This window comes from Haliotis asinina, chromosome 7 (genome assembly GCF_037392515.1).
Source record: "Haliotis asinina isolate JCU_RB_2024 chromosome 7, JCU_Hal_asi_v2, whole genome shotgun sequence".
Taxonomy (NCBI): domain Eukaryota; kingdom Metazoa; phylum Mollusca; class Gastropoda; order Lepetellida; family Haliotidae; genus Haliotis; species Haliotis asinina.
The window spans coordinates 2530088-2816361 of NC_090286.1; the positions used below are offsets into that span (position 1 = coordinate 2530088).

Here is a 286274-nt window from a genome sequence, read left to right on the forward strand (position 1 = left end):
ATGGACAAGTGTAAACTACTTTACTGGTTACCACTAGAAGGACGTCTTATACAGTGTGTCAGGGACTGTTGTGTACGGGAGTGAGTTGGAACATTTGATTTGTTATGTACCCAACACTATCAACTGCTTACAAAAAATAGTAATTTCTGCTACATATAAGCACGAGCCATATTGATGTAGAAAGGGTGACCTACGCTTCATGCAAGTTGGCCCTGACCATCCCGGATAGCAATCAGTGTCATTACATCCATGAACAGCATCACAGCTGGGTGAAGGGCAGTTGCAGCTGTAGGCACATCGGAAGCCGTATGTTCCCATCATGCACGAGGCTGTAATAGAAATAATACTATAATATACATGTTCAAAGACGATGAATAACCTGAAATAATGCAACGGATTGACGTCTATTGTTACAACGCAATGCCACTGTTATTTATAAAGGAAATATTCACTCACTGGAGAATATAACAAATTGTCTGTGTCAGTAAGGACACAACGACGTTCCACTAGTCGTTCGAGAGTCTAATGGCATGTTATACTTTATCGACTGATACCTGAATTTCAAGATACACTGTAACAAAAGTGATATACCTGCTGCAGCGGCCACGGCAAACAGCGACAGCACAACGACGACAACACCTCCCCGTACGTTCGCCATACTGCATTACTGTATTGGCGTCCCCAACCAGGAAGTAATGTCATTCTCGCCTACAGAATAAAAACAGAGCATGGTACAGTTGAGACTGAAGCAAGTTACAACCACACCCTCTGTATAATGCTCAAAGCGGGGCCACCTCCTGTGTCACCCTTTATACTCAGTCTACCCGTCAGACTGATACAAAAGATAATATGCTTCATGCCTGGGTTAGTAAATATAGTTGAAAACTGCGAGTATTCATTAACGCTTGTCAAATATATTTGAGGGGGAAGTGTTGAATATTACAAATTACCAGATGCTGATATTTGAAATCCCACTTGAACACGGCTTTGACACGCATGTCACGTGGGTGTCAACTGATACACTTTCCATAGGCAATTTCAACTATACAAACACACCGTTTACACGTCACAACTATACAGTTAAGGAGAGCGGTCCGAACAGTCACACTTCCTTATTGGTGAGTGAATGAGTGAGTTTTGTTTTACGCAACGTTTAACAATATTCCGGTAATATCACGGCGAGGGACAATAGAAATGGGCGTCACCTTTCTTTTTAAACCTAGATGACGAATAATAATATTGCCACACCCAGCAATGTTCCAGCTTCATGGCGGCAGTCTGCTGCCAATAAATGAGTCTGGACCAGACAGTGAACATAACATGACCATCGATCTACGAAAATAAAACTCGGTAACATGTGTCAGCCAAGTCAGCGAGCCCTATCACCAATCCTGTTAGTTGCCTCTTACAAGAAGACTGATAACAGTTCCAACTTGGATGATCATGTGTTGTTTATAGAATAAATGAGCTTTATCTTACATCTCATAGCAAAACTACCAGTAGAGACGTCAGAAATGTGTTAGAGACAGCATATCCATATGGGAAACAAATCCGGACTTTTGCCGCCAAAGAGAAACATGTTAGCAACTATCAATGATTTCTGGAAATCCTTTAATGGATTTAAAGATGTTTCTGGGTATAAATCCAGATGATATTAACGTTAAATATGGAATTACAGTGTAGTGGTGTTGGTGTGTAAGATCTATGCACAAGAGAATAATATGCTCGCGTTGCATGACAGACCATTACTAATATCCCGCAAGTCCTGTAGTCAAGGTAACCGCTACCTCATACTAACCTACATATGGTCGTACCTGAAAATGTCTACCTCAGTTAGGTGCACACAATACAGTCACTTAAATCAAGTTACCGTGAACAAAGACTAATATTCATAGCTGCATAGTGTCTACATGGATTTCTACGCCGTGTTTTAATGGGTGTGTGTCACGAACGATACTACACACTGAACGCCATCACCTACAATGACCTTTTACATGTATACTCAACCGTAAAAATGCCAGATGTGTTAAATAAACTTGAGAACACAATATTGAACGTCGAGATTTTACACAGATGATGAACACAGTGTTAACATTTTGTTTTGATGTTTTCAGTTTAGGGCAAAGCGATATCAATAAAATGTGTAGGATTACAGTCAACACCTTGTAACCTCAACATGAATGCTAATGACGGTGACAAAATCGTCCCTGATGCCGCGGATGAGGCAGGTAATGGGTGAAGACCATTGGGACCTGAACTCAAATGCGGCCCTTGAATCCCATAAGTCTTCTACTGGGTTCAAACCTGGACTGAGGGCAAGTCAAGACACACGCCCCCACAAATCTTCACCACATGTGCACCAGATCCCGGCCAACCATCAGAAGACAAGCAATAAAAACATTCAGCAGAGCAGATGCTTGGCCTCTCCATATTGCCCAATTGTTCCTAGTGTCAACGTTCTGTAAGAACAAACACTTGAGGAAGACGCCGACAAACGCTACTACGTTGTATCTTTAGCGATAGATCGCTAGTGGATGCCACTGGTCTGCTGACCAGTGTCCGTGCTGTAGAAGAAGCGATTCTGCGGGTGATGATGACGCATGTGACAATCTAATGAAGGCGTTGGATGATTTTCGGTGATACTGGTAGCGTTGAGTCTTACTGCGACGGTGTATGTTGTTGTTACCAGTACACTGGATTAATCTGGGAATTATCGAACTTGTATCGTCGACACCATCGTACTTAGATTGATGCTCATTCTGAGCATTTAAATCCATATAACAGGATTATCACTGAGGGCGGAGTTAAACGAGAAACAGACAAACCGTTACAGACAAACCGTTACAGACAAACCGTTACAGACAAACCGTTACAGACAAACCGTTACAGACAAACCGTTACAGACAAACCGAGGTTCATAGCCGACCACGGACACGATTGTTTAAATACACACAAAAACAGCTTCAGAGTTCCCAGTATAATGTGTTTAACGCATTTCGCACAACAGCATTCAATATCAGTCAATACTGAATATGACACTTCCTTGTCACGTTTAGGGTCAAAGTTTTACGTCCCCAATGTGCACGTAACACACTGCTAATATGTAATTGTATCTCTGAAAAGCATGCGATATCGTTATGTCAGATGGAACCGGGTCCAAGACACATAAGCTCAGAAAAGGTATGAAAAGCAAATGCTGACTCTTTTGTAGCATTACTACTATTTTAATCGACATTTTCTCGTTTGTCTCCTTCTTATTTTTAGACTTTGTTTTTGATTGTTTTTGGGGTTTTTTTGCCATTTATTTTTTCAGAACTTCACATTTCAGTTGTTTTTTCGTATAGAACATATTTGAATGAACAGCAATAATCGAAACAGCGAGATAAAAAATGAATAATAAATCCTCGAAAAGATCTGAAAAATCGAAGCAGACAGAGCATTATCAAAATTTAACTTCTTTTTACAAAAATAAACATTGATAAACTGAAGAAATTAAAGAATAACTTTGTTACAAAAGTTAGTAAATGAGAAAGGCGTGAAAGGTCTATTAAACCTAAAACATTACTGAATAGACATGTAATAATTGTTGAAGGGGCATGGGTGGCCCAGGATCCTAAACTAAACCAGAAACTCGGTTTCGAATCTCAGATTTTCTCACTGATCTTACGGTCCTTCGACAAAATGAAGATTCCGCCAGCGTACTTTATCGTGAATAAACCCTACAGTGTGTCCATGCGTCGTGTCATACAAGCACACTGATGAATACTAGTACGTAGGCGGTTGTTTCAGCTGATGGGGCGTACAACCTACTAATGGATAGTTTCCTTCTTCCGTGTGTAACTGTGTATGTATATATGGATGCCACTGAAGGCACATCACTCAAAAACATTTGCGATGTTTACATAACGTGATGAGGAAAATATCCCTTTTACTTTGTTAGTATGCTTGTTCACTACAGTGTTTACTCTGATATAACTGATACCATTCCACGCTACGGGATGATAGGTGAACGTACAGACTGGAAGGAAATAAAATTATACACCTTCCCCGGTACAAAAAGTGAACTATGTCGATATTTTAATGATATTTTGTTAATTACCTTTGCTGTTTTGGGACATTATTCTGCAAACAATTGACATATTTGGTCTGTTATGATCAGCATTTCATTGAGTATTTCATGTTTGTTAGTTTTCGATTTAGATTGCAACTCATCGGTCCTTTTTTGAGTTAAATGGACTGTAGGTATTTAGGATGTGCTCATTGTCCTATTTCCACATAATCAATCGTTGATATGAGTGATTTTATCACAACACCTGTCCTCGCGCAAGATTATCACGCAAGATTATCACGCATGCATACATACGTACGTACATACACACATACGTACATACATGCATGCATGCATGCATGCGTGCATCCATACATGCATACATACATACATACACACACATACATACATACTTGCATGCATGCATGCATGCATACATACATACATACATACACACACACACACACACACACACACACACACATACATACATACATACATACATACATACATACATACATGCATGCATGCATACATACATACATACATACATACATACATACATACATACATGCCCTCAATAAACTAGGTCACACAACCTACATGCCCAGAACAAACTAGGTCACACAACCTACATGCCCACAATAAGGTGGGTCATATAAGCCACATACCCTCAATAAACTAGGTCACACAGCCCACATGCACACTATATACTTCACACATAAATGTCAAACATCACAGAAGAGACACTATCGTAGATACAGAGGTGTGCCCAGCTTTGTATAGTGTTCAGATTCTCTCGGTAAGCCCAGGGAACTCCATCTAAGCCAAGCATATTTTTTTCTTCCGAACCGTAGAAAGATTCTTGAGAGGCATTTAGAAGTTGGGGACTGTGATAAGACGAGTATATGTTCAGGTGAAGAAGGGGCAAGAAGTAGCCCAGACACGTCGTGTCAGACAATGAAAAAGAATTTGTGATCCATGTACTCGTCTCATTGTACCGTAGATTGCTGACTAAAAGATAGTTTTCAAGGAGGAGTTTCTTTCTTACAGGTGCTGTAAATTCTAAGTGTATTTCCAATCACGTGATTATCCGGTATTCAGTGTTATAGGCAACATGGCCCATAGTACGGTATTATATTGTAAGATATACAGTTAAAGTCACACGACCAAAATTGCATTAAGAAGCTCTTATGCTAAATAAATATTTTAACAAATATGTAGTTGTTAAACGTAATACATTTCCATCAGATGTATTTAATATTTGTTGCAATGTTAATCTAACTTTGCAATATTTTTAATGGACAAGAAGCATTGATTATGGAGCAGAAGATATCTATCACAGATAAAGATTTGTTTACAATATTCATATTCAATATTCACAGTGCAAACAAACAGTGTGAGTGTGTATTTCAAATTAGAATAAGTTTTAATGCTAAAATAGCAATACTGCTATGTTACAAAGATGACAATAATTCAACATTCAGGACTGGATGTACATATCAATCAAACGCCTTCTAAATGTGGATATAGAAATAGTAGCATCACCAAAATCTTGCATAATCCATGCATAGCTAAAGCCACTTATGAATAACATCTCACGAGCGTGAGAAGAAACACCCAGTCAATTTACCATGGTGATCAAGTAATTTAGGTACTTCATAACAATGTAAAGGGTAACGTGAAACATTCATTCTTAATTATTTAATCCAATATTTTTATCTGTGTTGATATAAAAAAAATATCGTCCGGATCCTCCAAGAATAACATTGTTTGCAGTATATTTACCGTATGTTAGAATATGAGATATTTTCGAATCAAATATTTTACAGCCAGATTGAAAATCATTTTTTCTACTGCCAGTCAACAAAATTAATACTGTAGCTGGTTCAATTGCTTTAAGTGCTTGCAAAACCAATGTTCCACATGCTTTTGTCCATACCAATATTGAGGAAAACTAGGTACTTGTATTAAGTCACAGTTTCAAGATTTGTATTACTACAAGTTCCTTTTTCATGCTTGGAAAATGTACCTCCATTTCTGAAGACAATGATTATTTTATTTGTCTGTGTTTACACATAGTCCCCATTTTGATCAATATTCAAATACGACATCTACTTGCCTTTGTACACCAACAGTAACGAAAGAAAATAAAACAGCAGCATCTGCAAATATCAACAACATTAAGTCGCCAGTACTCTGGTTAACAAATATACCATAATTGCAGACTTTACATATTTTGTGCACAAGTTCATTGATAAAGAACATAAATATTACAGGGCTTAAAATACAACGGTTACCTTGTTTGACTCCATCTGATGTTGTCTTATGATTACCGACAGCTGCTTTTACGAAGGAACACATGTTTCTTAAGACATTATAGATTGTACCATCAGATATAACAATTTTCTTCTGTCAACGAGGTCAAAGGCCTTTTTGAAATCTGTAATTGCACAGTAAAATCTACATTTGTGCAGATATTTTGTACACAGGGCATCTAAAGTAAATATCTGATCTACAGTGGAATACTCTGGTCGAAACCCAAATGGAGATTCAGCAATTAGTTTGTTCATATTTAACTAAATTCTGAAACGTTTTCCTATAATTGATGTAAAAAAAACCACAGCAGTTCAAGAGTGTTATGCCTTTGTACTTGTTTGGGCCATTTGATTTGAGTAACAGGAGTTTCTTGAACAATAAGTGTAGAAGAGGTAAGAAATATGAACTACTTTAGAAATTCTGGTGGTGTACCATCCTGACCAGGGGCTGTACCTGGTTTTAAACCCCGAATACTGTTAAGTAACTCTCTTTCTGTTATTACACTATTCAGTATGTCATTAGCAAGTGTGTTTATCAACAAAATTATACACTTTGTCATCGAAACTTTATTTCCGGCTTCTTCTTTGTGATCAGAGATCTCGGACAAGTTGGATAAAAATACGTCTGGTGTGATATTACTCTTTCCTTACCTGATAACAATCGGCGTTTCACTGTTCTCCAGAAGAGTCTACAATCACCTTGAAAGGCAGCATTTGAGATCTCATCTGCTAGTTTTTTATCGTATTACTTTCAGCAACATTTAAACATTTGTCATAAGAGTAGTCCTGTTGTCAAGTTATCCACTGAAAATCAACTGAAAATATATAGTAACATATGAATAAATATGTTTAAACCTCGACTCAATAGAAAAAAACATCCCAGCACAGGCTGGAGACAGACCAGGTCATCACTGATGTCAGAGTTGTATATTCAATGTAGCATATTCAACCCTTAAAGCTCTTGCAATTGGAGGTCTGGTGTTTTCATGCCGAAATGCCAATCCAAGGTCGTTCTGTTTTCGTCTCGAGAATCAGACATAAAATCAGACTGCATGAATCACAATCATGTTGGCCATGCCAGCGTACCTCCAAACCCTGGTCACTACCACTAGTACTGCAACCACACCACCTCTAAGAACCAGGGTCTAGATTTTCGAGGTTCCCTTAGACGTAAGATAGTCGTGGGATAGTGGTAGTGCATGCCACCTATGACTATTCTAACACTGGGAGAGCTTCGAAAATCTGGGTCCAGATTCACTGACACGGGACAGATGAATGAAGTGCTGCTAGATTTTCAATCGCTGTGTGGTGAATGCGTGCATGATTCTACATCCGCCTCCTCATTTAGTTGCGATTGCGTATTCGGTCTGTTAAACACGCTAGTTTATGTTGTCAAACATCTACACTAGAGTCAAGATATGTTGAAAAACATTATTCCTGCTAAAACCTGGCAACTTTTGTCATCATGATTCCTGACACTGTAAGCAATATGTATTGCCCTCAAGACATTTTTGAAAGTCCATACCATAAACGCCCCTCTTTATGTTACTGACACCACAACTGTTTGCTGAATCTTTCAAGAACATATCACTGCCATATCATGTAACATGTTCAAGAAATGAGTCTTCAAGTTAATTTAAACACACAGATAGATACACATTTATTCAGTAAAATGCCACAGACCCATCATACAGTCATTTGCACTTGGTATTGATAGTGCACATGCTGTTTTAGAGAAATATTTTTATTTCGTTGAAGTACATAGTACCGAAAAATACTAACATTTATGTGTTACAGTCATTATTTCCTTTCAGGATTTGGATCAAAATCAGTCAATTATTTCCGATCACATTTTTACCTTAAATAAGAAAAAAATGTTCACACTCTATGAAATGCATCTTAAATAACATTTTTGTCCGACAGTTTACAAAATAAACATAAGTTCTCATTGTAATAACTTTATTGTACCTTCCAGTTTCAGTGATTACACACTGACATATTTTACTTCCAGTTTCAACTGCTAAATTGAAATTAACAAACCTACATCACATTTAAACGTGACTTAAATTGGGAGTAATAAAAACTTTTATCAGAATTTCGAATTGAAGTGGAGCAATATAGCTTAAAATTATACGAATGTCTTTGCTTAAACAAAGATATGATATAATCAACATTGCCAACATCCTGACTGGTCCCTGTATAGCTGAAAACATGCGTAAATAAAGTATTTCTGATACAAGTTGCCCAATATAAACAAGACAAGTGTGGAGGTATTTAAACACAAATATCTTGGTATACTACTTACCAGAAAGTTCACTTGTCAGGCATCGATTGATAATCTCTTGAAGCTAAGAAGGCTCAGCGTATTTTGTTTAAGTTCTAAAATCTCACATATGAAATATATTTTCAAATCGTTGACACTAAAATCCTGACAATTCTATTGTATTGTTTTGAACAATGGGGTATTCAAAGGTTTAGAAGAAGTGGAAAATAGAGTTGCAAACATCTAAATCTGTTCTGAACATCCGCACATCAACAACTAGTGGTACTGTACTCGATGAATGCAGAACATTCCCAATCAATATATTGGCACTGAAACTAATCTTACATTGGTTAAATGTGACCTCAATGCGTCCTCACCGCTGGTCTATAAGATGTTACTGTATTTGGCTGAAAATGCCAGTGAAGCTAGAGACATACAGAACTTGGCTATGTTAATTAAAGAATACACTGTTCCAACTTGGTTTTGGATATGCAGGGGAATACATGGGAATACATGGGAATACTACATCCTGCCCTCAGTACAGAAATAAAGAAGATTCGGACCATGTCACGTAATTCTAACAATAGCATCAATCCACAATAGACTGAGGGTAACATGTTTATTTGTCCAGTTTCTATCATTTACTGTAAATACATCGGTATTTTAATGTGTTTGTCATCTTTAAACGAAACCACCGCTAGAGTGGGCAGGCGGATAGATATCTAAAAACTTTTTTCACTACACGTGTAATCTACTTTTATGATTTTTTAACATTTTGATCACTTGGTAATAGTCTTAGAATTAATTTATAATGAACATCTAATCATTTCCAGAGCGGCGGGCGTTATTGAGAAATATATCTTTATTGTTTTCCGTCTGAATGAACGTTCAGGGGATGGTGAACAGTGACAATGTGCGGACAACCTCAATAAAGTCTCCATATACGGAAATATGGACAGAAAGAAGAAGGTTATGCACATACGAAATGACATTCCAACCACCGGTAACAACGGTTACCTTGCCCATCAAAAAACCACTTTTAATTGCTTGCAACAGTCTGTTTCGTGTGCACGGACTGAATCAAATTGATCATGTGTTTATAATGGAAATATTTTATGTATTCATAACATAACAGGACCTCCTTTCTTCTGGGTGAAACAGGTTTATAGGAGACATTCATCTGTAAAGCCCGTCGGTTTACGTTAACTCGGTGTTATGCCCTTTCAAAGCTCTTTAGATAACTCTGACAGTGTGAGACATTTGACATCCTTTCAGATATCTGAGACGCCCGTTCCTTTCCAACAAGCGCGAACACGGGGACATACTCGATGTAGAAAGCGTTGAACAATTGAACAATAATCGTTACACTTTCATCTGGATGTGTCGACAAGACTGTCCAAATGACAATATTTTTAGGTGAGGCATTATTTGAACAAGGTACACCACCCTCTCCATGCATGCGTTTATGCATTATACTTGAGTCTGCAATAGGTTTCAAAGCTGTGCCCTTCTACGATGGTCCACCGTATAAACAAACCGGGTTAGGTTGTCTGAACAGGAAAACATTAAAGTTGGCAGGTGCATGAATGAATACTAAATGTTAAATGAATGAATACTTTATTTAGAAGAGCAATTCTGAAGTATATGTGTTAACTAATGTTCTCAGTGTCAGTCAGAGTGTAAATTGAATTTTACGCTATTTTCCTCCCTCGGTTTCAGACAGAATAAATACAATATCCTCAAGGGTCATGAAATATGCATTCGGAACTTTGTGTCCGTTTAAATGCACATCAGCCATCCGTGACAACAGCTGGTTTCCGCCACCATGCAATATGCAGGTCCCGCTTTCCTCCTTTCAGTTTCCTCTAACTGTATCGAGATTTATTTCCCCAAGTACACTTTCAAGGTTAGGATGTGTAAGTGCATCAGAATCAAAGAAAGACATTTTGTTTTCATGTTTACCCTACATGACTGCCAGCAACATCTTCCTGCAGCTTCTATGGGTTGTTGGACACTGGAGAATATGTTCTGGCCATGGGCAGGTGGGTCTTACATGTAACAGACACTTCTCGTAACAGACTCACTCCATAACACTTTATCCGTAACTGACTCACTCCGTAACAGAATCACTCCGTAACTGACTCACTCCGTGACAGAATCACTCCATAACTGACTCACTCCATAACTGACTCACTCCGTGACAGAATCACTCCATAACTGACTCACTCCGTGACAGAATCACTCCATAACTGACTCACTCCATAAATGACTCACTCCGTGACAGAATCACTCCATAAATGACTCACTCCGTGACAGAATCACTCCATAAATGACTCACTCCGTGACAGAATCACTCCATAAATGACTCACTCCGTGACAGAATCACTCCATAAATGACTCACTCCATAAATGACTCACTCCGTGACAGAATCACTCCATAAATGACTCACTCCGTGACAGAATCACTCCATAAATGACTCACTCCGTGACAGAATCACTCCATAAATGACTCACTCCGTGACAGAATCACTCCATAAATGACTCACTCCGTGACAGAATCACTCCATAAATGACTCACTCCGTGACAGAATCACTCCATAAATGACTCACTCCGTGACAGAATCACTCCATAAATGACTCACTCCGTGACAGAATCACTCCATAAATGACTCACTCCGTGACAGATTCACTCCATAAATGACTCACTCCGTGACAGAATCACTCCATAACTGACTCACTCCATAAATGACTCACTCCGTGACAGAATCACTCCATAAATGACTCACTCCGTGACAGAATCACTCCATAAATGACTCACTCCGTGACAGAATCACTCCATAAATGACTCACTCCGTGACAGAATCACTCCATAACTGACTCACTCCATAACTGACTCACTCCGTGACAGAATCACTCCATAAATGACTCACTCCGTGACAGAATCACTCCATAACTGACTCACTCCATAACTGACTCACTCCGTGACAGAATCACTCCATAAATGACTCACTCCGTGACAGAATCACTCCATAAATGACTCACTCCGTGACAGAATCACTCCATAAATGACTCACTCCGTGACAGAATCACTCCATAAATGACTCACTCCGTGACAGAATCACTCCATAAATGACTCACTCCGTGACAGAATCACTCCATAACTGACTCACTCCGTGACAGAATCACTCCATAAATGACTCACTCCGTGACAGAATCACTCCATAAATGACTCACTCCGTGACAGAATCACTCCATAACTGACTCACTCCGTGACAGAATCACTCCATAACTGACTCACTCCGTAGCAGAATCACTCCATAAATGACTCACTCCGTGACAGAATCACTCCATAAATGACTCACTCCGTGACAGAATCACTCCATAAATGACTCACTCCGTGACAGAATCACTCCATAAATGACTCACTCCGTGACAGAATCACTCCATAAATGACTCACTCCGTGACAGAATCACTCCATAAATGACTCACTCCGTGACAGAATCACTCCATAAATGACTCACTCCGTGACAGAATCACTCCATAAATGACTCACTCCGTGACAGAATCACTCCATAAATGACTCACTCCGTGACAGAATCACTCCATAAATGACTCACTCCGTGACAGAATCACTCCATAAATGACTCACTCCGTGACAGATTCACTCCATAAATGACTCACTCCGTGACAGAATCACTCCATAACTGACTCACTCCATAAATGACTCACTCCGTGACAGAATCACTCCATAAATGACTCACTCCGTGACAGAATCACTCCATAAATGACTCACTCCGTGACAGAATCACTCCATAAATGACTCACTCCGTGACAGAATCACTCCATAAATGACTCACTCCGTGACAGAATCACTCCATAACTGACTCACTCCGTGACAGAATCACTCCATAAATGACTCACTCCGTGACAGAATCACTCCATAAATGACTCACTCCGTGACAGACTCACTCCATAACTGACTTATTCCGTAACAGAATCACTCAATAACTGATTCACTCCTTAACAGAATCGCTCCGTAATTAATTCACTAAGTAACAAACTCACTCCGTAACTACTTCACTCTATAACAAACTCACAATGTAAATGAGTTACGGCGTAACAGACTCTCTCTGCAACAAACTCATAACATAACAGACTCACACTGTAGAGTCACTCCGTAGTTGTCTCATCCTGTAACAGCCTCAGTCCGTAACAGACACACTGTAACAGACTCACTCAGTAACAGATTATCCCTGTAACCGACTTACTCGGTCTTAGACTCACTCCGCAACAGACTTACAGTGTAAAAGAGTTACTCCGTAATTGTCTCACACTGTAACAGAGGCAATCCGTTAGAGACTTACATTGTAACAGACTCACTCCGTAACAGACTTTCCTTGTAAAAGATTCATTTCGTTACAGAGTCAGAATGTAACAGGCTCGCTCAATAACAGACTCTCATATATTGCAAACTCAATCCGCAACAGACTCACCTTGTAACAGAGTCACTTTGTAACACACTCACTCAGTAACAGAATCTCCCCATAACAGACTCACCCTGCAACAGACTCACTCCATTATGGACTCGAACAGTAACAGTCCCACACTGTAAACGACACTCCGTTATTGGACCCACCCATAACAGTCTCACCCTTAAACAGACCTACTCCGTAGCAGACTCCCTCCGTAACACTCATTCTTCAACAGACCCTGTAACAGACTCACCCCGTGACAAACACACTAAGTAACAGACTCACTCCATGACACGCCAAGTAACAAAGTGTCGACGGTCTCCGACGTTGAGTACTTCGCTGATATATTTGACTGTCTAATTGTTGATTAAAACCGCACCCTGCAACTGCATGTCGGTGTTCTGTAAATAATCGAGGTTTGACCAGACAGTCCTTTGATTGACATCATGAACATGGGCCTAATTATGATACGATAACATACACCAACCAAGACGGCGAGCTTGATCATTGATCACCCGATTTCTTTAGTCTCAATTTATTAGTACACATTCTTTTGCGAAGAGATTTCTGCCTTAATTTAGCGTCACTACTACTCCTACTACTACTACTGCTGCTTCTGCTGCTGCTGCTGTTGCTGCTGCTACTACTACTACTACTGCCGAGTTAACTGCTGCTACCTCTAATACTATAAGATCAAGTACATGTCCTACGTTAACAGCTGTAGTGTCTACACCTGGTTAGTGTATCTTAAAGCAATAAACAGTAACTACTACTACCTCTTCAACAACTGCTACTGTCATCTCAACTACTGCTACTGCTACTGCTACTACAGCTACTACTACTACTACTTCTACAGCTACGACAAGTATAACTGTTACAAATGTTTCTGTGTTTGTCGACACCATACTCGTACTACTACTACTACTACAGCTGCTGCAGCTACTACTACAGCTGCTGCAGCTACTACTACTACAGCTGCTGCAGCTACTAGTACAGTTGCTGCAGCTGCTGTTACTACTACTACAGCTGCTGCTGCTACTACTACTTCTACTAATACTACTGCTTGTTTGACACACCTTATCGTATCACAGTTGTGTAGATCAATGCTCATTGGTCACTGGATTGTCTGGTCCAGACTAGCTTATTTACAGACTGAAGCCATTTGGCTGGAATATTGCTGAATACAGCGTTAAACGACTAACTAGTACTACTACTAGTATTAATACTACCACAGTGTAAGTCTCTCCGAAGCTGGATCGTTATGCATGACTTAAATCAAGTCGGAACATAGTTTCAGCTGGATCGTGAGAAACATGAGTGAATAAGAGCAGCATCTCCTAGCAATGTGGCCCTCGAACCCATCACAGAGTATTGACGATCACTTGTGCTCCGACACCACAAATGTGGTCATACCAAAATGAATACAATTCGCGCAGGGAAGCACGTGACTAAACGTTTGTATCACCTCGGGTAGTTGCTCGCCAGTCATATCCTCTCTTAACGGGGACCAAACACATTCCGTTCTCAGTTGAACTTTTATGTCAGTCTTTCGGTGACATTTCTATTGCACTTCTATAGCGGAGAACGTTTTAATTCAATTTAACGCCATTGAAATCTGAAAGGAAGGGGGCAAAGAAACGGTTTTGAATAAACAAACAGCCTTTGCTGTTTGGCAAGGAGAGAGACAAGAAACTCAAGGTAAATACATTTCAGTATCTCGCATCTGGTTTAATTCCATATGTACGTGGCCTTATGTTGCCGATAGACAAACGTGAACATTGTTTTCTGCACACATTTGCATCACATGTTGAAAAGGTAAAGGTATATACATACACTATAGACACAAACAGAAAGAGAGAGCATGCACAGAGCTCACACATACAAATAACACACACAGCACGAAGAACTCACACAGCCAACATATACATGCAGGCACACGTAAATTTCCGAACAGAAAACTTGTGACATGTACTCAGAATTTTCTTCATGTATACATATATAATACTTGTCTTGTCGCTGCAAATGCACGTGAATACATTATACAACTCACACCAAACTGACAGAGACGTATGACAAGTATTTCATGTTCCATGAACTAGGAACATGTTATGTACGGTCAATCCTATGTCAGTGCGAACATTTCTATATCAAATGAAAATGATTTCATCATGTGATAAATAATTTCAACCCTATAGCCTTAACATGCACGTCAGGTATTTCTAAGTCTGTAGGGTGCAAATTTGTGACTGCATCAATCTGGGTTAAGATGGACACGGCAGTCAGAACTCCTATGGCTATCAAAACACATGTAACTGTTACTGGGGCAGTGGTGTTTGCCCACAGGTTAATGAAGACCTGAGTTCGATTCCTTACACTGGTGACCCATTTGGGGGGTCCCCGCCTTGATATTGCTGGAATATTCTGCTGAAAACGGATCAAAACCACCCTTATGCAGAGACCATCCTTTCACCATGCTGGTGAGGTTTTCGAAACTGAGCGGTAAATGAATATTTTATTATTAATCAAAATAACTCAGCAAAGATACACCCAACAGACTACGTCTGACGCTTATAGGTAGGATTGACATCTTCAATCAATAAATTGCTTTCTATTTTTCACAATTAACTATGGTAAAGGTCATGTGGCGGCTAAGTTTACCTTGAACCCATGCTTTGATACCTATATAATCGGACCTAGAACTGCGTTTTACAATTTCTTGCAGGAATGATGACGAGGGATGATTAAATTAGCATTAGTTCATTCAATTTTCAGTTATGCTAAACTTCATGTAACACAGTTTAGTTTGTTAAATTTTGTAATAATTTCTTGAATTTGCACAATATCTTCCTCAAAATGTTGCTAAAGAAAGGCGTTGGTGATATTAGCGCTATTCCGAACATGAAAACGACAATGTATGAGTGGGACATGTGTGCATCCACGGCTATAACACAGACTGGGGTCCTGCAGGGTTGCGTTCTTTCACCTGAACCGATCATCATATTGTACATGTGACAACTGTTTTACAGTTACCTGGTTTACACGCTGATGATGCAGAGCAGAATTTATTCAATGTCTCTAAATATAGGAACCGAAATATGGTATTGTGAATGAAGACATAGAATTCTGTAATGCGTATAGCTGCCTTGGTATGATTCTCGGTTCATGCAGCTCTGTCAACAAAGACCTAATATTTCCACGTTCATCGTTTAAAACCAGGCCATTATTTTTTTTTCTTGTTTTTTTTTTTTTTTTGTGGAACTCTGTTTGAAATGAATAAATCATGCAAACGTAGTTTAACCGCTCCAAAAATCATTAGTTATCTGACATTAGAAGTTCTAAATTCTGAGAAATGTGAGGAAAATATTTATTGACAAGCGCCATTTTTATCTTCAAATTATATATTTCTCCTTCACGGGCGACTCCTGAGAATGTCGATGATGAAAACAAGCAGGGCAAAGGAAAGAATCATCACTTTCAGGTTCAGAAAAGTACTGTGTTATATTCTACCAGTTTCACTTTTGTCATTCAAGCTAAGCCCTTCTGTCTATACATATGTAAAACCTTAATATGTATAGTTTCTGTAAATATGTGCATATTTCTCTATGTGGTATCCGTTTTCTGATATATTTTGGACTTGTGTGATGAGTGCTTGTTGTGTGTCTGTATTTGTGTCTGTGCGTGTTTATGGGTGTGCATGCTTGTGTCTGTTTGAGAGAAAGGACCAGGCTGTGATAGTTTCAATTAGATATGCTATTCATGAGGATGTTATATACTTTCACATGGTCATATATAGTATGTATATATTAATCGTATATAGTATGTATATATTAATCGTATATAGTATGTATATATTAATCGTATATAGTATGTATATATTAATCATATATAGTATGTATATATTAATCGTATATAGTATGTATATATTAATCGTATATAGTATGTATATATTAATCGTATATAGTATGTATATATTAATCGTATATAGTATGTATATATTAATCATATATAGTATGTATATATTAATCGACTGCTCTGCTATTTCTGGTGTTTTTGTTTTAGCAGCAGTTCCTATTAGGGCACGGCAATCAGCATCAAATCCTACGTTTTCGTAGTGACCCAGTCCCCATGGATGTGACAATTCATGTAGCTCCAGTGTCGTCAGTAAATTCAGGTAACAATTATACTCGATATCTAACACTATTGATAGTTCGTGAAAAATATATATAGTGAACAAAAATACCCTTTGACAATGTATACAGGTAGACACACATATAGCACAAAGTATTTTAACGACAGCAGGCACACATCAGTATGTTCATACATTAAGACTGTTAACTCAGTTTTTCTGTCAAACAGCAGGCAGTGTTATTCTATTACGCTTGTTTAATGCTTAAATCGTATCAGAATTGAACATGAAAGGTGACGTGATCGATACGCAAGTGGCATGGCATTTCTCTCTTCAAAAGAATATGTTTGCCTCAAGTTACATGGTTAATGTGGCCAAAACTGCACACAAATAGCAGACAGTGGAATCATCAATAAGAATGTACATACCAAACTAGAGAACAGAATTAAATGGAAAAGAATATCACATCAAGGAAGTGTTAAACAAATTAGAATCTTTGACAAGTTATCATTAATTACAGTTGAATCATATATATTTTCGTTAGATTTGAAAAAAAATGTATTACTCCTTGTTTATTTAATACATAACAATTAAATAATTAAAAATAAAAAAATATATATCCTTGTGCATACGAATTGTTCGCTACCTGCGGAGTGGAGTATACTTTGAGAGTATTAATATATACTTATGGATTACTAGCAAACAGTAATGACGCTGGGTGTCAAGGGTGACGCCTGTCACAAACACACGCAGAGGCAAGTCAGTTGTAAACCCTAAAAACTCGGGAACCTGTGTTAGGAAGTAGAACTTTGAATCGGACATCATTCCTGTGACCAGTGCGGTGACTTTAGAAATGGACTCTTTTTGTAGAATCTGAACAATTCAGTCTGTTGATCACTATGCTGGCTATTGCATGAACTTATCGGTTGCAAGATCTACAGCACATGTCGAGAAGTCCTCTTCCAGTTGTTTTTGTCTATGTGGTCAATCCTGGAATCTGAAAGAATCATTTTGTGTTATCATTTCAAAGATGTGTGAAAGTTGAATAAGTAATAGGCATTTGTTATAAATAGACATTGTTGTGTCAAGTTGAAGTTTTAAAAACACAACGTTTAAAGAAAGGAATCTTGAGCTTTCGTTACAGGTAAGAATTTCGTCAACTGCGTTGTGTGTTGTGGTTTTTGATATTTGTAATTTAACAAACATTCTTTATAATTAAACTGTTTAGCATCTTTCGAACGCAGCTCTCTCGTGCAGAGTGTTCATTTTTCCAACGTCATGACGTGTTTATATAACGTGTGTACAAAAGCATTAGCCACAAATATATGCCCACAAAGAATAGAATTGTGGAAATAGTGATTTAACTTAATACAGAAAGCGTTTGTAGAACGTGTGAAAATGTTTGCAACGTGTGAGTAGACTTTTCTCCTTTCCTAATAACTTCCTGTGCCTAAAGGGCCGCACGTCGCAACCTTTCCGTGATTCAAGAAGGAAACGACAGTGGCGATACAAATCCCGCCCTGGTTTCAAAAGCGTTATTCAGTCTGTTAGGCTGGGGTCAATGAAACAGCTGCTGTCAGTTTGTAGCCTCTGTTCAATTTACATCACAAATATTAGTATTCAGTCTGCAGGATTTTATTTTACGTCCTGAACTGCTTATGACAGTCCATGATTAACATAGTGTTTTGGGAACAATTATATAATGTTTCAAAAGCAAAAACATGTATTATTTGAATAAAGATTTTCCATTGTTTCTGATCCACCGAGAAGAATGATAATTCGGAATGCTTGATCACTGGGATGCAAGTTTACTGTTTCGTAAACCAGGTACGCATATTTCCCATGTTTTTCCTTGAATCGTGTGTCACATCAAAAATGCCAATGGCGATGATATTGATGATGATGATGATGATGATGATGATGACAAATGTTTGCAGGTAGTTACTGAATCCGGATTTCTGGTTAGCATGGATGCAGTGTTGATACTGCTGATGACTTGCAGCTTGTCTGTAGCCCACATCTGTGATCCAACCTGTGTCCAGGGACTGTGTACAGGATGTAAGTTGAAATATGCAGATCTTCTACATCAGAAATCTCATAATGTACTTCTCTAATTTCTGTTCCTCGTGTAGCTTCCGGGAATGTCACTACACTAACTTCACTACAACTTTCATAGACTAACTCTTAGTCCCTGAATATATATAATGTTAACAGTAACAAATAAACCCATTTATTAAAAAAGATCCCCAATAATCTGTGGAAATCTAGACTTGCTTCACTTAGGGCTTTAATATTGCAGAGATGGATAGGCATGGAAAATAAGGTGGTTCTGCGACTGCATGACAGATTATAAATATGAAAGTCCTATAGTTAACGGCTTGTGTGGTATACGTACCTAAGACCCGTGAAGGTCCCAGGGTAGAATAGGCCTTCGTAAGAGGCGACTAACGGGACCGGGTGGTCATGCTCGCTGACTTGGCTGACACACGTCATCGGTTCCCAATCGCGCAGAGCGATGCTCATGTTGTTGGTCACTGGATTGTGTGGTTCAGACTTAATTAGTTACAGACCGCCACCATATAGTTGGAACATTGCTGAGTGCGGCGTAAATGTAAACTCACTTACTAACTCACTAAGACCAAATGGTGACGAGCTGATGTACCATCGAAAACGTATCAACATTGTTCTCCACATTTTCTAGGTTTATTGCCTGAAGCTCCGTCTGCCTTCGTTGGAGGGACCTTGACCTTGAACTGTACCCTGGTCAACTCAAAGAAAGGAAGTTCTTCTGACCTCTTCTTTACCTGGGGACATGACTCGAACCTATCTCAGTACCAACAAGTGATCTCTGACGACACTCTCCAGCTACTACTGCCTGTCAACGAGACACTGGAAGAGGATGCTGTCGTCTGCTGGCACGGAACGGACGCAGTGGTTGCCAGCAGGAATGTTACTGTTGAATGTAAGTGAGACACTAGCAGTCTAGATGAACAACATCTTTTCGCGCTATTATTCCATCAATGTTCGCTGAGATCCGATTATTTATTTCACACTGGAAATGGTTTGGCTATGTTCCTTCACCCCATGGAAAGTTTCGCGAATTGTTCACTGTTGTTGGATGTGTGAATGTTGAAAGTTTCTGCCGACAATCATCTATCTGTATCACGTAAACGTGATATGGCGACACGAACCAGTGGTTCCTTCGACGCTGACGCAGGACATATAATGAAGGGTTGTTGCTCTTATGCTAGATTCTAGAATATATGTACGGACACAAACCTGTGACTAGCTACTGACTTTTCCATGTCTCCAAACAGATCCTCTCCACAACGTGACAGATCAGCAGGTCCTCCTTAACGACTGGAACAACGTCACGGTGTCCTGGGACACGGGTCTGTACCTGCACCCATGGGACATCAGTGTGGCCACATCCTGGAGGACAGAATCTGAAGAAGGGTATGATAGAAGATAGTTCTCATCAGCTTGAAATGCGTCAACCATAATGTTTTCGAAAAACCAATGTCTTTCAGAAAGGAGTAAAGCTGTGATAGTTCACACATTCTTGTGCTTTGTACTTCACAATGTGATAATTTACAAATTCTTGTGCTGTCTTGTACTCCACAAAGCTAGATCACGTACATTGTGTATTCCAGTTACAAGTGGAAATTGGCACCAGCCTCATGGCCGAAAAATTCTGAAACACTATGTCTATTAAAAAGTGGTCAAATGTAAACTGTTATATTTGAGATTTCACTTTCCAAATATGTTACAAGTTCTAGTTATTTCTTTGGTCGAGTCCAAATCTGGGATTCGAACTCAGACTCTCCGAGTGAGGCACATATTTGCCAGCGCATAGATGCATTTTATTTTTGAGAACTTAGAATAACGTCAGACGAACATTTTCACTTTTTACAAATTATCCTTGTTTCACAGATGGCACAGCTGCAACGTAAGCACCACGACGTCGTGTTTCATCACCCCGTACACGTCGACGGGGAATCTGACCTTTAACATCACTGTGATGAACACAAGAGTCGGGGACACGTTGTCCATGATCTTCACGACTGATCCAGAGGACTATGGTAGGCCATGTTGTTCCTTCAGTGGCGGTGCGGTACTTTTCCATCTTCGGTTATTCCGGGGATCACAGCAGCATCCCGTATTAATGCTAGGAGTAGTATTACTGCTTCTCAACCCCTGATTGGGACGCTCATCTTATACATGTATACCATTCAAAAAGGTAGGGGTCATTCCATTTTGTGAGCATACCACGAGCCAATGACAATGCATATGACAAAAAGATAAAACATTTCCAAACGACTGGAATAAATTGTCATATTTTCCCTTAATTTCTTCTCCCCCTCCTTAGTCTTAACATTTGCATTTTATCGATCTTGTAAATCGAATATCCCATTGATATATTAGTTGCAGTTGAATGTAACTTCTTGGAGATGAAGACCTAACATTTCACACCGGTTCATTCTGCGCAGGAGACAAAAATTAGTGGGCTTCCTCACATCCTGATCACATTGTCTCATTAATGATGGTTTAATGATGTATTGACACAAAGGTACTAGTAACAAAGTTTTGGTCTCCTCACAGTTTGTTTGGAAACGTTATATTAGTCTGTTACGTTTCCAAGCCTAGGTGATTATGCTGAGCATATGGGGGCGAAATCACATCCCAGAATGCAATGTGATTCCTAGGGTGGGGAAGTCAGGGTATCGATCGAGCTCTGAGTCTGTAACAGGACTGTTCTCGTATCAGGCCGACAACTGATGTGATGGACTCAGTAATATCCGGCTTTTCAACTGTCCCTTTAACTGATGCATTTGTATTTAATTTAGCTGTATAATGAGAGAACAATCTATAAGTTCGGATGAATGGATTTACTTTTTCAGTGAAGCCTGCAGCTGTGACGTCCCTAAACGCTAGTGTCTCTTTCAACAATCGTAGTGTAACACTGAGGTGGACATCAGAGTCCAGCAAACCATCCCTCGAGTTCACAGTCGTTACAAGGAATTCCACTTCTGTAAGTCCCCTTAATGTCTCCCAGCTGACACATTATCGTACCTCAATAGATCAATGCTCATGATGTTGATCACTGGATTGTCTGGTCCATACCCGATTATATATAGACCCCCGCCACATAGTTGGAATATGTCAAAACATGAAGCAAAAACATCCCCTAGGTCAGCCAGTAGTGTGCAGCATTCCTGTTGTGACAAGACTTTGGTAGTAAATGTATTTCGTAATACAATTTGATTGTTTCTCCAGAAGATGAAACCAATGTGTCATACCTTGAACATGAAGAACATTTGAGCTGAATTGAAGCGGTTTATACCAATATTGATCTTAAAACGATATAATTCAACCTAAACCATGGTAACTATATTTTGTATTGTACTAAATGAAAATAATCTTGACAAAAGAAATAGATCAAACAACGTTTCAGCAAGGAGAATGTTGATGAAACTACTACTACTGGTATTGTGCTACGACAGGCTAGACAGAGCAGCTGTACTAAATAGTCTTAGCACTAAGCCGATCGTAACTAGGTACCTTAACATAGACAGATTATAGTACGTTTGCAGTGAAGACGCACCGAGGAATCTCACTTTAAACAAAAAAGCAAATGAAATATATATAAAATTAAGATCGCGAATCCTCATAATTTTACTTTGCCAAATGAACATTTTAATCTCAGAATTGTATTCAACTTAGGTTAGAAGTTGAATAACAAACGATCATTGATTCAAATTGGTTATTATTAAATTGTAGACATATTCTTGGGAATGTATTTATTTTGCCTGTAATGTGACCGTCACATGATACTCAAATGTAATTACTGAACTTTCCATACATCATGACTTCATTGTTACAGGCCTTTCTTATTACATCTTATTTCTCCCAGTAGGATGACATGTACAGTTATACGTGATGCCGTCCTACCCTAACAAGAATGAATCCACAACTAATGTATTTGCCATCTTGAGTAGGTGAGCTCCAGTAACACTACGGACAAAACTATCAAAGTGAGAAACTTGCGACCAGACTCTCGCTACACATTCACCGTGACGGCCGTGTACGGCCCGGCTGAACATGGACATCACAGTGATCCAACAACGGTGGATATCATCCTCTCTGATGAAGGTACGTGAATTAACTGATATAATTTTCCCAACAATCCGTCGAGGTTCGATACCACATTGATTCTGGTGATCCAATATAAGGCGATCTAGCTCGTTTATCTCTTCATGCATTGGAACTGAGAGTACACTTGGAAAAGTGGAAAATAGGAATTAAAATTCTACGGATTTTGTAGATATATTTTATTGCTGCTGTAAGATAATCTACGCAGACAGACAGGTGCATGCTATGCATTTTGCGAAATAATATTCCTTTCCAACTTTGGCTTCCATACCTGTCTAGAGTGAGTGAGTTAAGCTGTTACGTCACATCGGCAATATTTCTGCCATACACTGACGGGAGTACCTGTATGGAATATGTATGTGAATAAGTGTGTGGGTTTGATGATGATGATGATGATGATGATGATGATGATGATGATGATGAATAATTTCCAGGTGTACTTCCGAATGACCCGTATGTCATCATAGGCACCAATCTGACACTCAACTGCACCGTGGCGGACACTGGTGTCAATCCTTCCTTCACCTATAGGAATGATGAAGACCTTCCAGGTGATGACCAGTGGTTTATTGCCGCCAACATCTGGCAACTGGACATGCCGGTCAGTGATTCCTCCTTTGATGACGAGACAGTGAGCTGCTGGCAGAATCACCCAGTAGGACGTCAGTGCATCACCCTAGAATGTGAGTTGACCAGTAAACATATATTCTTACTGTATAAATGAAACACCGACACTCTTAATGCGGCAGATACTGGTGAATTTATATATTTTGACCATTACATGTAAAATTACAATAGTGGTTTTTCTGTACATTTCCAAGATGTCATATGGATTTGTGCCAAGCGATATTTTAGTATAGAAATACACGTACACAAGATAAATTGCATACGAATTAATCTTTCAATTCATTGTGAGACGATACACTCGTTGGACATTTTTGAGTGAATTATTAGTCTGGTGAGGGTGTAAGTTTAGTTTCACACCGCTTTTAACAATTTTCCAGCAATATTACGCTGGAGGACACGAGAACTGTGCTTTCTTCGTGGTTCCTCGACCACGGGTTTCGGTGTGACGAGCGGACATTTTAACCATTAGACTACTTCATTACACTATACATGGCGCTTAAACAGATTCCATTTGTCGTAAAATGCCTGAGTATGATAAAGCATCAAGCATGTCATCTCGACACAGACCCTCTCCACAACGTGACAGATCTGCAGGTCCTGCTCAATGACTGGAGTAACGTGACGGTGTCCTGGGACAAAGGTCTGTACCTGCACCCCGGGGACATCAGTGTGGCCACATCCTGGAGGGCAGCATCTGAAACAGGGTATGATGGAACTCTGTACGAGGCTGACATAACAAACATTGATCTAGCATCACACAAATGCCACATATACATTTCAAAATACTTGGGAACCTGAACTTTCAATTTGCATATTAATTATGAGCGTTAACAAACCCTTCAAAGACAGAAATAGTGTGATCACCATTTCTCTTTATCACCACCCTTAAACACAACGCATGGGTTGCACGTGCACAACGCAGAAGCTCCATGCACGTGCATGGGATGGATGTCATTCTTGATTTGGACAGGTTTTAAAGAAAGTCAATAGATCACTGTCGATAAATTATTTTTAACAATCGTCTTGTATTACACAGCTGACAGGTTTTCTCTAGCGTGTTGTTTTTGTTTGAAAGTGAAAATCGCACACATGCAAATTTCACCTTATACACCAATTGTCCATCTGTAAAAACGGCTATGTTCATAAGGAAGTGCAAGTGGTAATGCACTTTCAAAACATTCATTAACATTTCAGTATTGATTGAATCCGGAATATACCTTTTTTAAAAGGTAGGGGAACTCCATGTTTAATCTATTGAAAATATATGGAGATGTTTTCAATGTTGATATGACATTGTCATTTTCGTAAATACAGGGTTTTTGACTTCTAGTTCTATGAAAATGGTTTCGCAGATGGCACAGCTGCAGCGTAAGCAACTCGACGTCGTGTTTCATCACCCCGTATACGTCGACGGGGAATCTGACCTTCAACATCACTGTGACGAACACAAAAATCGGGGACACGTTGTCCATGACCCGCACGGCTGATCCAGAGGACTATGGTATGTATTGCCACGTGATTCCAGGATTCTTGCTGACAGTACGATTCCAGCCTCTGTTGTCAAGGAAATTAATGCATCGTCGCTTTGTAATGACCGTTTAGTGAGTGAGTCAGTTGGGTTTAAGGCTGCTTGGAACATTCCTGCAACTATATCACGGCAGTTCACCATGATAGATCATAGAATACCTCGCGTGTTAATCTCGCCTAAGATGTGTTGTCTGTCTAATCTGTGTATTGTTGAGATTTATGTGTACAGAATAATTAGAGATAGTAGAGAATAAAGCCAACTGCCAGGACCAATTATTCAAGACGTGGATATTGTATGCTGAATATCTCTCTACCACAAACACTGGGTCAATGATTAATCGATGATTTAATTTACTATTCTACTTTTAATTCACACGAGTGTATCAGACTCTTTTTGGATTCATAATTTTGTATTAAACGACGTCTTTTTTATGAAACATAACTCTTTAAAGGGAACAATGAGCGATCTGAACGTGTGGCTTACCTGCTAGCTAGGGTTTCTTTACGCTGAACATGGCCGCGCTATAATGAATTGTGAGCATCATTGGTTCGTCAAAACTTTGCAATGGGTAAATACTAATGTGTTAGTTAGCAGAGTGTGTTAGTTTGATCTAAATCCCAGACCACGTTTTGAGTGTTTTTACGGTGTGCACTTGATGTGACGGTAACACCAGATGTATGCATGCCTTAGGCTGTTTACGTCGTTGATAGAGCCCACGATCGTGGTATGATGTTGACAAACCTAGAAAGACGAACACGCGTGTCTACAACTCCAAAGGGACGCAACTCCGCAAATTACTTTTGTCTATGACTCTTCGAAATATGTGTAGTGCATACTGTTGCGGTACGACATGCTACAGCCACAGCGCATGTTACTAACCTTTGTTTTGTGTGTTGTAGTACAACCCGCGCCAGTGGCGGCCTTGGAACTTGTCAACGTCACCAGCCGTAACGTCACGCTGAAGTGGCGACATAGCGTCAGGGATCTGACCTTCACAGTCATCACGCAGTCGCCTACATCTGTACGTTTATGTCTGTTTCTTGTTTCATAAAGAAGATCTGTATGTACCTGACATACAGTTTTACCAGTGGATGAAACCATTAAGGCTGATGGACCACAACAACATGTCATCAGGCTGGTGCGTGGCTGACCATCCGATGACCGCTACCTTCAATCAGATGAGACACCAACGTGTGTGTCGCTGTCCACCACGTGTTTTAACGTGTGATCTGTATATGTTGATGTGTTTTGTCATCGCCCTGAGCAATATAGCGGCGCTAGAATATCGAGACCAGTATTCGTGAGCGTCGATGTAGTTATAACGTTGACATTATGGCGTGCAAGTCACCGTGTCTAACAACCCGATCCAGTTAGTCGCATCTCAAACATTGGACCACTAAAGTCCAGTCCTCACCGGATCTTGTCAGGGGTATTCTGTATATCAAATGTACCAAAACGATTCATTAATCGCACCTGTCAACTTGGCCTGAAACATTTATAAAGTAAGATCCAGTAAAGCACTTTTAGTATATATCTTTCACTGACATCGATTCAATGAAGACCTCACTATTACCAGCTTTTTCTATGGCAGAACATGACTCTGACAACGTCTGAGAATCAAGCAGTTATCACCAATCTGAGACCATACACGAAGTACGACTTTATTGTCTCGGCTATGTCCGCCACCGCTCGACACGGGTACCGTAGTGAACCGAGAACAGTTTCTACCTCCACTAATGAAGAGGGTGAGTCGCGTGATCGTGCCGATTAATATTTCATGAGTTTGGTTTTTCTGTTGGTTATTTTTTTCTTTTCTTTTTCTTTTATTTTTAGCTGTTGTTGTTGTTTTTTCATAGAAACAGAATATCCGTTTGTTAATGATTAAGGACACAAGGACAATATTTTGTTTTCGAGGGGAGATAGACAAGTATTTACCTTTCACAATAAGAACGATATCGTTCTTCCCTAATCATAATATAGAATCTAAACCAATGTCATACATACGTATAGTTCAGGGCAAATACCAGTCAAACAAGTAAATGTCCAGTGAATATCACACGTTTTCCATTGTGTCTTCATTTGGATACTTTCACTACAAACGGGACATACTGAACTGTGGGATAGTGTATCACCGCTTTTGGATTTAACTATCAATGTTATTTTAATAATACTTTCACCCCATATAGCACCTGCCGCTGCAAGCAGCACTTTCCTTGCGCACGACTGCATCGACGGGGAGAGGAATGTCTATGTTTTCATAAAGGTACTACAGTTTCCATTCTTCATGGGCATTTTACGTACTTCGCGTTGTCCCGGGCATGCTCGAATCATTTGGGTAGCCAAGTGAAGCAATCGTTTGTCATGTCGAGGGGTTCGATTCTCCCCATGAAGAGATTGGTAAAACTTTTCACAGTCACTGAAACTCTTTGCAGCCACCGCCTAAAGAGTTCCAGTATGGCATGCTGACGAAGTACACCATAACGCTCCTCGACAGTACGGTCAAGGCCACGGCGAACTACAAGTGCAACAAGATGACGCAATGCAACACCACGGGCAAAGTCATAGTCTGTCCAGCGACTACTGCGTCAGTTTCACTTGACGACCTCAACTGTAACGTTGACTACTCCATCTCGGTGACAGCATCCAACAGAGCCGGAGCTTCACCCAAGTTCTCTCAGCGCTTATCCAAACTCGGAGATGGTGTGTATAGCAGAACAACCAGAATTATCCCTGCAATGTGTTGTCCGAGCAACGTCCCCAAGACGTGCAGGGATCCTTGAAATGCCCGATAAGTAAATTCTGAAAACGTTCCTTGTTTACATTGAGATCACGGAATTTTACATCTACGATTACAATATAGTACGTAAAGAGTTGTCTTTAAATCTCATACCCTGTGCATACCCTGTTTCTTTGTTTGTGTGTTTGCAAACACAAATCGAGCTTGGAACAGACAGTTTAGTGATCAACATCATGAGCATAAATATGTGTGTGTGCGTGTGTATGTGTGTGTGTGTGTTGTGTGTGCGCCAAATACTCTATCCTGCCACTGTGTCTCCAGTCCGTCCCCCAACAGATGTGCACAGTGCTTGGAATGGCACCGAGGTGACAGTGTACTGGACGTCAGCTGACCAGCCAGACCTCTGGACAGTGTTGTGGTGTCTGTGGGGGCCGACACACAAGACATGCCAGGTAAGTACCCCGCTGCTCGGACACTTCGCTAATCCGGGCACTACTATCTATTGTTTGGACGCCAAGATACGCACACTGTTTCATCATAATTCGATCGTGATTCTTGACACCGTTCACGACATTGTCCTATCTATACAACGGACTTTGCTAGACACTGGAGGACGCATGCACATGATCTCATAGGTTTGCAGAAAGGGATGTTGCCTAATGTTCAGTAGAATATATTTGGTTTCTTCAATCCTGAGAGAGATTGTTTTCAGTTCGGAAGGTTCAAAACACTATTTTTCCGAAAACATGTCGACTTAACCCTCAAGACTTCGACAGGCCTGTCCTTATAAGTATTTTAGTTCTTGGGTTTATTACTGTAGGGTGAAGTAACGGATGAAGTTCCTCGATAATGTACAGAACTTCAAGTTAACGATTTGTCTCCAGTGTGTATCTTATACGTGGGATTAATACATTGCGGGATTGATGAATTTGTATAATAGTAGTTTCAGAAACTCGTTATTTCTTTTCTTTCTCTCAAGAATCTTAGCTATTACAGGGTGACGTTCAATGGATCACTGTCGATGGCGCACAAAGATCTGCACAACTCTCCATGAAAAGCAAACCTGCAGTCACCCGTTTTGGGGTATCCATGGAAACCGGGAAAGGAAGTAGCGGGCTCGCTATGAGCGGCTGTCGGTACAACGTCAGTGCGGGTATGTGTGAGATAAACAGCCTCATTAGGATATGGAGCGGCGGGGTAGCCTACCATGAAAGCTGTCGCTCGTCACAACAAATACCGGGGTTCGATTCCCCGAAGGGGTACAATATGTGAAGTCCATTTCTGGAGTCCCCACTTTCGAGTTTCTTTGAGTCTTAAATCAGCGTACAACCGATTAGGATAAAGAGAGTTTTGTGTTGGAAATAGATCGTCTAACTTGATTTGCTTTGTGAGTTGCGAACAATTACTTCTTTTCACTCATACAATCATATTCATCTCCGAGTACAGTTAAGGAACCTTGGTTGTTCCCAACAAAATGTTCTGTAGACTTTGTGGATCGGGTGGTCAGGTGACCTGTATCCTGTCACCATAACCGGTGGGTCTTTGCGCTTGGTATTAACCACTCACCCATTCACGCTATCCAGCTGTCATTTAACTTGATATTAATATTAAACAACCACAAACATCCATTTGCCAACTAGCCACATAAGCAATCCATCCTATTTACCTATTTATGCGACATGTAGATTTATAATGTTTCACTTCAGTCCCGGCCAAGCCAAACAAGACAAGCTTTTATATTGAAAGTAAGGCCGATCTGGCTCTCACAGTCCGCTGGAGGTTAGACAGGTGTTCTCCGAAGGGCTTCATCACATTCATATACATTGAGCACTGCGTCGGGAACGTGCCTGTATGCGGTATGTGACGTCGTTGATGTCATTGACGTTAATCAACTCTATTATTGTAATCAAACAGACTTCCTCAGCGAACCCTCATTAAAACAGGTTCAGCGGGTTTAGAAAGTAAAGAGAAGCGTTGGTTGCTTAAATTGTGTTTGACTATTTCTGTATGGATTATCAAATTCATTTAACGTCCATCTGTGTCATTGTGCTCAGTGAAAACAGTGAAAACCTCACATCATGATTCCCTGTTGTTATTAGACTACGGTACAGCCCCGTGATCAAATTCTCTTACAAAACTAACATTGGAGAAAACATTATGGCGAATTCAGCCTTCCTTGGCATCCCAGAACTGAGACTAGCTGCTAACAGCCATTCCTCTGTCGTGGTGCAGACACATTCGTCATCTGCAGTGTGGTCATGTGCATGCTTATAAACTCTGTTATGTCGAACTACGGATAAATGGAACCCGAACAAACCCGATGATTCTGAGTTTGTGTGTATGTTTATCTTTCATACGTACGTTCCAGGAGGTGTGAATGTCTCCAGTGAGACGAGTCATTACTTGATTGCGGATCTTCAGAAAGATGTCAACTACACCGTCAGGCTACGCCAAGTGTCCGACATGGGTCGGATCGGACCGTACAGTGACCCCAAGTTCGGCGTTCCCATTGATACAAGTGAGATAAGTTCTTCCAGACTGATTCTATGGCCGTCACTCTGTAATATAACACTAACAGTCACTCAATATCGCAATGGAAAATCTACTAGCCATTTAAAGACGCCCAGTTCACGACAATACATCCCTGACTGGGCCAGCTCTATATATGTATATTGGCAAAACAGACTCCGTTTTGTTTTGTTTAACGCCACATTCAATGTTCCATCTATATGGTGGCGGTCTGTAAATAATCGAGTCTGGACCAGACAATTCAGTGACCAACAGCATGAGCATCTATGATACGTCGACAGGTGTTTGATGGCATATTGTTGAATGCCGCTTATCTATACAACTGATCACTTAAGAGATCAACATCCCATAGTAACGATATACAAATAACTTGAATAAAGAGTAATCTTCGGAACAGATTTAGAAGAACATACTCTAAATGGTTTATTGTATTCTCCATCCGACAGGACTGGCAGCGGGGATCATTATTCTCATCGTATTCGCCTGCTTCTTGTGTCTAATGGTCATCGTCTACATCAGCAGACGGTGTTGCAGGTATAATGTTGCGTGACCAGTGTGTGTCTAATTAGAGATAAATATAGCAGTGCCAGACTCACTGTGCAGAGACGCGTCCAGATTTCACGTTGGTCCTGGAAGACAACTCCGGCCGGTCAATCCTCCATATCACGCTATAGTCCGAATGAAACGCTGATCGTAATCAAAACATCATACCAACTCTGGGAGGTATTTTCAGAATTGTCCTAAAAACAAAAATGTGTTTGTCAATCTGTACCCATCTATAACATCAAGCAATTCGTCACTCACTCGAGTTATTCAGGGACAATCCGAACACCGACTCGTGCCTCTCTTGGGGGGTTTCATTTTGACGTCCTTCAAACAAGAACGACAATTCTATTTCTATTGTGCAAGTGCCGGAACACAAGTGGGTCGCAAGTGACCTCGAGGCATTATGAAGTGGTGACATTCCATAAATCCTCACGAAACGCATGAAATACACCTACACATTCCGGTTCCTGTGACGCTAGGCGTGTCTCCCGGTGTGAAGAAACGGCAACCAAAAACAGCTAAACTGTTATATTAGGTTCACGACTGCATGTTAGCTCCAGAGATTAATGGGTTTTTTTGCGTCAACCATTATATGATCCAAGGAGAGGGATTCGAATCCCAGGGATATCAATGACGTTTGGTTGTCAGAATGTGGGTTTACCAGTGTGTTGAACAGGCTGTCTCTTGTAAACCTCCAGTATTAATATGACGCTGTGATGTAGTTATTACTATTCCCGGTGAGGCCTATTTGCCTACTATACGGGGCACTGTTGATGACACTACGAGAGTTCCTTGTTGCAGGTCTCTGTACAGGAAGTGGGTGGAGTCGGAGGACATTGTGATGCCAGAACTGTCCGAGGTCCGCTATGTATGTAACATAAGCTTACTGGCATAGAATGCAGGGAACGGTACATGAATAGCAGCTAACTGTACACTTCAGTAATAATTAGTGTATGTTTAACAACTGTTTATATCAATAGTTTATTATTTATTACCTCATATATCATTTTATCCAGCACTGTTTTCATGTGCGTCGCTTATAGTGAACATGATTCGGCCTTCTTGGCATATCTCAAGATCTAATTGTGTCATCCTGAAAGCTGGTGAGTAAACAGCGAAGCGCGACTCTAGATACAAACTTGCTTCCTAACGATGCAAGAATCTATTGAAAATAGTCGTCAGTTTCTGTATCTCAAGAAATGAGAATCTGAATCAAGACAAATATGCTTGGATGAACGTCGTAATGTCAGACCGCGCTTGTTCGCAACCAGTATGAAATCACTGTTTACTATTTGCATTGTTGGTTGACGTTTATTCCCACAAATAACAGCATATGTTTATTTCAAACATGATCGAAAATATTACTCTGTTAGATAGTTTAGGCAAGGAAAGATAACTCCCATAAGGACATCTTTGATTTTCACACATTAACCTTGAAACCGGATTGTCTAACCGGTCAAAAGCAAGCCAGCTTTAACTTTATTTGCCTTTAGCAACTAACAGATGAACTCGATCTAGAATAGTTACTAACAAACCACCATGTAACAATGTGACAACAACCTATGTTTCACATATTCTTGACACATTAGATATCTTGACACAGATATCTTGACACATTAGATGTCTTGACACATTGCATGTGAAATATAAATATATGGCACTATGCATTTGGCATTGTCACAAATGTCTGCATATTGTGCCTTGAGTTTGAAATCCTACATTATAATGTTTGGGTTGTCAGCGCCCTTTACACCTGTTGTGACTGTACAACACGTGTCTCAGATGACATGTTGACTGTACAACACGTGTCTCAGATGACATGTTGAGTGGAGAACACTTGTCTCAGATGACATGTTGACTGTAGAACACTTGTCTCAGATGACATGTTGACTGTAGAACACTTGTCTCAGATGACATGTTGACTTACAACACGTGTCTCAGATGACATGTTGACTGTACAACACGTGTCTCAGATACCCAAGAGGGTACTCGAGTGGAAAAGGCGTTTGCTCGTCACTCCCAAGGCCCGGGTTCCATTCCACACGGGGGTACAATGTGTGAAACCCATTTCTGGTGTCCCTTGCAGATATTGCTGGAATATTGCTTAAAACGGCATAAAACTAAACTCACTCTGCTGACACACCGTGGTGTAACTGTAAGGTTCAAAGCGGTGTTAAACCACCCACTCACTCACTCATCCACTCACCCACTCACTCACTTATTCAATATGTTTTTCACGACTTCATCTAAACTGCCGGGTAAAGGACAATATGCACTTGAAAATTAAATCTGATCGCCCAGTCATTAACACCACCATCAAACATGGGTGTATTAATTCTTTTTCCTGGCAGTCTATAAGTAACATTTTCCTTCCTCTTGAGTAGGATGACGCTGATCCACCCACCATTACTCCATCTGCCCCAGAGAGACCAGTCCCCATACCAAGTCCCAAAGTACGTGACTTTCAAGAAGTGACGTCACATTTCAATAGACGACCAGCATGGTTTCTGAACTATCCTCTTTTCAGTAGAGCACTGTTACTCAATGTCTCTGTTATCTCGATATAACATCTCAATCCCGACAAAAATCTTTCATAATTTATCATTAATATGTATTCAAGCGCTTTTAACTCGATACGGATGTCTCGATATTTTTATATAATTTCATGGTCCCAACAGGGACAATTACGCTTTTAACTCGATATTCACCTTCCGTTGGCAAGTATCCATCTGAACGAAGTTCGGATAACTCGATATTTGCCTTGGTCCCATGCAATCGAGACAACGGTACACGACTGCATTATTCATATTTACACTTCATTGTGCATCCGTGAAGGTCCGGGGTAGAATAGGACTTCAGCAACCCATGCTTGTCGTAAGAGGCGACCAAAGGGATCGGGTGGCCAGGCTCGCTGACTTGGTTGACACATGCCATTGGTTCCCAGTTGCGTAGATCGATGCTCATGCTGTTGATCACCGGATTGTCCAGACTCGATTCTTAACAGACCACCGCCATATAGTTGGGATATTGCTGAGTGCGGGTTAAACTCCTATCATCATAGGGCTAATCCATTGATGTTTGGACCAAACGAATGGATTGCAAGGTGAGTTAAGTCCTGCCAATAAAAAGTGATGTTGGGGCCCATTTAACCTCCCCATAAAAGAAGGTAGTGTTATGAACATATAGCCCTGCTGATGCATGAAGAATGATGTTAGATGTTAGGGGCCTATATTTTATCCCCGCCAGCCTATAAAACCATAATGTTGAACACCCATTGGCGTTTATCCAGCCAGCCATATAGTGTATTGATTTTATTACATGTATTATAATTGCACTACAAACAAATCAGTGTGACGTTCATTCAGGTTGCAGATTTCGGGGTTGTGTGTTGTATTTCACTGTTGTTGTTCTTAGTACAGATCTTACTTTTCAATATACGTCCGAGAGCACTCCAATTAGATATATTCGTTTCATTATTTTTAATTTGATATCACCCAATTTTTGGAATTTCAGCAAATCATTTCATCCACAGTACATTTTTCATAATATTTTTCACTTGTTTATGACATACTGTTTATGACATCTGTATAGCAAAGCAGTTTTAGTCCAGATGTTCTAACGTATCTAATGTATAACAGCAGTTTTACATAACAAAGTAGTGTTATTACTAGGTATTCGCAGTGTAGGTTATGAATGAGCTGTCAACATTCACTAGAATAGTGTTGATAGCATAGTGGGTAGATTTCCCAGCATGATAGCATCGGTATCCAGTGAGGTATAAATGGGGTATAAATATGCAAATTTAAATGATATCGCGTGTGCGTATTCGCGAACAAACATGAAGCGATATTCATCTCAGAAAGGTGCATGAGCCTTGCAAGGATACATTAGTGGGGAAGTAAAATGGTTAATTCTTCCCGCTTTACGTAGAGGACATGGGTACCATTGCCAATAATATTGGTCAAACATAAAACCCATGTTTGGTGTCCTTTGCTGGAAAGATGCTACGTGCGGAGTAAATCAACACCCAGTCTCAACATGGATGTAACACTCCGGGGTACATAATCGCAGCATCCTCATACTGGTTGTCATGTTAATGAATGTGCGGTGTAAAACAACACCCAGTCTCAACATGGATGTAACACTCCGGGGTACATAATCCCAGCATCCTCATACTGGTTGTCATGTTAATGGATGTAACTTCTCTGATCGGGTGGTATCGTGCTCGAGATATGAACCACTGGTTTGTCAAGTCGAAAATCGATTCTTTACAGGCTGACATATAGCTGAAATAATGCTTAGTGGGGTACCAGAACACAACGAGGTAGGGTAGCAATGATCGTGTTTACAACCCTCGTCATCGCGCACGTCATATCCCATTATGCATTCTATACATCTCCTTGCAGGAGACGCTAGGTCAAGATGGAAACCATCGCCAGACCATCGACAGCGGACGAGGAAGTCTCACCCCCGACGCCATAGCGCGGAATGCTCCACTGTATCAGGCCCTGGTTCCAACGGCATCCAGTTGTTTTACCCGGCTCAGGTCTCCAGAATCTACACCTCCTGAATCTACACCCCTGTCGGCGGCCGTTAGCGAGCAGACGACATTGACTGAAGTGGAAGAGAGTGTTGGGACCGATGACCAGAACGACCCGCACGACGAACGGGACGACGGAACCCCTGGACTCAGAGGACGGAATGGTGGGAGCGGCGAGCGGACATCTGGTCGAGATGAGGATGACAGCTGTGGAAGCAGAAAAGTCTGGGATGAGACGAGTTGTGAACTTGGGGATGAGCCACACTCGGCCAGTGAATATGACATTCTGTCTGTCTATGTTGCAGTGGCGAAAACATACGAGGAAGATGTGAAGGGGGAGGAGGAAGAGGAAGCAGAGGGAGATGTACTTCGTTGGAACGAAATAGATCAGAACCGAGTCCTTCCACCAGGGGGCGCCACAAACGACGAATTGGCGCAGGAATATGAGAGTCTGGGATATGAATGTTCCTCAACTAAACTTTGATCGTACTAACTGCAACGGCGTAAACTATCGCCCACCAACTGCAACTTCACCTATCTTACGCAAGGTTACGCTAAATTGCACGTTCATTACAAGAGAATAAGATAAGAGAGTAAGATTCTTTATGGATAACAACTTCATTATTACATATGATGCGACGTTTCGGTATGGATCCTTATACACGTTCATTACAATTACAAAATACTCACACAAAATAAGCATGTCGACCGTGCTATGACTTTGAATTCAGGCCCTGTCCCATCTAACCAGAAACATCAGTGTCTCGCAGTTCAGTTCTATTTGGATGTCAGTTTGAGGGAGTTGTACGCAGACGCCTCGCTCAGCATCGCTGTTGTACGATGTACACGTGACCTCCACAGACCGAAAGCCAGTCAGCGTGACTGAAGCCTTTGTCACGATGTGCAATCCCGACGAGACCTTGAGATGAATGTGTTCTGAATGTAGTCTTCATCAAGAGTTCATGATGTTATTAAGAAGGGAAAGCATACACTGGTGTGACGCTCAAGCGAGAGATCTCAGCGAGATCACACTGATTGCTGTTTCACGTCAACATATGAGTTACGACTGTCGTACCGGAGATCTGCATTGTCAAACGAGCCTTGGTCATATCAAACCAGACATCTCTTGCCAGGTGACACTCAAGGCCCCATTGGTCTCAATACAGACGTTACAAAAACAAGCGACTGGTTTTGGTGCCATTCATTATTCTGATTGGGATGTAAATATTACTCGATGTTCTTCACTCAGTTTAACTTCGCATGTACTCGTCTGCATTAATGTTTCTCAAACAACGCTTTTTATACTTTTCGTGGTGTTTTGTTTGTTATGTTTCATTTTTATCATTTCATGTTTTAGCAGCTTGCAGGTCATTAAAAGAAAAATAATTATTTGATTGTTTCTTGTTCCTTGAAAGAATCCCTTTGTTATATGAAAATACATTACCAACATCTCACTCGAATTAGTAACGTTTTGCTGAGATATTATTTATGTACTCGAGTGGGCTTCTTTGTTTTGTTTTGTTTTTTACAAGGTGGCTGATTCGGCGTTGATCTATCTCATTCACTCACTCGCCTACTCGTTATGTGGTTAGAGCTCAAGGTTTAACCGGCGTATGGTTTCTGGCTCAAGTAACGTACACGCTGCCTTGAGTGGTATAACGATCAAACAAACCGATTCGTAACTGTTAAACAACCGTTACTGGTGTTCGAACACTTGGTTCTGAGAAAAACATGGACAGGACCACATGTACAGATTGATTTCGTGGAGGCGTACTGAAATACAACCAAGTTTAAGGACGACTGACTAACTATACCACAATAAACAAAGCAGGTATTCCGTTAGAAGAGATAAACCGATGTTCCAAAGCGTAAGTAAAATTCATTAGATCAACACTGGTGAAAATAATGTGAGTATAGAAATACAATTAACCCGTCTAAATACACAGAGGCTATAAAGTATAATACAGGCATAATCCGTGTTCGAAATACGCTTTGAGTCCGAATTCGAAAGCGCAGGTAAAATATTCAGATCCTCATCACGCATGACACCAGTACCCCAGAGACTATTCAGCTTCAAGGCTGTGTTGTGTGTTCGTGGTCATAATTTGAACATTTTACGTCCGCTTTGAAAATCTAGGCCCACGTACTCATAAAAGATATAGTACAAACAAGAAGTACGGGAACACCCTAAAATTTGATAGTCACATATAAACTTCAACATGGTGAGGTCATTTATACTCTGAGGTAAATGCAACTTTTTGTGTGCTTAATGGGGACGTTAAAAGACATGTTAGAACATGCAGTGAAACAACTGATTCAATATTCGTTGAGTTTGACTGAAATGAAATGTTGTCAAAACCAGCAAAGAACAAGGGTGATGAAAGTCACCAACACCATGTTTGTTTCAAACACCCATACACAAGTGACTGGTGCATGAGGAAGACCGACATCCCATGCAAATCAGAATATCTGTGGGTACATAACCATGGGTATCTGTAAACAAGTGTGTCTGGGACTACTTACACAAAGCAATCTTAGCTTCAATGATCGCATCACTCATACTCTAACCAGACACTATTAGACGCTACAGGTAATCCCTGCTCTAAAATTAACTTATGGAAATCATGTTGCTCCCGTTGTTTTGTGCATATGGGCACAAGTACAGTTTGGAAATTTTAGATCTTGTTGTAGATAGCTTGTCGTTTATACCTGTAACTTTAATTGTCACACTTTTCCATATTATGACAACACAAAGGAACATAAGATCCACTATAGGTATGTAGCCCTGGTCTTCCACCATGTCACAGTGTTGTCTTAACCATTACTCCACGTGTGTCTGCCATGCATCTCCAAACAGAACACTCAGGCTGAAACCATTCCTCAAACAGCCCCAGAAAAATATCACAAAATCAACAATATTTCATCTTCCTTTTATTTTCAAACAACAATTTCAGTAAATGAATGTACTGCTAGTGACTACTTTCATACTATCAGTACCCAGTATATCTTATGTATGTATAAAATACATTGAATGGTTTGTAAACTAGAATTTGTAAAAATAAGGAGACACTATAAAGTATTGCATGGATCATGACAGTGCAGAACTTACAATAGTATGTACAGACACACACAAGAACACCATTCACCATCAATATATGTGTACATGATAACATTATATTTTCTATTGGTGAACAAATACGTTTTAATCTTGGAAATGCTTTCTGGGGTGGGTCTTGCCCCTTCAACATGTGAAACTGAATAAGTGTTTCGAATAAATGATACATTCACATATTTTCGCGAAGATGACAAACCCATTTCTACATGAATATGAAAATATCAGGAAAGAAATTATCAAAAAAAATACTGTTTCTTCTTTCTTAAGAATTTAACTAGCCAGTGAGCAAAAAACGCTGATTAAATTTATTATTATTTTCACACCTTTTGGTTTCATGCAAATTAGTGAAACAGTTGGTACATCACACAGACTGTGTACATCAGAATGATCGGAACAAAAATCAACAAAAATTAACAAAACAGTTATAACATGTTTATCACACCGGTGTAAATGAATACAACTTAAAACCTGCACAAAAGTGTACAAAAGTTTTCACAGTGTCTTTTCAGGGAGAAGGCACTCCTTTAGTTCAGAAGTATATTTCCCTCAGTGAAACATGAAACATTCTGAAACATGGCTAACTGAAAATGATGCTCAATAGGTAATAGTAATAGCTTTGCGAGTAAAAATATTTTAATTGAAATCTGATGGAATGTTTGAAACAGTGAGTGGAGCCTTGGATTGTAAACATATGTGAGAGTGCAGCATCTGATGGTAAGACAGCATAAAGATATGAAAAACTCATCAAAAATGTCTTGCCTTTGTCAAATCTACCTGTGTAAAATGTAGACATTCCAAAACATTAGTTATTTATCACATTTTGATTTATGAAGTAAATACTTGCATTAGACGAACTAGTGAGTGATACTATGATCAATGGAGGGAACCACGACCGCAATTACAATGCAAGTGTTTATCAGCCTACCACCAATCTATATAAATCATGAATACTGTTAAGTTAGTTTACATTGCGCTCAGCAATATCCTAGCAGAGTCAAAGTCAGGTGAATTTACTTAATCCCTGATGACATACTGGAAACAATGAGAGGACCCTTAGAATTGTCTATCTGCCAGCAATCTATATAAAATATGAATACTGACACGTGATTGAATGGGTTTACATTGCTCTCAACGAAGTCCGAGTGGGCAGATATTTTCTTCCCACATGATGTCCCCATGATAATCAAACCTACAAGGTCTCTATGGCAAGAAGTAAGGCAAACAAAACAGTCACAGGAACTGAGAAATGTCCCATTTACCACAGAGTCAGATCAAGTGTAGTTCCTGCAAGGCTTAGTTTATGAATATATTTCATCTGATAAATACTGAAGTTATTTGCAAAATACTGGTCATAAAAAAGCAAACAGCATGTATATACTCCTTAGCCAGATGCAGTGATAATGTCAGAATCAGGTAGTAGGATACACCCTGTCTTATCACCAGTTCTGCATCTCTTGGCCACAATAAACACCTGGGTGTGTCATATTAATTACTGGACATCTTTACTGCTGCTGAGAAATCCTAAAAGATCGGGACTGTCCATACTCCAGGATTAACTGCCTTGGCTTAACCAGCTATCACACAGTTTAATGGCAGAAAGTGTTTGCTTAAAAGACAATGAATTACACTTCACGGTTATTGTTAATACTTCACTGATAGTTGACAATGCTTCTGTGAAAGTGAACATTATGTGATTGTTGACAATACGTCAGTGAAAGTGGACAATGTGTATGTGTGTGTTGACAATACTTCAGTGAAAGTGGACAATGTGTATGTGTGTTGACACTTCAGCAACTGTTGACAATACTTCAGCAACTATTGACAATACTCCAGTGATTATTTAGAATTCTTCAAATGACATGTGACAATCCACAGTGAATGGCAATAAAGCACTGTAATTATTAACAACACATTATCGATCATCACGATCATACTTGCAATTCATTCACAACACATTCACACCCACGCTGCCAGTTCATGGCAACACAGTCTTACAGTTGCCTCTGTGTTTCCAATACAATAATTGGCCAAAACATCTTGAATGATTTCTCTGTGGCAAGATACAGTTACACAACTCAAAATACGGAACGAAAACCTCCAAAATCTTTTAGCACCAGTGGTTTCAGTCAAAAATTCTTGTCAATGTAAAATCCTGAATATCAGAATTTGTTGACATATGCTTCACTTAATATGTTACAGCAATACAACGGTTTGAACCAGACTATCCAATGACTGACATCATGTGCATCGATCTATTCATTTGCCAACCAAACTCTGGCACCACTGACTTGAGACTCCCATTTCTGTTACTGATCTCATGACTGTGTTATCATGACAAAACTGACAAATCTCATTCCAGATTTGGTTCATGACCATTTTGACCAATTACAATCACACAAATAGCTTTGAATAGATTATGTTCAGTGACGTTTCTGAGAAGGGAATTTAGAATTATGCATAAGCTTCAAAGAGGCTTCATCCCCATCACCTGGTTTTCCTCCCGAACCCCACCAGGTTACCCATTGAACGCCTGGGGCCTACGTACCTTGACAACATATTTCAAACTTTATTCTCTCTTGTCATTGGAAGCAGTGTAGCTGGGTTATATTGACTTGTCAACCAGTACAGCCAGCCTGACCACTCAATCCCTGTCAATCAGAATAAGCTCTCACATTAACCATGAGTTGCTGAAATCAGTTCTAGCCTGGATCTTCACAGTGAATGTCAAAACATGTATATTTGCATATTTATTACTAATGTGCTAACAATACCACTGAAATATACTGTATTAAATCGTTTCCTATCAGATCTTCAATCTGTTAACAATGGCTGACCCAAACAAGATGGCAAGATATATTTGTTGCTGCTGTGTCAATCACTTGAAGCCATCATGTGGAAGTTACAGAAACATCAGGCTTAAATGTACCTCACAAAATCATAGGCTTTAAAACAGTTGAATTGGCAAATCCGATCATTGTTTCTGACTGTTCTGTCAGAAGTGAGTGAGCTTTATGCTTTTACAAATATTCCAGCAATATCATGGAGGAAACCAGAAATTGGCCTCACACTTGTATGAAATCAAACCTTCATCTTCAGGATGACGAGCTAACGCTTTAACAACTATGGGTGCCCCTTCCTTGTTCTGTCAGGATTTAGACAACATGGGCACTGATGGGCACTGGTATGCTACTTGAAGTCTCATTCCCAACTGTGATGACCTTGCGATAGAATAATAATATGTAGATATATACACATATGGTTTTGGTTGTTAGCTCTAGTGGTCGTGACACAAGTGCTGTGAAGATTAGAAAGTTTGGCATTTGGATAGTTGTTTGTTTGGTTGATTGGTTGTCCTTTAAGTAGCAATATTCATGTAATATGATGACAGACCATACTGATTAACTGTGGACCAGTGACAGACATCATGGTTAACTGAGGACCAGTGACAGACATCATGGTTAACTGAGGACCAGTGACAGACATCATGGTTAACTGTGGACCAGTGACAGACATCATGGTTAACTGAGGACCAGTGACAGACATCATGGTTAACTGAGGACCAGTGACAGACATCATGGTTAACTGTGGACCAGTGACAGACATCATGGTTAACTGTGGACCAGTGACAGACATCATGGTTAACTGAGGACCAGTGACAGACATCATGGCAATCAATCTTAGCCAGAAGATATGATGGCATCCCTCAAATAAGACAGCGTGACCACTCGTTCTGACTTGTTGCCTCCGACAAGCTGAGTGAAGTGATTATGTAAATGATCTCAGCATAGCAGCTTCTAACCCCTCGAGCTGTCAGAAGAGTATGAACTGCTGCAAGACCCAAGACCCTCGTCCATTTCTCCCGCACGGGTCATCTCGTCCTTGCTTACTGGAATGGATATCTGTGGTTCCACTGTGTCTGATTGCATTTGGGGACTGCTGGATTCTTGGCAAGACGTATATGCGACTCCTGGTTGTGTTCTTTGATGACTGTCATCTAAATATGAATGATTTTCTCCTTGTAGCGCCATGTAAGGTACTTCTGGTTGTGTTCTCATATGATTGTTATCAATATCTGAATGTTCTTGTTGAGACATGTGTGACTTTTCCAGATGTGATTTCAGGGTGTCAACATCTGCACCTGCACTAATTCCTCCCGCTAGGGACTTGCTTTGGTGCTCTGCATTTAGCACTTTGAGCTCATCACAGAAACTGTCCACACCAGACATTTCGGTACTTAGGCCATCTGTGACTTCCACTTCAGTGATGTCTGATGCATCTTCGGTGAACGGAACACCATGACAATCTTCAGCCACTTGATATGAGTCCACCTGACAAACAGCATCAGATTCAGACTTTTTCCCTTCTCCATCCGGAACAAAACCTGGATTAACTCCCTTTTCCTCCTCCCCACCACCATCCCTGTTAGCCGCAATAACATACTCATCGTAACCCTTGTTGTTGAAACTCTCCTCATCCAAAGACTCATCAGAATCGTTCCAGGGATTGTCCTGTTTGTCCACACAAAGGCAGGTGATAGATTGGTGTCCACTACTCCCCTCGTCAGCCACCTTTGTGTAGTCCCGAGGAAGGCTGCAGCTGCTTCTTAATTCTGACCCCGAGCCTTGTTTAGCCAACTCTTCTTTCTCATCGACAGGTTCAAACTTCAGCAGGGACTGATTCGAGAGGGAGAGAGGGGCTGGACTCAGGTCACCTCCTGTCAGACTGCCACGCCCACTGTCCCCACTCAGCTGGCGATCAGTGAGCAAGTGGGTCTGAAGGAAAAACAATAAAATTAATTAAATCGTCCTTTAAGACCCTGTCAGATATGATATAATTATTATATTCATAACAATGGGTGCAAAGCCACATTATGAAACAGAGGGAAGAAGTAATTCCACCCTGCCACAGACAGTTTACTGTGATGGAATTTAGCAGTATTTGCAATAACCAAGCCCAGCAAACAATATGTCTGTACAGGAAATGTGTTCTCACCTGCTTTGGTCTCTCTACACATTTTGTCTCTGACAGTGGCATAAATGCAACTGTGCTGACATTTGTAGCTGAATCCGCAGGAAAATTCTGGAACAAAGAAGATAAAGAAGATAAAGAGTGTTTGCTATTTCGGACACTGTCAGCGACATTCTGGTCAGATCAAGCACAGGCTTAAATAACCAACTGCAAATTAAGTGATTGTTGCATTATCAATGTTTCGTTAGGGTTCAGTGAAAACCAGATCACAGCCATCAAGAATCAAAGTTTGAATACGTCTGCCACAACCTATTCCAATGGTAAACAGAGACAATCTGGATCAGGTAAGGGGAATCTCGGTGAGATAGGTCCATGGCAACTGATGTCAGATGTTGATACCACTGCATCACCTTCACATTTCTCATTTTCCATCCTTAGACCAATTATGAACTATCTAGCAGCCCCTAGTACTGAGCTGATTAGAACCCCTGCATTTGTTTCACAAACAGAATGTGTGGGGAAATATTGCTGCATGATGTGGAGACCCTTAGAGCGTGTCCTCTATGATTCAGGTCTAATGATGTTAATTGGGTAATACAGAAATTTCTCAAAAGTCTTCAAACTGAAAAGAATACTCACTGGAAGTGCAGGAATAATTATCTTCTCTTTCTCATTCCACTTTTTGCGGGAATATCTACAAAATGATACACTGACTTTACAATATGATAACGTGCATGTACACTGCACTAGCCTCCCTATACACTCTACATGATCAAAGCACTGCAGTTGAAAACAAAGTCAAATGTCTGGATATTTCTGTGTCATAACAGTTCCAAAAGCATCATAAGGCCAGACCAATTCTATTTCTTGTTTGGCAGATTTTTGTCCTCTGAAAACCTAAAGGCAGGCGGGCAAAAAAATAAAAATAAAATTTCCAATCAAAGTAATGTTCCTTCTGAGTACTGAGAGTATTTTACTTTTGGTAATTTATGAAGTGAGTATGGGTCAAAAAGCAGCCTAAAACTAATTTTCTTGTGAGTTTACATCTTTAACCAATGAAAACATTGGGATTATATTTTTTGAGCAGGGGAAATTAATTTGTATTTTTTTTCTTCATCTTGAAAAAACATGACAAGTGGATCCATAAAACAAGGAATAAAATTGGTCTGGCCTAAGGTCTCATATGACTAGGAACGGTATTTCACAGATGAGTGGTGCTGATAAGTCCAACACAGAGGTAAATAACATAAGCAGACTCTATGACAACAACAGATATATTTAAAACTTGAGCTATTGACTTCAATTGCCCATGATGTGAGCTTCAGCATCAGGTGCAGAAACTTGATATAAGCCTACGAGAGACTATGTCCTTTACATAGAACACTCTGTTGTAAAGATTTGTCTCTAATAGCAGTTTCACATCTGCATATTTTGTTGTTTTCCCCCATTTAACATGTCTCTGAAATGCCAGCTGGCATCACATGGATATGACAGTGAAATGACATTGTACTGACATTTGAACCGAAATTGAAATGACATCAACATGACATTTGAACTGACATTAACATGACATCTCATCTGATATTAACATGATATTGAATTGATATTTAAACTGACATTTGAACTGACACATAAAGAAATTACACTAAACTGACACTTTACCAGACATTTGACTGACATTGAACTGACATTTGAACTGACATTAGATTGGCATTGCCATGACAATGACCTGACATTTGAACAGGTATTTCACATAGTCATCTGTCAGTTTTCACTGGATTAAAACTAGGACTGCCAAAAAGATCCTGAATATCTTCTACAACAGCCTGCAGCTATATCTGTAATTGCCTACCTGTAACAACAAACCATGCCCGACAGAATGACGATGACGACAAAGAAACATGCGAAGGCGATGCCAACAATATCTCCTGTTGACAAACCTGAAACAAGAAACAATTAATTCTTGTAAAGTGTTTGTATTATATGTAATCGCATACACAGCCCCACCCTCACCTTCAGAAAACCTTTAATGGTCTAATGGTAAGATTTGGGTTAGAACTGGTTTTCAGTATCCTGTTCATGTCATAAGAGGCGAGTAACTAGCAGGATTGGGTGGTTAGGCTTCCTGACTGGGTTGACACATTAGATTGTATCCCTACTGCATAGATTGCTGTTGATCACTGGATTATCTGCACCAGACTCGCGATTGTTTACCGACTCACATCCACCAGCTGTAATATTGCAGAGGGCAACCAGTATGTGCTAATCACAATACAGTTCAGATTCTGCAATATATTGGGTCATCCAGAGGTCTCTTGAATTTTCTGTCTTTCATTTCCTAGAATATGATCTAAAATGCCAAATATACTTTTCCTGTTGCTTTATTGTAACATTTAACAAGTGGAAGAACCTGTTTAAGTGGCCCCTAAAGTGCCAAATTATTTTGTGGGTTTGAATTGTTTCTTATATGACATTTGGGAGCAATTAAGAGGATTTATTATGACTTATCATCACTCTGACTCTGAGTGGCCATTTCACAATTCATATTATTTTGTTATTTTGGTTTGTTTCATAATGCCATCAATTTACTCAAAGGCCAAAGTCTCATAACGTTTGTGGCTGACATTGACCATGAAAATAGTATTGAGAGTTAGATGCAAACATCTTGCACAAATTGTGTTGTCCTTAGTGAAGGGATGTGAACTTTCAGATAGACAATTTCTGACATAATGTCTGAGATGCATGAGGCATAAGCACGATGAATGACTAACAGACATCACACGAGGGCCCAATCAATTCTCACACTCGGCTTGACCATATATCTATGTCTCATATGACTCACACAAATGGTCTCATCTCTGTTAACACAACACACACAAATGGTCTCATCTCTGTTAACACAACACACACAAATGGTCTCATCTCTGTTAACACAACTCTCATAAATGGTCTCATCTCTGTTAACACAACTCGCACAAATGATCTCATCTTTGTTAACACAACACACACAAATGATAAAATCTGTCCTAACACAATCCCCACAAATGGTAACATGTCTGTTAACACAAATCACACAAATGGTCTCATCTCTGTTAACACAACACACACAAATGATAAAATCTCTGTTAACACAACACACACAAATGATAAAATCTGTCCTAACACAATCCCCACAAATGGTAACATGTCTGTTAACACAAATAACACAAATGGTCTCATCTGTTAACACAATTCACACAAATGGTAACATGTCTGTTAACACAGCTGACACAAATGGTCACACGTCTGTTAACACAATTCACACAAATGGTCACGTCTGTTAACATGACTCACACAAATGGTCATACATCTGTTAACACAACTCACACAAATGGTCACACATCTGTTAAAACAACTCACACAAATGGTCACGTCTGTTAACACAATTCACACAAATGGTCACATGTCTGTTAACACAATTCACACAAATGGTCATACGTCTGTTAACACAACTCACACAAATGGTCACACGTCTGTTAACACAACTCACACAAATGGTCACACATCTGTTAACACAACTCACACTAATGGTCACACATCTGTTAACACAACTCACACAAATGGTCACACATCTGTTAACACAACTCACACAAATGGTCACACATCTGTTAACACAACTCACACAAATGGTCACACATCTGTTACTTACTCGGGTCAATGGGTACAGCATACACAGGGTCACTAGCTGGACCTTCCCCGGCTCCTGCTACGGGTTTCAGTCGCACACTGTAGTTAATTCCTTCCTTCAAATTCTTGATGACCAAGCTGTTATGATCACTGGGAACTGTATTGGACTCTGTCACAAGACAATGAAGTTACATAACCTATCACAATGCATAGGTTTGTACACAACAACAATTATTGTACAAGAACATCTTGTCCTGTATTGGCCAATTATTACATTTAAACTTTAACATGATTTTTAACACAAATAATTTACATTTAAAATGTTTTCCTAAAACAATATCAATCCATATAGTTCTATGGATACCAGGATATGATATTTACAATCCCAACTTGTAAAGAGAACATGTAAATGACTTGGGCAAAGCCAAAACATGTGGTATTGTACTATTGTATTCAAGTATAACTATTGTACTCATGATTTCCATTGTATTTATGTGTATCTACTGTATTCATATAGAACCAACTTTATGGATAACAACTTCTTTATTTCTTAAGTGTGATATTTCAATACAGAATCTGTATTGAAACGTTGCACTCAAGCATAAAGTTCAAGTTCCTCTACAATGGTATAAGAATCTGTATCAACACATCGCACAGATAAATAATGAAGCTACCCTGTATTCTCTCTTGTGTTCTCTATTGTATGACTCAATTTCTAAACTGCAACTCAGACATGTTACTGTACTCATGTATTACTATTTCATCTGTTACTGTTATATTCATGTACATGTATTACTATTTCATCTGTTACTGTTATATCCATGTACATGTATTTCTATTTCATCTGTTACTGTTATATCCATGTACATGTATTTCTATTTCATCTGTTACTGTTATATCCATGTACATGTATTACTATTTCATCTGTTACTGTTATATTCATGTACATGTATTACTATTTCATCTGTTACTGTTATATCCATGTACATGTATTTCTATTTCATCTGTTACTGTTATATCCATGTACATGTATTACTATTTCATCTGTTACTGTTATATCCATGTACATGTATTTCTATTTCATCTGTTACTGTTATATCCATGTACATGTATTACTATTTCATCTGTTACTGTTATATCCATGTACATGTATTACTATTTCATCTGTTACATCCATGTACATGTATTTCTATTTCATCTGTTACTGTTATATCCATGTACATGTATTTCTATTTCATCTGTTACTGTTATATCCATGTACATGTATTTCTATTTCATCTGTTACTGTTATATCCATGTACATGTATTACTATTTCATCTGTTACTGTTATATCCATGTACATGTATTACTATTTCATCTGTTACTGTTATATCCATGTACATGTATTTCTATTTCATCTGTTACTGTTATATCCATGTACATGTATTTCTATTTCATCTGTTACTGTTATATCCATGTACATGTATTACTATTTCATCTGTTACTGTTATATCCATGTACATGTATTACTATTTCATCTGTTACTGTTATATCCATGTACATGTATTACTATTTCATCTGTTACTGTTATATTCATGTACATGTATTTCTATTTCATCTGTTACTGTTATATCCATGTACATGTATTTCTATTTCATCTGTTACTGTTATATCCATGTACATGTATTACTATTTCATCTGTTACGGTTATATTCATGTACATGTATTACTATTGTAAACATGGACATTATTGTATTCACGTTCAACAAGTGTAATGATGTACATTACTGTATTCATGTATTATGATTGTATCCATAAAGAACTGTTGCATTCATGTTTTACAGTTATATTCATGCTTCACAGCCATAATCATATTTTACTGCTGTATTCCTGTTTTGCTGTTGTGTTCATGAATAACTCTGTAGTAATGGGCAATTGGACCCTTCAGTGAACATCGTAATTCCTTCAGTGAACAGAGTATGTCATGAAGAGAGCAAAACACAACTTATCAAATGGCTTGTTACATCGGACTTCCTCTCAACGCACTACAGACTGATATGAGCAGTCACTAATACAGCGTTTGTCCCGATACAGCTGACGCAGTGCCATCCTAAATCATTTGTTCAAAGATGGGACACTATGGAGGAGATGTATATCACTATGGGGACACTGTCAGCGTCTGCTGTCTGCAGCCAGTCAGGAAGTACTAGACAATCTGCATAAACAGCTTCTCTGACTGCTACTTTAAATCTGAATATGATGAAACATATGTATTGTGATACAGAGATGGTAAACTGATGTACCGTATTGTCAGCTGCATATCATGATACAATGCTGTACTGCTGTATCTTCACATCAATACGAGTGTTTGTATGATTCATAGAAATAATCAAAGACTGGCCACAATGACTAAACAACAAAGCATTCAATCATGTTATTTCATAATCAAAAGTAAACCAGTTTGGAACACTTGTTTGCCAACATTTGGTGCGCAGTGGAATTGAAAAAGTTATGTGTCATAGTATACTATTTGGGGAACAAAACGTGATTCTCTTGGCTATAAATGGATGAAATAATCTAACCAAAAAAGATGGGGAACTAAACGTGAATCTCCTATAATGGAAAAAAACTTAACATGAAACTTTAAATTCTATTATCTATACTATCTGTTAGTATTCCAAGATTGCTGCTCTGTTACAGCTACATATGGGCTACTCCTGATATCTGTTCAAATTCTATTTAACTATATAGCTGCATCCTACATGGACAAGCTAATACAATCGTGACGAACAGTCACCTTACTCAAACAATCCTGTACACAAATACTGGGCGATTCGTCAGTGTCCCACATGGTCAAGAGCATGTGGTCTGCCCGCACATGAAGAAGCATGCTTCTCGGTGACCTGCGAAACATGGTGCGTTTGTGCGATCCGTCCATATGTTTGGTCTCCAGACCATACCCCCCCTCCATGATTGACCTTTGTTAATCATAAACTTGTTTGTCTAAAAACTATTTGTTTCACTCGAAGATGCCCATTCTAATGGGCATACTTTGTTTGCTCGTCTTTTCAAAATTGTCTGTTTTGTCCTAACATCAACCACACGAACATGGCCATCCTCCCCTGGATAGATCTTTAATATTCTGCCAAGTTGCCAGTTTCCACAAGGCACATCAGGAGATATAACTAAAACAACATCTCCAACTTGAAGATCCCTATGAGGAGAGAACCACTTTCATCTAGTGTTGGTAAACATTCCCTCATCCACCGTCACCAAAAGTGATGCACCAACTCCTGAACTCTTCTCCACCGTTTGCGTGGGTTGAAATCTGTTGTGTCAACTGTGTCAGGTGCTAACGCCCCGCCCACCTGTCCGTGTAAGAAGTGATTTGGTGTGAGAGGTGTACTGTCATGAGGATGAGCCAACTGGTAAGTTAAGGGGCGAGAGTTGATAAGCGTCTCTGCTCCAGTGAAAGCTGTCATCAGCTCTTTATCTGTGACATCTCCACCACTGAGAATAGCAAATATGGCATACCACCAGCTCAGGAAGACCTCTTCTGTTTACCATCCGATAAAAGGCATTCAGAAAAGAGTCCGTATTCAAGCCATAGGCCATTTCCAAATGTACAGCTCTAGTAGACAACCATGTAAACAGACAGAGGTAACGCTTCTGTCGTTTTCTTCTACCTTGAGGCCCAGCGAAATTTACTCCAGTCTGTGTAAAGGCTCGAAGTGAACCTCCCATTCTCATCTTGGGCAAGGGTGCCATAATCGGTTGAACTGGCCGTGTTTTATTCAAACGGCACTGTGCACATTTTGACTCCATGACCGAATCGCTTCCCTGCCAGAGATTTTCCACTACTTCATAGAAAGCAAAGCTAAAATTTGGTTTGTTCCAGCGATATACTTACCTTCATCATGATAATGTTTGATAATAAGTGTCGTAATCCAGCTGTTCTTTGGCAGAATGATTGGAAATTTAGTATTATGTGGTAAATATTCAGCATATTCCAAGCGTCCCTTCAACCTCATCAGCCCATTGTCATCCATCTGGGGATGAAGGTTCAGGATTTTCGACCCTGGTGGTAATGATGGCTCTCTGGAAGTCAATGCTGAATATTCTCTGGGAAAACATTCCTTCTGCATATTCATGATGATTCAATGCTCTGCGTCACATATCTCATCTGGTGATAATTCTCCTTCGAGTTTATCATCTTTTGATGCTAGACAATTGTGCAGAAACCTGTGAACCCATGCATTCACTCATGTGAGTCTTATCCACAAGGAGAATCGAGAGGGTTCCTGTCACCATGGGGCACACGGCACGGTAAGAAAAGTTGCTGACTGAAGCTTATTTCTTTTCATTTCTTTCAGATCATCCTCTTTTGATGACTTCAGCTTAGTGTCACAGGCCAGTCACTCTCATCTCTCAGTAAGTAAGATGGCCCCGACAACCACAACGAACAAGTAACCAACCGACTAATCAAATCAGCAGGATTTCCTCACTTGTTGTATATCTCCACTGTGAAGGACTTGTAACATCTCTAGACCAACATTTCTTTTGCTTTTGTCTGTTACTTTCCATAAACAGTACATGTTTTTTCATGATTGAATTTATTTATCATTAACTCATTAAGCCCTGGAGCCGCTCCACTGCCCAACACCTGGCACCCCTCGCTGACTGCCTGATTGCTGCGACGAGGCTAATTAGTGCTAATCATGCCTGATTTACCTGGCAGGTCTCGGATATGACAGGAAACTGTCTAGTCTCACAAACAAGTACTGATTATTTCATTGTGTCGTAAAGATGGAAAAGAGGCCGATGTGAATACATATATTACAGTATTTCATGTAATTTATTACATGTGTCCCTTATACCCCTTTGCCAGTGTGTGCTGTATTTTTATCAACACCTACGCGGTCTTTGTACATACGAGATGAACAAATATACAAATTCCCCCTGTCTCTCTCATCGTATTGACTGAATTATAATATATTATTTATAATAGAGTTTAAAAAGAGGGGGGAACTTGCATTATAATCGTGTACATTTTTTGCCAATACATTGCTCGTGCTTACTGACTATTTCAAGAAAAGTATCAATAGGTGTGTAAATAACATGGAGCATATAGAAATTTATAGTTTGTCACTTTGTTCATCTTAACTTAACGCTGTAAACATACATCACCATTCATACACATACATACTGCATGATACATTTATCATTACTCGATGCTAAACAAAGCTTCCCGTCACGTGATGGGATAAAATATCACGAATGTAACGCATTATATCTCACTTACTCATTATATTGGCTGATACTTTGACCAATCGTATCATGAGAACCTGTCACATAGGAAGGGCAAGGTGGTGGGGCGTGGCCTAAATTTCTGAAGGGCACATTTGGTCACTCAGATTGGATACATTGATTTTTTATTGTATTGTTGACCAGTGGATATGTTGTGTTTTGGTTGTATATTCTAACTATCATGTATCAATTTGTGTATTGTCTGATATCATATCGCTATCAAGGTTCACCAGATTGCACCCATGTGTGCATATACAGTACAGAGAATGAAGCGTACGTTGCACCATCAAGTGGGTTGTCCGACAAAATAACAACACATGTTTATTTTACGCTTATCCCGGGACAGTGTATTCAATAAGGGAGTAGGGGCATGGCTACGTATAAATTTTACCGGAGACTGTTGTTTCAAGACCAATAGTAGCGCTAAATAATCTTATTACTGTAGTCTGAATGATGATACGCAAGGGCATCTATGCCATGACTAATATGCTATCCTGCTTTTACTGATGATGGATCAACGGAATTAGTTGTTACATGTGATAATTACAGAGAAGTGTCAAGAAACTTTCAATAGCACACAAAGTAAGGGATTATGTAAGTGTGCCTTTCTTCACACATGTTTGGAATCTTTGTATGTAAGACATACTTAAACCAAATGATGTCCCACTCATATCATTGTGTGAGATTAAATTGTTCAAAACATCTATGTCAATGGCAGTAAAGACGAATTTACGCACGTCTAATAATCTACGAAAGAAGCGTTTTCGCCGATACATTGCTAGTGTTTACTGAATATTTTAAGGAAAGTACTAATATGCTAGTCTGTGACTTACATATAACAGATTCAGTTTGTCCCTTTGGTTCATCTAGATTTAACGCAGAAAATATACATTATCGCACGAACATACATGTATGCATATTGTATAATGCTATTCCTTGCACATACATAAGACAAAGGGTCATGGGGTGGGAGTCATCAAAGTTCCCGAATAGGTAGTTTTGTATCTTAACTGTTCAATATACTCCCTGATTTGTTATCTATGACCAATCGTATCATGAGATACCTGTCACATTGGAAATGACAGGTGATGGGGCGTGGGCTAAATTTCTGAAGAGTATGTTCGGTCACCAGACAGCTTGGATACAGATTGACTATTGGTTAGATCGTTGACCAATCGATATGCTAGATTTTGGCTTTATCAACTCTAGCTATCATGAAAAGTTTGTGTATCGTGAACATATATAATCGTAAGGATGCCTGAAATGTACACGTAGAACTAACAAGCACTTTGACGAGTTTATTTTTCTTTGAAGCGCTCAAAGCGCTACAATCCGATTATTTTTACCCCGGATAACCCAATCCAACCATTGAGTAGAGATGGTATTTATTTGCATATACTTTTTGCGTACACTACTTGTACATCAAACATAATGGTCCGCTGAACATTTCAATTTAATCTGCACATTGTTACGAATAAATACCATAATTCAAGAACATATAGAATTTTGAAAAAGTAACACGATACTGATTTATTGTGATGTATACACTTGAAGTTGAATCTCCCCAAATATTTATGAAGATGGACATACTTATATTTGTTTTGAAAGCAAACGAGGTTCAGAAGATTGACAATGGGCATGACTCCACAAAACAGGTTGTCCAATGATGTAACAACGCATTAGTTTGTTTTACACTTGTCACGGGACAAAAGTTTACCTGGACATGCACTCGGCCAGAGGCTGTTATTTTGAGGTTGAAAGAGGTGTTCACATATCTCATTTAGTGTTGTCTGATTGAATGATTATACGCATCAATTCCGTAACTGATATATTATCCTCCTTTTATTGACGATGGATCTGATACACGTGATCATTACGCAGGATAAGATAATTACAGAGATCAAATGCAAACGTTTTTTACACAATGCTTATGTAAATTGCATTGAAAAATCACATTTCAAACATGCATGAAACAGCTTGAACAAAATACCCCAGTTACCTTTGTATGGTTTATGTGTACTATGTATGTATACTATGAGTAGATGCAAGAGTATTATTGTCAACTTTAAAAATCAATAGTCGCAAATGAATTAGGTCTAAATTAGTAACTAATGGTTTATTTCAAATCAACACGAACATGAGTGTAATACAGTATTGCTATTTATGTCTACGATTCATTATATGGACTATTACAACGAATGAATGAATGATTTAATTTAGAAGATGGTTTTGTAACCTTGTCACCGTTAATTCAATCAATGTGCAAACATAGTATCTTAGTATTCACTCCTAATGACGAGTAACATACACGTACCTCCTGTAACAACACCACAAAATCTCTTTTCTCGCAGACATGTGTTCATTTGCCAGGATAAGCCCCCGACATTGCAAGCAATTGTTATCAAAACACATTAATAGTTCTTCTGATTAACACAGAAAGTAACCTCTCTCGTAAGAAAAGCTAATCTTTGGTCATTACTGCTAAACTGATTGACATTATAGGTACAGTACGAATTTAAAATGTAACACCCCCAATACGCAGCTCTCGCTGAATGAGAGGTGCTTTTCGTAACCCCCAATATGCGGCTCTCGCTGAATAAGAGGTGCTTTTTATTACCCCCAATAAGCGACTCTCGCTGTGAGAAGCTAATTAATTTGACGCATATACGCGGCTCTCGGCCTTAATGAGTTAAGACTCCAGGAAATGTATGTTCATACAATACTAGTTAGTCATCCCTTAAAACATGAAATTTGTAAACGCATTTGGTGCAATTTGCAAAAAAAATGCAAAAGAACTACATGTTTTTTCTATATGTTTTGAGCATTGCCCAACAGTTTGAATTCGATAAACGATACTCATTAATTATTTTCAATGATTTATCAGTTGTATTGAACCAATCTACAATGGAGAGATTTGAGCAATTCCCATCACTAACCAGTACTATTGAAGGTTGAAGTACTCACTGCAGTCTGTGTAGTTCTTGACACAGTGCTCAATGACATAGTGGGTGATGAGGGTCTGTTCAGGACACATATCTGGAAGCCACATCACTGTCAAGCCTAAGGCAGGCTGGGTGTTGACTGACGGAACACTCGGCTTGTTCTCAGGGACTAAACAGTACAGATATGAAAGAAACTATCACTGTAAGAAACTATCACTGTGTCTATATCCTCTATAGGGCTGATTATTTCATTTAAAAGGCTGTCAACTTGTGGTGTTGTTAGTTGCTTAACACTACACAATATTTAAGCTGTATCACAGCGGTCTGTACATAGCCCAGTGATTGACATAATGAGCATCACTGTACACAATCAGGATACAATGACGTGTGTCAGCTAAGTCAGAGAGCCTTACCACTGATCCAATGAGTAACCTCTTATGACAAGCATGGGTTGCTGAAGATCACCTCTGTCTGAGATCTTCACGAGGTATCATATTTATAAAATAACTACTAATGGCTTCAAATACAAAACATGAAAAACTCACATCTCAAAACAACCACAGCAGAACATTGATAAAGATGTCAAGTGCAATACACTGATATTTGACACATTTGCACCAATACAAGAATAACATTTTCAATGTGTCAACCACTGAGTAATTGTTAGAGCAAACATTTCCAAGTGGTACAACTTGGTAAGACAAACTCCATCATGAAATACAGAACAAGTCACCACGATGGTTGATGACAAATATTTTGTGAAAATGTTCAATACTTTCAGTATAGTGTATGAAGAATAGCCTGAGTATAATGGATATTCAACAGTTTGAATCTAGTCGATGGTCAATAATGTGAGCATAGTCCACGGTCAATAGGTTGAGAATAGTAAAAGGTCAATAGGTTGGGTACAGCTGAAGGTCAATACTGTGAGTCTAGTCTATGGTCAATAAGTTGGGTACAGCTGAAGGTCAATACTGTGAGTCTAGTCTATGGTCAATAGGTTGGGTACAGCTGAAGGTCAATACTGTGAATCTAGTCTATGGTCAATAGGTTGGGTACAGCTGAAGGTCAATACTGTGAGTCTAATCTATGGTCATTAGCTTGGGTACAGCTGAAGGTCAATACTGTGAGTCTAGTCTATGGTCAATAGGTTGGGTACAGCTGAAGGTCAATACTGTGAGTCTAGTCTATGGTCAATAGGTTGGGTACAGCTGAAGGTCAATACTGTGAGTCTAGTCTATGGTCAATAGGTTGGGTACAGCTGAAGGTCAATACTGTGAGTCTAGTCTATGGTCATTAGCTTGGGTACAGCTGAAGGTCAATACTGTGAGTCTAGTCTATGGTCATTAGCTTGGGTACAGCTGAAGGTCAATACTGTGAGTCTAGTCTATGGTCATTAGCTTGGGTACAGCTGAAGGTCAATACTGTGAGTCTAGTCTATGGTCAATAGGTTGGATACAGCTGAAGGTCAATACTGTGAGTCTAGTCCATGGTCAATAGGTCAACAGATTGGGTCTAGTTGATGATCTAATATGTTTCTTTAGCGAAGTTCCTATGACATTGGTGTCACATATTTCATATACTTTTGTATATTTGATAGTCTCGAACACATCAATCTTCAGAAAATGTTCCAGAAAATCTTGGCCCACATACTATTGTTGACATCATAGAAACAGGAACTCCACGTCAGCTTGCTGCTCACTCCCTTAGCTGTTGTCATGGAAACAGCAAAGGTGACACCAGCAGGTTTTGTAAAGGGCACAGCAGCTGATCTGTTCTTCCCATCCACAATCAACCAGTCCAGGTCGTCCTGGAAACACAAACACACACACAATGTCCTTGGCCAATATACACAAAACATATATATTGTGGCAAAAGAGGCATACAGGGACAAAGAAGTAAAGGACAATGAATAGTTTATGTGATAACTTCACAAAATATTCATATCTGCATATTTTGTTGAGAGTAGCATGTATACTTAGAGACAATCATCTACATCCAGGTGCACAGAGGCACATTAAGAGTTGAGGTATTCAATAACTGCTGCTGCAAAACCAGTTATTTTATGCACAAGAACTTTGAACATAATTACCTCACAAATGTCGTGGTCTCCCTTGCACCATACAACAGTCCAGTGCTGAGGTGTGACACCAGACTTCCACTCCACCCAAACTGACCGTGAGTCATACGGCACACGAACGATGGTTGGTGGCTCAACTACAAGGCAGTTATGAACAGTAATCAGAATCATGATAATAACCATGTTTAAGTCTTTGATTTGGGTATACTTGATACCATGTGGGGACATTGCTATATATTCAGGATGGTTTTGAGGGCTTGCTGTAGTTCCATCCCTGATTCTGATACATTGCTATAGCTTCACCCTCGATACTGATACATTGCTATAGCTCCACCACTGATTCTGATACATTGCTATAGCTTCACCACTGATTCTGATACATTGCTATAGCGTCACCACTGATTCTGATACATTCTTATAGCTTCACCACTGATTCTGATACATTGCTATAGCTCCACCCTCGATACTGATACATTGCTATAGCTCCACCAGATTCTGATACATTGCTATAGCTTCACCACTGATTCTGATACATTGCTATAGCGTCACCACTGATTCTGATACATTCTTATAGCTTCACCACTGATTCTGATACATTGCTATAGCTCCACCCTCGATACTGATACATTGCTATAGCTTCACCACTGATTCTGATACATTGCTATAGCTCCACCACTGATTCTGATACATTCTTATAGCTTCACCACTGATTCTGATACATTGCTATAGCTTCACCCTCGATACTGATACATTGCTATAGCTCCACCACTGATTCTGATACATTGCTAAAGCTTCACCACTGATTCTGATACATTGCTATAGCTTCACCACTGATTCTGATACATTGCTATAGCTCCACCCCTGATTCTGATACATTGCTATAGCTTCACCACTGATTCTGATACATTGCTATAGCTCCACCACTGATTCTGATACATTACTATAGCTTCACCACTGATTCTGATACATTGCTATAGCTTCACCACTGATTCTGATACATTGCTATAGCTTCACCACTGATTCTGATACATTGCTATAGCTTCACCACTGATTCTGATACATTGCTATAGCTTCACCACTGATTCTGATACATTGCTATAGCGTCACCACTGATTCTGATACATTCTTATAGCTTCACCACTGATTCTGATACATTGCTATAGCGTCACCACTGATTCTGATACATTGCTATAGCTTCACCACTGATTCTGATACATTGCTATAGCGTCACCACTGATTCTGATACATTGCTATAGCTTCACCACTGATTCTGATACATTGCTATAGCGTCACCACTGATTCTGATACATTGCTATAGCTTCACCACTGATTCTGATACATTGCTATAGCGTCACCACTGATTCTGATACATTGCTATAGCTCCACCACTGATTCTGATACATTGCTATAGCTTCACCACTGATTCTGATACATTGCTATAGCTTCACCACTGATTCTGATACATTACTATAGCTTCACCACTGATTCTGATACATTACTATAGCTTCACCACTGATTCTGATACATTGCTATAGCTCCACCCCTGATTCTGATACATTGCTATAGCTTCACCACTGATTCTGATACATTGCTATAGCTTCACCACTGATTTTGATACATTGCTATAGCTTCACCACTGATTCTGATACATTGCTATAGCTCCACCACTGATTCTGATACATTGCTATAGCTTCACCACTGATTCTGATACATTGCTATAGCTTCACCACTGATTTTGATACATTGCTATAGCTTCACCACTGATTCTGATACATTGCTATAGCTTCACCACTGATTCTGATACATTGCTATAGCGTCACCACTGATTCTGATACATTGCTATAGCTCCACCACTGATTCTGATACATTGCTATAGCTTCACCACTGATTCTGATACATTGCTATAGCTTCACCACTGATTCTGATACATTGCTATAGCTCCACCCCTGATTCTGATACATTGCTATAGCTTCACCACTGATTCTGATACATTGCTATAGCTTCACCACTGATTCTGATACATTGCTATAGCTCCACCCCTGATTCTGATACATTGCTATAGCTCCACCACTGATTCTGATACATTGCTATAGCTTCACCACTGATTCTGATACATTGCTATAGCTTCACCACTGATTCTGATACATTGCTATAGCTCCACCCCTGATTCTGATACATTGCTATAGCTTCACCACTGATTCTGATACATTGCTATAGCTTCACCACTGATTCTGATACATTGCTATAGCTCCACCACTGATTCTGATACATTGCTATAGCTTCACCCCTGATTCTGATACATTGCTATAGCTCCACCACTGATTCTGATACATTGCTATAGCTTCACCACTGATTCTGATACATTGCTATAGCTTCACCACTGATTCTGATACATTGCTATAGCGTCACCACTGATTCTGATACATTGCTATAGCTCCACCCTCGATACTGATACATTGCTATAGCTCCACCACTGATTCTGATACATTGCTATAGCTTCACCCCTGATTCTGATACATTGCTATAGCTCCACCACTGATTCTGATACATTACTATAGCTCCACCACTGATTCTGATACATTGCTATAGTTTCACCCGATTCTGATACATTGCTATAGCTTCACCACTGATTCTGATACATTGCTATAGCTCCACCACTGATTCTGATACATTACTATAGCTCCACCACTGATTCTGATACATTACTATAGCTTCACCACTGATTCTGATACATTACTATAGCTCCACCCCTGATTCTGATACATTGCTATAGCTTCACCACTGATTCTGATACATTGCTATAGCTTCACCACTGATTCTGATACATTACTATAGCTTCACCCCTGATTCTGATACATTGCTATAGCTTCACCCCTGATTCTGATACATTGCTATAGCTCCACCCCTGATTCTGATACATTGCTATAGCTCCACCACTGATTTTGATACATTACTATAGCTCCACCCCTGATTCTGATACATTACTATAGCTCCACCACTGATTCTGATACATTGCTACAGCTTCACCACTGATTCTGATACATTGCTATAGCTTCACCACTGATTCTGATACATTGCTATAGCTTCACCCCTGATTCTGATACATTGCTATAGCTCCACCACTGATTCTGATACATTACTATAGCTCCACCCCTGATTCTGATACATTGCTATAGCTTCACCCCTGATTCTGATACATTGCTATAGCTTCACCACTGATTCTGATACATTGCTATAGCTTCACCCCTGATTCTGATACATTGCTATAGCTCCACCACTGATTCTGATACATTGCTATAGCTTCACCCCTGATTCTGATACATTACTATAGCTTCACCCCTGATTCTGATACATTGCTATAGCTTCACCACTGATTCTGATACATTGCTATAGCTTCACCACTGATTCTGATACATTGCTATAGCTCCACCACTGATTCTGATACATTGCTATAGCTTCACCCCTGATTCTGATACATTGCTATAGCTTCACCACTGATTCTGATACATTGCTACAGCTTCACCCCTGATTCTGATACATTGCTATAGCTCCACCACTGATTCTGATACATTGCTATAGCTCCACCCCTGATTCTGATACATTACTATAGCTTCACCCCTGATTCTGATACATTGCTATAGCTTCACCACTGATTCTGATACATTGCTATAGCTTCACCACTGATTCTGATACATTGCTATAGCTCCACCACTGATTCTGATACATTGCTATAGCTTCACCCCTGATTCTGATACATTGCTATAGCTTCACCACTGATTCTGATACATTGCTACAGCTTCACCCCTGATTCTGATACATTACTATAGCTTCACCCCTGATTCTGATACATTGCTATAGCTCCACCACTGATTTTGATACATTGCTATAGCTCCACCCCTGATTCTGATACATTACTATAGCTCCACCCCTGATTCTGATACATTGCTATAGCTTCACCACTGATTCTGATACATTACTATAGCTTCACCACTGATTCTGATACATTACTATAGCTTCACCCCTGATTCTGATACATTGCTATAGCTCCACCACTGATTTTGATACATTGCTATAGCTCCACCCCTGATTCTGATACATTACTATAGCTCCACCCCTGATTCTGATACATTGCTATAGCTTCACCACTGATTCTGATACATTACTATAGCTTCACCACTGATTTTGATACATTGCTATAGCTCCACCACTGATTCTGATACATTACTATAGCTTCACCACTGATTCTGATACATTACTATAGCTTCACCACTGATTTTGATACATTGCTATAGCTCCACCCCTGATTCTGATACATTACTATAGCTCCACCACTGAATCTGATACATTGCTATAGCTCCACCCCTGATTCTGATACATTGCTATAGCTCCACCACTGATTCTGATACATTGCTATAGCTTCACCCCTGATTCTGATACATTGCTATAGCTCCACCACTGAATCTGATACATTGCTATAGCTCCACCCCTGATTCTGATACATTGCTATAGCTTCACCACTGATTCTGATACATTGCTATAGCTCCACCATTGATTCTGATACATTACTATAGCTCCACCACTGATTCTGATACATTGCTACAGCTTCACCACTGATTCTGATACATTGCTATAGCTTCACCACTGATTCTGATACATTGCTATAGCTTCACCCCTGATTCTGATACATTGCTATAGCTCCACCACTGATTCTGATACATTACTATAGCTCCACCCCTGATTCTGATACATTGCTATAGCTTCACCCCTGATTCTGATACATTGCTATAGCTTCACCACTGATTCTGATACATTGCTATAGCTTCACCCCTGATTCTGATACATTGCTATAGCTCCACCACTGATTCTGATACATTGCTATAGCTTCACCCCTGATTCTGATACATTACTATAGCTTCACCCCTGATTCTGATACATTGCTATAGCTTCACCACTGATTCTGATACATTGCTATAGCTTCACCACTGATTCTGATACATTGCTATAGCTCCACCACTGATTCTGATACATTGCTATAGCTTCACCCCTGATTCTGATACATTGCTATAGCTTCACCACTGATTCTGATACATTGCTACAGCTTCACCCCTGATTCTGATACATTGCTATAGCTCCACCACTGATTCTGATACATTGCTATAGCTCCACCCCTGATTCTGATACATTACTATAGCTTCACCCCTGATTCTGATACATTGCTATAGCTTCACCACTGATTCTGATACATTGCTATAGCTTCACCACTGATTCTGATACATTGCTATAGCTCCACCACTGATTCTGATACATTGCTATAGCTTCACCCCTGATTCTGATACATTGCTATAGCTTCACCACTGATTCTGATACATTGCTACAGCTTCACCCCTGATTCTGATACATTACTATAGCTTCACCCCTGATTCTGATACATTGCTATAGCTCCACCACTGATTTTGATACATTGCTATAGCTCCACCCCTGATTCTGATACATTACTATAGCTCCACCCCTGATTCTGATACATTGCTATAGCTTCACCACTGATTCTGATACATTACTATAGCTTCACCACTGATTTTGATACATTGCTATAGCTCCACCACTGATTCTGATACATTACTATAGCTTCACCACTGATTCTGATACATTACTATAGCTTCACCACTGATTTTGATACATTGCTATAGCTCCACCCCTGATTCTGATACATTACTATAGCTCCACCACTGAATCTGATACATTGCTATAGCTCCACCCCTGATTCTGATACATTGCTATAGCTCCACCACTGATTCTGATACATTGCTATAGCTCCACCCCTGATTCTGATACATTGCTATAGCTTCACCCCTGATTCTGATACATTGCTATAGCTTCACCACTGATTCTGATACATTGCTACAGCTTCACCCCTGATTCTGATACATTACTATAGCTCCACCCCTGATTCTGATACATTGCTATAGCTCCACCCCTGATTCTGATACATTACTATAGCTTCACCCCTGATTCTGATACATTGCTATAGCTTCACCACTGATTCTGATACATTGCTATAGCTTCACCACTGATTCTGATACATTGCTATAGCTCCACCACTGATTCTGATACATTGCTATAGCTTCACCCCTGATTCTGATACATTGCTATAGCTTCACCACTGATTCTGATACATTGCTACAGCTTCACCCCTGATTCTGATACATTACTATAGCTTCACCCCTGATTCTGATACATTGCTATAGCTCCACCACTGATTTTGATACATTGCTATAGCTCCACCCCTGATTCTGATACATTACTATAGCTCCACCCCTGATTCTGATACATTGCTATAGCTTCACCACTGATTCTGATACATTACTATAGCTTCACCACTGATTTTGATACATTGCTATAGCTCCACCACTGATTCTGATACATTACTATAGCTTCACCACTGATTCTGATACATTACTATAGCTTCACCACTGATTTTGATACATTGCTATAGCTCCACCCCTGATTCTGATACATTACTATAGCTCCACCACTGAATCTGATACATTGCTATAGCTCCACCCCTGATTCTGATACATTGCTATAGCTCCACCACTGATTCTGATACATTGCTATAGCTTCACCCCTGATTCTGATACATTGCTATAGCTCCACCACTGAATCTGATACATTGCTATAGCTCCACCCCTGATTCTGATACATTGCTATAGCTTCACCACTGATTCTGATACATTGCTATAGCTCCACCATTGATTCTGATACATTACTATAGCTCCACCACTGATTCTGATACATTGCTACAGCTTCACCACTGATTCTGATACATTGCTATAGCTTCACCACTGATTCTGATACATTGCTATAGCTTCACCCCTGATTCTGATACATTGCTATAGCTCCACCACTGATTCTGATACATTACTATAGCTCCACCCCTGATTCTGATACATTGCTATAGCTTCACCCCTGATTCTGATACATTGCTATAGCTTCACCACTGATTCTGATACATTGCTATAGCTTCACCCCTGATTCTGATACATTGCTATAGCTCCACCACTGATTCTGATACATTGCTATAGCTTCACCCCTGATTCTGATACATTACTATAGCTTCACCCCTGATTCTGATACATTGCTATAGCTTCACCACTGATTCTGATACATTGCTATAGCTTCACCACTGATTCTGATACATTGCTATAGCTCCACCACTGATTCTGATACATTGCTATAGCTTCACCCCTGATTCTGATACATTGCTATAGCTTCACCACTGATTCTGATACATTGCTACAGCTTCACCCCTGATTCTGATACATTGCTATAGCTCCACCACTGATTCTGATACATTGCTATAGCTCCACCCCTGATTCTGATACATTACTATAGCTTCACCCCTGATTCTGATACATTGCTATAGCTTCACCACTGATTCTGATACATTGCTATAGCTTCACCACTGATTCTGATACATTGCTATAGCTCCACCACTGATTCTGATACATTGCTATAGCTTCACCCCTGATTCTGATACATTGCTATAGCTTCACCACTGATTCTGATACATTGCTACAGCTTCACCCCTGATTCTGATACATTACTATAGCTTCACCCCTGATTCTGATACATTGCTATAGCTCCACCACTGATTTTGATACATTGCTATAGCTCCACCCCTGATTCTGATACATTACTATAGCTCCACCCCTGATTCTGATACATTGCTATAGCTTCACCACTGATTCTGATACATTACTATAGCTTCACCACTGATTTTGATACATTGCTATAGCTCCACCACTGATTCTGATACATTACTATAGCTTCACCACTGATTCTGATACATTACTATAGCTTCACCACTGATTTTGATACATTGCTATAGCTCCACCCCTGATTCTGATACATTGCTATAGCTCCACCACTGAATCTGATACATTGCTATAGCTCCACCCCTGATTCTGATACATTGCTATAGCTCCACCACTGATTCTGATACATTGCTATAGCTTCACCCCTGATTCTGATACATTGCTATAGCTCCACCACTGAATCTGATACATTGCTATAGCTCCACCCCTGATTCTGATACATTGCTATAGCTTCACCACTGATTCTGATACATTGCTATAGCTCCACCATTGATTCTGATACATTACTATAGCTCCACCACTGATTCTGATACATTACTATAGCTCCACCACTGATTCTGATACATTACTATAGCTCCACCACTGATTCTGATACATTGCTATAGTTTCATCCGATTCTGATACATTGCTACAGCTCCACCCCTGATTCTGATACATTGCTTTAGCTCCATCCCTGATGCAGACACCTTGCTATAGCTCCATCCCTGATTCTGATACATTGCTATAGCTTCACCCCCGATGCAGATACCTTGCTATAGCTTCACCGCTGATGCAAATACCTTGCTATAGCTCCATCCATGATTCTATATCATACAGAAAAAGGCCTCACTGTCACCTCAATGAAACTGTTATGATTCTCTCACCGACTCCTTCCTTTGGAATGATCATCTTCGTAGGTATGGATGGACCTACAGCTGTGGAGACAGACACCTCTACAGAGTAGCTGACATTGCACTTGAGTCCGTATAATTCTACAGTGGAGTAGGATATGGCTATGTTGTGCTTGGAGATGTTGCTGCTGCCATCAGCTGGCACGGCCAATACTGTGAAGAACTTCAGAATACCATTGTGGTACTGCTTGTCTGGTGGCTGAAGATGAATATTATCCTCTTGTAGCAACAGAGTGAAACATAAGGGTATCAGAACACAGTTCCCTTATATCACCATCAGATATCATAATTAACACAATGTCCCTGGAAATGGTCTCATGGACACAGCCCAGTTGATGTAGCTGTCATGGGTTCCACATTTTAGTGTGTCACTAAAGACAAACATCCAATGTACACAAAACCATTGATCTAACAGAGATCTGAGTCTTATGTGTGACTCAGATTTGAGTCTTACATGTGTATCCAAAGACCTGTTTTCACCATGTGCACCAAGATCTCCAAATGTGAAACCAGATCTCAGTCCCCACAGTCCTGAGCCCACATTGTCCAACCATTTATCAGTTCCCCATGAGCAACCACATATCAGTCCCTACAGACCTGAGGTCATCATGTGTAACCATGTGTAAGTCCCCACACACCTGAGCTCACAATGTGCAACCACGTATCAGTCCCCACACACCTGAGGTCATCATGTGTAACCATGTGTAAGTCCCCACACACCTGAGCTCACAATGTGCAACCACATATCAGTCCCTACAGACCTGAGGTCATCATGTGTAACCATGTGTAAGTCCCCACACACCTGAGCTCACAATGTGCAACCACATATCAGTCCCTACAGACCTGAGCTCACAATGTGCAACCACATATCAGTCCCCACACACCTGAGCTCACAATGTGCAACCACATATCAGTCCCCACATATCAGAGCCCACCATATGCAACCATGAATCAGTCCCAACAGATCTGAGCTCACCATGTGCAATCAGAGAGCAGTCCCCACATATTTCAGCTCACCATGTGCAATCATGTGTCAGTCTCCACAGACCTGAGGTCATCATGTGAAATGAGATATCTGTCCTCACAGACGTAAGTTTTAAATGTGCTACACCAGAGTGTTCCATGTCGAGTCAGTGATCTGAATCTTACACAGAGACACCATTAACACCACCACATATATCTATGGCAGACACTCGGCCGACCAAACATAGAGACAACATTAACACCACCACATACATCCATGGTAGACACTCGGAAGACAGAACATAGAAACTAGTAACACCACCTCATACATCCATGGCAGACACTTGGCAGACCAAACAATTCGACTAACCTTCAGATACAGTTTGACCCTCCTCTGCTTCTTACTGTTGCAAGCCTGAGTCAAGAAGTTCCCTCCAGTAAGATTGGCACCATGCGAAGGTACTGTAAACAAATCATACTACCACTATAAGTCCATGTTTAATCTACATTTCAAAATTTATAATTTACAAAATATTGTAGGACTGTACCTTGATTCATTCATTTTAAAGGTCAAGAAAGACAACAATTCTACCACTGACTATCAACACAGACCATGCAAATAGATTGTCAACTAAATATTAACTGACATATATCAGAGAAGTAACTGCATAAAAAGAAGACATTCAAATATTTCCCATCACTGGTGAGACACATTCATGCATGAATTTAGTTACATGAACAGCACTCTAAGCAACCTGGAAGAACCCTCTACACAAACACGAGCCTTTCTGTATTTTGGGTTAAGATTGGAAATTTCACAAGTAAACAGTGTGTAAAGTGAAATTATAATTTCATTAGTAAACATAGTAGATGTAATATTGGTATCTTCTTCATGACATCCGGAAGTAGGCCATATTTAAAGCTAGCGAAGTCTCGCTATGCGAATTACCCATAAACCCTTCTTCATAAGGGCCAAAAGAAGAAAAGAACAGAGAGCAAAGGCAAAATATTTAATCAGATCATACAGGTGGTGTACTGAATGTGAAATTTAAACTCTCAAGCAAAAAATCCCTAGACAGGGTTGGAGGTCACACAGGTCATCATAGCAGAGCACACTTCTCCTGGCCAGCTCTGCTATGGTCCACCAACATGGCACTCAACTGCAAGCAAAACATAGTATTATCAACTATGATTTAGTTGAATCAATTAGATGAATTCATAAATGTAATAATATGTTTTAAAATCCATTAGGACTGACATAAAATCAAAAGTTTTGAAATAAAACTAAATCTTAGCAATACAATAATTCTGAGAAATGCAAAAAACAGTCTTATCAATTCAGGGTGGGAGACAGGGTAGGGAATATCACATCTACCATGTTTACTAATGAAATTATAATTTCACTATACACCCGACGTGTGCTAGTGAAATTTCCAATTTCACGTCATAAACATAGTAGATGTGAGATTGGTAGTTCAAAGCCTGTTAGTGTCAAGTATCTTTGACATGCAGTTTTCACTGCTGGCTGTATTTCTCAGATAGAAAGTTCTGAACGTCGAAGCCTTGGTCTAAATTGCCTAACTTCAAAATGTCTGTGACTGAAGCACCTTTGGCAAATGCCTTTGAAGCAATAGCTCCCCTGACAGAATGAGCTTCATACTGTGAAGTGTCCATACCTGCCTCACTCATATGGTTTGTTACCCATTTTGCAATACTTGGGCATGAAACCGTTTTTTGCAGTTTCAAAAGCTCAAGACAAGATCAAACCTACCTTCATCTCTCCAAGGTTCTGTGCATTCTAAATACATTCTTAGGCACTGAACTACACAAAGTGCAGGCCCTTCTCATAGGCACTGAAACTCAAGGAATGGCGTTTTGCTCCTGTCTTAGTCACCTTGGTTGGTTTAATCAGTGTAAATTCTACTTCAGTGCCCCTGTCTACCATGTGTCTGATATCCAGAGACGATAATTCTGAAGACCTACTAGCAGAGGTTAACATCAGAAGCATTGTCAATTCCTCAGACAGTTTTTTGTCAGACAAATAAGCATTGCCTTTCAATTTTTTCAGATGTTGCAGTACCACATCTACATCCCAGGTCACAGAGTATTTTGGTTGGGGAGGATTCTGATTAAATATCCCTGACATTATTTTCCTGACCAGTGGGTGTTGACCCACATTACAGCCCTCGATAGTGGGGTGAAAAGCAAACAAAGCTGATCTAGCTGTATTTATGGTCCTGTACTGATTATTCTCATGGTACAAGTGAGTGAGAAGTCTCAAATAGACTCCACAGAGGCTGATCAAAACCCCATTGGTGCACCAGCCTCTCCACCTATTCCAGGAAGCATTGTAAGCACCTTGTGTGCCGGGTTGCCATTGGCAGGAGAGCACCTGAGTAGTCTCTTCTGAAATTCCTCTGGTCTTGATGGTATGCCGGAAACCTTCCAAGCCACTAACACCAGAGTGTTGTTTTCTATCAGTGGATGAGGCAGGTTTTGTGGGGAGTTTAATAGATCCCTCATCTGTGGGAGGAGGATTGGTTCTGTGACTGCCATCTCCAAGAGGATTGGATACCAGGACTGACCTTGTTACACTGGAGCTCTGCTTTGTCCTTCCTTATTTTCCACAAACACCTGCCTATGAATGAGAATGGGGGTAAGGCATAAGGAGTTCCCTGGTTCCAATTCACAAGAAACGCATCTGTTGATAGTGCAAGGGGGTCTGGCCTCTAGCTGCAGAATGGCTTCATTTGGAAAGTTAGTCTCGTTGCAAAAAGGTCCACTGAGAATGGACCCAGTATCTGGCTGCACTGAGCAAAGATGACTGAAGTGGTGAGACACCCAGTCCGCATGAATGTTCTCTATCCCTGGTAGATAGAACACTGATAGTAACAGACGGTTCTGGAGGCAGAAATCCCACATCTGCTTTGTGACGTGAAGCAGATTGACTGACTTTGTCCCCACGAATCGGTTCACATAAGCCATGGCTGTCTGATTGTTGACCTCCACCATAATGGATTGATCTTTCATCCCCTTGCAAATGGTCAACAGTGCCAGATGAATTGCCTTCAATTCTAGAACATTGATGTGCCTTTTCTGCTCTATCTCTGACCAGTGGCCACCTGTTGATCTCTGGCTGTATATTGCTCCCCATCTCTTCTTTGAGGCATCCATCTGGAGAATTTCATCTGGATGAGCTGCCATGATCGGCTTCCCATTGAAACTGGTGAGGTTGGTTATCCACCACTTCAGTTTGTACAGACAATCTGAAGGCAGGGTAATCACTGACTCATAACTCTGGGAACGCAAAAGCTCCCTGCTGGAATGCATCTGCAGGTAACGACAATGCAGTTGAACTGGTAAGATTGCTCTCACTAAAACTGACAGTTTCCCTATCAGAATTGCCAGTTGTCATATCCTTACCTGTTTCTTTCCCACCATGTGCCAACAGGTTGCTACAATGTTCTCTACCTTCTCCTCTGGTAAGATCAAGGTACGATCCACTGTGTCTATCTGAAACCCAAAGAAAGTGATCGACTGGGTTGGTGACAGAACTGATTTCTTCCAGTTTATGACAAAACCTAGGGACTGGAGAAGAAACAAGAGGGTGTCCCAGTGTCAATGCAGCTGGGCCGGCAATTCTGCGATACACAAGCTATCATCCAGGTATATAATCAAGCGGATACTCGCTCGCCGAGCCAAATCCAAATAGTATGCATCAGAACTGATACAGAACACCCTTCCAAGAGAAACAAAGTAGCTTTTCATGTGGGTGCCATTGGGACGCTGAAGTATGCATCCTTTAGATCCAACTTGTAAAGGTAGTCCCCTTTTAAGATCAAGTCCCTTAGCAGGTGTATTACTTCCAACTTGAAGTGTATGTAATGAATGTTCCAGACGACCCCAAATAAGGGATTCCTTGTGGAACAAAAGATCCAGAACTTTCGAATAGCCGGGATAACCCGTAGATGTAGCATGGAGGGAGGAGGAGCATCCAGGGAACAACGTTGCTGACATTTGACCCATCTGGTATGAGAGAATCTGCGATCCTCAGCAGGTTCAGCGGCTCTTTCTACCCTTGGAAGAGTTGCTTCTGAAACCTCTGTTGAAGGAGGACTTTATGTGGAATGTGCCCCCAGAAGATTGTCTTGCTCCTGAGGGCATTCTCTGAAAGGGCTGTCTATCAGTGTGTCTCTGTTGTCTGAAATTAGGTCTGCACGCTGAATGTTTCTCAACATTAAACATCAGTTTGGCTTTGATCTTACGTTTGACCTCCGTAAGCATGATGTCATAAAAGGCATCCCCAAAGAGTCTGCACTTAGTCCCTGACAAAACTGTGTCTTGCTTGAACCTCGCTTGTTGCCCGACCCCGGGTTGACGGGGCATGTCCAGACCATCCATGTGGTCCTTCGACATAACCTTGTCTGCAGATTTATGCGCCTCTGCAGGCACATTTTCTCCGCTCAGATAAAGCATCTGTGTCTTGTATAGACCCTTTGATGGAAGAAATATTGACTCATGCTATTCTACACAAAGGGAAAATATCAACACTTACGTAAGGACTAACTCACATGATGAAGAAGAAATATGGGTAATTCGCATGGCGAGATCTCGGATAGCGAGACTTCATTAGCTTTAAATATGGCCTACTTCCGGATGTCATGAAGAAGATACCAATATCACATCTACTATGTTCAGGACATGAAATTAAGACATAACTTCATCATAATACTTATGTATGACATCATCGATGACACAAAGTAATAATACTTCCATCACGGATACTGTAGGATTGATTTATTCAAACTGCTGTGGCCACTTCACAAAGATGACATTGGTGTTAGTACACAAATATTGCCCTCAAGACTAATCGCTACTAGCCATGATCCCTTGCAAAAACACAACTTGTGACACAAGCGAGAAGTATCACAAGGGAGATAACTCATGTAGTTCCTGTGGTTGGTGACTCCAATTATCTATATGGATAACCAAACCCTACACATCAGGGGACAATATTGAGTGCATATCAAGTATGTACGACTAATACGTCCAAATAGCTCTGATTTATTTGGTTTAGTCTAGGATATATGAGATTGTTAGGTAATGTTTGTTACTTCTAAATGAAGCACTCAGCAATATTCCAGCTACACAGCAGTGGTCTGTAAATAATCTACACTTGACCAGACAATCCAGTGATTAACAGACTAAGCCCTGATCTATCCAATTGGGATACTATGTCATGTGTCAACCCAGTCACTGAGTATGACCATCCAATCATGTTTTGTTGCCTTTTACAAAGCATTACTGAAGGCCAACTTCAGTCTGATCTTCACAGGTCACTCTCTCAAAGAAACATCCACACAATTCAACATTAATGGTATATACCATCCTCCCTTGTAGTTTGGTTGATGGACTCAGGGTCACTCCAGAAACCTCCAGCAGCTGACATCGCTGAGACAAGGAAGGTATAGCGGGTGGCTGGTCTCAAACCACACAAGGTTTGATTGTTATAGACTGACATCTCAGTGCGGACCTCCTGAAAGAAAGAGTCATTTGCACTCCATTCCTTTTCCACCATATTGTCAGATGTTCCAAATAACTCTGGGCAAAATGTTTTCATTATTTTAAAGTAACAAACCCCAGTGTCTGTAATAAACTTGCAAAGTACATATTTCTTACTTTGAAAAAAACATAATTCCTTTTTCAGGTAAAATCTGTTGGTTAGCAATATTGTATACAGATTACAGTGTCTTGCCTATGACATGTCATGTACTGTCAACATATAGACTGAGTCGTGTCTTCTCAGCATTTCCGTCAAAGAGTCATTATCATGTTCTGCACATAGAAACAGGCTGGTGGCCCTGGATGTGAATAAAAACATGACATGGCAGTCAGAATATTACTGGTGCTGTCACCATTTGACAAGAAGCTTGGTTGTATGTGGCACAACAAAGACTAAGAGATGAAGGATTCAGAGTGGGATTTGTATTAATCTGTACTTGTATCTCTTTTCTGCAAGTCAATTCTGGTTGGTTTGCTGTTGCACTCTGCACTATTCCAGCTATGGCAGCAGTCTGTAAATAATCAAGCCTGGACCAGACAATCCAGTGATCAACAGCTTGAGCATAGATCTAAACAGCTGGCATACGATGACATGTGTCAGGAATCCAAGCCATCCGATCCCCTTAGTCGCCTTTTACAACAAGCATGGATTGCTGAAGACCTCGATCTTCAAGGGTCCATCAATTCTGTACCGAACAGGACAATGAAACACAATCCCTTTAAGTGGACCGGACACAAAGGTCAAAGACGAGCCCAATACTCTTGATACACAGAGTTATCAGACTTGAATATTGAAGCCCAGAAAACTGACACAAGCAATGAGTACTGGAACGATTGTCTGTCGTCAATCCCTGAAGTGGGTAATGGAGGCACAGTCTACAAGTAATCCATGCTGGGGTCATATGCTGCTGCCAAATATCCATGAGTATCTATAATGTCCTGAGCTATTCAGGCAATTAAATTAATAGACTTGAACAATACAAATATGCATATTTTGTCTACAAATTTGAAACAAAGTCTGAAAGTCTGAAACACCATCTGACTAGATACTGGGTGTCAAGATTTGTCACCAAGAAAGAAATGGTCTTTCAATGATAGTGAATAAAACTGAAGTCATTTTTTTTCAACATGCTAGTTATGATGTTAAACCAAGCTAAATGATCACCAAGTAGTGCAGCATCTGCTGGGTAAACCCTGTACAACCAAGTACTGAACTCACAGATCCATCCAACATGGTCACCACGCTAAAGTTCATCTCCTTCACCGACAGCTGGTTATGGTTCCAAGTGAGGGTCACACAGCAACTCGTCCAACTGGACACCATCAGAGATGTTACACTTGCTGGTTTTACTGAAAGATAAACTCTGCTATAAACAAGAGAGCAGGAGAGATACATGTCATTACATCTGCATTGCATAAATGGTAAGTGTGTCAGTGGAACCCATCTTCATGAGGCTGGAATATTCTTGAGCCATTTTTAGCACATCATGTCGCTGGGTTTCAAGAGGAAGGAAATGTCATTTGCTACGAGTGTGTATTTTCTGTGTATTTAGTTGCTAATTAAGTAATAATTATTATTGGGTCACAATGTTTAGTGTTTTCAATAATAATTATAATGGGTCACATTTCGTATAATAGATGATCCGCATTTTTAGGATTCTTGCAGCAGGTTTTCCGGGAATTATCTGCCCTTGGCTTTTTATTATTTGACTTCCAGGAGACATTGCTAGAGCATTCTACGATGTTGGTGATGGTCGTATGTGCACAAAGTTTCGGGAAGTGACTGAATATATATAAAAAGCCTGGTTGCTGTGTTGCGACACAGACACATTACTGGAGTTTACACCATATCATCAATCGCTGCCAACATTCGATCTTCCTAGCCGCCGTCAGACCACTCACTGTGTTACATTCTGCACAACTGTTTTTCTCTCGTACTAAGACTTTGGTGAGTTTGCTATATTATATTTTGTCACCCATTGCCTTAGATTTTGTCTCATTTGTATTGTATTGAAATTGGTATTGTGAAATTGACTTCGTGAATTTGTATAACTTGTTCTCTTTGCCTAAATATTGCAGAATTTGAACGTTTTAGACTTGTCTTTGTTCTGTTTTGCTGGTTCACGGGGGATTTCTTATGTTGTTGGCAAATTCTTAACCATAACACATTCATCAAACGTTTGAATCCCTGGAGTACAGCGTTCACTGTCTCATCCATCAAGGTACTCACCCAGTTCATCTGGTATGAAGGTGAGGGAGGTTATGTCTCACCCACCAAGGTACTCACCCAATTTGTCTGGACTGATGGTGAGTGAGGATATAATGTCTCACCCACCATGGTAGTCAAGCAATTGATTTGAACTGACAATGAGTGAAGTTATGTCTCACCCACCATGGTACTCACCCACTTTATCTGGTCTGACGGTGAGTGAGGTGCTGTACGTTTCTCCCACTTTGATGTTAGTCGCGGTGATGTTGATGGTGTACTCACTGCTGGTGATGTTGTCAATCAAACATGACATCCTCATGTTGTCATTACATCTGAACCACCTGGAACAGAGAATCTTTCAGCATACAGAAAACAACAACAGTACAACATCCAGTTCATGTGAGCATGATTTAGAGAGATCACCTTTGTTGGGGCCATCCATTAGCTGTATTCTGTATGTCCCAAAAGTATCAGCCAAATGTGATTCACTGACTTCAGACTTACCAATCTGTACCCTGGGCTGTCCAAATAGCAGTCACATTCACATCAGCTTCGTTTTTGTAACGTTCTCCCCAGGTAAACTTCAGAGACTTCCAGTTTAAACAAATGGCACTCAGGTTTGACACGTGTGGAGGGTCTACAAAACAGATCACGGATATCAGAGCACAAAGGTTTGACACGTGCGGAGGGTCTACAAAATAGATCATGAATATCAGAGCACTAAAGTTTGTCACGAGGTTTGACACACGTGAAGGGTCTACAAAACAAATCATGGACATCAGAGCACTAAGGTTTGACACACATGAAGGGTCTACAAAACAGATCATGGACATCAGAGCACTAAGGTTTGACACACGTGAAGGGTCTACAAAACAGATCATGGACATCAGAACACTAAGGTTTGACACACGTGAAGGGTCTACAAAACAGATCATGGACATCAGAACACTAAGGTTTGACATCTGTAGAAGGTCTACGTCATGGACATCATCAAAACACAAGAGACTATGAGACAACACAGAGCTACTGTTCTGGTGAACTAACAAAGGGTGAAAACCCTTCACGGATCAACTTACAGTCAACTGTGAGAACCTGGATGCCAGTCATGTCTGGAAATGGATGACTGTTATTGTTGAGACATTGTATCATCAAAGTCCCCTTAAACGCATCATTGTCAATGACAGGCATGTTCAGCTGAAGGGTTGATGGTGAAATGACAGTTTGGTATTCAGCAGGCAGTAGTTCATCCTTCTTCCAAGTATAGTACAAGGAGCTGGAAGAGCTGTTTTCATACAACAGGGTGCAGTTTAGGGTCACATTGCGTCCGAAGAAGCCATAAGGATTCACTGGCAACAAACCTGATACAGACATGGAAAACAGATAAATGAGTGGTTTAGAAGACCAAGGTCCAATAATCATCCTCAATAACCTCCAGTGTATGTACTAAGTAAATCTCCCCATTACCCTGGATGTATCTATGGCTGAACTGGCTTTTCATCCAGTCAGGTATCAACACTGGTATGTTGAATGTACCAGTCACAACTCACATTTGCTTCCTAAATTATTTAACCAATTAAATATGGCAACACATTTTAGGTCCTCTGCAAGAGGTAAAAGGAGTTCTTGCATATATCTATCTAAAGTTTCAGACCTATCAATTTGTCTGTATGATTTTCCAAAAATCTGAGTCTGCAAATAAACCTTCACAACAGCGATTGCTGTATGGCAAGTTCCGTTGTAATGGCAACTTTGTTTATTGGCTACTGTGAGAATGTGAAGTCAGCAAAGATAGGTGATACCATCATTAGGCCGGGTTACTGATGCATCTAGGGTACAATGGACATATATCATATACCCTGGAGATAATCGAGGATGCAAGTTTGCAGAGGCGACACAATTCTTGTGTACCATCTGTTGGGAGGCAAGATTATCATCTGTATCATCACCTAATGACTGACAGACTGATCCATCCAGTAATGAAAACAAACCATATGTTTCAATACTTAGTGGTGTCTTTTTTAACACAATGACATGTGTTGAATGAGTACTGACATGTTTTCATGTAGGTCACATTTGAAACGGAAGTGGTGTCATCAGCCTCTCGTACTCGGACAAGGAATTCGTTAACCTGGTCAGCATTTGTGTTTTCCTGTGGTCAACATTTACGTCTTGCTGTGATCAACATTTGTGTTTTACTGTGATCAACATTTGTGTTTTACTGTGGTCAACATTTGTGTTTAATTGTGGTCAACATTTGTGTTTTACTGTGGTTGACATTTATGTTTTGTTGGTGTTTTACTGTGATCAACATTTGTGTTTTACTGTGGTCAACATTTGTGTTTTACTGTGGTCAACATTTGTGTTTTATTTGTGTTTAATTGTGGTCAACATTTGTGTTTTACTGTGGTCAACATTTGTGTTTTATTTGTGTTTTACTGTGGTCAACATTTGTGTTTTACTGTGGTCAACATTTGTGTTTAATTGTGGTCAACATTTGTTTTTTATTTGTGTTTAATTGTGGTCAACATTTGTGTTTTACTGTGGTCAACATTTGTGTTTTACTGTGGTCAACATTTGTGTTTTATTTGTGTTTAATTGTGGTCAACATTTGTGTTTACTGTGGTCAACATTTGTGTTTTACTGTGGTCAACATTTGTGTTTTACTGTGGTCAACATTTGTGTTTTATTTGTGTTTTACTGTGATCAACATTTGTGTTTTACTGTGGTCAACATTTGTGTTTTGTTTGTGTTTAATTGTGGTCAACATTTGTGCTTTACTGTGGTCAACATTTGTGTTTTACTGTGGTCAACATTTGTTTTTTATTTGTGTTTAATTGTGGTCAACATTTGTGTTTTACTGTGGTCAACATTTGTGTTTTACTGTGGTCAACATTTGTGTTTTATTTGTGTTTAATTGTGGTCAACATTTGTGTTTACTGTGGTCAACATTTGTGTTTTACTGTGGTCAACATTTGTGTTTTACTGTGGTCAACATTTGTGTTTTATTTGTGTTTTACTGTGATCAACATTTGTGTTTTACTGTGGTCAACATTTGTGTTTTATTTGTGTTTAATTGTGGTCAACATTTGTGCTTTACTGTGGTCAACATTTGTGCTTTACTGTGGTCAACATTTGTGCTTTACTGTGGTCAACATTTGTGTTTTACTGTGGTCAACATTTGTGTTTTATTTGTCTTTAATTGTGGTCAACATTTGTGTTTAATTGTGGTCAACATTTGTGCTTTACTGTGGTCAACATTTGTGTTTTACTGTGGTCAACATTTGTGTTTACTGTGGAAAACATTTGTGCTTTACTGTGGTCAACATTTGTGTTTTATTGTGGCACACACACATATGCATATATATATATATATATATATTCACTATTGGAAACATTTTGGCTTTGCGTGACCTGTAATGGTAGGTGGTCTGCACTTAACAGATAACAGAAGTAAGAAGTCACCTGGCCCCGATTTCTCGAAACAAACTTCAGTCTGAGTTTTGACTTAAGTTAGACTTTTTAGTCAAATTTGAGAACATACATTTCCCAGAATGTCCTGAAATTGCTATCACACTGGTAAAATGGTAGACAGTTTGGGTTTTGTGAATATATTGCTTAAAGTTGTTTGGGCTTTCGTATTTAAAAAATGCAGTTTAGCTAAAATTTCAGCTGTTTCAAATTGTCAAACTCAGTTTGAAATTGGAATAAAGACTTAGATTTGTTTTGAGAAATCAGGGACTGGTCAGCTGAAAGAAAAATGCATGGTTGTGGGTTGCAACAATAGCTGGGTCCACAGTGTGCCTGGGCCAAGAATGTGAAAATGCCTGGAAAGTCTTATGAAGGTCAGCCTAACTCCACAAATGAAGCAGGAGAGCACATGCACTACATGAGATAAGATAAGTTCAAAATAGGGCTTCAAGCATTCTACCCACTTGACGCAAGTCCTCTGTGCTAAACAAGTTCTTGAACGACTCTGCTATCTCACCTCAAGCAGATTTTGAGCAATAGCACACAAAAATATAGTCGGAAAGTACTTGTTTTTCAAGTCAACAAATTTGAAGAGTACTTACATCCAGTACATGGGAAGAACGATTCTTTACAGGATTCCGTGCAAACATGTTCTGCCTCTGTAGACTGGACCCCATACAGGATTAAGAGCAACAGGTCCAACACCGTTATCTTAAGCATCATCCTGCTTGTAACCAGTAAACATCGTTGTCATGGTTACAAACAGATGTCAGCTAAACAGCCTGAAACAGAAAAACATAAAATTATAACATAAATCATGGTACTCCAAGGTTTGGCCTAACATGGGTGTAGCTACCACCAAAAAAAAGCCCAGGCCTACACATGATTGCTGCTACAAAGGTTGGGCAAATCCTTGATCATGCCAATGAAGCTAAGCAACCTATCAGACTTACATGAAAAATATGGCTTGCTAATCGCCTGTCCCCAAGCAAAATATCCTATTCTTGATCATGTTGATCATGAGACACCACCGGCCTGTTAGAGCATGGCTCCTACAGGTTTGTTTGGGCTAATCATTCTGAAACATCCTCAGAATGACTTATTACTAAAACGTTAAGGTGATTATCTGTGCACGCCTCAGTGTCAGTTAGTTGACCAATTTGTAGGGAAGTCTCGATACATGTTTCGTGGATCAATACGTATCATGATACCCATATCATGTTTCATATATATCGCGATATCTATTTTCGCAGCATTATTTAAAAAATTAATGAAAAACTAATATTTTCAAATCTAAATATCAATACTAGTGATGATTACTACTTAAAATAATCAAAGACTGGTCATAGAGGCTATGTGACCAAGCAATCAATCGCATGTTCTAATAATCAGATAGAAACAATTGTTATACTGTTTGACAATCGAACATATCTTCAGAGTTGTCAGGGCTTGAAAACTTTTTAAATTCTTAGAAGACTCACTTCACGAACTGAAAAGTCATGACTATATATTCCTTTAAGATGCCTGGAAGTGTATGTTCATGACATATTAGTCATCACCTTAAAGCATCAAGTTGTATCAAGTTGAACATATCTGCAATAACAACCTGGACAGGAAAATCTGAAAAATGAAGCTGACCAACTTTTTTTAATGATTGTCTGTTGGTAATGAAACAAACATCAATCGTGAGATTTTAACCACTTCCCAACACTGATGAATACAGTTTAGAATGTATCGATAGTTTAAGACATATCATGGCATTACTTCCAGCTTCATTATCCAACATTATTATCTGGGCTGGCTGTTGATTTAGATCACATAAATCGATAATCAAAACAAAACCTTAAACAAATAATATTTCACATCACTTGTGAGTGGTGACATACTTAGGCTTGGATTAATATCAAAACAGCATCAGGAACATAATTTAGATGCAGCCCATTAAATGATAACTACAGATGAACCTTTGGGTGTTGTATGAATAAACATATGCTGTCCCATATTTTTGTGACATGGCTTATTACCCCAACAGAATGACACATCACTCATAACGTAGCATATCTGGTTCAAACTCAAATACAATCTGCCAAATGTTCGCTAAATAATATATACCAACAAACACCAACATAAAAATGGAACCAAAATTAGATATATCACTCAGCAGGTGCTCATTTTCATCAAGTTTCCACACATAATTCATTGAAGAGAGTAGTTATACAAAGCTCAATGACCCCTGAAGGTCCCGGGGTAGAATAGGCCTTCAGCAACCCATGCTTGCCATAAAAGGCGAATGTGCTTGTCGAAAGAGGCAACTAACGAGATCGGCTGGTCGGGTTCGCTGACTTGGTTGACACATGTCATCGGTTCCCAATTGCGCAGATCGATGCACATGTTGTTGATCACTGGATTGTCTGGTCCAGGCTCGATTATTTACAGACCGCCACCATATAGCTGGAATATTGCTGAGTCTGGCGTAAAACTAAACTCACTCACTCACTAAGTAAGCTCATTGGTGAGCATTTGATTGTTTCACCTCACACCTAAGGTTCTACTCCTGACACTCAGGGAGTCCAACATTTGTATGTTGATAACACCATAGCAATATCCCAGCTGTTTGACATTAACCCGTAAATAATCAACACCGAACCAGACAATGCAGTGACCAATATTAAGGGATGAGAATGGGTATGAGTGAAATGGAAAATGAGCCAGGGGTTTTGGAGTTGGAGGCCAGAGGTTTAGACGATTCACAAGAACGACCCAAGCATAATTGCAACAGTGGGATCTGTGAAAATCCTCATCCCTGAATATTACAAATACTATCAGAGCACAGTGATAGCCATACCACCAATCCCTGGACTGACCATCAACATTTGGAAAGCTTGTACTGGCTAGCAAACATTGATTACCACATGACAGTTATCGTCAAGATATCAGTTCTGAGCAGTTCTGGTCAGTTCCAATTCCGGTATTTTTCCCTACGGTATTTGACAACTACAACGGACAGCAAAGGGAAATTCTTCACAGTAAGTAACAGGAGATAAAGTTAGAAGTCGTTTATTTCTTCTAACTTAGACAGTGGGGTGTCACATGATCTATATAATAGCAAGTTCAAGTTCACAAGTCATTAATTATTTCATTCCCTATCAATCTACTTCTTAAAGGTCACATGCAACCAAAAAATCAAACATAATTAAAACACATTTATCACTTATTCATGACATATAATATACATTGCTGCTTTTAAAAAAACAAACAAACAAAATTATAAGCATACAATCGCGATTCAAAGGTGCAATATTTTGTACTTGGGCTTACTTCCCCCGAAACGAAGCCCTCGGGAGACCGAACCCAGTCATAGCGGGTGGATATGCACTCAAGTGTAACGACGGCTTCTGATTGGCTGTTTCATTTGCTGATATGCTGAGGGTTCATTGTGTGTACAGAAAGATGATCTGTTTGATGGGCATGTTAGAAGTATAGCCAGTCACAAGAAAGTAAGATTCTTTATGGATAACAACTTCTTTTTTGTGTACTTGATGCGTCGTTTCAGTATGGATTCATATACTGTTGTCAAACAAAATCATATACACTAAAAGAAGTCGTTATCCATGAAGAATGTATATAGAGATGTTGGGTTTGGAAAATACATGTTCTCTGAATTTTCGTTCGATCCAATCAAAAATTATCTCCGCAGAGTTGGTGAACTGGAAACTGTCGTTCGTCCAAGTACAAAGCAGGACTTGAAGCAGACAAGAGTTTGCACCAGTTTCCGTCAGATCCAGTCATCCGAAAAAAATTAATGTTGTTTGTTTGCAACCCACAGACATAAAAACATGTCATGTGTATCACACGTGCCTAGTTACATAATGTGGCAGACACGGGACTCGGGTGCACGAGTCATAAATCATCTTATTTTCTTTATGTCGTATAGTCTGATAGGTGTTAAGTTCAAATTGCATGTGGTCAATGATTGAAGCTGTGTATTGCATGTTGTCTTTAGCAGACAGACAGGCAGACATATAGGTGTGAATAAACCAGACACTGAGCTTTCTCTGTGACAGAGACTGCTTACCACAATCAACAAGGTTTTTCATGTAAGAAGTAGATTATGTACTTGTTTGTGTACACAACCAAGATTAGACTACTGCTCACGACCTCAGACGCTGGGCATGCATACTGTTTCAAGCTCCGCGAACCTATTCACTGCGCATGCGTTATGGACGCAGCGCAGCAGAGCTATTGAAACCAGTTTTCCCCCCAGCGCTGGGGGGAATTTAGTGAAACGTTTGAACTCCGATTTCGCGGGCTTTTTTTTCATCGCGTTTTTTTTTCAACTTTATAGGTTGAATTGGCATTTTTTATGATTTGTTTCGGTAAGTGCATACCGAAAGGTATCAGAATCTGCAAAGTTGTGTTTTATGTTGCATGTGACCTTTAAGGAACACTCATATAGTCACATAATCAATTATTCAAGCTTAACATGGTTACTGTATGAATAAGATATAGACTATTTCATGAAAGGCATGAAAAACATTGAAATGTTATATCAATACCGTCATAATTCTCTTCCATTGCCTTATATAAAAACATGATCTGATGTACTGAACGGGCTGGAGACATACAGTAATAGCTAATTAGGTATCATTATGAACTCTGTTTCATTAATTTAAAAGTGATATGCAACATAAAACACAACTTTGCAGATTCTGATACCTTTCGGTATGTACATGCTGAAACCAACAATTTTAATGCCAGTTCAACCTATAAAGTAAAAAAAATACAATGAAAAAAATCAGAGTTTAAACAACTTCCCCACCACAGGGGCAAAGGGTGGTTTCAACAGCTATGCTGCACTCACAATGCATATGCAGTGAATAGGTTTGTTAAGTTTCGTTTCAAGAGAGGTAAACCCTAATACAAAATATTGCACTTTTGATTCGTGATTACACGCTTATAATTGAGTAGTATAGGGAATGACAGTTCTGGCTCACTTTCAAGAAATGTCTCTACAAAGCCTTATTTAGTAAATAAGGCTTTGGTTGGGACCTTAGCTCTTGCTATTATTACCCCTACTACAAAAAGGTTGGGTGTCTATGTCACGTTTATATCGATGAAACAGTTTAACGTGAACCGCCTACGATCTCTTTGGTGTTCATAATAAAGGCTTGCTGGGCTTTTTGTATCCCCTGTGCTATGTACTTTTTTTTCTCGTCCTCGCTGATAGCAGACTTACGAGACTTGGATCGAATATCTTGTTTCATTCCGTTATATATTTTGAGTTCAGAGAGGATTGAACGAAACTCCTCTTCTGAGATCTTACTATCAGAGAGTGCCGTGGAAATACGCTCACTCACTGTGTTCAGCTTTGCTTCGGCCAGAACCCTGATCTCGTCGTGTTTCAATGCCTTACGATGCAGTCTGCGTGATACCAACTTAAGCGCCAACCCTAACACCCCCGCTATCCCAGCTGTTATTTCAAAACCTAGCACTATAGGTGCAGCCACGATGGTGGTTAACAACCCAACGCCTGCCGCCCCTAGTCCCATGCTGGTTGCCATAAGGGCAGTGTCAGCACCGTCCACGATATTGAAAGCTCTATTGTACTTCTTACATAGTGCTTTCCGCGTGTCACGGTCTTGTTCTAGTTGACGTTTTACATCACATAACTGCCTCAAGCGGAACCCATCTACGGTTTCCAACGTCTTCGCTACTTCCTCTACAACTGGATACAGACCCATCCTATAATATATATTATGAAAGATATTTTAATTGGGTTTCAGTTAATAGTCTATTAATGAATTTGAAGTCTATAAGGTCTAGACCACTAGTCAGGGTAATAGGTGAGAGTCTAATAAAACTTTCTGTTGTAATAAAAACCCCACTGAGGCTTATTAAGCGGTTTATAGGGTCCTCGTAGGTATCCCATTGTATAACAATACGACAATATTGGTCTAGGTGTTCGTCAAACCAGTGTATTGACACCCCGGGTAAAATTTGGTGTACTCTTGAGGTGTTTTCATTACCTAAATAAGAAAAGAAGACTTCTATGATGAGTGTGAAAGGGAGGAATATTCTATCAAGATATTTGCTATAAAAATTATTGCTAAATGTTAATTTATTTTTTTTTGCTCCAGACTTTAACATATTTTTTTCGACACCAAGAGTTAACATGTATAATTCACTCTCCGGAATGAAATCCCCGGGCCAGATACCGTTATTCCTAATCTTAGAGACCAACTCCAATTCTTCCACCCCATCTTTTAATGTGATATAAGGTGAGGTGAATGTTAAGTTGATCAACCATTTGGGCTCTTTTAAATCTGATAACGACACCCGTCTGTACACGTTGTCTTTGAAGTGCAGGATGTATAATTCATCTTCCTCACCAGGCTGATCGAATCCCTCCGTATCTCCCAGGTCGTTAAGCGTAGTGTTGGGATGATGACTGGTCATTATTATACTATTACGATATAATTTCCAACTGGTTTTTTGATAATAGTTCAGGGGTGAACTTCATACCCATGAAGTGTATGTTGTCAGGCAGGAAGATATTGGTTAGTGATATCTTGTTTTCCACGATCACGTTGACCCCCTGCAGACTGGTGTTGGAGTCGGTACCAACCCGCACGTAAACGTTACAAACTTGATACTGGTGTCGTTTCACCCACCCGAGTTTGATCCCCTTCACGATCTCGATATTATTCCCCGATGGTTCCCCTAGGTAGACTTTGATGATTAGTGTTGAGTTTGCCGGCAGACTCTCTAGTATACTGACCACGCCTTCGAATTCAGACACCAACTGCAATTTCACGTTTTGTATGGCCGGTTTACTCGATAGCATGTGGGCTGCCATAGTGTTGAGTGGGCTGACGACTATGCTACGTCTCTGAGTTGGGACGTAAGCCACGAGCAGGGTTCCATTGTTCACGACTTTGTTTAGGTGGTTGTCTTTGTTATCCGTGAACACGTAGGGAGAGACGAGTCTAATATTGAGAAACCAGTCGTCGTTATCGGGTAACAACACCCACTTGTCATCTTCGGTGAAGACGAGTATATATGGTTTGTTTTGGACGACGGTAGTGCTCTCAACATCGTCTAAGTCGAACAGTTTACCCCCGAATGATGGGTATATTATCCAGTTATTATCACCGGTGTTGACAAGGGCGTACTTAGTGTTGACTGTTGCTCTTGTGGTATCTATCATATCACTTAGGGCTCCACCGGAGGGGATTTCAACGCGTTTGTAAATGTTTTTCAGTTGCAAGGCGTACGATTTACCATCTACTCCGGGAGCGTCGAAACCGCGCGTGTCTCCGAGGTCGGAGATCCCGATATTGACGCATTTTTTCACTCCGGGCCCTTGTGCGCTGGTCATTTTACATGAAGCGTTAAGCTGAGGTATCCTATATTTACAGGATTATGATTTATATCTAACACCGATATTGTCAGCTCAGGTATGTTGCCCTGGATTAATTTTTTATACTGCCGTGGTGAAAACGACTCGGTTCTACCATCGTTGTATTTCTCAGTTTTCACCGGCACTGCTCTCAGTATAGTGGAAGGGTGACCTCCTTGAATGTTGTACGTTGTGCTCACCTGACCGAGATGAATGTACAGCTCTCGGTTCGGTACTAGGTCGGGTAACTTCGTGCCTGTGACGGTTGTTGTTGGTTTTATCTCGTCAGGAGACATACCGAGTATCCTCGCTAATGGTAGGCCGAGCCTCAAGGGGTTTCTTCCGTTGTTGATTAACACCACTGTACCGTTTGAGTCGTTCATCTTGAGTTCGGCTCCCAGGGGTTTGAAGACCTCGTCGTTTAGAGAGCACACGCTGTAGTAGCCGTCAGTTATCTGGCTGCGAGTTCCACTGACGAACAGCTTATTGTTGCTGATATTGATGTTAGTCCACTGCGGTAGGTAGGTGATATCGCAGAGTGCGACTTCGAGTTGGCCTGACGTGTTATCGATCGCGTGCGTCAGCTGAACGGCCTCACCGCTCGTTATTCCTGGAAGTGTTATGTACATATTATAATATATGAATTATATATTATAATATGGACTTAGCACACTTGAAAATCGTGGTGAATGCAGATGGCACGGGGTTTAAAACAACCTTTATTAATATCTTTGAAAACTATGTCGTGTCCGTTAATAACGCGCAGGCGGTGGTAAACTGGAATCAAAACCCAATGCAGTTTTGGCAGAACCAACTCAACTTTGCTGTGTGGTGTGCGACGACAGGGTCGGGTGTGACACTAGACTACGGTATAGACGAACTGAGTAAGGCGGTTATTTTGTTTCATATTTATTATCAAACGAGACGAATATTGAAGGAAATAAGTGCTCCTCTTCCCCAAGATAAAGCGCGGAGTATGACGAATAACCCCTATGATAAACGCGCTTATGAACGTGTTTGTGGGGAGTTTGAGATTCCAACGAATAAAGACTTTCGCCTTCCTGGTGTGAACCATGGTCTCGGTATAGTTCTCGTGTACTTCTACAGGTCCGGAACATATCAGGCCGGTTCTAAAGATGGTTCATACAACCCACACCGTCATACATTTACAGGCCCCACAACGAATGAACAGATCCATGTCAGCTGTATAAAGCAAACCAATCCTGATGCAGCCACAGCCTGGACTAAAATGATCTCAAAAACATCGAAAGAATTCACTCGTGCTGGTACAATACGCTTGAACGACTCGATTCGAACGTACGTGTGGGCGCTGTTGGGTGCGCAGTCTATGACGCGTTCCAACATCCTCGGTAAGGGAACTGCTTACGACGCTCAGAAACAGTTCGTTTCCAACGTTGAGGATGCTATCAATTCTCCAGTTGATCTCCCGCGGGCCATCGAACGCTACCAAAACGTGTTAGAATACGCCAGATCGAAAGTCAATTACGTGTTCGGCGTGGGGTTGTACATGGCTCCGAGTGATATGCAACTGAGAATAAAAAAAGTGGTGGGTTATAACAACAAAATAGTCATAGCCACGAAGGATCAAAAGTTGGGTATCAACCCCGATATTAACACCGCCTATATCCCACACATCCCACCACGTGAAACGGGTATAGTGGCGCCACCCCCGGAGCCTAAAGTTCATGTGCCCCCCACACACCCCCATATACATGTGGGGGTACCCCCCTATCAGCAGCATATTGATAATAAAACAGCCTTAGTGGTTGGTGGGGTAACTTTGGGACTTATTTGGTTAAAGATTTCTTAGCCGCTACGTACACCAGACCAGCCACGGCGACGATGGCTGCCCACAGGTTTTGACTGAGCCACATGGCAGTTTTAGACAGAGCGCTCAACAACCACGAGACGATGCTACCCAGGATGCCGGGAAGGGCTTCGGCGGCTTTACCAGCCAGTTTAGCTAGGCCTTCCCCGAGTTTTTTTATCCAGTCTTTAACACCACCGCCTGTGGGAGTGGGAGTTCCCCCGCCGGCAGGTGTGGGGGTTCCCCCCACCAGTGACACCACCAGGGTTGATATGATGAAACCAAATGCAGTCAGAATGCTTGCGATGGTGATCCCTTGCTCCCGGAATAATATCCGAATCCTGTTGGCTAAAGTTGTATCCTCGTTCAGTATTCTATCGATTGTTTCCCGAATGCGACTGATCTGGGATCGAAGCTGTTCACGATTCGAGGAAGCGGATTCCAATCGTGTACGTCTCTCGTCTTCTAAATCACGTAGTCGTTCATTGATACGACGCTTCATATCATCGTTTTCAGTTTCGTTGAGTTTGGTTTTTTCCCTAGCGATGTGCTCGTCGATTTCGTTCAGTTTCCCCATGTTGTTCACGAGCTCTCCACGCACGCGTTTCACGGCTTCGTCTAAGCCGTGCAGTTCCCTTACCGGAAAGTCAAACCCCGGTAACGGTTTGTCCCAGTAGGTGCTCAACAGTTTTTCTATGCTGTCCGATGCTTCTGTAGCACGCTGTGGTGTCATTTCATCTCTAGTGGTGAGGTGGGATCTGGTAGCTTGCAGATCTTTTTCAACGGCCTTAGGTATTGCACCACCGTAATTACGCATGTTTAGATTTTCACGGATAAATTCGACACCACCATGGCGGCTGGCTAGAGTTGACAAGGCCAGTGGTTTTTTAGTGCGCTTGTCAAAGAGGTAAACCTCTGGTTTAGACTTAAGGCATAGAACACCCTTTTTATCAATAAAAAAATTATCATAGTATCGACCCTGTGGTTCAACGTAGTTTTTAGAGCTGCTTAAACTTTCGTAATAATCATTTACCGTTGTTTCCAAAAGTTCTTGGTTCATTGGTAAACTAGTAAATGAGGTCTCCTGCTCATCGGATGCCTGGGCACTATCACCCCGCATCTCCTCCATAGGTATGTCTTCATCCATTATTTAGTATTAAAATATATTTTATTTATATATAACAATGTACGGCAGAAAATTAGATCCTTTTAGAAGATTGAGAGAGCCATTAGGAGCCAGAGCCGTGCGTCAGTCGGTGACCATCACCAATAATCCCAGCAAGATAGACCAGAATCAAACTCTGCTGGTTAGATTTCCAAACCTTGGTGAGAATGACCTTATTGTACCAGGCACTGTTCGACTGGCGTTCAATATCACATTGACCTCCGACAACGACAAACGCGAGCTAGTGCGGAACGTGGGGCGAGCCATCATCAAGAAAACGACCGTCAAGATCAGCGGTAACGAGGTGCTGAGCATCGACGACAGCGACGTGTTTCACTGCTACAGGGATCTCTGGAAAAGCGAGAGAGAACGAGTCAATGATGTGTACCAGGGTATCAGCAAATCAACCCGGGCGCGCATAGGGTACGTCTTCACGCCAGACCAGTTAGACAAGCTATCGGACGGTGAAAAGGCCATCGCTCTAGCATACGGGAATCGATTCTGCGTGCCGCTAGACTTCGAGTTGCTCACGGGACACGCGCCGTTTTACCAGGCCGCGCTGGGTGATAGGCTTGAATACGAGCTCACGTTTAACGACTATAGCAAAGTAGTGCGTACGCCGAACGGTGATGAGGCCAGTTATGCCATAGACAACATCTCTCTGGAGTTCGACATGGTCACTAGCCCGGAGCTGGCCAGGCAGGTTCGAAGTCAGTACTCTGGGAAGATGGCTATACTGTACGATCGTGTATTGAGACATAGATCAGTCGTGCGAGATAAGAGCGACACTGTGTGGAATATCAACCTGAACGTGCCGGCGCGATCGATGAAAGGTATCCTGGTCGTCCCCGTGGAGGATTACGATCCATTCCGGAGGGACAGCGAGAAGTTTTTCAACCCCGAGATTGAAAAGGTGGAAGTGACCATCGAGGGCGTGCCCAACCAGCTGTTCAGTCATGGTATGAGACCACACCAGCAGTGGGATGAGATAAAAAAGCTACCAGTGGGGGATTACATAACAAAGGACCTGGACCTCGGCTCCGTGCAGATCGGTGAATACCTGACCACCAAGTACGCCCTATGGTTGGACATGCGATCCACGGATGATGATAAACTGCACGGTAGCGGACGCCGTATAGATAACGGCAGCGAAGGGATAACCATCCAGATTACTAAGAAGGCTCAAACCGCTGGTAAGTTGAAATTATATCTGTACGTTATTATGGACGCGCAACTTAATATAGACAATGGGAGATTCGTGCAAGCCATCTACTGATGGGGGAGACCCCCGGAGGTACCCACAAATACCCACTGACCCACACTGCGCTATCATATGCGGGCAGACTGGCTGTGGGAAGACCGTTTTCGTGTTGGACATGTTAGAGGGTTACTACAAGGATGTGTTCGGTAACATCGTTATCATGTGCCCTACTCTGAGCATGAATAAAACGTACGCGCGACCTTGGGTGATGACGGACCCGGACGTACACAAAATCGACCCTGGAACACGCCTGCAGGACTGGTTGAAAGCTCTTCACGAGAAATTTAAAGGGGAACCGACGCTGTTCATACTGGACGACTGCAGCGCTAATCGCGAGATAACAAAAAAGAGAGACATGCTATCGTACCTGGCCTTCTCCGGCCGGCATGCAAATCACAGCGTCTGGGTGCTAACGCAGAAGTTCAACTCAGTGTTGAAAGACCTCAGGGAGCAGACGCGATGGGTGGCCTTATTTCACTGCAAGGACAGGGATTCGTTCGAGGAGTGTTTGAGAGAGAACGATGTGATGAGCAAATTAGAACGGGAACGGGTGAAGAAACAGCTCGCTGAAACTAAACACGCTAAGCTCGTGCTCAAGACCGACCAACCAGTAGCATATATAGTATGCTAAAGCTAAGCAAAGCTAAGCAAAGCTAAGCAAAGCTAAGTATATAGCTATGATATTTGAAGTATTTGTCGTGTGCAACTTAACCTTCATTTCTCTGTGTTTTGTCTGTATCGGGTATTATATAGTTAAAACTAAATCTTACTTGTTATATTATAAGATGGAGTGTGAGGAATTGCTCGAACAGTTGGTACCTGGGGGTACGGCAGGCCCCACTGGGGGTGTGGGGGATTACCCCAAGCGAGAGAAACTGGTGGCGTTGGCTGTTGGTGGCAAAGCCAAACATTACTTTGGAGACTACACTCCGGATAAAATTCACAAAATGTCAGCCGAAGAAATCGATAAGCTGTACGCTAGATACGAGTCCCGGCTCGGAGCAGAAATGACAAAGACAATAGGATCGGCTATGACCCAGATATACACCGGTATTGTGTCATACTTCCTTCCCATTCCACCAGAGCGCCGACTTTACCTGTGGGAGGACCTAGATAAAGACCCTTTTATCGAACACGCCGTGAGCTCTATCAGCTGCGAGTTGTACCACAAATATGGTATGTTGTTGGCTCCAGTGACGGCGGCGATTATCACGGCAAAACATTGTCAATTTGAGAGAAAGAATAATAATAATAGTATAGATGGATACTGCACAGGAACCAGTGGAAACAGTGACGGTGGAGACCCCTTCACAGGAACCAGTGAGGGAAGTGACCACAGTGGGGGTACCCCCAACAGTAACCAGGCAGAAGAATCCTAAGAGAGTAGCTGCCGGTAAAAAACGGTGGTGTAACCAACATAAAGTAGCCAACCCAACCCGACTGTTGTTGGCTGTAGGCGTAACTGCTGCCGTGGTTATAACATGGTTATACGTGGGGGTACCCTCCCACAGTGAGCCACCACCCAACAGTGAGCCCCCCACCCCCACGGTAGACCCGCATATCATGTTATAATTTAAATATTTTTATATCATATACATAATGTCTGAGGGGAAAACGTTCGTCAACGACGCATACCACGCCACAGTGGTCGCCAGTCTAGCTGTAGGGTACGCTCGGTTGACTAAAATGGTGCTTAAACAACCAACTATCAAGCTAGATTTCAACCTGCAGGATATGGGTATGCTCATAATGAACCTTGGTATGGCGATGGCCACAAAAGACATCCTAGTAAAACAAGGAATAATACCTGATAATATAATGAAATAAATATAGGGATGGCCACGATAGCTATGATGGTCGGTGGGGCGTTAGTGAATGCCCTGGCATTTTCCGGGAGTAATTTCCTCTTCTCGAAACTACGAGATGATCACGCGGCTGAAATACAGGAAGAAAGGAAGCGGCACGATCTCGCTACTGAGAAATTACAAAGGGTACAGGCCGAGTACGCTAAAAAACGTCTCCAGAGGATCGATTTTATTAACGAACAACTCACGCGTGAAAACCATGCCGTTCAAACATTCAACGATGTCGATGAAGCAATGAAAGAATACTACCTACTAACTGGTAAACAATTGGAACCGCTCAATAAACCCACACTCACTCAGTACTACACACCATCCAAGGGGCAAATGAATCGTGAACTGGTCTTCATAGTGTTGGGTATAGCAGCTACTGCGTTGGTTGCGAAGCAATTAAATTAAAATACCTATATAAGTAAACATGAGACCCGCTCCATACCGATGCGAATACATACTTATGGGGAAGACCGAGGCCTGTGGTAGGAAATGCAGGAATCAGGGGTTCTGTTGTTTCCATATGGGAAGTCCTAACTACACGTGTTCTGTGTGTGGTATCGGGGTTAAAGGACACTACTGTCTATGTAAAGCTCACGGAGCGAACGTAGTCAGACATCAACTCATCTACGAGAATAAAAAGGGCTACATAAAAGAACGTAGGCGGCTGCTCAAGATAGACTCCAATTACAGTGCGTGAAACAGCCACTTAAGGGTTACCTCCCCTTACTGTGAACCAATTAGACATTGGTTCTCTTAGGTGTAAACACTATGTCTACTGTACGCGAGCTGAAGCAGGTCGCAAAACAGAGAGGTGTGATCGGGTATTCTCGAATGCGGAAGTCAGCATTGTTGAGATTACTAGGTTTAGAAGCCCCTCCTACGGTAACACAATTAAAAGCTCAAGCAAAACAGCTTGGATACACGGGTTATTCAAACCTGGGGAGAGCCGGGTTAACCGCATTGTTATCACATGCCCCCGTAGCAAAACCTCCCACTGTAAAACAACTGAAAGCCGAGGCACACGATTTGGGTTTAGGCGGGTATTCCAGTATGAGAAAACCACAGCTTGTAGAATTATTACGACAGAATAGAGCTATTGACCTACAGTTCGTGCGCACTGAGCGCGCTGTAGGCAACTATTTGAGAGGTTGGCGCATGCACGTTGATAGAAACATAGACATTACAGATATCAAGCCTCTGATAGCTGATAAGGTCAACCAGGAACTAAATAACCTAGGAAGTATCAAGTTTCAGATCACAGTGAAAATGTCGCTCGATAAGCAGGTTGGGAGTACCACTGAATATGTTCAGCCTTACTTCCGAGGTCAACAAGAGGTCGTCACACATACAGAGACCATTGACGCATCAATCGATACCAGTTTTCAGCAGATACGAGAATACCTAGAACGCTATACACACTTGGGGTCCGGGTGGGCTGTAGATAAAATCGATAATGTCTATCTAGACATAGCTAACTACGTGCCGTTCAGAGGCGGGTCATACCTAGCCTTGCCTCCCTACTATAGGAACAAACATGCCATAATAAACGTTAAGAATAGAGGAAACGATTGCCTGAGGTTAGCTATCAGGTCAGCCTTATTTCCAGCTGGCAAGAATTCAGATAGGCTTTCTAGCTATCCCCAAGACGATGGGCTCAACTGGGATGGTATAGATGAACCCACCCCCATATCCCAGATCACTAAAGTAGAAAAACAGAATAATCTGGCTATAAATATCTTTGGGCACGAAGGTAACACAACAATAGTACACAGGGTCAGCCCGGTGAAGGATCGCCAAGTTATCAATATATTCATGATCCAACGAGGTGAAAAGTATCACTACACGTGGATAAAACATCTCAGCCGGTTGTTGCACGACCAGTCGAAACACGATGGGGAAAAACACTTTTGTGTACGATGCCTACACGGTTTCAGTCGAGCTGATTTATTAGAATCCCACCGGGATGATTGTCAAGGTGTGGGGCAGACGGCCATACGAGTCGACATGCCTAAGGAAGGTGATAATATCCTAAAATTCAGTAACCACAAGAACCAAATGTCTGTGCCTTATATCATATACACCGACTTCGAAGCCTTAGTGGCTGCCACCGGCGAGGCTCCCAGTGGTAGCTTCACCCACAAGACACAAGAGCATAAAGCCTGTTCGTTTGGATACATTGTCGTCCGTTGTGACGGGGAAACGAAAGCTCCGGTAGTGTATAGGGGCCCTGACGCCGCTGAAAGGTTTCTAAAGTGTTTACAGGTGGAAGAAAAAATTATTAGGAATACATTGTATAGAATCGCTCCCATGCGTATGACCCGAGTCGACAGGCTAGCTCACGCTAGTAGCACTAACTGTCACGTGTGTGACTCACCACTTAACGGCGATTCGGTGAGAGATCACTGCCACATAACTGGTAAGTATAGAGGCGCCGCTCACAGCGCGTGCAACCTCAAGCTTAAAATCAACCCTAAGACAATAAACATCCCCGTTGTCTTTCACAACTTGAGAGGGTACGACTCACACTTGATCATGCAGGCCATCGCGAAAATTGATGGTAATATAACGTGCATCCCCAACAACATGGAGAGATACATCTCCTTCAGCTTAAACGGACTTAGGTTCATTGACTCGTTTCAGTTCCTCCTATCATCACTCGACAGTCTGGTCAAGGCCAACAATACCTTCCCTATCACCGATCGATACACAGACGCCGAGATTAGACCCCTGCTTATGAGGAAGGGTGTGTACCCCTATGAGTACATGGATAGTTGGGCCAAGTTCACCGAGACCAGACTACCCCCTATTGACTGCTTTTATAGCAAGCTGAATGAGGCATCCGTCTCACGAGATGATTACTCACACGCGACTAACGTATGGAATAAACTGGGTTGTAAGAACCTGGGTGATTATCGCGACCTGTACTTGAGGACAGATGTACTGCTGTTAGCCGACGTGTTTGAAACGTGTAGGCGGACGTGTTTGAAGCAGTATAAACTCGACCCCACATGGTATTACACCAGCCCAGGTCTGTCGTGGGACGCCTTGCTTAAAAAGACCAGAGTTAATTTGGAATTGCTCACAGATTACGACATGCACCTATTCATTGAGAAAGGCTTGCGAGGTGGGATTTCCATGGCATCCAAACGATACGCGAAAGCAAATAATCAATACGTGAAAGGTTACGATCCTAACAAACCAACCAATCACATTCTCTACCTCGACGCAAACAACCTGTACGGCTGGGCCATGAGTCAGTATCTACCTACAGGGGGATTCGAATGGGTACCCCACGTTGATGTTATGGGGGTTGCACCAGATTCGAACAAAGGGTATATCCTCGAGGTTGACTTAGAGTATACTAAGGAATTACACACATCGCACAACAGCTACCCCCTGGCCCCCGAACGTATGAGGGTTAACTCATAGTGGATGTCTGAGTACCAACATAACTTGTCAGGTGGTCGTGTGACAGACGTTGAAAAACTCGTGCCTAACTTAATGAATAAGACCAAGTACATCGTTCACTATCGCAACCTACAGCTGTACCTGTCGTTGGGTATGAGGCTGACCAAAATACACAGGGTGCTCATGTTCGACCAGAGCCCATGGATGGAGCCCTACATCAGAATGAACACAGACCTACGAAAAAAAGCCACCAGTGATTTTGAGAAAAATCTCTACAAGCTCATGAACAACTCGGTGTTTGGTAAGACTATGGAGAACCTGAGGAAACGCGTGACCGTGAAGCTGGTTCGGTCGAGTGAGGAAGACAAGCTCAGGAGATTGATAGCCAGTCCGGCATTCAACCGTAGTAAGATATTCACAGACAACCTGGTTGCCCTACACATAAAGAAAAGCCACATAAAATTCAACCGGCCTGTTTACGTGGGGATGAGCATCCTCGATTTATCCAAACACCTGATGTACGACTTTTACTACAACGAGCTCAAGAAACAGTACGGCGACAGGTGTGAAGTGCTGTACACTGACACGGATTCCCTGCTGATGGAGATTCGAACCGAGGACGTGTACGAGGACATGAAAAAACACCTCGATTTATACGACACCAGCGACTACCCTAAGACCCATGCCATACACAGTACGGTAAATAAAAAGGTCCTAGGTAAGATGAAGGACGAGTGTGCTGGCACGCCCATAGCCGAGTACATAGGTTTGAGACCTAAGATGTACTCCATACTGAAAGCCGACAATAGTGAGATCCGGAAGGCTAAGGGGGTTAAGAAGTATGTGGTGAAACAACACATCAAACACGCCAGATTCAAGGAAGCCCTGTTCAAGACCCGTACCTTTAGGCATAAAATGAACACACTTAGAAGTGATGGACATAAGATATACGGACTGACTATAAACAAGACGTCCCTGTCACCTATGGACACGAAACGTTGGATAGCTATTGATGGGATAAACACATACGCGTATGGACATGAAAAAATTTGAGGCTATTTACTACAGCCCGCGTGGGTACTGGAAAGGAGCTAGCGCAGTAGATAAGCTAGCTAAAATAGCGCGAGTACCCCCGGAGGAAGCCAAAGTGTGGCTTGAAAAACAAGCCCTGTGGCAGATCTATTTGCCGGCACCACGCTACGTGCCTAGAAGGAGGTTCTTTATTAACATACCTAATAGCGTTCACCAGGCAGACCTACTGTTCCTACCCCACGACAAGAGGTACAAGTATGCCTTAACCGTAGTGGACGTAGCCAGTCGTTACAAGGAAGCCGAACCCTTGACCACGAAAGATTCGGCCCAGGTAGCCAGAGGATTCGAACGCATATACAAACGCAGCCCTCTGACGTGGCCAACAGAGCTGGAAGTTGACCCCGGACGGGAGTTTATGGGTGCCGTGTCACAACTGCTAGCCAAACACGATACAAAGGTCAGGCGTGGTACGGCCGGAGCCCATCGCAGCCAAGCCATAGTTGAGAGATTTAATAGGACTTTGGCTGAGCGCTTGTTCGGCTATCAGTATGCTAGGGAGATGGCCACCCCTGGAAAACGATCGACTGAATGGGTCACGAGGTTACCCAAGGTGGTGTCGGCAATCAACCATGAAGTCACCCGTCTCACCGGTAAGAAACCGGCAGACGCTATCAAACTAAAATCAATAGTTGCAGAGTCGGCCGCTCCATTGCGTGGGAAGGAGAAACAGATACCAGATAGGGCCCTAGTGAGGTATCTATACCAGCCTGGGGAACACGAGGGTGATAGCCGTAAGCGGGCCACCGATCCTATATGGTCAGTCAAAACTTACAACATAGATAAAGTGGATATGAAAGCCGACGAACCTAACTTGTACTACTTGAGGGATGGGCCGGGTAGGGGGTTTGTAAGAGAAGAATTATTGATCGTACCGTACGGCACAGTGTTACCTCCTACCAACACACGGTAATAGTAGCAAGTCACGTTTGTAGTAGGGGTAATAATAACAAGAGCTAAGGTCCCAACCAAAGCCTTATTTAGTAAATAAGGCTTTGTAGAGACATTTCTTGAAAGTGAGCCAGAACTGTCATTCCCTATACTACTAATTGTTTATTTGCTTTTTCTTAATCAGCAATGCACTTAATATATCATGAAGAAGTGATAACTGTGGCTTAGTTATTTTCGATTTTTTGGTAGCATATAACCTCTAACGAATGGCAGAGTAATTTTGTAAATAGTGCTAGCAATAAAAGTCACAGAAATATGGCAATAACTGTTTGTCAGCCAGTACATGTTTAAATGTTGAAATGTGAAAATCAGATGATATTTTTCTCTCATTCAGAACTTGGCAGTATCTTTTCAATTTATTGTCTTTCCTCATCTGTTTTGAGAATGAAAACAATAAGTACACATCTTTGACATCCTTGAAAAAACTTGACATCTTTGATAGGCATTCTAGAAGATGAGTAGATGAAGAATGAGGACTATGATTTATGGATATACAACTTCTTTTATTCTGTGAGTGCGACGTTTCCACATAGATACTAATGTCATTGTCACACCATTTGCTTGACAACGACATTAGTATCTTCTAACTCACTGAATAAAAGAAGTTGTATATCCATAAATCATAGTCCTCTTCTTGAAAAAACTTGAAAGAAGCTTTTGTTTCTCCCTGTTACAATACAGTTTATATATCATGTTGATAATTCTATATATCATATTGATAATCTCACAGATAAGGCACAGACTAAGATCATGAGTCATGATCATGAGATGTGCACAATCGTCACGTCATTATCATTGTCACTATGTGAATGTCTACCTTGGTTCATGCCAGTTGTGCAATACATATGTCACCTTCAGTGATAAGTAATGATAAAGCCGGGAAACAAGGCTTGTTTCAATTGATGATATCAACATGTCATGGAATTAATACGCTCTGATGCAATTTTAGACGAAAGTTGAAATAATATTCAATACTGAACGATCACAAGTCATACAAAGGGAGATAACTAGATTCTATAACGTTTACAACTTAAATATTTGTTGGTCGCCTTGTAATTTGGACAGAAATGACACTTACAATTAAAACATGGGGGGAGGGGTGCCCTAACCCTAAGGATCTAGAAGGGGGGTGTCCTAACCCTAAGGATCTAGAAGCCCAAGGGCTAAGGATGCAGGCGCGGTACAGTGAGACAGATCAGTAGCTCTCTCGCTATAGCGTGCTCGTTAGCAAGCGCTGAGCAGTCCCCGGGTCGCGCGCCCGGTAAACTGCTCTCTAGCCAAAAAATGAACTGTTAGTATAAAACATATGCAAATCTGCCTGATATTTATGAGGCAGATGACCACCCACAACAGCAGACCAACGTTGGCGAAACTCCAGTCTCGCTACAATAGGCCTGCGTAATGGTGAAACCCGCTTGAACTGGGTCAGAGCTGTTTATCACATAGTTATATCTACCAGATATTTATATTACACCGATATGACTTATATTTCTACAGACGCTGTTCCAGATATAACGTTGTGTTAAGTCAAATATTATATCATCGTCTCACTCACCGACGAGATCTGGGTATTTAAATCCCCCCTCATGTTGTTCCAGGAACTGCGATTCCACGTAAATTGGGGCGTGCGAATCAAACACGCTATTTGATTGGCTGTGACGTAACGTGGGTTAAAGATACTGTCGACTCGTGACAGCTTGTATATATATTCTTCTTTTTCAAAATTTATCTAATTGCACAAAAACATAAGTAACATCAACCTCGATTCAAATATTCAAGTCTTTTCAAGTGAAGTATGTGCGACGTGAAGTAAACCAGTAACTCCTTTCACATCCATTAATGTCTCTATTTGTCGTATTCTTGGTGTGTGCATATGTGTCTATATAGTATTTATATGGATGACAAACATATGTTTTAACCTGCGACGCTGGCAGTAACACGCTTCCGTTATCACAGGATTATATCAACCGGATGCACGATGTACACTGACTATAAATAATATAAACATTTTGCACTATATGATTATATTAATTTCAACCCATATGAGTGGATAAGTATGTAAAAAGCCAACAACAACAAACGTCATAGATGGCAGTATAAGAAAGATGTAGAAAATCTAGCCGGACAGGACAGGTTGGTCAAATTGTTAGACAAGTCATCAACAGTCATAGTTTGAATCTGCATCCTTGCTAGTTGTGCCACTGGTTTGCTACGACTTACACGATATGAGGACGGACTAGATTTTTTAACCCATCCTCCACAAAATTCACCCGTTTCGGACGTTGGGACGGGCTACCTTTCCTTCGGACATGGTCACTGGCCTCATGTTCTCATAAGTCATATTTGAGAGAGCGAGTGTGTGGGTGCGAGAGTATGTGTAACTTGTCACTTTACATTTATATGTGACGAAAGATTTTCTCAAGTACATACACCTTTTCAACTACATCAAATCGCCTTTATACAGTGTTCCCAGAAATATTGAGAAAATCTTTGTTTTTTTCTAATGATGCTAAGATTGGAAAAAGGGCTTTCACTATGCACTAAGCATACTAAATAAGGGAGACAACTCTTGAAGGCTTAGAAGGCAGCTCATTACGTCAAGAGTTATCTCCCTTGTCTGAGCAGACGGCTTCCTGTGTTGACATGGCAGAATTTACAGCAAGAGAGAAAAGAAAGCTCATTCTAGATGATTTTGAAAGGGGTGAGGCTGATGCTAAAGTGTTAGCTTGTAGACATGGTATTCCTCTGTCTACAGTATACAGAACTTTGAAGAATATTCAAACAGGAACCGGGATAGAGCACAAAGCAGGGGCAGGTCGGCCTAGGAAATTCAGTGTTGTGGATCGCTGAAGACTTGGGCAGATTGTGAGTAGGGGCAAATTGAAAAGTGTTGAGAACATCAGAAATGAAATAATTAGCAGAGGAAGTCCTCAGGTATGCAATGAAACAGTTAGGCAGGAATTACAGAGACTTAATTGGGTGAAAAAACGTGGAATTCCCTCGCCGTTGATGAAAGATGCACAAAAGGAAAAACGTTTAAACTGGTGTCGGGGTCATGAAAATCAAGATTGGGATAATGTTTTCTTTTCGGATGAAAGTTCTGTTTGGCTTTTCCCAAATTGTGTGAAAATTTGGACCAAAGATACTGTCAAACCTATCTACCAGCGACCAAAACATAGCCCGAAGTTTCACATGTGGGGTGGCATATCGGCTCGCGGAGTGACACCATTGTGTGTTTTCATGGGAAACTTAACAAAAGAAAGATACGTTGACATTCTAAATGGTTACCTTCTTCCGACAGCACAAACATTGTATGAAGATGATTGGATTTTCCAGCATGATAATGACCCAAAACACACTGCGCGCTACACAAAACAGTGGTTGTCGGGCGAAAATGTTCAAGTTTTAGACTGGCCCAGTTACAGCCCAGACCAAAACCCAATTGAGAATGTGTGGGGAGTCATGAAGGACAGAATAAACCAAAAGGGACTGAGAAATATTGAAGATATGAAGGCCGAGGTGGTCCAATATTGGGATACCCTGTCACACGATTACCTACAAACTTTGATGGGTAGTGTGCCTAGGCGTATTCAGGCATGCATTGCTGAGCGAGGAGGTCTTACAAAGTACTAAAACAAGACTGAGACTGTAAAAGGATGATGTTTTAACATGTTTATGTAAGTAAAATGCCAGAAGTTAATAAACGTAATGAGTTACATGACGCAACATGATTCTCAATAATTTCTGGGAATACTATATATGTGTATGTGTATGTGTATGTGTGTGTGTGTATGTGTGTGTGTATGTGTGTGTATATGTACATGTATGTGTATGTGTATGTATGTGTGTGTGCGTGTGTGTGTGTGTGTGTGTGTGTAATTGAGAAAAAACTTTCAACGCATTTAAATATAAAGTTATATTTTCAATGGTTAAATAATAACTTGAAATTCTAATAATTTGAAAAATCAAACAAATCAGGAAACTGAGAGTGAAATACTGACTGCTGGAGTACCTTAGTAGGTGTGTGAGTGAGTCTCACTAACTTAGCTTGTACTTGCTCAACCACTTTAACAATCATGCGTTTTCACATTCCCACCGTCAAGGTTTGAAAACAGGAACAAGGCCCGGAAAACTCTGAATATATCCTCGACTCCCGATTCACAATTCTAATTTTATATTTATTGAAATGCAAGTTATTAATATTGACAGGGTAATGATGCATTACGTTTTCCTTTCTTTGTAGTCCCGCGATAGTCCTGTCGTCTGGAGTGCCAGACCACTCTAGCCTCCTGTACAAACAACCCACTCTGTGTACCTCACTGGCTTACTTAGTTATCATCACATTGTTAACTTGTATTCATACTAGGCTCTGTGTACCACTGGCTTCTATGTTTCTCCTTGTATTCATTAAATTGTAACCCCCATTTTTGTTATCATCACTTGTTAATTAGTTTTCCGTTGTATATATAGCCTGCTCTCCCCTGTATCATTTACACTTGAAAACGGGAACCTGTATCGACTTACGTAGTGTTCTAGTATAACTACAGAAGTTGTCATCCATATACACTTATTCTATTTGTCTTCCAACTTCTAAACATGCCACTCAAACAAATATACAGAGTTGTCTGCCTTGGGTGTACCAGAAACCTGTGATCGTCTGATTGTGTTCAGGTTTGTCATCCTAATCTTTATCACTGAAACGCGTTCGTTTCCCAATTCCCAGTCCTTAATGTGATGCTAGACACAATTTCCATTGGTTAGAATCACTTTCCACTGAAACTGAGCTGTTTGTTTCTATTGAAATGATATACGACCAGCTTCATTCTGCAGCATTTCCGCACTCTCGGGTTTCATCTAAGTGACAAACGGACCTTCACCGATCCATTACTGCATCCAATGTTTGCCTCAAACACCAGTGTTACTGTACACTATCCAAAGATATAGCATCGGGACTTACGCCCTAGCTATTCGATTCTATACTCTTCGAAAAAAGGTAGGGCAACCTGAACTTCCAGTTTGGATAGGAATTAGTACCAATTAACAAACTGTTTAAAGATAGATATCTTATGATCGCACCCCTATTTTTCTTTATGACCACCCCTAAACACAACGCAAGCATGGGATGCACACCGTAGAAACCCCATACACTTGCATGGGAAGCCGTTTTCTTTTATGCTGACGGTTTTCAAGAAGGTCGATAAATCACTACAGACCATTAATTTTGCCGATCATCCTGGCACACAGTTTCACACAGCTGATAGTGTTGGTTTCTTGGCGGTTCTTTGAAAATGAAAAACGTACACATGCAAATTTCAAGTCATACACCAATGATATTTCAAGATCGATTAATGTCACTCAAAACATTCATTATTATCATTTCAACATTGGTCGACACTGACACATGTCCCATTTCCTTCTTTCGTAAATTAGAAATGATGTTCTTTCTGTTTTTTAAGGGCATAGAACAAGGTGAAGCTGATGTTTTTGTGTCGGTTTACGACTGCATGGTCAGCCAGTAGAGCACTTTTTACTGGTCACGTAACTGCGCGTCTTTCTGTTGGACCAAGTCTGAAACAGGTAAACTGTAATGAATTTCTACGCAGGGTACAAATGGAAGTGGGATGTGTTTAGTGACGTCTCACATTTACACGGCCGTTTGCGGACGGAAGAGTGCGCGCGTGGCCTCAGACCAAGTGCTGTTTGGTGGTTTGAAGAGCTTTGTTAGGGAACGTCTGCTCGTAATTCATGGGTGCGGCAGGATCTCGTGACCAGATCCTTGTCCCGGAGCTGGTGCAGACCGTGGACGGTCATTGTCCAGGGCTATAATTCCAACATGACATTGCAACATCATACACACCTGTTTTCACAACCACGTAATTTCTTGCAAAATGCAGCAATTTTCACCATCGAGTTCACCTGAGCTCTTTAGGCACACCCTAACATGAGGCGTATAGTGCATGCCACAGCCTACAGGGAACAGTCAATATGAGGCACATCCTGCACGTTAGTGTAAGGTTTTACAGTGTACAGGGAACAATCTAATATGAGGTATATTCTACATGTGACAGTCTACAGGGAAAGTCTAACATGGGGCATATCCTACATTTTACAGTGTACAGGGAACAATCTAATATGAAGCATATTCTACACGTGACCGTCTACAGGGAACAATCTAATATGAGGCATATTCTACATGTGACCGTCTACAGAGAACAGTCTATTTTGAGGCATATCCTACATTTTACAGTCTAGAAGAATCAGTCTAACACGAGGCATATCACACATGCTACAGTCTACAGGGAACAGTCTAACAAGAGGCACAGCCTGCACCTTAGTGTAAGGTTTTACAGTGTACCGGGAACAATCTAATATGAGGTATATTCTACATGTGACAGTCTACAGGGAAAGTCTAACACGAGGCATATCCTACATTTTACAGTGTACAGGGAACAATCTAATATGAAGCATATTCTACACGTGACAGTCTACAGGGAGCAATCTAATATGAGGCATAGCCTACATGTGTCAGTCTACAGGGAACGGTCTAATATGAGGCATATCCTACATGTTACAGTCTACAGGGAGCAGTCTAATATGAGGCATATCCTACATGTTACTGTCTAGTGGGAACAGTCTTATATGTGGTATATCCTACATGTGACAGTCTACAGAAAACAGTCTAATGTGAGATATAGTATTCCCAGAAATTATTGAGAATCATGTTGCGTCATGTAACTCATTACGTTTATTAACTTCTGGCGTTTTACTTACATAAACATCATCCTTTTACAGTCTCAGTCTTGTTTTAGTACTTTGTAAGACCTCCTCGCTCAGCAATGCATGCCTGAATACGCCTAGGCACACTACCCATCAAAGTTTGTAGGTAATCGTGTGGCAGGGTATCCCAATATTGGACCACCTCGGCCTTCATATCTTCAATATTTCTCAGTCCCTTTTGGTTATTCTGTCCTTCATGACTCCCCACACATTCTCAATTGGGTTTAGGTCTGGGCTGTAACTGGGCCAGTCTAAAACTTGAACATTTTCGCCCGACAACCACTGTTTTGTGTAGCGCGCAGTGTGTTTTGGGTCATTATCATGCTGGAAAATCCAATCATCTTCATACGATGTTTGTGCTGTCGGAAGAAGGTGACCATTTAGAATGTCAACGTATCTTTCTTTTGTCAAGTTTCCCGTGAAAACACACAATGGCGTCACTCCGCGAGCCGATATGCCACCCCACATGTGAAACTTCGGGCTATGTTTTGGTCGCTGGTAGATAGGTTTGACAGTGTCTTTGGTCCAAATTTTCACACAATTTGGGAAAAGCCAAACAGAACTTTCATCCGAAAAGAAAACATTATCCCAGTCTTGATTTTCAAGAGCCCGACACCAGTTTAAACGTTTTTCCTTTTGTGCATCTTTCATCAACGGCGAGGGAATTCCACGTTTTTTCACCCAATTAAGTCTCTGTAATTCCTGCCTAACTGTTTCATTGCATACCTGAGGACTTCCTCTGCTAATCATTTCATTTCTGATGTTCTCAACACTTTTCAATTTGCCCCTACTCACAATCTGCCCAAGTCTTCGGCGATCCACAACGCTGAATTTCCTAGGCCGACCTGCCCCTGCTTTGTGCTCTATCCCGGTTCCTGTTTGAATATTCTTCAAAGTTCTGTATACTGTAGACAGAGGAATACCATGTCTACAAGCTAACACTTTAGCATCAGCCTCACCCCTTTCAAAATCATCTAGAATGAGCTTTCTTTTCTCTCTTGCTGTAAATTCTGCCATGTCAACACAGGAAGCCGTCTGCTCAGACAAGGGAGATAACTCTTGACGTAATGAGCTGCCTTCTAAGCCTTCAAGAGTTGTCTCCCTTATTTAGTATGCTTAGTGCATAGTGAAAGCCCTTTTTCCAATCTTAGCATCATTAGAAAAAAAACAAGGATTTTCTCAATAATTTCTGGGATTACTGTATATCCTACATGTTACAGTCTACAGAAAACAGTCTAATTTGAGGCATATCCTACATGTTACAGTCTACAGGGAACAGTCTAACATAGGCATATCCTACATGTTACAGTCTACAGGGAATAGTCTAACATAGGCATATCCTACATGTGACAATCTACAGGGAACAGTCTAACATAGGCATATCCTACATGTAACAGTCTACAGGGAACAGTCTAACATAGGCATATCCTACATGTTACAGTCTACAGGGAACAGTCTAACATAGGCATATCCTACATATTGATAGCTTTTGGTGAAACCTGTAGTTGTGCCCTTATGGAGAATGGAACCCGTCACTAAACACTGGCTAACCAACTGCTCCACAAGACAATTGCACCGACACGACTTTCCTTGTCACTTGTGTCAGCAAACGCTTTTACATGTATAGTATCTTCCTCAGTCTCTAGCGCTGGTAACAGATTACTCCGTCCCCTGGTTGATATAAGCCCGGACTGGTAACACTTATGTCTTCCACGAACGAATATATCCGCTACTGCTTGAACCTTCACAACAATGACGCGGCATTCGAGCGGGACTCAGGCAAATAAACAACATTGCTGAAGCAAACTGTATTGAATGTTTCACTGATTCACGTTCAGTGGAAGTTTTATTGACTTTCATACAGACATACAGACATACAGGCATACAGACATACCGACATACAGGCATACCGACATACAGAAATACAAACATACAGGCATACAGACATACCGACGCACAGACATACAGACGTACAGACATATAGGCATACAGACATACAAACATACAGGCATACAGCCAACAGACATACAGATATACAGGCATAGAGACATGCAGACATACAGGCATACCGACATACAGAAATACAGGCATAGAGACATACCGACATACAGGCATACAGACATACAGAAATACAAACATACAGGCATACAGACATATAGGCATACAGACATACAAACATACAGGCACACAGGCATACAGCCAACAGACATACAGATATACAGGCATAGAGACACGCAGAGATACAGGCATACAAACATACAGGCACACAGACATACAGAGATACAGGCATACAAACATACAGGCACACAGACATACAGAGATACAGGCATAGAGACATGCAGACATACAGGCATACTGACATAAAGACATACAGGCATAGAGACATACCGACATACAGACACACAGGCATACAGACATACAGGCATACAGACATATAGACACACCGGCATATAAACATACAGACATACCGATGTACAGGCATACAGGGATACAGACATACAGACATACAGAGATACAGGCATACAGACATACCGACATACAGGCATACAGACATACAGGCATACAGACATGCAGAGATACAGGCATAGAGACATGCAGACATACATTTACTTCAGTAACAGGTCTCTGATACAATAAGATAGTAATTACAATACACTAAGAATTGATACAAGACGTTACATGCATTTTACATAACAGCGTCAGAATTTCCTAACATTATATAACACAGGCATAAATTATTTACTACGTTTATATTTGTTTCTCATGAAGGTATTGATACAGTTATTTACTTTCCCATTTGTTGAAATTATTTTCCTTAGCAGTGAGTAGGTACCCTGGAGAATGGGGTACTGCGTATTGATAACAGGCAATATTGTTATTATTGTTATCATTACTATCATTTTTACATGAATATTATAAATATTGATTAGTATAAATAGATGGAATAAAGAGGTTCGGGTGATCCTGGCACAATCAGGCACGTTACGCTTATTACCCATACCCCCTCTACACGCACGCCGGACAGGCAATGCATGGGACATATTCCAGGAAGTGCTGCCTTGACGAACCTTCCAAAAACCTGCCAGAAAATGTGAAGACTCCCAACACTACCGCCTTATGCATAAGCAAGTGTCAGAAGGGATGTGTTCCTCGGAGCAAACTCAGGTAGTTTGCCAGTGCCAGACAACAGATTCCCAAACCTAGGGCACCGAGAACAACTGGAAGTGGATAAACTTTCTCCCCAAGAAGCAATATTACTTTAAATACCAAGAACTAACAATGGAGTACTCACCGTCACAAGAGGCCCTTGAAGAGACGGAGGGCCCGGTGCTAAATAAACGACTAACTGACAGAAAGTGTTCAAAACAAAGGAAAGCAATGAACCCTTATCTCCCCGTTTCTACATCCGGGTGACGACATGGGGAGGAAGTAAGGCACCTCCATCACAATAGCATGCATCCACAGCTCTATCATGGGATTTGTGATATTCTATATGTAATTGACAGTCAGATATAGGCCGGACGGGAAAGAAATTAGATGTTATATTCTCAAACATTTGACGACAGCAATGATTTCATAGTAACTATACATTGATAAGTGAGGTGTGTAGTAAAATTTCAATACTACCAATATGTTAATGCGATTAACGATATTGCAAGAACTCGCCTATTGTCCATCTCTCCTGCAGCATCCATATCGATTACTTTTTGTCAGTGTGTACACATCCCATGGAGTGCTATAAAAATACTTTACTGCCCGATAGGGAATTTGTTTTACATTATATTTTGTGATAGGAGAACATATAAAATTGTTGTAAATGTGAGACCAGAAACATATAAACAAAAGGATTTAAAGGTGTATTTGACATAAACATAGCAATAACAATATATGTTGAGTTGGGGTTTAACATGAACAACAATAGGTGTTATTTATTAAAATTGTAATTTTGGAAGGAATTAATGTTTTTGCCACTCTATTGGTTCTGAAACAAGCTTTTGCACTAATATTAATTATGTGGAAAATGTTCTGAATAAGTATAGGTGGCTTGACAGTCAGATTTTCAGTTTGCCGTCGGCTTTGATCACATGGTTTTCTAAAGTGTCTCCCGAGATTATACTTACAATGCTTATGATTTTTTAAAGTTAATTTTTATATATGAGATCCAAACAAACAATGACAAGAAACACGGGGTGTTTTGGATACAAAACAATGTGAAAGAAAACAAGAGTAAAACTGGTGACACTACAAGACGTCTTTTTGCATAAAAAGTACTTTGTGGTTGACATTCCCTGCAGGTTCTATTGGTATTTGCTGTAAAATTCAATGTCTTATCAATAACAGGTCCCTAATGCTAAACTATTGGGGTTACGATCGCGTTAGCACTCATCTTGAAGGACGGTCCCTGTACGTTTCGTTCCGAAGCATTATTTATATTTAAGATTATCGTTTCAAGAACAACGAATTTGAAACAAAAAGTGACTAAACGTGGCTAAAATGTAAAATGCCACATTATATTTGATAAGGAGATACGGAACATGAAACGAATGCTATTCTGAGGTAAGAAATAAGGACTACATAGAAGAAAGTGGACGTATGTGACAACATTGTCATATGTGTGCTTTTTGTTTTACACACATTTTAGCAGTATTCCAGCAATATCACGACTGAGAACACCCGAAATGGGCTTCGGACATTGTATCCATATGGGGAATCGAACCCGGGTCTTCGGCGTGAAAGGTTTAACCACTGGGCTAACCTACCGTCCCGGTATTGTCATGACAGACTGTAGCCGACTGGAACAGGTCACCGTTGTGTCTGTGCACTATGAAGATATAGAGAACCTCACCCGAGAGTTTTCTGACAAATATAATTGATATGAGAATCCTCGAAAGGGGGGGGGGGGGATTCTGCTTCTCACAAAAAAATCACTCTTCATTAGTTTTCAGTGAAAAAGTCTCTGAACACGGAGGTGTCATTCGAGATGCAGTGCAGTGATGTCATAGCATTATGATATAATCAAGTTCATAACATCATAGCATTGAAAAAATTCCACTGTCAAAACGATATCTCCTATTATTTGATCTCACACAAGCAACATCTCCCGTGGAACACAGTTTGGATGATACAGTATCTGTGTCACCTCAAAGTTCAAGAACTACTATAGATAATATACGTTAATGGTCGTGTGTCATTGCACCATGTGTACGCAATTAATTATAAAACATGAGAAGAATTTAAGAAAGTCAGTGTTCTTTGATTACAAGGCAAACAGCGCTGATGGCCTACCTGATGATCTAGTACAGGGTGAAACTCAGTACTGCATATTTCATTGTTCCTCATATAAATCGACAAAATACTGTTTCATCAAAATTGTAAAATAACAGGACAGTACAGAACAGCAGGAGAGTTCAACCAGCATGACAAATCAGACGATATTCAGCGCTTTGCGAATATTTTTCAGTGATATGATGAGGTCAAAATAAATTCACCAATTTAGGCGACGAATCAGCAAAACAGATCCACTATTAGGCACTGCTAAACGATCCTTTCAGAACAGTGGTTGTTATTACAGATCAGCTGAGACACTGGCACAGTTTACAAGCACTAATCCGTTTCAGTATCTCTCAATCGCTCTGTTGTCAGTTTTCTAAAGCCCTACAGCAAACATGTGATATCTATGTAGTGTGTTGATAGGCATGTGTATTGCAATGACGGGGTATCGCTGTACACCTCTACCAGTCACAAGTATTAACGTATTGTTCCCTTTATAAAAACCAGGAACTACTAATCTAGGTCCAGGACAGTGGGGTAGCCAAGTGTTTAAACCGTTCGCTAGTCACGTCGAAGAAGCGGGATCGATGCCCCATACCATTGCAATGTGTGAAACCCATAATAACTCCCTTTGGCAACATTGTCAAGCATATTGAGCAGATATTGACAGTCACAGATAATTACTTTTGTACTCTATATAGAGAGTGGAGTATCAATGAGTTCAAATGTTGTGATCGTTAGTCAGAAAGTGGAGAATGGAGACTGGTTGTGAGCTCCCTCACTAACCTGAACCATGTCATGTGGACCGTCAACATCAGTCAACATGGCAAATTCGAAGGGGTGTGGGTATTAGTATCTATCTAGAATCAATATATCGGCATTTCATGCCTCATTGAAACAGTCATGATCACTAGCCTGTAGTGCAGTGTTAATATACTAGACTGGATATTGCCGCTACACAAAGATATGATAACAAGCTCTATACGTCACGATACTGCGACCGTTCGCGAACATGAAAACCAATGAAAGGATAAAAGGAAGTCCACATCAGTCAGTCAAAAGTTAGCTTTCTTTGTTTTCTGTTTTGAAAGGCATTATAACATCATCCTCCACAATGTAGGAGACAAAATATAACCATTCTCCACAGTGTGGAAGACAATATATGACCATTCTCCATAGACAGGATACCCGTGAAGGTCCCGGGGTAGAATAGGCCTTCAGCAACCCATGCTTGCCGTAAAAAGTGACTGTGCTTGTCGTGAGAGTCGACTAACGGCATCGGCTGGTCAGACTCGCTGACTTATTGACACATGTCATCGGTTCCCACATGCGCAGATCACTACTCACGTTTTTGATTACTGAATTGTCTGGTCCAGACTCGATTATTTACAGACCGCCACCGTATAGCTGGAATATTGCTGAGTTCGGCGTAAAGGTAAACTCACTCACTCCAGTATGGAAGACAATACATGACCATCCTCCACAGTATGGAAGACAATATATCACCATCCTCCACAGTGTGGAAGACAATACATGACCATCCTCCACAGTATGGAACACAATATATCACCATCCTCCACAGTATGGAAGACAATACATGACCATCCTCCACAGTATGGAAGACAATATATCACCATCCTCCACAGTATGGAAGACAATACAAGACCATCCTCCACAGTATGGAAGACAATACATGACCATCCTCCACAGTATGGAAGACAATACATGACCATCCTCCACAGTATGGAAGACAATATATCACCATCCTCCACAGTGTGGAAGACAATACATGACCATCCTCCACAGTATGGAAGACAATACATGACCATCCTCCACAGTATGGAAGACAATACAAGACCATCCTCCACAGTGTGGAAGACAAAACATGACCATCCTCCACAGTATGGAAGACAATACATGACCATCCTCCACAGTATGGAAGACAATACATGACCATCCTCCACAGTATGGAAGACAATATATCACCATCCTCCACATTATGGAAGATAATATATCACCATCCTCCACGGTATGGAAGACAATACAAGACCATCCTCCACAGTATGGAAGACAATACAAGACCATCCTCCACAGTATGGAACACAATATATCACCATCCTCCACAGTATGGAAGATAATATATCACCATCCTCCACAGTATGGAAGACAATACAAGACCATCCTCCACAGTATGGAACACAATATATCACCATCCTCCACAGTATGGAAGACAATACAAGACCATCCTCCACAGTATGGAACACAATATATCACCATCCTCCACAGTATGGAAGATAATATATCACCATCCTCCACAGTGTGGAAGACAATACATGACCATCCTCCACAGTATGGAACACAATATATCACCATCCTCCACAGTATGGAAGACAATACAAGACCATCCTCCACAGTATGGAACACAATATATCACCATCCTCCACAGTATGGAAGATAATATATCACCATCCTCCACAGTGTGGAAGACAATACATGACCATCCTCCACAGTATGGAACACAATATATCACCATCCTCCACACTATGGAAGACAATACATGACCATCCTCCACAGTATGGAAGACAATACATGACCATCCTCCACAGTATGAAAGACAATACATGACCATCCTCCACAGTATGGAAGACAATACATGACCATCCTCCACAGTGTGGAAGACAATACATGACCATCCTCCACAGTATGGAAGACAATACAAGACCATCCTCCACAGTATGGAAGACAATATATCACCATCCTCCACAGTATGGAAGACAATACATGACCATCCTCCACAGTATGGAAGACAATACATGACCATCCTCCACAGTATGGAAGACAATATATCACCATCCTCCACAGTATGTCGCCGGTATTACACACATGGCTGTAGTATGGTACATCGCACAGTTATCTGACAAGGCTGTCACCGGTATTACACACATGGCTGTAGTATGGTACATCGTACAGTTATCTGACAAGGCTGTCACCGGTATTACACACATGGCTGTAGTATGGTACATCGCACAGTTATCTGACAAGGCTGTCACCGGTATTACACACATGGCTGTAGTATGGTACATCGCACAGCCATGTGTGTAATACCGGTGACAGCCTTGTCAGATAACTGTGCGATGTACCATACTACAGCCATGTGTGTAATACCGGTGACAGCCTTGTCAGATAACTGTACGATGTACCATACTACAGCCATGTGTGTAATACCGGTGACAGCCTTGTCAGATAACTGTGCGATATACGATACTACAGCCATGTGTGTAATACCGGTGACAGCCTTGTCAGATAACTGTGCGATGTACGATGCTACGGTCATGTGTGTAATACCGGTGACAGCCTTGTCAGATAACTGTGCGATGTACCATACTACAGCCATATGTGTAATACCGGTGACAGCCTTGTCAGATAACTGTGCGATGTACCATGCTACAGCCATGTGTGTAATACCGGTGACAGCCTTGTCAGATAACTGTGCGATATACGATACTACAGCCATGTGTGTAATACCGGTGACAGCCTTGTCAGATAACTGTGCGATGTACGATGCTACAGCCATGTGTGTAATACCGGTGACAGCCTTGTCAGATAACTGTGCGATGTACCATACTACAGCCATGTGTGTAATACCGGTGACAGCCTTGTCAGATAACTGTGCGATGTACCATACTACAGCCATGTGTGTAATACCGGTGACAGCCTTGTCAGATAACTGTGCGATGTACCATACTACAGCCATATGTGTAATACCGGCGACAGCCTTGTCAGATAACTGTGCGATGTACCATACTACAGCCATATGTGTAATACCGGCGACAGCCTTGTCAGATAACTGTACGATGTACCATTCTACGGCCATATGTGTAATACCGGCGACAGCCTTGTCAGATAACTGTGCGATGTACCATACTACAGCCATATGTGTAATACCGGCGACAGCCTTGTCAGATATCTGTGCGATGTACCATACTACAGCCATATGTGTAATACCGGTGACAGCCTTGTCAGATAACTGTGCGATGTACCATGCTACAGCCATATGTGTAATACCGGTGACAGCCTTGTCAGATAACTGTACGATGTACCATGCTACAGCCATATGTGTAATACCGGTGACAGCCTTGTCAGATAACTGTACGATGTACCATACTACAGCCACATGTGTAATACCGGCGACAGCCTTGTCAGATAACTGTACAATGCAGTGTACCACAGCCAGGTCTGTAGCACCGGTGATAGCCTTGTCAGAGAACTGTACAGTTCAAACTTAACACGGAGGTGTTCGATAGCATAAATATGTTGTTCACTGGTCCCTCGTTGCCCCTGGGTTAATGTACCCTGGATGGGTGTTTATGTTTAAACAACCATGGAGGGTACATCAACACGTGGTCCCTTCGTGAACTGAGAACTACGTATATCTGCCACCTAAATCACATTGCCACCCACCCTTACCCAAAATATACCCTGCCCAAAACACCCTATTCAGGGAGTAGCGCCACCTACCGTGTCACCACTTGGTCGAGAGGTGTGAGTCACGTGTGTGTCAACGTCGTATAGTAATGTGTGTACTTATTTCCAACTGCCAAAAGTTGAAATCAAATGTCTCGCGACTGTGTAATTTTTTAAACGGGGACGGGTACAAATCTGCAGACCTAATTAGGTACAAGCAGCTCACATACCACCATTTTCATGACTCAAATTATGTTTCATATTGTTTTATATCATACTTTTCATGACGGTATTCACGCTACAGTAACCGGTGAAGATCCTGGTTAGAAGTGATCTTCAGCAATCCATGCTTGTCGCAAGAGGCGACTAACGGGATGGACTGGTCAGGCTCGATGACTTGGTGGACAAATGTCATCGATTCCCGACACCCTTGTTGTTGATCACTAGATTATTTACAGACCGCAGCCATTACCCGTAATTCTGCTGAGTATAAACATCAAATAAGACAATTATGAAGCATTTTCCCAGGAAAGGGTTTCCTTTTCCAAATGTCAACCGAGTCCTACTTAATCGGCATTTGACCCGCCAAAATCTCGACAAATACCGATTATCGGGATGATGTTGATATACCACTTATCAAACCATTCATGGTGAATTTTATCATTTTCACAGTACTGCTCCCTTCTAAGAAATAAATACATCACAATTAAAGATTGCAGCATGTCGTAATTTTACGTATATGTCGTGCGTAGTGATACGTGTTGTCAGTTACCGTGACACTCAAATTAAATAAACTCGTTGGCATATTTACAAAGGTTCATCAGAATATGAGAAATATATTTGTACAGAAACTTAAACAACGACAACAACACCATTTATGTGTCGTCTGATTTTATCTTTGGGACAATTTATTTGATGTATGTATTTTTAGCTAAGCCGTGCATTTCCGGTAAAATTATAATCCTTATAGGATATACATGTGTGTGTCAGTCACGTCTTGGAAATACATCTGTTAAATAAATAATAATATTGCGCTATTTACATCATAAATAATTACTTCATTTGCACTCAGACAATGTTTTATACACGCCCCGGTAGGCTACACAATGTCAGCAAGTAGGTCTCGATCCACGAAATGTTCGAGTTCTAACGTTTGGAACGAGGATCGTGGCTTCTGACTGTTACTTGTTCACATTAGTTAATCTGCAGTCAGTTACTCCAGTCGGTATAAAACATAATGTCAAGTGACAAACGAAGGTCAAGGTCAATGCTTCAAGCATTATCTGAGAAAGTCTACACTTTGGGTCAATTGACAGAAGTGGTTGGCAATCGGTTCATCTCAGAGTGTCGCATAACAGTGCCCAGAGAGTCGCACGTAGTTTTCCAACGTGAAAGCTGTTCTGAAAACTGTTTCCTCTGAACTCTGTGGCCTGTTTTCTGTAAAACGTTCCCATGAAATAGTAACTGTTCCTCATAGACAGTTCCCCATGGACTTTAGTTCTGTTCTGTCCTGAAAGTCTCCCCAGTGAACTGTTTCCTATTACTCATTGCCTGTGTCACGGATGCCCTACATCACTTGATCCAACAATAAACTGGTTAGGACAATGTCAATAATTCTCAGAGCCCAGGAATCATTATTTGTTTTCTGAGAGATTCAGGAAAAATTGGGCATACCACGTATATACCTAGATGCATGTGATGTAACTTCATTTAATGCCTTTTTATGTTATTAAGGGAGGCGTCAACGCGATAATGCTTTGGCCGTGATCATTTCGTGTTCACATATTTATGGCATATTCAATTACTCCTTCACTGTGTACAACATTTCTTCATTGTCAATTTTTATCAAACACGTACTATTATTTCTTTGAAATGAAAGACATGTGCACTTTCTAAAAGACAGGATGTATTCATAATGTACTAAATACACATCTGAAATTGATGTGTCATAAATGTCAACAAAAGCGTGATTATAAGAATATACAGCCGTGAAACGCATTTCTGAAGACCCTTTGTGTATAATATCTTTTTAATAGATTGGGAAAGTATTTTATTCTAAATCCAGTAAAATATACAAGTTATCAAAACTGGATACGACCTCTTACCACAAGCCTGACACACATAGAATTTCATCCGAGAACCTTGTGATATCAAATCTATCACCACGAGTTGAAAAGGTTACAAATTTTACTTTTATCAGTGAGTCTTCATATATTTGATATCACAAGTCACGAGGGTGAGATTCTATTTTGCCCTCAAAATTACTCTTCATTAGTTTTCAAGGCAAAATGTACATCTCTGAACACAGTACTGCCATTAGACATGTATTGCACGATGTTATAGCATTGTGACGTCATCAACTTCATGACATCATAGCATTGGCAGGGTACTGAACAAAATCTTCTGTCTAAATGATACCTCATAGAGATTTCGTTTCATCTCACACAGGCAATATATCCCGTGGAACACAGTTTTGGATGATGCAGAAAATTCTAAACGATGTACCGTGTAATTTATGAAACAAAGTGAATGGTTTGGTATCTTCAAGCATATGGATCAAACGACTAATACAGAAACATCACACTTCCGATCAGTCATGGCTTGTTACATCTGTATCTGGTGAAGACCACCACCACAGTGAGGTACAGCAAACCATGTTTGAGTTACTCAGGTCATGCTACGTGATTTGAGCCAGGCCAAACTGAGAACCAGCACCTTATAAGCCCCACTTGGTGAGGATGCCATCAAGGGACATTCTTCTCTGATGACTCTGCCAGGCAGGTAAAATGTATTGTATCCCTCACCTGAAATTCTTTCTGAGATGATGTACCTATTGAACACAATGTCATGTCTTAAGGACATCTTTCCACAATCTAAGGAGAAATAACGGTTCGACTGCTCGAAACATAGAACCATCGAATATATGATACAATAGGATATTCATAGATGCCAACTGTGTCAATATCACAGGCATATAAACATTCAAACATTTTATAAGATTTATAAGAGTGATTTATTTTATCTCATGTGGAGAAAGTAAGAACATATCTCCCTCGACTTCAAGTTGCAAATTTCGGCGGATGCTGGATGCTGTTGTGCAAAACAAGCTTAGCGCTAGGGCTACCTTAAGTCTATATAATGTTATGTGAGTTAAGGTCACCGTAACGCTAAGATCGCACTGTACAACTTCAGCCTGGTCAGGTTCGTATTTGATTAGAAAAGCTGGAAACTCCACCCTGATAAATACTAGTTTGTTCCCATGTGTTATTAAAATAAGGTTAATTATATTTCCACTTTTTCAGCCTGCCTCATCTTTCTGCATACGCGTCTTTTTGATAACGTTTGCCAACATGTCGACAGATAGTCAATTTTGTGATATCTAAATGTCGCGCTATGGATTCCATTTACCGCTAGTATATTACCTGTCTGTCATTATACGTTCAATAAACACCTTTTGCTTGTCAGTTATTCATTATTTTCCCCACAATACACTTCCAATAACTGTTGATCTTGTTTTCATATTGATACTAATATGATTGCAACTACCCTGAAGCAGAGCTCCAACTGACTGTCAATGGGTTCCAACCTCCATTGTCATATATGAGCATGCAATCTCGGGAACATCGACATTTGATCCACGGTATTTTCCTGTGTTTGTATTGTCCTTGACGGTAGGGTACCATGGTGTTAGATTATGTTACCTATAATGATTTTCACGTTGACGTAATTAGATAATCCTTGGGGGAGACACACACACAAAGGAACAACGCGTACTTGTTCGGACCTCAAACGTTCGTTTAATCTGTATTTGGAAATAAATATGGAAACGAATTTTTATACCCCCTATGGCTAAACTCCAAAGAGTAGTGATCATTATGGCATGCATGAAGGCCATTGTGTCATGCACTGTAAAGACCATTGTGTCATGCTCTGTAAAGATCATTGTGTCATGCACTGTAAAGACCATTGTGTCATGCTCTATAAAGACCATTGTGTCATGCACTGTAAAGACCATTGTGTCATGCACTGTAATTGTGTCATGCACTGCAAAAACAATTGTGACCTGCACTGTAAAAGCCATTGTGTCATGCACTGTAAAGATCATTGTGTCATGCACTGTAAAGACCATTGTGTCATGCTCTATAAAGACCATTGTGTCATGCACTGTAAAGACAATTGTGTCATGCACTGTAAAGACCATTGTGTCATGCACTGTAAAAGAAATTGTGACATGCACTGTAAAAACCATTGTGTCATGCTCTATAAAGACCATTGTGTCATGCACTGTAAAGACCATTGTGTCATGCACTGTAAAAGCCAGTGTGTCATGCTCTGTAAAGACATTGTGTCATGCACTGTAAAGACCATTGTGTCATGCTCTGTAAAGACCATTGTGTCATGCTCTGTAAAAACAACTGTGACATGCACTGTAAAGACCATCGTATCATGCACTGTAAAGACCAATGTGTCATGCACTATAAAAAACATTTGTGTCATGCTCTGTTAAGAACATTGTATTCTGCATTGTTGATCGTTGAAGCTTGACCCCAGAAGGGGGATGACGTGAATAAACGATCAATAATTCAAATTACGGATGATGCACATTCATTCACGACGAAAGGAATACATTGTCAGAACATCACGATGTATATGCATTCCCTTTAGCATGAGCCGGCATACTAAAGTCTCTAAAAAGCTTCTGTTTAAGGGCTTTTTTTCTAAAGTATTCGCCCCACTCGATGAACACCATCACTAGTCAACACTTAAATTTCCTTAACCTCCCAGAAAGACGTCTGTCCCTTAATGCAACCAGTCTGTCACAAATGATTAGTCGGTAACATCTACAGTGAATACAGTATCTCCAGACACACTGTCTGAGTAATTAACCGGTGAGACGCCAAGTCCCCTCTCCTCAATCAGCAGATTTAAAAATGACACACAAGGAGGCCCTGGCCAATCAGATCCTACCTAGTCACTGTATCTACTGGTGTCATCCAGTGTTAGCGCTATAGCTTCTCGGAAATAAGCGTTATAGTCAAATAAAGGAAAGAAATAACAAATTACGATTAGTTTGTTACGTTTTAAAGGCTTTACCGGAATATATTCAAAATACCACAAACACAATCACAAACACGCACGCACGCACGCACGCACGCACGCACGCACGCGCGCACACACAGCTCGAAAAATATACCTGTAATATTATTTACAGTGCATAAGTCGGGCTATGTTTTCTATATGAAAATAGAGGATTAGCAGTTACAGGTCATCATTACTTAATGGCGGTCCGTTGGGACAGGCACACAGGTTGTACAGCCCATAAATCAGACAGCATTCACCTCCTCGACATCGTCTTACCACCATACGTTCCCTGCTGGTATACCTTAGCCATTCAACAGAGCATTCTTGTAAAGTTACTGTCACGGGTGTTCTAAGTTGTGGCAGTTGTGCCTAATCTCAGTGGGTATGAAAGTATTGTGCAAGACCTATGTTATAGATAGCTACTTATTCTTAATGTGGATAAGAGCACCAATAGAAACCTTCAGGTGCCACTGTACAGTCTTGTAGCATTTTGAAAGCGGGTTAGCTGGATTAACGTGGTGTCACTTTGCTCAGTCGGAGGTGATTTCACTGAACACGAATATGAATATGGGCAGTGTTGTGGTTATACAGGCAGACAGACCTATATCGGATTAGAGGCTGTAGCGATGTCCATTTAACAAACGACCCATCGCTAAGTATAGTGACTTACATCCATGATATCTTGTGATTGTTTTGTAGCCACACATACACACACACACACACACACACACACACACACACACACACACACACACACACACACACACACACACACACACACAAACACACACACACACACACAAACACACACACACTAACATATACACACACAAACACACTCACAAACACACACACACAAACACACTCACAAACACACACACAATATTTATATACTGATTTGTGCAGGTGCAGGATATACACGGCGGCGAATATAGTCGGCCTTGGTGACTACATAAATACACTAAAACAGGAACATACTAACACTGAGACATATTCATATGTTTGATAGGAGTATACGTTATAGTCACACTTACCTCGAGCACCTGTTGCGTATGAAATACTGCTGTCGACCACAGCGGCTGCTGAAATGTTTCTTGTCACGCAGAACTGCCTGCACTGAAGCAGGTCGGCAAGTAACGGGCGGTTAATAGACCAGTTTCATCTCTAGTTAGCTAGCATTACATAGGAGATTGGTTTTATCGGAGGTTTAGCAAGATGTATTAGGTACCGTTGGAAAGCTTGAAATCTCTATTTTTCCAAATTAATGTTTCAAGACTCGGAAGTGTCAGACAGCATGCCATTTTGTTGCGTTTCCATGATAAAACACGCCAGAAAATGCGAGAAAATGACTGTTATATATCTCTCCAATATGAACATGCAGTTTCTATTATTTTTGAAAATGCATATGCTGACGCATCGAACCATGCAAAGCAATGAGGTCAAGGTCACAGTTATCTTATTTGTTACTCTCCTTTGATGACATTTATGCTTTTCTTCCCCTATCTAAACTGCCATTTACGTTACGATATCAAAAGACATGGTATAAAATACAATTCAGGCCAGTAATTGTTATGAATGGGGATCAGGACGTTTTCGCGGTTACCATACACTTTAATTATATCACAGATCTGCCTTACATCACGCCTTTAATAAAAAAAATGTTTTAAGAGTGTAAACAGGGGTTCATGTTATCCTGCACTTTGTGACCTTCAAGGTCAAGGTCACTTTCACCAAGATTTCGGTCAAGCCATCGCAAGGTCAAGACATTAGAATAACTGATGCAAACTTTAAGCAGACCATCATAAGACCACAAACTGATCGTAGGTACGACAGTGGTACGTGTACGTTAAAGTATGGGAGTTACGATCATCCCAGGGCTACGGTCAACATATACAGATGTTAGGCAGGCCATCACAAAATTAAAACAAAGGATGCAGATGTCCGTCAAACCATCATAAGGTCAAAGCAACAGATGCAGACATTAAGGAGGTCACCAGAAGGTCAAGCCATTTGATGCAGACGTTACGTAGGCCACCGGAAGATCAAGACAATAGATGCAGATGTCAAACACACCATCGTAAGGTCAAAGCAATAGATGCAGACGTTAAGCAGGTCATCAGAAGGTCAAGGCAATAGATGCAGATGTCAAGCATGATATTAGAAGGTCAAGGCAATAGATGCAGACGATAAATGGGTCATCAGAAGGTCAAGCCATTAGATACAGACGTCTTTGTTGTATAACCGACCTATCAAAACATCTCAATGCTGAACAATGTGTCAAAGTTGAAGGTATGTACGTAAGTACTTCAAGTTATTCGAGATTCCATAAAACCGCAAAATGATGGCATAACAGGTATTGATCCAGCCTCATGTCAGAATATCGAATTTTGATTGGCTCACGAGCGAGCATCACCAAGCGTTTAGTGACATGCGCTGCATTGAGATCAATCGATGGTGTCGTACCGGGACATTTTCTCAGAAGTCCCGGGAAGGCTAACACATAAATTTCGGTTTTCCCAGGAGTGCTGAATTGGGGGAGTACCGCCAAAGTTATAGATGCGGTGCAGAGAAGCATAAACCATGTCGGGAGTAGAGAGATGTCTTCTCAAAACATTATCATAATCGTCTTCGCTTGTTTTGAAAAAAACATTGAAGGAAGCTTAATTCGTGAATAAAGAGATTTATTTTTTTAAAAAAGTAATACTCTTTTTCGCATTTAGATGTACTTAATTAGAAAAACATTGGAGGAAGCTTAACCCATGCTGTAATATTTACGTTGCAAACTGAAGCCGAGCTGTCATGACCGATGCACAAGTTAGAATTCACTCCATCGAGTCAATTTGTTAAGGAAGGTCGCTGTATTTTGTATACACCATTTGTCAGAGCCTCCGAGTGGGGCGCGCTGTGTTCATTCAGCCACAGCATTGCATTGGAAGTATCGCGAAGGCTGCGCACATTGAGCCGAGAAGCGTCGCGATTTTAGAATTCCCAGCCATGAACCCAATCGATCAGCTGGTGTCAACATTGCAGCAAGGAAGCGTTTTGCCACAACTGAGGATGAAACTGAAGCAAAACGTTCTAAAGTTGTTCCAAGGGACACCAAAAGGCCCAATGACATCGCAGCAAATCTTCAGCTAGATAAGTGCCTTATCACATCGTGTCTCGTGAAATTCGCCGTTTATCAGTCCTTCGTAAGGCTGTATTTCCCTCGACACGATGTGATAGCTTATAACACATGGACCAAGGGTTTACTTCGAGACGACCAGAAGTGCTACGAAACAGTATTCGACACAACAATAGTATTCGGCACACATGTGTTAGACTTTATTGCTTCATTGCGACATGAATTTATCACATTCATGGGAAAACAGAATACGTTGTCTAAATAGAAACAAGAGGATATCCAGATATCTAGATATCCAGCTATCCACAACCGTTAGATGCTAAGTCAACTATGTAAACCACAAAGACATCTTAGCAATAAGACATAGTAACTGTATGCTAAATGGAATAAAGATCTCCAAAGTGTCACGTACGATCACTATGCGGGGGCTCGTGGTCCACGCACCATTAGACTAAAGGTCATTCTCTGCACATAAAACTTAGAACCAAACAAATGCTTTTAAACCGATAAGGAGCCCCAGTGAAACAGAACCCGTGGAAATCTAACTTGCTTCATTTGGGGCTTATAAACTGTAATATAATTGTTAACTCGCGAGTTTGGGGAATCAGCTCGCTTGGCAGCTAGGAGGTGTAACTATACCAACGCACACACAACACGAGAACCTGAGTGAATAAACAAGGAGTTTATTACGCCACAGTCACAGGATGATTTTTACATGATTAGGTACAAATAATTATTAGAACATATTGACACGGTAATCAGGTGTCAAAATACATTATCATTATAGGCCGATATACAAAGTACATAATCATCATACGTCGATGTACACGACACATACTACATAAATCAAGATACATTTCTAACACATAACATCAACACATTTTCGTTCATAAATCTTATAATACTAGCATATCCAAAACAACATTACGCAGTACATAATGAAATACACAGTGTCGAACACACTCTATACATTATACCAGGATCATTCAACACGGGAAAGTATTTACTCAAAATACAATAATTTAAACAATACACGACACGCTCTACGACAGCCACGAAACCACTATCATCAAACAGACAAAACATGAACAGCAATACAGGGAGCGATTTGGGTTTTGCAACGCTTTTAACAATATTTCAGCAATAGCTTAGGACACCAGAAATGGGCTTAACACATTGTGCCCACGTGGGGAATCGAACCTGGGCTTTCAGCTTGACGAACAAACGCTTTAACCACTAGGGTACCTAGCCGCTCCTGAACAGAGCAATTGAGAGTAAAACAGTCTAAAATATATTAACGACCACGTTCCACCTAAACATAACGACCTTGCCAAGGATCTTAACATGTGGTCACGATAGCAAAAATGTTTTACAGAAAACATTGAACAGTAATGGTAACGATTTGCCAAGGTAGAAGAAAGTAAAGGGTCTTACCTGAGTGAATAAACAAGGAGTTTATTACGCCACAGTCACAGGATGATTTGTGACTGTGGTCGTCCCTGTTTTATACCCTTTCCCTGTTGTCATAGCTAATCGGGTTTACTGATAATATTGCTGATAAGTTGTTGTATCTAAATCCTATTGCCTTATTCGAGTACCGATAACGTACCTACTGCGAAGTTAAGTTACTCTATCTGTCAGAATTACATAAAGATTTTCATAACGTATTTGATCACAACGGCGTTGACAAGCGAAAGACATGATGCATCTGCTGACACATACAAGATATTGGTCTTGGACGTTCGATATCAGTGTGACCACGAGTGAAGTACACGATAAATTGGATTAGCCTATCTCTATTTGTTGACACTTACAAGATACTGGTCTTGGACCTTCGTTATCAGTGTGACCATTGGCAGACTGAAGATGTGGAACGTGTAGCATTTCGATATTTCAATAAAATATTCTGTCATAGAATCTTCATAAAATATTGTGCATTTCCACCATGTTAATATAATGTTCTCCCGCACCTTTCGGTAGGGAAAATAATGCGGGAACTAGGAGACAGACTGGCTTGGCAAGTTCATCTATTTTCGGGGCTTCATTCAAGTGAGTCGCCTCAACAACATTTGAACGTGAACAAGATGGATAGATGCATAACTACAGGGTCACATGTCTTCCTGTTCATGTGCACGGCCTGCTGTGACTACATACTACAAAGGCACATATATGCTGTATATGCAGATCAGAGTGTTAGATTCACTTCACTACCGCCCACTCAAAAACCCGGAAGGAATGTCCACTTTCGTTCTGTTGATGCAAAATCAACTAGAAATAGGATAATTTGTTTCGTTACATGTCTTTGATGATTAAGTCTCCCACGCACACTGGGTGTGAAAGACTGATTTAGTTTCGTGAAATAATAATTTTGTAATACTTTGTCGGACAATTTTATAACCGCGACAGAGAGGGTTATGACTTGTATGGCGTCGTACTTGAAACACCAACAGATGATTATCTACGGTGAAGTATGAAAAAAAACATACACATGTAATCATTTATTTTAAAACGAGGCATTTTTTACAAAGAAATCACACACTGTACACACAAAACTCTACCCGATGGCTTGAATATCATTGAATTTGTACTAATGATATGTACTCTCTGATTTGCACACCTGTGTATTGCGTAGTGGGAGAATATGTTAATTGAATATCAGAGGACATGAGGAATACACCGTTGGGATTGAATTGTTATTTATAGTCATTTGCGTAAACCGCCTGTTTCCGATTTCGCCCGGAAACACGCGAGGGCGTGAAACGTTCGGTCGTCAGCATGACCTTTCAGAAATATTCTATTGTATGTCAGCTATCCTGGCCAAAATGTCAAGAACTTGTTCATCGTAATGCACAGGCGGCGCACGATCTCGTCTCCGTCCGCTTTCGGCCAGAATTAGGCGTGTCTGCCTTTCAAGGTCAATGGCGCCGGCAACAACAGCGTCGATGTTGGTGTAGTCGACGCCGTGTACGCTGAATGTAGTGTACAGTTCCTCTGCCAGCTTCCGGCGATAGAAGTCGCCGCGGTTGCCGCTCAGTCCCACATCGTCGTGCATGCCGTTAAGATACAGGAGGAGATCATCCATGGTGCTCAGTCGGTGATGTCGCAACATCTGGGTGTTGTTCATGAGGAGCATGATGCGTTCACACGCAACGAGTGCGATGCGGTGGAGGGTTGATACCGGGTACATCAGGTCAAGAGAAGCCGTCACGGCGGGGTCCTGAGCGGACAACTGGTAGTGTACCCGAGACATCTTCGTCAACCTGTAAACAAGTGTCATCAAAATAAGTATTCTTCTTGCGTTGTCCTTGTTCTTTTCTATTTGGTTTTGTTTTATTTAGACTTCTCAGAGACACACGTAGCATTTACTAAGACAAGTAGCTTTAACCCACGGAGACACTAACGTGTCCTAAGTACAAATAGGGACACACGAAACATGTCCTAACATCACCCTGGGAGACACATTGCATGGCTTACCACCATCCATGGAGACACCTAAAAAGCTCGACCACCACGCCGAGAGACACGTACCATGACCCATAATCACCCAGGGAGACGCGTAACATGTCCTACCACCAACCAGGGAGACACGTACCATGTCCTACCACCAACCAGGGAGACACGTGCCATGTCCTACCACCAACCAGGGAGACACGTACCATGTCCTACCACCACCCAGGCAGACACGTGCCATGTCCTACCACCATCCGGGAGACACGTACCATGCATGTCCTATAATTAGCCAGGCAGACACGTAATATTTCCTTCCACCCCTGGAGACACGTACCATGTCCTACCACCACCCAGGGAGACACGTACCATGTCCTACCACCACCCAGGCAGACACGTGCCATTTCCTACCACCATCCGGGAGACACGTACCATGCATGTCCTATAATTAGCCAGGCAGACACGTAATATTTCCTTCCACCCCTGGAGACACGTGACTTTGTCCTACTACCAACACGGGAGGGACGTTGCACAACCCAGGCGAAATAAAGCCTTATAAAGTTGTAACACTGGAGATATACTCATATTTCACAGCATGCAATTCACGAGTATTTGTCATGATCCGATGACGATGTAAACCTCATCTTTTCCAGTTGTAAACTTCATCACAGTAATAACTGAACAGTCAATATTAAACTCGCCAAGGGTAAATTTAAATCTCCCCGTCATAAACAAATCGTTTTGACTGAAGGGGATATCCCTGGGAATCCACAATGACGCTATTGCCTCCTCGGGAGTAACTACGTGCGTAATTACCTACGCCGTAGCGAGCTCTACATATCTCCGCTGTTAGCCAACTACATCCCCTCATATCGTTATACATTTGTCTCTCTGAAAGCCATCATTGGTTTACACATCAGGGTAAACCCTGCATGCGGTTCCTTTCACCATGGAAAGCGTTTGCAGCGTTCATAGAGAAACAGACGGGTAATTGTATCTAGCATCTAGATTTTGTTTATTACTATAAAAAATATTAATATCATACATAACATAAATATGAATGAATACCTATCAGATATTAAGGAACAATGGATTCAATGTGGAAATACATCAACATAACAGCGACTTCAGAAGGTCCTCTCACAGGGGGATATGGAAGCTGGTATGTGTTCAGACCCGTCACTGCAGGTCTGGGTCTCAGCATTACAACTCATTTTACAACATACAAAGACCCCAGCAGAGACAGTATATACGACACGGCTAGTCTGATGATTAGAAGTTCTTTGATTCCATTTATATTGAAGGTTATACACTGACAGGTGGCCATGATCCCTCTGAGATGAACACAACCAAGCCACACGCTCAAACACATGGGCACATATAACACACATGTGTACCTACAATACACATGGTTACACATGAACACCAACAACACACATGGACACCAACAACACACATGAACACCTATAACAAAAATGGACACCTTCAACACAAATGAACACCTTCAACACACATGGACACCTTCATCACATTAACACCTACAACACAAATGAATATTTCCAACACAAATGAACACCTATCAGACACATGGGCACCTTCAGCACTCATTAACACCTACAACACAAATAAGCACCTTCAACACAAATGAACACCCATAACACACATGAACACCAACACACATGAACACCCATGAAAAACACACATTAAAACACACAAGTTAAATGTAAATACAAAGACACAGGATATTGACAAACAAACATGATAACAACTTTGTGACATAAAACATATTTCATAGGCACAAATGCACACATAAATTAACACACACACACACACACCACTTACTCAGAGGCACATGTGTTCATGTACATGTGTTATCTTACCAACACAAACACACACACACACACACACACACACACACACATATATATACACACACACCAAGTACGTATCTATCAACATACCGCGATATCACAAATCACAAGAAACATGCACGAACTCACACACATTAACACGCACTTACACGCATACAAATAAACACCTCAAGCACACAGACACCTGCTCTCTCTCTCTCTCTCTCTCTCTCTCTCTCTCTCTCTCTCTCTCTCTCTCTCTCTCTCTCTCTCTCTCTCTCTCTCTCTCTCTCTCTCTCTCTCTCTCTCTCCCTCTCTCTCTAATCATGACCGTGGCGGGTGACGTCACAACCGAAGTTCATCCTAACCTAATGGTTTCAGTAGTAAAACTGATCGAGGGAAACACATTTAATTGATACGCGTATCGCATCTGCACAACGATGTTGTCATAAGAAAGGAAGGTTCTTTATGTGTAACAACTTCTTTCATTATAAGTGATGCAGCGTTTCGGTATGGATTCTAATACCGTTGTCAAACAAAAATGAAGTGCTACAACAAAGACTTATATATATCAACAGGGAGTAAGTAGTAACAACATGTAGGTGTCAATCAAGGGGATTAACAACAACAACAACAACAACAACAACAACAAGGAAGAGGAGGAGGTGTGGTGGTAAAGATGTAGTGACAATAATGTTTCACTCTTGCTTGACAACGGTATAAGAATCCATACCGAAAAGTCGCATGACAACTTATAAAAGAAGTTGTTGTCCATAAAGAATCTTACCCTTTTATTATTCACCGACGTCTAACATGTCAGTCAAACAGATGATCTCTTCATATCTATTCACCTTTTTAAATGATTTTACTTCATTATTAAATCGTCCAGAGAGTGTTTGTCCGTGTTATAGATAAACGAGTGTTCACTGTCAGGGCACAAGTAGGAATTAGCGAACTATATCGCCCGAACAAAGTCTATCCCGCACTGTCGGTTGATAAATATATTTAATTTGAAGGCTGCAGGTTTACATGGAACTATTTCATTATTTAGACATTTAGACACGTCATATTACCCATCCTATAGTTGAATAACAGTTGTAGAATATGCTCTGTCAAGGTCAAGACCAGTAAGATACGAGTGAGAAATATTAATCAGGCTTTGTCCAGTCACCATGAAAATTTGAAATGAATAAGACGATTAGTTCTGATTATAGCAAGAATCATGTGCAATAACTGTGACATATGTAATAACACACTGGCAATATGTCGATTATTTTCAAAAATAATGCACTCACTGGTTGTATACAAACACTATACCTCAAATTCACCGACTGGATATTGTCGCTTGTCACTAAGCGTTGCCAGTAGCGATAGAAAAACAAATGACAAGGGGAGGCTACTCGTGTTGGCCTACTTTTGAGGAGATTTGACATGGGCGATAAGAGGTAAAATTGGTCCGCATCAGAGCGATAATACTGAAAAAACAAATTTGACTGTCACAGCGGCAACGCCTAAAATGAAAATTACAAATCAGATGATCATCCTTGTACCTATTTCCGGCGTAGTATTAAGTACGTAGTCCAGTTTTTCAATAACAGAAACAGTTGTGTACGTCTGCGGCTATATTATCTAACCTCGGTCTTTGCAATCTGCGCGACGAGCGCGAATTTAAGCCACCAGACTACCCTCCCATTGTGAGTGAGTGAGTTTAGTTTTACGCCGCACTCAGCAATATTCCAGCTATATGGCGGTAGTCTGAAATGATCGAGTCTGGACGAGACAATCCAGTGATCAACAAAATGAGCATCGATTTGCGCAATTGGGAACCGATGACAAATGTCAACCAAGGCAGTGAGCGTGACCACCTGATCCCATTAGTCACCTCTTACGACAAGCGTGAGCGCTTTTTAGCATGTGTTGCTGAAGGCCTATTTTAAGTCGAGTACAGGCGCAGATCAGAAATAGTACAGAGTACAGGCCAGGAAGCAGATGTGTGACTTAGTCTGATCTAATTCCTGTTTCCCATGGTAAAACAACGCATAAAGGCAGAGGTTCAACTTCACATTTAAGCTTTTCGACCTTGTTAGCGGCATGTCTATACGTGTGCATGTCTCTGTGTGTGCGTGCGCGTGTGTGCTCTTGAATTCGCGACAAGTAACAGTATTATAGCGCTTGCCCAATAATATCAACGCCACGGCGTAGTTAAACATGGCTACCACACTGAGAGCATGGTTACCGCACAAGAAGACCTACTCGATCCGAACTGATCCGTACTTCTTCCAGTCCTGGATAACAACAAGAGCCATGTCTTAATATCGGGCTTCGAACCACCGCTGTCAAAGCAGATGCTCAGTCCACTAGACTACCCACAGGCCATCACCTCAAACAGCCTTGTGCTTTCGGAACCAGTGGGTCAGTTTGATTTCAGGCCGTTTTAAGCAATATATGAGCAATGTCACTTTGAGGGACACCAGAAATGGGCTTCACACATTGCACCCATTTGGGGAATCGGATCTCCGGTGTGATGAACGCTTTAACCACAAGCCTACCCCCACCGTCCCGCTTTAGGAATGAGGTTACATTTGCCGTCAAGTTGAATGGAATCAGTTTGTCATCAACATTCTTACAGGGTGACTGACTATTCAGAAAGGAACCATGAAACGGCATGATTTTGTGAAACATTTTCAGAACAAACTCACGACTTTTGACACAAAGTTTCCAAAACATCAAAGCGAACAAAAAGTTAATCAAGCTGGTATACGCTTCCTCTGTGTGGCACAAGCAGAGCGAAATATTACACTTACACAACGCGGAGATAACTATTTAAGGTGTTATGAGCTAACGTTTTATGAGTTAAAGAGGTGTATATGAAGCAGGCAAACTGGCAGATTTAACAAGTGTAGGCCTGTTGACAACGAAGGTGGCATGGACGTGTCTACAGAGTGACCCTGTTCTGATCATGGTGATTCACTACTTATTAGACTAACGGATAGCCCGTGAAATGAACATTGTTTACATACAAAACAGCTATGAATTGAAATGAAATACAGTAAAGGGAGCTCTTGTTATGAAAGGAGACTTTCTTCATTCTTTTTGCATAGGCTGCATTAGCTATACTTGTTTCAGGACGCGTATGACAGACTGTACTACAGATATGACATGTAGTACTGCAGTGCATCCGGTTTGATATGGGCCGAGTGTGTAAAACAGCAAAGGCACTTTGGCCCTGCAGGGGACAACACCGGCCTTCCGACAACCTCACTGGTATCCTAGGTTGTGTGTAGGAAAGGAGTAGGGGTTGTGTGTAGGGGAGGGGTGGAGGTTGTGGTTTGGGGTAGGGTGGAGGTTATGTGTAGGGGAGGGCTTGGAAGATGTGTGTAGGGACGGGTTGGAGGGTGTGTGTCGGAGAGTGGTGGAGGTTGTGTGCAGGGGAGGGGTGGAGGTTGTATGTAGGGGTGGGATTAAGGTTGTATGTATGGACGGGTTGGAGGTTGTGTGCAGAGGAGGGGTTGGGTGTTGTGTGTAGATGAAGTTTGGAGGTTGCATGTAGGGGAAGGGTTGAGGGGTGTGTGCAGGGGAGGAGTGGGGCTGTAGGAAGGGGAATTGTTGGAGGTTGCATGTAGAGGAAGGGTTGAGGGGTGTGTGCAGGGGAGGAGGGGGGATGTAGGAAGGGGAATTGTTGGAGGTTGCATGTAGAGGAAGGGTTGAGGGGTGTGTGCAGGGGAGGAGGGGACTGTAGGAAGGGGAATTGTTGGAGGTTGCATGTAGGGGAAGGGTTGAGGGGTGTGTGCAGGGGAGGAGGGGGGATGTAGGAAGGGGAATTGTTGGAGGTTGCATGTAGGGGAGGGGTTGAAGGTTGTGTGTGTGTGTGGGGGGGGTTGAAGGTTGTGTGTAGGAAAGGGGTGGATGTTGTGTGTAGTGGGAAGGGGGGCGGGGGTTGGAGTTTGTTTTTAGGAGAGGTGCGGAGGCTGTGTAGGTGATGGGGTTGGGGCTGTGAGGAGGGGAGGCGGTTGTGTAAAGGGTGGGGTGGAGGAGTGGGGGGATGTGTGGAGGGGAGGTGGCGGAGACTGTGGTGGTTGCAGTCTGTTCGTATGAAGTCCCAGGATGTGAATCAGAAAGACAGTGTTATGTCAGAGAGGAAGGAAGCGAAGATTCATGTGGAACTTACACGGCCTTATCCTCCATTGTTTATTGTTTCTAATAGAGGTCATCTAGTTTTAGACATTCTACTTCCACTCAAACTCGTTAAATATTATCAGCATATAATATCTGCTGCTTCCTACAATGATGATGATTATTATTGCTTACGTATGCGTGATCCGGTATCAATGTTCAAACAGGGCAATAATTTTCACTTTCATATTGTTATAAATAAAGCTGTTTACTAACAAACCAGCTGACGTAATGATATATGTATTCCCAAAAAATGATAACCAATATCAACATTTGATCTGTATTTTCCTCTACACGACAACAAATGAACTAACCACATGCACTCAGTCAATTTTCCCTTTTCCTTTCCTTAATGCATACCCCTCTTCACATACATCTGGCCACAATAGGAAAGAAGTGTAACGTATGCTTCCCAGTGAGTAAAACTATGATATTTTTATCCGATTACTTGGAAAGAACAATTGTCCTTGTAGGTGTAATGCTTAAACCAGAACTCTGTCTCTTGGACGCGAAATGATAACTAAAGCATCAACTCCTACAAAAGGTGCTGCATTTGGCAGTACAGAGTTACCACTAGTATCTATAGTCTCCTAAATGAACATATTTTACGGATAAATACAGGTTTTTTAATTAGGTTTGAATAATACAATAAAACCGACACTTTCACGACATGTAACATACGATCTACATGTAACTGTACAGGTAGGTTAGATGATCACGCCGAAGACCCGGCTTCAATTTCCTACAATTGTACAATGTGTGAAGCCCATTTCTGGTGTTCACCGCTATGATATTGCTGAAATACTAATAAATTCAATGTAAAACCAAACTCATCACTCATCAAGAGTAAACGACCTGCAACTTGTGACAGCACAAAAATACTCACGCACTCATTTCGACAGACATCTCAGAAATCAAGTGATCTTATTGAATATATATCTGTAACAAATCCAAACAGATCTCGGAACAGAGCTCATTCTAGGCTTGAGTAGGGTTCCAAATTAACATATTCGCTACGTACGTCTGGGAACCAGAGCAGCACTCAGTCGGCAAGGTCTACTTCTAGGTCATGAGAGAGAGAAAGAGAGAGAGAGAGAGATAGAGAGAGAGAGAGGGAGAGAGAGTTTACATATTGTTTTGCGTTGCGGCTATCACTATTGTATCCACAGCTGTGTATTCAGATACTTCATGTAAAGACCAACCCAAGCCGAGACTAGAACTTGGTCTTTCAAATAACGTCCAGCACATGTGCTCACTACTAGGCCAGGAGGTTGCCTTATTACCTTAAGCCTGGGAAAGTAGCTTAAAATTGGGGGTTAATGTAAGCGGCATGACAAATAGGCGTAGTTGAAAAGTTGGTAGGTAAAGTATTTGACACGATAAGTAGTAGCTGTAAAGTTGGTAGGTAAAGTATTTGACACGATAAGTAGTAGCTGTAAAGTTGGTAGGTAAAGAATTTGACACGATAAGTAGTAGCTGTAAAGTTGGTAGGTAAAGTATTTGACACGATAAGTAGTAGCTGTATTGTTGACTGTGATACAAAACAAACATCAAACACGAGTATGGGAATCGAACTGTCTTCTGCGATTTCAAACGACGCACAAACCACTCGGCTAAATACTGCACTCATTACCCTTAGATATGTCGAGGGGAAGGCTGATGTTTACTCTCTCCCTCTCTTTGTTCTGGAACATCTTGACAAGCTGCCCGTGAGTAGCTGAATGATCTTTGGCCCCCATCCAGCACGACCATCAGCACGAGATCTCACTCTCGTCACTGACGCGCGACCTTCCCAATGAATCATATCACATATCTGTAATAGCAAAGAGCACGTGCACCTATGAATCTCGCTCACATGAAAGTCACCCGAGTCACAGTCGTCTAAGTGCACAGGGGTTAATTGTGTTTTCTTTCTTCGCCACACATTACATCAATTTAACGACGCCAAGGTCGTTTAGAAAACTATGGATGGAATAACGGAGACTCTGACTCAAATACCAGTTGTTCTGTTAATTTCCGGTCTAAAAATCACATCTAAGAAATTGCGAATGCTGTAACCCTCAACCCCTCCCCAGGAGTGATACCAGTTCCCAAAGCCCTCCCCTCTTCTCATGTCTCCCTCCCCTTCAGAACAGCTGTGTATGACTAAGCCCCCTCCGTCCAGCTTACATAAATCTCCAAACAATAACACACCGTCGGCTGCAGCAGGATTCTGCTACCAGTACCTCCCCGTGCTGGACCACTGTTAACATCCCTGTGTCAGAAGTCGTCATGAGGCTGTGTGTAGTTGCTGTGGTAGTTCTGCTCCTGCTGGCTGACGTCTGTGACGGCAGACGACGACGTGGGAAGCGACAACGACGTGTGCAGAAAGACAGGTCGTCATGGGACTGGCCATCTTCTCAGAACTGGAAATCCTTCCTGGACAGACTAATGGGAAGGTGAGCTTCGACATTAAAAAAAATACGATTTTGTATTCTGTTGCAGCCGTTAAGGAGAAGTACATTAGGTTTACGGTATATTTGGAATTATTTAAGACTGAAAACCTTAAATTTTTTGTACTCGGAATTCAAAGGAATTTAATGTTGCTGTGGGTGTTTTCTTTGTAATTATTAACTATCCGCGATTTGCAATATCTGACGATCAGCGAAACAGGTTCAGAGAACACTGCTATTCATGTATTTGTCAACTGCGTATTTCGTGTGACTTTCTTAACACAAGCATAAACCAGAATGATGACGTGTCATTTATTCGTTAAATTTTGGGCAATAAAAACCGTTCATAATATATTTGAATACATTTCCTGATAGACTGATATGCTCGCAGTTAATTGCTTGTAATAGCCTAATGTCACTTTTTGCAAGACTTTCTGGTGGCTGATACAAACTTTCTGGTGGCAGATACCACATATGATTTAATGATAGAACAAATATCTTCGACATTACGTTTTCAATATTTGGTGCAAGACGCGGTGACATCTGCGACATGTTTACGTTCATTCTAAACGGTTTCCGGTAAGTTGTCTTCTATGACGTCCGTGCCCAGATAAAGGAAAGAAAATGGCCTCCATTTTTTTCGATTTTTCGTCGAGTCATGTTTCCAAACCAACATGCCTAAAGTCAGTTCCGAGAGCGATTCTTTGGCTCCAGTTCCCTCTTGAGCTCTGTAACTAAATCCTCAACATATAAACAACTTTGTGTCGGGGCGAGATGCTAATTAACATGTGTGGCATTTTAGGAGCAGGATGTTAGGGTTAATTTCTCATGGCAAATATTCTCTCATAAACAGTTCAGCGAGTGCAAATACGTAAATACAATAGCATCCAAATCCAAAATGTTTTGAATCCTGGTTCTAAACTCCTTACACCGGGAAATAAAGACAGTTCTTAAGCAGCGTTATCTGTTTCCAATGACGTCATTTCCGGTAAGAAGATATACGTCGTTTCTTATATCAAAGGGTGTGTGTGTAGCCTAGTTATTAATGTCTTCGCTCATCAAGCTTGAACACTTGTTTTATTAGATAAGGCCAAGGTCAATATAATGATCCCGAACGCCATATTGCTAGGACTGTTTCAAAAATATATTTAAAACGTAAGTTTGTTCATGTGTTATTCTTAATGTAGATCGCAGTTTATGGACCGTTTTTCAATTAGAATTCACTGATAACTCTTCAAGAGGAGAATACGAAAGAACGCATCACAGCATTATCGTATATAATCTGAACTTTATGATTAGCACTTCAGCTGACCTCAACCCCTTATCACATCGAGGGGATGTTCATAGCATGTCGCCTCGATCACCTCCGCTTGTTTGTTACCTTCACTTTTTTGTACGTCTCCCAACTGCGCTCCTTTCGACAAAGATAGCAAACCACTAGTAGTCTCTTTGCTTTCAAGATAAACAATTAAAGGCCAGATCACTGTATCGATATACTCTGCGAGACAAATAAAATGATAAATATTATTGTACCCACAAACAAAGCTCCCGTCATTAATAAATGTTCTCAAATTATGCAAGGTGAATAAACGTTGTTATTATAAACGTTGTCGTCTGATGTGGGTCAAAGAAGGAAACCCACACCATTAAACGTCGTAACTGGGCGAGTCTGCCATAGATAAAGGACATAACTCTTACTTGCTCCTTACCAAGGGAGGCAACTCTCACCACTTGCCTACTCGTACCTTTCGTAACTACTCGGCTCTTTCCGTGACCTACATGAAGACTCCGGTTTGCCGGCATGACACCAGGGGTTATGAATGCTACAAGTACCTTACATTGTAAACTCACTGTTCTACCCAAACACGTGGACAGTTAAAACAACAACAACATTCATATGAAAATATAGGTCAAAACTTAAAACAATCACGTGACCTTCAATGTTGAGATATCTGACAATGATTTTATATTTAGTTTTGGACTTCTAGTTTTCCGTGGTTTGGAAGCTGTTTTCAGACTAGTAACAGATAATAATATTGTTTTAGCAAATCTAAGTTATTTTGTTAAACATTTGTGCTTACTTTACAATATGCTTACTTTGTGCTATCAACTCGTGGACTTATGTCTCAAACCTCGTCAAATATCATAGAGATTTGCCTTGACCCGTTATCACAGCGATAACCCCGCCATTGACATACACTTCCTTCATCTTGTAATGTGCGTTTGTTGTGTTTGGATGGTTTTCCTCATGGCGGTTATCCATCAATGTTGTCGCCCTGAACATGGTGAACCCTTTCAGGAGTGATAAATTCTGCACAGATAATGTTCGGTGAGAGTGTTTTGTAGTCTTCGCTGTGAGACACGAGTGAGTCAGTATGTGAATACATGTGTGTGTGTAGATTCTGATGAATTGTACATTATATTACCCAACACATACATATTCATGACAACCCAGTATAGTTTAATAGTTAAGATGATGATGATGATGACGACGACGACGACGACGATGATGATGATGATGATGGAGAAGAAGAAGATGGTTGTGGTGGTGGTGACGACAGTTTGGTTTATTTAAGAGAAATCTATGTTTCGCAAACAACGGCCACTAAAGATCCAAAGTGAATTATGTAAAAAAAATAATGAACCACAAAGACAATTTACGAACACAATAACTTAATGAACCATAACGACAATTTGCGAACATAATAACTAAACCTTGACCAGCCTGAATACTTCATGTATCACAGTGTTATTGATATGCATCACTTCACACTGGGTCCGGTGATGTAGCCTAACAGGTAAAGTGTCCGCCTGTTACGCTGAAGACTGAGGTTCGAGTCTTCACATGGGTACAATGTTTGAAGCCCATGTTTGGTGTCCACCACCGTGGTGTTGCTGTACTATTGCTTAAAGCGGCGTAAAACCACACTCACTCACTTATTTGACTTTGGCGAGCAGAACAACATGTCAACATGTCAACATGTCAACATGTCAACAGTGATCACACAGATAGTTAGCATGCTTGGCATATGCTACATTCTGAGGACAAGGATTCTGCCGGAAATAACCTTTGATATCTTTGTCACATTTTTCCTCTTGTGAAACCAGCTATATATACTTCCTCCTCTGCACTCAGCGTTTCAAAAATGTCCTCTCATCAACAAGTGCCATAATCCGGGAATCTGGTACAAACAATTCCTCCTCACAATACTTCTACCACACCCATAGTGATGAGCGAGCGTTATGTGGGAGTTTAGCATCATGGAGGGTGGAGGTAGGCGAAAATAACAGACTTACTGGGTTTGTTAGAAACCCTGATTACTTAAGTAAGCGTCGAATTGTATACGTGCCAAATGCCCAGCCCATAACACCCCCAAGTGAACCCTAAACCAACTCTCTATTCACAGATATACATACATTGCAATATACCTCCCATACCTCCAGACACTCTGAATACGCTGGTATAATACTGAAGATAGTTCACAATAGAATAGGCTTAACGGTCTCTGTGTACAGGGGAATATCGTTCATATGGACAACAACGATACAGATAATGTCTTTGTGCATATGGATAACATGTTAATGTGTATATATCTACACAAATAATGTTTCCATGTAAACATTTAATGTTTATATATACACATAACATCTCTATGTAAACATTTAATGTGTATACATACAGATAATGTTTCTATATAAACAGATAATGTGTATGTATACAGATAGTGTCCCATTGTAAACTGACAGTATGCATTATAATATATACAGATAATATCCCTATGTAAGCTGATAATGTGTATATACACAGGTAATGTCTCTATGGAAACAGATAATGTGCATATATACAGTTAGTGTCCCATTGTAAACGGATAATGTGTACACACACAGATAATGTCTCTATGGAAACTGATAATGTGTACACACGCAGATAGTGTCCCATTGTAAACATATAGTTTGTAGATATGCAGATTTCTAAGTAAACTGGCGGCGTGAATAAATACAGATAATATCTATGTTAACAGATAATGTATATCTACAGATAATGTCTCAATGTAAACGTGGGTTTAATGTGAACAGATAAACTACCTATGTAAAGACAATAATGCCTCTACGTGAACAGATGTGTATGCAGATAATTATAATGTCTCTGTGTAAACAGATAATGCCTCTGTGAAAAGATAATGTGTCTATGTATACAGATAATGTCTCTGTGAAAAGATAATGTGTCTATGTATACAGATAATGTCTCTGTGAAAAGATAATGTGTCTATGTAAACAGATAATGTCTCTGTGAAAAGATATTGTGTCTATGTATACAGATAATGCCTCTGTGAAAAGATAATGTGTCTATGTATACAGATAATGTCTCTGTGAAAAGATAATGTGTCTATGTATACAGATAATGTCTCCGTGAAAAGATAATGTGTCTATGTATACAGATAATGTCTCTGTGAAAAGATAATGTGTCTATGTAAACAGATAATGTCTCTGTGAAAAGATAATGTGTCTATGTATACAGATAATGCCTCTGTGAAAAGATAATGTGTCTATGTATACAGATAATGTCTCTGTGAAAAGATAATGTGTCTATGTATACAGATAATGTCTCTATATAAACAAGTAGTGTCTCTGTGTAGTCGTATAGCTGTTTTGTTTTTTTCTATGGATGCAGACTTGTCTTTAACCTTATGCAGAGATTATAGCAGTACAATGCTGTAGAATTCACGGCACAAATAATGTCCCTATGAGGAATGCAAATGTAATCAGTTCATGTGACGCCATGATGCAGACTGGGTACCCGGAAGTATGGTTTCGGCCTTGGCCAGGACGAGAACAGTGTCTTTAACTTCGACTTCGGCTGGAACCAACCATCCAGAGACTGGTGGAAGGGGTAAGTGATTAACAGAACCCTTGACTGGATTTAAACAGATTCGACAGATCTTGGCTGGATTTAAACAGATCGAATGCACACGAGTGGACAGCATATATACTGGACAAATTAAGTTAGGGATATTGGTATTTTTTATGATTGATATCTTGTCAGTGTGGCAATGAATAAATATATCTTTATTCCAAATTTCAAAATTTGTATGTATCCCTGTCTATTTTTGTCCAGTATATCTCACTGTATTGTTGATTAAAATTTGAATATTATGCATATAATGAAAACTGGTAGCGAGACAGGGACTATAGAGTTTTCTCGAAGAACCCGGTATGACAAACCCGACGGACTCAACCTTACGGACAACAATATCAGTGTACAAATGTTTTACGCCGCACGCAATCGTGTTTGTCTGTGAATAATGTGTGGGTTCCATAAACAACTCTACTGTTGAGTCATAATAAAGATGATCTCCCACATATAGACACGTTTCGTCGAACTAACGGTAATGTTGCCCAGCATGTATACACGTTATGTCGAACTAACGGTAATATTGCCCGACACATACGCACGTTATGTCGAACTGACGGTAATATTACCCAGCATGTATACACGTTATGTCGACCTGACGGTAAATACCCCTGACAAGTATAGATGCTATGTCGAACTGACAGTGATAGTAACCAAAATATCATTCAAACAAGCACAGAACCATTTTTGACGAGCGTTAACGAATGACGTGACCCTGTTCTCTTCAGCCCCAACGTGTGCCTCACTAAGACGGACGAGGAGACGAACACCACGGAGACAGGTGTCGGCACCATCGCCCGTCACTTCAGCTTCCACAAGCACGTGTGCGACGAGACAGAGTCTGCCTATAAATGCACCATCACGTGAGTATATGACGTCAACGTCACCTAGGTATATATGTAACTGAAATTGGTACATCACCAGAGTTATTGTTTTTCCAAGAAGAAAAAGAACTTTGAAGGTGGTATTGATAACAATGGTCTCTTTCCGGTCAGCATTTAATGAAGTTGATGCTGTCATTTATTTCCGACCTCATCTTCTTCAGGTCACAGATCATGAACAAGCAGAGGGTCGTGACGGAAGTGTACGAGTGTTGCCGCGGATACGCGAGGAAGGAAACGGAATTTGGCTGTCCGCGAAGTATATGGCTTTTGAATAATACTATAAAAGGATTACTTTAACCCTATTCTACATTTTCTGCAAAGCAGTATGCATCGATCATTAATCCATCTGAACTCATTGTACACTCGTGACCAAGATTAAATGTCATGTTGACCGAAAATTAGTTTTGGAACCATTTCGATAAAGACATTTGTTAATCCGGATAACGTAACTGCCTTTACTTTGGGGAATGTGTGATTGTGTAGGGGTGGAACAAAGGGGAGTACAGTCTAGAATACTTTTTTAATAATATAAACTAATGTCCGTTGTAGAGGGAGAGCAAAGGGGAGTACAGTCCAGAATATGGGACATGTCCGTATAAAGTAATGCCCGTTGTTGTAGAGGTGGAACTGAAGGATCTGGTAGAGACAATCCGTAGTCTGGGTCTGAGCGAGTTCCTACGTGCTGCCGACAGCGTATCCCTCACGGAGGAGTTCAGACAGGGCAACTTCACTCTCTTCGTCCCGGAAAACAAAGCCTTTGAGGACTTGAGGAGCGCTCTGCCAGAACTGAAGAGGATCATGCCGAAGGTATTTGACCAAGATCGTTACTCTTAACTTCAGTAGGAATAGACTGTGTTCTCTGTTCCTGAATGCCATTAGACGCAACTAAGACGACACCAGTTGGTGACAAAGACCGACTGCTAATGTTTCTTTAGTTTACAAAGTGATAATCCTCAACAACACGGTCTTCAATACCCCATGCTGTCAATGGTGGAGAACTGAATAGTCTTTTAATGTTTGTCAGTGGCGTACCTCATCCAGACGTTGTTACACGCCAACCGCCTTCTTAGGACTCAAGGGCTCGACTAGCCATAGTTTGTTGTTGCATTTAACCTAAAATATACCCGTCACTTCGACATGAAAGTGTTCGTTATAGACGTAGTTACTGCAGGTGCTTCATCTCTCACTACTTTCTACTCCTTTACTACCAGACAAAGATGTTTGATAACTTCGAGCTGGACATTAGCTGATGTCATGTTCCAGATACATTTCCAGTGTGATGCATTCTGACTGAGATTTACATTGTGTGATCAGTACTGACTGTGATGACATATATCGTGTGATGTATACACAGTGTGATATATACACAGTGTGATGTATACACTGTGTGATATATGCACCGTGTGATGTATGCACCGTGTGATGTATACACCGTGTGATGTATACACCGTGTGATGTATACACTGTGTGCATCTAACATGCCCTTCTCCAGGAAGCTGGGGCTGCTTGTTTGGCATCTGAATCTGTTTCAGAAATAAGTCAAGGACAATTACTGCTGGATGCTCACATCCCTCCTTGGAATGCATTCACCAGATTGAATCAGTTGGCGTTCTCTACAAGTAGATGATATTTGACAAACTCGTTCACACGCTCCCCCACCCCACACTCCCCCGACCCTGACACACAAGAGGGAGTCCAGCTGCTTAGCACGAGGCAGACATGTGTCCTGTAGGCTAAAGGGTACAACAGACACCGTACAACAGACACTGTACATCATACACTGTACAACGTACAACATACAACGTACAACATACAGCATATAACTATTTGTCATACAACATACAGCTCATCGACTCATTCCACTGATTTCGCAATTTCCCCAAAAATGATTTTTTACGCCATTTTAATTAGTTGCATGGCGTCATGTGACGGTTTTGGAAACATGCAGGTCATCTACCACTTGAAGCTAGCGAGTAACAAACATAATCAGCAACAAAACCAGAGGCAATGTTCGAGGCGACACAACGAGCTTGGATTTGTTGTTTTTTTTCAGTGAAAATATAAATCGCGCCCCTTCCCTCCCCGTTTTTGAACACGTGTCATTTAAGCTTTTGATACATATTGCTACCTTTGAACTTGATTCTGGACAACCTTTCTCCCACATCAAGCCAGAAACACCACACCTTGAACCGAAGCACGCGAAAGGGATATTAAGCCAGAAACACCACACCTTGAACCGAAGCACGCGAAAGGGATATTAAGCCAGAAACACCACACCTTGAACCGAAGCACGCGAAAGGGATATTAAGCCAGAAACACCACACCTTGAACCGAAGCACGCGAAAGGGATATTAAGCCAGAAACACCACACCTTGAACCGAAGCACGCGAAAGGGATATTAAGCCAGAAACACCACACCTTGAACCGAAGCACGCGAAAGGGATATTAAGCCACTTCGCTCACTCACTCAGTTCGTTCACGTTCTCTAGGACATACCAAATGTGGTGATGGTGTCCAAGCCGGTGTCCAACCTGGTGCTGAATGACACTCAGAACCTCCTTCTGGGTCACATGGCGTCTGGTCAGTACAAGATCAGCAACCTGCAGGACGAGCAGTTGGTGGAGACCGGAAGTCCATACAAGTCAAAGATCAGAATCAACTTCTACGAGGGACCACAGAGGGTAGGTATAGCAACATGGAGTATTAGGAACTAATCCCTAGGAACGGGGACAGTAATCTGACCTTGTGAATGACAACTTGGATGGTAAGGACATTCTGATTGGTAATTTAGAAGTTGAGAGAAGGTTATTTTCCATTACCCATAGTCTTTTGTGTTTTTCCCATGCTGGGACATTACAAAAGACAATCTAATGTTGGAATTGTTTTATGATGTCATGGAAGAATAGATTGGCGTCTTCTGCACCTGAAGATGGTGTCCTCGGTCGCCCTAAAACAAAGAAACAAAAGAACCAACTAACAATAGACATACAGAAAACGACAATGCTTAGTTATAACTGGTCATTTTCCGGGGCAAAACGGTAACACAGTCAGGAAATGGCTGCGTTAGGTCAAGTATCTGCAGTTAATGTTTCATTCATTGTGATAGACAAGGAGAGGAAACAAAGGGGTAGCCTGACAGGGCAGTGTGTTTCCCCATGCATTGAAGTTTCTCTTTCCCTGTTACGAGGGACACAATTAACCTTGTCTGAGATGACTGTGCAAGTCGGTATAAGGGGTTATGTTCCTTAGACATGCCAGGATCCGCTAATGACCGATGTGTGCCTCCCACAAATCGTAGCATGTGACTGAATTAAACAGCACTGAATTCACTCACTCGCTTGTCACGAACCTCCTGATGCGAAAAGGTGTATCTGTCGGTCTGTCTTATTGTGTGTGCGGGCGCGCGCGTGTGTGCACATGTTTCATGTGTTTGTGTGGGCGTGGGTGTGTATTTCTTACAGCTTCATTCCTTTATCAAAGTGTCACTCAATGATTTAAGTGGCACATCTTTCAAGGCTGCATTTAACCCGATTTCCTTGTATACTCTTCACAAACAGTAACGCACACACACAGTTTCTCAGTCTCATCATCTTTTCATTTGTTGAAATTGCAAATCACGGAATGATGCAATAGAAAGGTGAAACATAAGTACACACGACCAATAAAAGTAAAAGCAATAATAGACTTACAAATCACCAGAGGCGTATACCCTTGAAACAGTCGTGCAATTTGTGCTGCATTGATGGAGCAAAATGTTAACATTAAGGTTCTGGACAGCAAATCAGTGTTCAGTAACACGTGTGACCACTATGAGCACAAATGCAAACTACACGTTTTTGCATTATCCAAATGAGCCTTAAAGCTGCTGGTTCTGCCATTCTCTCTGTAACGCTGCTCAAGGTCATCCCGAGTCTCGGTGCTAACATGGACGCCGAAAACACGACTTCAAATAATACCCTAAGCATGTTCAGTGGGATTAACATCAGGTGATGTTTCAGTTCTAAACAACATCATTAACATCTCTTTCTCAGGCATTATCATCTGTAAAATGACGTCATGACCCGCGTCTTGTAACGGAGGGATGATTACATATAGATACACACCGATCGGGGGGCGTGTGTGAAGTGTGGTGCACATTCATGCCACACATTTTGCATGTTGTTTCTGAAGATGGCTGTGTTGAGGATGTTATAAGATCAATCAAACTGAAAATCACTACAGGTTATGTATTCTTTGAATATTTACATTTAAGTAACATACTGGCAAATATTGCTCTCGAGATTGGTAAAGATAATACACTGAAAATACTTGTTGCTTATTTTTTTTTTTTTTTTTTTTTTTTTTTCTCTTTTTTTTTCATTTGTGAGGAGTCTGTTATACATTGTGTGAACTCTACACAGCTGATGACGGCCAACTGTGTACGGGTCAAGTCTGCCGACATCATGGCCACTAACGGTGTCGTTCACAAGATTCAGTCGTTGCTGCAGCCTGTGACTGGCACCATTGTCGACATCGTCAGCAAGTCGCCACAGTTCGGCATCCTGAAGACTGGTCAGTGTGTGGTCATCTGGTCGGCCATATCTGGTCCAATACCTGATTGAACATTACCACCACATTTATTAAATGATTACAGAAGATTAATATCAATTCATATTTATGATCAGAACTGCAATACAAAGTCGCTTCCATCCATTCAGTTCTAGGAGATACCGTTGGCCTGTCGGTATACCTGTCGCTAATCGTTACGTAGAGTTGCGTCCCTTAAGTCCGACATAATTGTGTTGACCCGAGTTCGAATCGTTAATTCGTCCCCTCTCGTGGGTTGCATCAAAATTATAACATCTGTTATCTACATTTCTTTAAATCCTTGAAGATCCGGGCTAGCACTGGTCTTCAACAGCCCGTGTTCAGAAATGAGGTCACGTGATATTTGTTTCAGCCTTAGCCCGGGCGAACCTGGTTCACATGTTCCGAGGCGAGGGTCAGTTCACAGTGTTCGCTCCCACAGACGCCGCCTTCAGGAAGATGGCGCCACAACTCCTTGAGAAGCTACTGAGTGGACAGGAAGAATGTCTACAGAGTGAGTGGCTATCGGCTTCACTGAGTTGTCTTGAAGGAGGAACCCAGCAGTTTTGTCAGTTACTCCAGCTCATGTTATCAACCAGTGGTTTTCTCGCTCCATTCTATTTTAGGCCGTTATTATGAAGATGGTGTACTCTCACGTTTGTGTTGGTAGTTTAAATGGATCTCATCTAAGCTCGGGGTCAACTTTTATATAGAGTACATGTATATAGCACTGTCATGCTCTTTCCTTCTGGCACTTAGCAGAGGCCACGGTTGGTTCCGGTGTTTGGTTCAAGATTAAACCCAACCAATTACTCACTCAGCTAATGTATGGTATTATTCCCAGCTGTTCTGCTCCACAGAGGTGCTGAAGAACCACGTTCTGCCCAATGTCATCTGCTCTGCAATCATCCAAGGCCATGCGAAGTCGTACAACCTCCTCAACGCCTATATCAACCTTACCCGTGACGACAATGACAAGCTGTTTGTTGGAAAGGCGCAGATCGTGGAGAAGGATCTGATGGCAACCAATGGCGTTATTCACGTGATTGATGACGTCCTGGTGCCAGACGAAGGTGAGAGCAGGTCCCAGCAAGCGTCATCTACTTCACATGGTCGGGCGGTGGGGTAGTGTAGTGTTTAAAGAGTTCACTTGTCAGGCATAAGACACGGATTGGATTCCCCACACGGATACAGTATTTAAAGCCCATTTCTGGTGTCCCCACCGTGATATGGAGGTAATTTTGCTACAAGCGGCGTAAAACTAAACTCACTAAATGCTCTTGGTCCGAATCTCCATCTCCGTTAATCTGTAATGATCCACTCAGGAGAAAAAACGGTTTGGTGCAGTACTATCGTAGTGCTGGTTATCGTATTTTTAGGTTACATACTCAGGGCCCGCTAAAACGTTACTTACCTGACAAGAGCCGGGTTAAAATTGGTCTCCAGTAACACAAGCATGTCATAAGGTCGTCCATGTCATAACGGACGACCAACGGGATCAGGTGTAATTAAATATGTGTCATGAATGTAAATTTAGAGTGACAGCTATGTGTATACATTTCACGACATCGTTTTGGATTTAAGTTATGCCCACAAAGTCGCGCCTTGGGCGAACTGGTTAAGGCGCCAGGCTAGTGATCCTCCGAGTATTTTTTGCTGCGGTCAGAAACACTGACGTTGAAACCTTCCCAGCATTAGTTTCTGCAAACTAAGGTATTGTTTATTCATATCTAACCACACACCGTGCATTTCAGCCCTGCGTATAACGGACATTGTTGAGAAGCACGGGGCAACCCTCATCCTTGGCCTCCTGAAAGATGCTAAAATGATGAATGACCTTCAGAAAGCCAGCAATGTCACCTTCTTCGTCCCCTCCAATAAGGCCATCCAGGTAACTTTGGTATTTGCTGCTTGTTAACCATGAAACCTCTGTTTCAGATGCTCGTTGACTGCTTTAGTCTTGGCACATGCTTCCATCGTTTGGAACTGATTGTATATACTGAAACCTGTGACTGAGATGCGTGTATACAATATAACCTGTGTTAGAGATGTTAGTCTACAAAGACAGCTCTGTTACAGAAGCATATGCATGTATTCAGTAAGACCTGTGCTAGAACTGTTGTACACAGTAAGACCTGTGCTAGAACTGTTGTACACAATAAGGCCGGTTCTTATGTAATGAGATGTCTGTTTCAGTCACATGTATACAATGAGACCTGCATTTGTTTACGTGTATACAATGATACCTTTGTTCCTTTACTTGTGTACGAGACCTTCCACCCACCTGCTTGTATACAATGAGACAAGTTTGTGTATTTCAGGAGCTCCCCGAGGAGACAGTCAACTCCCTCAGGGCCGACCCCGCCTCCTTGAAGAAGCTGCTTCAGTACCACATCGTGCCCGACCGCGTCTCCTTCAACGCCCTCTACAACAATTTCCTTCTTCAAACATCCAACTCCGACAAGAGGATCAGAATCAACGAATACTCCTCGGTAGGCCACGGTGGACATATTTGTGAGAAATAGTTTAAAAGCTGATGATGTCAGAACATTGGAGCTTGCAGTAGTCCAGTCTGAAAAGGGAGCTCAGTCGTTGTCATTATTGTTGAGTGTACATGAACTCTTTAACTGTGCATGCTTGTATATGGAACTTTCGAATTGCAGTTTACTGTGGGTCTCGAAGGGTTCATTACATTCAGAATTTTTTCCGAGGTGGCGCATTGATTATTTTGTCTTGGTAGCGATAGGGCACTGAGGAGACGAGTGAATGACTTTAGTTTTACGCCGCTTTTAGCAATATCCCGGCAATATCACGGCGAAGAACAACAGAAATGGACTTCACGCACTGTACGCATGTTGGGAATCGAACTCGGGCCTACAGCGTGACGAACACTTTAGCACCACAAGGCTACGCCAAGTTCACGGTCACTTAGGAAGGCTCTGAGGAATAACGTTTTGTAGCGTTTTGCAGTTAGCAACCGGTGTTTGGTTGTGGATTCATTGTTAAGGCAATGATTGATCACAGATTTATTTGACTCTTCAAAGTTTCTACAAGACCACAGGGAAAGTCAGTCGTACCGAGTTACATCCTTTTGGCAGAGAACCGAACAAACTTGTTGTACCTTTGTTATGACGATGATGTTTAAAAAAATGTTAAGCTGTCTGATGCATTTTCATTCTATTTCTCGGGAGATATTGTTACATCTCACCCAAGCCATATCTGCTGTGGGTGCAAGTTTTGGATAAGCTGGTGTATGGATCGGTTGACTTTTCAAGACAATTTGAAACATTAAAAACCTACTAATTTTACAGTTCCCGTTCGGAACCCACTGGATGCAGACCGCCCAGTGTGCCCCGATCTCAACCAGAGACGTGGAGTCATGTAATGGTGTCATCAACATTATTGAGAAGGTAGGCCACCAAATGTTGTAGGTGATGCTAGCACCGTCTATCTGCAGTGCAGATAGGGGTTCCATGCACTGCGGATTATGTCTGCGCTAGACAGAGACAGTTGATGGGAGCTTAATGAAACGGTAAGGCTTGGAATCCTTGTCAGTTCAAGCTGCACACTGAGGCATATTGGTCAGAATACAGAGAGCTGGATATCTTCAAACTATCGCCAATGGCGTACGTGTTCCTAAGTTCTCCCAGCAGGTTCAGTAAAATGGTCATGGTTTTGGGCTTCCAGAGAAATATGAGAAATGCGAGGTGGTTGATGAAATTTGTCTATAGTGGATTTCACTGATGAAATTGCCGCTCTTACGTTTGGAATACTAGTATCTACTTTCAAGTGTTTTCTCTGCTAATGTTCCACTATGCTTTACTTGTATTTTGGGGTGTTCTTTTTTTTGTTGAAATTGCCTTCTTATTCGATTTTAAGTTTTAATCATATTGAAACACAAATGGAAGCGGGATAAATTTTTAAAAAGTAATGTCACAAACACGACGGATGTGTATCCGATATTCAGTAGGCGTCATGGAAACTGAAAGGCCATGCTTTGTTAGCAGAAAAGAGCGACATGAAAGGCGATAACAAACAGACATAATTATAGGATAGTGGCACCTCTGACCTTTTACATGTGACAGTGGAAGTGGTGGTGCCATGTATTGGTTACTGTATATAGACTCGCTGTTCAGTGATACAAGACTCTCTGACCTAACAGAGTTCTAATCACTAATTGGTGCCAAGAACTGATCAACCTCACATATCTACTGTTTCGTATTTCTACGGTTGTGATAAATACCATGTTTGCATTTGTTATACCACAAAAATGTTGCTTGAAAATTATTAAATTCAACGTCAATCCCCGCGACCTAAAGGTGATGATCCCCCCGTCCGGCAACGTGGTGGATGTCCTCGCTCTGGACTCGCGCTTCTCTCAGCTCGTGGGCCTCATCAAGAAGACGGGCTTGGCGGACGAGCTCCAGGAGGAAGGACCCTTCACCATCTTCGCCCCAACAAACCAAGTGAGGGAAATTATTTCATTAATCCCATTCCTCTATTTCTTTTATGCTAGGGCGGTCGAGTAGCCTAGGTGTAGGACAATTACCCACATGACAAATACCCATCACCTGGGGATTTGTCTGTGTGGGGAATTATCCGAGTTCGGAATTGTCCTGTGGGTCTATGTTGGGAATAGTCTTGACACCCTCCCAACCAACCCCACTCTGCCTCTACCACGCTCATAAACACAAACTCATGTGACAGCGCTGTGACAATAGATGACCACTCCCTCACATTTATTAAATACACATACACATGACCTCATAACCTTCCTGGAAATCCCCCCCCCCCCCTTCCCTCTTCTATTTCACACCAATATCTCGCTGTCCTCAGGCCTTCAAGAGTCTGGGCAAAGACGCAATGAAGAGACTGCGGAACAACACGGACGAACTGAGGACCGTCTTGAAAAACCATCTGGCCAAGGGTAGGCAGCATGGAATATATAAACTTCATTGAGAAAAAAATCCGGTTCAACAGAAGGGTGAATGACATAAAAACGAATGAATGAATGTTGATTTACGTCGTAACTAAATCACATTAGGTCATCAGTGCATCAAGGTAGTCTGTAAAATCAAAATATGAAGGACATGCCTGCTGGATACTTCATCCTTGAGTTGTAATCGTCAGCATAACTGCTGTATATTTCATCCTTGTCTGATAATGAGAGATGCGGCTGCTATATAAGGTGTTATCTGGTGTTCCTCTAGACGCCTTGTGCTGTGCAAGTATCTTCAAGAACGGCTGGTATGGAAGTCCCAGACTCAGAACTATCGGGGGTGAGGTGTTCCGACTGGAGCGACGTAGCAACGACTACATCCGAATAGGACCCGCCATGATCACTGAATGCGACCACACCGGCAGTAACGGCGTTGTCCACGTCATCGACCGTGTGCTCGTGGAGGGGGAGAGACAGCAGCTGTTAGCAAGACTACTCGGGAGGGGCCACGGGCACTGGGGCAGGGACCGTAGATGGTTGCGACGCTTCGCGATCTAGACGCCAACACCAACAAACTCGATCGTTAGCAGAGGATCCGTCACTATGACAAGAACTGAATCATGCGACTTTAGCTACAAGATCAGTTAGTCCATAATCTATTTTCTGGTTTTGATCATGCTGAGATGGGGTTTTTTGGTCTCAATTCGGAATTTCGGGAGTAAACTTCCTTTTTGATATCTCATGTATATTGCCAGGTGTTCTACAGTCAGATGTTCTGCTACAGGTGTTCTACTGTCATTTGCTACACTGCCAGGTGTTCTACAATTTGTTCTCTACAATGTTTCCCTCGCAGGTGTTCTATGTGTTTAACCCCCAGGTGTTCCACTACCAGATATCCCTCTGTGGGGTGTTCTCAAGTCAGGTGTTATGCCTCTTTACAACAAACATCTGCTTGTTTCAAAATATACCAAACAGTATATGGTTCTAGAAGCAGACTAACTTCAGTCACATAGGGTGCATTCCTGGAGGCCAGACGGCCAGAATTTACAAACTGTCATCACGTCACAACAAATTTTAATATATAGCAATTTAGGATTACCAGGTTATAGTTGATGCCAGAGTTTCACGTCAGTTACTGTGAAAGCCATTTCTGATTTTAATTGAGTATTTTATAAAATATCGTAAAACCATTCATGATAGTGATCTGACTGAGACCAGCTGTCAACAAGGACAGTTTCCACCGCAACCTACCCTCTGTACATAACTTTCCTTCTCTGTACATAGCAATGTAATGTCCCGTACACGTACGTCATAGATCGTTTCCAGTATGTCACTCCATCTGGAAACTCATTTATATTCTTTCTAATAAAATATGCAGTTTGCAGATATTGTGATTTCTTTGTGATACAGTGCTGGTGAGCGATCGCATACGTTATCGATAGAGAGAGTGAGTTAGGACTCAGTAGTGTTGTAGCTTTATGGCGCACTCAGCAGCATTGTAGCTTTATGGCGTTCGTCTGTAAATAATCCAGTCGTACAAGACAATCCAGTGATCAATAGCATGAGCGTCGTTCTACGCAAGTGTAATGTAATGACATCGATATTGCGAGTAACGAATGAACCACACTTTTGAGTGAGTGATCGCTAAAGTCATCGATAGAGAGAGTTATCGAATGAGTGACTGTCAGCGAGTGAATGAATTAGGGAAAGAGTGAGAGAATGACTGAGACAGTGATGGCCAATGGAGTTGTATCACAGCATCTGAATACGGTGTAGGAGGCAAGCCCTGAGTGAAAATGCTTTTCAGAGTCTTACACTTTACACCTCTATGGGGGCATGATAACGGCAAATTGGGATTGACCCAAGTTTTGATCCAAAGCCACTCTGCTGACCACATGGCCGTGATGTTGTTCCATGCAGGTCTTCCAGATTCTTAAATAAATGTAAGACAGCGGCCAGTAAATGTTGGACAGGGCAAACATGTGACAGAGAGAATGAAAAACTACCAATGCTGCCAATCACAATATGCAATCAGCACGGTTTCTCACTACCGGGTTCAAGACGGGTTGGGGGCATGTGACCGATGTCCACCGATGTCGTGGCCAGATAAACCAGTGGTTGAAATTCAGATGTCCACCGATGTCTTGGCCTTTTAAACCAGACAGGACCATTGACCCCTTTCTGAGCAGGATGACACCCTATCAGCTCAAAGTAGAGAGGTATCTCCTTGGAGATGATACAACTCGTGCAGCTTGCAGGCGGACCAAGTTAATGTCACTTGTCCATTTTAACAAGTACCCATTCACAGCTGTGTGAATTCGGACCCACAGTCACAATACTTTGTCAACGTTCACAGCACGTTGCTGTACACGCACCTAGGTGTTTGCACCTATTCATGTGGCCCCCATCTGGTTATATACCAACGGATTCGTGGGTTCTTTCAAGTGCACTGGGTTGTGTACTATACTCTAGGGGTTGTGACAACATGGAAAGAGCCTGCACACAAAGGTGACTCCAAGGCTTTTAAACCCGGTCACAGGTGGGCCACTCCCGGGGCTTCAAGCTAGCTGCATCACCAGCCTGCGTCACCAGGTGTCTTTGACACCTCGCCAGTCACGCGTACCATGCACATGTCCTCCCTCACATCAGTCAGGGCAAAATATAGGAATTGCATAATTTGTTTTATTTGCTTAGTCTGTGTCCAGATGAAGACACCTGTTGATTGACACTCACAAATATATACAAATATATCAAAACAGTGGTCATATTCACTGTACTACAAGTCTGATCATTGCCTCCCACAAACATTCAAACAAAACCAACATAATCAATTACAAAATAATATGACGTGAAACAGATGAGAGATATAAATCAGAAAATAATGGGTTCTACCATATCACAGCGAGTTAGTAATTAGTAAGATGGATTTAACACAGTATCACAGGGCAAGTGGACAGAGTCATGAGAACCAAATGTAATGGTTGACTACAAAATGACTTGTATGGCTGACAAAAAGGCACTGCACTGAGTGGGTGAGCATGAGTTTACCGTAGCTCTATACAAGCCAATCACAGATGAGGACACAAGAATTGGCATCACTCACAGTACTGGAATCTTTGCTTTTGGCCCAATACTTGACACTCAATAATCACCCAACTACCCAGCTACCCAGCTACCCAGCACCCTGGTGTTACACAGAACCTGTACATCATATATATCATGTGCTGCTCATACAATCCTCAGACTCTCAGAGGTCAGTCAACTTTAGTACTCCAAGTTCTATGGATACCAAGTATTACTTAGCTGTTGGCGCAAAAACCACAAAAATACAACAAAGTCAAACATTAAATCTTTCTCAAAACATTAATATGATCATTAACATGCTTCTTTAGACATGGACAGCTAAACAATAACTAGAAATGCCCCCTTCAAATCGCAAACAGTGGTGGTTTTGAAGAAACAATGTAATGATGAAGTCAGTGACAATCTGACTCAGTGTACGAATAGGATGTGATAGGATATTAATATAGTGCACATAGCACCCAACCTCATCCTCACAAGGTACCAGTTAGCAGCTTAGTGAAGTGGGACCCATAGTCAAGATAACTGTCCATTGATAATACTTCATGTTACTATACCCACAACTAGGTGTCTCCACGTGTTTGTGTGGCCACCATCTGGTCACTTACCATAGGATTGGTGGGTTCTTTTAAGTGCGCTGGTTTGTGTATTGGACACTACGGGTTGTGACAACACTGGAAGAGTCTGCAAGTAATGTTACCTGCATGGGATCAATCCAGGCACCTTTTCACTTATAGTGCAGCACAACAGACAGCCCGCCTTTCTTGCCCCCAGGTAACTCATTAGCAAGTAACACTGACAGAACACAAGATACACCAAGGGTTGTTTCCTGACCTCTAGGACCAGGTGACAGAAGGACAATTTATGTATTTAAAGTGAAAGAGCAGTCTACATGTCTTCAAATATGAGTTCAAATTTGGCAATCAGGTACCCTACCCCATTACCTAATCCTACCAAGGCTGTCACTGTAGTTCAAACAGAGACGTTCAAAAACTGAAACTGATTTACTCAATCCATAATAACAAGTATAAGATACAGTCATCCCTCGACATAACGCTGGTCTTGGGGTTCATCTGAAATCCTGCAATACACAGATAAGCACTGGACACTTTGTATTACTTTCTGTACTGAATATTGCTAGTTCAGATCTCAAATGTTTGTTTCCAGTACTGTGAGCCCAGGGGCCTCTGAGTACAAGAACTCATCCACTAGTTCATCCTAACATAATGATCATAACATAATAACATATTTCTGATGACGTGAAGATGTGTAATTGCTTCAAGCCAATAGCCCCAGTTTAATTAAGACAATTTTATCACAAAGGGAGTTATTGTGAGGGATGACTGTATTTAGAAAACAGGCAGCTTTTACTTGTGTACATAGTTATGACCTACATAGAATGTATCGTTCAGTAATTCTTATTTGCACAGAACAATACATCACATGACTAAGCATGGATGTTCAGTGAGTACCCGGCCTCAAATCAGGACAAACCCAAGTAAACCTCCGCCCAGTTAGATTGGCTCTGTCCTCGAAGGAAAACATGAAGAAGAGGTTATCATAGGTTAGTTAAGTTAAGTGTCTACGAAACAAGGAAGGTATCATCTATCCACTCTCCTTAATATCCTCCTGTGTGAACGTATCTTTAGCTTTAGTGTGTCACTGTGCGTGGGATGTTTACACATCTTCCAGTCTGCTTTGGTCTCGGGCCAGCTCGTTGTAGGCACACTTTAACACCTGCATATACAGATTTACAAACCATCAGGACATGCAGATTAGTGAGTCATATCAACACCTTCGGACATACAGATTAGTGTCTCTCATCTCCACACCTTCAGGACACACAGATTAGTGTCTCTCATTTCCACAACTTCAGGACATACAGATTAGTGTCTCTCATCTCTACACCATCAGGACATGGACAAAAGTGTGTTGTCAACTCTACCCCATCAGGACATACAGATTAGTGTCTCTTATATCTACACCATCATTGCTAATTAACAAATGGTCAACAATCAGAGGAAAAAATCAACTGAAAGCTGAGAAATCTACCTTTGCTTGAGAAGAAAACTTACCCCTCAATTACACTATCTCAGATTTCACAGGTTACATCCTGTATTGATACTGATGTCTGGGGTTTGTTTCTCACCTGCACACTATACTTCCACTGGGGCAAGGAACTGATGGACACATGACTAACAAGAAACATACAGATCACAATGTAAGCAAACATGTACAAACTATACATTATATATCTTCACATGCACATAACATACCCTTACATGTACACAGGGCTCAGTGAGCACCATTTTGTTGTTATGAGTTTCAAACAAGCACTAGGAACAAAGTGTGTTGTGTGACGTGATACATAGATCAAAGGAGAGGTAGACGTTTCTATGGTGTGTGCGTCTACACTGTCACACATCATGAGTCAAGTACAATTAGCAGTGACCCAAGTACACTGAGCTGAGGGGATGATGATGTTGCGAGGGAGAGGAACTCACACAGGATGCAGGTGTTGATAAACAAGGAAGAGCCAACATAGCCAACAATTAAATACGCATTACAGACATTTCCACATTTTCCTGACAGAGGATCATTAAATGATGGACTCCAAAACTTCCCTTTTTCCTTAGTCCTTTGTAACCTCAGTAAGTCTCTCTCTCCGCCCCCCTCCCTCTCTCTCTCATTTCCTCCTCCTCCTTCAGTCATTCAGGGACCTCCAGTTCTAACTCCTGTTTCTCATACTTAGCTCTCTCCCTACTTAATGTCTTCTCCATATTCTCCCTACTTTCCTTATTATTCACTCCCATACTGCCCTGCACTTTCCCTCTTTCTTTCCCTCTTTGTCATCATCACTCTCTACCTCCTTAATTCTCCGTTCTTCACTCACTCCTCTCTCCATCATGCTCCACTCCTTTGTCTCCCATCTCATCCTCTTCTTCATTCTCTCCTTCATGTCTCCCCTCACTCCTTCCCATCCTACATATCACCTCATTCATTCTACATCAGTCACTCCTTCCCTCTCTCCTTCTCGGCTCTCCTCACCCCTTCCCATCCTACATATCACCTCATTCATTCTGCATCAATCACTCCTTCCCTCTCTCCTTCCCGGCTCTCCTCAATCCTTCCCATCCTAAATATCACCTCGTTCATTCATTCTGCATCAATCACTCCTTCCCTCTCTCCTTCCCAGCTGCCCTCACTCCTTCCCATCCTACACATCACCTAGTTCACTCCTTCCCTCTCTCTTTCCAAGCTCCCCTCATTCATTCTCTCCTTCCCACCCTACATACCTCACTAAGCACTCAGCCAATCCCTCCTTCCTTCCTCCCTCCCTCCCTCACCTCATCTGTATTTTTCACATCGGAGTAGTCTTCCTTGTGTCTGTGGTCAGGTCTTGGACTCCTGTGCTTGTACTGTCAAACAGAAGTAGTCAGTAGAGTGGACACATAGCCAGCAGGTACTTCTGAACATACACAGCTGATAACATCTACATTCTATCACACCTCATCCTCAACATCTCCAGGGTATATGTTCCAATAAGTCTCAACTATACCTTAGATCCTGTTCCACTATCTGATCTTAGCCCTACGCCAATTGTAATATCTAAAATCCTAACTTTACCATGACGTTACAGTCAGCATACCATTCCACTAACCAATCTTAAAGTCAATCGTAAAGTTAAGATCCAAAGTCTAAGTTGCTCATGATCAACTTAGGATCACTAAAATCATTTATGGAGAAGCAAAAATGGTGACTTTCCTTATTGTGTCAGAATCAGAAGAAGAGTATATACTTGACACTAAATGTGTCAGTTTCCTATGTAAATATTATTCAAACAATCAAGAACTTTCAAAGAATGAAAACACATGCCCAATATCCACATATGATATGATATTGAACAAGGCTAACGTAACTACAGAAATTAGTTTCATGAAAAAATATCTGAAGGATAAGCACAATATACACTAGAATAGTGAAAGTGTAAGGATTGGGCGATTATGTTTACTCTTGTTCAACTGACCTTCACCTCAAAGAAATTGCCTAATATGTACAACAGTGTTGACATATGACATCAATACCAGTGACTGATTTCTGACAAAATGTTGGCTTTGCTGACAAGGGTAAAAAGGATTTTGCGAGGACTCTTCCTTTGATTCAGGGATCGTTTGTGCATAAATACGAGATGTAAGTGTACAGTTATATGTTTTTATCATTTTCAATGTAAGTGAGAGGTAAACCAGAAATGATGATAATTACATTGTCATTTCCTATATCTCGCTAACAATGTTCTTTCCATGCATTGAGCCATTCAAAACAATGAATAGACAGCGGGATGTCAGAAAATTTCAGTAAATGCTACACACACAGGGCTCCGCTGCGGGTCAGAAAATCGATAAACTAACTCCTGGTTTATTATCCACCCCTACTACTGTACAACATGTATACTTGGGAGGCTGGGTACTAAGTCCAGGCTCAGTTTATCGATTTTATGACTCGCAGTCGGGGCCCACACTCACTTGCATGCTGGTTCAGGTGTTTAATGAGTAATCTTGTGCAACATGTTGATTTATAGTAGACATAGAGCAGATTATTATACGTAATACTATTATTATATTCGTAAATACTATGAAATCGTGAACCTTTAAGAGAATATATTTCCTAGCAAAGAAAGTATGCATGGAATGTACAAACCTGTAAAATATACATATGTACATCAAAGTAAGATGATGTATGGTCTAGGGGTGTAATAACTCACCTCTGCCGTGGCGTGACATGAAGTGGCAAATTTCATGATGCCTATGTCATGGACAGGTAAAGCACGACATGTCACGGAACAGTAAAGCATGAGATACTACTGGTTTACACCCCCGGTAAGAGTGAGAGAAGAAGCACTCGCAAATGAGCAAAGAGGAATGAAGTAAGAGAAGTGACACATATCTCTTACTTCGGGGGACACGAACACAGTGTTTGGTTACACACCCAATATCTTTCATTTTACCTAATCATGACATTTGGTATTGGTGACAAAGACCACTTTTAACTTGGTTTTAAAATGTATGATGTATTTGTCAAAGCTGACTATGAAATATAACTGATGCAATATTTGTCTCAATACCGGCCTCACTCTCCAACTCAGAGTTTCATGTGGGCAGGAACCACAGTACCTCTGCCACAGGTCAGATAGATGTGATGATTCTTTATTCGTTGCACATATTATTTTATAGTTTCCGATCTGTAAATTTGTCTGTATGATTTCTCTCAAAATCATAGTCAACTGCAAACAAACCTTCACAGCTGCGACCACTGTGTTTGTTGACACTGGCAAATTCAATTGTAACAGCATCTTAGCTGATTGGCTACTGTGAGAATACAGAGCCAGCAAAAGGAGGTAAGAAATTACCTAACTAAATACTCAGCCTAAAAGACTAAATACCTACCAACTTTACAGCTATTTATCGTGTCACTTACTTTACCTTAGTCAACTTTACAACTACTATTTATCGTGTTACTTACTTTTCCTACCAACTTTACAACTACTACTTATCATGTCACTTACTTTTCCTGCCAACTGTACAGCTACTACTTATCGTGTCACTTACTTTACCTACCAACTTTAAAACTACTATTTATCCTGTCACTTACTTTACCTAACAACTTTAAGCTACTATTTATCCTGTCACTTACTTTAGATAACAACTTTAAGCTACTATTTATCCTGTCACTTGGTTTACCTACTTACTTTACAACTACTATTTATCATGCGTTATGGTGCTGATCTAAACAAACTTAACTAGAGGATGGTCTGTAAATAACCTTAACCACGGGTTCAAATATGTTCAAACAATAAACTAGACAACTTAATGCGTGACTGACCTACCCGAAAATTATGAAGCTGTGACCAGTTCAGAAAATAAGTGTGTTACAATTAGAGATTAATGGATGTTACAACACACCTGAAAAGGAAGCCACAAACACAGGCCACCAATAGCTATCAATTTGGTGAGTCTTACATAGGAAATAAGTGACCGAAAAAGTCCATAAATAGAACTTTGTCGAAAACAGGTCGCCATCAACCAAAGGGAGAGAACTGTAATGGTCAATCTCGTAACACATGTCACTTACTTTACCTACCAATTTTAAGCTACTATTTATCCTGTCACTTGGTTTACCTACTTACTTTACAACTACTGTTTATCATGTCACTTTACCTACCAACTTTAAGCTACTATTTATCTTGTCACTTAGTTTACCTACCAACATTACAGCTACTACTTATGAGTGAGTGAGTGAGTGAGTGAGTGAGTGAGTGAGTGAGTGAGTTATGAGGGACTAACTCAGTCACCACTGTACACAGAATAAGCATGTATTTTTCCCAGGTTTAAGGTAACAAGGCATCCTGTTGGCCTAGTAGTAAGCACATTTGCAGGACTTTATGTAAAAGACCAAGTTCTAGTCTTGATTGGGTTGGTCTCTATGTACACAGCTGTGGGTACAATAATGATAGCAGCAGCGTAAAACAATACGTAAACACTCTCTCTCTCTCACATGACCTAGCAGTAGACCTTGCCGAGTGAGTGTTGGTCTGGCTCCCAGACGTAGGGAACGTTAATTTGGAGCCCTACTCAAGCCTAGAATGATCTTACAGCTACAGACTGGCCCAGCTCTAGATTGTTCTGGGATCTGTTTGGATTTGTTGCAGGAATACATTAAATAAGATAACTTGATTTCTGAAATCAAATGTCCGTCAAAATGAGTGTGTGAGTATTTCTATTCTGTCACAAGTTGCAGTTCATTTCCTCTTGATGAGTGAGTGAGTCTAGCTTTACGACGATTTAAGTAGTATTTCAGTAGTGTCATGGTGGGGACACCAGAAATGGGCTACACACAATAGTACAATTGTGACACATTGAATCCCCTAGCTCATGCAAGAAAATGAAGGCGCTTTGAATATTGTTTTGAAAGATCATATTTAAATTTCCAAACAGACTGTATCCAAACTGTATACAATGTAGTTTTTAAATCAAATGAAACTAAGAAAATCTAAATCAACATACTCCTTCCCATGGCCTCTCATGGCCAGACTGGAAATTCAGTGACCGCCGGTCAAAACTGCTGGCCTCTGTAGAACTCAAGGTATCCATGTATCTGAAAATATTTACAGAAATTTCTAATGTTCAGTGGTTCAGTTCATACATCTATGAGCATGTCATCAATTAGAACTTTAATGGCACAATTTTAATTAAACAACATTACAGATAACAACTATGTCAGTCAACAGACATACTATGCCCTTGGTACTGACTTCATGAAAAAGACTGTGAAGTATTTTTACTAATGAACACAATGCTCTGGAAGTGCCATTTCAATTCACAAGGGATACTGAATTCATAATTTCCGGAAATCAGTTGTTATAATTTTACAACTCCTACCTGAGGCAAACGTCCAGATCAGCTCTCATTTTGTGCTCAAACTCCTGGTATTCGTGTTGCAGGGACCTTGAGTGAACATAAGAAAATTATTTCCACCTTGCAAGACATTTATTAATGACGGATTATCATCTTCAGGCAACCACTGGACACTCATGCAAATCAGCACTTACTCATGATCAGTTCAAATTCACTTTATGTAGATTCTAGATATTGAGAAAAATACCTGATACATCCTAGCAGAGACCTCAGTGGTATATGGTATAGTGTGTTATTGTAACTTGGAGCTCAGTATCTCCAAAGTTGTAATATCTTTAGTATCATGCTGATATTTTACTAGCATCACCTACACCTATGATAATACTGTTATTATCATGCTGATATTTGTGTAGCATCACCTAGACCTATGATAATACTGTTATTATCATGCTGATATTTGTGTAGCATCACTTACACCTATGATAATACTGTTATTATCATGCTGATATTTGTGTAGCATCACCTAGACCTATGATAATACTGTTATTATCATGCTGATATTTGTGTAGCATCACCTACACCTATGATAATACTGTTATTATCATGCTGATATTTGTGTAGCATCACCTAGACCTATGATAATACTGTTATTATCATGCTGATATTTGTGTAGCATCACCTACACCTATGATAATACTGTTATTATCATGCTGATATTTGTGTAGCATCACCTACACCTATGATAATACTGTTATTATCATGCTGATATTTGTGTAGCATCACCTAGACCTATGATAATACTGTTATTATCATGCTGATATTTGTGTAGCATCACCTAGACCTATGATAATACTGTTATTATCATGCTGATATTTGTGTAGCCTCATCTGGTCACCTACCAATGGATTCGAGGGTCCTTTAAAGTGCACAGGGTTGTGTACTGTACACTTGGGGTTGTGTCTGCAGACAAAGTTGACTCCAAGGTTTTTACAATGAGTCACTGAGCTGGGTTCAACTTCCTGCCCATCTGTGTGTACTGTGTGTACTGTCTGCATGTCTGCACATGCTTCCTGTCTGTCTGTACTACCTGTCTGCCCATCTGTCTGAGTGTTTGCCCTGCCCTGCCCTGCCCTGCCCTGCCCTGCCCTGCCCTGCCCTGCCCTGCCCTGCCCTGCCCTGCCCTGCCCTGCCCTGCCCTGCCCTGTGTAGACCTACTGTATCCTGTGCTGTAGGAATCTGACGTTGTCCTCCATGGCTCCACGGGCTCCACGCATGCGCTCCTCAAACGCCTGTTTGGCCGCATCCTTCAGGGTGATGATGTTGTCCATGTGATGCCGATGTTCCACCTGCAGCATCACAAACATCACCATCAATCCATTCTTTAATAAGGACAACACAAAACTCCATCAAATCTCATATTTTGAAAATGTCATACAATGTTTCAATGAACAAAAGGAAATTTCAAATTGTACAATCACAATCAACATAAAAAGTGACAAAAAAAATAATATATAATTATCATCACCATTAATCCATTCATTAATAAGGAATTGTTCTTCACACAATTACAACATAAAAATTACAGAAAAAATCAGAAATTTAATTTTTTTAAAAGGCCTGTTGAATAACAACATACTGAACTGTTTAAAAAGGCATTTCCTTATGCTCTGTGAACATTAAGTCATCTAATAAGTGTAAAATCAAAATAAATGTAAAACTGTCATGACGAAAACTTTTGAAATCGCAAAGTTTTTGCCAGAGCTACTAAAAGAAATGGAACTACTGTAATATATACACTAAGTGTGTATCTATAAGACGTGTGGTTACATGAGAGAGTGAGGGTGAGTGAAGCTGATGTGACAATATTATCAGTCTTACATATACTGTTATTATTACAGTTGTGCAATGGAGAATGTGGGAACAAAGCACAGTGATTCAGTTCTAGTAGATCTTCACCATGTCAGTGATGCTCAAAAAACTATTTTGCTGATAGAACTTCAGTGATACTGTTGGCACTTTGGGTATCATCGGAATGAAACTGATCAGATCGTTATACAACAAAGGAAAGTAACCCGTACGACCCGTGCTTCCACTGTTAAAAGAGAAGAGATTACTTTCCTCCAGTCTGATCCAGCACAAAATAATCCTAAATGTTTCATGGATATAAAAATGTATGATCAGTTCTAATTTTAATAGTTTTTTGGCTCTCAGGAAATAAAGAAATTTGAATGTCTGACTTATTCTACTGAACATCAGCTTTTATATATTGCTCCATGTGGTATTAGTCATTCAAAAAAAGTTTGAAAGAAGTAAACTAGAGCAGTGAAAAGACAAACTTCACAATATAAGAGCAGTTTAGGTTCGAAGTCATTAAAGATCAGCAGAACCTGCCCCAAACATAACACCGGTATCTCCATCATGAAGACGTCTGCTATGTACAGAAGCTGCTGTTTTTCAGCCAACAAATCAAACAAGACTTGACAAAGTCCTCTACAACACTGATATTTCTCATACACATGATGCGGAAAACCTGCATATCTGATGCAGTCAAATTATCTCAAATACGCTATTAATGGGATCTGAGTTCAGATAATTGAAACTTGCAATTTGCTGTGGTTTAAAACTACTTATTTTAATGTTTGCTAGTTAACAGCTCAGAACTGATTAAATAACTGACCTGTTCTACCTTGTTTTTTGTCATTATTAAACAGTCACAGTTGATATCTTGAAAGTGGACTCCCAAAAGCATGTCCATGACTCCCTTCCATGACACCAGGGAGTCATGATGCTGCCTACATTTTTATGTGCATCAAAAACACTGCATTCAACCTAAGCCTTGTAGCCTCTGTACCACACATCCAGGGGGCTACAGTATCGATCTCCGCAATTGGGAACCGATGACATGTGTCAACCAAGTCAGCGAGCCTGACCACTCGATCCCTTCAGTCACCTCTTACGACAAGCATAGTCGCCTTTTATGGCAAGCATGGGTTGCTGAAGGCCTATTCTATCCCGGACCTTCACGCTGAAGCCCAGATGCTGGAGTAATGTGGTACAAACAGTCACAAAATCAGGATTCATTTTCTCTAAATACGAAGTGAGTGAGTTTTATGCCACTTTTAGCAATAATCCAGCAATATCCGAGAGGGGATACCAGAAACAGTCTTCACACATTGTGCCCATATGGGGAATCTAACCCTGGTCTTTGGCATGACAAACGAACACTTTTGCCATGAGGCTATCCCACCTCCCCTTCAAACTACAGACAGTACAAGCACTAAGATGTGATGGAGGTGCAGACTACGTCTTCACTATATGTTTGCTTGACTTGCCATTGGACGGGCGACTGGAACATGTGGCATAGGTGATGGAGTGGGATCATCCTACAGTAACATGCACACCATTCATTACTTTAATTTACAAATTCTGACAAAAGATAATATCAATAACCAAATTTGATAGTCAGTAGACAGCAGTGTTTGAAGCCATGACACTGTATCTTCTGCAAGGTACATTCATGCTGTATAATGTACACAGGGACAAACGAACATTTTCAATGATCTTACCTCACACATAATATTTGCTGTCTGAATGGGTGAGCACATTTCTATCATTTTCAATGTACCCTGTATACAAGCAAGGTGCATTGCAATACACCCCGCTGCCAACAGCAACTCATTTGGTACTTTGTGGTAGTTACTTTTTTATCTCGAATAACATTAAATGATGCATGGAAATTACCGATGTTTTGCGAATGGAAATCGACAGAAGGGAGATAACTTTACATCTGTTTTTCTAGTGTCGTCTGCAAAATCTAGCAATGGCTACGAAAACATTTGAATCTCTTTCCAATAAATAAACTTCGACAAAACGTTGAAATGTTACTTTCCCCGCGAATATTAGAAGGGGAATTACATCAAGGTGACCGTACGGAAGACAATATCTACAGGAAAAAACAGCAAGATGCAAAATAAGATTTGAATCGTTTGATTCATATAGGTTGGCTGAAGTGTTCGATCCGATACCCATGCTTCAAACAGTTCAAAATCAACATTGAGGTGTTTGGTAAGATAAATATGTTGTTCACTGGTCCCCGAGGCACCTGTGAACAGTATGATAATATATTTGGCCTTAACTGGGGTTCATCTCCAGGAATGAAAACAGACATATACTGAATCCTACAGTCTAAAATTTGGCAATAAAAAAGTCACCTACACCTCTCCTTGGCAACGGTCGGACGCTGATGTTGTCGAGGGTCATGACATTGGCGGCTCGGATAATGTCAGTCTGGTAGTTGTGTTCTCGATCTATTGGGTTTCCCTGAAACACACAATGAACATGAAGGTAAAGTTCCCCTAATAATCATCCACAGATCTGGGGGAGAGAGAAGAGTCTCCTACAGGTAGAGTTCATTATAGTGTGTTGTATGACTCACAGGTAAAATGAGCACTGGTATGACTCACATGTAAACTGACTCACATGTAAACTAAGCACAAGCCTGACTAACAGGTAAAGTAAGCACATGTAAATTGAGCACTGGTGTGACTCACATGTTAACTGACCACAAGATGACTCACATGTAATATAACCACTAGTCCCACTCACATGTAGTAACCACTGGTCCCACTCACATGTAAATATAACCACTAGTCCCACTCACATGTAAACTGAGGACCTGCAGCCATGTCATCTTCTGGAGGACCGCAGTGACACTGTCCAATTCCTTCAGATTGTTCTCGGCAGCGTTCAGCATCCGAAGATGAAGACAGCTAGTGATTGGAACTATACTCACCTGTAACAGAAGTGCAGTATCTGTATACAGCTGGTTTCATTCAAAAGTAACCAACATTTGTAAACTAGTTTTGTAACATGGTACATCATGAAGACAGCTTTTAAAAGATTATACAAACACTTGATGCCTCATTTATTCTAAGAGCAACATTACTGACATAACAGTGGCTCTGACAATCAACAATACAATTTTAGACTTTTACCCTTTGACCCTCACAGCAAGCTTTTCACTGAAATCAAGTAAAACTAACACTAAAGTGAACACATCAGACACAGGTGTGCACGTGTCAAGTAATCAGTGACACTGATATAAAGTGCATTGGCATTTTCAGTTTGATTAAAGAAAACCTGGTCTTCATACCAACTGATTTCTTTGAACATTGAGCTCTTCCAACTTGGGTAGAGATGAGAGTCCTTCCAGGCTCATCAGCTGCAACAAGACCATGATGATGATGTAAGTGGTTACCTTATCGGAAGGGGTTGCTGTTGGCACTGAATCACAACAGGTATGTCCCCCCCACCCCCCGCCCCCAGCTCCCAGCCCCCAAGTATCCCTAATGACATCAAAATGCAGAAATATACCTGGTGCCTTAACCAGGGTACAATTCCATATTCTGCAACTGAAAACTGAGACTACATGCAGCTGTTCTCGTTCAACTGAATGTCGTTCAACAGAATGTAAGTGGTATTATGCATCTTGAAATATTTGTTATATATGCTCATTACTTTTTTAACACAGTCAAATTTGTTTACTGGTATACAACAGACAGGTCTGATCAAGAAAAAGGGACAATATGGAATGAACTCGTCCTAGGGTACATTTCTGTATTCAGATTTTCTGAAGTACATGTTTGTAGCACCTGAGCAAACAACTTTTAACAAAAGCAGCACTCACTCACTTACTCAACCACCATCCAAACAACCCAACTCACCCACTCACTCACTCACCCACTCACCCACTCACTCAATCACTCACTCACCCACCCACCCACTCACTCACTCACCACCAGGATCTAAGTAACTCACCTTGTTACTGCTGAGGTTCAGAGTCCGTAGGTTGATGAGACTTGGCAAGCTGGAGATGTCTTGAATTTCATTCATACTCAAATCGATTTCGACTAGAGATGAACTGGTTGTCAGCCCATCAATGTGCCGCAGTGCATTGTGAGCCAGATTAAGGCTAAACAAATGATGCAGCACCTCAATGCCCTGGAAGCTGAAAATATACAGGCAGGAAAATCTATAGTTCAGCTTTTCAAGACTTTATTCATGCATACTGGTTAAATGTTATGTATGAGGTCAAATGTATCAACACTCCAGACAGTCTTGTTCTGACATTACCTTGAATAAATCCTCTTGGTGTGGCGTCTTGGTTATGTGTGTCTGTCTTTAATCCACACAACAAAGAAGCTGCTAAAACTTGCAAGTCAAGTCTCATGAAAACACTTAGTGTGAACCATGCATTGCCTGATATTGAGAGGCACAACAATATAAATATCAGCAACTGTAAATAATGGAATCTATTCTAATTCAACCAAACTTTTATTTGGTCCTGAAAATCTAATCATCAGACGTGGAATTTGCTCACATACTGTACACAAACTGCCTTTCCCACCACTAGTGTCTGACTGGCATGTAAATACTCGTATACATGTCTCAGAGGCAGTTGACGATATATGGCCACATGGGTGATAATGATTTTTATGCAGATGTATGACACCAAAGATAACTTATTAATGGTCCTTTAATTCACTTCCACAAATGAATAATTAAACTGTAACATGGTTGTATGGTTCTGTTCTCAGGCAAGTGTTGATCAAAGTAATAATTTTTAAAGTAGATGTATGTTGGCATATATGGTCATCATTCAATATTTTGTATAAAAGGTGACCATACAATGTCGACATACAGGGTGATGATACAATGTTGGCATGCAGGGTGAGCATACAATGTTGGTATGTAGGGTGATCATTCAGGGGTAGCCCAACAGTGTGACTGTGTTCTGTGGCCAGTACTGGTCATAGTGACTGAGGCCACATGACAAGACATAGCTGTGGTGAATGTATCAATATCAACAACAACAACAACATCAGCAGGGATCCAGGCAAGCAAACTCACAAGTGGTTAACACTTCCTGTTGATAATCACTTCTATTCCCGAAGATGACGACTCAGTGGCAGACTTGTGAACATAAAAATAAATTTCTATATCCTGTTAAGTTGTAAACAAACAACAACAAAGGCCACCTACTTCTTGAGTTTATTGAGCGAGGCATCCAGCTCACGGAGGTTGCGGAAGGGGAGGAGACTGTCATGGGGAAGGAAGCCCAGCTCATTGAGACTCACATCCAGACGGAGGATACGCTCTGGAGCGTCAAGGACGGAGGGTTGCCTTGGCAGGTAGCCTTCTCTGGAAATAAGCATGAACACTGACAACTTCTTGAAGCAGCATTAATGTGAACTAAGTGAGAATTAATAAGTCCAGACATAAATCAGTTATTGTGTTTTTATCATTACATTGTTCATTGATAACAGACATACTACATGAAACTGAATTCTAAAAATTGTTACACCGAGTGAGTGAGTGAGTGAGTGAGTGAGTGAGTGAGTGAGTGAGTGAGTGAGTGAGTTCAAAGTAATGTACCGGTACGTCCACAACGGAAACATGCTATGTTCTTTATCTTCTTTTCCTAGTCTTTAACTAAGCAGCATTTAGTACAATAGCATAGATGAAATTTGTGTACTGTGTGAGTTATCTGGTGGCAGAGAGCACAAAGAGGAACGGAATCTAACTAAATAGTAATTGATGGTTTGACTGATCTGGGTTTCATGTGCCAATATCCTGGGATTTTCTTCCAACAACTGACCCATATGGGTTAAAATTGGTCTTCAACAACCCATGCTTGTTGTAAGAGGCAACTAGGTGGATTGAGTGGCCCGCTGACTTCCAGGTTAACACATATCATCATATCCAACTGCATAGACTGATACTAACAGCGTTCATCCATGTATTATCTGGTTCAGACTATTATTTACTGACTGCCCCCATATAGCTGGAATATTGCTGAGTGCAGCACTAAACATCAGACAAAAAACAAAATTTCACACGTCCAGCGAACTGTATAGTAACTGCATTTATGTCAAATTAGTCATGCGACCTTTTTAAAAGAACCAGTGAGCATAAGATACACATGTACCCTATCACTGTTATTATAGTGTTAGCAATTGTGAGAATACATTAACAAGAGAGCTGCTTTAAAAACTGGTACTGCCTTCTGCTGGTTTAACTGTGTACAGATCAGATATTGATCTGCATGATACGCTGAAACACATTGCTGTGAGGAGTTACCTTTCCTTGCCCCATTCAAAGCTGAAGACAAGGGACTTCACCTGGCACATCTTCAAGTCGAGTTGGTACAGTGTGCGATTAGTCGATGCGTTCCACCCATCTGGCACTGTTATCAGCCGTGAGATGCGGCGTTCCACAAATTCAGGTGTTAAATATGTCCCCATTATTCTCTGAGGAATCACAAGTCTCAATACTAATACTGCAACATGTCCTCACAATTTTCTCAGACACCAGGTGTTAATTGGGACAGGCCCGTGTCCTCCATGTTATCTGAAACACACCATTGTAGCACATACTTGTTTTCACAAAATAACAATAAAATACAGCAAATTAGAGTTTTATTAATCTTACATACCGTCACCGGCTGTACCTAATGATGAAGACCAGTTATTATCACCTCCTCTCTTTCTTTACTTGATGAATACAATTCTAAGCACAGCGTATTCATAGCTATGTACATTATTGTCATTCACCAGACCACATAACAATATCTTCATAAAGACTAAAAAACACCGGGATGCAGCAACAGAACGTCAAAGACAATCAAAAATATACACAAGATGCATCTTCATGCACAAATGTTTAAAATATATGCATGTCCTTTGCACAGCTACCTAGAGATCAAGAACACGGTGAAGATTGAATGTTAATTATCAGGTTGTGCACTCGTATGTTAGAGTATTGTTAGCACCGTGTCATTCTACCGTATTCCTCAACAGCCTTTCACTGTCGGTTGTTCTGAGTAAGTAGCGATATCCACAAAGGTGCATGCAGGTGCGTCTTACCACGATTGTATCATATAATTGTTTGACTGTATGTCGATCAAACATAAGTAACTGGTGCAAATATAATGTATCGCTAAAATGTTAATTAGAGTGTGAAATATTTACTTTTGTTTATTTAAAATGAATGTTGTAAATCGGATCATCAACGTGTCTTACCACTCGCTGTTTCTAAGGAAGCGTTTTCAAAAGGGGAACAACTCTTCTCCAACTTCCGCCTTACAAACTCTGTACAGCACGCTGAACAACAGGCGGCGTCAACCATACGCTTCATATCAAAAGTGATTGTAAAGTTTGAGAACATATTTGAAACCCCATGTTGATATTAGAAAGAGAGTTAAACAGTTTCTCTTTGCAAACATTAGCATTGGTGAGGTGTAATGGGTGCAAGTCAAACTGCCCCAGCTACAAAATGCCTCAACAAATTTGGTCAAAATGCCTCCGATGTTTGGTCATATTGTGAGAATATATCATGTTTGGTCACTGGCGAATATGGCAGATAGATATGTGATTATCTATTCTATGGGACGTTGCTCACTTTGACAACGGTCTAAGGGAAGTAACTCAGGGACAACCACATTGATAGAAATTCACTTGGCCATGGTCTAAGGGAAACAACTCTGAGACAATTGGAGCGACGGAAATCCAGACCACTGATTGGCAGATAGCATTCGTAAAGCCTTACCATACATTTTCATGCATCAAAGGGAGATAATCGGTGTATGAATCAATATTACTCAGACGGCTCAAAACTCATTTCTGACAACACAATAACCGTTGTTTTGGTGCTAATTATGGAAACATACTACCTTTCAGTAAAGAATATAGGGTTCATTGTTACATTTTGATTGTCTTCTGTACAAAGCATCACATGTTACAGATAACTGATAGCTGATAGTACTGACTTTCTCTTGTTGAAATATTTATGTTGTAACTATTTCCGTCATGATTCTAGAACAAGGCCACACTGTCATGTCTACATAATTCTAAGTGCTGAACCAGGTTCACTAAAGTGTGAACTTTATTAATATATCCGTTGCGCACGTGTCAAAGGACATGAACATGTATGTAGTTTTGCATTATGATGTTTGGAAAGTGTGCCCATCATGTTTGCTTTTGGAAGCATAAATTAGTGATCGCTTCTATTGACATTTTCCTCCCGTATGCCAGGGTGGATCACAAAATTGCCCACAGTTTACTTATAGGACATTTATCAGAAATATTAGTATATATGTATAATATATAAATTATAATGTTGTAGTTGACAAAAAATATGCATATGGCATATTTTTATCATTTTGGATAAACTGGAGCATAATGACTACCCACCTAGTGCAATTTGAGCAAACATCTGGGACATTTTGACCAAATATGCTGGGCATATTGTAGCTGGGGCGATGTGAGTTTGAGTTCATTTCAAAGTGTAATGCCCCACGTGTGCTGTGCACAGTACATGCGATTTATTGCCTGTATTAAAGCTTACTATAAATATATACAAGGTGTCTGTGGTGAGCAGTAAACCAACTGACTGGGTGCTAACTGAGAGTCTGTTGCTAATACATACTTTATGTGTGCAGTATGAATACTGGTTTAGAAGATAACAGTACTAAAACTTAACTTTTCTCAACTTTCAGAAAGTACATGATGGTTGGTTAATACAATGCATAACACAGGGATGTCTAACGTGAATACTGATCACACACTTGTCTGTTAGCTTGTATATAGTCATCAGTAAAGCAGAAAGAGGCTGCTGATCTAAGGAAACATCTTCCAATCTGAAAACTCTTTCTCACATGCAGGCACAGGCAGGGTGGCACATGGTATTGGGTTCATTGGTCTGAGAAGGTAGCTATTTTCTTCAAGTTGCACACACCCTTGTCGCGTATGGTGGCATATCACCAGATGATCCAGTAAAACATGGATCAGTATCATATCAGTAATATTGTGGGGTTGTGTTTCGTAGGGCTGTAAGTTGGATCTCATTACCTGACTGTGACACCCTATTTCAACATATCAACAGGAAGTACTGGATACCATCATCATGCTACTTTTGAAACAATCCTCTTGCCAGCCATCTGGCATTGATGGCTAACAACGCTCGAACTCTGGCAGTCATCAAATCCATCAAATCATTACAATATATGCTGGTTCTCAGAAATCTGTGCTTGTAATACAAGGCCACTTAATCACTTTAGATACATGTATGACAATTGGTAGGTGTATCATGATGTATCAAACTATCAATGGATTGCAATTGTTGAATCTACGATAGCTATTAATCAGTGGTAGAAACAAAAAACTGTTAATACACCGATAATATGTGTGACTATCAAAGTTTAGCCAGGGTTCAGTTTAAGAGATGTTTAGCTACTTGACCAGGTGCAACTTAAGATAAAGACCTTGTTGCCCCAACCAAATTCCTGTTTTAACGTAGTGTGATAAAACATCAGAGGTTTTGGTGAACATAAACATATGTTCATGATGTAGTTGATGATGATGAAACCATAGCAGCACAGAAACAGTTAATCCCGGTTTACATGAGCTGTCATGGCAGTGTATGAAATAGCATCTGCCCGTGTGTTATCTAACACTAAATGTGATTGGTCTACAGAATGCTTTCATCCAATGAACAATGTTGTTGTTTTCTGATTCAGATGGCAGTGACAGTGCATGAATCAACACAGACCACCAAGTTATGTTTTCATTTCTCCTTCTGCACATGTTGAAGTTTACATCACTTCACATTAATCATTACCGAAATTATTTTTATAGCAATAACTCCTTATCTCTGTTTCCTACGTTAATAACAGGGCTGGTTCCATTTAACAGGGCCAGCAAGATTTTTCAGTTATCAGCCCTGTGGGCTTCCTCTTTTATTTAGGCATTTCATACACTGGTCGTGGCCGAGACATGTCTATGAATAGCAGTGTTTCAGTGCCATAGCTAGTCAAAATGTAGGAGGAGATTTATTGTTGATTTATTTATCAAAAACTGAGGTGCACCTTGTGCAAGGTACAAAGGTTGCACTTTGTAATATTGGGATGCACCAGTGCAAAGAACAAAGCACTAGATCGAGCTCCATTAGTAACTGACTTCAGTTGATAAATGAGCAGGAGGTACCTGATTCATTCACTTTGATTTACAGTTATCTGCCCCTTTTACATCTCTCACACACTTTATCTGGGTTTCCAGTCATTGTCAGTTGTTAGAAGAGTCTGAAACTACTTCATCTTGTTTTTATTTCATATAAACTCTACATTCATTTGGGAAATAACTTCATATGAGACAATGTAAGGAGAAAAACACATCACTATAGTTGGTCACAATAGTATGTTACAATAGAGAACCACTATCGCAATAGTCACCCCTCCCAATGAGTGACTTGTTTCATGACAGGTCATTCTTCCGCATACTATTCCTCGGTTCGTCAAGCTACACTATGTACATATCCATGTAGTGGGAATTATAACCAAGCCATGTATTCATCAACAAACACCTGGATACTTCAGTCATACAAGCACAGATTTTATTGACATAAAGATTTCATGCATTCTCAGTGGTGATGAAGTTTACCATGATATTCGACACTGGTCCCAATGCAAGGGACAGAAAATTGGCACAGCCAAAGTGATTTAAATAGATTACACTGTATATTGTGACCTAGGATGCCGTCCGCGATTTCTCTAGTCGGCACATTGGGTTGTCGTGAACCATCTGAAGGTTCACTCGTGGTCCAATCAGATCACGGATGTTGTTGATGCCATACTTTATCATTGTTGGTCTGAAACAAATTTGTTCATCGTTCAATGTAAATGATAAAATTGATTGTTCATGCCATCAAGATCCAATCAAGAAAGTTAAATTACCTGTAACCAAGCCGAACATTGTGTCTGGCAAGCCATTAAACATGACCTTCAAACTGTCCTCTTGTATTTACAACTATTCAAGATATTAGAAGACAACTGTTTACCTTTCTAGCGACAGTCCCCATGCAATGACGGACACATCAGGAGGCAGTCCCATCGGCAACAGCATCTCTGGTCTGAACACCCCTGAGTTGCCGATCTCCACCCACTTCTTCAAGCCTACCAAAAACAAAAGCAGCAACACTCAGCACAGATTTACATGTGTGTACCTAGTTTCAAGGTCGCCAGTCTCTCGAAATTGAAAATGAGTGTCCAAGGGTACATCTCAATGGTTCCAGCCAGCAATGTAAAACTGTACATAAGACATCAGCGACCATGGAAACTAGCCTTTAGACATCACAAAATGTGAAGTAGTGAAGTCAGATGTGGAACAGGCAACTTCACTATCACACATGCTTGATGGTGATTGTTGGTATCACATATATTTTGAAGACTAGACACAGTACATGAATGTTAACAGGAGCAGGCACTTTATTATCTGTAGTTATTGTGTTGTGGTAAGAGAAATGTCACTTTTGTACTGCAGTATTTCTTCAGGATGGTGTTACCTTCATGGTAGCTGAATATCTCCATGCTGGGCTCTGTGTAGGGGTTGTATGCTGGTTTGAAACGCAGTTTCGTGATACCTGAAAATGAATGTGAGAAATAGAATTAACCATCAACAAGCATCCATGATAATTAACTGGACACTTGTTGAATCATGTAGGGTCTTTAACAATATTTGACTGGCCTGGATCACTATCGGACAGAAAACTGGTATCTCATTAGAACAAGCATCATCATCATCATCAGCAGCAGCAGCAGCAGCAGCAGCAGCAGCAGCATCGGCGATGTCGTCATTGCCATTGTCGCCATAATCAATCATCATCATGAATTACTTTAGATCAAATGTTTGGGTATTCACTTGTTAGTCCCTGAAAAACCTCACTATGTGTGACTGAGAAGTGTTCTTTTGGATGTTCTGTGACATGGTAATCCAGATAATATTTTCGTAAATTTATTTATGATGAGTGAACACAGCTGAGGATTAAAACCAGTGGTTGATATCATGAGCAAACATGCTACACCATCGAAGGACAATGCCACACAAGTCACATACACTGGCACTCCTCCAACAAGACGCAATGTTACCAAGAATCTATCAGTTACAAGCGATCAGTTGTAAATGCTCATGACATCATTTATTATCAGCTATCACACCCTTCAGATTTCATCTCACAGCTATCACACTCTTAAGACTTCATCTCACAGCTATCACACTCTTCAAATTTTATCTCACAGTTATCACACTCTTCAGATTTTATTTCACAGCTATCACACTCTTCAGATTTCATCTCACTGCATGGGGTTATGCAGTGAACTGACAACAAGCACTGAACCAAGACTGACCCAGTTTCAGGAAGAAGGCGTGTATTATTCCCATCAGGTCCCCAAGTGTGAGTCCTCGGTCGGCTACCACACCCTCTATCTGGTGAAACTCTGCTAGGTGGGTGGCATCCAGGTTCTCGTTGCGGAAAACTCGGTCAATGGAGAAGAGCTTCACAGGCAGGGAGTTCTGGAGGGATGATAAATACTTAATAATTAACATCACATTTGCTCATTACCACATGGCATCTGTTATATAGTGTTCTCAACTTAAATTCTAACTAAATTCTCCAAAACTCTTGTATCTGCTACTGTAACCAAAAGTGACCATATTTTTAAACTCATTTGGGTGAAAAACATGATCGTATCCTGAAAATTGCAAGAATTTTTCAATATGAATTCATGATTTTATGCCACTTTCAGCAATATTCCAGCAATATCATGGCAGAAGATGCCAGAAATGGGCTTCACATATGGTACCCACAAGGGGAATCAAACCCTGTTCTTCAGCATGACAAACCAACGCTTTAACCATTAGGCTACCACACCACCTTCCTCATTAATGAAACTTGATGCCTCTGTTAACGGCAGTTTCCTCAGTTATTGTCACAGGCTGGTGCTCTATACTCTGACGCATGAATACCTACAGCCTGAGCAGTTTTGTACAGCATGCGGGCGCTGACTGCCGTCGTGTGTGTACGCAATAGGTTCTTCTTGGCTTCCTCAATCTTCCACTCACACTTGTACCTGCATACACACAGAATCATGAACACATGAGAGAGAGAAGCGACAATGGTAACAAGGAGACCATGACGTGGTAAATGACAACATTCAGGGAAATAAGAAAGAAACATTCTGATTATAGAGAACATTTCTCTGGAGTGACTGTAAATATTCCACAGTTAAGTATAGAGTTGACAAAAAAAACTGATTACCCCAGTGACCCATATCCTCCTTCAGAATGAACCTTCTTTACACGCTGACAGTAATCCTCCTCAAATATCTGAGCATTTGCTGGGTCTGCAAAATACAAAGTTTTCACTTTCTATGATGTGTTCTCGTATGGAAAACAGTGTTATACACTCATAAATCAGTGAGTAGCTAATTAAGTATTATAATAAATTCTGTTTCATTAATTTAACGAATGGCAGGTAATTTTGTAAATAACTTGAAAGAAATCTTTTTGAACATGACTACGACATGCACCTGAGATGAAGAAGGTGTCGTGAGCATCTCGGGCAGGATGCTTCTGGGGCTGGAAGAGAGCATCGAAATTCCAGAAGCTGCTCTCTACAAAGTTGTTGGTCGGCATCTCGGAAAATCTGCACACAAGCAAACACAGCATGCAAAATCATCTCACAAATCTGTCACAGAGTGGAAAAACGCTCCGACAGTTGGCAATCCCATAACATTTGATTCAAATCAAACCAAATCTACTTTTTCTTGTTTCATCTCAATTTCAAGATGTCTCTATGTTGGCTCTTGATTACTCAGATAGAGACAAAGAGTCATCTTCACAGATAATTACATCCAGGAGGATCTCTATCTCCACTCTTTGTCCAGATTTACCTCATCTCCAAGATCTGACAGTACTCATCCTTCATAATCTCCTATAGGGTATATGTTACAATGAAACTCCACCAAACCCTGGATGAGCCAATCAGGTAAGCCAGCGTTACAACCGAATTTACCAGTGTCAACAATTGGTCACAGTTGTGAACATTTGTTCACACCGTTACTCAGATTTGGGGGGAAATCATACAGAGAAATTGACAGGTCTGAAACATTAAAAAAAATATTTGTAACAACTCCTTCTACCTCTTTCAGTGCACCTCTGCAGCAATTGTGTTGCCATGTTTAACTGATTAGATAATTTAAGAAGCAAAAGTGAGTTGTGATTGGTATGCTAACTTCCCAGTGATGACACCTGACTGGATAACAAGACAAAACATCCCCCGCAATGGCAAAATACTGTTCATGAATATGTCTACTAGTCATGATGATGTCACATGTTTTGGTGTGCATATGGCAAAGTGGAAGGAGAGTATTGAAGGTTTTCAAGTTTTGCTCCTGCAAGAGACACTACCACCAGATTCAGTTCAAGCCCAACTTGTTGGAATGGAAGCACAAAAAGCATTCTGTTCAGAAATCCAGTTGTATCTTTATACCCAGACCTATCTTTACACCCAGTTTGGTGAAGAAATAGTGAGCTGTTTTCAGTTCTGCTCCAGAAAAGAGCAGTACTACCAAATTCAGTGAATAATCAAGCTCGTTGCCATGGAAATGCAAAAAAATATTTTATTCAGGATTCCAAAACTAGCAAAAGGCATCAGTACACCACTAGACCTACCTACGTGCCAAGTTTGGTGAAGAAATAGTGAACAGTTTTAAGTTCTGCTCCAGAATTGAGCAGCAATCAAATTCAGTCAAAGTCATACCTGTAGGCATGGAGATACAGAAAAATTTGGAAATTTTAACTATAAATTGTATATTTATATACTTATCCTATCTCACGTTATGAACCTCTCTTCCTCTCTTTGACCCAGTGTGGAAACATGCTGTCGGCTAAGTTGAATCAAATCTTTTTGGCCTCTGACCACCCGACCTCTGCCCCCGCAACAGATGCCTGTCAATCATCCTGCACGCGCAGCCTGGATGCAATCGTCTATGTAAGCCTCGAACACAATCCCCCTGCGATGCAGAAATTTGGTGATCGATCTCGTGACCCATGTGAATAGCCAAGGGGCCGAAGAAATTCCAAACGGGAGCACAAGCCATTGGTAGTGAATGCCCTGGAACACAAATTGCAGAAACTTCCCATGTGTCGGGCAAATCGGAATGTGCAAGTAGGTGTCCTGCAATCCAGACTGACCATAAAATCTCCCGGTTTGATAATAGTCTTGAGCAACGCTACAGGCACCATTCAAAAGTGAAGAGGGGTCTGCAGGTACTTCTTGTTGCCACACAAGCAGTGAGGACGTATCAACCGCATCAAAACTTCCATCAGAACTCAAAGACCCATCTGATGACGGAGTCGGTGTAGCCGATCGCCAAAGTCTAGCCATGAGATGCTGTAGTCTGTGACGTGGTTACAGGCAATGAGACGGGAGTCACCGGATCCTGATGCCGAAGCGCCGTAGCAACTTGCAAAAATAGGTTGTTGATTCACCCACCGAAGGTAAGGTGAACGCTGTCGCATTGCGATTCCAAGAAGTTGAGTAAACTCCACATCATGGAGTGAAATGCTTCCCTGTGAATCGAATCTCTACTATGCAGATAATGGGATAACGCTCTCAAACGATTCCCTCTGTCCGACTCACTCAAATGCTCTGGGATGTCACGATCTTGTGTAGACGAAGCACATTCGAAGCGGTAAAAGAATGCCGATCCATCTGCTGAATCGACGAGTGGTCCGGAATCGTAACGATCAACATCGGGCAGGAAAAGACTGGAGGTTGAGAAAGCACTACCACGCGTGGTGGTGATGAAACTACACTAGCGTCCCTTAAACTCCCCAAAGTCTGCCTGAGATTCTCACTAAGATAAGAATCCTGTAAAAAGTCTTCATCTGCCGACTTAGATGCAGAACGCTGTGCCACCAACTTAGGGCGGTCTTTTTTTGCCTTCTTAGGCGCTGAAGAACCATCTTCTGCCCTGCGTCTATCTCTATCTGACATCCTCCTCTTATTCACCCGCCGGTACAGATCAAATTCACCATCATCTAATCCCATACATAAACTCCATCTAGATGACCTCTCACACAAGCCAATACACAAGACAAGAATTGTGCGAATCTGCCAACAAAAAGTTGCAGTTACATTCACCACAAGACTTGCGTTTTCAGACGTATTCTTCTCTTTAGAAACACCCATCATGAATCACTAAATCAAGCTATCAATTCTCTCACAAAACAACACGTCCGCCTGTGGTGCGACAAGAAAGAGAATGACAAGTAGAGGACGTCATGTGATCAGCTGCACGTACAGGATGATTGACAGGCGTCTATTGCAGGGGCCGAGGTCGGGTGGTCAGAGGTCGGGTGGTCAGAGGCCAAGAAGTTTTGATTCAACTTAGCTGACAGCACATTTCCACACTGGGTCGAAGAGAGGAAGACAGATGCATAACGTGAGATAGGATAAGTTTAAAAATATTTTATTCAGAGTACACCACCAGATTCACCTCTGTGCCAAGTTTGGTGAAGAAATAGCGAACGGTTTTGAAGTTCTGGTACAGAAAAGTCAAATGTGCACGGACGAAAGAAGGGCACTTAAATACCCTCTACCAAAACGTGTTGTGGGGGATAAAAAGCCAGCAAAGGGTGATAACAAACTATCAAGGGGATAGTTGAGATTTATCAAAATGTGTTACCTGGAGACATCGAGGATGGCCTGCACTTTGTCCAGACTTACCCCATCTCCAGGAAGACCTGAAGAACTGTCGGTACTCGGACACACTTTGGGCAGACTTACCCCATCTCCAGGAAGATCTGTTGGTACTCGGATGCACTTTGTCCAGACTTACCCCATCTCCAGGAAGACCTGAAGAACTGTCGGTACTCGGACACACTTTGAGCAGACTTACCCCATCTCCAGGAAGATCTGTTGGTACTCGGATGCACTTTGTCCAGACTTACCCCATCTCCAGGAAGACCTGAAGAACTGTCGGTACTCGGACACACTTTGAGCAGACTTACCCCATCTCCAGGAAGACCTGAAGATCTGTCAGTACTCAGACGCACTTTGAGCAGACTTACCCCATCTCCAAGAAGACCTGAAGATCTGTCAGTACTCTGACACACTTCGAGCTGACTTACCCCATCTCCAGGAAGATCTGTTGGTACTCCGATGCACTTTGAACAGACTTACCCCATCTCCAGGAAGACCTGAAGATCTGTCAGTACTCAGACGCCCTTTGAGCAGACTTACCCCATCTCCAGGAAGATCTGCCGGTACTCAGCCCGCACTTTGAGCAGAGGGTGAAGATGTCCGCTGGGTGGTGGGATCCCAAGCGCATCAAAGTTGTATGGCTTGAATGTTTTTGTCTTCCAGGACCCACTGTAGGAAGAAACTTGTAATAGGACAGAAGCAAAAGCGGTGACACTGATAAGATATCTTGAAAAGGTACTAGAATACTTATTTCTAACCCATTTTCCTAAACTGTTTGTTGAAACTTAATAACATCTCATAAACACTATTCAGAAAGTTGCCTCCCATGATGTATTCACTTACACATGCAGAAGTCAAATACTATCAGGGTTGTCAGGCCATTCTATGTTATTGAGGTTTTAACTGATAGAGTGAATGTTCTCTCCCACCAAGCTCTATGTAGCACTGCTACCTCTTCCCTCTGGCCTACCTTGAGATCATCTCTGGGGTGAGGTCCACATCAGCCTTTGACACAGTCAATGAAAACTTGTCTCCCTTGGAAATGAAGTAACTGGTAACCTTCCTGAAGCAAAAAACAAACAACTGTTTCTTAAACATCTTGCCCAACCTTCGGAATGGAAATCATAATTAGTTGAACACATTTTGTACAAAGTATGATATAAAACATTAATCAAGCTTAACAGGAGGTACAGAACATTGACAATATCAACAAAAACTATTTCTGATTAATGCGAAAGGCAACTGACACTTCTGAGATGAGCTTCCTCTTCTTGAGTTCTGCCCGCTGGTCTTGTGGGACGTTGTCCAGCTGAAGGTTCTGTATCTTGATGAGACACTGCTGAACTTTGTCCTCTATACTGTCTGCCTAGAAACACATAACCATGGCAGATCTTACTCAATGTCAACACCTGGAATGTTTTTCTCTCTAACTTTTGTGAACATTTGTTTCCTGAGCTTCAATAAGCTGGAATATCATGATACAACTGTGAATATTATACAGAGAAAGTAGGTGACATGTTTAACAATAATTCATTTGATTGGATTTTAAAATGCTCTTAAAAGTATTACAGTAGCAGAGCTGCTAAAGGTCCAAAGAATTGGTTACTGTCAGTTCATGTTATACTTCATTTCCTCTTTCACTTTCTTCAACCATATCCAGCCTCTCATAGTAAAGAGTAAGAGTTGACATTACCTACTTCTAACATGGGTCTCTCCATGTGATGTATCTGCAAACATCTGTGTTTGATGTCTTTGGTAACAATACTAATACTCAGCTACAGTGTCATCAGAGACATACTGATGAGGGTGGCCGGACAGCCTAGAGGTTAAAGTGTTCGCTTGTCACACTGAAGACCTGTGTTCAATTCTGCATTCAGTACGACGTGTGAAGCCCACTTCTGGTGTCCCTCATTGAGACATTGCTGAATTATTGCAAGAAGTGGCATAAAACCATACTCTCATCCTCATATACTGACTACTTTAGCTACACTTTCCCCAGACACACTTACTGATCTGAACACTAGCCACATAATCACAATACACACTTACTGATCTGAACACTTTAGCTAGACTGTCACAAGACACACTTACTGATCTGAACACTAGCTAGACTGTCACTAGACACAATTACTGATCTGAACACACATGCTACACTACCACTAGACACACTTACTGATCAGAACACTAGCTACACAATCACCAGACACACTTACTGATCTGACCACTTCAGCTTGACTGTCACAAGACACACTTACTGATCTGAACACTAGCTAGACTGTCACAATACACACTTACTCATCTGACCACTTTAGCTAGACTGTCACTAGACACACTTACTCATCTGAACACTAGCTAGACTGTCACCAAACATACTTACTGATCTGAACACTAGCTAGACTGTCACAAGACACACTTACTCATCTGACCACTTTAGCCAGACTGTCACTAGACACACTTACTCATCTGAACACTAGCTAGACTGTCAAAAGACACACTTACTGATCTGAACACTAGCTACTGTATCACTAGACACACTGATCTGAACACAAGCTACACAATCACCAGACACACTTACTGATCTGAACACTAGCTACACAATCACCAGACACACTCATCTGAACACTAGCTAGACTGTCACCAAACACACTTACTGATCTGAACACAAGCTACACTACCACTATACACACTTACTCATCTGAACACTAGATACACTATCACCAGACACACTTACTGATCTGACCACTTTAGCTAGACTGTCACCAGACACACTTACTGATCTGAACACAAGCTACACTAACACCAGACACACATACTCATCTGACCACTAGCTACACTATCACTAGACACACTTACTGATCTGAAAACTAGCTACACAATCACTAGACACACTTACTGATCTGAACACTAGCTACACTATCACTAGAAACACTTACTCATCTGAACACTAGCTACACAATCACCAGAAACACTTACTGATCTGAACACTAGCTACACAATCACTAGAAACACTTACTCATCTGAACACTTGATACACAATCACCAGAAACACTTACTGATCTGAACACTAGCTACACTATCACTAGACACACTTACTCATCTGAACACTAGCTACACTATCACTAGACACACTTACTGATCTGAACACTAGATACACAATCACCAGAAACACTTACTGATCTGAACACTAGATACACTGTCACTAGACACACTTACTGATCTGAACACTAGCTACTGTATCACCAGTCACACGTACTGATCTGAACGCTAGCTACACTATCACTAGACACACTTACTGATCTGAACACTAGCTACTGTATCACCAGACACACGTACTGATCTGAACACTAGATACACTATCACTAGACACAATTACTGATCTGAACACAAGCTACACAATCACCAGACACACTTACTGATCTGAACACTAGCTACACAAACACCAGACACACTTACTCATCTGAACACTACCTAGACTGTCACCAAACACACTTACTGATCTGAACACAAGCTACACTACCACTATACACACTTACTCATCTGAACGCTAGATACACTGTCACTAGACACACTTACTCATCTGACCACTAGCTACACTATCACTAGACACACTTACTGATCTGAAAACTAGCTACACAATCGCCAGAAACACTGATCTGAACACTAGATACACTATCACTAGAAACACTTACTCATCTGAACACTTGATACACAATCCCCAGAAACACTTACTCATCTGAACACTAGCTACACAATCACTAGACACACTTACTGATCTGAACACTAGCTACACAATCACTAGACACACTTACTGATCTGAACACTAGATACACAATCACCAGAAACACTTACTGATCTGAACACTAGCTACTGTATCACCAGTCACACGTACTGATCTGAACGCTAGCTACACTATCACTAGACACACTTACTGATCTGAACACTAGATACACTATCACCAGACACACGTACTGATCTGAACACTAGATACACTATCACTAGACACAATTACTGATCTGAACACTAGCTACACTATCACTAGACACAATTACTGATCTGAACACTAGCTACACTATCACTAGACACAATTACTGATCTGAACACTAGCTACACTACCACAAGACACGCTTACTGATCTAAACACTTGCTACACTACCACAAGACACGCTTACTGATCTGAACACTAGCTACACTATCACTAGACACACTTACTGATCTGACCACTTTAGCTAGACTGTCACAAGACACACTTACTGATCTGAACACTAGCTTCACTAATACCAGACACACTTACTGATCTGAACACTTTAGGGCCTCCCTCAGCATTTTTGTCCATTTTTATCCACTTGGCAGACATTGCTTTACTGAATCCAATCTTGGCATTAGGAACAGAGTTCTGCAAAGATGAAATCAAAATCATGACACATAATGAACAAGAGATCGTACACTCAGCCACTGAAAGTATGTACATCCTATCATCATGATTGAACAATAACAACACAACTTACATATTCAAGTGATTGTAACAGAACTTGTAACATACACAAGCCTTTGTTTCTTACTTCAAATCAAAGAGCAACAACCTACACAAGTCAGTCTATAAAAATATCAACAGTACAATGTCCATTGTTGTTATAACGGACACAGGTTTGCTGAAAAGACACTCATTCAAAATCAGCAGAAGCTGTCATGCTTCAACACAATAAATACCATAAACAATATTATTCCACATGATCATTTTCATTAGAATATTTGACCAGCATATAGGTCATTACCATGATTTCTGCTTGTGTGATTCCATCATCGGGTACAACTCTGTACACTCTGGCTTCGTGACTGCCATTGGCAACCACCTCCTTGCCTTCCTCTGTTATGTCCCATCTTTTACTCTGCCTCTGTTCAACTTTAATGAGCTAAAAGAATAACAGTATCAAATGAAGGGACATCTATCACAGAAACTACACAAATGAATGTTGACCATGTAAAGAGCTCATCCTGGTGTCAGTAAACATTTACAAAGAGTACACTGGGACTATTCATTAAAATAGCATGTGCATACATCCTGGATGTGGAAAAGTTAGGGAGATAATTCAAGATACACCATGCATATCAAGTTCTGTAGTATGAAATACCAACGAGACTGTATACAGATATTGTAGATTATCCCTTGAAATACTATGTTGAGCAGCAGTGGAAGACTTAAAAATAACTCAACAATTTTCAAAGCTCATGTAGTTTTACTTGCATACCTTTGAATCAACGAAATATTCCAAAGTCACTATATCCCCCAACATGTCCTGATTTGACACAACATACGACACGATATAGACAACGGTCCTTATGTGACCACTGAACCACCATGTGGTTTAAATTGAAGTCCGTATTTGACTTCTAACAACTGTGCCCTGATTTGGCACTGACTGCGAGACAGTCACCGATAGGGTGGCTGCCCCAACAAAAACATATCTAAAACTATCCCTGCTCAGTGTACACCGATGCAGGCGTCTGTGCGTGTTGCACGTTTTTCACGAATCGCTGGCCACCGCGTGAGTGGTGCGTTCGTGCAAATGTTTTGGTTTCGATCGGACCTTCTGTCCATACTATGAGTTGACCCCTCTAGAGAAAAGATTGTCAATGGATACATGATGACAAAACCTGATTGGCCATCTATGCTTGATATTTGTGTGCATGTTTTCTGTTTAGGTTTGGGGGATTTTTTCGTTTTGTTTTGTTTTTGTTTTCGTTGTTTTAAAATCAAAACGATAAAAACAAAATATGATAATATATTAGTACATACAATATATTAACCATATTGACAGCTGAGCTCGTCTCATATGCCCTAGGATGATATATTGATAGTGACTGATTTTATAAGGTTGTAGATCTATCTGGAAACAAAGACACCATCACGTTTCACTGGATTTAGAGTGTACTATTTCTGAGTATTTCAACAAATAAATTATCAAGAAATTATTTTGCCCGTACCCCCTCTTTTTACGTAGTAAATTTGTTGCTTCCCCAGTGTAATATTCCATGGCTGCCGTCAGTTTATTGATAGCTTTTTATACTTGTTCTAGTTTATTGAATGTATATTTACCGTGAGGTATGCATGTCAGTATGTAATTTTGGCTTTTGGTTGGGGTAGGGGTACAGGTGGAATCCTTACCGTTCCGAGTTTCTGGAGTGACGTCTGGATGGCGTTAGAGAACTGGTTCATTAATATGGAACTCGAAAGACGATTTCGTCATCCATTCACTTCTAGCAGACGAATCTGCCTAACACTTCCGTTGAAAATGAATACTACAACTAAAACCACTTACATCTTCGTGTGATTGTAGACTCTTTACCGCTCCTACAATCTTCTGATGGTCGATATTTAACTTTGAGGCAAGTTCTAAACTGTCAATACCGCCGGTATCGTCAACAGCTTTCAACACGAGTTCCAAGTCTGCCATTTTGGGTTGTTATAAAACCGCCTCGCACATAAAACGAAACAGCTTCGGCCTATTATATAGTTTCAGTATGTTGCGTCAGTCAAGAGATAAACTGTTACCGAAAACCGTAATACCATCATTATTTTTTAATTTTATTTTTGCATGCGTGAATACGTGAATCACATGAAACCTTTCTCTGAAAAATAGTTGGCCACTAACATAAAAATTGCCCTTTACGTACCAGACGACATAGACTAACAACTTTAGTCTCTGAAATGAACGTAGTTTACTGAAAAAAGTTCAATCGTAAGTAAGTAAGTAAGTAAGTAAGTAAGTAAGTAAAAAAATACAATATAATGAAATGGAACCCTCACACCTTCATTCCTGAAGCTAAGGGATTCTAGACTTGCCACATCTTCTAGACTTGCATGGGCTTTCTTGGATGTATTTGCTTCAGGGTCGGTACAGCTGACTACAGACGACATCAATGTAGAATCTAGACAGGTTTTGGATGTGTATGGTGTGGGGTTATCTAGGGGGTGGATTGGAGTGGTGGCTGGTCTGCTGAAACGCTGACAGTTTCAGCAGGAATGTTTAGGTTAATGAAAATTTGAAAGCAATCAGTCATAAAAAAATACAGCGGGTACAGTACCAATCTGAGTTAATTTTATCTGGAGCTCTGTTAAACTGACCTATTTTGACAATGATGACTTATTTCGCACTTTGGCCGATATCACAAAATCGAAAATTGATTTGTAGGTACCTCCAATTCCATTTCATGATAGCATGTGCTCTTCAAACATACCATACTAATGTATTTTAACATAATTCATATAGACATCTAAAAACGTTCTTGTTATATCTGTAGATAACTTAATATGATAAATTCTTTTTCTAAACATTTGTCTCAGAGTGTTTTGTTTTGTGTTTTTCGTTTGTTTTATTGTATTGGGTTTTTAAAATAAAATCGGAGAAGGGTTCGTTGGATGAAGAGCGTCCACCATGAAATTCCATCCTGAACCAGGATGGAAATACCGCGACATTGACGGATTCATTGATGAAATGGCGTTAGCTTCGGTGTTGTAAAATTACCCTGTGGCTGAGCTTGGAAGTTATGGCTGCGAGGAGCTTGGACTGGTGCGCGTGGAACTCCTAACACTGAATGTAGGCCTCGCTCACAGCACACACCATATTGGATCCATGTGTAAGAAGTTTTGACTTGACATTTATACCGGATGTGACTTCTCTGCAGTTTCGTAAACATCATTTGGCTGAGGACGCTTGGACATCATGTCTTTGAACAAGTCATATATGTGTGCCCAGACGCTGTCTAAATGTCTAGCCAGGACTGGATCGAGACGATTTCAAGGAACAGCGGCAGCAGCAGAAAGTATCCATTTTGTTTTAAGAATGGAAAATTTGTGAACTGTTTTGTTGAAGTTACAAACGTTTAAACAGCAAACAAAGTTTATATCTCAGTAATATCTAGTAACACATTTGAATTATTTTTGTGCGATTATTTTTGTAAAAAAAATCCTGAATTGCGTTAATCACGATATTCTCTTCACTTCTCAAGTTTGGGCCATGGAGGTGTGTGCTTGGTACTGGCACCTGATTGGCTGGAGATATCGTTCAAGGTCACTGATTGCACAACTGTCACAGATATGCTCTCATAACGTGTAAGAGATCATGACTAACACCTGTGATAATTTACACTTTTTATTTGTTTATCTTATCAGTAGTACAAAGACCCAAAACTCATAAATGTATTTATTTGGAAAAGACTGAAATTTATAATGAACTTTTCAGCCAGTATTTCCTGACAGAACACAATGCTTCAAAAATACTTTTGTGGGTGGTCTATATGTGGTCTAAAAGATGTTGTGAATATGTTGGTCTGAAAGATGTAGTGAATATGTCCAAATGAGTGTTCTTAAAACATCTGTTGCTTCATTGCTTAAAGTATGAGAATGCACCAATTGTCACAGTTTCAGGTTGAGAAGTATGCATTTGAAACAGCAGGTGTATTCAATTAAATTTTATCATTATCCATGTGTATAGATAGATTTTTGTCATGAAAAACAATGATGGCATTTGGAAAACAAAAATCACTACCACCCCATATGAAAGATTCTTATAAGAATTTTGTATGCAAATTAGATAAAAACTTGTAAGATTCTTATACAATTCTTATATGAATCTTATCAACCAGAATTACAGCTGATGACCATTTGCAGTTTTTACAGGGATGCGTTAAGAAACCCAGTAGCATTGCTGTCATTCTCTCTACAACAACACTAGCCACAATGATATACTCTTTAAAGCGGCATTTATAAAACACCAGATCAATTTTCTCTGAAATTGTCTTACACTGGTTCTAGAAATAGAAAGCTCTGTCCTAAGTTTTACATATATGGTCACATGAGCAAAAGCATAATTCAACAAACATCAACGTAAAGGCATTTGAAATATTATTCAATTTTAATTACATCACAATTCAACAAAACCTCACCCAAGAAAACATTTTGTTACATTAATGGTAATGAAAACATTCATACTTCTTGATCCAGTATTTTTAAATCAATGTCACTATTTTAAACTTTGAAAAAATAAAAAAAACTATTGTTGTTACGCGAAAGATATGCCTGTTACAGGAAAGACAAAAAAAGGCGCTTGAACAGTCTGTTTATCACATTATATAAATATCAATATATTGAACCAATAAGTGTGAGTTTACACAGGCTTACACCTAAGAATATATTAAGACATATGCATATTTTATACCAAAATCCTCTGTGAACTGCTGTTTTTTCCCTACCGTAACATGCACATTCTTTACAGTAACAGAATAAATTCTTTACTGCAATGGTTGCATTCACTTTAGTTAAATGTACATCCAGCAAATGCTGTTAATTGCATACACGTACATTAGAGAATAATATTCGTGTAATGATTGATTATAGAGGTGATTCAGATCAGCATGTTTAAACTTTTGAAAGACCTTGACACTGGCAGAGCAACTTCACAACGACGACAAATCAAGCAAAAGCAAAGGTAATCACAGTTTTTAATTCATTGATTGACATCAACATCTCTGATAAGTATCTTCAATAACATTTCCAACTTATCCAAGCTTATCTTTCGACCCTTGAGTGGAAACAACCTGGAACAAAGTTTCCACAAAGAGTTCCTCCTGTACCCCTCTCTTTTTACACAGTAAAAGGGAGTCCTTCCCCGGTGTAATATTACATTCATCCCGTAAGAATTCATCACAGGGAAGGATAACTCGTGAGGTATATGATAAATAGTTCAAGTTTTCAACATTGTTATGGGTGACATATTCTGTTGAATTTACTAGTTTTTGATTAAGTCTTTATGTTCTCACATTCAGCTGCATTTGACTGGCGTGATGCTCTCAACCTTAACAGCCTTTTGACTGAGGAGGAAATAATTGTCCGTGATCAGTTCCGATCCTATTGCCAGGAAAAGCTTATGCCAAGAATTCTTCTTGCTAACAGGAATGAAGGTATGACAAACCTAGAGTCTTACATCCTTGCCACTGACTGCATTTTAACTGTACAGGGCATTAACACTCAGGCAATTTCATCAGTGGTGCTAGAACGGTATGAAACTCCCCAAATATTAAGCCAGACCATAGACTGGTTAGATGTGAAACTTTCCAGTGCTGACCAACACTTACCTGTCCACAGAAAATGCTAATGTACTAAATATAATTGAATTAAAACTTGTAAAATATTGAAAAAAATTTATACCAATGCAGGAAAAGAATTAAGATTTGTGAGTGAATTAATAATGATTTATTATCCTGACATATGATGAATGTTTTCATATACATGTCTAAATGTTAACTCCATCGCTGGGCAGGTGAATTTGTGAATCTGATGCTCCATGTTGAAAATAACCTGTCCCAGCAGTCGGGCAGGCATGCAGGTATTTCGAATGCTGGTGTCACTGTTAGTTGTGTTTGAGTCTGAGTAACAACATCTCATACAGTCAGTAACCATGGAAACACACAGGAACTCTTTTAGCGTTTATCAACCGTATGTCCTATGCATTTAATTCTGAGGTTCTGAATGACAGATGTCTGCATCAGTGTTTTTAATATCTTGACGAGGACCCTTTCAGGATTCCAATTAGAACACATCCCCAGTAATGTTTGTCACAAGCCTGCTCATTTGAGAACCAATTATCTGGTTGCTTATGTGACACTGTAGAGAACTATGACAGTATTTGGTGTTAATTGGAACATTAATCACTTGTTTGTGTGATCCAGAATGATTTATCAAACCAAACTAATCGATTTCAATGTGATGAATTCTTGATTCTTGATACTGCTGATGTTTCAGTTTTATCCCCTATTGTCTAGAATAAACCTTATCCTATTGGATTTTTGCTGATAAATCTTGTGTATGGTGAAACCTAGGGCTGTAACGAATGATTGATCTATCAATGGAGTGCAATTGTTGAGGCTCTGATAGCAATTAATCAATGACAGAAACGAAAACTATCAATGTATTGATATTCACACATAGTTTACTAACTAACTTCCAATGAAAAATTAGACCAAATTCTCCATGCAAAGTACAGGATGTTTGGGTGCTATATTAAGTATATATTCATTTGGGAAATGACTTCAAATGAGACAAATGAGAAAACAACTATTCCAGTAGGACGTTGCATTAAACTGTCGTCATCACTGTTTCCCCTCAATAGTCACGTGAATCCTTTGTACTTCCATCATGCAGTGTTTGACCCCGCCATCATGCGTGAGATGGGTGAGCTGGGGGTGCTGGGCCCTACCATACAAGGCTACGGCTGTGCCGGACTCTCCTCAGTAGGCTATGGACTCCTGGCCAGGGAACTAGAGAGGTGGGTACATTGTGTGTGATACTTTGGTTCTAACTCTTTCTTGCCATGGTGACCTGTCAAGATCAGGAGTCTTCAGCAACCCACGCTTGTCACAAGAGGGGACAAATAGGATCAGGTGATCAGGCTTGCTGACACTGTTGATGCATGTCATCAGTTCCCAGTTGTGTAGGTCAGTGCTCATGCTGCTGATCATTAGATTATCAGGTCCGGACTTGATTATTTACAGACCGCCACCATATCTGCAGCGTAAAACTAATTTCACTCACTCTTTTTAGAATGGACCATCAGTACCTTGTTACTGCACATTAGAGGTGACTAAATCGGATCGGATTTGCTTCTTTCAAGCTCTTTTTTCTTTCAATATAATGCTTGGGTATATTTTTATCACTGAAATAACAAAGACGTGATCTATGTCTCCATGTTCACTGCTGGTACAATGTCATTTGTGTTGTCACAGGGTGGACAGCAGTTACCGGTCGGCCATGAGCGTCCAGTCCAGTCTGGTGATGTGGCCTATCTATGCATACGGCACCGAGGAACAGAGGCAAAAATACATTCCTAAACTAGGTACCGACTTCTCTCAGTATGTACATTGTAACTTTTTCTGTATCGTGATCAACTGGAACAAGTCTTCAAAATAACAGAGCAGCACATGTGAGCAAAAGTTCATATCTCCATGGAGTTGAGAATGTAAGTGAGTGTGCAATGATCCATTAACACGTAGTGATTGTTGTGATGGATATGACGAGCATCACTACCCCCATCTAACATTTCTCTGCACATATTTCAAGTGTGATTACATTGTGCCCAGTAAAGATAACCAAATGCAGACCCAAGACATACATCATTCATGTCTTGATGTGTCCGCTGGTCAGTGGTCATCATGTGCGGACTGTGCAGGTCATTGACCTGGATGACAGTTACACTTGTATCTGTCAGTTCCTTGTTTGTGTGACAAAGACTCAAATATTTACTATCACTCGTGAATTATCCTGGATATTGCTGCGTTCAGCATGAAAAACAGTGGTGTGTCTTTGCTCACTCTGATCATGTATCACTGCTTATGGCCTATGAGTGTAAAGTGTGTTTGGCAAAGTCGGATCTATGTGTTTTGCTCTTCAGCCAGAGGAGAGCTGATTGGTGCCTTTGGTCTGACGGAACCCAATCATGGGAGTGATCCGTCTTCAATGGAGACCAATGCTAAATACAACTCCTCCAAGAAGACATTTGTGTTGAATGGCTCCAAGTCATGGTAGGTCACCAGTTTGTCAATATCACTGGCCTTAGTGTCCAGCTGTCAACTGTAGTTAACCTGGACATGTTGTGTTTTTGTCAACTCTTCTTTTGGAAATAATTGTTCAACTGAACAAAAGAAAGAAAGGATATTGTAGGGAGTCAGTAAATTCTTTGGCATTGTAATCCTTGTAAATGAGAGTTGTAGAATCAGTGTTCTCATGTTCGGAATTCCAGAGACTTGTCATGTTTCGGAATATAACCTCAGCTTAGGAGTGAATCTGTTTTCTGACTGCTGATCTTAGCACTGGAGATAGTTAACCATTAAACGTCATTCTCAATATTTATCTATATGCCTGATTAAAGCCATGACTTATGTAACAAAGGCCAAAGTTCGATTCTTGATATGGGCACAATCAGTGAGGACAGTCCAATAATTCAAATGATATGGCTGGATTTTGCTAAATAGGTCATAATCCCTTTCCACAGGAAAGCATACTGTGGGCATTTGAATGTTATCTATTGAAGTTATTTGACTGTTTCATTTTACTGTAATAACATAAAGAGGAAAATATTTCCATTTGCCTGTGTCATATGATTTCCCTACATGTACTACAGGATCACTAACTCCCCAATTGCTGATGTGTTCATCATCTGGGCAAAGAGTGATGTCGACAACAACAGGATTCGAGGATTCATCTTGGAGAGGGAAATGAAAGGGTTATCTACCCCTAAGATTGAGGGCAAGTTCTCTCTGCGAGCCAGTATCACTGGACAGATAGTGATGGAGGACGTGGAAGTACCAGAGGAAAACCTGCTTCCTGCAGCTAGCGGACTTGGGGTAGGATCCCACTAGGCCTAGACTAACTGTTACTTGTCTCGGTGGGGCTTAGGGGTAGCCTAATGGTTAAAGCCTTTGCTCATCACGCCAAAGGTCCAGATTTGATTGCCCACATGAGTATGGCATGTGAAGCCCGTATGTGGAGTCCCCTGCCATGATATTGCTGGAATATTACATGAAGTGGTGTAAAACTAAACTCACTCACTCACTCACTCACGGCTCCCTCTATGCTCTAGTGGAGAGAATGTCTGCCTCTAGCATGTCACACCAAAACATGTAAAATGTGGTGTTTTGCATCAAGGGGATAAATCAAGGACTGCTGCGCTCATAGTCAGTACACAGTGTCATGGTGTATCACTTAGATGGCTCCAGCACAGGGCCTGACTAACAGAAGAGACACACCCATTGCACGCACAAAACAGAGAGAAAGAGAGAGGTGTTGCATCACTCAGATATTGTAAATAGTTAAATGATGTCTTGTGTTTAACATAGTCTTTCTTAAATTTGTGACCTGTTTTACAGTAGTGATTACCAAAAGAACAAATGTTCCTAAGTGTCCCTAGTGCTGTACAATGATAACAATTTTCTATTTGCCATTCATTATTGTAAGAAACTGACATCAATCCTGTGTTATCTATAGTACAATTACCCGGAGGAAGTGAGCACTGGTGGCTCAGTTTATTGGTACATTATCTTAAAATAATTATAACACTTATTGAATAATTATGCCTCATAATTATGCCTCATTACAAACAAAGATGGTTTTGTGTGTTTAGGGTCCTTTTGGCTGCCTGAACAATGCAAGGTTTGGAATTGCATGGGGAAGTCTAGGAGCTGCAGAGTTTTGCTTGGAGACAGCCAGACAGTATACGCTCGACAGGTGGGTGAGGAACCTTGTTACGCTTGAGTCATTGAGAACATGAATACACAACAAAAACGTTACTAGAATCTGTGCTCTCCAGAGAAAGTGTAATTCCAACTTTAACTTGTGTTACAATGAGAACATGTCCAACTATCTGCCATAGTCTGTAGGGTATTGATATGAATGGAGGTGGGCTTAGATGTGGTTAAAGCGTTTGTTTGTTACGTTGATGGCCGAGGGTTCTAGCTGGAGCTGTGTATGAAACCTATCATCCAGTGCCAAGTTATCACTTGAAGTTGACTGAAACCGTGTAAAATAATACATATATCCTCATGCCCTTTATCAGATTTGGGGTTGGCCATGTGGTTAAAGTGTTTGCTTGTCACGTTGAAGACCCAGGTTCAATTCCCCACTTTGTTCACAATGTGTGAAGCCCATTTCTGGTGTCCCTTCCTGTAAAACTGCTTGAATATTGGTAAATGTAGCGTAAAACTAAACTCAGTATCTCATATCAGATTTGCATGGTCCTGTTACCGATGTCTTTTGGTGTCATGTATACCTTGGGAATTTTGTTTTGACACTGAGATGGCTGTTTTACAAATTCAACTATTTTGTAAATGAAACACACCTGGTATCAAACCAAACTGTACCCCAAACACAAGCCTAGCTTGGTACATTTCAGGAAGCAGTTTGGCAAACCCCTGGCCAAGAACCAACTACCTCAGAAGAAAATGGCAGACATGTTGACAGAAATTTCCATCGGCCTTCAGTCATGTCTCCAAGTTGGGCGACTGAAGGATCAAGGGAGGTAATCATGTCACAACACATCTGTTTCCTATGATAACTATGATTCATTTAAATGATCTGTGAAGGGTACCTATTTTATGTCATATGGTGGTGGTGTGTTTTCCTGTGCATAGAGCTCAAGTCACAAGTTGAAGTTATGTAATGCTGGATGCTGCTTGGATGGGTGACCATGGCATCTTGACTCCTGAGAGTTTCTTGGATACATGTTGCCTCACATTAGGCAAGAGAGTTTCTTTGGAATTGCCTTTATATAGATAAAGCTCGTCACTCTGGGTTCGACTACCCTCATGGGTACAATATGTGAAGCCAATTTCTGGTGTCCCCACTTATGCTACTGCTGGAAATTCTTTTTCATAGAGATCCTCCTTGGGGTACTTATAAGCATTTAAATGTTCTTTAAATTCTCGCGACAGTTGTAACTATAATTTTTCAATAAAATATTTACAAAACAAAAAACATTGTTTTTGTCTTGTGAGACCACCCCTACAGGGCCCCTGGCCCCGTGACAGCCAAGAGCAGGTAACTCTTCAGACTATAGCCTCCAGCAAAACACTTCCTTTTCTGTCGCCAGCCTATGCAGACATGCTTCAGCGTTCACAGAGATTCTTGCTTACCAAAGACAAAGACAAGTACTAAGATGAGTACCTCAGAGGCTCAAACTGTATGTATGGTTTCTTTATTAGACGCATGGGCGCATTAGGAATCATTTCTTACAGTTTACTTGTCAAACTGTTGTAACTTTTGCCGTCCCTGTTGGTAGCCACGTGGTTAGCATAATGGTAGAAGGCAAACCTTTTTTCCCGCCAAAACTTTTTAGTTTTATGACGGTCTTTTTTAAAAAAAGTAAGCTTGTGTTAGCTCTGCTTTTATGTACTTTATTCATGTTATCTCCATATTTACTACTATTTTTATAAAAATATGTCGTAAACTATGGTGTTGTGGCACTTAGCATTTACCTTAACTATGTACGTAGTTTTAGTTTTAGCTTTGCGCCCATGCGTGTCTTGTTTTATTGTTGTTTATTATGCAACACTAGGAGGTTATTTGTTGCCTTGCAGTTTAAATCCTTCTCAACATGCAAATCCTCCATTCTGGCTAAAGACCTGCATGATGTATGTCTAAGATGCCTAGTGGAATGTCATCACGACGATCAGTCTTGTGATGTGTGCGCGGGGTTTACCCCTTAGACCAGAAAGTCTAGACACGCGGACTTCTTGTTCTATTCCAACCTACTGAAGGCGGGGGGGGGGATATCTGGGCTCAGGACCCTCCATCTAAGCACTCCCACAAAAAGAAAGGCGCAGCTTCTTCTTCTGAGGGGTCGGTTAAGTAGGCCAGGGTGTCTAGGGACCCTTCCCCTTCTTCTGCCGTTGTATCCTCAGCACCTACCCCTACTTCGCAAGCACCATTAATCTCTGTTGATTCAATTAATGCCTTGTTTCAGCAACAGATGTCTTCGGTACAATCAATGATAGATTCGGCGCTGTCTGGTTTCCGAAAGGAACTGGACACCCGATCTTCATTGAGCGGCCATGGTGGTTCAGTTGAGGGAGGCCGCGGCCCGGGCTTAGGCTCGGAGAACACTCCTCCCTCTGGGCAGCCGTCCTGCGCTTCGGGCGTTCAGGCGGATGTGCCTAGGGCAGTCGACCCCAGCTTGTCCCGTGGGGCAAGTGGGGCAACGACGCCCAGTGTCGGCGGCTTGACCGCGGTCAGCGCGCCTAGTGCCACGGTGGGCAGGCAGCCTAGTGCTGCCCAGCCGCTGGGGGCATCGACATCCTATCCATTTCCTGGGCTCTCGGGTCACCTTCCAGTGGGGGGCTTGCCCCAGTTGCCCAGGCGACCTACTTCGGGCTCTGGCAGGGGCGAACCTAGCGGCTCGGCCCTTCTTAGTCTCTCTGCTCCTTTGAGTTCCGTCTCGGCAGCGCCCTCGACAGTATTGCTTTGCGGTGAAGGTTCCCTGTCTGAGGAGCGTGAGGAGATGGATATCGAGGAGGAGGGGATTGGGGAGGAGTGTGAGTCGGAGGTCACGTACTCATTCGGGTTGGTCCCTCAGACAGGTTAGAGAGAAAATTGCCGAGGTCTTACCTCAGGTTTCTCAGGCGTTCGCGCCTACTAAGGTCGCCGAGGCGAGGTTGCGCCTGCTCCCATCGCTGGTCGGGGAGGTAGTGAATCCGCTCCTTTCGGGTACCTGGTCACGCTTTGATCTCCCGGAGATTAGCCGCCGGTATCAACTGGATGAGGATTCGCTATTCGAACCGCCGGTGGTGGACAAGTGTGTGTACGCCTCGGTCACCCTGGGGGGGTCCTCCTCCTCTTCCTTGGCCTCGGCCAGGCAGGGCCGGCGGCTGCCGCCCTTCTCCACGGCCTCTCCAGTGCTAAGGTCCGCCTATCGTTCCTTTGAGGAGCAATATAGGTGTGCGGCCCAGCAGCTGAGAGTAGTGGTCCATTCAGCTTACCTCTCTGCTTTGCAGGGGCAGCTGTTGGATCATGGGAGCACTGCTGACGACTCTCCGTCGGCAATGTTGGGTCGGCAGCTTAAGGATGTGCACTCTCATCTGGCGAGGGACAGCATCAGGTGCTGTGCTAGCCAGATGATGGGGGCCGTCATGGGGTTGCGTCGGCTATGGCTATCCGTAGCCAGGTACTCTCCCGCTACCCAATAGGCACTCCTGGCTCTGCCCTACAGGTTGGGATCTTCCCTCTTCCCTGGGGCATTACAGGTTGTGCGGGAGGCCGCGGAGGCTGTTAGCACTTTCAAGGACTCTAAGCCCTTGTTAGAGCAACCCTCCTCGTCTCGCCAACGGCCTCCCACTCTTGCTTCAGCTTACCCTTCGGCGCTGGCGAAGGAAAGTGCTAAGTGGACTGCTCCGCTGCAGCACAAACGTAGCAAGAGGGCGAAAGGCAAAGGCAAGGGGCCTGCGTTGCAGCAGTCGCAGCAACAGCAGCCTTTTCGGGGCAAAGGGAAGCCGGCCACGGCTTCCCGTTAAACATTTGCCCGGAGCCTTTGGTGTCCCACACACAAGCAGGCGGAGAACTGCCGACGGTGGGGGTACATTGCCTTGCGCCAGAAGTCCCTGTAGGCGGCAGGCTGTCACTATTCCTTTCGGAATGGCAGGCAGCTACTTCAAATCCCTGGGTCCTGTCCACAGTCAGGGATGGCCATACGCCACAGTGGAAGCGAGACCCTCCACGCTTCTCAGGGATTCGGCACACGCCGGTGCCGTTCTCCCGGGAAAGAGCAGAGGTCCTCCGTGCCGAGGTCCAGTCGTTACTGGACAAGGCTGCCATCGAGATGGTTCCGGAAGGTCAACAAGAAGACGGGTTCTAATCCACGTACTTCCTTGTGACCAAGAAGGACGGAGGGTTCAGACTGATCTTGAATCTCAAAGGGCTGAACAAGTTCATAGAGGTTCCGTCCTTCAGGATGGAGACACTGCGGTCAGTGATCTCTTCCATAGAGACAGGGGATTGGCTCACGTCAATCGATCTCAAGGACACTTACCTCCATGTTCCGATACACTCCGAGTTCAAGAAATACCTTCGGTTTTCGTTCGACGAGAAGTGTTATCAGTTTCGGGTTCTACCCTTCGGCATCTCCACGGCGCCGAGGGTGTTCACCAAACTTATGTTGATTCCGGCTCAGCTGGCCAGGTCACAGGCCAGGTTGTCATCCGTACCTGGACGATTGGCTTTTGAGGGCCCTCGGGCTCCTGTTATCACACGATGCCACACAACAAGTGATGGACATCCTGTTGAAGCTCGGCTGGATCATCAATCTCAAGAAATCAGACCTGACCCCTACGCAGGATCTGGTGTTCTTGGGGGCACGGTTCAATACGGCTCAGGGGATTGTTTCCCTAGCCCCAGACCGCATCGTCAAAGTTCAGAGAACTGTATTTCAGTTTCTCGAGTTCCCCAGAGCCACAGCAAGAACTTGGCTTCATTTGCTGGGCACTATGGCGGCTACAGTGGACGTGGTCTGGCGTGCAAGGTTTAGGATGCGACCCATTCAACAGGCATTAGCCCAGTTGTGGTCCCATTTGGAGAGCTACGAGACTATTCTCGAGACTCCCGCTTGGTTGATTCCTCACCTGCGGTGGTGGACGGAAGTCGGAAATCTGTCCAGGGGGATCCCCTTAGAGACACACACCTTCCCTCTCGATTCAGACGGACACCTCCCTCACAGGCTGGGGGGCGTCCTGGGCGAACTATCGGTCTCGGGTCGTTGGGCCGAGGACGAAGTTACCCTACACATCAATGTGTTGGAATTGAGAGCAGTCCGCCGGGTGTTCGAGAGCTTCGTGGAGTCAGTGCGGGGTCAAGTGGTTCGCCTAGAGATGGACAACCAGACCGCTATGACGTATATCCTGAAGCAAGGCGGCACAGTGTCTCCGTCCCTCCTTCAGGAGGCGTGGCAGTTTCTGATTTGGTGCGACCAGTTCGACATTCGGGTACTCCCTGTTTATCTCCCGGGCATAGACAACGTCCGCGCAGATGCGCTGTCGAGACGTATACTAGCCCCACACGAGTGGATGCTGCATCGGGGGATATTCGGGATTATTTCCCAGTTGTTCGGGTCGTTCCAGGTAGATCTGTTTGCCTCTGGGGCGACGAACCAGATTCCTGTGTTTTGCTCAAGGATACCGGATCCGAGAGCGATAGCCAATGACGCCTTTCTGCTCGATTGGACAGACAGAGTACTTTGGGCATTCCCGCCAGTGCCTCTGATCTCACGAGTCCTCTCGCAGCTGACCACACAACCGGCTCGGCTACTTGTGCTTCTAGCACTGCCTTGGTCAGCTCAAAGCTGGTTTCTGGTAATTCTCAGGTTTCTGGCTCAGCCTCCTGTACTATTACCCTTTCAACCGGACTTACTATCCCAGAACGGAGCACCACACCCCAATCCCAGGATTCAGTGGGTGGCTTGGCCGCTGTCCGGAGTCGCCTCCATGCGAGAGGAATTCCTGCACCAGTTGCAGACACAATTCTGGCTTCGCGGAGGGATTCGACGAACGAGGATAGATGGGCCTGTTATGCGCGCTGGTGTGTCGACAGGGGGATTCTCGATCCCTTTTCTGCAGATCTAGTATCTGTGTTGGAGTTTCTGCAATCTAAACTGGAAGCCGGTCTGGCCGCTTCTACAGTTAGAGGTTACTCCACGGCAATCTCTGCCTTCCACATTCCTGTCGATGGTGTATTATTGGGGCAGCACCCTCTAGTTCAGCGCTTTCTTGCAGGCGTGGACAGAATCCCTCCGTCTGTCCGGCGGATTAGTCCCCCGTGGGACTTGCCAGTCGTTCTTGATTGGATGTCCGGTCCTCTTTTTCACAACCTGTCGGCTCTTTCCCTCCAGCTGTTGACATGGAAGACTGCTTTTCTTGTGGCGGTAACCTCTGGCAGGCGGGTAGGCGACATACACGCTATGTCTGCCAACCCTGAATTAACGGTGTTTCACAAAGACAGAGTGAGCATTCATTTGCCAGATACTTACCGTCCTAAGAGAGATAGCACCTTTCATGTTACGGCGCCTATTGAGCTTCCCGCTTTCACGCAGCCTTTGCCGCCCGGTACCTCTCTGCGACGTGCTCTCGTCTTAGATGTCCGTAAGACCCTTAAGGCTTATATCAAACAAACAAAAGACATTCGGAAGAATGATCAATTGTTCTGCTGTTATGGTGGCGGCAAGGCTGGCCTTCCGGCGAACAAGCAGACCATATCTAGGTGGCTTGTCTCTGCCATTTGTATGGGATACACCTCGAAAGGTTGTACGCCCCCTGAGGGTTTGAAAGCTCATTCGGTTAGGGCTGTGGCGACTTCTAAGGCATATGCGTCTGCCTTGCCCATTGAGGAGATCTGCTCCATGGCTATTTGGAGCTGACCGAGCCCGTTCATCCGTCATTACCAGTTAGACAGACTGTCAAGCGAGCGTGCTTGGTTTGGCCAGTCAGTTCTCACCAGTGGGCAGGGCACGAGTGCCCTAGCCGATTGAGCTACCCTTGCATTTGACGAACGATCATTTGACGAACGATCATTTGACATTGTGGCTGCAACAAGTAGACTGCTGGTGGTGTCTTACTGTATACTTTCCATCTTTTATCCCGGTGGTGGGCTCTATTATGGTGGTGGTATTTTTTGCTTTACCGGTCTAGACTGTTTCAGGTCTTCCCTAGCACCTTGGCCAGTGCACGAGAATGGACCCTGATATATCGGTCGCCTGTCTCGACTCCCATTTTTCGTAAAAAAAAAAAAGGGGGGGGGGGACATTTTTTATAAGCACCCTACGACTTTCTCATAGAAATGTAGAGTTAGACCGTGTAATAGCCTGGCCCTGGTCCGCACCCCTGCCGCAAGGCATAGAAGGTCACGTGACCAGGTAAGTTTGATTCCTTGTTACTTTCAGTTAAACGTAATAAAGGTTATCATCTTATGTCAGGTTCATGAGCAGACAGAATGCCTCTCCCTAAGATCAGTCTTTTGGAGTCTGTCTTATGCTTATAAGTACCCCAAGGAGGATCTCTATGAAAAAGAATCGAACAAACCTGTATAGGTTGCAGATTCTTTGAATAGAGTCCTCCTTGGGGTAAGGCCACCCACCTCCCCACATTCTGTCTGTATTGCTTACAGAACGGAAGTGTTTTGCTGGAGGCTATAGTCTGAAGAGTTACCTGCTCTTGGCTGTCACAGGGCCAGGGGCCCGGTAGGGGTGGTCTCACAAGACAAAACCGATGTTTTTTTTTGTATATATTTTATTGAAAAAATATAGTTACAACTGTCGCGAGAATTTAAAGAACATTTAAATGCTTATAAGTACCCCAAGGAGGACTCTATTCAAAGAATCTGCAACCTCTACAGGTTTGTTCGAATTTCTGAAAATGGTGTAAAACCTCATTCACTCCTTACTAAGAACTTTTCGGGTATCTTGTTCCAGAGCTACTCCGGAGATGATTTCCTTGATCAAGAGGAACTCCTGTGGCAAAGCACTGGAGATAGCGCGGAACTCTCGGGACATGTTAGGTGGAAATGGCATCTCTGACGAGTACCATGTCATCAGACACGTCATGAATCTCGAGTCCGTTAACACATACGAAGGTGATTAGACATATGTGGCAGTAGGATGTGGGGCAATAATTATCCCTACTGTAACCTATATCTTGGACACTTCAAACTCAACATTACATAACCTGCACTTTATTTAATACCTAAAATGTAATTTTTCCTTATCCTGACTCATACTAATTGCTTATCTCCTCTTCCTTGGCGAAGGTAGTGGAACACCTGAAATGCCTTGAAGTTCCCTTCTTAAAAGAAGTGGACATATTGCATAAACTTGTTCTTTGTACGAGGGACAAGCAAGTCGACTTTCATTAGTCATGCCTAATCGGATGATTTAGCTTCAGTAACCATTTTTGATTTACTGCTGAAGTTCATTCCAGTTACCAGTCAGGCGTGTCCCCAGGGTTATACCTTGGGTCCTGCAAGTCGTCCCCTAGACCACAGAAGAGTACTTCATCAGGAACGGGAACATCGCAGCCTAAGAAACCTAGATCACCATCGTCATCGAAGACGAAATCGTCGCAGAATCAACATTCTTCAACGAAGAAGTTCTGTGGGGATGAGTTTGTACCCCTACAGGAATGACATATCTATAATCTTCAACTACGTAGACAGTTGCTCCTAGATCGGCCACAACTGCATCGTCACCGCTCAGGATTGTCAGGCAAGATAGACTTAGTCATCTTAATCAGCCTCAGTCAAGTCAGCGTTACACTAACAAATCCAAGTTCTCCAGAGTCCAGAGAGAGGAGGTAAACATTGAAGATTAGGGTCTGAACAACTGGAGTCTTCTACCTTCAGCTGTTCCCATACAACCCTCTCAAGTGGGTGGACATCTCAATTGGGGAATTCTCAACGACGAAGATTCTTCGAGACGACTACAAGATACCACTGCAAACTACACCTTCGATCACAAGAGATGACGGTACTATTTTCAGGGAAAGAATTCCGACACATCTACCTTGAAGACAGTCTGTCTACATCAGCTTCAAGCGGCGGAAGTTTTTCCGCGCGCTTTACTCATCTAGACACGTGCTCACCAAACAGCAGGGTTATGGACAAGGCTGAGTGCTAGAAAGGGTATCACAATTTGTACAAGATTTCACGATGATCAGTTGACTGCTACACCGGTGATGTCACGTCTACAACCTGATTGGTCCCAGAGAGACAACGCCCTGCTGGTGACATCACATCTTCAATGTGATAGGTGCCTGAGAGACAACGCCCTGCACAGAATGTGATGTTATTGTCCCAGTGTCAGGAAGTTGTCTACGTTAAACTTTCACACTTGCAACGATGGAAAGATGTTGATTACACACTAGATTAGCAGTCTACAGCGTTATTTGATTCTTCAGACGGCACAGAGGTCATCTATCAGCAGATCCAGCGTTGCCTATCAGGAGATCTGCAGCAATGAGTGACAGTTTTTGTTCAGACAGGCAGCCAGCTGTAAACAGACTCCCTTCGCATGTCAACTCACTCATAATGAGCAGGGTTGAGGATCGGAAAACGAAGTATGACGTATCTTCACGGCATACAAGCTCATCGTGAGAGAAGTCAACTCTGTCTACAGGTAGACTTCACTATCAGGCTATTAACTCAGCTCGGATGACTTGTGAATCTGAATTCCTTGGGATTGGATTCATCACTACGTTGAAATATATCGCTGTCCCAGAGGTTCCGTGGGTCAAAGGTCAAGCCAGTGTTAGAACATGTTCTACTCTCTCCATTACCACTATGACAGTGACGATATCTACTTGGTCTGCTCACGTCAGCTCAGAACATGACCAGATGAAGGCGCCTAAAGCTACATCTATGACAGCGATTCCTGAGTCACGGTTTCAAGTCTTGACCAGTTTACAATGCTGGGCATCTGAGATAATACCCGCTTTGGTGGACTCCCGAGTCGAAGGCCTGTACAGAAACTTATGAGTTACAGTCGGCATTCAATAACCATCTCTTTGTAGACACGTCTCTCGAAGGATGGGGTGCCCATCTAAACAACAAGGTTGCAGCAGGAATCTGAAAGAAGAAAGATTGTTCTTTCTGTCAACCAGTTGGAGATGAAAGTGGTGATGCATGTTATCCATCACTGGTCGACAACACTGAGAGACAAGCTACTGATGATCCACACAGACAACTTACCAATGGCTTCCTACATAAACAAGCAAGGGTCAATGAGATTGCCAACATCTGCTACACCTGACGTTTCAACTCTTCGACATGGTCAACAGTCTGAATCTCCAAATAAAAGCATGTCACGTACCAAGAGTCTGCAACATCATGGCAGACGCCTTATCTCGTCCTCTTTGTCCATCACCAACAGAGTGGATGCTGCATCGAGAGGTGTTGCAACTAGTCAGCCAGACATTCGGATCACCGCAAATAAACTTTTTTGCAACAAGGTTCAACAACAACCTTTAGCTAGCCTCATGTAAGAATGTCAAGTTTTTATTGGTCCATGTGACTCTGATAAAATACCATGTACATCCATCACGATCCTCGAGTGGGAGTATGAAAGTCGTGTACTCCCGCTCCCGCAAAGTGAGAAAAGCATGCATTGACAAGCCTTTAGTAACGTGCAGTGCATTGACGTCAAACGATCAGCTGGTGTCAACATGGCAGCAAGTCAATTCGATGCGCAGTGAAAGCAGTTACCTTAGCTTTACGGAAATTCACTTGCACCCTTTATGATGACAAGTGGAAGCGGTTTGAGACATACACCAAGAAGAAAGGCTCCACAGCGGTGAAGACAACATATTCGCAGATAGCAGAATATTTATGTCACCTACGATATTCCAGAGGTCCGATAGGCTATACATTATCTACATAATTGGCAGCTCTCAGCTCAGACATTACCATGGAAACGGGGACCAAGCTGACTAAAATAACCCAGCTGCCTGCTTTGTTATGCTGCTTCAAGTTGGAGGATCAACAACGTAGATTTAGAGCTCCAGACATCATACTCCAACATCTCACAAGTGATGCGTACGAACCGCTTGATTGGACCTCACTTGAACTGCTAACTCAGAAGACGCTGTTTTTTACTTGCCTTGGCTACAGCTGCAAGAATGTCAGAAATTCGTGCTCTAGACTTCAACTGCATGAGTTTTGATGCAAGTCATCATCAGACAGCTCATCTGGGTCTGTGATGGGATTTTCTTGCGAGAAATCAACTGCCAGGTCAACCGGATTGACAATTCCACATATCGGCACTATCTTCAATCCCTGGACCCCATGACACTCAAGATTTATCATTATGTCCAGTCAGAGCAATGAAGATAAACATCACACATTCTAAGTCTAGAAGGCAACATTTCAAGTGCCTGTTTATCCCTATATCTACTGAGACACTTACGGAAGTATAATGCAACACTATCTCAGTGTGGATCAGAGCTGTTATATTGAGAGCCAATAAAGCAGCAGGACTGGAACCTCCGCGAGCCTCCAACCCACATGAAGTCAGAGCATTGGCCTCTACACTAGCGCTACATGAGAATTGCTCGCTATCAACTATAATGGATGGCTGCTTTTTATAAGTCAAACACGATGTTTGCCAACCACTACCTATGAGGCATAACCATGGAGGATGTCTCTGGCATTCATCAGTTTGCGCCTCTAGTCATTGCTCAGAAACTAACAGTTCTACGAAGGCGCTGAGTTCACTCACCCATTTTATCACATGACTTGTGGAAGCCAGACGCTCTGCAGAGTATAATGGTGGAAAGTCAATGCACACGTCTTAAACAGACTAGCATGAGTGATTGGGACCCTATACTTGTAATGCAGATACTTGTGCATGAAGTAGGGGCGGAACTAGTTTTGATTACAATATCTTGACAATAAGTTGCATCAGAAACTAGCAGGATCCTAGTTACTTTCGATGTCACACATTCAATTCAGCGAAACCTTCAGCTGAAGATAAGTTTGATGGATGTGATCCCCCTAGAATCTACAATGAATATTAGAAGGACCATATTATCGCCATTACAAGTTCCCGTTTTTTGAGGGGGGGAAATTATTGGACGCAATTTTGAAAGCCAGCAGATCCAGCGTGGCCTGACCCACCGCCATTTCCATCGGATTCGGTAAGCAATTAGCATGATTCAGGATAAGGAAAAATATGTCTTTTTCTGAAAAAAATTGATATTTTATACTTATCCTGACTCATGACAAAAGTCCTCCCAGCCTTCCCACACAGGCACGCTGAATTACTATATTCGCGTGTTGGGCGATATACAAGGAGATAGTAACAAGCATGGCCGGTCACATGACCTAGGCGTGGGAAAAGGGAGGCTACACATGGGTGAGTGTATTTTACATCCACTTCTTTTTAGAAAGGAACTTCAGGGATTTCAGGTGTTCCACTACCTTCGCCAGGGAAGAGGAGATAAGCAATTAGCATGAGTCAGGATAAGTATAAAATATCAATTTTATTCAGAAAAGTACATATTTGTATTTGATTGCATATGTAAAACATATGTTTCTATTTCATTAAGTCAGCCAACACACACACACACAAGACACATTGATTATATTTTTACTGGCAAACATGGATGAGTTGGATGGGCACAGAAAACATGTTTACAAGAATTAGGTGGTTCTCGGCGATGAGCAAACCCATCTGGTTTATGAAACGGAGAGAAGATGTAGGCCTGTGCATGCATGTGCAGTGAATGATTCCACGCATAGCTGCACACACCTCATAAGACTCACATGCTCCACCCATTGCACTCACAATGGCAAGCGTCAGTGGACGACACTCGTACATTTTGGTACTGGTCAATTGTCAGGTCTGTGTTCTGCCTATCCTTGTTTGCCAGTAGGTTTGTCAACAAGGTGAAAATCACAGATAATGGTGGGTTGTTGATGTACCCCCAGTACCCGTACCACTACAAGAGTACTACATTGTAAAATATGACTCACTCTCTCAGTCAACTCGCATGCCATTTCTTCTTTTCAGGGACACATGACATCCATGCACTGATCCTTGGCCGAGCCATCACAGGACTCCAGGCATTTACTTCTGATTAATGGAGACTCTGTGAAACTCTAGTCAGGCAAACCCAGAGTATTAGTCACGTGTCAAGAACTGCTGCACTGAAACGTCACAGCTGTTTTCTGTCAAGGAAAGCATCAGGCATTAAGTATCACAGGTTTCTGGTCATTCACCAGGGGATTGCTTGCTGTTGTTAAAAGCTCATTTTCTGTTATTTCGAAACTGAAACAGATATTATTCCAGACATCAGAACACTCAGAAACAAATTGTTGAATCATGAGATATCCATGCAAGATCAATGAACAATCAAAAAGATCGAAATACACAATTTTAATTTTTACGATTTAAAATTCAACATTGTGGTTCCAATAGGAGGCAAGTGGCAGTAATTAACTGTGTTCAATGATTGTATCAAACGCACTCAGGAATGATCAGAATAGTTTCAGTACTGAATGTCTTTGAAGAGATTTATTACTTTTCTTGACATCAGACTGGTGTTGGGAGGTGGATGGTATTTGGTGTTTCCATATAGGCAGGAATCCAGACTGTACAGGGTAAGTAGGTGAGAAGGGGTAGCCTATTGGTTATAGAGTTCGCTCATCTCACTGAAGACGCGAATTCGATTCCCTACATGGGTACAATATGTGAAGCCCATTTCTGGTGTCCCCCACCATGATAATGCTATAATATTGCTAATAGCAGCATAACACTATACACATACACACACAAGTAGGTGAGAGACACCCTCTCACATCAAGACCTCAAGAAACCTTCTAATCAAAAGCAACAAGGAGAGAAAGGGCAGATAACTCCAGATCTAATACAAATTGGGGTTGACTTCTGTTCAGATGTACAAAACTGCTCTTGATATTTTCCACTAGTTATTCCATGCATGCTGGCATTAGACTTCACATACCTGGATTAGGCTTGTATTCACACATCATTAAATACAATTTACATCGAACATGGTGGCCTTTGAGAGAAGATGCATTTATATTTCAGAGTGATGTGGTCTTGATTAGCCTGCAATAATGAAGATACTATATTGTTATGAGAAGGACTGTGATCTGACTGATTCGCACCTGCACTTTAACACCCAAATATGTCAGGGGTTTTCTGTTCATATCAAATGGTTGGTACCCTGGGTTTCAGCTGTAGTCAGATAGCTGCAGATTCGATTCCTGCTCGTGACAGACATTTTTCATCAGGTTGGATGATCGTTGAAGTCAATGTTGGTAGTTTAGTTATACAGCTGATAACCAGTTTCAGACAAAATTGCAGCAGTTTAAATTAAGTATTGGGTATTGGTTAAAATCTCACAACTGATGATAGGCTCTTTACAACCAATCAATCATCATAAATAATTGTATTGGTAGTGTCATTTATCAAATTCTCCTGGTTATGTATATAGTTATTTTGGGGCTTTGTTTTTGAAAATTGCACAAAATACATAACAATTTTCAAATCTTAAAAAATGACTGGTATGTTGATAAAATAAATTTCCTGGAGTCTTTGAGACAAATTCAATCATGACAAGGTACAGGGTGTAATGCTTATGAAATGTAACAAACAAAACCAACCTTGTGAGAAATGTTGTTAGTGTAAACAAGTGTTCAAAAATTGTTTGTGTCGATTCTGAGGAAACATGATCGAATGCTTGGTCTTTTAGTCACGTAGGCCATTCTTGGAATATTTCAATTAATTGGACCACCACTAGTTTAAATACTCATGGTATGTGGGATATACAGCCTCAATACAGTAGTGCTGATGATGCCATTATATAGGGTCTGCTATCAGTCGTTGAAATTAATATAATATAAATAAACAGCAAGTTTGTAATAAATGTTTTGTTTTCAGTGTGGATGCATTTTGCTTGTTGATCACTGGATATCCATGAATGTATTCTGCAATATGAATACCCAAGTGTACATATATTGTAAATAAAAAGCAAAGTCATGTATAAACATTCTTGAAGTGTCATCTTGTCATTGAATGTCTAATTTACACGGGAGGTATACTAGTATCTGACCCAACTCACAACTTAAATTGGGAATACACTCCTCCACAGGCTGCTGCTACAAAGTTCCAATTGTGAAAACTAAGAGAGTCTGTACAGCTTATATTCCAGGTACCATATCTCTTTTAAACAAATGTGAAGTTGATGATTTTATGTAAATGTGTTACGTATTTGTATCTGATTTGTCAGTAGCTCTTCTGATGTAATACAAGTTCCTGAAAAGACACTCATGTGTCTAGTCTAGTTAAACATAGTAAAGGTCAAAAATTTAATTCAATATTTCATTAACTATAAAAAAAATTAGAGTGGAATATTACGCACATAAAATACAAGAATTGTCAAATAATTTTTGTTTCAAACACTATTTTGCAACACATTCACACATGTCAGAGACCAGATATTATCCATTATGTGGTCACTGTCGGGGGATGGTGTTGAGCTCACGTCGCAGTCACAGGGCCAGGGCGGGACAGTCCTGAAATGTCAGTGACTGGCTTCTTGACACCTGAGAGTTTTTAGGACTTCAGTCTTGTCCAAGAAGGCTGCACGTGCGACATACGTGGTCTCACTATAGGCAAGTGAGTATGTTCAAAATTGCCTCTGTTCAGCAGAAAATGGGTATCCGGTGGGATACGTAACTCACGGGAAGTTCAGACTATCCGGGGTAATAATTATCAGCACCGTTGGGCAGCGCCTGTTGAAACTCGGCGCTATACAGTGAGTGGGTGAGTTTAGTTTTACGCCGTACTCAACAATATTCCAGCTATATGGCTGCGGTCTTCAAATAATCAAGTCTGGACCAGACAATCCAGTGACCAACATGAGCATCGATCTGCGCAATTGGCCGGTGACATGTGTCAACCAAGTCAGCGAGCCTGACCACCCGATCCCGTAAGTCACCTCTAACGACAAGCATAGTCGTCGTATATGGCAAGCATGGGTTGCAGAAGGCCTATTCTACCCCGCTACCTTCGAGGGTCTCGGCGCTATACAGTTCCATTGTTATTTATATATCCGTGGAATGCAACCAACCTCACTGTCTCTTCAGCAGTTCTGAAATTACGAATTCTGGGACATACATTGTTTCTCTCTTCACCAGAAACAGAAAATTAAGACAAACTTAAGAAATCGTTTCTTGTATCCTACATTTTCAAATCTGTAAATTCACAACGTACATTTCTCACATCCATTTTGGATATAACACCCGGTCAGACGTCATGGACATGTCTGGATACGATACGAATGAGCTGTAAAACTCCGAAAGTTTCTTTGCCATGATCCGACTTTCCAGGGTAACGACATACCGATATACAATGCATAACAAGCAAACGTGACATGCGAAACGTTCACTTCAAATCAAAACTAACGGCAACAGTAAATTGGAGAAAAAACTAAAAAAGACAAGGTTAGCGCGTCAATTAAATGCCACAACTATATATGTAGCAGGGCTGCGTCAGTCACGCACAGACAACAGAAACTGCTTTTGTTGTTCCTCAATGGCCAACGGTTTATTTGTGGTGAATACAGGTGAAAACAATAACCCTGAAACAATCAGGTGTACAATAAAATAGATGCAGCAATATACACTTGCTATTTAGACAGATATACACATATTATTCATGTATATGCTGTAACGTTATAAAATAGTTGCTTCAGTAACCAATTACTTTCTACAAAATGTCTTCCATTTGAGTTACATCATACTGGTTTATAAACAATGGATAAACCTACCAGGTGTGTGGGCCTAGGTTTATTTCACACCTGGCGACGCTGTTGTCTCTATCAAACGATTGTCTGTAGAGGAAATAATAATACTAATATGTACAGACATGCTAATATATACAAAGAATACTCAGCAATGATACAGTATTCAAACATACAAATTTGGCTGTACCTGAGCAAGATATAAAACAATACAAGAATAAGATCTCATTCATTCATTCATTCATTCATCCATTCATTCATTCATGGTTACAAAGCTATACTTGTGTTCATCTGTTTATAACACACCTTGCCTTATATCAATCATGTTATTAATATTACATTATAATGGATTCTGAGTGTTTATTGGACCATTTACACCAATAAGAACATCAAATACACAGTACTATGCGTTTAAGAATAGCAAACACTTGTACAACTACTAGATATGTCCAAATATGATATCGCATGAACAATAAGTAAATAAAATAGCCAAATTACCTCAGAATGCGATCCACACCTGAACAACTGACGGTTGAATGTGGAGTGACCACAAACCTTGTAATGTGTAAAAGGTGTAAAGCTTAGCTGATTGCCCAAGCTGGCTATGTAGACAAAACAAAGGACCTAGGTGGGAAAGGGCTTTTGTTATTGTGTTGTGTGGTGAACATGCGATAAGCATGCTCAGTGAACTGGCTGTGAGTGATAGTTAAGGCAGGCTGAGTAACAGGATAAATAATATAGCTAAAACTATGTAATGAATTTTGAAGAATTTATTTACATGAATTCTAATCAATATACAACATGTTAAAATATACAAAATCTGTCACTGCCACATATATACTATTCCAAAATAATTCTTTACCATCGATGTTATATTGAACATTAAAACAACAATATTCATGCATAGATCGATTTATTTCAGTACAATGAAAGGTAAGATATTCATGTTTATATATGAATGACAAACCCGATGTTCTTTCCATGGTTCACAAGTGTTAGAAAGAGGAGGGTGCCAGTACCCTGTGCGGCTACCGCGAGTCACTGCCTGGCAACGGCGATGCATAGAAGACGTCGGATAGCGTCACAGGTTGGAAATGGTTTGTCTAGAAACACCAAAGATGTTGACAAAATCTTGCTGTGTCGCACCTATTTCAAGGCGGCCATTGGAATTTTGACGTAGACAATGACACAGTACATCTGTCACATGGATTTGACTCATGGCATTTTATGGCCACCCACAGAGGCTAAATCAGTAAGGTAAGTGAAGAAAGCGCAATTGTACGGGCAGTTCTCGAGACATGTTTTTTGGCGATATGGTTAAAACGGCGTTCCAACGTTGACGTTAATATAGTACTGGTTTACTTTAACCAGGGAGCCTATAGAGAGAGTATCCCTGCTTTAACACAGATATCAATTTCCCGTTGCTATATGCTCCTACGCCGAATTTAAAATAGTCATAGGTATCTTCGTAGCTTTAAACACTGATGCTTTATTTACCTGTGTAAACGAAAATTCTTGAACAGTATATGTAAAACCGCAAGAATAATACATGTTGCCGTGATTCATTGGTAACGAAAACTGTGGCATTAAATTTAAAGATCACATATACTCTAGTAGGGTACACATACAAAATCACTTGCTGACATCGCTAAAAATGAAACCCCGCCATTAAAACTGCTCATGTCGACCTTTAATTAACTTAAATCGACCTTTTTGTCAACAGTGCACAATTCTCAGCCGCAAACGAAATTTCAACCAATCAGAGCGGCGCGTCTCCGTGACGTAATTGTAGGCATAGAAATGAGGGTCTGTGCAGTATTCATCTACATTTCAGGGGTTAAACTATTTCGTTTACAGGTTTGTACAAACCCGAAATCGCGAAAGCTGTTGAGAAAAGCGAAAGCTATATGTTCTCTCAATCTACTATCATTTAGTTTTGTCTCCTGCTTTGCCTAGATTTCGAATTACAACCCTTGTTTTCATACACGATTCTGTCAAAATCACTTGGTGTTGCTGGGTTGTAATCCGTGTTAGGCGGTATAAACTTGCACGTTATTTGTCATCATTCACTTGATGCTCAGTTAATGCATTTATAACAGGTATAATTAGTGGTAACGCCACTTCGATTACCCGACAAACGCTCACTTCGCACACACTAACAACCAATTTAAGCACTAACTACGGCGTCCGGTGGAAATCTGTGCATAGTGACACCATCACCCGACCAATTGACCAAGGAACAATTGACGGCAACACAACAATTCGGCATGTCTTTGGTGACGTCGAGAAATCAGCAAAAGGACGAGCTTCCTACACATTTTCTACACATTTAACGGGAAATCGTTCCTTCTATGACGTCACTGTAGGGCTCTGGCGACAGAGTTACGTAACCTAGCTGTCTGCGGTTTCGTTTGCGGGCGAGAGAGAAGTAGACGGCTTTTTAGCAACTTTTGAGCGCTTGGTATAGATTAACCACAAGTTGCTGGGTTTTGTTGTGTTTTTTTAAATGGTTTTCCGTTAATTATGACTAACCAGAAGTCTTTCGTATGCAGTGATAAAAAATTGAGTTTATAGTTGTTCTTTAAGAATTATATCACGGCATTCAACCAGTAAGGTTCTTAGATCAAACAAAAGCTCTCTTAAGCTAATGAAATCATAACCTCACTAAAATATACATACATGCATGTGTCATATATTTCAATATTATATAAACCATAACACTATTTGGCGAAGAACGTTTTTGCAAAAGAATGTTGCAAAGAACCCCAAATTTGAATTTGTGCGTTACCATCATACGTACTGAGATGTTTAGATGCAAGTTATATGTATAGAAGAAAGCTGACACGAATTTTCGTAAAGTACAAACTGCATGGCGACAGACAGTAAAGTCTTCACTGTTTGACAGCAATGTCATGAACCCGTTTCGTTTGTTCGGCTGGGAAATGAAACGTCACCGTACTGGTGGGTTTACCGATCGAGATATCGGTGATGAAAATTTCAAACTGATTGTCGTTTTCGATTGTTGAGTGAAAACCATTCACGTACATTTCAAAATTACGAACAGTGAGAAATATTTCATGTATTTCAGACACGTATGAGACATACATGCATGTGCTGTTAGTGTTTTAGTAGGGGTTGGCTAGTTATCGACATGTTGCAAATGCGAAAGAACGAACTTAAGATGGCACACAGGACAAGATAGAGCGTGGCGACACAAATGCTGTCATCTATTATTTTACGGAAAATGAGTATAAACACGAACGGCAATAAATGTAAACACAAATTATTTCACTCGCATAAATAATGTGAAGTGAGGAAAACATATATTTCAACAGTTGAAAACTTAATAAACATAATAAACAAGGGTCAGTGTATGTTTGTAAGGATTTTCACACTGAATACACAATGTCCTTTTTCAGAAAGTGGTCAAATGTAAAAGAGTTTTTGTTTTGTATTAGATCTACATGCACTTGCTTATTAAATGGCAGATTGTCACCGAGTTCTGTGTACGATTCGACGCCAGACTGTGAGCGTGTGACACCAACCGCTATCTATGTGCTGTTAACAGCTGGTTGAAAATGAAAGAAGATCAAACATCGATTGTTGTTGTCAAGTACACGTCAGAATATGCGCTGCGTCTTTGAAGTATCGACATGTATATTGAGATATTGTTGTAAGAAACCCGAAAGAAACATTAATGCCCTGTGATATTTTGAAAACAACTACATACAGTGAAAATATTGTTTCATTCTAGTTATTTAAAGGAACTACAGAGAACTGAAAACTGGAATATATCCCCAAACATATGCTAACATCCCACACCATATACAATCTTACACTTGAAAACGAATAATAATTATCTCCCTTGTCTGCGAACTGGGATCTGCACTGTGCTTCACTCTCGAAAGTGTAACGAGTTCATGTCTGACGAAACGGTGGGGGAAACCTAGTTTTAGCTTTTCACAGGTGGGGATTTCCCTTCCTCGTTCCACACTGTCGACGCAACAAAAGAGGACGCGATTGTGCGAGGACAAAAACCAGGTGGTGAGTCGTTTCGATAACACTGTCAAACTTACATGTTACCCTTCGCCGTTTACCTGCGCGACCCGTGGTAGTGTATCACACGTCACAGTATGGCCATTGAGAGCGGGCTGTCTTGAGGAATCAGACTATCTCATAAATGCAAGATTCTGCTGATGGTGGTCGCCTCTCGTCGTGACTGGTCAGCTGCTGGTTGATAGTTTTGCCATAAAGGAAGTGTAATTGGTGCATCGCAGTTCCTTTATTTGATGAGATTGTAAATGGTAGTGTCAAATGACACTGTCATATGTTTATCCCGGAAAAGACCGCGCAGCTTGATGTGAAGATTAATATTAATGATCTTCAGGTGTTAAAATACAACAATTCACGTTCGTCTGTCAAAACCAGGGGAGTAGTGCACTTTACCGGGCGCGCATTTTCCGATTTTTTTCGCTGTGCTGTCGGGGCTCGAACGGTAAACTGCACTCTAGCCAAAACCAGTCCCCTCGCCTTTTGATATGTATGTCTATTTCTGTGTCATCTTTAGTTGAAATTGATGTCTTTGTTTACCAATTCTATTTTAGTATTTATCTCTAATCGATACAGGTCGATGTGGTGTTAAATTTAGAATTGCTATCATTAGGAAACATTGAGTAAATTGGTGGTAGAATTCTCTGGACATTGTCCTGTTTATAAGTAAAAGTGGCAGTGTTTGTAATGACTCAATGGTCGTCTCTCGAACAGCTGCCCAAAACTATGATCTCAGGAGATTATTTATAATCAGGTTGGGTCACAATAAATTTATACACGTGTAAATTTTCCAGAATACACGTCTCGTAACATTTGTTTATTATCTCATGCCAAGGACCATATGTTAAGCCAATTTCAACCTTGTGTGAGTGAATGAGTTTGTTTCAGTGGCATTCTAGAAGTTGAGGGTATAGAGATGTCAAGACTTTATGGATGATCACCTGGTGCTTATAAAAAATATGGATGCGTAAAAACGCAGTTTTTTCACATACTTTTCATATCGACCACACTTTTTTCCACAACTTTGCCACGTTTCTACAATAATGCAGCATTCTCATGTATGGGCTATACCAAATACCAAAATGTTACAGTTATCAAAAAAGAGATGTTTATCATTGATAATGTCATGTCATCGATGATGTCATGTCATCTGAACAAGTCTGCACTATGTCTCTGTTAGGGACAGTGTGTTCTCTTCATGTGAGATTTGTTTTGTTTTTTGTTTAATGCTGCACTCAGCAGTATATTCTAACTAATTGTGGCAATCTGTAAATAATTGCGTCTGGACCAGAAAATGTGACCAACAGCATGAACATGGTTTATGTGCGAGGCAGGGCTGGAGTGATGAAAGCAAGACACTCATCACCTTGGTGATCTCACTATATTCTCAGTGCCTTATTCAGATGTAACACTGGTGTACTCACAACCATGGTCTTGCCATAGCCATGGTGTTACCACAGACATGGTGTTACCACAGGCATGGTGTTACTATAGGCATGGTGTTGAAACAGGAATGGTAGGTGTTACTATAGGCATGGTGTTAACACAGCAATGGTGTTAACACAGGAATGGTACATCCACAGGCATGGTGTTACCACCGGCATACCACATGCATGGTGTTATCACAGCCTAGGTGTTACCACAGCTATGGTTTTACCACAATCATACCACAGGCATGGTGTTACCACAGGTATACCACAGCCATGGTGTTACAACATTCATACCACAGCCATGGTGTTACCACAGGTATACCACAGCCATGGCATTACCACAGGCATACCACGGGCATAGTGTTACCACAGGCATACCACAGTCATGGTGTTACAACAAGCATACCACAGCCATGGCGCTACCACAGGTGTACCACTGCCACAGTTACACCTCAGTTACAGAACACAAGAAATATGGCTTCTTAGAGTTTGATGCACAAACGTATATCTGTGTTTGAATCCATATGCTTTAAGACCACACGCAACAATGTTACATCTATTATGCAGTGAATTGTCAAAAGACAGACAGATTACAGACAGACAGGTTTTATTAAGTAGTTGAGGCCCAAATACCATTTGACTTGCTGAGTAACAGCTATTACTGGTATTCCAGCATGGAATAATGGTTTTGATTGTAGTTTACAGATGGACAGACATCAAATGTTTTATGAAAATGGCAACAGATTTAGAATTGAGTACATTATATATCACTTGCTCAGCATTTTGAAAGCTTCTTACGGACAGGCAGTGAAAGAATCACAGACTGATAAACAAGTGATGTTGATCTTCAGTTTTACGAGAATAACAATAAGAACATGATAAGTCTTCGAATGTTTTACTATCTTTTCTTAAACATTGAATTTTTATGGCATGTAGAGACATTCTAAATTTTGTCATTAAGAACCCTGATATATTTTTCAGGCTTGAACATATTGATTTACATTATACATTATAAGAAAACTGGATGAATTTACTGATGCATAAGAATTCTGAATATATATATTTTTTATTCATTGTTTAACTGTTGACAAAAACATTTTTTATCACCAACATCTTGCTTGAACATAAGTAAACCTACTGTTGTGGTTAAGAATTTGCCGTGACAAACAATGTAAGAAATCCCCTGTGAATCCAACAAAACAGAACAAAGGCAAGTCTAAAGTTTTGTATTATTAATAAGCAAAGAGAGCAAGTTATACAAAGTCACAAGTCAGTTTCACAATACTGATTTCAAATACTATACAAATGAGACAAAATCTAAGGCAATGGGTCACAAAAGTATATAGCAAACTCATCAAAGTCTTAGTGTGAGAGAAACGGTTATGCAGAATGTAACACAGGGAGCGGTCTGTAGATCAGGCATTGGCAGATGAGATGATGTATACTCCAGTTAAAACTCGGCAACTAGCCTTAATACATATTCTGTCATTTTCCCGAAAGTTTCAGCACACACAAACATCGCCACTAACTTGGAATGCCCTCGAATTGCCTGGAAGTCAGCAAATAGAAAGCCAAGGGCACATAATTTCCAGAAAGCCTGCTGCCAGAATCCTGAAAGTGCTGACCACCTATTACACGAAATGTGACCCGTCATAATTATTATCCAAATCACTAAACATGACCCAATAATAATCACTTAATAAAAAACAAAATATACAGAAAATACACACTCGTAACACTGCTTAAAAATAACATATTTTTCACATCTGAAGCCCATGAATACTTTCCACAATTATTTAATGTGATGAGGGTAGTGATAATCAGGCATCCTTACTCGTTGAATCCAGTATCTAGTAACTCTCATTTGGCTCTCAGTATGTATGTTGTAGCACCCTGTTTTTGCCCAGAATGACTTTATTGGAAGCAAATTTACCTACTGTAAGAAATCATTTTTTAGTAAGGTTAGCTGACTGACACATGTCATTGTATAATAAAGGAATAAATTGATGCTCATGCTGTTGATCACTGGATTGCCTGGTCCATACTGGATTATTTGCACACCACTGCTGTATAGCTGGAATTTTGCATAGAACAGTGTTGAACAACCTAACAACAAAACTCAGTATAATATTATTGAATACACCTGACACCTCGTTCACCTTTGCTATGCTGTTTTCAAAGCAAGAAACTTGATCAGTTTACTGAAGTGATATGTGAATAGCAGAGTTTGCTGCCAGCCATTGCAACAGCTTGTAGAATGTTCCACATCAGTGATCATGATAATTGTACTGGTGTTGAGAAACCAGCCACACGTTCAGTGACGACTCTGTGAAAATCTCCCACTCTGTTGATTAACAACTTGTGTGTGAACCATTTAGACATTCTGAACTTGAAGCCAAAAGAAACTCACGTTAACATTGAAGGAAATTTCAAACTCTCTCTTTGGGGTATTAAGCATCTGCTCCATCAAATGCTTCCGTCTGCATCTCTAGACCAATATGTAAGTAACCTTCATAAATATTGCCTTCTTTATAGGATAGTCCACATTTGATTGTCTGTAGTACGAAATTTGTTTTACCTAAAACAGTATTTTATGAGGGATAAATAAATGCATATTAACTATGATTGAAGAAAAATCAGTTTCCATGTCAGAACTAAGTTCTTTCATAGTCATTTTCATCTTCAAATTAAATTGAATGTTTCGGCAGAACGATAAAGCAAGTTTCTTGCACATTGGCCTGCCACTATCCGTCCTGCATGCCTGTTTTTGTCGCCAATAAGATCTTTTTCTCAAATTTCTCTAATGGCTTTATAGTCTGAGACTCTGTAGTTATGATTCCCGAGTGGCATCAAGAACATCTCAGGAATTCAAGAATTTGTAACTGTGCATTGCTTGTCCCTGTAATCTCTCTTGGTTTGTCAGTACTATTTCAATGCTCTTGGTTTTGACAGGAGTTGAAAATGTCTGAAACTTTGTTGGTCTTCCCACATTTAGCCAAGTCATGCTTGCTCACTCACTCACTCACTCACTCAGACACTCACTCAGACGCTCACTCACTCAGACACTCACACAGACATTCTGATACTCACCAAATAGTGTCTCTTACAATGTCACTGATATAGCCTTTTTCATTAACAAAAATAATAATGTAAATAAGAGGAGGGAGACTGCACAATCTTTTCAGTTCTTTTTCAATCATTATACTCAAAGTCGGATTCGTCCAAGACCATTGGTCATGCAACTTTTTAAAACTGACCATCCAGTTGCAAAACAGGCCGTCCCGAATGGCCGGGCAGGTATGAGTTTGGAATGCTGATTTTATCATCCAAAACTGTTCCACTGATATCACTTGTGTGAGATCATGTGATATCTCCTAGAGATATCGTTTTGACAGCAGATTTTGTGCAGTGCCCTGACAATGCCATGACTTCATGAACTTGATGACATCACAGTGCTGCCCAGGATATTTGTAACTTAAAGGTCACATGCAACCAAAAAATCAAACAATTAAAACACATTTATCACTTATTCATGACATGTAATATACATTGTTGCTTTTAAAAAAACAAATAAACAAAATTATAAGCGTACAATAGCGATTCAAAGGTGCAATATTTTGTACTTCGGCTCACTTCTCCCGAAACGAAGCCCTCAGGAGACCGAACCCAGTCATAGCGGGTGGATATGCACTCAAGTGTAACGACGGCTTCCGATTGGCTGTTTCATTTGCTGACATGCTGAGGGTTCATTGTGTGTACAGAAAGATGATCTGTTTGATGGGCATTTTAGAAGTATAGCCAGTCACAAGAAAGTAAGATTCTTTATGGATAACAACTTCTTTTTGTGTACTTGATGCTTCGTTTCAGTATGGATTCATATACTGTTGTCAAACAAAATCATATACACTAAAAGAAGTCGTTATCCATGCAGAATGTATATAGAGATGTTGGGTTTGGAAAATACATGTTCTCTGAATTTGCGCTCGATCCATTCAAATATCATGTCGGTAGGGATGGTAAACTAGTGCGCGGCTGGAATCTGTCCAAGTACAAAGCAGGACTTGAAACTGACAAGAGTTTGCACCAGTTTCCGTCAGATCCAGTCATCCGAAAAAAATTAATGTAGTTTGTTTGCAACCCACAGACATAAAACATGTCATGTGTATCACACGTGCCTAATTACATAATGTAGCAGACACGGGACTTGGGTGCACGAGTCATAAATCAACTTATTTTCTTTTTGTCGTATAGTCTGATAGGTGCTAAGTTCAAATTGCACGTGGTCAGTGATTGAAGCTGTGTATTGCATGTTGTCATTAAGTAGACAGGCAGACAGACATATAGGTGTGAATAAACCAGACACTGAGCTTTCTCTGTGACAGAGACTGCTTACCACAATCAACATGTTTTTTTTACGTAACAAGTAGATTATTTACTTGTTTGTGTGCACAACCAAGATTAGACTACTGCTCACGACTTAAGATGCTGGGCATGCATACTGTTTCAAGCTCCACGAACCTATTCACTGCGCATGCGTTATGGACGCAGCGGAGCACAGCTGTTGAAACCAGTTTTCCCCCCAGCGCTGGGGCGAATTTAGTGAAACGTTTGAACTCCGATTTCGCGGGCTTTTCTTTCATCGCGTTTTTTTTCAACTTTATAGGTTGAATTGGCATTTTTTATGATTAGTTTCGGTAAGTGCATACCGAAAGGTACCAGAATCTGCAAAGTTGTGTTTTACGTTTGCATGTGACCTTTAATCAACTGATGTTGATATAGCTGATATCAGTAGACACTTTTCTGAGATTCTCTCTATAGCAAGTCATCTCCAAAGTTTAAATTCTATAATCAGTGTCACTTCCCAACGCTTGAGCTCCCAATCTATAGCAACACATACAACAATAATATGTATTACAATGCAGTTTACTTGCCAGTACACATCCTTAGAAATTCTGTCTGTCTTCTGTACACTTTCCAAAAATGGCTGAAAAGTCTTCAATTAACAGTGGGCAGCTGGGTAGCTCAGTGAATAAATCATCCACTCAGCATGCTGAAGACCCGGGTTCCATTACCCATATGGTTACGATGTGTGAAACCTATTTCTGGTGTCCCCTGTCATGATGTTGCTGGAATATTGCTAACGGCAGTGTTAAACAACACTCGCTCGCACACCCTTATACATGAGTAATGATATCAGTGTTTCTGCTCAGTTTTTTAACAGGCAATCATCCTGAATCTGGTCCTTGATATGACAGGGCTGCCCTGAATCAGGTTCCAGATATGACAGTGCTGCCCTGAATCTGGTCCTTGATATGACAGGGCTGCCCTGAATGTGGTGCCAGATGTGATTAGGGGGTGCCCTGAACCAGTTTCTGGATATGACACTTTGACACTTTGACACTGATATCAGTGTTTCTGCTCAGTTTTTTAACAGGCAGTCATCCTGAATCTGGTCCTTGATATGACAGGGCTGCCCTGAATCAGGTTCCAGATATGACAGTGCTGCCCTGAATCTGGTCCTTGATATGACAGGGCTGCCCTGAATGTGGTGCCAGATGTGATTAGGGGGTTCCCTGAACCAGTTTCTGGATATGACACTTTGACAGGGTTGCCTTGAATCAGGTTCCAGATATGACAGTGCTGCCCTGAATTAGGTTCTGGATATGACAAGGCTGCCCTGAATGTGGTGCCAGATGTGATTAGGGGGTGCCGTGAACCTGGTTCTGGATATGACAGGGCTGCCCTGAACCAGTTTCTGGATATGACACTTTGACAGGGTTGCCTTGAATCAGGTTCCACATATGACAGGACTGCCCTGAATCTGGTTCTTGATATGACACTTTGACAGGGTTGCCTTGAATCAGGTTCCACATATGACAGGACTGCCCTGAATCTGGTTCTTGATATGACACTTTGACAGGGTTGCCTTGAATCAGGTTGCCTGAATTTGGTTTTGGATATGACTTGCTAAGGTTTGTGTCATGTAATTATTGAATAATGTTCTCACTGATAGTATTTGTTTGTTATTGATTAATTGATTATTTGTGTGCAGCCCTGACATACGTTGTCACTTGCCTCAGCTAGATAGCATCAGTTCCACAGCTAGATAACATAAATTCCATTGATGGGATGTGTCCTCCAATGAAGTTGAATGCTTCAATAATTCACACGATTCCTCATGTTATCTGAAGATCCTTGTGGGTTTTGTCAAGAAAGCACAACACAATGTTTACATTAGCTGTTACCATGCCAATTAAAAAAAATAGTTACGCCATACAATCTTGTCATTGAGTGACTATTGAAAGGACAAATCAATATGGCTGCAGTGTGTTCCAGTTTACTGGATGTATTTCCCTTGTAGCAGGATCAGTAGTTGTGTCACCTTCGTGGTCTTGCAGGTAATGTTTCACTATAGTTACAGTGTCACATTTCCACTTAAACTTCAAACTGCCACTAATTCATGTATCTGCACTTTAGAGCATGTACAGATCAGATGCTGTTAAGGCTTGTTGTCAAGCATGTGTTTGTTTACTTTAGGTTGGATACTATGAGCAGGGATTCAGGGTTACTCTAACTGTGGAAGAAAATCTGTCAGTAGATGCCATATTGTTTATGGATTTGTTTGTTTTGTTGTGTTAAGATTGTGTGTTAGGCCAGCATGGGTTAGTGAGTGAATTTTGTTCCATGTCACTGACTGCTGCATTCTGGGATATTGGTAAACTCAGACAAAACCAGTTACTGTTTCTGAATATGTTTAAGGAATAGTCAATCCTATCCTGAACTTGCTTCACATGAATCTGTGAACAAGTTAACAGTATTCATGGTATTGTTTGTTTATGAATCTTGGCTACTATCTTCCTAGAGACCAACTCCTCTAATGCACAGCAATATGCAACAGCAAGAGTTGTAACATATGTCATATTTGGGATTACACTTTCTTAGGAAAGTACAAATTGTAGTACTTTTGTTTTGGTTGAGTCCCATCCAGGATTCGAACTCGCACCCTCAGAATCAGGCACCTAATCACCAGCACACAAAGTTGGCTGCCTAACCCCCTCAGCCATTGCAACTTCTACAAAAAAGGTACTAGAATTTCTACTTTCCGATGATAATGTATTCCCAAATATGATATATGTTATTACATATTTGACTACTTTCTAAATGACATTGCGTAATTGTAGCTAGAGTTTTGTCCCTTAGGTTTGTTAGAAATGTGTAATGGGTCGAATCCCATTTTACCTCATATTTTCCAGGTTTCTTGGCACTGTACCCAAGCCAATACCTGCACCATTACAGACTTTCTAAGATGTTATGTAAGCAATACATTCATCAGGATTGTGCAAAACTCCTTATATGCCCACGCACCCATGCACCCATGCACCCACTCACTTAGACTGCTGACAGTATTTACAGACTTTCTAAGATGTTATGTAAGCAATACATTCATCAGGATTGTGCAAAACTCCTTTCCTTATATGCCCACGCACCCATGCACCCATGCACCCATGCACCCACTCACTCAGACTGCTGACAGTATTTCTGTATTCCTCAACTACTTATGAGTCAGGTCAGGTTCAGACCATCAGGAACATGTCTGTCTGGAACCAGTTAGGAACCTATCTGTCGGGACCGTGTCTGTTGGGAACCTATCTGTCTGGACCATGTCTGTTGGAACTTTATCTGTCTGGAACCTGTCTGTCAAGCATCACCCAATACATGTATCTTGTACAGTATGTTGTGTTTATCAACCCCTGTATCACCAAGTATCCTGTACATCATACTGTCTTTATCAACCCCTGTATCACCCAGTATTCTGTACAGCATACTGTCTTTATCAACCCCTGTATCACCCAGTATTCTGTACAGTATGCTGTGTTTATCAACCCCTGTATCACCCAGTATCCTGTACAGTATACTGTGTTTATCAACCCCTGTATCACCCAGTATCCTGTACAGCATACTGTGTTTATCAACCCCTGTATCACCCAGTATCCTGTACAGTATGCTGTGTTTATCAACCCCTGTATCACCCAGTATCCTGTACAGCATACTGTGTTTATCAACCCCTGTATCACCCAGTATCCTGTACAGCATGCTGTGTTTATCAACCCCTGTATCACCCAGTATCCTGTACAGCATACTGTGTTTATCAACCCCTGTATCACCCAGTATCCTGTACAGCATACTGTGTTTATCAACCCCTGTATCACCCAGTATCCTGTACAGCATACTGTGTTTATCAACCCCTGTATCACCCAGTATCCTGTACAGCATACTGTGTTTATCAACCCCTGTATCACCCAGTATCCTGTACAGTATACTGTGTTTATCAACCCCTGTATCACCCAGTATCCTGTACAGCATACTGTGTTTATCAACCCCTGTATCACCCAGTATCCTGTACAGTATCCTGTGTTTATCAACCCCTGTATCACCCAGTATCCTGTACAGCATGCTGTGTTTATCAACCCCTGTATCGCCCAGTATCCTGTACAGCATGCTGTGTTTCTCAACCCCTGTATCGCCCAGTATCCTGTACAGCATGCTGTGTTTATCAACCCCTGTATCGCCCAGTATCCTGTACAGCATGCTGTGTTTATCAACCCCTGTATTGCCCAGTATTCTGTACAGCATGCTGTGTTTATCAACCCCTGTATCGCCCAGTATCCTGTACAGCATACTCTGTTTATCAACCCCTGTATCACCCAGTATCCTGTACAGCATACTGTGTTTATCAACCCCTGTATCACCCAGTATCCTGTACAGCATGCTGTGTTTATCAACCCCTGTATCGCCCAGTATTCTGTACAGCATACTGTGTTTATCAACCCCTGTATCGCCCAGTATCCTGTACAGGATACTGTGTTTATCAACCCCTGTATCACCCAGTATCCTGTACAGCATACTGTGTTTATCAACCCCTGTATCACCCAGTATCCTGTACAGCATACTCTGTTTATCAACCCCTGTATCACCCAGTATCCTGTACAGCATACTGTGTTTATCAACCCCTGTATCACCCAGTATCCTGTACAGCATGCTGTGTTTATCAACCCCTGTATCACCAAGTATCCTGTACAGCATACTGTGTTTATCGACCCCTGTATCACCCAGTATCCTGTACAGCATACTGTGTTTATCAACCCCTGTATCACCCAGTATCCTGTATCCTGTACAGCATACTGTGTTTATCAACCCCTGTATCACTCAGTATCCTGTACAGCATACTGTGTTTATCAACCCCTGTATCACCCAGTATCCTGTACAGCATACTGTGTTTATCAACCCCTGTATCACCCAGTATCCTGTACAGTATGCTGTGTTTATCAACCCCTGTATCACCCAGTATCCTGTACAGCATACTGTGTTTATCAACCCCTGTATCACTCAGTATCCTGTACAGCATACTGTCATTATCAACCCCTGTATCGCCCAGTATCCTGTACAGCATACTGTGTTTATCAACCCCTGTCTCACCCAGTATTCTGTACAGTATACTGTGTTTATCAACCCCTGTATCACCCAGTATCCTGTACAGTATACTGTGTTTATCAACCCCTGTATCACCCAGTATCCTGTACAGCATGCTGTGTTTATCGACCCCTTTATCACCCAGTATTCTGTACAGCATGCTATGTTTATCAACCCCTGTCACAATCACCCAGTATCCTGTACAGCATACTGTGTTTATCAACCCCTGTATCACCCAGTATTCTGTACAGCATGCTATGTTTATCAACCCCTGTCACAATCACCCAGAATCCTGTACAGCATACTGTGTTTACCAACCCCTGTATCACCCTGTATAACTTCTGTATAGTGTTCTATGCAGCCTCATGTTACATAACAGCTTGATAAGGCCATTCCCAGGTAATTGTATGCGCAAGCATCATTGATTATTGTGCTGCAGTATTGCCTTCACCTGCATGCCCGTACATTAAGCAGTCTGGTCAATAATCGTGGTACGAGGCAACAAAACCCTGCTTGGCCTTCTTCTAGGTGTGAGATCTTCAGCTCTGGAAGCTCGAGTTATTATGGACATGAAACATTATGATCATTATGATAGACGTCCTGAATCCCATAATAACAGGTATAATCATAAATGATACATATATACTTATTCATAAACCTCCTGTGACGTCATTCTTATCTTCTCTCAAGGCAATATTTCTTGTCATATCCTGATGCCAGTCGATGAGGGGACATTACTTCAATATCGTCCCTCTGCTGTAGGATATTGTTTCAGTATAGTCCCTCTGCCCCCATACTTTGAATTATTACTTGTTTTGAAGATTAATATGACTTTGTCTTGCCATCTCTGAATAATATCCTAAAACATGACATTGTTGATGATTTCCAATATATATATTGCTGACACCTGGTTTCGAACCCATAACCCTCCGCCTACTCGCTTGGCTGTTTTTTCCACTAAGCTATGAAGGATCGCTGTGAACAATAAGATTATTTCTCAGTATAAACCATGTGTTCCACGCAGATGGGTAGTGTGGGCAGCGCACATGCAGCGCACAGGTAGCACGTGCAAAACGTGCATTGCATGTAAAAGGCAAGGCATGTACCGTCAGTCTCATCCCAGTTGATTTTCATCATCGAGTAGCAAATTTGAAATAATATCAGAAGTTTTTCTTTGGTCAGTTTACGAGTTTATCCTATACATAGATCATGGTCTTTTCCCATTAGGTAGGTGTAAAAGGCCGCTTGTATCTTTACACATTGTGAGTGTACAAGGAAACTTGCTTATTTACCTAAGGTAGGTGTACAGACCAGTTTGTATATTTACACAAGGTAAATGTACAGGGCAGCTTGTATATTTACATAAGGTAGATGCACATTACAGCTTGTATATTTACACAGGGCAGGTGTACAGGTCACTTTGTATATTTACACAGGGTTGATGTACAGGGCACCTTGCATATATACACAAGGCAGGTGTACAGGACAGCTTGTATTTTTACATAGGGAAGGTGTACAGGGCACCTTGTATATATACACAAGGCAGGTGTACAGGACAGCTTGTATTTTTACACAAGGTAGATGTACAGGACAGTTTGTATTTTTACACAGGGAAGGTGTACAGGACAGCTTGTATTTTTACACAGGGAAGGTGTACAAGGCACCTTGTATATATACACAAGGCAGGTGTAAAGGACACCTTGTATTTTTACACAGGGAAGGTGTACAGGACACCTTGTATTTTTACACAGGGAAGGTGTACAGGACACCTTGTATTTTTACACAGGGAAGGTGTACAGGACAGCTTGTATTTTTACACAGGGAAGGTGTACAGGACAGCTTGTATTTTTACACAGGGTTGATGTACAGGTCAGCTTGTATACTTACAGAGAATATATGTTCCTTATTGCAGGATATTTGAATGTAATGTTGCCCAATTCACTTTCCTTCCTACTTTCTGTGTGAGCAATGATCATAACTGTCAAGGAAATTGAGAGCTGCAGTGCATCCTGAAAATGGCGGATTCATGTGAGATGTGTGGAAGTCTATCAATATGACTTCCTTATGTTGATGATGTGATATGAAGAACATAAGTTTCATATGAGAGGTACATAATGTAGCATGGAGTATAGACACAAATTGTACCAATGTTGGGAGTCAAACCGGTGCCTTCAGTATGACGATTGTAGAAATGTGACCATTAATACAATCAAAAAGACGACAGAACAAATAAATCATGGGAATACTGTTGAGAAAAGGTTCCACTGTACAAGCCATAGACAAGATAAATAAATCTGTATGGTATTTGTCTATTTGTTGTTTTAACAGTTGTTCCACCTGTATGGTGGCTGTCTGTGAATATTCAGTCTGGACCAGACAACTTAATGAAGTGAAAGAGCATCTATAAAGGATAAACTTTAATACTTCATTTGTTAATATCCCTGGCAGGCCCCGTTTGTTCCTCATATTGGTGTGTGCTGATGGCAACGAGGTGATTAAAGACACTTATGTTCAGAGAAAAGAGAGATGTCAGTATTTTACACAGCACATTATTAACACAGATCAATACAATGTATATCATGCACACTTTTACACACACTTTATTAAGAGTTCCACCCATAATCCCAGCTTAAAATCTGTTCCATTTATTAGGATTATTTCACGGGTGTAGGGTTAGGTTGAGGCGTTTTATTAAAGAAACCATAAACCTATATTCGCATAGAATGATTAAATACAAATATGGGTGTTACAGGAGGAAATCAAGATATTTTTCTACAACTGCATCAGTAAGGTTTATGACAATACAGATTTATATTTCAAACAGGCTGCATCATTTGCTGTCCATTAGGCTTCGATGACAGCATGTGGAGCCGTAGAGTTCACGTAAACAAAGGGTCGCTGAGCAAATCGAAACAGTGTTACAAGTTTTAGGATAATTTCTCAGTGAAACTGAACCATTTTAACAAAGATGTTTAATTAAATGTGTAGACTCATCAAAAATGAAACAGTTATGAAATGTGTACATTATATTGACTGAACTGTGTAAGATGTGAATAATCGTCACATCTTTCTGGCCTGTGGCAGAGATACCATGCTGGCTTGCTGCATGGAACTCTGGGTGGGAAAGTGATTTCAATATACATTAAGAGTTGCGTCCCTTACCAGTGTATTTCTGTCTATATCTAAGGGCGGTATCTGAAGTTGAAAAGACAGTGTGAAGTTATCAAAACAAAATGCCAGGTGAAAAGTCATCTGCTGCTATCAAACGGCAGGCACGAATTCATTCGTTTTTCGAAATAAAAAGATAAAAAAAATGACAGACAAAATGCCGAAACCATTGCAAAGTCAAGTGGTGATAGTTCTAATTCACTACTGGAAATGAAACCAGCAAAAGCCAAGGACACGCCAACCGATGTTGAAACTGACAGCAAAACATCAATCCGCTCATTCCAAACAAATGGCAAGGTCTGTATCCATGGGGTCAGTGTAATTAATGTGAAAACAAAATGATTTGTGCACTTTGTCTGAAAAATGGAAAACATAATGTTTTCACTGATGGAACTGATCATTTCCGTATTCCACGCTCAAGAGAGACGCTTACAGTGCCGACCGTAAACTTGCTGTGCCAGCTATGTTGTCCTTTCATTGAAAAAAGAATTGGTGAAAACATGACTGAGAAATCAACTTTCAGATGAGAAACTTGATGAACTACTACTCATAGCTGTTGAAGATTCTAAAATTCAGGATTTCAGTTTTGAGGAGAGTCTTAATGAATGGAGATCAGTGAAACAGAGAAAACTGTTTCAAAAGATGTGAAAAAAAATTGATACAAGTGAACAGCTATTTGAGTTCACTAAAATTGCATTGTCCCCCCTTGTTTTTTTTTTCCTGATGAACCACCTACAATGGCATATGTCCCACTAGTTTAATTAACCATGGGCCCTGGGCCCACTTCATGTGAAACGTAAATTAGACACTGATACTGTGTGTTGTTATCATGTACGTGATGCTACAAAATGTCTGATATTCTGTGTACAGTTAAATTGATAATCTATCTAGACTAAAACAGTATATCCTAACCCCTTTTAAATACATATGAATACAACCTACATCTAAAGTGGCATATGTTAATACAGTCGAACCCCATTGTCTCGAACTCGGTTGAGACGAATTCTCGGATGTGTCGAACTGACATCTCGGTCCCTGCTGATTTCCTTATATTTATCATTATTTTTACCCTGATGTGTCTAACTAGATGTGTCGAATTCCCGGTTGTGTCGAACTCATTTTAAGGTCCCCAAAGGCTCTAACAAGTACAATTTTACCCTTTTGTCTCGAACTGTCGAAGCTGGTTGTTGCAACTGAAAACTTCAGTCGCTCAATCGGAAGTCATCCTCATAAACGTGCTACCTAAAGATCAAAAGTAACGATTAACGGACTCAACAATCAAGTGATATGTTTTACTACGCATCTATACACACATTGTCAGCACACTTACCAACTGAACTTTACTCAAACAATTAACCATAATTAACTTGTTACCAGTGACACGTTGATCACAGACCGACAGGATATCTCTAAACAAACAATGGCGCATGTTGTTGTCCTGTGACAGTCTATGTCAGCGGTCATGTGATTTCCTTGAAAATACAAAATGAGAAGTGAGGAAAACGGAGTTGGATTATCTAAATTGATGTTTTGTTTTTGGTTTAGTATTTAAGGTGTAGGATCAATTTGTTTAACCAGTACGGTTAGTAACATGGCAGAGCAATTCAGCGAAGGACCCGATCAGCCCGGGGGGATAACTGGAGCGCATGTTACACCTATAAAAAGCGAAAATTATCTGTGAAGACAATAGAGACAAAATACGAGGCTGTCATAGCTGTGGAGTCCAAAGCAGAAATTGCAACTGAATTTGGCATACCTAGAAATACACTTTCTACATGGATTAAAAATGCTGATAAAATCAAAGAGGCATTTGTTCAGTCAAGCTTTTCACCTTCTCGTAAGAGAATGCGTACTGCTAAATTTTGATGACGTTGAGGAAGCACTTTTGAAATGGTTCAAAATGGTTAGGGATAGCAGTGCTAATGAAAGCGGTGCTTTATTGATGGTACAAGCAGAAAAGTTAGTCCAACCAACTTGGTACATTAAGAAACTTTTTGAGCAATTCTGCTGTGATGCCATACCCGAACGTCAAACAGACTGTAATTTCGGATTTTTTTAAGAGATAAATTCCCCACATGTACACGTATGTACATTCCGATTCCGTTTGTATGAACTATACAACTTTTTATACTGACTGAAAATGAATCAGTGCTGTCAACTAAATGGGAACGCTTATGAGTTTGTTAAATTATTCTTGTTCTTATCTTTTTGTATGTATATTTATTTGCCATGACGAATAAAGTGATTGAATTGATTTACATTTGTATATGTTGTAATTTAAAGATCAATACTGCCGTAAACGTTTATTGCAAATATATATTGTTCGTATGTGTATCCTACTGCAAAATAACGATGTGTTAAGCACCGTGGTCGTGTTGGTTCTTGGTCTTTTCAATGCTGACGGATGTGTCGAACACTTGGATAAGTCGAACTTTCCCCATGGACCCGACGAGTTCGACACAACGGGGTTTGACTGTATTTGGGATTATATGATTACACAATGCCATTTAGAAAGTGGTCAAATGCAACATATGTCATATTTGGGATTTCACTTTCTTAGTAAAGTACAAATTCTAGTACTTTTTATGGTTGAGTCCCATCTTGGATTTGAACCCGCACCCTCAGAATCAGGCATCTAATCTCCAGCACACAAAGTCAGCCGCCTAGCTCGCGTGGAAGTCACGGTAACTGAGCAGGCTAGGCAGCTGACTTTGTGTGCTGGCGACTAGGTGCCTGACTCTGAGGGTGCGGGTTTGAATCCCAGGTGGGACTCAACTAAAAAAAAAGTACTAGCCTTTGTACTTTACTAAGAAAATATGTATATAATGTAACATGTGTTACATTTGACCACATTCTAAATGGCATTGTGTAATCAATCATACATCTGAGGTAGCATAAGTGAATAAGCACAATGCTGGGGTCAATCAGGTCGAGTTGAAATTGCAGCCATGACCAGAAAAATACTAATATGATCTGAACTTCAGATCTGGTCACAAGCTCTAGAAACAACAGAAATCCAACTACTGGCCAACCCAATTGGCCTTAATAAAATGGGACTTCATGGTAACTTACTTAAATACTTTACTAATGGATCAGTAGAATGCTTGTTTTGCTTTAAAGGGTTGTTATCATGTTTAATTACATTATATACAGTTGAAGCCTGTTTACTTGGAAACCCGCCTTCCAGACCAATTTTATGTGAAACAAATTTTACCTTCAGTAATTGTATTCGCATAGCAAGACCACATGCTTCTCACCTGGATGGAGAATGTTCAAAACATTCCCACAGATTTCAATTCAAAATTGATCCTGTTATCCTGACGGAAAGTCTGTGCATGTGTATGTGTAATGTCAGTACTGTTTACCACTCGACACAGTGTATTCATTGTTAGTCTCTCGGTAGGCTCTTCATGTAAATTGATTAACCACCCATCAAAGCATAAGAGACGAGTGTCACTTCAATGTTAATTAGGATTTGTATGTTTAAAATGCAAAATATTTATGTTCTTCTACATATGCCTATTCAGCTGGGATGGTTCAAGGGTTAAATTGGAGATGACATTGATAAATCATGATTAATTAATGCTTAATACAAGAGGGAAAGAGCTAGTCAAACTCTGAGCTGTGTGTCACTGTAGTGAGTGAGTGAGTGAGTTTAGTTTTAACCCACACTCAGCAATATTCTAGCTATATAGCAACTGTCTTTAATAAATAATCAAGTCTGGACCAGACAATCCAGTGATCAATAACATGAGCATCGATCTGCGCAACTGGGAACCGATGACGTGTCAACCAAGTCAGCGAGCCTGACCACCCAATCCCGTTAGTTGCCTCTTACGTCAAGCATAGTCGCCTTTTATGGCAAGCATGGGGTGCTGAAGGTCTATTCTACCCCGGGACCTTCACAGGTCTGTTTCACTGTAACCCAGGGTTTGATGTTGATGTTTAATGCTGATGTCAGAACTATTTCGCCTGTCAGTCAGTGGCATGTAAGTGGTGAAATCAGGACCAGACAATCAAGTGATTAATGCAGTGAGCCAGGGAACAGTACTGTTTGTTTGTTGTTTTATTTAACACTCAGACCAAACAACAGCTTACTGTAAGTAATCAAGCAAAGACCACACAATCCAGCACACAAAGTCAGCCTAAAACACCCAATCCGGGCACACAGTCAGCCCTCTGATCCTCTCAGCCTAAAACTCACAATCCAGCACACAAAGTCAGCCATCTAACCCACTCAGCCTAAAACACCCAATCCAGCACACAGTCAGCCCTCTGATCCACGCAGCCTAGAACATCCAATCCAGCACACAATTCAGCCATCTAACCCACTCAGCCAAGAACACACAATCCAGCACAGGCAGCCATCTAACCCACTCAGCCAAGAACACACAATCCAGCACTCAAAGTCAGCTGTCTAACCCACTCAGCCTAAAACACACAATCCAGCCCACAAAGTCAGCCATCTAACCCACTCAGCCTAAAATACACAATCTAGCACACAGTCAACCCTCTGACCCACTCAACCTAGAACACACAATCCATCACACAAAGTCAACTGTGTAACTCATTCAGCACCACAACCTACTCAAGGTTAGACGGCTGACTATCTGTGCTGGTGATTAAACGCTTAGCTCTAAGAATGTGGCTTTGAATCCCATATGTGACACAACCCAGCAAAAATACTAGAATCTTTACTTTACTGAAAAAGTATAATCCCAAATATAATACATGTTAGGCAATGCCTTTTTTTAAAGTGGTCTAAAGTAACCTATTTAAGATTACACTTATAAATGGCATTGTGTAGTCTTTTCTTCAACCATGGAAGCTGTACCAATCCACACGTCAGAGGAGAACACAGTATATGATCTGGACTACCAGCTGTCAGACATCAATTTTCATGGAAACAGGATAGATTACTTTGCTGAATTTGTGTACTGGTATTGGGTGCATTAAGATGGGAGTGTGGGTTCTCAAGTCCCAGAATCTACATATTTCTTAGGTGACCAATAAACCATGCTTCTATTAGCTAGCTGAAAGTGATGGCTGAATCAATGGCTTGCAGAACAGGCATCCAATGACTGTTAACCTAACCTTTGACAGGTTTAGGGTGTATACTTCCCAGGGAGTTGAAAATGATATGTTTGGATATTATTTTCAGACAAATAATTTGTTGCATGACCAGGATGAATAATGTAAATATGTTAAATGTACCTGGTGGGACAAGGGTGGAGGAAACAAAATGAAATAGATATGAAATAAATAGTCAGATTTTCAGATAAAACCAGTGACCCCAGTTGTTGAGTACAAGATTAAACAACAGACAATCTCATGGGTGTATATCTTGCCTGTGTGGAATGAATAATGAATGATAAAAGAAGACCTTTGTCACTTTTGAGTGTTGACACTGGATCATAGACAGAACTTAACAGATTGTGTTGAGTAATCTCTCGATGGATTATGTAAATATTTTGTCATGAATCCTGGAAATATCCTGACCCATGTTGCAGTGCTCAAGTATTGTCAGAGTGTGCTGGGATCTCTTTCTTCAAATGTGATTTTTTAAATTATTTCTTAAATTTAAAAGTACTGTTTAGTGTAACATTCAGATTAAAAATGTCTAAGCATTGGAGTCTTTTGCCTGCCTATCAAATTGCCTCTTTAAAGCAGCACTCTATAGATCTTGTACTTTCATACTGCTAAGTTCCTACACAGAGTCCACATTTGGAGGCTTACCACCAGCCATATTGTTAGATGTTCACTCCACCTTGTTGATACTTGAACGTTGTGCCCAATTCATCGTTCATTTGTGATCAGCAGTTCTCTACTCTGAACTATATTCACATAACCTTTGTTTCTTCTTTAATACTTTATGTATGCTTGAGGTTGAGATTTGTCATAGTTATATCTCATATAATTACAGTAAGTGTAATGTACTAATTTGTGTTGTTCTCTGATTCACAGGTTCAAGTACATATCTGGCTTTGATGGCAGCAGGACAGCTACACAGCCAACTGTGGCGACCTGGGTCACTGTCCAGTGAAGGGCACCATATTATGTTGCCACCTTGCCGCGAATGCTGATCAGGAAATAGGGAATAATGCCATGCTAATCACCAATAATGGCGCCATGACTATAACTGAGCATGGAATGGTGCCATGTTTACCTTTGACAGTGAAATTGTGAAAATTATTTTCTCAATGAAATGAAAGTATGTCATATGGGATAACTTTTCCCTAATCTCTAGAACTATTTATTGTCAACTTGCCGTGTGACAATGCCATATTTATATCAGATAACAAATCATAAACAGAGCCATGTTTCAAAATCTTAAGAAAAATCCAAGTTTAGTTATAGTTACTAGGGCAATGTCTATTTAAGCCAGATGTCAGGCTTGAATACAACACAGAATGAACTTTGAGGATATATGTCAGCTGATGTACATGTGACAGTGCCACTACTTGTTGCTTTGGAGATCGCAGACGAGATATCTAGTCAATCTAATACAGACGGGGAAACAGACGTTATTATACATTAATACTCACGTCCATTGCAATATCTGTGTCACTGAACTTGAAGCCATTTGTGTCCTGTTTACAGTCATTTGTCCTGAACCAGTAAGAGATCTGTTAGCTTGTGTTGGCCTGGAGTAATACTCACAATTCTCATAAAGAGATTCATTTGTTGTATGTATCAACTTTACTGACTCTTGTGACGATGATCTTTGTGTCTGTTGAGATCATCGAACCTCTTCTAATGAAGTAGACTTAAAGGTGTTTATGTGGAATGTCAGTTTGTTGGTTTGTGCTGGATGTAAGGTGTCTCACGTGAAGATGTGTTTGTCTCATCTGTCCCATGGCCCTGGGCCATCTGTGGTTCCTGTAGATCTTGTGCTGGACTATTGGAGTTTGTAGTTTCAACATGTCCATGAACGCTGTTCCTTTGTTGTTGATGGTGTTGGTGTTCCGAGCTGCTGCAGCAGAATGGCCGCTGGGAGGTAAGAGATGACCTGGGTTTGTGGTCAAACTTTGCAAAACAGCTCTTTCCAAAATACCAAATTATCCCTGTACCATAAACATTAACTTTCCCTTTTCTGACATTCAGTGTTTTTTGATGAAAAATGTTCACATGTCCAGTGTTTTGTACTTATCTGGTTGTCCATGATTGTTGATTTTCAACTCTTCATAAAAAAACATACATTTTCAAACCTGGCTGGTCAGAGTGCATCTTCATTTATCAGGACTGTTAAGACAAACATTCATTATGAACCTTTAATGGTACCTACACCATGGAGGGAAAACTCTAAACAATAAATATGCACACACTTTATGTGTAATTAAACCACCTGGTGAAGTAACATACATTCTCTCTTTCTCTCTCTCGCTGATATCACAATCTTCAGGGCAAGATACAACCTAGTATCACTCCAGATATCACTCCATTCAGGGCAATATGCTATGTGATATCACATTCTTTATGACTAGGTGCTATCTGATACTACACCCTTCAGGGCAAGATGGTACTTGTTATCACACCCTTCTGAAAACATGTTTCTGGGTTACAGAAATGGTTCCATCAACTCCAGGAGGGGACTATGTTTTGATTGATCAACAGCTTCAGCTGGTCTGTCGTCTGAATAGTTCGACTAGCTACAACTCAGGCCAGTTGTTTGTGGAGAAGGGGGACAACATAAATGTAAGCTTGACCATCATAGATGACCGAACGGCTGCCACAAACCTGACCATCAGATCTCTACAGGATGCTGGGAAGTACTACTGTTGGCTAGGAACAGAGGATGATGATGGCAGTCTGTTTGTGGGATCCCGCATGGTGGAGGTTGAATGTAAGTCTACTTGCTGATTTTTGACTTGAAGTAGATTGGGTTCCTTGCCTCCAGATAACAGTGATTCTAATTCAACTTAGAATGTAACAAGTAACAAGACTTCTGATTGTCATTGCTATGAGTTGCCGACTGTATAATCAGCATATACGATCGCACTTTGAAAACTGACTCACCAAAACCTTTGAATGTATCCCTACACTATTGAGGTAACGTTTTTCCAGAGGGCGGTTTCATGTTAATTGCATTCATTTTAACCTAACACTATGATTTATTCATCACTGTCAGATTTAGTCAGTGTGCACATAGCAAACATGTTGGAAGGAACTAATTTGTCTGTAACTTTGTGTAAGTTCAAGGAGTGTTATGTTTAACCTTTGACCTAGAGGAACTTTGACCTGGTTTAAATAGTGAATTTTTTTTTTCATGAAAAAACAGCAGAAGATGAGTTGAATGGGGATAGCTGTACCGATATAATGATAAATCTATATGCCGATAAAATGCCATTAAATCTTTGGCTATATAACCACATGTCCCCTATTCATCAAACACGGTACAGTTATCCCCTAATTCTAATTCAATGTTGTGTATTACATATCTTCTGATTGATCAGTGCTGTAAATAAACAAAGGTCAGTTCAGGGCAAGATTGGTCTCTAATGACATACCATTAAATCATTAAGCCCTGGAGCTGCTCCACTGTCCAACACCTGGGACCCCTCACTGACTGCCTGATTGCTGCGACGAGCCTAATTAGTGCTAATCATGCCTGATTTACCTGGCAGGTCTCGGATATGACAGGAAACTGTCTAGTCTCACAAACAAGTACTGATTATTTAATTGTGTCGTAAAGATGTAAATGGAAAAGAGGCTGATGTGAATACATAGATTACAGCATTTCATGTAATTTATTACAAGTGTCTCTTATACCCCTTTGCCAGTGTGTGCTGTATTTTTATCAACACCTACGCGGTCTTTGTACGTACGAGATGAACAAATATACAAATTCCTCCTGTCTCTCTCATCGTATTGACTGAATTATAATATATTACATGTATTTGTAATAGAGTTTAAAAAGAGGAGGGGGGACTTGCATTATAATCGTCTACATTTTTTGCCAATACATTGCTCGTGCTTACTGACTATTTCAGGGAAAGTATCAAGAGGTGTGTAAGTAACATGGAGCATATAGAAATTTATAGTTTGTCACTTTGTTCATCTTAACTTAATGCTGCAAACATACATCACCATTCATACACATACATATTGCATGATACATTTATCATTACTCGATGCTAAACAAAAGTTCCCGTCATGTGATGGGATAAAATATCCCGAATGTAACGCATTATATCTCAGTTACTCATTATACTGGCTGATACTTTGACCAATCGTATCGTGAGAACCTGTCAAAAAGGAAGGGCAAGGTGATGGGGCGTGGCCTAAATTTCTGAAGGGCACGTTTGGTCACTCAGATTGGATACATTGATTTTTTATTGTATTGTTGACCAGTGGACATGTTGTGTTTTGGTTGTATATTCTAACTATCATGTAACAATTTGTGTATTGTCTGATATCGTATCGCTATCAAGGTTCACCAGATTGCACCCATTTGTGCATATACAGTACAGAGAATGAAGCGTACGTAGCACCAGCAAGTGGGTTGTCCGACAAAATAACAACACATTTTTTTACGCTTGTCCCGGGACAGTCCGTTCAATAAGGGAGTAGGGGTGTGGCTACATATAAATTTTACCGGAGACTGTTGTTTCAAGACCTTAGCGCTAAATAATCTTATTACTTTTTAGTCTGAATGATGATACGCAAGGGTATCAATACCATGATTAATATGCTATCCTGATTTTACTGATGATGGATCAACAGAATAAGTTGCTACACATGATAATTACAGAGAGGTGTCAAGAAACTTTCAATAGCACATAAAGTAAGGGATTATGTAAGTGTGCCTTTCTTCACATATGTTTGGATTCTTTGTATGTAAGACATACTTAAACCAAATGATGTCCCTCTCATATCATTGTGTGAGATTAAATTGTTCAAAACATCTATGTCAATGGCAGTAAAGATGAATTTACGCACATGCCTAATAATCTATGAAAGAAGCGTTTTCGCTGATACATTTCCAGTGTATACTGAATATTTTAAGGAAAGTACTAATATGCTTACATATAACAGATTCACAGTTTGTTGCTTTGGTTCATCTAGATTTAACGCAGAAAATATACGTTATCGCATGAACATACATGCATACATATTGTATAATGCTATTCCTTGCACATACATAAGACAAAGGATCATGGGATGGGCGTCATCAAAGTTCCCGAATAGGTCGTTTTGTATCTTAACTGTTCAATATACTCCCTGATTTGTTATCTATGACCAATCGTATCATGAGATACCTGTCACATTGGAAATGACAGGTGATGGGGCGTGGGCTAAATTTCTGAAGAGTATGTTCGGTCACTAGACAGCTTGGATACAGATTGACTATTGGTTAGATCGTTGACCAATCGATATGTTAGATTTCGGCTTTATCAACTCTAGCTATCATGAAAAGTTTGTGTATCGTGAACATACATAATCGTAAGGATGCCTGAAATGTACACGTAGAACTAACAAGCACTTTGACGAGTTTATTTTTCTTTGAAGCGCTCAAAACACTACAATCCGATTATTTTTACCCCGGATAACCCAATCCAACCATTGAGTAGAGATAATATTTATTTGTATATACTTTTTGCGTACACTACTTGTACATCAAACATAATGGTTCGCTGAACATTTCAATATAATCTGCACATTGTTACGAATAACTATCATAATTCAAGTACATGTATTATAGAATTAAAATAACACGATACTGATTTATTGTGATGTATACACTTGAAGTTGAATCTCCCCAAATATTTATGAGGATGGACATACTTATATTTGTTTTGAAAGCAAACGAGGTTCAGAAGATTGACAGTGGGCGTGACTCCACAAAACAGGTTGTCCAATGATGTAACAACGCATTAGTTTGTTTTACACTTGTCACGGGACAAAAGTTTACCTGGACATGCACTCGCCCAGAGGCTGTTATTTTGAGGTTGAAAGAGGAGTTCACATATCTCATTTAGTGTTGTCTGATTGAATGATTATACGCATCAATTCCGTAACTGATATATTATCCTCCTTTTTTTGACGATGGATCTGATACACGTGATCATTACACTGGATAAGATAATTACAGAGATCAAATACAAACGTTTCTTACACAATGCTTATGTAAATTGCATTGAAAAATCACATTTCAAATAAGCATGAAACAGCTTGAACAAAATACCCCAGTTACCTTTGTATGGTTTATGTGTACTATATATGTATATTATGAGTAGATGCAAGAGTTATCACTTCATATTCGATTATGTATTATTGTCAACTTTAAAAATCAATAGTCGCAAATGAATTAGGTCTAAATTAGTAACTTGGTTTATGTCAAATCTACACGAACATGAGTGTAATACAGTATTGCTATTTATGTCTACGATTCATTATACTATTACAACGAATGAATGAATGATTTAATTTAGAAGAAGGTTTTGTAACCTTGTCACCATTAATTCAATCAATATGCAAACATAGTATCTTAGTATTCACTCCCAATGATGAGTAACAAACACGTACCTCCTGTAACAACATCTCATAATCTCTTTTCTCGCAGACATGTGTTCATTTCCCTGTATAAGCCCCTAATCTAAAGGCTAATCTTTGATCATTACTGCTAAATTGATTGCAATTATAGGTACAGTATGAATTTAAAATGTAAAACCCCCAATACGCGGCTCTCGCTGAATGAGAGGTGCTTTTCATAACCCCCAATATGCGTCTCTCGCTGAATAAGAGGTGCTTTTTATTACCCCCAATACGCGGCTCTCGCTGTGAGAAGCTAATTAATTTGCCGCATATATGCGGCTCTCGGCCTTAATGAGTTAAGGTCAAGATTGATATCTGATAACATGCGGGCCAGGGCAAGATGGATCACTGATAATATGCCGGCCAGGGCAAGATTGAACTCTGATAACATACCATACTGCGACAAGACTGGTCTCATCTAACGTACTATCCCTGAGATTGGTCTCTAATAACATGCATCAAGGGCAAGATTGGTTTCTGATAACATGCATCAAGGGCAAGATTGGTTTCTGATAACATGCATCAAGGGCAAGATTGGTCTCTAATAACATGCATCAAGGGCAAGATTGGTTTCTGATAACATGCATCAAGGGCAAGATTGGTTTCTGATAACATGCATCAAGGGCAAGATTGGTCTCTAATAACATGCATCAAGGGCAAGATTGGTTTCTGATAACATGCATCAAGGGCAAGATTGGTTTCTGATAACATGCATCAAGGGCAAGATTGGTTTCTGATAACATGCATCAAGGGCAAGATTGGTTTCTGATAACATGCATCAAGGACAAGATTGGTTTCTGATAACATGCATCAAGGGCAAGATTGGTTTCTGATAACATGCATCAAGGGCAAGATTGGTTTCTGATAACATGCATCAAGGGCAAGATTGGTCTCTGATAACATGCATCAAGGGCAAGATTGGTTTCTGATAACATGCATCAAGGACAAGATTGGTTTCTGATAACATGCATCAAGGACAAGATTGGTTTCTGATAACATGCATCAAGGGCAAGATTGGTCTCTGATAACATGCATCAAGGGCAAGATTGGTTTCTGATAACATAACATCCAGGACAAGATTGGTTTCTGATAACATGCATCAAGGACAAGATTGGTCTCTAATAACATGCATCAAGGGCAAGATTGGTTTCTGATAACATAACATCCAGGACAAGATTGGTTTCTGATAACATGCATCAAGGGCAAGATTGGTCTCTAATAACATGCATCAAGGGCAAGATTGGTTTCTGATAACATGCATCAAGGGCAAGATTGGTCTCTAATAACATGCATCAAGGGCAAGATTGGTTTCTGATAACATAACATCCAGGACAAGATTGGTCTCTGATAACATGCATCAAGGGCAAGATTGGTCTCTAATAACATGCATCAAGGACAAGATTGGTCTCTAATAACATGCATCAAGGGCAAGATTGGTTTCTGATAACATAACATCCAGGACAAGATTGGTTTCTGATAACATGCATCAAGGGCAAGATTGGTCTCTAATAACATGCATCAAGGGCAAGATTGGTTTCTGATAACATAACATCCAGGACAAGATTGGTTTCTGATAACATGCATCAAGGGCAAGATTGGTCTCTAATAACATGCATCAAGGACAAGATTGGTCTCTAATAACATGCATCAAGGGCAAGATTGGTTTCTGATAACATAACATCCAGGACAAGATTGGTTTCTGATAACATGCATCAAGGGCAAGATTGGTCTCTAATAACATGCATCAAGGGCAAGATTGGTTTCTGATAACATAACATCCAGGACAAGATTGGTTTCTGATAACATGCATCAAGGGCAAGATTGGTCTCTAATAACATGCATCAAGGGCAAGATTGGTTTCTGATAACATGCATCAAGGACAAGATTGGTCTCTGATAACATGCATCAAGGGCAAGATTGGTTTCTGATAACATAACATCCAGGACAAGATTGGTCTCTGATAACATGCATCAAGGGTTAAGATTGGTCTCTGATAACATGCATCAAGGGCAAGATTGGTTTCTGATAACATGCATCAAGGACAAGATTGGTCTCTGATAACATGCATCAAGGGCAAGATTGGTCTCTAATAACATGCATCAAGGGCAAGATTGGTTTCTGATAACATAACATCCAGGACAAGATTGGTCTCTAATAACATGCATCAAGGGCAAGATTGGTCTCTAATAACATGCATCAAGGGCAAGATTGGTTTCTGATAACATTCATCAAGGACAAGATTGGTCTCTGATAACATGCATCAAGGGCAAGATTGGTTTCTGATAACATGCATCAAGGACAAGATTGGTCTCTGATAACATGCATCAAGGGCAAGATTGGTCTCTAATAACATGCATCAAGGGCAAGATTGGTTTCTGATAACATAACATCCAGGACAAGATTGGTCTCTAATAACATGCATCAAGGGCAAGATTGGTCTCTAATAACATGCATCAAGGGCAAGATTGGTTTCTGATAACATGCATCAAGGACAAGATTGGTCTCTGATAACATGCATCAAGGGCAAGATTGGTTTCTGATAACATAACATCCAGGACAAGATTGGTCTCTGATAACATGCATCAAGGGCAAGATTGGTCTCTGATAACATGCATCAAGGGCAAGATTGGTTTCTGATAACATGCATCAAGGACAAGATTGGTCTCTGATAACATGCATCAAGGGCAAGATTGGTCTCTGATAACATGCATCAAGGGCAAGATTGGTTTCTGATAACATAACATCCAGGACAAGATTGGTCTCTAATAACATGCATCAAGGGCAAGATTGGTTTCTGATAACATGCATCAAGGGCAAGATTGGTCTCTAATAACATGCATCAAGGGCAAGATTGGTTTCTGATAACATAACATCCAGGACAAGATTGGTTTCTGATAACATGCATCAAGGGCAAGATTGGTCTCTAATAACATGCATCAAGGGCAAGATTGGTTTCTGATAACATAACATCCAGGACAAGATTGGTTTCTGATAACATGCATCAAGGACAAGATTGGTCTCTGATAACATGCATCAAGGGCAAGATTGGTTTCTGATAACATAACATCCAGGACAAGATTGGTCTCTGATAACATGCATCAAGGGCAAGATTGGTCTCTAATAACATGCATCAAGGGCAAGATTGGTTTCTGATAACATGCATCAAGGACAAGATTGGTCTCTAATAACATTCATCAAGGGCAAGATTGGTTTCTGATAACATGCATCAAGGACAAGATTGGTTTCTGATAACATGCATCAAGGACAAGATTGGTCTCTGATAACATGCATCAAGGGCAAGATTGGTTTCTGATAACATAACATCCAGGACAAGATTGGTTTCTGATAACATGCATCAAGGACAAGATTGGTCTCTGATAACATGCATCAAGGGCAAGATTGGTTTCTGATAACATGCATCAAGGGCAAGATTGGTTTCTGATAACATGCATCAAGGGCAAGATTGGTTTCTGATAACATGCATCAAGGGCAAGATTGGTTTCTGATAACATGCATCAAGGGCAAGATTGGTTTCTGATAACATGCATCAAGGGCAAGATTGGTCTCTGATAACATGCATCAAGGGCAAGATTGGTTTCTGATAACATGCATCAAGGACAAGATTGGTTTCTGATAACATGCATCAAGGACAAGATTGGTTTCTGATAACATGCATCAAGGACAAGATTGGTCTCTGATAACATGCATCAAGGGCAAGATTGGTTTCTGATAACATAACATCCAGGACAAGATTGGTTTCTGATAACATGCATCAAGGGCAAGATTGGTCTCTAATAACATGCATCAAGGGCAAGATTGGTTTCTGATAACATAACATCCAGGACAAGATTGGTCTCTAATAACATGCATCAAGGACAAGATTGGTCTCTAATAACATGCATCAAGGACAAGATTGGTTTCTGATAACATAACATCCAGGACAAGATTGGTTTCTGATAACATGCATCAAGGGCAAGATTGGTCTCTAATAACATGCATCAAGGGCAAGATTGGTTTCTGATAACATGCATCAAGGACAAGATTGGTCTCTGATAACATGCATCAAGGGCAAGATTGGTTTCTGATAACATAACATCCAGGACAAGATTGGTCTCTGATAACATGCATCAAGGGCAAGATTGGTCTCTGATAACATGCATCAAGGGCAAGATTGGTTTCTGATAACATGCATCAAGGACAAGATTGGTCTCTGATAACATGCATCAAGGGCAAGATTGGTCTCTAATAACATGCATCAAGGGCAAGATTGGTTTCTGATAACATAACATCCAGGACAAGATTGGTCTCTAATAACATGCATCAAGGGCAAGATTGGTCTCTAATAACATGCATCAAGGACAAGATTGGTTTCTGATAACATGCATCAAGGACAAGATTGGTCTCTAATAACATGCATCAAGGGCAAGATTGGTTTCTGATAACATAACATCCAGGACAAGATTGGTTTCTGATAACATGCATCAAGGGCAAGATTGGTCTCTAATAACATGCATCAAGGGCAAGATTGGTTTCTGATAACATGCATCAAGGGCAAGATTGGTCTCTAATAACATGCATCAAGGGCAAGATTGGTTTCTGATAACATAACATCCAGGACAAGATTGGTCTCTGATAACATGCATCAAGGGCAAGATTGGTCTCTAATAACATGCATCAAGGGCAAGATTGGTTTCTGATAACATGCATCAAGGGCAAGATTGGTCTCTAATAACATGCATCAAGGGCAAGATTGGTTTCTGATAACATAACATCCAGGACAAGATTGGTTTCTGATAACATGCATCAAGGGCAAGATTGGTCTCTAATAACATGCATCAAGGGCAAGATTGGTTTCTGATAACATAACATCCAGGACAAGATTGGTTTCTGATAACATGCATCAAGGACAAGATTGGTCTCTGATAACATGCATCAAGGGCAAGATTGGTTTCTGATAACATAACATCCAGGACAAGATTGGTCTCTGATAACATGCATCAAGGGCAAGATTGGTCTCTAATAACATGCATCAAGGGCAAGATTGGTTTCTGATAACATGCATCAAGGACAAGATTGGTCTCTGATAACATGCATCAAGGGCAAGATTGGTTTCTGATAACATAACATCCAGGACAAGATTGGTCTCTGATAACATGCATCAAGGGCAAGATTGGTCTCTGATAACATGCATCAAGGGCAAGATTGGTTTCTGATAACATAACATCCAGGACAATATTGGTCTCTGATAACATGCATCAAGGGCAAGATTGGTCTCTAATAACATGCATCAAGGGCAAGATTGGTCTCTGATAACATGCATCAAGGGCAAGATTGGTCTCTAATAACATGCATCAAGGGCAAGATTGGTTTCTGATAACATAACATCCAGGACAAGATTGGTCTCTGATAACATGCATCAAGGGCAAGATTGGTCTCTAATAACATGCATCAAGGGCAAGATTGGTCTCTAATAACATGCATCAAGGGCAAGATTGGTTTCTGATAACATGCATCAAGGACAAGATTGGTCTCTGATAACATGCATCAAGGGCAAGATTGGTTTCTGATAACATAACATCCAGGACAAGATTGGTCTCTGATAACATGCATCAAGGGCAAGATTGGTTTCTGATAACATAACATCCAGGACAAGATTGGTCTCTGATAACATGCATCAAGGGCAAGATTGGTCTCTAATAACATGCATCAAGGGCAAGATTGGTTTCTGATAACATGCATCAAGGGCAAGATTGGTCTCTAATAACATGCATCAAGGGCAAGATTGGTTTCTGATAACATAACATCCAGGACAAGATTGGTTTCTGATAACATGCATCAAGGGCAAGATTGGTCTCTAATAACATGCATCAAGGGCAAGATTGGTTTCTGATAACATGCATCAAGGGCAAGATTGGTTTCTAATAACATGCATCAAGGGCAAGATTGGTCTCTAATAACATGCATCAAGGGCAAGATTGGTTTCTGATAACATGCATCAAGGACAAGATTGGTCTCTGATAACATGCATCAAGGGCAAGATTGGTTTCTGATAACATAACATCCAGGACAAGATTGGTCTCTGATAACATGCATCAAGGGCAAGATTGGTCTCTGATAACATGCATCAAGGGCAAGATTGGTTTCTGATAACATAGCATCCAGGACAAGATTGGTCTCTGATAACATGCATCAAGGGCAAGATTGGTCTCTAATAACATGCATCAAGGGTAAGATTGGTTTCTGATAACATGCATCAAGGGCAAGATTGGTCTCTAATAACATGCATCAAGGGCAAGATTGGTTTCTGATAACATAACATCCAGGACAAGATTGGTCTCTGATAACATGCATCAAGGGCAAGATTGGTCTCTAATAACATGCATCAAGGGCAAGATTGGTTTCTGATAACATGCATCAAGGGCAAGATTGGTTTCTGATAACATAACATCCAGGACAAGATTGGTTTCTGATAACATGCATCAAGGGCAAGATTGGTCTCTGATAACATGCATCAAGGGCAAGATTGGTCTCTAATAACATGCATCAAGGGCAAGATTGGTTTCTGATAACATAACATCCAGGACAAGATTGGTCTCTGATAACATGCATCAAGGGCAAGATTGGTCTCTAATAACATGCATCAAGGGCAAGATTGGTTTCTGATAACATGCATCAAGGGCAAGATTGGTCTCTAATAACATAACATCCAGGACAAGATTGGTTTCTGATAACATGCATCAAGGGCAAGATTGGTCTCTGATAAAATGCATCAAGGGCAGAATATTTTTCTGATAACACACTATCCAGGACAAAATTGGTTTCTGATAATATACCATCTATGGCTAGATGGGTCTCTGATAGTATACCATCCAGGGCAAGATTGGTCTATGATAGCATATCATACAGGACAAGTTGGGTCTTTGATAACATATGATCCAGGGCAAGATGGATCCCTATTCCAGATTTCCAGTGTATGAAAATCCTTCAAAAAGACAGGAAGCCCACAGGGCTGATAACTACAACATGTTGCATTCCCTGTTAAAATGTAACCAGCCCTGTATTAAATATAGGAAATTGAGATACGGTGTTAAAAGAAAGTAATTAATGAAATACTTGTATTGAGGTAAACCGATATATGTGCAAAAGCAAATTCAATAAAACCATGATTTGGTGGTCACTGTTAATTCATTTAGTGTCACTGCCATCAGAAAAGAATGGCATTATTCAGTGGCTGAAGGCATTCTCTAGACCAGTCACATTTAGTGTGGATGAATGGGTAGGTTGATCAGTGGAAGTTATAGTGTGATTGATCATGAACTATACAGACAACATCTAGTTACCACAATTGTAAACTATTTTCAAAGTATTTCCCATAGTCAATGACATGGTCAAATATATACCCTTGGAAAATGGATTGCTGCATAGGACTGGCTATGAAATAAAGTTGTAAGCCCGCCATGTAAGTAGCAAGCAGTGGGCCGCTGGGCAGACGCTATTTCATACACCGGGATTACCCAGAGTCAGTTGTGAACATCACTCAATGATTATCACTGTGCCAGATTACCCCTCAACTGGTTGTTATATTTCTCAATGATTATCACTGTTCCAGATAAACCAGACCCTGTGGAGGACATTACTCAATGATTGTCACTTTTCCAGATAAACCAGACCCTGTGGAGGACATTACTCAATGATTATCACTGTTCCAGATAAACCAGACCCTGTGGAGGACATTACTCAATGATTATCACTGTTCCAGATAAACCAGAGCTGGTGGAGGACATTACTCAATGATTATCACTGTTCCATATAAACCAGAGCCATTGGAGGACATTACTCAATGATTATCACTGTTCCAGATAAACCAGAGCTGGTGGAGAACATTACTTGTGTGAAGAACAACTGGGACTCTCCTCTGACCTGTACCTGGGACCTTGGTGTACGCTATGTCAATGATTCCAATGTTGAAGTTACATATCTGTTCAGAACGAGAAGAAGGTATGTATTATGTAAGATTTGCCTGTTTGGAACAGGTGAGCATTAAATATACTTTTCCAAAACAGTTAACACAATCATATGAATTTATTGTCCAGGACAAAACTGGACATATGTTGGAGACAAGAGGCCAGTACATGAGGTGGTTGTTAGGACGTGGTTGTTTGCCCAGGACAGAACTCACGAGGCCTGTAGATGAGTTAGTTGTTACCACCTGGTTGATTGTTGGTGATCCTGTTCTGATAGTGTTGATAGGTGCTCGTTTTAATAATCAATGGTTGGACTCCACCAGCCTCAAGAAGAAATGTTGCCATGTACAGAGCAAACGTGTGGGTAGCCCAGCGGTTAAAGCATTGACTCATCATGCCAGAGACCCAAGTTCGACACTGATGTGGTTTGACCACAATTGATCTACATGACGATTCACATGAACAAAATGTCACAATGGTCCCACATGCATTAGTTAAATGTTTCCTACTGCTGAGATTGAATGGGCCCGCTGTCCCTGGTGTTTGTCTGGATAATACATGAATGATGACTGAAGTTGTTGGCATGCAGGACTCCATCATACAGGTGGTCTACAGTCACTGTCTCGCTCACTAGGAGAACACAGAACTTTGGAACTTTGCGTCATGTAGATAGTCAGCAGATTGATATTGGTAAAGAGCATACTGGGCAACCTGTACTGAAGCTTGTCAGAAAAGACGAAAGTACAGAATAACTTGGGACAATGAGCATTGACAATACGCTTCACCATGAAACAAAGAGTATTGACAATACCTTTCATGAGATAATGAGTATTAGCAGTACCCTTCACCAAGAAATGATGAGTTTAGACAGTACCCTTCGCCAAGAGACAATGAGTTTAGACAGTACTCTTCACCAAGAGACAATGAGTTTAAATAGTACCCTTCACCAAGAAATAATGAGTGTAGACAGTATCCTTCATCAAGAGACAATGAGCTCAGACAGTACCCTTCACCAAGAGACCATGCGTTTGGACAGTAACCTCCACGAGATGATAAGTCTAGACAGTACCCTTCACCAAGAGACAGTGAGTTTAGACAGTACCCTTCACCTGAGAGACAATGACTTTAGACAGTACCCTTCACCTAAGAGACAATGAGTTTAGACAGTACCCTTCACCTAAGAGATGAGGAGTTTAGACAGTACCCTTCACCATGAGACAATGCATGTTGACTATAACCTTCCCTACAAGACAATAAAACAATGGGTATAGATGACAAAGCCATTGAGACAGTGTTGACAATGTTTCACTAAGTGAAGAAGACCAGGGTAGTTTTTACAGTACTTCACAAGCCAGTAAGGACAACACACTTCACACACAACATACCATGTCACTTACTCGTAGTATGTTTTACCAGCTAGAGGTGGCAGTCTATCACCATCATTTTGACAACATTGGTAACAATAACGCAATACCAGTCTCTGTAGAAAATACCAAATACCAAGCAACCTTGACCTAGTCTTAAACAGTGTGTTTGTATTTTCAACACTAACTTTTCAGTGATAATGCCACAGATCTCATTGGGTAATGTTCTTTGTATTTACAACACAATCTCTCTGCATGACAGGAATATAATGACATAAAGTTGTCTGTTTTAAGGTTGAGCCGACAGTGGAGTCAAACCCTACTCTGACTCAATTTTCCCACTAATTCAGTGTCTTCATTCTTTCCTTCCAACTGGAATCTTCCTTCACCCTCTTTGGCCATGTGTTTATTAGTTGGTTTGCAGATGTAATTGTCAGAGCTTGGTGTGGTGATTGGAATAAAAGTAGAATTAGACCTATCAGTTAGACCATGCAGTCGCACTTTAGTTAGAACCATCATACACACCCATCAGCCAGACCACTCAATCACACTCATACACACCAACCTTCACCTAGACCACTCAAACAGACCCTAAGTCATGCCTTTCAACTAGACCACACAATCACATCCTTCAGTCAGACCGTTCAAGCACACCCTCCAATCACACCCTTCAGTCACGCCTTTTAGTCAGACCATTCAGCTACACCCTTCCATCATACCACTCAGTTACACCCTTCAGTCAGATCATTCGATCACACCCTTCAGTTACATCCTTCAGTCAGATCATTCAGTTACACCCTTCACTCAGATCATTCAATCACACCCTCCAGACAGATCATTCAATCACACCCTTCAGACAGACCATTCAATCACACCCTTCAGTCAGATCATTGAGTTGCACCCTTCACTCAGATCATTCAGTCACACCCTCCAGACAGACCATTCAATCACACCCTGCAGACAGACCATTCAATCACACCCTTCAGTCAGACCATTCAATCACACCCTTCAGACAGACCATTCAATCACACCCTTCAGACAGACCATTCAGTCACACCCTTCAGTCAGACCATTCAGTTACACCCGACAGACAGACCTTTCAATCACACCCTTCAGACAGACCATTCAATCACACCCTTCAGTCAGATCATTCAATCACACCCTTCACTCAGATCATTCAGTCACACCCTCCAGACAGACTATTCAATCACACCCTTCAGACAGACCATTCAATCACACCCTTCAGACAGACCATTCAGTTACACCCTTCAGACAGACCATTCAGTCACATCCTTCAGACAGACCATTCAGTCACACCCTTCAGTCAGACCATTCAGTTACACCCGACAGACAGACCTTTCAATCACACCCTTCAGACAGACCATTCAATCACACCCTTCAGTCAGATCATTCAGTTGCACCCTTCACTCAGATCATTCAGTCACACCCTCCAGACAGACCATTCAATCACACCCTTCAGACAGACCATTCAATCACACCCTTCAGTCAGACCATTCAATCACACCCTTCAGACAGACCATTCAATCACACCCTTCAGACAGACCATTCAGTTACACCCTTCAGACAGACCATTCAGTCACATCCTTCAGACAGACCATTCAGTTACACCCTTCAGTCAGATCATTCACAAGATTTTGTCTGATATCTGCACACCAAGTAATGGAAGGTCACATGTCCAACTAATTCTGTCTCTGAATGGTGCCACACCTACTAATATTCAAAATTATTATGTATTCAGGTATACTAACACTATACATAGCTTCCCCGAGATTGTATCAAATATGTGTGCATGAATCCCCTTCCATGATGAATGCCTGGCTAATCATTCAGTACCTACCTCTCACTTATTGTCTACCCGCTAAAAACATGTCATTTCAGATCTTCATTTGATACAAATTAATAAAAAATGTTTGTTATTTATTACTGTTTGAAGTAAAATAACATTGTGATGTGTATGAATGTACAGATGACTATGGTAAGACATTATGTAAAAGGTCACCTTTACCTCTAGAGAAATTCAGCTATGACCAAGGATAGTGGATAGTCTCAGTCAGGACAAATTTTTCCTCATAATATTTTCATCACAGTTTTCATGATACCGTATTCATTAGTACCTGCAAGCATGGTGATAGATTGAAATATATTAACACCTAGAAGATTTGGATTATGAAATTAATGAAGTATGTATTATATTGCTTTGTATTGTGTTGTAACATATTGTATTGCATGTCTTAACTGGCATTTACAGGCTTGTATGATGAAGAGGAACAATGTATTTATGGATAAGCTTTTTGACTCCCTTCATGATGATGTTAGAATTTACACCAAAATGTTGCATTAGTTGCAGTGATGACACGTAGATATGTGGCTTGAATATCATGACGAGGTTCCCTTTTTCATATCAACAGTGGAGGTACATGCCCAAACCAGACCAAGACAATGTGCTACTTTTCAAGATACAACTTTCTGAAAATTTCATATGCAGTCCGTGTGAGGAACAAGAGAACTAATGATTTCGTAATGGGTGGACCAGTGTCCTCAGAATGTAATGATCTTGGTAAGAATCTTGCTGGATGTTCCATTGTATGTTTTAGTTAACCACTGATATTCTACCTTAGTATGGAATTGACAATCTCTTGAAAGAGATATGTTATTTCAATTTTACACAATATCTGAATGAAAATCAGATAAGACTGCCAAGGGTGAATCAGGGTAACTTTGTGAACGTAACATATTGGAGCAGAAATATTTGGGACAACTAGGTCAAGGTCATTTCTTATGAATGAAAGCTGCTGATTCAGTAATTCAGAATTCTTAGACCACCTCCTAAAGCTAACTGTAGCATATCTTTGGTTGGATTTCATGAACCTTCATTTCACCAGAGCACAAAATCCCAACCAGACAAAATCCCCATGTTGGTCAGTTTGGTGGGGGATTTTGTCTAAAGAAATTTTGTCCTATTGGACTTTCTTGGTTGGCATTTTGTCCGCCCCCACAATTTTATATGTCTGAAGATTGGTGGGAAGAAATCACAAATGACATTGCTTTGATAACTTGATTTGTGTGGATACTCTGTTTTGCAGTTAAACCTGATCCAGTGAACATAATCAACATCAGTGTAACAAAATCTAGTTACACCTTGTTCTGGAGTCATAACCGGCCGTATAGAGAGAAACTGTACCGTATTCGTTTTCACGAAAAGGACGACCCAGTCTGGAAGGTATGATCCCATTCTGCATCTCTTTGTCTGCATGGAAATCATTATCTTATATCTGATGAATTATGCAAATTAAGAGAATGAGAAGGGTTTAGGTTGTTTAGAGGAATTTATCAGTGACATCATAGAGTGTCACACTTTCCTGTGTGTGGAGAAAAGTGCTGAAAGGCTGCATTTCTTTCAGCCAGCAGTATATTGCTGACAAGTCAAGTGGCATGTTATGGGTGAATCTGAAACTCAAGCCCAATATCAGTAGCTCCTGACATACCTTCAATTCAATTCCTTTATTCAGTAATAAGGCCGCTGGCCCACGTACAGAATAATATACACAAAATAATGCTTAGAGTTGCATGCTTACAATTATGTCACAGATCTATTTTGAATGTTTAAGGTTTCTTTCACAAAATTTGAAATTGACAACAAAACAGACTGACTTTTACTTTGGCGATTATAGATCATGATGTCTTCAGTTATGTACAAAGGGATATTATCAAAGTGTTTAACTCTTATATCATTATACAAAGGACATTTATAGAGGAAGTGAAATTCATCTTCTATATAATCTGAATGACATAAATGACAAAAGCGAAACTGACGCGGAATACCATCATATCGACCAGTAGTCTTATAGATAGGTAATTCACCACGTCTAAGCAACGTAATCCTGCACCTGGCTTCTTTTGATTTTATGTTTACAAGGTAACTTTCTGAACAGAAAACAGTTTTAAGTTTAGTGTATAAATGTGATGTTTAATATACATGTACATCAGCCATGATTGACTGCGCATGATACTTCCTTATCCTTTCCTTAAATTGTATAAAAACACATCTTTAAATCCAACTGATGACCATTTTTGATACCCCCAAATTTCAGAAGCATATAATATGATTGGTTTAATCTGTACATCAAACATTTTGAACGTAACTACCGGAGAGATATTCTTAAGTTTAAAAGTAAGAAGTTTAATTGAACATACGGCATTGTTTGCTTTATTAACCAAATTATGGACAGCCTTTGACCATGAAAGCCTACTGTAAAATAGTAAACCCAAGTAATTATTATAGGTTGAAACCTTCAACCTTTGATCCTTAAACAACCAAGCTTCGTTTTTCCATTTCTGAACACTGTAACTTCTGTCTTGTCAAAATTAACAGTCAGTCCCTATCAATGGCAAAATTTAATCAACAAATTACCCAATAGCACTGTCTGAATATAGACTGAAAATGAAGCTGATTTACAAATTATGAGGACAGCAAAGGACCTAAAATACAACCCTGTCTAACCCCACTAAATGAATCAAAATAATCAGTAACGGATGTCTGAGACACTTTAACACAGGCCCTTGTTATGTATATCTCTTATAATATTAAACATGTGATCGTGAATATTGTGAGATAATAAAACATGATACAAATCTCTGTTGACAGAATCAAAAGCCTTATGGGAATCTGCATATGAACAATAAAAGCGACCTCTAGACTTTGACAAATACTTTTGAATAATACTTTGCAAAGTAAACATGTTATCCACGGTTGAATACGCTTTCCAAAATCCGCCTTGACTCTCAGGATACATATTCATAAAATCAACAAAATCTTTCAAACGGTTGTTAAGAATTGAAGTAAACAGGTCTTTGAAGGGCATTTAAAAGTGAAGTGCATAAGGATGAAGATTTTATGGATATCAACTTCTTTATATGAGAACACAACGTTTGGGAGTTAATGCTTACTCCTTCATCAGGTGATTGAGAGTGGGGTACAGAGCTATATTTATATGTACAGGTAAAACAATAACAAAGAAACAAGTGGAATGACTTAACGAAAGCTGGAAGCCAGTATAAACAAGCGCTGATTGGAACCCGACAGTTATGATAACAATGATAGAAGCCAATGGTAATACATTACAGATGATGGGATATGTTTACATAACACAGGTAGGGGATTAAGGACGAGGTACATGATTGGGGATAAGGATGTTTACATAACACATGATTGGGGATTAAGTGATGATGTACATGACTACATGAGGGTTGATGGGCATGTTTACATGGGGGTTGATGATGTACAAACACGAGTAGATAAGGATGTACACGGGTAGATTGGCTATACATGAATTACATAGATAGAATGTACACAGATAGATGAGATTAATTTATCAATAAGTCCCAGGCACTTGGTAGGTACACTCCTTGGTCACGGTTGATTGCTGGTTTCTGTCTCCGGATCTCGATGGCTTCTTGCAGTTTCCTTTGGCGCCAGTTGTTGTTGTTGGTAGATAGTATCCTAGTGTCCTCCCATCGGATTGAATGTCCAGGGTTCTTGAGAATGTGTTCAGAGATGGCCGATTTCTGGTCGAGTTTGCTGACAGAGGTCTGGTGTTCCTTCATTCTGGTGTTGATTGGTCTCAGCGTTTCTCCAATGTATAGGTCGCCACAGTTGCAAGGGATCTGGTAGATGCATCTGGTAGATGCATCCTCTCGGGTTAGGGTGTTCACAGCTGGTTAGGGTGTTCACAGCTGGAAAAACAAGAACAATACCAGCTGTGAACACCCTAACGCCATCAGGACCTGAACATTTCCTCAGCTTAAGATCATATACAGCTCGATCAAGTTCCCCTTGGATGAAATCTGTATTTAACAGATTACTAAATTCATCATCATTACAAGCACCACAATTAGCAGACATGGTACCTTGACAAGTAATATATTCTTTCACAAAAGTCATGAATTCGTTATCAACAACGTCATCTTGTATATTAAGAACAGATTGGAAATAAACAACCCATGATGAGCATTTAATGGCAGGCGACACATACATAGAGTTCTTGTGAAAACTTTTTACATAAGACCAAAATGATTTAGTGTTTGTACTGTTACATTGCAGAGCATGTCACTAGTGACAATGGAATAATAGAGTTCTTTTTTATGGCGACATAATTTGCGAAATTTCTTTCTTGCGGTATGAAACATGGTCAGAAGTCCAAAATCGCCAGTTAGTCTAAATCTATCAAGAACATATTTGTCACGTTTTAGTTTTTCACAGTCCCTATCAAACCAAGCAGCACTTGCAGAACTCCTGACAATGTTACTGTTACTACTAAATGTCATACCACAGCTCTGGGCTGCCATTACAATACACTCTGTCAGGTGTAAGGTGTTTTCACATGCAGTGTTAGTAAAGTCATCCATTGGAATATCGCTCAACTCATTCTGTAGTGTCCGATGAAAAGCATCAGCGAGTGTTGGGCGCCACACTAATCTAGATATTGGTGAGGTGTATGGTGAATCAAATTGATAATCAATAAATTTCAGTTCACATATAACTGGGAAGTGATCAGACTCCATTGGTTCTTATTGAACCATGTTTCTACAGATATCTAGTCATAGCGTAGCTTACTAAGCCAGCCAGTTTTACTATCTTCACTGGCTGAAGAGGTGTAAATGTATACTTATGGAAGATGCTCGTAGCTTCCATTCATCTTTCTTAAATCAAAATATGACATTACAATTAAAATGGAATGGTCGTCCTGAGAGTGAACTGAATGCAGGTCAACCTTAAAAAGTTCAACCAGACAGTCGGGCTGGTGGAGAGAAATTCCAGGCAGCCCAACTCAATATTTACCGGTCACGGGAAGTCGGGCAGGCAGTTATTTCGATCACTGCTTGTTACATGATGAACGTGGTACATCGAAGTCATAAATGACGTCATTAACATCGTTCAGCTCCAAAATATGTTCACTGGATTCTCTTATAGCATAATCCATCAGCTGCCCATTATGTGAGTTAAAGTCGCCACTCAAGAGAATGTGACAGTCATTATGTTTTGATCAAAGTTCAATGAAAGCTTTATCTATATATTGTATACACTTAAAGTCACATCTATCACTAGCCACTGAAGAGTTCTCAGGGTGCACGTACACAAATCCCAGAATAAGTTCCCAACGTAAACCGGAGAATAATTTATCAAGTACAATGAAGATACAGTCACTATAACTCAGATATACTTCAACAATGCTAATACTGAGCCTCTTTCGTACTAACACTTCAACACCTCCTTGATTATTAAAAGTCCTGAAATTTGAATAACAATTATAATTTGGGAGAGCATTATCAATATCATGTTTATCGCAGTTACTCCATATTTCTGAAAAGCTAGTAACATGTAAAAGACAAAACTTAATAAATTCGCCATCATTGAGTTTCATATGAAGTCCATGAATGTTCCAATTTAACAGAGATTCAACTCGTTCCCTAGGGGTCCTGCCACGCCCCTATGTTCTCTCTTTGTTCGTCTGGTCATCTTTACGTCAACTGATGTATACAGCCATGTCCATCTCCAGGTTCCATGGTAGAACGTCACCATCTTCAAACATGAGCTTGTCAAACTGCAAACGACTTTTCCTCTTCTTCCTTAGCTCATCATCCATAACTGACATTAGCTTCTTTTAGACCTGACTGCCACTGAAAAATCTTCAGACAGACCGATTCCAGAATCTCTCAATGACCTTGCCTTGCTCATAAGAAGTTCCCAATCACAATAACTGAGAAATTTGATGATAATAGATTTTCCCCGAATGACTCTGTAAGCTCGCTCAGTAAAGATGCCTGTATCATCAATTTCCATTTTTAATTGCATTATATCTCGGACACAGTTTTCACCGTCTTGCCAACTTTCATTTCCTTTAGTCTTCTGAATACTATGAAATAACAAATTATTATGCCTGCTCAGATCTTCTATGGAGTCAAGTTTAGACAAATTCTGTTTAAGAAGTAAACTTTCCTCTTCAAGATTTTGGCATTTGCGTGAAAGTACTTCAAGACTAGAGTCTGCTGAATCTGACAAAAGTTGGAATTTATCTGCTAAGTCCTGTTTAACACCATCAACTTTGTTTTTGAGATGCTTAAACTGATCCATAAGGGCATTAAACTCCTGTGAACTTTTCGATGAACTTGCTCCAGATAGCTTCAATTACTTCTGAGTACGTGTGTCGGGCCCAGGATTTTGTTCCACACCAGAACATGTAAGAAACAACTTAACTTGAACAACAGAAACCAGGTAAATAACATCAGAGTTTATCAAGTTGGAACAGAGACCAGTGGTCATTTTATGTGCGCTTCCCGAAAAAAAATGTGGCAAGCCGTCTGTGTAGTAGTAAAGTTCAGTGAACATTTGACTTCTATTTTCGTGATATAAACAATCCCTTGACTTTGCGGCAGATGGTAATGATGAAAAATACTGACTCGAGAAGGCAAACACAGTTGTTAAAACGTCTCCCACAGACTTACCAATCATCCCAGTCGCCAGTAGCACACAAACACATGCCGTGATGCGAAAGAAAAGATCGTTCATGGATGACCATTTCGAAGTCGGGGCATAGAGTTCAACTTTGCCAACCTGTGTCAGACCTTGTGGGTTTATAAAACACCTGATTCGTGTGTCACATACCAAAGTAACCACAACACAAGAACATTTTTTTTTTTCAAAACTTTCATTTATTTTCTAAGATATAAGAAACCCCAATACCTATACTAAACTAATTCTACACGTGCAAATACAACTAACTAATCTAACTACCTAACCTAGCTACATATACAGTTCTGTCTACCACTTATATTGCTAAAGTTATAATAACACTACTACTACTAACTACACTAAAATCCTAATACCCTCACTAATATAGGTAATGATTACATATAATCCCAATTGGAAACTAAACAATTGAACTAAGTAACAACAAAGGAATTTGCCACTCAGAGAGAACACTTTCTCATGATAATGTAATCACAATGTCAGTGCACTTTGGTTCCACTTGATGACGTCAATTGTATTTGTGTGGTATCCCTCACACTCCGGCGCTGGTTTCCCTCACACAGTCTACAGGGCTTGTGTAATGGTTGATGGCTGTGCCATCCACATCTCACATTACTCGGAGATACATGCTCCTTATACAATAGTGAAAATTCTTGTCTGTCTCCTTACAGGCAGAGATAATTCCCCTCTCCTTGCTTTAAGGATAACCGCCAGTTCCGGGACACTACAATACAATATAACTAACTACAGTTACTCATTAACTCATTAAGGCCGAGAGACGCATATGTGGGGCAAATTAATTAGCTTCTCACAGCGAGAGCCGCTTATTGGGAGTTACAAAAAGCACCTCTTATTCAGCGAGAGACGCATATTGGGGGTGATAAAAAGCAACCCTCATTCAGCGAGAGCCGCATATTGTGGGTTCTAAATTTTAAATTCGTATTGTACCTATTATTTCATTCAATTTAGCAGTTATGATCAAAGATTAGTTTTTCTTACGAGAGAGGTTACTTTCTGTGTTAATCAGAAGAACTATTAATGTGTTTTGATAACAATTGCTTGCAATAACGGGGGCTTATGCAGGCAAATGAACACGTCTGCAAGAAAGGGGATTATGAGATGTTGTTACAGGAGGTAAGTGTTTGTTACTCGTCACTCGAGTGAATACTAAGATACTCTGTTTGCACATTGATTGAATTAACGGTGACAAGGTTACAAAACCTTCTTCTAAATTGAATCATTCATTCATTCATTCATTTTGAGGAGTCCATTGTCAATCTTCTGAAATTTGTTTGCTTTAAAAAGAAATATAAGTATGCCCATCTTCATAAATATTTGGGGAGATTCAACTGCAAGTGTATACATCACAATAAATCAGTATCGTGTAACTTATTTTAATTCTATAATACATGTACTTGAATTGTGATATTTATTCGTAACAATGTGCAGATTATATTGAAATGTTCAGCAAGCCATTATGTTTGATGTACCAGTAGTGTGCGCAAAATGCATATGCAAATAAAAACTATCCCTACTCAATGGTTGGATTGGGTTATCCGGGGTAAAAACAATTGGATTGTAGTGATTTGAGCGCTTTAAAGAAAAATAAACTCTTCAAAGTGCTTGTTAGTTCTACGTGTACATTTCAGGCATCCTTACGATTATGTATGATCACGATACACAAACTTTTTCATGATAGCTAGAGTTGATAAAACCGAAATCCAGCATATCGATTGGTCAAACATCAAACCAATAGTCAATCTGTATCCAAGCTGTCTTGTGACTGAATGTGCTCTTCAGAAATTTAGCCCACACCCCATCACCTGTCATTTCCTCTGTGACAGGTATCTCATGATACGATCGGTTATAGAAAAGAAATCAGCCACTATATTGAACAGTTGAGATACAAAACGTTCTATTCGGGAATAGCATTATACAATATGCATACATGTATGTTCGTGTGATAACGTATATTTTCTGTGTTAAATCTAGATGAACCAAAGTGACAAACTGTGAATCTGTTCCATGTAAGTCACACATTAGCTTATTAGTACTTACCTTAAAATATTCAGTAAACACTAGCAATGTATCAGCGAACACGCTTCTTTCATAGATTATTAGGCATGTGCGTAAATTTGTCGCTACTGCCACTGACATAGATGTTTTGAACAATTTAACCTCACACAATGATGTGAGAGGGACTATTTGTTTAAGTGTGTCTTACGTACAAAGACTACAAACATGTGTTAAGAAAATACACACGCCACCAAAAGTCTACAAGAGAAAGTGTAATAAAAATACGTAAAACGTTACATATATGACATGTATTCACTCCTGCTTTCTTGCAACATATACCTTTACAACGCAATTAAGCAATTAAACAATCAGGACTTGTTCGCTTGACGAGACAGTTTCCTGTAATCTACGAAACCAGCCAGGGATATGAGGCGTGATTAGCCCTAATTAGTCTCGCCACAGCCAGCCAGGCAATCAGCACGGGGTTCCAGGTGTTGAGCAGTGAAGTGGCTCTCGGGCTTAATGAGTTAAGACATGTGTCAATGTCTTATATTTTACACTTTACTCCGGTTTACATTTATGAAAGTGAAACAGTTTTTGTGTAACGGTAACATTCAAATTTTGGATGGCTTCATGGCTATATAATGTTACAATGTACACATATATCTAGAAATACTAGATCAGTTAAACAATTTCTTGCTACATCTACTCAATCAATAAATACAAAAGTAATAATGATTATAAAAATTTACGCCAGCCAGCGTGAGATGCAGTCCCATACGAAAGTTGAACCATGCAGGCGAACACAGTGGTGATTCTGGCTGACTGCAGATTACTACTCTTTCTCACTATTTATCCTGACCTCCCATACCCAAGCTACTCAACACATCTCTATTGTTTATAAATTAACTCCCCAGCTCTCTGGCCATACCTGGTCACGCTCCCCTGAACATAACCCTGTTCCCATAGTATTACCGAATATAATCTAACGACCCTCTGACCCACCACCAAGGTCAACTGTAGTAGTAATGTTATGTGAGCCATATCTCACTGTCAGATGTCAGTGACCGTCTTCTGCTGGAGTCATGACCCTCTGACCCACCACCAAGGTCAACTGTAGTAGTAATGTTATGTGAGCCATTTCTCACTGTCAGATGTCAGTGACCGCCTTCTCCTGGAGTCATGACCCTCTGACCCACCAACAAGGTCAACTGTAGTAGTAATGTTATGTAAGCCATTTCTCACTGTCAGATGTTAATGACTTGTCTTCTGCTGGAGTCATGACCCTCTGACCCACCACCAAGGTCAACTGTAGTAGTAATGTGTGAGCCTTGTTACACTGTCAGATGTCAGTGACTATCTTCTTCTTAAGTCATGGCTCTCTGACCCACCACCAAGCTGCACAAACATTTACTGAATCAAACTGCGTTTCACTAAATCAGATATTTATGTTTGATGTTTGTTTGTTTGTTTTTCAGTTCATCAGCCACTGTATGTGATGTACTCCTGATAAGTTCTGGCACCCACACAGTGCATTAGCTGAAACATCCATAGTTCCCCAAACTTGTGTACATTCTGTACTTACTGCGTTATCAGTCTCAGTCTTTGGTGAAACAGTGATGTATGGCAGATTCCATGGAGTCCAACCTATGTTACAACAACTGGCTTAGATCTAGAGTTGTTCAAGGTTATTTTTATGTTTGGTACCTGTTATCAAATGAGGTAACTATATTTCTGGGCAACAGGAAATCCTCCGCCCACCTGACCCTACCTTAGAGAAGGAGCCTCCAAGCTTCAACTGGACGGAAATGGGCTTGAGACCATACACTCAGTATGAGGTGGAGATTGACACCCGGCCCTCACTGACCACTGGATACTGGAGCAACAAGATCAGGAGGACCAAGAGGACACTAGAAGATGGTGAGTGTTGGAGGTCAGGAGTGATTGATGGAGGTCAACTGTGAGTGCTTGAGTGCAAGTGTTGAATGTGAGTGTTGGAGGTTAAATGTGAGTGGCAGAGATTGGGTGTGAGTGCTGGAGGTGAGATGTGAGTGGCAGAGATCGTGTGTGAGTGCTGGAGGTCAGGGGTGACTGTTGGAGGTCAGATGTGAGTGTCAGAGGTTAAATCTGAGGGTTGGAGATCGGATATCAGTGTTGGAGATAAGATGAGAGTGGTGGAGGTGGGATGTGAGTGCTGGAGATCAGAGGTGAGTGTTGTTGAACAGATATGAGTATTGGAGATTGGTTATGAGTGGTGAAGGTCGGATGTGCGTAGTGAAGGTCCAATGTAAATTTCCAGTTGTTAAGCACTATTGACTGTTTCATTTCACACATTTCATATTTCCAACTCATCGAGTTCAGTGGTAGTGCAGGAGTCAAATAGTGAAGCCTTGGCTCTTCATTTTCTAACCAACAGTATGATTTCCGACACAAGTACAATGTTTTAAGCTTTTTGCCTACTGTTTTATAGATCAAATAAAACTTTATAAAATCTTAGTCCTTCACTCACTTACAGTGCCAGCAACTGGTCCACACACCACACGAGGCAGCTTCTACTCTGAGGTCTGTCATTCCTATGTGCATGATGTCACACTGTTTTGGCAGGTAAGAAGTAACTGTTTGCAACACTGAGTACACAATGCCATTTAGAAAGTGGTCAAATGTAACCAATGTTATATTTTTGATTACATTTTCTTAGTAAAGTACAAAATTCTACTACTTTTGTGGTTGAGTCCCATCTGGGATTTGAACCCACAACCTCAGAGTCAGGCACCTAATCTCCAGCACACAAAGTCAGTCGCCTAACCCGTTCAGCCTCCGCAACTTCCACAAAAATGAAAGTCGGACAACTGTTAGTCTAGAATGCAGGCTTTGTGTACCCCTCTGAAAAGTGTGAATTGGCACGGCTCCCATGGCCGAAGGCCATGATTACACAATGCCATTTAGAAAGTGGTCAAATGCAACATATGTCATATTTGAGATTACACTTTCTTAGTAAAGTACAAATTCCAGGACATTTTTTAGTTGAGTCCCAAATGTGACTTATATTACATGTTTGTAACATTTACTTACACACTGATCATTCTCCAGGTTGGAGTTTAGTGGCACTGGAGACTCACCTTTAGTGATTGTCCATAAATGTTTCAGGGTAATTTGCAAAACAATCATTTGCTGTGGAGTGTTCATTCCATTCACAGATGTCCCTGAGATCTAATGAGACATGTTATCAGTACAACATGTCATCTCTTCTTTAGCTAAGTGCTTTTATTTAAAGATCTTCAAGTAATTTTAAGTACCTCAACTAGTAATTCCAGAAAGTAAACACTGGAATACACAGGAAGAAACATTTGGTGCTTTGGCCACAGGTGTGAGTTCAGTGGATTAATAGGGGTGTCAGGATGGGATGCTGGAAGACTAGCTTGAGCAGTCAGTGGTCATCAATGTGCCAACTCTTTCTTTCTTCAGCATTCCTTTGTGTTGGCTGGAATGTAAGATGAAGGATGGCTTGTACTGCAAGACTGTATCCATTGGACACAATGTGCTGTAGAAAATAATTTTTTTTTTCTGAGGGATGTTGAAATTCACTCAATCCATCCTTCGTATTGTCCGTCCGTCTGTCCGTCCATACACATTTGTCTTTTCGAGATCAGAACTTCAAAATGGTTTACTATTTCTTCAGCAGACTATGCACATGCATAGGTCTGGTTGTGTACTGGTGCCGTTTGGTAGTTTTGGAATTTTGAATAAAATATTTTTTTGCGTTTCCATGGCAGCAGCTTGACTTAGAATTTGGTAGGTGTGTCCTTCTCTGGACCAGAACTTCAAAAACATTTCCTCACTAAACTTGGGACATGGATAGGTCTTGTGGTGTATTGATGCATTCTTTTAGTTTTGGAATTCTGAATACAACATTTTCTTTGTTTCCATGGCAACAAGTTTGACTTTAACTGAAATTGGTGGTACTGCTCTTTTGCAGAACAGAACATAAAACTGTTCACTACATCCTTACCAAATATGGCACAAAGGCAGATCTGGTGCTGTATTGGCACCTGTTGTTAATTTTGGATTTCTGAATTTTTTATGTATTTTTTTTTTTTGCTTCTGTGCCAACAAGTTTCACTTCGGTTGAATTTGGTAGTAGTGTTCCTTTCTGGAGCAGAACTTAAAACCTTTCAGTACTCTCTGCCATATACACACCAAATTATTTGACATCATCATAACTAGTAAACATAGTGATGAAGAGTATTTAGTCATTGTGGGGTATATTGATGACTTTGTGTTCTTGTAATCAAGTTTGTTGCCCTCTCAAAACAAAAACAACAGTGTATTTCGGAGGAAGATGTTGTGACATTTTCATATAATGTGGGTGTGTTATCAAGAAAACTTCTAAACTGGCCTAAAATGATAACACATGGGGATATGAACATCAGTCTATATCTCAGTCTGAACTTGACCACAGTAGCCATATTGTTATTAAGTGTGTCATGAGATTGCCTGAATGATCGGACACCTAGTCACATGACGCTCTTTCTCCACCAGGAACCAAGACCGGCAGATCGCAACGGGAAAATAACCCACTATTTGGTGGAGTACAACTCTATCAACAAAACACTGGGTGCCTCCGAGTTCCAGTTTACAGCTCTCAGCCTGCAGTGTGACAAACACCAGGTTATCTATTTGAATGCCGGGACCAGCGTAGGAGCATCTGGCAACCCCTACGCCATTGTCATACCACCCACAGGTCAAGGTCAGTGTCAACATTTCAACAAAACTCACTTTATCAGTTTAGTATGACATGAGAGCATACAATATGGACATTAAGAGTGAGAGCATATGGGTCTGTATGTCAGCTGTTACATATCTTACAGGTCCAAAAATTGAAGATTTTTACGTCATGGTGTCTGGCAGAGAGGTCAAGGCCATGTGGAAGCGACCTGAAGGGGAGATAACTGAGATGTATGTGTACTGGTGTGTCGGATCATGGATCAAAAAGAAGTGTGAGGTATGTCAAGTTGTCTTAAATAATTTACATCAGTAGTTAACTTCAATAATTACTGTCAAAAATTAACATCATTAATTAACATTAATTATCAGAATGTCAAAATATCATTTGTTGACATAGGTAACGTCAGTAGTTAACATCAATAATTTCTGTCAAAATTTAACATCATCAGTTAAAGTCATTTGACCTCTGAAGATCCGGAGTAGATTATGTCTTCAGCAACCCATGCTAGGCACAAAAGGCAACTATGCTTGTCATAAGTGGCGACTAACGGGACTTGCTGACTTGGTTGACACATGTCATCCGTCCCCAATTGCGCAGATCGATGCTCATGATGTTGATTACATGATTGTCTGGTCCAGACTTGATTATTTACCGATTATTGCTTAGTACGGCGTAATACTAAACTCACTCAGATAAAGTCAGTTAGCAGAATGTCAAAATATCATTTGTTAGCATAAATAGTTTACGTCAATAGTTAGCAATGGTTGACCTCTGTCCTTTGTTGTTTGCTGTAATTGCTTTGAAACCAATGCCATGCTTTGTTTCTGTCCATTTTAGCAATGATACCGATAACACTGTTCTTCCAGGCTGTATCATTTGCAGAAGCCCTTGGTTTTTTCAACCATTAATGAAAGACCTTGGGCTTCAGCAAGTGATAATACTCTGAAAAATAGCATTACCCCTCTATTAGTCTGAAGGACACAACCTCCATGTCAGGTGATTGTGATTGGTGGAATGTTTTATATTTGTTCTATAGAAATGACACAGAAATGACACAGAAATGACACATTTTTCAGAAACTTCTGAAATGGGGATTAGTTGAGGCTAACAAAACGTCATTCTTGATCCCTGATGAGACGGTCATTGGTGATGATTACCTGTTTGGTCTGTCAGCCATCTTTGACAACCTGACCACAGGTATCATGTGGTCGGAGTGTACTGTCATGGAGGGCTCACGTGAGTAGATCAGACTGTCAACTGAGTTGAGGAATTTCGAGGAAGATATTTCTATTCCATCACTGATAGTCCATGTCAGTTAAAGCGTAAATAAATTCCTGTTATTATTCTTTATTGTATCACTCGTGAAGGTCCTGCCGTAGAACAGGCCTTCAGCAACCCATGCTTGCCATAAAAGGGCGACTATGCTTGTCGTAAGAGGCAACTAACGGGATCGGGTGGTCAGGCTCTCTGACTTGGTTGACACATGTCATCGGTACCCAATTGCGCAGATCAGTGCTCATGTTGTTGATCACTGGACTGTCGGGTCCAGACTCGATTATTTACAGACCGCTGCCATATAGCTGGAATATTGCTGAGTGTGGCATAAAACTAAACTCACTCACTCACTCACTCACTCACTCACTCACTCACTCACTCACTCACTCACTCACTCACTCACTCACTCACTCACTCACTCACTCTCTTTATGGTATTGTCACCTTTAGCTCAGGATGGTTAAATCTGTTCATCCACATCAAGATTGTTACTCATGTGTCAGACATTCATGTAAAAATAATGGACAAGCAGTGAACAGATAATGAACAGACACTGAGTGAGTTTGGTTTTTTGACACTTTTAGCAATATTCAAGCATTATCACAGCAGGAGACACCAGAAATGGACATCAGACACTGAACCCATCTGGGGAATAAGTCTAGGCCTTTTCTTTGTCAAGCAAAAACTTTAACCATGTGGATATCCCCCACAGCACCAAATGACCAGTGAACAGACTGTGAACAGGAAGTGAACAATGTTAAAACAATGAACAGCCCTTGTACAGGCAGTGAACACTTTACAGTCACTGGGACGTCAGGGATGTGTAAGTGTAGCTAAACAGAGTGTAGCAGGTTTTGTTCAAGTTCCCCGCTGTATCGTTCACAGTGCCATCAGTGAAGCCGAGCGGTCTCCAGGTGGAGAAGACAGACTCTCCCTCCAGTCTCAAGATCAAGTGGCCCAAGACAAGGTGCATTGACACAGCACTCATCACCAGCTACCGGCTGTATGTAGGGGAAGTGGCTGGCCAAAGTACGTCCCTCTCATTCCAACAAAATATATTTTATATACTCCAATATGTATGAGGTGGAAACAACTTTCTTGAAATGAGTCATGTTTTGTAATGCATAGACGTTGTTTGTAGTTGTATTGTTTGTTTCATTTCACGTAATGAATTCTGGTTTTGTGAAATTTTTGACAACAAATGGTATGGATTTACAACTTCTTTAATGTTTACAACACTACAGCTTCTAAATGCCAATCAAGCAGTTGTGAAATATTTATTATGATAATGATGGTGGTGGTGGTGGTGGTGGTGCTGCTGCTGCTGATAATGATGATGATGATGATGATGATGATGATAATAATGATGATTTCAGACATCATCAATGAAAGGAACTTCACCTACAACCTGACTACAACCGAACATGTTGCTGGCGATCTTCATGTTGGGACAAACTACAGCTTCAGGTTGCAAGCTTTGTCCTCTGCTGGAGATGGACCGATCAGTGACCCCCTGTACCAGACAGTTGCATCAGATCATGGTGAGTTACCTGACTCTCTGTACCAGACAATTGCATCAGATTGTGATGAGTTACCTGACCCCCTGTACCAGACAATTGCATCAGATCATGGTCAGTTACCTGACTCTCTGTACCAGACAATTGCATCAGATTGTGATGAGTTACCTGACCCCCTGTACCAGACAATTGCATCAGATCATGGTCAGTTACCTGATCCCCTGAACCAGACAACTGCATCAGATCACGGTCAGTTACCTGACTCTCTGTACCAGCTGATTCCATCAGATTGTGGTGACTTACCTTTGTACCAGGTGACTGATACAGGAACCTAGAGTATTCAAAGTAATACATAATTATGAAGAAGTACACAGTGATGACTGTGAGTTACCTGACCCTGTGACAACAGTGATGATTGTGAGTTACCTGACCCTGTGACAACAGTGATGATTGTGAGTTACCTGACCCCGTGATAACAGTGACAATTGTGAGTTACCTGACCCTGTGACAACAGTGATGATTGTGAGTTACCTGACCCTGTGACAACAGTGATGATTGTGAGTTACCTGACCCTGTGATAACAGTGATGATTGTGAGTTACCTGACCCTGTGACAACAGTGATGATTGTGAGTTACCTGACCCTGTGACAACAGTGATGATTGTGAGTTACCTGACCCTGTGATAACAGTGATGACTGTGAGTTACCTGACCCTGTGACAACAGTGATGATTGTGAGTTACCTGACCCTGTGACAACAGTGATGATTGTGAGTTACCTGACCCTGTGACAACAGTGACAATTGTGAGTTACCTGACCCTGTGATAACAGTGATGATTGTGAGTTACCTGACCCTGTGATAACAGTGACAATTGTGAGTTACCTGACCCTGTGACAACAGTGATGATTGTGAGTTACCTGACCCTGTGATAACAGTGACAATTGTGAGTTACCTGACCCTGTGACAACAGTGATGATTGTGAGTTACCTGACCCTGTGACAACAGTGATGATTGTGAGTTACCTGATCCTGTGACAACAGTGATGATTGTGAGTTACCTGACCCTGTGATAACAGTGATGATTGTGAGTTACCTGACCCAGTGATAACAGTGATGATTGTGAGTTACCTGACCCCGTGATAACAGTGACAATTGTGACTTAACTGACCCCGTGATAACAGTGACAATTGTGAGTTACCTGACCCTGTGATAACAGTGACAATTGTGAGTTACCTGACCCCGTGATAACAGTGATGATTGTGAGTTACCTGACCCCGTGATAACAGTGATGATTGTGACTTACCTGACCCCGTGATAACAGTGACAATTGTGAGTTACCTGACCCCATGATAACAGTGACAATTGTGAGTTACCTGACCCTGTGATAACAGTGATGATTGTGAGTTACCTGACCCTGTGATAACAGTGATGATTGTGAATACCTGACCCCATGATAACAGTGATGATTGTGAGCACTGATACAGAGGGTTTTATCTATTTTTCAGGCTTTTATGATTCCCCTCTGTTGAAGGCAGTTGCTGGAATAGCAGGTTCTGTCGGTGTCTTCTTCTTGGTTGTCGGTTTAATGTGAGTAGTTTCATACAACCATGAACCAAGAACATGTATGGCATGTCACATTGTTACCAGAATTTGTTGTTTCAGGAACCTGATAGTGTTTCTTCATCTGTCAGACATGCCAGTATTAATTTATTAATAAATAACTCCCTCCCTCGTCAAGCTTTGGTAACCACTGGGGCACGGTGGGCGAGCTGTCTAAGGCGCCAGGCTAGTAATCCAGCGAGCTTGGAGGTGCCCGGATCGAGCCAACCTATGATCGGGTGTTAAAAACCTTGGAGTGAACTTTGTGTGCCAACTCTTTCAGTGTTGTCACAACCCCTAATGTGAAGTACACAACCCTGTGCATGAAAGAACCAACGAATCTGTTGGTAGATGACCAGATGGTGGCCACACGAATACGTTATGTGCAACATGCAGTAAACGTTGACAAAGTACTGTTACCATGGGTCCCAGTCCACCCAACTGTGAATGGGTACCTCATAAGGATGGGAAAGCCACATTAACTCGGTGCACCTAGTGGGCTGCAAGAATTGTATGCTCCCCTGGGAGTTGAGACTGAAAATACTATGTTGTGATGGACATCAATGATCGGGGGAATAATAAAGCTCTCTTGAGCAGTTGAAGTGGCGAACTGGATATCAGCGCTGTACAAATGTCTAGTATATTAATAACCAATATAGCATTCACAGAAGCAGTGTTCACTCACTGTTAGACATCAGCAAACAGAGGAGATTACCATGTGTCCCAGCTCCGTTGAAGTAAACACACATTTTGTGAAAGGTCTGTTTTGTGGATGGTCTGTTTTGGTAGATAATTGAACATACCTACTTGACAGAGAGAAGACCTTTATCCAAGCTAATTTAGATAAATGAAAGAGGGAAAGAGTGTTTGGGTCACACATATTATAAAACTGTGCTCATGTTATCATCAGTGAAGACTCAGGAGTAAAATTTGATCTTGAGCTGGATCTTGAAAAGCAAGTCAGTCATCTTGTGCGAGTCTGTTCCCTTCAACTGAGAAATATAGGAACTATAAGAAATTAAAGAATCAACACTGATCCTTGTTTTGTCTCTTGTAATGTCCAGATTTGCCTATTGTAACAGTTTCCTTGCCAGGATACAAGTGCTTGCTTCAGTGGATCCAGAATAATTGTGCAAGAGTAGTAACTCTATGTCCATAATCTAGCCATATCACTCCTGCGCTTCCGAACGTGCACTGGTTACCTGTCCATCAAAGAATTGCTTTTTAAGTTCTGTGCGTCAGCTACAAGTGTGTAACAGGTGCTGATCCTGATTAGCTTTGGGAACCACTCCAGCTGTACACACCAGCAAGATATCTCAGATCTGCTTCACAGAACCTCTTGTGTGTACCCAGAGTCAGAACCGTCAGGTTTTGACAAAGATCCTGTGTTCTTTGTAGCCAAGAAATGGAACAGCCATTTCCTCACTGTTGGAACTGCACCATCATACTCAGCATTCCCATCATATCTGAAAACTTATCTGTTCCAAAAAGCCTACCCTCCATGTATCAAATGAACGTACTTTAATCCTGCACTGTGTGACATTGAACATTGGGTGCTTCAAGCATGCATTATGAATGGAGAAAGGCACATTACAAATGGACTGTTATTGCGAAACAGAGCACTATGTATTCATCTGCATCTGTCTGTACGTAGTTCTCATGATCTGTTAAACCTAATGTCTTCAAGTTTGCTGACAGCCTGCATTTGGGGATTACGCAGACACCAGTCAATTTTGGTGACCTTGACTTAATTTTCATGGTCACCATGACACTTTCACCTCTTTTCAAAGTCTTGTTAACATGAAATCTCATGAACTCTTCTACCCAGTGTCTTCAAATTTTGATGAGTGAATACATTAGCAGATTGCACAGACACCAGTTGATTTGGTGACTTTAACCTTACTTCAAGATCATCATGGCATGACCCTTGTTCAAACTTACGTTATGGCAATATGTCATGGACCATTGTACCCAATGTCTTCAAATTTGGTGACAGCCTACATGAGGTGATTATGCAGACACCAGTTGATTTGGGGGAACTTGACCATATTATCAAAACTTTGACCACTTTTCATACATTTGTTAATGCGATATTTCATGGACACCGGTTTATATGTGTGACCTTGACCTTATCTTTGAGGTCACAAAAACATTTTGACCAGTTTTCAAACTTATGTAAAGACGATATTTCATAAAACATTGCACAAAATGTCATCAGTGTTTTGACGGCCTACATGTATGTGACCAAAAAATTGACAGCAGTAATTATCTCATTAATATTATGTTCATCCTTAGCAGCAGGGGACACTGCCATAGTAATGGCAAACACTTGTTATTATCATGGTCCTTGTGAGAGCAACTCATGGTTTCCTCTTACAGATGCTGCTATTGGAAGAGGAAACAGTGTTGGAGATCAGAAACAATCAGCTTACCTAAAGTGAGTTGCGATGACAATGGTCACCTTCATAAGTTTCACAGGTGTATCAAAAATATTGTGCAATTTTTATCATCTACCATCTGTCATCATCAAGGAAATGATTCATGTCCTACCTTGTACGTAGACTATCACTCCAGCTGAGTAATTAAGCGTTGAATGAATGAGTGGGTTTAGTTTTATGCTGCTTTTAGCTATATTCCAGCAACATCATGATACGAAACACCAGAAATAGACTTCACACATTGTACCCATGTGGTGAATTCGAGTCTTCAGCATGGCGAGCCAGTGCTCTCACCACTATGCTACCAAACTACCTCTAGATCTATTTCTTCTGAAGCCAGATCACCTGTGAATTAGTGCTTTTGCCTCTCCCAAAAGCTGGTATCAGGTGCCCATTAACAATTTGACATGTTTGTTATGTTTTCAAATATCTAAGTTTTGACAAATAATAAAACTTAGGGTTGTGCTCTTTTAGAAGCTGAATTCCATAATTATGGAATATTTGCCGGTGAAAATTGCTTGTCAAATTAGCCCAGGATTGAACGAATGTCTTTGCTGAAGTTATGACCCAAAATTGAGTAAGAAACCAGACTTTATTTTGAAACTGAACCTGACTGGGGATGTGTCCTGATGACTTGTTTGTATTTTTGTTCCAGTGGACAAGCCCATATTCATCCCCAACACATGACATGCTGAGGTCAGATACCTCCTCATCAGAATCGTCCTCCATGGGTGCCACCAACCAAACCAAGGCAACTGAGGAGGTAACTAACAAATGCAACCAGTGCTCGAATAGAAGATTCTCGTTTACTCCTCTTTAGGTGTCCTCTGATCTTCATTGAGAGACCTGTCACATCTGAGTAAAAATCCTGATTTTAATTGTGGCAGTCACTTGCTGCTAGTATACATGCATAAATCGTAAGTTGGTATTTCCTTTAATAAAATTGCCACCTTTTTCCGAAGCATAAGAAATGAAATTTAATGTACAATCATTCAAGTGTATTCCAAGTGAAATCACCACCTAGCTATTTTGTGAAGAAGGCAGGGATAAGTTGTGAGATTCATAACACCATCAGCTACAGGATCAGTTCTAGGGTTAGTAACACCATCAGCTACAGGATCAGTTCTAGGGTTAGTAACACCATCAGCTACAGGATCAGTTCTAGGGTTAGTAACACCATCAGCTACAGGATCAGTTCTAGGGTTAGTAACACCATCAGCTACAGGATCATTTTTAGGGTTAGTAACACCATCACTAACAGGATCAGGTTTAGGGTTAGTAACACCATCAGCTACAGGATCAGTTTTAGGGTTAGTAACACCATCACTAACAGGAGCAGTTCTAGGGTTAGTAACACCATCACCAACGGGATCAGTTTCAGGATCAATATCTGGATTATTCCTAGAATCAGGTAAAGGATCAGCTACAGTTTCAGTGGCAGGATTGGTAGTTATAGGATCAGTAACAATATCAATTACAGGATCATGTACAGGATCAGGAACAGTTACAGGATTAGATTACAGCAGGATTACAGCAGTAGCAGGAATGTTACGAGGATCAGTTAAGGAAAACACTGATGTTTACTTGCAGGATGTGATCCGTTCCAGTTCCAGCAACAGCACCAGGACCAGCTCAGATACCAACATGAACGGTGGCCAGCTTGGCATCCTGCCCAATGAGACTGTCCTACAGCTTACAAGTGACCCAGATCAAATTCAGGTGGTCATCGACCCAAATAAGGTTGATGTCCAGAATGGAATTGTTCATTGCCCTGATTATAAGAAAATAGGTGATATTGAACCTGTGCACAGTAATAGACCACCAGAGAATTACTCCCTGTTTACTGACACAGGTCCTGAAGCAGATCAGATTGTTACCAAGAAAGATCTTGCTGTTGCGAGCTTGAATCATGTGTCATCCAGTTTGGATACCACAGTTGGCAATGTAGCTCAACCTTTCCACCCAGACTATGTCCAAGAACAGCAGGTGACTAATGGGGTTCCTTATGTAAAGACAATTGGTACTGAGGTTGATACATCTTTTCATCCTGACTACCTTTCCAACACAAGTCCACCAGTTATCCTTAATGAGAATTATGTACCAGTTCCGTTGGTGAATGCTTGTAAACAAGAAACATCTGAAGGGTCAGGGTCAGATAATTCTAGGTCAACATCAGGTTCATTAGATGCATATATGAAGGCCGGTCTAGGTCAAAATGATGTGCAAACCTCACCAGAATCTCCAACTCACCCGGACTATGTGGCATGTGTTTCTATAGCAGACCCAGCTGTTCTCCCACTAGAGGAACATGTACTGCAGCTGATGCCCCGAATTGAAGCAAGTCCCCGTGAAGCACCTACTGCTGGAATGGAAGCGAATCCCGGTTACATTTCCATCACAGACATCAGTACCAAGCTGTAGTCAGTTGCCTGACTTTGTCATCTGTATTTTGTGTAATCCTTCAAACACATCATCCATGAGACATCAGTCTGAGATGGAACCATCCCGGTGAAGTGACTTATGACGCAGACAATAATAGCCCCATTCTCTGTTTTGAAATTTAGCTTACTTTGCACTTATGATATTCTGAAAAATGTACTAGTCAGCTACCAGTGATAATTTTGTGCATGAGATGAATGCATCACAATATCGTCCCTCTCATGAACACTTGAATGGCAAAATGTACAATATGGCATGCATCAACCCTTGAAGATGGCTGCAAGCTTGTGAGAAATTTGGAACACTTGCTACTCAGAGTAAGGATTTTGTTGCAGAGCTTCACTACTTAACCTTCTCATGTAACCATGGCAATCAGTTGACCTGTACAGTACAGAATGACCTCACAGACTGGTCCCAGTCTTCATGAACATGTCTGACTGCTGATCTCCACATTGCTTCGTCTGGTATCGTAACATCCCTCTTTCTTTAAGGAAAAGCGATAAGCTGATTAAATTCAAAGTTCATGAAAATTCAGCTCTTATGAAAATCTTATTTCTTTTAACAGTTACGCTTTTAACTATACTCTGAAATAAGATGACAGTCTCTCGTTGTTTGAGCATCAGTCCATTGAAACTGTTTATCTTTATAATATAATTCAAAAGAATTACTTTAAAACTTTAACTTCAAATTAATACTGAAGATTGTGCTTCCTGCACTAATACTGAAATCAGGTGTGTCCATCACAAACTATTTGTTCACTGCTCACACTATCCTAACTCTACACAGTCTCTTTATGATATGTAGTCACTGAGGTAGGTAGGTCTTCTCACTGCTCTGCCTCGTAGTGTCCTCTGTGGACTAACAGGAACGTCAGTCTTAGGTGGAGACATCGGCGGCGGCGGCTGCTGAGTGGGTTGTTGACCTCGTTGTGGTGTAGTCGGCATCGGTTGTGGCTGCTTCGCTGGGGAGCGCTGAGGAGGATTGACATCCATCAACCTGTCTGCTGCTGGTGGCTTAACAGGCTGTCTTCTGCTGACTGCTGCTGGCGCTGGTCTGGGGTTCAAACCTGCTGGTCTCAGGTTCAAACGTGGTGGCTGCATACGTTGACTAGGCGTTGAATCTGGTACCGGATATCTCTTCCACATACCCGTTTCTGCAAAGTGTTCTTTTGATGTTCGAAGGTGTCTTCGATTTCGACGATACTGTCGACCATCTTCTGTGCGAACACTGTAGGATCGAACATCTACCTGGTTTTCAACTCTGGCTTTTATCCATCTTCTGTGACCTGGAGGCTGGAATCTGACTATATCACCCTTGTGGAGTGACGGTAGTTCTCTGGTACTCTTGTTGTAGTAAGACATCTGTACAGCTTTCTTCTCAATGAGTCTCTGTTTAACATTAGGCTGTATCTCTGGTTTCAAGAGCTGTTTGGACACTGGTAACTGACTTCTGGTTCGTCTACCGAATAGACGCTGTACTGGTGATGAACCCATCTTCTCATTTGAGATATTTCGTAACTCGAGGAGAGCTAGAAATGGATCCGACTTGGCTTCATGTGATTTCTGTAGCATTGTCTTTGCAATCTTCACAGCACTTTCAGCTTTGCCATTGGATTGAGCATATCCTGGTAAGCTGGTATTGTGTTCAAATCCATATACTGAAGCAAAGTCTGAGAAACTATGCGAGTTGAATGGCGGTCCGTTGTCAGTAATAACTACCTGTGGGGCTCAATGACGTGCGAAATGGGCCTTGAGTTTGGTGATAACTTCGTTTCCAGCTTTACCTTCCAGTCTATCGATTTAGAAGAAGTCGGAGTAGAAATCGACGGTAATGAGGTAGTCCCTTTTGTCGCATTCGAACAAGTCACAGGCAATATATTGCCATGGCAGCTCCGGGATCTGGTGACTTATCATTGGTTCCTTGCCCTGGTTAGACTGTATGGTGTTGCACACACTACACTTGGATACATAGTCTTCAATGTCCTGTACATTTTGGGCCAATACACTGTCTCACGTGCTCGTCTCACACATCCCTGTATACCAGTGTGACTCATGTGCAGTCTCTCCATAATGATGTGTCGTGCAGCTGAGGGCACCACAATTCTGTCAACTTTGAAGACAAGTCCATTTTGTACAGACAGTTCTTCTCGGAAATTTGCATATAGTTTCAAATTCCTCGGAACTCTCTCTAGGTCTTCAGGCCATCCTTGCTGAATTATTTTCATGAGCTGGCATAGATCTTCGTCCAACTTTGTAGCTGTTTGTAGCTCTTGGAGTCTTTCGCTTGAAACCGCAATGTTCTCTGTCATGTCTATGCTCTGCAATTCTTCTTCAAGCGATGTTAAGAAGATCTCTTCCTTTTCAACATCCTTCTCCGGTCTTGAGACGAAGGCTCTACTGAGTGTGTCGGCTAAGTACATCTCCTTGCTTTTCTTGTACACAACTTCGTACTCATATTTCTGTGTTCGGAGAAGCATCCTCTGTAGACGTTTTGGCGCTGATAATAGGCTCTTCTTGTGTATTGTCACTAGTGGTTGGTGATCAGTTTCTACAAGAACTTTTCTTCTGTAGACATATCTCTCGAACTTTTCTAGTCCGAACACCATCGCTAACATCTCTTTCTCAATTTGGGCGTAACCCTTCTCTGTACTGGTTAATGCTCGTGAGGCATACTGTACTAGCTGGCCATCCTGAAGCAAGCACGCTCCGAGTCCACTTTCAGACGCGTCACATTGAAGTGTCGTGGTCTGGCACTCTGTGTCGAAGTACCTAAGGACTGGCGGACTTGACAGGATCTTCTTGATATCACTAAAGGCTTGTCCATGTACCTGTTCATCCCATCGAAAGTTGATATCTTTCTTCACCAACTCCCGCACTGGCGCAGATACCTCGGAGAGATTGGGAGCAAACTTCTGTAGGTAACCAACCATACCCATCAGACGCTGTACTCCACTCTTGTCTTCTGGCGATGGCATCTTCTCAATGGCGTCGAGTTTACTTGGGTCAGCTCTCAAGCCTTCCTTGGATATCACGTGACCTAAGTAGTTGACCTGGGTCTGTTTCAACTCAACCTTCTCTCTGTTTAGCTTCAATCCTGTTTCTCTACAACGTTGAAGTAGTTGTTCGAGGTTCTTGTCATGGTCTACGGGTGTCTTGCCTTTGCCCCATACAAGCAGATCGTCATGCGCTGCAAATACACTGTTCAGTCCTTTCAGTGCATTGTCCATTCTTCTTTGAAATTCTTCTGGCGCCGGAGATATTCCAAACGGCATCCTTAGCCATCTGTACTTCCCGAACGGCGTCTCAAACGTAGTAAGGTAACTACTGTCTTGATCTAGGCAGACATGCCAAAATCCGTTCTTGGCGTCAAGGTGTGTGAAGTAGTAGGCTCCCTGTAGCTCAGGTAGGATATCATTAATGGTTGGTATCGGGTACTCATTTCTTTTGAGTGCTTTGTTCAATGGTTTCGGGTCGATACACAGTCGTACAGCTCCTGAGGGCTTCATCGCTACAGCTAAACTGCTTATCCAGTCTGTTGGAGTGTCAACTGGTGTGATGATACCTAGTTTCATTAGCCTATCCAGTTCATCTTTCACCTTGGTCTTCACTGTGAGAGGCCATTTCCTGCATGGTAACTTGATGGGATTCACCGAGTTATCTGTCACTAAGTGCAGTTCACCTTCAAGCTGACCTTCACCTTTGAAGACATCTCCATATTTCTTCATTAGCTCTTCTCCTTGATCAATCTTTTCATCCACTTTGGCTATGTTCTCTCTGTTCACTGTCATCAAACACATGTGTTGTACTGCTCCGGATCCTAGAATTGACTTACAGTCCTCATCAACAATTATAAATCTCACCTTGTAACTCTCATCATTCATAGATGCAGTGTTGACTTCCACAGGTGAATTCTATCCCTGAAGTGAACAGCATGTCAGTGTTATACCTTATACGCCCATGTTAGAATTGGTTCCGGTGATCTGACACCTTCAAACTAGTCTCGAACTAGTTGCAGACTCTTAGTTAACATTATCACTGAGATGGCCATACAACACTGAGCTTTCCCACTGGACTGATGGTGACAGTGCAGACTGAAGGTTTACCACTAACATGTGTTGTCTTTTACTATGGCAATAGTTCCTCAGTTCCAGGAAGTGCAATTTGGATATTTTGTCTGATTGAATTTTGTAGCAATAGTTTTTCACAAGTCCATTGATCATGGTAATCATGAATTTTGCTCAAAGTGGGCCTGTCCCATGTTCAAAACAATCCAATCTATTCATTGATTTTGTAGGATTAGAGACCGTTATCAGCATCTTTCACGAAACCCCAAAGATATTACTGAACAGCGTGCAATTTTTACAAGTTCTGAAAAAAATAGTTTTATTCAGATTTCATATGTTTTAGAGAAACAGCAATATCAGTTGATCATTTCACATGTTAATCATATTTGTGAAAAGATTTATTTGTTCATGAGTGTATATTGTTATGTCCGTAGTGAAAGGTAACATGGATTCGATTATGTACTTATTTTACTGTATATTCCATCATCATCAAAACTATTAAGTTGTTGTGGGGAGAAGAGTATATTTTCAGTAACTGGCTTTAGTCATCCATTGTGATCATCCATCCATCCACTGTCACTGAGCCTGTGGCATCATGTGCATCTGATCCCATCCATAACTGACATAATGTGAATGGTCCTCTCACAATGGCACAGTGGAAGAGAGAGCAACTGTTAGATTTTCCATCTTGTATTTAGGGTCTTAAATGAACAGAACCCAAATCCTTTTGGTGGAGTGGTCATCTTCAGGTGCAGGGATGGATACAGGTTTTTGAGAAAAAGAGCTATTGGGGAATGCACACTCTTGAGAAAGGGCGTTGCACACTTCATTTTCACCCTCTTTCAAGATGGTTTCAATGGTGATTTAAGGGGGCACTGATGCAGAGTGAATACTGTTTCTCACCAACAGTCTAATTACGAAACCAAGCTGCAGATTGGTCAGCACCCGCTCCCTCGACCGTAACGGGCACGGGGACTAGGCTCCTGTCCACATTAGCAGAATTTTTTCACCCTAAAAAGTGAGGAGGCTATCGCATGCCGTTATTTAAAAATATCCATGGTATTCCTTATCTGATTGTAGCAAAATATCCTAGTAGTGTTTTTTTTCTGATGCCTGGATGGTATAGTGGCTGATCCAGTTTGATCCATTTCTGTGTTTTTTACCTCAATATTTAATCATTTCATGTGAAAATATGATGTCTACATACACGTAGCAAGCCATTTGTTTCATATAAGTTTGGAAGATTGCAAAGCTTTATATTTAGATAGTTTTGAGGGTTGGCCCATTTACCCAAGTACATAGCAAATGCCTACATGCATTTCTTATGTAACAACAAAGTTCTGTTGGTATCCTCAAAACAGTTTCGGCCAAAAAGTGTTTTCAGGCCCCTTTAATAAACTTTCAGGACAAAAGCACCCCAGGATCCTCTTATCAAGTACTTTACCTCCAAATATACGTAATATGATAAATTCGTGTGATATGTCTCATTATTACAAAAGTATTCCACAATTGATCACTGGCATTTGTGGTTAAAGCTTTCGGTCATCATGTTGAAGATCCATGTTAGATTCAAAACATGGGTACAATGTGTGAAGCCTACTTCTGGTGTCTCCACTTTGTTATTCCAGGAATATTGATTGAATACTGATAACCATGGCATAAACATAACCTCAATCTGTCTTAATTCATCAGATTTTCTGGGGAAAGATGGCTGACATATGTTGGCAACAGCATGTGAGTAAGATGATTCCTTCAGTCACCAGAAACAACAGGCAATGCAGTGTTGCGAATATTTAGTGCAGAATTATCTGTCACTCTTTTTAGGTTACCATAGTGAAAGAAAGGTTTGATATGCCCAGCCTGAAGGTTTAAAACCTCTTTTCCCAAGAACAAGACTGAAACTCCACATTCAAAAGAATTGTTGAAGCTGAATTTGTTCAAGAGGTTCACATTAAACATTCAATATGGCCGCCATAGGAGTCATTTGGAAATATCATTTTAGTTCATTACTCAGTGATATTTGTTGTATTTGTTAAGTATGTTGCCAGAATCAAAACATGTCTGAATATTTGAATTTTAATATTGACAGCAGTTGTCGTAAAAGTTGCCGTCATTGTTAACGGTTGTCGCTGTTGCTGACTTAATATTGCCGTCATTGTTAACGGTCAATGCTGTTCCAAACTTGTTGGTCCACGTGAGTACTGGAGTACCGTATTCACCTGCTCGGAATAATCAGTGGCCCACCTCTTTTACTTGACAGCCAGCATTATCTCCCATCCTGTAATATTTAGCAAGCTTTTGGATGTTTTTTGCATATAAGAAAAGAATATTAGGCCAGACTGTTATTATTTCTTGTTCTACAGATTTTTGTCTCAGAAAACCTTAAGGCAGGAGAGGAAAAAATAAAATCACCCATCAACGTAATATTCTTAAGATTCCTTGTAAATGCTAAAACTATTTTGATTTTGGCAATTTGTGAGAAAAACAAAAAATAAAAAAATTCTACAAAAAAAAGTTGTCAGTTTACATTTTTGACCATTATAAACATTGATTTTGGGGGTTTTGGGGGTTTTTTTTGTTCAGCAGGGTATTTTTTTTTTTTAATTCTTGGAAAATTATGACACGGGAATCCAAAGAACATGATATTACACTGGTCTGGCTTTAACAGGAATGTTAGCTAGTTATGGGAACCATCAATGTAAATCCATATTTTCTATCATTATTTTGTAATATATCCGTCCACACATGAAAGTATTAACATTAAATGGATGTTGATCAATGCAAGCCTCTATCTTGTCTCCAGCTTGTGACTTGTCAGGCTTTGTTGATTTGTGGATAAAGTCAGGAAAGATGCATTATAGTTCTCGTTATAAGGTGATAGTTGGTTGTCAGTCAGGAATGGTGTTCATTTGAATTTTTGGCTGGTATATATTTATGAAGGGCAAGGAATTGAGACAAATCATTTTATCATTGTGTGGATGTAGTAGTAAAATTTAGAAGACAGCCATGATATAGTAAATTAGAAGACAGCCATGTTGTCGTAATTTAGACAGCTATGTTGTTGTGATTTAGATAGCAGTGTTGTCATGATTTAGACAGCAGTGTTGTCATGATTTAAACAGCAGTGTTGTCGTGATTTAGACAGCTATGTTGTCGTGATTTAGACAGCAATAGGTTTTGACCATGCTCTTGGAAGAGCTCATTCTCTTCTTGTTGATTCCAAGCTTCAGTACTATTAGCAAAGGCCTCATGCCTGAGTAATCATAGTAACTGCTTCAAGTTTCAGTAATTATAACAATTATTCAAGGTAGCGTAATCCTGTCAGTTGCTTCAAGCACCAGGAATCATAACAGTGGTTTCAAGGTTTTGTTTAGTAATCTCTGATATGGCTGGACAATGCTCACCATTAAAAATAAGTCTTTTATTCTTGCATAGACTTAGTTTGGTAAAGCTTGGTATAGTTGTGTATGATCTTACTGTGAAGAATAGAAAAATCTCAATACTTATTCACATATAATTTTTCATTTGAAATCCCAGAAACCTGTTTTAATAGGTTATCTCATTTTGATTCATAGTTCTGGAACAATATGTCATTATCCATGATAGTGACGTCTGTGTGCACAGAACAGCTGAGGTCTCCAAGCTGTCTGGAGCAGCATCACTCATAATCATCATGTTTACATACCGGCCTAATTCTTGTTCATCCAGAGTATATTCTCACAGTTGTATTGTGAGTGAGTGAGTTTAGGTTTACACCCCACTCAGCTATATTCCAGATGTATGGCGATGGCCTGTAAATAACTGAGTCTGGACCATACTATCCAGTAACAACATGAAGCATTGATCTGTCCAACTGGGAACCAGCGACGTTTGTCAATCAAGTCTGGGAGTCTGACCACTTCATCTCGTTAGTTGCCTTTTGTGGCAAGCATGGGTTTGCTGAAGACCTATTCTACCCTGGATCTTCACAGGTATCCATTGTATTGTGACAATTAACCAGAGCCCCACCACTGCCACAATTTTGTTTAGGAAGTGACATTGCCAACTCATTCTTTCGTTTCATTAACGTAACATGCTGCGCTATTGGATTGCTGTTTTTATCATCATTCATTAGAAAGGTAACCCAGCAGCTGTGATGAAGGGTCACTGTATTTCACACTGTACAGTGACATTGGTACTGCTCCCATCAGGAGCAGGCCTCTCAACACTAAATTCAGGATTCTAGCAATAATCTACAGATGGGAGCTGACAGGGATTTGTGCTTGGTCCTTGCCTGTTTGTACATACACCAGTGCTTCAGCCAGGCAGCACCAATACACCATTCACTCTTAAAAAATGTGCAGTAGCACTTTTCTTCAATGCTAGAGCATACCCGATGGCACATGATTACATATATTTGACAGGTCTTCTATACCATGATTACCATGAATGGCAAAAGTCTCAACAGCATTGGCACACATTTTAGTAGTTAGGTGCCAATTTGCCAATTATCTATTTCCAAGATTTTCGACCTCAGTGCAATATAAAGCATGACAACAAACCCAGACTAGTATAGGATCACTTGCGCCTTTGTGTGTTCCTTTATTTATTTTCATGAATATATTTCAACACTTGTTTATGTGAACACAAAATAACTGATGTTAATACAAGAAGTGAAGATGAATTCAGAGATTATTTTCATGTCGGAATCTGCACCTTGTAACATATGTTAATGGCCACAGTAGTTTGTAGCAGGTAATCTAATTCAGAGCTGTACATGTATACTATTGGGCAAAAGAAAGTATACGCTTTTTGACAATTTGACCAAATAAGTACAAACTATCCCTTGGCTTGAAACCAAGCTGAGAAAGTTGTAAACTTAATGCTTGAAACATAACTGTAAAACATGTATCAATTACATCAGCATGGAATAATATTGTGTGTCAGTAATATTTTCTGCATGAAATGTGGATATATATTTTAATATTATTAGTAGATTTGTGGTCTATATGAGAAATAATGTTTTGTGTGATTGAACCATGTTGTGCTGATGTTGAACTGATACAGTGGCTGATACAGGTGTTTGATAGGGACTGTGGTCTGCCCAAACAGAACCTGCTGTCATCAATGTGGTCTGCTCAAGCAGACCCTGCTGTCATCAGTGTGGTCTGCTCAAACAGACCCCATTGTCATCACTGTGGTGTTTGTTCAAACAGACCCTGTTGCAGTCACTGTGGTCTGTTTAAACAGACCTTGTTGTCATCACTGTTGTCTTCTCAAACAGACCGTAATGTCATCACTGTTGTCATTTCAAACAGGTATACAAACACTGATATGTCATGTTTTCATCTAGTCTATTATATTCTATTCAGTACAACACTGGTACTTTATGTTGTGTTAAATACATTATGTTTTAATCAATACAACTCTGGTACATTATGTTCTGGTCAATACATACATACAACACTAATGTATTATTTTTTAGTTATTACATCACTAGAACATTATTATCTAGTCAATACAACACCGATACTTTACGTTTTAGTCAGTACGTCACTAGGACATGATCTTTTAGTCAATATGTTACCAAGACATTACATTTTAGTCAGTACATTAGTAGGACATTAATTTTTTTGTGACTACAACACTAGGGCATCCTGTTTTGTGAACACAAAACCAGGGCATCATGTTTAGTCATACAACACTATGGCAACATGTTGTAGTCAGTACAACAATGGGACATCATGTTGTAGTCAGTACAACATTGGGACATCATGTTCCAGTAATACAACATTGGGACATCATGTTCCAGTAATACAACATTGGGACATCATGTTCCAGTAATACAACATTGGGACATCATGTTGTAGTCAATACAAAACTGGGACATCATCTTCTAGTAATGCAAACCTCGGACATCATGTTCTAGTCAATACAAGATCATTATTTCAAAGTTCAGACATAGTCGTGTTTCAGAGTTTGAAGGTTTTTTCATCACAGTTCCACATATAACAATGGGTAGTCCCCTGCATCTTTCTCCAGACACTGCCGTCCCTTGCCACATTCTGGGCTTAATTACACAGCATGCCTGTCTCAGTTCTTTGTTATATACCATTCAAGAAAGTAGGGGATATTATTTTTTGCAAGCATATTACTAACCAATGTCAATGCATATGAGAAAAGGTAATATATATCCATATAGATGAAACATTTCCAAAGGAATGGAATAAATTGTCACATTTTCCCTTAATTTCTTTTCATCATCTGTTTCCTCCTTAGCTTCATTTGCATTTTTTCAGTCTTGTAAATCAAATATCCCCTCCTTTTTTTCAATGGTATAGTGTTCTTTTGCTGATGCTGTGTTAGCAATATCTCATCAGCTTAGAGTCTCGGTACGTTTTAAAAGGTGGAAGAGTTGTGTTGTGTTGTTTTAGATTTTAGATTCTTGAAAGATTCTCTACAGTCACTTGTTATATTTTGGTTTGGGCAATTTCTTTAGTTGTTGGTTCTTTTAGCATTTTGTTAGATGTTGACAGAAATGTTTTTAATCTATAGTGTTACCACAGTAGCACTGTAGAACCTGTTAATGGTATTTTGGAAAATAGTTCCTTGTCATTATGGTGGTACTGTGTGTCACCTTCCATTTTTTCTTTTATTAAGTTGATTATCAGACTTTATTTTCATCATAAAATAATCAACTATATGTACATGTGTTTTGTCACAGATTTGTTGAAAAGGAACCTAAAGTGCTTCTGTAAATCTTTGACGAGGGCAGTCAGGTGTACTCATGTCTTTATGTAATGTTAGGAAATACTCATGAATGATAAATTAGGATATTCCAGCATTTGCTCAAGTTCTAGCAGTTTCTGGGTTATGTCCATTTGTCGTGTTAGGATCCACTGATTATAGATGCCATACTCCAACACAGCATTGGGCTTTTCTTCCGCTGTTGTTGAATCTCTTGTTTTGTTTTGTTTTTTGTAACTGTAGTGTAGTGCACATTCAGCATAGAAGATGTGTTTTTGTAGATGCAACCTTTGAACCTCTTTAGATGTTATTTAAACATTTGTCTATGCATGTGTATCAAGTATGCAATAACTGTGTTTGTGTTTTGACCTTGTGTTTATTTGCGTTTGTCCAACTGTGTTATTTAAACCAAACCAAAAGTGCCATTTACTTTGCAGGGCTCGGTTAAGGAGATGTTAAGCTACTTGCACCAGGTGCAACCTAAGATAAACACCTTGTTGTCCCAACCAAATTTCTGTTTCAATGTAGTGTCATAAAACGTCAGAGGTTTTGGCAAACATAAGCATATTTCCATGATGTAGTTCCCATGAAACCAAAGCAACACAGAGACACTGCTGATCACTGTTTACATGAGCTGCCGGACATGTCTATCAATAGCAATGTTTTGGTGCCATAGCTATTCAAAATGTAAAAGAAAATGAACTGACATATTTATTCTTATAATGTTAGATTTATTGTTGATTTATTTGTCAAAAACTGAGGTTACCTTGTGCAAGTTTTGGTGCCATAGCTATTCAAAATGTAAAAGAAAATGAACTGACATATTTATTCTTATAATGTTAGATTTATTGTTGATTTATTTGTCAAAAACTGAGGTTACCTTGTGCAAGTTACACTGATAACTAGGTTGCATTCAGTAATATTGGGTTTCACCAGTGCAATTAACAAAGCACTAAAACGAGCCCTGCTTTGTGCCCATAGTTCAATGATCGTGTGAAAAGGGATCAATCTGCTGCAGATGTTATCTCCCATTGATTAATATTATCTCCCTTTAATTGGTTGAAATGTCAAGTTATCATGGTATCATGGAAATCCAGTGATTCAAAACAAACATTTGTGTTTTGGTGCTAAATTCTAGTGTTATGTGTATGACAAACTATTTTCACCATGTTTTCATGGCTTTGATTTAATTTGTTTTTCTAATAGTTTCCAACAGAAACTTGTACTTTGTTGACATCAAGCATAATAAATACAACCATTCCACATTCCGATTTTTAATAGATGACTGAAAGCATCTTCATCTGAAATGTTAATCTCCATGCTTTTATTACTGTAAGACGTATGTAGAATACTGTACCTGCCACCTACATTTAAAGGAAAATAAAACTCCACGCTTGAATCTGTCGAATTGTTAGTTTTTAATGGACTCCAGATATGCTTATTGTGGACAATAATGTTCTTGGGTGTGATCTGCCTGTTGATTTGATGGTCAGGAAGACTGCCTTACATTCTGACTAAGGGACCATTCATAATTAATTGGTAAAACTTTTACACATACAAAATATGAAAAACACCATGCTAAAAATTATGGGAAAAGTGGGGTGTGCAATTTATGTGGTACATGCTTCTCCATGAAAATCATCACCCCCGTCCCCAAAGTCAGAAATTATGAACGGTTCCTGAAAACTAAAACTATCCGCTCATCGGTATGTGCTTGTTGTGTTCTGACTGTATATATTTGATGCTGTCCTGTGTGTAAATAGGTATTTTTGAAACCACGTCATGATCAGTGTTTCCGTTCACAGGTATAGACTGGATATCAATCAGGAAATCTAAGGGTTGACGGTCCTTGTTTCCGACAGAAATTTTCACTGAAAAAACATATCATACATATTCAATCAGTCTATTTCAAAAACTGTTGTGTCTGTTTCCTTTAATATAAATACCACACTGTTTTAACCAATCATTAAATTCATGATACCACATCAATTGTTTTTCTGTTTGTATCTCTGTTATCTTGTTACACATCACTTGCCTCACTCCTGTGGTAAAATAACCATCTATTCTGATTGCACGCTTGATGTTGGGTCAGAACTAAACAATGATATGTTCAAATAATTGTGGAAAGTTCAACATATTACCTGCAAGTAAGGTAAATTTGACAATTTTTTGTCTAGTCAGAGTGAGTATTATGCCATTTGAGCAATCTGATGATTCTGAATATGCGAGCTTCTACTTTTTCAGCTGCATGTCAACACTTTTGAAATAATGACACTAAATCAACAAGGGATGATGTTTCTATTTCATCTTACTTCCTAAGGTATTTTCATGTGTTTCTGGCCCACAAGACTGAGAGATGAAGCTGTGATCGGAAACACATAGCCTTTTTTAGTTTTTGTTACATTAACAGGACAATCTTAACAAGAAAAATCACTGCCTAGATTTAATGA

The 286274-nt window shown here is 40.7% G+C and overlaps 10 protein-coding genes across 17 annotated transcripts in view; 4 read left to right on the top strand and 6 right to left on the bottom strand.

The window, feature by feature from the left end:
- The window catches only part of LOC137292170 (receptor-type tyrosine-protein phosphatase epsilon-like), a 20093-nt gene extending 19355 nt beyond the window's left edge, over positions 1-738 (bottom strand). For 2 of the 3 annotated variants that reach the window (XM_067823728.1, XM_067823725.1), the window contains exons 1-2: positions 592-738; positions 195-329 (exon numbers count right to left, since the gene is read on the bottom strand). In XM_067823728.1, the coding sequence (XP_067679829.1) occupies positions 195-329; positions 592-658 (202 nt within the window). In that variant the 5' untranslated portion in view covers positions 659-738. Of the gene's footprint in view, positions 1-194; positions 330-456; positions 492-591 lie in introns of those variants that run through there. The other variant, XM_067823727.1, reaches the window with a different exon arrangement.
- Positions 739-19195: 18457 nt separating this feature from the next.
- LOC137291192 (leukemia inhibitory factor receptor-like) lies at positions 19196-36372 on the top strand. The gene is made up of 21 exons (XM_067822483.1): positions 19196-19286; positions 19930-20190; positions 20546-20684; positions 21162-21310; positions 22130-22260; positions 23228-23381; positions 23816-24064; positions 24574-24712; positions 25361-25509; positions 26436-26557; positions 27128-27281; positions 27723-27799; positions 27969-28236; positions 28595-28725; positions 29270-29426; positions 29980-30129; positions 30642-30791; positions 31249-31336; positions 32150-32216; positions 33733-33801; positions 35755-36372. The coding sequence occupies exons 1-21, from the start codon at positions 19196-19198 to the stop codon at positions 36370-36372; spliced, it is 3513 nt and encodes a 1170-aa protein (XP_067678584.1).
- Positions 36373-38806: 2434 nt separating this feature from the next.
- LOC137290776 (uncharacterized) lies at positions 38807-120352 on the bottom strand. Of its 3 annotated transcripts, none has more exons than XM_067821895.1 (17): positions 120279-120352; positions 79296-79475; positions 76302-76583; positions 75730-75862; positions 75421-75566; positions 74236-74366; positions 72840-72990; positions 67825-67916; positions 66465-66690; positions 57959-58083; positions 57520-57676; positions 55889-56035; positions 47660-47806; positions 45824-45911; positions 44611-44665; positions 43996-44082; positions 38807-43775 (listed from the first exon to the last, which is right to left on the bottom strand). In XM_067821895.1, exons 2-17 carry the CDS (start codon positions 79414-79416, stop codon positions 42798-42800), a joined length of 3066 nt encoding a protein of 1021 aa, XP_067677996.1. In that variant the 5' UTR covers positions 79417-79475; positions 120279-120352; the 3' UTR covers positions 38807-42797. The 3 variants fall into 3 exon arrangements, with proteins under 3 accessions (XP_067677996.1, XP_067677994.1, XP_067677995.1); XM_067821893.1 differs by lacking the exon at positions 120279-120352 and adding an exon at positions 99206-99284; XM_067821894.1 differs by lacking the exon at positions 120279-120352 and having other exon boundaries at positions 79296-79508.
- On the bottom strand, positions 112754-113812 carry LOC137291193 (uncharacterized). Its single transcript, XM_067822484.1, has one exon. It carries the CDS (start codon positions 113810-113812, stop codon positions 112754-112756), a length of 1059 nt encoding a protein of 352 aa, XP_067678585.1.
- A 2683-nt stretch (positions 120353-123035) lies between the features above and the next one.
- On the bottom strand, positions 123036-129039 carry LOC137290777 (uncharacterized). Of its 2 annotated transcripts, none has more exons than XM_067821896.1 (2): positions 128983-129039; positions 123036-125628 (listed from the first exon to the last, which is right to left on the bottom strand). In XM_067821896.1, exon 2 carries the CDS (start codon positions 125616-125618, stop codon positions 125163-125165), a length of 456 nt encoding a protein of 151 aa, XP_067677997.1. In that variant the 5' UTR covers positions 125619-125628; positions 128983-129039; the 3' UTR covers positions 123036-125162. The 2 variants fall into 2 exon arrangements, with proteins under 2 accessions (XP_067677997.1, XP_067677998.1); XM_067821897.1 differs by having other exon boundaries at positions 128961-129037.
- A 4878-nt stretch (positions 129040-133917) lies between these two features.
- On the top strand, positions 133918-150955 carry LOC137290402 (transforming growth factor-beta-induced protein ig-h3-like). Its single transcript, XM_067821310.1, has 15 exons — positions 133918-134276; positions 139060-139161; positions 139911-140045; positions 140228-140322; positions 140686-140873; positions 142556-142747; positions 144467-144617; positions 145006-145146; positions 145493-145705; positions 146387-146523; positions 146954-147124; positions 147944-148042; positions 148952-149098; positions 149469-149559; positions 149843-150955. The coding sequence occupies exons 1-15, from the start codon at positions 134110-134112 to the stop codon at positions 150127-150129; spliced, it is 2316 nt and encodes a 771-aa protein (XP_067677411.1). The 5' UTR covers positions 133918-134109; the 3' UTR covers positions 150130-150955.
- A 1278-nt stretch (positions 150956-152233) lies between these two features.
- Positions 152234-169193, bottom strand: LOC137290771 (leucine-rich repeat-containing protein 49-like). Of its 2 annotated transcripts, XR_010957231.1 has the most exons (13): positions 169145-169183; positions 168204-168473; positions 167106-167264; positions 165882-166071; positions 165217-165285; positions 164725-164856; positions 164280-164384; positions 161280-161410; positions 160089-160154; positions 159714-159804; positions 156000-156071; positions 154018-154389; positions 152240-153696 (listed from the first exon to the last, which is right to left on the bottom strand). XR_010957231.1 is itself a non-coding variant. In XM_067821887.1 (12 exons), the coding sequence occupies exons 2-12, from the start codon at positions 168365-168367 to the stop codon at positions 154330-154332; spliced, it is 1239 nt and encodes a 412-aa protein (XP_067677988.1). In that variant the 5' UTR covers positions 168368-168473; positions 169145-169193; the 3' UTR covers positions 152234-154329. The 2 variants fall into 2 exon arrangements, 1 of the variants encoding a protein (XP_067677988.1); XM_067821887.1 differs by having other exon boundaries at positions 152234-154389; positions 169145-169193.
- Positions 169194-172486: 3293 nt separating this feature from the next.
- Positions 172487-185148, bottom strand: LOC137290454 (phenylalanine--tRNA ligase alpha subunit-like). Its single transcript, XM_067821393.1, has 13 exons — positions 184979-185148; positions 183434-183571; positions 182953-183054; positions 179909-180027; positions 179632-179724; positions 179202-179330; positions 175483-175598; positions 175212-175296; positions 174924-175023; positions 174301-174466; positions 173460-173537; positions 172956-173070; positions 172487-172766 (listed from the first exon to the last, which is right to left on the bottom strand). The coding sequence occupies exons 1-13, from the start codon at positions 185111-185113 to the stop codon at positions 172646-172648; spliced, it is 1497 nt and encodes a 498-aa protein (XP_067677494.1). The 5' UTR covers positions 185114-185148; the 3' UTR covers positions 172487-172645.
- Positions 185149-186252: 1104 nt separating this feature from the next.
- On the top strand, positions 186253-207745 carry LOC137290925 (glutaryl-CoA dehydrogenase, mitochondrial-like). The gene is made up of 11 exons (XM_067822137.1): positions 186253-186482; positions 188108-188146; positions 188484-188618; positions 189859-189982; positions 190440-190549; positions 191105-191234; positions 191834-192056; positions 192833-192936; positions 193601-193726; positions 200654-200814; positions 205742-207745. The coding sequence occupies exons 1-11, from the start codon at positions 186383-186385 to the stop codon at positions 205810-205812; spliced, it is 1323 nt and encodes a 440-aa protein (XP_067678238.1). The 5' UTR covers positions 186253-186382; the 3' UTR covers positions 205813-207745.
- Positions 207746-213460: 5715 nt separating this feature from the next.
- LOC137291245 (interleukin-12 receptor subunit beta-2-like) lies at positions 213461-273017 on the top strand. 2 transcript variants are annotated; one of them, XM_067822544.1, is made up of 17 exons: positions 213461-213542; positions 233582-234614; positions 235182-235460; positions 247012-247150; positions 250910-251058; positions 251585-251721; positions 260790-260964; positions 261560-261648; positions 263584-263791; positions 263913-264046; positions 264847-265006; positions 265930-266073; positions 266421-266585; positions 268065-268146; positions 270538-270595; positions 271252-271359; positions 272187-273017. In XM_067822544.1, exons 2-17 carry the CDS (start codon positions 234539-234541, stop codon positions 273015-273017), a joined length of 2934 nt encoding a protein of 977 aa, XP_067678645.1. In that variant the 5' UTR covers positions 213461-213542; positions 233582-234538. The 2 variants fall into 2 exon arrangements, with proteins under 2 accessions (XP_067678645.1, XP_067678643.1); XM_067822542.1 differs by lacking the exons at positions 213461-213542; positions 233582-234614 and having other exon boundaries at positions 234935-235460.
- Positions 273018-286274: the final 13257 nt, after the last annotated feature.

Excerpts from the sequence above, each read along its gene's own strand:
- LOC137291192 (XM_067822483.1), top strand. The coding sequence starts at position 19,196 with ATGGATGCAGTGTTGATACTGCTGATGACTTGCAGCTTGTCTGTAGCC. Across the intron at positions 19,287-19,929 it reads CCAGGGACTGTGTACAGGAT|GTTTATTGCCTGAAGCTCCG; the intron begins GTAAGTTGAAAT and ends CACATTTTCTAG. Across the intron at positions 29,427-29,979 it reads TCGGTACAACGTCAGTGCGG|TCCCGGCCAAGCCAAACAAG; the intron begins GTATGTGTGAGA and ends GTTTCACTTCAG.
- LOC137290776 (XM_067821895.1), bottom strand. The coding sequence starts at position 79,416 with ATGATGCTTAAGATAACGGTGTTGGACCTGTTGCTCTTAATCCTGTAT. Across the intron at positions 76,584-79,295 it reads GTTCTTCCCATGTACTGGAT|GTTTGTTGCCAGTGAATCCT; the intron begins GTAAGTACTCTT and ends TGTCTGTATCAG. Across the intron at positions 58,084-66,464 it reads CATTCCAAAGGAAGGAGTCG|TTGAGCCACCAACCATCGTT; the intron begins GTGAGAGAATCA and ends ACTGCCTTGTAG.
- LOC137291193 (XM_067822484.1), bottom strand. The coding sequence starts at position 113,812 with ATGGCTGTAGCATGGTACATCGTACAGTTATCTGACAAGGCTGTCACC.
- LOC137290777 (XM_067821896.1), bottom strand. The coding sequence starts at position 125,618 with ATGTCTCGGGTACACTACCAGTTGTCCGCTCAGGACCCCGCCGTGACG.
- LOC137290402 (XM_067821310.1), top strand. The coding sequence starts at position 134,110 with ATGAGGCTGTGTGTAGTTGCTGTGGTAGTTCTGCTCCTGCTGGCTGAC. Across the intron at positions 134,277-139,059 it reads CTGGACAGACTAATGGGAAG|ACTGGGTACCCGGAAGTATG; the intron begins GTGAGCTTCGAC and ends GCCATGATGCAG. Across the intron at positions 149,560-149,842 it reads GAAAAACCATCTGGCCAAGG|ACGCCTTGTGCTGTGCAAGT; the intron begins GTAGGCAGCATG and ends GTGTTCCTCTAG.
- LOC137290771 (XM_067821887.1), bottom strand. The coding sequence starts at position 168,367 with ATGGGGACATATTTAACACCTGAATTTGTGGAACGCCGCATCTCACGG. Across the intron at positions 165,286-165,881 it reads TGAACCTCAGCAGTAACAAG|CTGATGAGCCTGGAAGGACT; the intron begins GTGAGTTACTTA and ends GTCTTGTTGCAG. Across the intron at positions 154,390-155,999 it reads ATGTGAAAAATACAGATGAG|GTGTTAAAGTGTGCCTACAA; the intron begins GTGAGGGAGGGA and ends CTGTATATGCAG.
- LOC137290454 (XM_067821393.1), bottom strand. The coding sequence starts at position 185,113 with ATGGCAGACTTGGAACTCGTGTTGAAAGCTGTTGACGATACCGGCGGT. Across the intron at positions 183,055-183,433 it reads TCACACAAGCAGAAATCATG|AACTCTGTTCCTAATGCCAA; the intron begins GTAATGACCTAT and ends TCATCTTTGCAG. Across the intron at positions 172,767-172,955 it reads TGGGGACTGTCGCTAGAAAG|ACCAACAATGATAAAGTATG; the intron begins GTAAACAGTTGT and ends AATTTGTTTCAG.
- LOC137290925 (XM_067822137.1), top strand. The coding sequence starts at position 186,383 with ATGTCTTTGAACAAGTCATATATGTGTGCCCAGACGCTGTCTAAATGT. Across the intron at positions 190,550-191,104 it reads AAAATACATTCCTAAACTAG|CCAGAGGAGAGCTGATTGGT; the intron begins GTACCGACTTCT and ends TTTGCTCTTCAG. Across the intron at positions 193,727-200,653 it reads CGACTGAAGGATCAAGGGAG|AGCTACTCCGGAGATGATTT; the intron begins GTAATCATGTCA and ends ATCTTGTTCCAG.
- LOC137291245 (XM_067822542.1), top strand. The coding sequence starts at position 235,070 with ATGCTATGTGATATCACATTCTTTATGACTAGGTGCTATCTGATACTA. Across the intron at positions 251,059-251,584 it reads CTCAGAATGTAATGATCTTG|TTAAACCTGATCCAGTGAAC; the intron begins GTAAGAATCTTG and ends TCTGTTTTGCAG. Across the intron at positions 263,792-263,912 it reads CATACCACCCACAGGTCAAG|GTCCAAAAATTGAAGATTTT; the intron begins GTCAGTGTCAAC and ends CATATCTTACAG.